At 36.8% G+C, this 288,358-nt stretch overlaps 3 protein-coding genes across 17 annotated transcripts; 1 reads left to right on the forward strand and 2 right to left on the reverse strand.

Annotated features, from left to right (window-relative positions):
- Positions 1–32,814: 32,814 nt before the first annotated feature.
- On the forward strand, positions 32,815–87,675 carry IMPG1 (interphotoreceptor matrix proteoglycan 1). The gene is made up of 17 exons (XM_014870240.2): positions 32,815–32,881; positions 45,450–45,683; positions 48,502–48,668; positions 48,873–48,901; positions 51,238–51,305; positions 52,331–52,416; positions 53,448–53,594; positions 54,867–54,925; positions 56,634–56,654; positions 58,040–58,293; positions 59,772–59,848; positions 60,665–61,166; positions 76,751–77,316; positions 78,085–78,304; positions 81,183–81,393; positions 83,735–83,818; positions 85,912–87,675. The coding sequence occupies exons 1-16, from the start codon at positions 32,815–32,817 to the stop codon at positions 83,772–83,774; spliced, it is 2,748 nt and encodes a 915-aa protein (XP_014725726.2). The 3' UTR covers positions 83,775–83,818; positions 85,912–87,675.
- A 720-nt stretch (positions 87,676–88,395) lies between these two features.
- MYO6 (myosin VI) lies at positions 88,396–191,513 on the reverse strand. Of its 4 annotated transcripts, XM_088162137.1 has the most exons (35): positions 191,447–191,513; positions 162,299–162,437; positions 156,191–156,260; positions 151,545–151,618; positions 149,419–149,548; positions 148,287–148,392; positions 146,361–146,416; positions 144,062–144,159; positions 142,164–142,328; positions 137,671–137,751; positions 134,885–135,065; positions 132,639–132,783; positions 126,413–126,570; positions 125,763–125,854; positions 125,256–125,328; positions 124,195–124,322; positions 123,059–123,154; positions 120,823–120,996; positions 117,092–117,130; positions 115,339–115,432; positions 113,867–113,997; positions 113,673–113,750; positions 112,599–112,728; positions 111,148–111,238; positions 109,794–109,944; positions 108,264–108,472; positions 107,783–107,861; positions 105,936–106,096; positions 102,776–102,805; positions 102,234–102,272; positions 99,012–99,115; positions 97,626–97,757; positions 95,499–95,525; positions 93,126–93,344; positions 88,396–91,739 (listed from the first exon to the last, which is right to left on the reverse strand). In XM_088162137.1, exons 2-35 carry the CDS (start codon positions 162,413–162,415, stop codon positions 91,540–91,542), a joined length of 3,858 nt encoding a protein of 1,285 aa, XP_088018263.1. In that variant the 5' UTR covers positions 162,416–162,437; positions 191,447–191,513; the 3' UTR covers positions 88,396–91,539. The 4 variants fall into 4 exon arrangements, with proteins under 4 accessions (XP_088018263.1, XP_014725687.1, XP_088018264.1 ...); XM_014870201.2 differs by lacking the exon at positions 95,499–95,525; XM_088162138.1 differs by lacking the exons at positions 102,234–102,272; positions 102,776–102,805.
- Positions 191,514–204,002: 12,489 nt separating this feature from the next.
- SENP6 (SUMO specific peptidase 6) lies at positions 204,003–277,002 on the reverse strand. Of its 12 annotated transcripts, none has more exons than XM_088162141.1 (25): positions 276,939–277,002; positions 258,340–258,433; positions 257,587–257,619; positions 252,057–252,120; positions 251,472–251,614; positions 245,782–245,877; positions 240,593–240,613; positions 235,500–235,570; positions 233,634–233,773; positions 230,874–231,279; positions 229,514–229,746; positions 226,912–227,082; positions 225,968–226,010; positions 224,105–224,284; positions 222,023–222,249; positions 221,325–221,431; positions 221,124–221,240; positions 220,149–220,271; positions 219,823–219,915; positions 216,299–216,729; positions 213,180–213,283; positions 211,047–211,135; positions 208,777–208,845; positions 208,350–208,500; positions 204,003–206,004 (listed from the first exon to the last, which is right to left on the reverse strand). In XM_088162141.1, exons 1-25 carry the CDS (start codon positions 276,985–276,987, stop codon positions 205,804–205,806), a joined length of 3,456 nt encoding a protein of 1,151 aa, XP_088018267.1. In that variant the 5' UTR covers positions 276,988–277,002; the 3' UTR covers positions 204,003–205,803. The 12 variants fall into 12 exon arrangements, with proteins under 12 accessions (XP_088018267.1, XP_014725690.2, XP_088018265.1 ...); XM_014870204.2 differs by lacking the exon at positions 276,939–277,002 and adding an exon at positions 276,277–276,396; XM_088162139.1 differs by lacking the exon at positions 276,939–277,002 and adding an exon at positions 276,075–276,174.
- Positions 277,003–288,358: the final 11,356 nt, after the last annotated feature.

A 288,358-nucleotide genomic window follows, 5' to 3' on the forward strand; every position in this document is an offset into this window, starting at 1 on the left:
TCAAGATTGAGTGCAACCCAATCTCCTTATTTCTTCCCTTTCCACACTCAAGAGCTGTTACCTTAAGGAAAGATAGAAAGTTACATAAGGAAGAAGAAAGGAATCTGAGATATTCATACCTGTGTTTCTTGCAAGCCTTTGATCTACTTGTACAAATATGAATGTGCTATTTTGGCTATCTGTATTGTCAGGGCCTGCTATGGAAGAGAGAGGGTTTGGAGAACAGGGAGGAATACTTCCTAGAGGATTAATTCTCACATCACAATATCTAGAAAGATAGCAATGTATGGAATAGATGCAGAGAGAGAAACAAAGAATTGGAGCAAATTATACTCCTCACTGAATGAAGTAGTCAAAAGACACCATATTAATCACAAGCAGGTTCCCATCCTCTTGAAGTAAACTCAATAAATACATGTCTCAAATTGCAGCTAGACTGCAAAATTACAATTTAATGATACATAGAAAAATTTATGTTAAAAGAGCATTATTAAAGCTGCCATTCAGCTGCTGGAATTCAGACTTAGGAAATGACAGAACTGTCTGTAGAGACATCATCATTCACCTCTCATTCTCTTCAGAAACATATAAACTACCCCAACATTTTGTTGCATAATCATACTCTGAGTGCAGACTGATCAAATCTCACAAGAGTAACAGGTGCACAAGGGGCTCACATCCCATTGTCTCCCACGGCAGCCCTAGACCTCTCAGCACAACCTGGGATCTTGCTCTTGTCCTGTGACTTCCCATCAGGCTCCCAGAATGCATGGATCTGAGTCGATCTGTGTGCTGCCCACAGATGGAGCACTGGGATAGAAGTTGTACTGGCAGGTGATGTGCCACCTGGTGATTCACCACTGCTGCCCACTTCACCTCATAGTGCCCAGATTTATTGGATTGAGAATACTGAGATGGAAAAAACCATGAGGCACACATCATTCAACCTGTCTGATTTGATGTTTGTTTGGATGGACAGGGCTCAGTTAAGGGACTTGGATCTTTTCTGCACACTCTTTAACTCCACACGTTCTTACGTATATGCAGTATATGATTATGAGTACTCTCTCACAATTCTTTCTACAGAGGTTCTCCATAGAATTTTTGAAGACTTCATGGGCTACCTTCCCAAAAAACATCTGTGAAAAAGGTCAATGGCATTATCTGTGTATAGCTGAATCTGAGGCAGATGTTAAAATCATAGTTTTTCTCACACAATTCCCAGGTCTAGGATTCTGCCTCACTCAAGAGATGCCTAACCTATTCTAAATAGGTTACTGATGATCAGCCCAGATTATTCTTTAACTCTTCAATTCTGATTCCTTCTCTCATAATTCTGTTTTTGAACAGGTGACTTCCAGTTTCCCATTTATTCCCCCTACTCCAATCCACAGGGTATCTGTTGTGCCTCACCAAACTGTCACAACAAAATCCAATGTTTTGTTTTATTTCTTTTATTTCTAATTCATTACCAAATGCTTTCACCAGTTCCTTCTCCAGTTTCTAACTCTCACCCAGCCTATATCTAATCACACTTTAAATTTATTCCATTTCCCCCTTCTGGTTTTATTCTACTCCCCACAGCAGGAGAAGATTACTTGCTCTTCTTCAAGAGACCAGACTCACCAGAAATCAATTAAGGGAAAGCTGCTGAAGCTTCTGTAGCCCTGACCTCAAGCATACTCAAGTAATTTGTATCAGCAACAGTTATTCAACATGGTTATTTCTGAGCTATGAGAGCCACATCCAATCATTCTATAAGGATGGACAAGTCTAGCTTGAGTATCATTTTGGGATCTGTCTGAGGAAAACCAGTTTGAAGAAAAATGGCATTTGAATTTCTTTGGCCATTTTAACTATGGAAATTTAAAAATTCTCTACCAAGTACTCACCAGTTTCAGTTTTCAAAGAGATTGAAAAAGGTTGTCTGTGACAAAACAAACAAACAAACAAAACCCAAACTAACAAATAAAAAACCCCACAACTTTTCAAACATCTTTGAAGACTAGGGAATTTTAAAGATATAATCTCAGAACATTATAGCATGGGCAAAACAAAATATCTTTCCCCTGATGGTACTACTGTTTTTGAGAAGCAAAGGAGAGAAAATGATGAAAGGAAATGACTGAAAAAAATTACTGGATCACTTTGGCTGAAATTTTCCAAAAGAAATTTCAAACATGCAAAATAAAAATTTTAAAAGCCTCATTCCCATTAAGGAATTCTATTCAGAAAAGTTTCCAATTGCCACTTGTTATAAGGAAATGCTGCAAAAGGATTTATATAACTCTGTTTATGTACCTTTTAACTCCTATGCTTCTGTGGAAAATAAATTATTTATTAGGAAAAAATGGTTACATTTTGCATAATTTTGATTATAGAATAAGAAACTCCAGGTCTTTCTAGGTTCCACAAATAATGACCAGGAATGCATGCCGTCATTCTTGATTTGGGACCGGAGGATGGATTCATGCTTTCCTAACTTATCTTTCAAACCTATTTTCTCAGATTAACATAACCCTTTTTACAAGTCCTACACCTACACACTCTTAGAACTACAATTATGGGTATTCACATCATCAGTATCCTAAAAATTCCCTTTTACATCAGCAACATATAAAGAGAAGCAGTAACTGCTTATGTTAACTGCAGCTAAATTTATCAAACTGAGTATTTTGTCTCTAGCCATTTTGGTTACAACAAGTCACACAAAGATAGCACAGAAATTATAACATCTGAAGGGCTGTTGAGGCTACATTTCTATTAGCACGAGGTAGAGGTGCCAATAGAAGCACTTTTATAGGTAAAACAATTAGTTCTGAGAACCTGCTCTTGGTAGCAATTCACAAATGTACATTTTTTGGGTGTTTCACTATAGACTGGCCCTACTCTGGTCCCGTGGACAGCCAGTGAACTGTTGGGCCAGAGCAGGTGAGCTCCTGGAGCCCACCTTCTGACTTTTATCAGAAGGAATTTAATTCATCTCTGATCTCTCAACCTGAGACACTCACCTCAAAAAAGCACTCCTGGCCCAAACCAAGACCCTAATGTTGGCACATCTTGTCAATGAGGTTTATGAAGCTATAGTACAAACCAAGACTGACCCTTTTGAAGTTAGTGTTGCAAAGGGAAGTCAGCAAGATCCAAATCAGGACCCTGGAACAACATTGCTAAGTTTTAAAGCTGAATTACAAATGCTTGCATAAAGGTTTTTATTTGCCTGTAAGGGAAAGGGAGGCAAGCAGATAGCATGAGGTCTCAGCAGGTGAGTTAGAGATAATGCTCATCAATAATTTAAATAATTGCCAGGAACTGTTACATTAGCTGGATAAGCTAGGTAGCCTGTAAATTCATTACTATCTTTGTTGAACAGATAGACCACGGGAAGAGAAAACTTGCTTTAATTTTTGTTGGGGTCATGCAGGGCTAGATAGACAACCTGTGTGGATTGTGTGACATGAGGAATTTGCAGACTCTTACAGGATAGGCAGAAGTTACCAATTTCTAGATTCCCAGAAGTCCCTTTTGTAGCTGAATTCTAAAAATTTAAGAGGGAACTGTGATGTAAACATATGTATTGTTATAGTTATAATGCCTTCAGGACAAGTAATTTTATCCAAATGAGGCATATAAATTAATTCTTCTGATGAGCAAGGGAGAGTCTTTGCTTATTTATCCAGTGTGGGTGAATCTGTGTGTGCATGAAATGGTTTGGGGAGTTGTTTGTTTGATTTAATGAGTATAATTTCTGTATTGAATTTTCTAGCATACATTAAATTTCAAGCAGATCATTATTTCTATGCAGAACCTAGTTTAAGTATACCATTATAGACCTTAACAAAGAAAGGCACACTACATGGTTTCAGAGAGTTCTTCTTTCTGCATTTCCATAGAATGAAATAAAATAATTAAAAATCCCATATCAAAACCTGCAATTTTATAAAACAATATGCAGAAAATACGAAAAAAAAAATATGGAGAAAATTCAAGCTCTTTCTCCATGAGGTTTTCTACCTTCCAGATTCAGTGAGCTAAGGTCAGTTTAGCACAAAGACATCAATGACTCACCCAGATCTCAGGCTCTATCTTATTTCTTTGGCACATTTCTGTCTCTGCCACAAAGGTTTGAAATATTTTGAAGGTGGGCCCATGTGAACCTCATGAAGATAAACAAGGCCAAGTGCAAGGTCCTGCACCTGGGCCCAGGCCATCTCAAGCAGAAGAAGAGGTTGGATGGAGAGGGGATTGAGAGCAGCCCTGAGAAGAAGGACTTGGGGCTGTTGATGAATGAGACACTCAATATGACCTGGCAACAAGAATTTGCAGCCCAAAAGCCAGCCATGCCCTGGGCTACATCACAAGAAGTGTGACCAGCAGGGTGAGAGAAGTGATCCTCTTACTGCACTCTCATGAAACCCCCACCTGGAGTCCTGCATCCAGCTGTGGAGCCCCCAGATGGCAAATCTGTTTCTCTAGTAAACATTGCCTAGCTTTTAAAATAATTTTTGAGTATGAGTTCCAAAGCTGCACTTTAAACCAGAAGTTTAAATTAAAGGTTTCAGAAATGTAGGCAAAATGTTACTTGCCTATAGGAAACAGGCAAAATGTAGTTTTGTGAAGGCTGATCATCTAAGCTGTCAAAGTAGAAAGGAAAATCTGTCTCTACTAAGGAGAATATGTTCATGAAAATCAGCCAAAGCCCAAGTGAGGCAGAATGGTACAAACTTTCCTGTTTAAAAGCTCTTCAACAAAGGGGTCTCAGAAGCACTTGGTATGCTTCTAGGCCAGCATGACTCTAGTCTGAAGGATCCTGTGAGCAAACGGAGGTGTGTAATATTGGGGGCAGTTACAAATACATTCCATGTACATTCCTAATGGATTGTGGCTGGTTACCCCTCATGAAACCAGTCATAAGGCACACTCCTGTGTGTGTGAACACAGACTTGAATTTACTCTTAACTCTGTCATCATAGTTACCATAACCATTCTTTCTCATCTCATTTTAGAAAAAATTATTTTCTTTTGTCTTTGGAACAACCTTTCAGTCAAAAAGCAACAGAAAATAATGGGATTCTTTTCTTTGTAAGATACCATTTCTTATTTCACACTTAAACCTCAATAACGTTGGAGAACTCACCCTTTCTAGGGGAAGGGAACTTGTCAGGGTCTTATATCTACTGTGTGGTGTATGAACTAGACAAAGTTTTATACAACATGGCACAGAATAAACTTGTATTACACAAGCGTGGTTTAAGTAACCCTAAGATAGTCAAAAAGTGAAGAAGACCTCATCCAGCATAGGAAAGAGAAGATAAATGGATTGTCCAAATGGAGACTTATTCAAATGGAAAGTTATTCAATAAGCACAACAGTGCTTAATGCCTATTAGTCTGCTAGATCTCAGTGGAGATCCCGTGGAGGATCCCACAGCTCAATTTTTCATTTCCTTTTGCTGTAACCTCTGTATTCCCCACTTCATTCCAAAACCTATCTTCTCCTAAACCTGTTGACTCACCCATAGCCAACCTTTGGTCCCTCTCCCCTCCCTCTACGTGTTTAGGCTCAGCCATGTGCTCTTAATATGGTGATTGCACAACTGCTTGTGATTTCTGCTTTGTTTGCAGGAGAGGTCAGCCACACTCTACAAGCCCTCAGCAGGACCCTGAAACACTGAATCCACTATTTCCAGGTGGCAGAGAGTGCTGCTGGAGTGCTTCAAGATGTGTCAGCAATGAGAGGCAATGGTCTGCACAGCATGGTATGAAGGGGAAGAAAACCTCTCCCTTTTAGAAGACTTCTCTAGCCCAGGTCACTCCAGCACAGCTGGCAAAGCAATGGGCACCAAGATAAGGCATGGGATTGGGATTGAAGCAGGACAAAAGGCAAGAACATAGCCCCCTCAGCTGTTTTTGCTGCCAGAGACAGATGGGAATACCCATCCAGCTTGCCTGGGTGCTGCTCTGGAGAGTGGAGCAGGCACATCAGGGATGACCCCATCCCTGGACGAGAGGGCTACAGCCCTGGCACCCTGCACACAGAGCTGCCCTCTCAGCTTTGTGATGGGCAGCCACAGGAAGGATGTCTGCCTGTCAGGGCTGTGTGCCTCCTCTTACAAGGAAAGGGCCTCACAGACACACAAACATTTAGAAATGTATGGCAAAAGCAGTTCTGAGGCCTGCCAGTTTCTGACACTACTCAGCCTTGCCTTTTTGTATCTCCAGAGAGAAAGTCTTGTCAGAAAGATTTGTTATAATAGGAGTTGTTTTGTTAGGAAGAACATGGAAGCCCCATTTGAAGTGCTCTTCTTTCTTTTATCTTTGTCTCAAGTACACTGACATGAAATTAATCTCATCTGAGAGTTTAGAGGGCTTAATTCTCTATTCTTTTGTGACTGTTAAAAGAAAGAAGCAGGAGGCAAATTTAACTACAATGTGAAGTTCAATTATTTCAATTACCACCTCCTGCCTAAGTGAAGTCTGTTCCTTCAAAGACATCTGCAATTTTACACTCATTTGCTCTTAAAATAGCATTAATTATAACAGTTTAACTGGAAATTCTAAAAGAATACAAGAACAAATTAAATAATTACATACATACATTAAAAAGTTGCATACATGTTTAATCTATAAATTAGTTATTTATCTTACATAATAAATAATACAGCTAAGAACAAGCCTCAGCAAGTATCTCATGAGTGTAACATGAAATTTTGGTCCCTTTTCAAACTCATATTAATATGGGATCCTATCTGTAGGCCATTTTACAAAGCAGAATAAACAGATCTTAAGTAGTTGACACTTAACGAAAAGCACAATAAAGTGGTATAAATTACAGGGAAACTATCATATCATCACTTTGGTGCTTTTTCTGGAATGGGGATGATAGGTGTTGGCAGAAATGTTTCTCTGTGTGGGAACTTGCTAGAATGTGGATCAATGAAAAGACAGAAAAAGAGCAAACAAAAAAGACAGAAGAACCACAGGCAAAGATAAGACAATGAAAGATTGTTGCACAGTAGGAAAGGCAGTGAAGTGACTACGAAGCTGACAGTGGTGCTCTAGGCAACATCCCATTCGTCCACTGCAAAAAGTCTGCAAGAAAAAAGATGCATGGATAAAGACCCACCACAGAAGAAAGGCGGGATTTTATCACGTTTTCTGTAGTATTTGTCAGTCTGTATACAAGGAATTTATCTCAGTTTTGTCAAATGATACTGAATTGACACCTTACATGGAGAAAACTTCAGTGTTGCAGGTATGAAGTGCATTTAGTGCTCTGGTTACAGACCGCCCTGTGTATGGTTGTTACTGAATTTAGTCAGAACAGATGAACTGACATAAACGGGTACATTTCTGAGAGTTCCATTTTAAATCACAATCATATTTTGTGTCTAATCCTGGGAATTCTTCTCTGCTCCCAGAAAAGGCAGGTGTTATAATATTGCAGTGAATAACCAATTAAGTAATTTAAATTCTGCTTAGATTGCCAGGTTCCATTCTACCTAACCTATGGCAATCACCCTCTACACACCCAGATAGAAATGGAATGAAAGATGTATAGCCCCACGCATGAACAATCTGAATATGAAAAATTTTATTACCAGACTTCATCCAGAAAAGCCACAGTGGGCATTGACAACAAAACAGTGCAAGAAATCTTTACATCTCTGCACAGGTTGATACCACTTCTTTGCTGGGATCAAAGACACCCACACTTATTTTCAGAGTACTTCTGTGCAACATACTTAGTGACTCCCAGCCCATGTTCAGACCTAAGGACACACTGATTCTGCATTATTACCTTGCAAGGCTGAGTCAGAAAGATAGAAAATAATCTGCTTTGTTTTCCAAAACCATATTAATTGTCTTATTTAGAGCTAAGGGTGGAGTTTGCCCTGATTCTGCAGTGGTGAATATTAATGGGACTAGACCAATTGAAATTCTCTGGCCACCACTGACGAACCTGCTGTGTTAACATTTTACTAAGCACAGTGGCATCATTCAGCAAATAATATTGCCTCAGATCCTAGCTGACTGCTCATCTCTAAATCAAAAGTGCATTATTTTATTCATCATCTGTAGAAAAAACATCACAAGAGTTTTTTCCGGAGTCACAGTGTCTATGTTTAGTTACAACTCAGTAATTCTCTGTGGGACACGTGTAAACAGAGAATGGACTTTAAAGAGTAAGGCCTGAGTACTGTCAGAGACACCATGGGCAAAGAAATTGTACACATGTAATAACCTGACTTAAAACAACAAACATCTCTTCCCTCTTGTTTCAAGAAATTAACTCGTAAAGGAGGAAGAAAATCTTAACCTTAGGGACTCACAAAAAGCATATTTTCTGATTAGGAACTTGCTGAAAGAGGAGATTTAGTGTACCAGGGCCAGGGGCAGGAGATTACCCTTTCTTATTGAGAAGTGATTAATGTATGATATAAAAAGTGGGTGGAAGCACTGCTGAAATTTTTGTTCCTCAGACATGTTCTATCTGAATAACGAAATTACCAGATAATAAAAACTGCTGGCTACTTGTTCCTTTCCATCTCAAACTATTCCAAAAGTAAATCTGATAAACAATAGCTCCCAATATCTGTCCTCTGTTCCTTCAGTTCCTTCTCTATCTGTCTCTGTATTTTACTTCATCATTCCTTGGTGTTTTTCCTTAGCCATACATGTCACAGTTGCCAAAATTCTCCAAGGGTGGCATGTAAAAAATGCCTAGACAAACAGCTAGAGTATATTTAAACCTCAAACACTGCTATATTAAAAGACATAATTCTTCTGTTCACTGGATATTATATCCCTCTGCTTAATCAGACATTGGCAGAAAAGGAGAATGATTCCCAGAAAAAAAAAAATGTTATATGCAAAAATATGTCTTTTTTATACACATATAAGGTAAAATTTTGGTGGGAAAAAAATCTCAAATGCTTATCCCAAATCACCTTCATTCATTCTTGATAGTCATAAAAATAGTTCCTGGACGGCCTCAGTGATAGAATATAGTTTAAATAGGTTTAATGCTTAAACATAACTTGCACGAGTGGAAAAAAGAGTTTTAGAAATTGGTGATAGCTTTATTTTCTGTTTTACTTTAAAGCTACAACCAGGATACCTCATGATATCCTCAAGTGTGGCCAAGGGGCTGGATAAACTGCACAGTCTGGATGCAGAACTCATGACCAGCTCTGGAGTGCCAGTGACATGAATCACAAATTCTGGAGATAAACCAACTAATCACTACAGTAGGCTCATATATAGAGCATATTATGGTCGTTCATAATACAAATAGAAAATACTGATATCACTCAGCACAACCCAAATATTTTAATAAATTAAAAAATCATTAAAGAATTGAACACTGCTGAAGATGGACCAGCCGTAATTCTGCATATTGGAGCCATGGTTCAAAGTCCTCATACAAATGCTAGGCCTTCCTCAACAAAAGGGAGCACAGAGTCTCATTTCCTGTTGTCTGGAGCAGTCCAACCATTAGGCAGGTCTATACAGGATGGGCACCACATCTGTGCTGTTACAGAGTATTGACATAGAGTATGGTTATCATATTCAACCAGGATTCTCACTCACGTCTAGGCTTTTAAAGAACATAAGACATGAAGTTCAGAGACAAAGAACTCAAACGCTGTAATTTATGTGCAATTTTTGTATACTTTTTATGCAGTGTTTGGATTCATCTAGCTCAATTTTCAGCTTTTTGAGATTGACCTAAAAAACATTTTTTCCTAATTGCTCAAGTAGGGAACCTAGCCACCTGCTGATGCTGCTGGGCTCAAAACTTAGCTCTTAGGCACTGCAATATTTAGGAGTAACTTCAGCAAGGCAGAACAAATTTTAGGCATAGCCTTTTTTTTTCTAGGTACTTTATCAACAAAATATTGTACTAATTCCAGAGGTGATCACTAGCTAAGGAACAATCAGATACTAGAAAAATGAGGCTGAAAAACATTTTAAATAAATATGTACATTTTTAATGAAAGCTACAGGCACACATATGTTTAATTCCCCTGGCGTCTTTACTCATAGCTCTGCATCATTCAAATGAGATTTTATGAAAGTATCCAGGTTTCTGCAAATATCTGTGATGATACTTTTCCTGATGACCTTTCTGTCAAGAGAGATGTTAACATTTTTAAAAGAAGCAGTTGTCCCTCAAAACAGCATTTCTTTTTATATCATTATAAAGCAGGTAGATTTTTCCCCCACTCATTTTTCATCTTAGTAAAAGAAAGTATTTAATGTCCTCAATATCTAGGTTGAAGCCTAGGAAACAGAGAATTTTTTATATAATTGTCACTGAATTATTTTTGCAATTTAAATAGCAGATGCCTGATGAATGGTTTATCATGGCGTGTTACAGGAAAGAGCATTACTTCAATCAAGAAGTTTTCAGCTGCTTTACTAAAATTTTTTAGTAGACAGCAAAGGCTTAAGAAATTAAAGATAAACATAAATAATAGACATACAGGTATATGATGTACAGGTATTATACTTTAAATGAAAATAATACCCATAAACTACTATCTTTTGATGTGGCTTCATGCCTCCTAACCTAGTCCAGAGCAGAAGAATGGGACCTAAGAAGGAAAAGTCATGCATTCAGGAATGTCATCCGAATGCATTACAGAAAAGAAGACTCCCTATATGTCTGTCTATTGCTGGGTAAAACAATTAACATGGCAAGCTAAGTAACAATAAATTTCTTACGATTGCTTTTTCTGTATAATTAGCTGTTTCTGTATTTCTCTCTGTAGGAAAAACCTGCAAACTGTAATGTTTTTCATTGACCCTTTTTTTATATCCATCCAGTTTTATCATTTCTTCCAGCTTCTTTTTGTCTTTGCTATCACAGGTGTTCAGCATCTCCTCCAAGGCAAAGGAAAACTAGATTAAATTCTAATTAAAGGACAATACTGAACTATTGTTGGTGGACAAATGAGGAAAAGGAGAAGAAACCAAAAATATCATTAAAATATTCTGCAGTACTTTCTCTTTCCATATGAAATTTCTCAGCTAAATGCAATTGTAAAAACACTTCTGCAGAGTGTAAGAAGACAATGTTAATATTTTACACTATTTCTAGATCTTATGTCCTCACACGAATATTTAAGCTCAGCTTTCTGTTTACTGCAGTGAAGTCTTTGAAAGAAGCAGCTGTATGGAGCAATCCTGCCAGGCAGAAAAGCCACACAGATTCCTGGCTAGGTAAAAACCACGTTTGAACACAGAATTAAGTGGAAGGCTCGTTAGCCAAACATGCTCTATCTGCCCATGAGACAGTGACTACACTTAAGAAAAGACTAGAAGGTGACTAAAGATTGATCCTGACCCTAGAGGATTCTCCAGCCCCCTGAAAAGAGCATGTTGAGGGGCTGTCTCAGTAAGAAGTTGGTAGATGATCAGATTTTTCAGTTACTCTATAAAGCCATCTGTTATTAAAACCTGTAGAGTATTTGGTCTGCACAGCATCCCAGTGCAATAGATACCAAAGTTTAATTAATTTTGAACAGCAGCTCTTCTTTGTTTCTCTTGAGCATGGTGTCTGATGGTTTCACTGAATATCTCTTCCCACTTACATGAAAGGTATTGTTTTTCCAGGCTGTGAGATCACCATGTTTTAGTGTTTTCTCATAGCAACAACCCTGTACCTCTGACTATTTCTTTATTCCTCATTGTTCCTTTTCTCTTACACCTGGGGTGAGCAGAGCTTCACTCAGCCCCTGCAGATGGAGTATACCTGTTACAACAAACCCAAAAGAGCAAAATTGATGTTTCATCCATTTTTATGAGCAACAATTTTCCTAATTCTAGCCCTCACCACAGCTGGTCTTAAGTATGAATTTCACACATAAAGTGCTTAAATAACATATTTTAAGGCAGAGAAATACCTCCATAATGAAATAATAGACACTGAAATTCACTTCTCTCCCTACCCCCAAGTTGTAGAAACATACTTATGATTTTCAAGGTTCTTGTTTTAACTAGTAATTTAAGGATAAGGCTTTTGTGTTTCCTTATTTTTCAGTCAGCATCTTTTTCTAACTAATCCTGTCCCTAGCCAATCCAAGGGATTCTTTCCTAGTAAAAGAGTGTAATATTACAAACATAAGAATCTGTCATTCAAGCAACAGCAAAAGGACAGGGCAAAAGGACAGGTTGTATTAAGTTGTATCTAGGAGGAAAGATTCCTCATTCAAATACACATTTCTTCAATAAGCCCAAGTGGAACACAATAAAAAGTGAATTTCTTTTCCTGACAGTTTTTCTTGAAGTGAGAGTACCTTAATGTATAAATTCACCAAAAGAAAGAAAGGGGGGCTGTTAATCCTCAATAGCATGTTAACACTTGACTTTCAATACAAATGTGTAAATTAACTGTTAATAAATAACTTTACAGATTAACAAATTGAACAAAACTTCCAAAGCAAGCCAGTGATCTAAATGAAATGGAAGATGTCTGTTTTTTTTGAGATGAGAGGGGTATGTGCTTCTTTGTTGTCTGGACAGTTAAACATATTCAACAGAATGCTTTCAAACAACTCTGTATTAAATGCCATGCTGAACTTCTATTACTTTCAGGCAGGTCCATTTAAATTCAGAATGCATTTGTATCTAGAAGATAATAGCAACACTGCTTCTGCTGTAAACCCTGACATGGAGCAGTTTACACATGAAAGGCAGGAAGTCCTCCAGGTTGATCCTTATTATCTAGAGTTCACAATTTGTAAGTAATTCTGAGTGCAAGGACTTGAAAATAAAAACATGACACAATGCCAGCATAAGAAACCACTGAGGACCTCATCCCCTCTTAACATTTTAAAATATCTTTGGGTAAAATAACTATTGGAGAGAAATAAAACTATGCTTTTACCAACTTGAGAGCATAACAGTGGGATTTTGTAAATTCTCAGGTTGTTACTAAGTGATCGATAAATTTACTACTTTTATTCAATGAGCTTGATGATTATGCAAATACCTGAAATGTGGCTTCTGTCATTTTAACACATAGAATGTCAATAGGAATGTCTTCTAACATGCCCATGATTGATGCAGTCAAATATATTTTATAGTTGTGTCATTAAATAATAATTTGAAAATTATTCCTTCACATCTAACACAGATTTATTACTAAATAATAAAACATGAGTCCTAATGAAAAATAGGAATTCTATGTAATTGTCTCAGAACTGAAAGAATTGTAAGACACAGCCTATCTCGTTTCTTTCTTTCTTTCTTTCTTTAGCCACATCCCAGAACTTATTCCTCAGCAAATAGTTTCTCTCATGGCTTTGAAAAGATGGCCACAGCAAGGCTTAATCAAAAGGCATAAAATAACAAATTTGACATTACTGAGAGAAATGGAGGCTAGTCCTAACTAGAAGATTAAAGTCAACAGGGCTAAGCAAGTATAAAATAAAAACTTAGGCTTATTCTATGAAGAGGAAGCCATAAAAATAATCATTGTATAAAAAATGCAACCACCACTACTAAACAAGACAGTTACACTGAATTTAGAAAATTTGCAGATTTCTTTTACAGTTTTATCTTCCTTAGGCAGTGGTTAGGTCCAGGCTGTAGCAAAGCACTTTTCCCCTATCACCTTGTGATACTGGCTTTAGAAAAGGCCTTTCACTAGACAGTGACTTGGCTTCTTCTTTTGCTAGCAAAGAGAAAGGGGAAAATAATTACTAAAGTTAAGAATGTTCTCCAAAACTTCTAGGGATTGGTGTTGTTACTGACCTAGGCTGGATGCTGATCAAGTGTTTCAGCACCGTGGGATGAAAAGTGGGAAGTGCAGGAGCTGTTCCCCACTAGGCTGATTTAATCACTCCCCTGGACTGAGAAATGTGAGCTCTGTCTGCCACTGAACGCATCAGAATTTCTGCTTGGAGTGCTTGTGTGACCATATACAGCATCCTGTGTTTTGTTATGGGCTCCCAGGGCACAAGGAAAACATTAACACACTGGAGAAAGTTCAGTGAAAGCCACCAGGGTGGTCAAGGGCCAGAACACAAGATGCAATGAAAAATGACTGAGAGAAATGGACTTGTACAGCCCTAGGAAAACAAGGCACAGAGAAGGTTTTTCAATGTTGGTCCTATATATGACCTGCAATATAAAGGCTTTCCAATATCAGTCAAAGGAATCTTTTTATAAAATATCTTAATTTTCCTTCTTTCATAAGAAAATCTTTGACTTTGCACTACGAATGCCATCACTTTAAAATGCCAGCTGACAGGCCTACAAAAGGTAGTTATTTAAAGAAAGTTTTAAAAGGTGTGAGTCAGCATTCAGAAACACATCTCATATGTCTGAAAAAACATTGGACAGTAGATTTTAGTTCTACAGCCTATCATTCATTTTCCTAGTTTACATATTAAGTGTTAAGGTGTGTCTCTCTATGTTTAGAGATAATTTGTATGTCATCCAAAACTGCAAGCCTGCAATCAGCTTCAAAGACGGCACAAAATAAATAGGCATCAGGTTAAATTATTTCTTTTTCTGAGGCACTTGCATACTGCTAAAATGTTATCACATTTATGCATCACAGTCTCTATTCCATTTATGTCATGAACTTAAGTTCAGAAAAAGGACAATAATTTCCAAATCATCACTTCAACCAATCTGTAATCACAAGGTGATTACATTAACAAAAACGACACTTTCCATATACAACTGCATAAAGTAATTTTACTCATAGAACCTTTGCTGTAAAATTATCAAACAGATTTTTTAAAAAGCAGATCTGAAGCCACAAAACATGGAGTAGTCCTTCATCCAACTCTCAGTTTTTCCAGAAATTGCAAATGCTTCCACTTACCTTGAATGTCTAAGAAATGTATAATGCAAGAAAATAAACAGCCTGAAGCCAAGAACTTTTCAAGAGCTTGAAACAACCTCAAAAAATTGTTGAAATCACACTTACCCATTCTAGAATAGAAGCATTTGCCTAAAGAATTTTCCTTCAATGGCATGAAAATAGTAGCTAATGTATTTATGTAACCTGTGTACATGTTATTGAGGATCTCTGATTACAAGGAAAATATGCAGAGTTTTTATAGATCTAACAGATGAGAGGTTTACCATAACATACTCAGATAAATCACTTCCAAGTCATATTATTGCTTAAATATTCCAACAGTTCAGACTAAATCATTCTTTAACAGGAACCAAGCAATCCAGCTGGACCAATGTCTAAGCACTTCTTCAAAGCCTTAGTGCTTCTAGAGCTACTCCCCTGCTACAGTGGACTGTAAAACCAGTAATTTATTATAGGCATAGACATGATTCAGATTAAATGTAGCTCCAAAGTATTACATCTCTGTGAGAAACTCAAGTGAAGCCAGAATGCAGCAAAGTCTTAATTCCCCTCTGGATGTGGCCTGTGAAATGCTAGAAATGCAATCACATTTAATTAAATCAATGCTAATCCCCAGAAAAACAGATGGAAATAAGGCATTTATTTCCCAGATATTTTCAAGAAAGATAATTAGCCCATGAACCAACCTACAAGATAACTAGAGGAAAGGAGATGGCTCTGTTGGTGCTCCCTTAAGGAAGGGCAGTAAGCCAGGCCTTGGCTAAGACCTCCAACTTCTCCAGGGCAGCCAGACTCAAGGAGAGTCATTTTAAAGTAGCAACAACGACATCAATGAAATCTACTGAACGTATTTTACTCCAGCAAAGCTTCACACAGTTCTCAGAATGCTTCTGCCACACCATGGTTGAGGTCTCGGACCTGAAAGGACCCAGAATTATGTCTGGTCCCCACCTGGTGATTCAGGAGCTCACAGGTCTAGCAGAGGCACTGTGTCAGATCTGTCAATCTGAATCCTTTGCTTAACTGTGAAAATAGCCTTGGCTATTTGTTTTAGAAAAGAACAAACCACAAAAAAAAGCACAAAAAACCTCAAACAAACAAACAAAAAGAGTGGAAGCCCATAAACATAATTTAGGAGGTTCAGAAAATTCTGTGGACAATTAGTACTACTACTACTACTTTCTCTGTTTTTTCTACCTTTCCCCTTAAAATTTGCCACTGGCTACAGTGATGAGACATAAACAAATCAGGAAAAATATTTAGCCTGAGCCATCGTCAATGCCCACTGTAATAAAAATGCTCTTCACCTATTATATCAGCCTCCAACTAGGGGTTTTAAGATAGAGGCATCTCTAAATTCAGCCTCAAAAAATCATCGTTACATTAGATTATTTTGCCCAAACCAGGCAAACTTATTGCTAAAATTATACAAGAAATGTTGTATAGGAAAGTTGATAAAATCAGGCAAAATATTCCAATGAAATGTATCCCATTAAGTTACATTAAAATTTTACATAAGTTCAGGATCATTTGTTTTCTGTTAGGGGTATTCTCTAATCTTGCCTTAGTTTTCACTGAGGTATCAACAGAGATGGGCATGTCCTTGAGTCTTTGTGGCTCTGTTTTCAGACCCCAGTGAGATAGGAGAAGTTCCACTTATTTTTTCTAATACAATTATAATGCATACATCAGCCATGGATTAGGTTTACCATCTTACTAATTCCTTTAGAGGTTCCCCTAAATGTCGTTTCTAGAATCATACACAAACAGAACAGGTGAGAGTAATAATGCTTTACAGTGGCCAATATATCTACATGTATTTTTATATAAATACTTTGGGACAAATTCTGTTATAATGTATGATGGTATGACTCCTTTGATGCCAAAGAGACTGAACACATTTACCACTGTGTAGAACTAAACATTTTAAAATTTTGATCAGGAAAGGAGCACATCATTGCTGCCATCAATTCAACCTTACATTGCAGAAAATAAATATTATTTAATTTTTGAATCATTTCCTTTTTGTCTTTTTTTTTAATTAATTCTTGTCTTTTAAAAATCAACAATATAGACACACCAATAGTTACCAGCTAGGGTATAAATACACTTTCACACTATTTCTGCTGCCTGTATCTACAGATCTGTGTTTGCAGGGTTCTAATAATTTTAGAGGGTTGATTAAAAAAATAAAAAAACCCCACAAATTGGATCAGTGCAGGTAAATTCAAACAATCTCTTTGATTCCAAAAGTAAGATTCTTATTTTAGTCTTATGTAAACAAACTAAAAACAATTATCTTTTCTACAAATAAGTTATCATTTATGCTTCGGGAACTGATGGAAAGATGATAAAGATGATTTCTGAAAATCCACTTTATAAGAGAAAGATACAGAGAGACTGTTCAAAGGTAGAAATTTGCTTTCATTCCTCAGGAGTGACACTTTCAAATAGATTTTATTAAGAGAAAAAAAATGTATGGTGAAACATCAATGACTAAAAAGTAAGAGAGTCCTGTACAATAAGAGAAGATGTCCCCAGAGCCCATTGGCATTTCCAACACAGAAGAAATCTGTCATGGATTCCTTTTTTATTATCATTTTTATGAAAAGTAGGAATTTTATAAATCCTAGAAAAATATTTAAGGTAAGCAAGTAATGATAGTCTTAATAACATCAGAGTACCATGAAATTTTCAATAACAATTCACATTCACTGTAGAGTCATCTCATGATGAAAACATAACTGACCAGCTAAAAGTTCCTTTGCTGCTATTTTTATTCAGATCATTGACTAAGATATGAAGCTGTCCTGTCTGATATCTAGGAAAAAAAAAATAATTAAAAGGTTTAAAAAAATTTAAAAATTAAAAAACAACTACTTCTCCCTGGCAAGAAAAAAAATCTATCCCATTATGATTCAATCCAGCACCAGCATGCGCCTTTTGAAGATAAAGGTGTGGTCAGCAACTGTGCACAAGAACAGCCTTGTGGTTCTTCTCTTCCTACCATAAAAGCACAGTTTTAACACATTTGTCTTCCTAGTACTGCCTTGAGAGAGGAAAGTTTTATGGAAATGAGCTAGACTGATCAACAAAGCTCCAGATCATCAAAGGCTTTTAAGCCTCTGACTCCCCCTCACTGCAGCCTTGGCGATCTGACCCAAGGACTCTGCTGAAGGTCATACAGTTGTCTGTAGATGAACACAGAATTCAATCCAGCTTTCGAAATTCCCAGAATACCAGTCTAATTACACTTCTCCAAACCCTTATGCCTTAAGTAGACTGCTGAGATGATTTTCCTGTATAAGCAGCACTCTGACTTTTTACACATAGATGCATCCTGTCACTTTAAAACTACACACCGTTCAGTGGCAAATATACAGGAGATGGGAGCTGGTTGGTTTCAGTCAGTTTCAATTAGATTTAATGTTGCATTGGTCTGGATTGTTTCAATTAAAGCCTCATTCAGCACTCCTATTCAGATTATAATTTTCTTTGTATTTTATAAGGCGATATTTGCAAGCACGTGAGGCAATTTTCTGAATTGCCTGCACCCACCCCAGCCTCTCCTGTGTACATCTCTTATGTCTTGTGTGCTCAGGTGCCCTAAGTGTGTTTAGGTGCAGTCTCTGGTTCGGTCATTAGATGTCCCTGCACACTTGGTAGGATTCTGCACGAGGTGCAGTCCCTGGTAAACAACACAAAGCTGAACTAGGTCAGTCCTGGGAAGTCTGCTTGTTGTGTTTATGCTTGATACTATCCTGTTAACAGGTCTCCTATTTAAGAAGGCCTGTTGTTTACCATTTTGAAGATGTAATCCAGGTGTTTACATATCCAGAAATATCAGCTAGCTAATCCCAGTTAAATAGCATCATTCCTTCTATTCAGTAGGACAAGGTGCTGTTGACTGTCCTTTGTCAGCTCCTGCAGTTTGTGAAGTTTTGACTAGTAGCTTTACCAATGACAGCTAAAGGTGCACTTGTTCATGTGCCATAAGCATGTTGGTACTTTCCCTCTCCAGCTGAGTCTGTGCCTTTGTACAGCTCTGACATTTGCACTCTACTCATTTTCCTTATGCAATATGCAGTCTCCAGAATAATGAAGTAACTTCTGTGGCGAAGAAAACCCTTTGGTTTTCTCATAAGTAGATTCTGTGGGGATAAAAGCCTGTTGATTTCCTCATAAACTGTGGTTTCTCATTAGATGGGGTTTCTGGACTCAGCAATTTGAAAACCAATCCCCTCTCAAATTTAACTACAAATTAGTTAAGCCTTACAAAAATAAGAAATAAATCTTAAAATATAAACTCCAGCATAAAAAACTACCCACTAGTTCCCTTGAACTATAAATAACTTCAACAGGAGCACCAACTGAACAGTTACAGTAGAACAGGCCTGTTTCATTACATCAAAAGAACTGATATTATCTGTTCTATCAACAGAAGGAAGGCATTTTTAAAATGCACTCAACAAACAGGAATTTTCAGAATTGACTATCAGTACCAAAGTATCCATTCTGTATTTGTGGATGTGAAATAAGTCTCACAAAAACAGGGGAGAAAAGGTGCTCTTCTTTTCTATCAGGTGGCAAACTGAACGAATGCTGTACAATATTGTTATATTCCCAAGTCCTTCAGTAGCTGTCATTTAATTTCATAAAGTCATTTTTTATTATGAAGTGAAAATATATTCAGAAGCATCAGAATGCTCTGATATTAAATGTTTTTCTCTGTAAAGAAATCTCTGTAAATTAACAAAAGCAAGAACTGTAGAAACTATTCTAATTGCTTTCCTATAACACGGAAAGAAATGATGGCACTCTGATGGGAAGTTAATCTCCGCAATTTAACAAACATGGGCATTCTTATTTTTTCACTTATATTGTTTTATGTATTGTGAATGAGTAGGACTGTGTCCTCACCCTCAACAAGCACCTCAGCAAAAAGATTTTTAGCGAACCTTTTACTTGCTGCTCTTTTCACTATTTTTATATTCGGTATAATATGACATAAGTAAACTATATATTACAACAATATATTACAAAAGAAACCTCTGGTTCATGATACATTTTTATTCTAAATTTGCAACCTTTGTAAAGGTCAGATGCATTTGGATTCTTGTGTAAAAACTTTTAAAGTGTCTCTGAAACTACATCCTACTTTTGCAATCCAGTCACAATCCAGAAAAAATACAAATCACAAATCCAAAACAAATCACTAATTTGTCTTAGCATACTATTTATACTATGTCTTTGCCACTTATTTAATATTCTAAGGTTTCTACCTGTGTAAATCATAGCTGACAATCTAAAAAATCTAATACATGTATTATGTTGAAGTAGAAAACTACAAACCTCAGGAAGAAATGTACCCAGGGCTTCAGACAAACACATGCATTTAAGCTACACTCTTTTCAAAAGTTGATTCAGTAGATTTTATGAAACTGATGATGTACTTTAAGTCAATTATATATAATTTTTTAGAAATCAAGCCAAAACCATGATGGAATCAAGTCCTTTGTACACAAGTACACTTGGCAGACTTAGTTACAGGACCCTTCAGATTATAGCTCTCCATCTGTTGTGTGTTAATGAGAATTAGAATAAAGCTAATTTAAGAGCTGAAAGGCAATGCACTTTCACTAAAAAAGCACAAATCCAGTCTACTAAGATGGTTACAAGAAGGCTCAGTAATGCAAATATAAGATACTTATCTGCTCTTGCTGGATCTGTGGAATCTTCTGTAAAGAGAATCTTTCTTCCCTTGCAGCAGAAGCTCTGTCTTCAGTTTCTGCAAGTTTTCAGAACTGTCTGCACTCATATCTGAGTTCTATAGAAGAAAATTATTAAGTCCCATGTGGGACTTTTCAATTAGTTTTACAAAATACTTAAACTGACAACTATTCTACAGCACGCTGTTCTTTGTGGAAAGTAATATAATTTAATGAATGCAATAAAATTAAGCATGTAACATAATTCATAGCAATTTAAATTTATGTGCCATTAACTGCTATCCTGCAGAAAAGCAAAATATAATTTGAAAACATTTCTCCTCCATTGTGAATAAAGACCCAATTTTGAAGTAATGATGATACATTACAGAAACATTTCTGTACTTTTTGGTAGGCTCTAGAATATTGAATAAGGAGCTTTATGCTTCTCAATCATCCTCATGGATGCCAAGCCAATACTTTGTCTTACATAAAAGTGTTATTTGTCAGGTAAATCACTTATACCTAGGTCTAGGTATATGCAATCAGCATTCTTCCTCACAGTGAATTCCATTTTTATCCAATCTGCTCCCATGAGTCATGCAGCACACGTGGCTCCAATACAGCTTCTACAAATCCAGTAGTGAAATGTTTTTATTCACCAGCTTTGCTTATTTATTTGTTTTGCTGTGAAATTTGCTGGGTAAGCACTGTTTCCAAGGTACACCAGGAAATCAATGTCAAAAGTCTTGCTGGGAAACTTCTAATGCATTTGAAATTTTTTACCATGGTACTTAATTTTTCTTACCTTCATTATCAGTAATCTTGGCACATATGTGATAAGACTTTGTTACTGCATTAGAAAATTGAATACTGGTAAGAGGCTATTATATATGATAAAAATTTGATCAGACTGTCATATTGTAGCAGATTTCATAGCTGACATAGGAACACTGTGGCCTTATTCATGGATTTGTAAAGTATATGTAAGATCAGAACTCAGTCCATCTCTGCATTCCTCTTTCCTGGTTTTGCAAATTCTAGGATATTTTAGGTAAAAATTATATATATAGCATTATATTTCATTGCTTTCTATCATTTCTATTTTTCTCATTGTTGCTATTAAGAGTTTGCTGCTACTGGACCTCCTATCTGTTCTGCCACAACTTCTTCCTTATGATCCATTTTGTCTCCTCACAATATCTGTATTCCAACTTCTTTTTATTATGTAGGTTTGTTAGGGTTTTTACACTTGCCTTTATATTTTATATTATGCATCTGGATAAAAACCTGGTTATCATGAGGGATTTTTGCTAATAAGAGAGTGATATTTTTTCTAATAATTTCCATAAAGCCAATAACTCATTATTTTAATCTTTGTAAATTAATTTCTCTTTTCTGACCTTCATGAGACCCAACTTGTTTGGAAATTTTATCAACAAATAAGTTATACTTTATAGTACAGAGTTTAAAAAAATATGCAATTTTTTTCAAAAGTGGCCACTGATGTCTTCATATACTAACAGTGTCAGGTTTTCTGTGAAAGTGAGCATCTTATCCTTAAATCCTTTCTTCGGCATAAAAAAGTCCCACATTTTTGTTTGCAGAGTAGCTGTGGCAAATGTCTGCATCCAAACCCAGACAGCACAAAACCTGAAACTACGGTCCTGGAAATACCAGCATGGGAAAATGCCCCTCTTGCCAATCAGAAAGTCTGAATATCAACAATTTGTACTGCACCCTGCCCTATATATCTGACCTGAAACCCTGACCTGGAATTGGGATCATGCAGAGACATCCCACAAGCATATTTAAGAAAGCCCTTAGTGCACACCAAAAAAAGTTGCTTAATAAGTACTGTTCTCTTTTAAAATCATCGGTCTACTTTGCATTACTACTAGGATACAACAATATCAGTTCAGGAATTTTGGCTTAGTGAAGTATTCTCTTGGATTGTTCATGAGGTGTTGGATTTCCCAAAATAGTTAATTCTTTCCAGACAAGAACAGAGAGCCAGCTTCAACACAAAGATATACAGGTATGTTTTTCATGTATGAAAAGGAGAAAATGGGGAAAATACATGGAAAGAAAAAAGGGAATAATATGAATTTGACAGTCAAGGTAGGACAGAATATTGTTTTCATTTTGCTCTTTTAAGTTTAGACAATATGCTTATCACTTTCCTAGGATAAAGACAACAGAATTCCTACAAAGCAAGACCATTTGACTGATGAATGCCTCAAAGCTATTTGAGCAAATGGGCCTCATGTAGAGCCCACAAATAATTTTCAGGGAAATCTCAGGTCCCATGAAAGCAGGAACTTCTTCACATGTCATGACCACACTTACTCATGTGGAGACTCTAGGGCAAGACAAGGCAGCTTCTAAAATCCTGCATGGGCTCCTGGTGAGAGATGCTAACCTGGGATTTCATGTGTTCTGTGCATTAAATAAGGATGACCATGCTTGTTTTAAATTAGATAATTAAGTCACTGCTAAAAAGTTAATGTGCAGTTCCTGGCTGCTTAATTTTTTTTTCTTGCCTCTTTTTTCTGAGCAATTCTGAGTGTGTGCTGCTACAGCTTCAACACTAGCTGCACATAAACACAGATGGACTTTTGGAAATGCTACATAAGTTACAGAAGTTCTCAAAAATGCACATTCAAACAGAAAACAGAGGCATCTGTGGTAAATGAAGGAAACACAGGGCAGTGACATGCTCCAAAGACACTGTTCTTTTTCTTTCATCCCAAGTTATTCAAGCTGTTTGAGGGGCTAAGTTGGAGCTAACGCCAAGTCCCCACATGTGAAGATAGGATAAAGAGACCTGCTTGTTTTAAAGTGCTGGTCTAGAAAATTCTCCTGGAGCATTTCCATGGACTCTAGCATCCAGGAAAGCAGTGAGCAGTTTCACAGAAAATTACCTTTTTGCAGAAGCAGAATCCCAAACAGATCTCAGACAAAAGTAAAACAGCTGCCACTAACACCTTCGAGACATGGCACCTTCGAGATGACCTTCAAATACAGTGTGATAGTAGCATTTATTTGTTACCAGCGTGTTTATGAAAGTGAGGCTTGTACAATACACACACAGCATCCCTATTCCACAGCAGCTTCTTATCTAAATAGACAGGCAGATAAAAGCTAGAGAGAGGATTAAGCACACAAGCAGAGCAAGAGGAGTAAGAGCTGGCAAAATTCATGTCAGCTCACCTACTTTTGTTTACTTGTCCTTTGGGCAGAGTTTAATTAGTAAGGGATTACTTGACAAAAAGACAGAGTACAGGGGATAGATATTAAAGATGGCCAGAGGGAGGGAGGAAAGACACACAGAGAGAGTCTGGAGTGAGGCTGAGCTCAGAGTCTGTGAGAAATGAATCTCAGGGGCTTGCAGACAGTGGCTGCATGGCACAGGGCAGGGCTGTTCCTAACTGGAACTGCAAAAAGCAGTCAGATGCCCATGTGTGAACTGTATGGGGACAGAGACACTATCCTGTCTCTCCTCAAACAAGTGCATAGCACAGAGGCAGCCCTGAATTGGTAATAAGAAGCAGTCAGCCACTGTGTCTCACACAGATGTGAGGCTATACAGAAAATTTGCAGGTTTTAACTTCTGTTCAAGAATCAGCCTTGAGCTGGTTCCTCCAAAACCATTTGTCTGGCTGATCATCAGTGTGATGCAAAAAGCTGCTGGATCCCAGAGGGGCCTATTCTCTACTATCTCAGACCAGAATGATGAGGAGCCCCAGTTCACTGCTCAGTTATCTCAGGGGTAAGGTGAGAGGAGCCCACATACATCCTCTTCCAGCAGCATTGAGCAGAGCATCAAGTTCAGCTGACAACAGAGCCTGGTTTCTGAAGGCTGCATCCTCCAGGGACTGCCCTCATTGCATTGAGGCATGAAGAAGCTGGGGCCACTGTGGGAACCTGAAGGTTGCAATGATGAATGAGAAATTGAAATTAAAAAGATGTCTGAAAAGGAGCTAAAGAAACCTTCATGTTAACACAATCTGCTGGGAGGTAGAAAGAAGGTACACTTCAATTGCTTATTTTTTCCTAATGAAAGATAAGCTATTTGGCCTTCTAAATTGTAATTGTCTGGTAAGTTTTGAAGGCAGGAGCTACTTGTATATAGCTGTAGCCATCAGTGCAATGCAGGGGGAAAGATGGAGGAACTGCCAGAGGATGGTGGTATTGTACAAGACAAAAGAAGTAGTTTCTCACTTTTTATCTTGCAGTTATCTACCAGGGGTAGGTAATAAACACAACAATCCTTCACTCCACTCAGCTTTCAAAATAATGTACCATAGTGGGCTGGAAAGCAACTTCAGGCTGAGACACAGAGAAGATGAGGAAACTTCAGAAAGAAGCAGAATTAAATAAGGAGATGGAATGAAATAGGAAGGTCAGAAAGCAGAGAAAGCAGATGGCAACATAAGGAAAATAGACCAGACGAGAGGCCAGATGGTGACCAGGGGAAAGAATAAAAAAAATGGTACTTGGACAAATAATTGGTTGGAAAATGTGATTTTTGAAAATTAATACAAAATATCAATCAAAGACTGAGAATTTAGGGTTTATTCTGGACTGAAAGGGAAAGAAAATGGCATTTGTCTACAACAGATTTTCTTCTCAGCTTCTCCCTTCCTGCCAACCATATGCCCCATCAGTGCATCTCAGGATGCAGGTTTTATACTGGAAGTAACAACCACAACTGATCCTATATTGCAAAAATATTTTTGAACTCCCATCCTATTACTTTGATCAATTCTTGCATTCATTCTTGTGTAAATGTTATCTTTAATTGAGGATTTGTATGCACAATGTTGTTTGAAATTTTGAAGCCTATTCTAGGATCATAAAGAGAATGATGATTAAAAAATAAAAACTTGAACAGGTTATTAACACCATTTCTAACAATACACAAACTTTTGCCTCATCACAGGAATCTGTTCCAGACATGAACAAATTCTATAATTTTTTTGTTCCTATTCAGACTAAGCTTTTCCTTCTTTGAAGTGTAATTCAGCTTCCTAGACTCCTAATTGTACATGGAATAATTCTTCCTGCTCTGTGTGTATTATACTCTGAAATCTTTGTGTGTAAATATATTTGCCACATCACAGAACCCCTTTGAAAATACTGTTTGGAGCTGAATGTGTCTCACAGAGGCCCTGCAGTAATCTGAAGTGCTGCTCACTATGAGAGTGTCATGGAATGGCTGAGTGAGCAAGGGGCCCATGCTGATCTCATTGCCCAGCCCCCAGGAAGAGCAGGGTCAGCTAGAACTGGCTGCTCAGTTGGGTTTTGCATATTTCCAAGAATGTAGGCCTTACAACCTCTCTGGAGACCCGTGACCCAGTGTTCAATAATTCTTATATTAACAAAGTCTGTTCAAATAGAATTTTTTATATTTCAGTTGCTACCCATTGCCTCCTATCCTTTCACTTGGCAGCACTGAGGAGCCTGGTCCTGCCTCTTTACTCCCTCTCATCAGGCATTTTTAAATGTTGTTAAGATTCCCCCCTGAGTCATCTCTTCTGAAAGCTAAACAATCCCAGCTGTATTCAGCATGCAAAGTAATACATATATAACACATTTGGCCTTGTAGAATAGTACACTGAAACTGCAAACACTTCCAGACATACAAATCTGCAAGGAGGAAAAAAAATCCTGGAAGTGAGAAGTAACTGACATCTTCATAGAAAAACAAGGTCACAACCTTATTAAATTATACATGACAACTTCTCAAGCTGCTTAATGAAAGTGAAAAGGCAATTTTTAAGTATGAGAACAATTTTACAGTAACTACTTTTGAAAACAATAAAAATACACCCATCCTCACATACAATAGCCAAAAAATATTCAAAATTTTTCTTGGAAGGGACACCTACTAAGAACTCATCTAATTGATATTGCCCTTAAAACTTTTAAATACCAAATATCAAATTGAGAAAGGGCAACTGAACAATGAAACGAAGAGCTATAGCATGTTTTTTAAGAAATAAAATGTTTCTATACCTTTATTTTACATCAGCTACATTTCCAAAAAAGCAGCTACAAGATGCACATAAAGCCCTGTTGGCTCAGAGCCCTTCAGAAATAATGGAAAAAATAATAATAATTTAACAGTGCGAGATAAGGTAACATGGGATACAAGGAACAAAGCATGATAGAAGTAATGGCAGTGTCACACTGGTAATGTTATAATAGATAAACCATAAGGGAGTTTGTTGGTGGCAACAACAACATCAAAACTAATTTTGTGAGATTCCATGGAGGGAACCAGCAGCAAGAGTACTGGGAAAAACAGCTTCTGCACATACACAGAATCCATTATGTAAACAGTGATAAGCATGATACTGTTGGACACACAGAGATAGGATTCCATCAAAAACACAAACCAATCTTGTCAGATGAGAGGCCAATACTTGTACAGTTGACAGACAACCTGCCTCCCCAAGCAACTTTGTCAGAAGAGGTTTTTCACAGCATTTCTCTGAGTTCAAACAGAGTAGATTACTGAAAGCGATTGAGGCAGAAACACCAACAATATGCATATTAGTAGTGCTTAAATTATTTTAAAATTCTCCAAGCCTTGCCTGGCCTAATTAAAGGCAATCTCCACACAATTTCCTATTTTCCTATATTTAAATATTGGAAATAAAATTTTGGAATTAAATATTGGAATTAAATTTTTATATTTACTTCTACTGGACTGTGAATTATGACAGCCACTCACTTTTTTAATGACAGCTATCACCATACATAATAGATCAGGAACTTTCAGGTCAGGTCTTTAAGAGTTCTGTCCACTGTCACCTGCCCCTTTCAGAAAACAATAGCAACACCCATCCCCTCCTGAAAAAGAAGAGTAAGAAACTCTTAGGTAAGAAATATATGCTGTTTCCACAATAAAGATAAATTTCCATACATTTGCATATATTTCTATACCTCTGGGTAGGTTTTCAATTTCTCTCCCTCTAACCACAGCTTCAGTGGCACATAACCCCAGAACACATATTAGGGTTTTTTGCAAAATATTTCCAGAAACTCCTGCCTATCAAATCAGTCTTGTGCACAGGAAATACAGTCATTTCACACTTCACTCTCACATGGTAAATGTAGAAAGTAAAACCCTGATGAACAAATGCAGACACTGTGGATAACAAGGAATAGCTACGAACTGAAAGAAAAAAAGTCAACATAGCTAGGCTAAGCAAGAAAGAGTAACTATTGTCTTACACTCAAAGAGGGAAAAATTAAGCTAGTGTTAAGATACAAGCACATGTAGTACTTTAGACATCTCCCTTCTTGCTTTCTCTTTCACTGCTAAACATCTCCTATTACCATTATCAGTACAAGAAACTGCTTCTTCTGTTTAGAGAAAATACATGGCAAAAGATCCCATCTCTACAGGCTTTTTTTCACATAAAGAGATGTATTTGATAGCTTCATTTTTTTTTTAAGCTGATAACTACAATGTTCAAGTTGCTACCCTGCTGAGGACAGTTTTATGAACAGTAAATCTATCAATTACTCTATCAGCTAAATCTAGAAAGATCCTTTCCCAGCATCAAGAGAAAAGCAACATGCCAAGCATAGGAAGAAACATGTTTCAGCTCCTTATGACTCCCCAGGATAGAAGCTTAAGGCAGCCCCACGAGGAACAGAAGGTTGTGTATTGGTATGCAAGTGAATGATAATCTCTTTGAGCGGATGTACTGGAGTCTTTATCTCCATTGACTGGAAGCAGTGATCAGCTTGCTGTTTTGCTGCTTACTAGGAAAAAGAAAATAATTTTAGTTCTGTTTAAATGTTAGGAAATACCAAAGAAAAGTCGTATCACTATCAACATGAGCATTGTTTGTTTATCAGTGGTCATCCTAAAGCAGGCTGAGGGATTTTCCTGAAATTATGCTGAATTGCTCAGTTACTACCATGCTTTTTCCATACCCTTATCTCCCTTGTCACACTGAACAGCATCTAAGTATATTAATCCTTTTAAGAGTGTACAGTCTACAAAAGTTTCAGAAGAAAGCAGAGGTAAGGGGGTCAAGCAGTCCTGAGAAATATATTGACTGGTAACTCGTTGTGTATGCACACAATACTTTTCCTGTTCTAATTGTTAAGGGGTTCTAGGACTTCACAATTATGATAGTAATAGCATAACAGCAAAGATTCTTGAAGGTCCCAGAGAAAGGATATTTTTTGATTGCAGAAGTAGCCCAGGGTTATGCTCATGAAAGGCAGTGAATAAATGCATTCATGCATCACCTGCTTCAATTTTGTGTTCGGACTAGAATTCCACCATGGTCCCTGCAACTGCAGAACAGCAGAACATCAGGCTCCTTGTTTTGGAGGAGAGAGGTGTCACAGAAAATAAACAAGTTTGCTCTCAGTCTGAGCAGTAAGCTTGACTTTAATGGAAAGTTACTCTGAGTTAGGGACTACAGCTCAGTGCCTAAATGTAGTCATGGATGAGATCAAAGACTCAGTTAATCTACTGTTTTATCTGTGTTTATGGCAAATAAATGGATAAAGAAATAACGTAAAGAACAGGAAAACAAAAGTGACCCAGTTCCCAGCTTGCTTTCAGTGCATTTGACTGATTTTGTGGAATCTAATTTTGTTGCAACTGGAAGAGCTTGTGTATCCTATTCCCAGAAGATTTTACGGTTCAAAAATGTCTCAAATTCCTTCTGATTCTTAAAGGAAGAAAATTTTTATATTATCATAATTAAACTGGAAATTATTTTGTCTCAGCAAGCTGCCAAAATCAAAAAATATAAAAGCCCAGGAAAAAGGTAGGCAATAGATGCCTGAAAATGAAATTAGGTATATTCTTTTTTCCATCTTACAAGGAAAAGAGTCATTTAATCATTCTCTCAACCTTTATGTCACTTGTCTTTCAGGCCAAAGATTTCAAGGCTTGGTAATATTTCCTTATAGGGAAATCCTTTCATTCTTCTGATAACTTTCACCACCATCTCATTCAAATTTCTAGTCTAACTAGGCAGTATTGCTATTGCAGGATAAGAGTATGACGCATCATTTATTTTTTTTTAAATTTGCCTTTCAGCTTTATCCCTGCAGATCAGAAGGCTGAGAGATAAGGCTTGATTTGGCCAAATTCAACAGCAGAGAAGGGACCAGAAGAATCCAGGTTTCCTCACTTTTAATCAGAAGCCTGAAGCTGTGCCCCGTGTGTGTTGGTTACTAAGCATCTCTGCCTCTTATGGAAATAATGAATACCAGAGAAAGGCTTGAAGTTATTTAAAACTTACTTCAAAATTCTCTATCTCCCTTTCCCCAGGGTGAGAAACATCTCTCAGGTAAATGCAGTGTGGAAATTTTAAGGAAAACAGTTGGCTAGACCAGTAGAGAAATTACTCAGGGTACAGAAATTACCTGAAGTGGAACACAGATGGTATAGACTCTGGCTGATAGTATAAAATATGACTTCCTTTTATCAATAACATGAGTTAGCTGGCACCCTGATTTACATGCCTAGGTAGGGTACCTAAAATTCAGCACTGTGCAAAACAACTTCTAGGCCATCTTTATGTGGCAACATCCTGAGCCCCAGACTTACCAATAATTTAAAACACAGGTCTTCTGAATGGAGTCCTTGAAAGCCTAAACTGTCTTTTTTTTTTTTTTTTTGCAAAAAAGTAAACAGTTTTAGCTGTATTTAAGCAGCATATCAGTGATTATTCTAGGTATGTGCAGAAATGCACTCAGATGACCAGTAACAACTTGAATTTAACCCATTTGTAAGCACTTATCCTGGGTGAATGGATATTTTGACATCCAGTTTTGCCCTTCCCAGGTCTTGGTAGTATATTTGTAATGCACTATTGAGTTTCAGTAGAATTTTTTAAATCACCTTTTTAACAATATATAATTATTGTTGACAGCAAACCAACTAGAAGAAACACTTCTAGATTAATTAAAAGTGACCTATAATTAAACTCTGTAGTACTTAGAGATGGAGTGGTCCCTAGATAATATTGCTTAGTTTTAATGAGTATTTATCATCCTTGTTTGCTTCCCCTGTGGCAGTTATCAAGGCTAGTTACAAAATTTCTTAATTAAATGGAACTGCATAGAAGGGACTGCCTTAGCAGAAAACAGCTTGAAATATTCATGATTTAAGCATAATCTCAAAGTATGCAAACTCCTGCCCTACAAATTTTTAATCATAGTTTACCTGTAGAGCTCAATCTTTTCCTTAAGTCATATCTTGACACTAAAAACAGTGCCATATTTTAGGACTGTTCTTGTTCCTTTATCTCTGAAAGATAAGAATGTGTTATTAAATGTCTGCCTTCTCCAACATGTGAATGGCTCAAAAATACCCTTTTATATTAAAGCTTTGATATAGGATTTCTGTTTCCTGGCCCAGGCTTCACCAACCAGTTTCTAGAGTAATTAAGTAAATCTCTTTATTGCACATTTTCAAAATGTAGTCTGACAAATTAGATTCCTAATAGAATTAAAGGATCACATTCCTACCAAATTCCATATGAAGTTTGGTACCCAGAGTGCTCTGAGGAAATCATCTACCTTTCACTAATTCCACATTCTCAGATGACACCAGAAATGGCAGACTCCACCACCCTGAGAAAAATTCCCTTTGCTTGCAATTGTTGTAGATTGAAAACTGAAGTAGCAAAAAACAAGGTAACAAGGTAGGGGGGGAGCTTCATCTTTCAAATATAACACACATATAAATTTTTGCTAAAGCTTACCTGGTTGATACAGGTAATATTTCTATAATTATACTTTATATAACATCATTATTATATATAAAACATGTAAAGACAAATATTGGTACTACTAAAGAATGATCCTTATACAGTAATAAATTTTGCTTCAGTAGAAACCCTAATCATCTCCACTTTGCATTGTGCTGCTGGCAAGGTATTTTTAATTTGTTTTGTTGAACCAATAAAACAATGTGCATGAAAGTTTATATACTAAAAAAAGGCAAACCTTATCTGGTCCCAGCCAAGTCTGCATGGTAGCTGGTCTGAGTTGTTAAAATCAGGCAATCTTGGAAAGAGAGGAAGGTTACCATTGTTTAAATCCTAAGTAAAAATAGAATGCTAATTGGGTTCAAATGAAGGTTGTTCTTTAAGTAACTTGTGCTTACAGACTCTTGCTGCCAGTCTAGATACTTTTTATGTTAAAGCACTTGGTCAAAATTTTTTAATGGGGGGAGACCACTAGAAATGCCTACCCAGTAGCACTTTCAGGTGTAATGCAACAGTAAAAGCAGGTATTGGAAAATAATAGGGTAAGTATGGAACACTTAAACTTGCCAACATGTAACTGGAATAGTTATCTGTGAAACTGGAGCAGAGCTGTTGGAACAGTGAATTCAGTCACTGCCAATTCTTGGCCTAGTTAGAGCTGTGTGCCTGAAACAGCATTTCCCAGCACTTTCTCTTTTCCTCCCACTGTGCAGCACTTTCCCTGCCCCAGTCACAGTTTGGCATCAGGTTCTGCCAGCCCTGAGCACTGCTGCAATTTACTGCTGAGTCATCACTTCACCACTGTCACAGAGCATCATCATCACTGCTCCAACAGGAATATTGCAACAGCAGCCTTGTGGCACAAGAAGGGAGAGAGGACTGCGAGGCACAGGCAGCGGAAGAGCTGAGCGTTGGGTGTTTTCTCAGGAAAAATCTATCTTAAGGGAGTTCCCTGGGGCTGGTGACCATCCCTATGGTCACTGCTTTGGACACAGCACAGCTGTCTCCCCGTGCTCACATGCCATACCTCCAGCATGCCCAAAGGATCAATGCTCAAAGGCAATGGGAGCTAGGAGACTTCCGTTGTTTATCATGGCACTGGTGAAGTCTTCTGGGGTTGACAGATGCCGCTCCAGAAGGTTAATAAGATGAAGAAAGCTCTTCCAGCTGGACCGTAAGAGGGATTATGTCTGAGCAGCAGATAAACAGATTATTCCAGAAACAGACACTGCTTTTTTTTAAAACTTCGTCACTCTTGTCTTACCACTCCAGCTCCCCGGGCTAGAAGTGTGGGCATTGGAGGGGCTCGCCCAGCTCTTGCACTCTGGCACCTGTTGCACTCTGCTTAGTTGCAATTCAATGCAGTCCAAGGCTGGAGACACCTGAAAAATAAAGACATTTGGGGATCTTAGTTCTCTAAGAAAACAGAATTCTTCTGCTTGACCAAAATATTCTTGTTTCCTGCATGACTGGTCTTGAAAACTGAATGATCAACAGACAGTATGCATTTGAAAACTGGATTAATATTATTGATCATTTGCCTTGCTCTCCAAGTTCAGGGAAGCAGAGGTAAGTTCATATATTAAAGATTTAGATGAATTTTACTTTGCACACGTTGAGAAACAAAATATTTGCAAGATCAAGGGCTTTCATATTGCAGAATTTTTAGTTTAGAATGCGGTGTTTTGACAACTCAACTCGAGACACTACAGAACTGATACTGCTGTAAGGCTGAAAAAGGAAATATTGGCATTATTTCTTATATGTGTTTTGCAGGTTTTACAATATTTGTAAGAGATTCCATTTAGCTTCATTCTACCTGAACATGTTCTGTTATGAAAAAATATTATCTGCAAGATAAATATATAGAAGGTGAAAAAAGGCTGAAAGATCATCTAAGTGTTGACACGGTTAAAGATGGTCTTTCATCACTGAAATGAAGAGAAAGTAGCAAAATATATATGCATTCAATAGTGAAGACAGTTATTCTGATTATTAAAAACAACTTCAAAAACTTCTAGATAGACAAATTGTGGAAGAATACACCGTACTAGTAAATATACAAAAAATGACAATACCAGTAAGGATTAATGTAATAATAACTATAAAATAATTTGCAAGAAAACAGAAATACAGGGAACTTCTCTGTACTTACTATATCAGCTAACTATTGGTCTATTTAAAAACATTTAAAAGTTCACAACATTTATAAAGCTACTTCAACAATAAAAAAGAAAAGATGGTGATGTGATTTTCTCTAGTTAGTCTCATATTCAAAAGATTTAGAGCTTTGGGGAATGTATTTAATTTTGGAAGAGGTTTTTCATTAACTTTTCCATCTATGCTTTGATATTTGCATAATTGAATTAAAAGCTAACATTACAACTGCTGTGTGTGCTCAAGTCAATGACCTTCTAATTTTATGTCAGGCCTGTTAATTAAATGCAAAGAATGTAAAATTATAAAAGATAAGTCTCCTCAATGTTATCTAAATATTTGTCAGGAAGACAGTATGAAATATAGCCTGCTGTCAATAACAGTTGGAAAGTTTTATTTACATGTTTGGATTTTTTTAAGAAACTCCTGCTTTTCTTAAAGAAACACAGAAATACAGACCACAGTTCTTGTATTTCAGTTAAACTATGTAAATCTTCTCTAGTGGACAATTAAAATACTGAAAAAATCCTTGAGAAAATATATAGTTAGCACTAGAATTATGTTTTGTGGCTCTTTAATTTTACATTTTGATTCTATGCAAATAGTTTCATTTGATCACTAATGATATTTCGGAAAAGTGGAAAAAAATGAGATAATGATGATATTTCATGTCTGACAAGAAAACAAGATTAATCAAGATGCATTTTTTTTGCATTTAAGTTGCATCTTCTGTGATGGAAAGAGAGAATTAATTCCAGGCGGTTCACATATGCTTGATGGCATTGGTGCAGCCCCTATTTATAATTACACCTTAGAAAGCAATAGGGGTAAAGGTTGCACCACATCGTTTTACCGATTGCAAACTGTGACTGTATGTTACAATACACCTTCCATAAAAGACCAGGAAAATGATGGAGGGGGGGGCTATCTTGACAGAGAGGAATACTAAATAACTACAAATATTCCTTGCCACCAGTTCTATAAAGGGCATATGGTATGCATAAATGTATAATAATAACTTTTTTGACACTTAGTCATGCCATATATAATATTTTTAAACTATTTGATTTCAAATATATGCACACAGATCTCAAAACACTTAATGCTTGTGTTAAGAAACTTCTTTTTCAGAGCAGAGATGCTTCCAGAGCTGTTATTTCATGACTTAGCATTAGGGTCAGATGCTTACAGAAAATATTTTTTTAAAGTATGTAGGGTCTCCCAGTAGTCTGAATATTTGCATGAATCACTCATTAGGGCTCCTAACATAGGTGTTTTGAGACCTTTACAATCATTCAAATTTGCAGTACATGTAAACTGTGACAGACTAGGAAATAAGAGACTAAGATATAAAACAGCCTTATCTTAAACAAAAAAAAAATAGAGTTAATTTCTAAATATTTAAGGGGTTAGTCAGTTGATTTTTTTCCTCAGGAAAAACTAAAATTCAATTTGTTTATTTTCTCACATTTATACTTAACAAAAAGGGGGTTAACAAATATGGAGCTTGCTTAATAATGTTTTTTGGTCCATCCTTCCTCCCTATCCCTATTTGAGGGCCCATCAAGTCCTTCTCCCAGCCATTTGGAGGCTCTACAGGAGCCCCTCCAATTCGACAGTAAACAAACAGGAAACTTTAGAGAGCAAAATAAGAATTACAGTGCTTAACTCTGGCCATAATTTTGCTGCTGTCCTGACAAAAATTGTCTCTAGCAATGGAAAGGGAAAGTGAGAAGAATAAACAACAAAAACATCTATGCACAAAATCTGAATAGGAAACTACAAAACAGCCAGACTACCAAAATGCAAAGGAGCTTTGAGCCCTCGAAACTATGCCTTGATGCTGGGTACATCCTGGCTCTTGATACTGAGAATGCAGGAGGCCAGAGCACATTCAGGGCTGTTTTGTGGCATTTTTTATTCAGCAAGCAAATATCTGCTATTTACTCAGCCATTCCTTAGGACACAAAGGCTTTGTGTGTGCTCTGTGAAATCATTTTAATTCATTCTGACTCAGCTCTTCCTGTTAGGCTGTTCTAATTCAGCAATAAATGTTTCAGATCTTCATTACTATAATTGATCTCAAAAAATTAAAAAATATATATTTAAGCAAATTTGTGACAAAAGAAAAGGAAAATCAAGGAATATACAACTTCAAACAAAGAAAGAAAACAAGATATGTCTGGTCTTTGCACTAAGATTATCTTCTACTCTCATCCATAAAATAAGAATTATGTTAAAGTTGACTTTCCTGGTTGGACTTATAAACTTATGAAAAGTAAGAATTTTCCTTTTTCTCTCATTTCTCAAACAAATGTACCACTGCACTATATATGGGATTTGATCTTTTCTGTTTTCTGGCTAGGAGCCAAACTTTAATATAAATACTAGACCATTGTCACTGAATTCTGAAGATTAATTCCAGGAATAGTCTCACCTGTGCCATAGGGATTAGTGAACTGCATGTGAATGAACAGCAAGATATGTGGGATTTTTCTCAGAAAACTGTGGACAAGATGATCAATATTAATAATTAAAGGTTTTCTCCTTCTACACGACATTAATTTACAGGCTACAATAAAATAACTGGGAGTCTTAACCTACTAGAAATCCAGATTGTTCGGGTTCATTTCTCAGCCAATTTTGGAGTATTTGTGGTGCAGTGCACTAAGTGACATGGCCAACACCCATCACAAAACAAACATGGTGTTTTCTTTCCAGAAGACAGTTTTTCATCCCAAATTTCCCAAAGGAAAATTCTGTATGCATTCTACTGCATTTTGATGCTTTGAAATATTTAAAACATATTTTCCTTCTTTTTTTGCCTCTGTCCAACATAGTCCCTTTGGGATTAAAATCAGTCTTCTGATCATTCTCTGTCACAGAATTCTTCCATGTTAATCAGGAATTAGGTGCACTGTCTTGTACATTCCATGAGGTTTGTACTTTGTAAGCCCAACTGTTTCATTTTCTTCCCCTTCAGAATGTGTGATATTGAATAACACACTTCTTAAAAAGAAAGAAGTATCTATCTGCTTTCATATACATGTCTGCTGGCATTTATTCACTCTCAGCTGCTATTTACTGGGCAGAGACTTCAGAACAGTAACCTATCTGCAAAACATAAGATTAACAATAATCTGGGAGTACCCTGACACCTGCCACAGCGTAGGTGTGTTTGTATACCCTTACATAATTGCAGCATGCCTTACCATTGTATGCAAGCACACCACCAGTCTTGGTGTGTCTCACCAAACACCTGCTCTGACAGAGCAGCACTATCATCCCCATTTCATGAAAGCATGAGGACCTGAGGTGTGGCACACAGACTGAAGCCCTGGCTCGTAAGAAGCATTGCAGTCATAAAGCAGGACAGGAGCAGAGGTTGCTGGGCTGATTCCCAGAGCATCTGCCTGGTTACACAGACCTCTGCAAATCAGCAGGAGCCAGGCTCACAGCTACATCATTAATTGTACTTCGTTGGCCACCATGCTTGCCTTTTCATTGGTGAGGTTTTACCGGCTTCTAACGTTCTGCTTCAGTGCAGACCCAAAATTGCCTTCTTCCTGGCCACTCAAATGTTTCAATACCTCCCTCAGACTTTACCCAACTTTATATTGACAATCATGGTACCCCTGCTATCTGAAATACCAGTTTTTGTGGCTGTGTTGCAGGTGTATCTTTCATGCATATGACTCAGCATTGATCATAGAAACCTCAACAGCTTCAGGCAGGAAACAGCAATGCGCTCATCCTTAATTTTGGGATTTCATGGTGATGGAACAAAATGAAAATATTTCTATTCAAGTTCTTTTCCCTTTCCTCTTCTGCCTCAAAACTAGATGAATAAGTACTCATGCTTAGATCAAGAATTGGATTAGATGTCCTCCAAAGCAAACTTGTTCTATGCAGCTTGATACATAACTAAGTTAAGGAAGGTTAAGTGCAAGTCACACTCTGTCAAAATGAGGTGGAGTCAATTAGCCAGAGACTGTGGATTGTACTGCAGAAGAAGGGACCTCAAACTGTGAGGAAAATCAACCAGTTCCAATTACACAAGCTGAAGTAAAGAGATGACACTGGCACCTTTTCATGCACCAGACATCCTAATTGTTATTATATGTGAATCCAGTTACCTCAATGAACCAATTCTGCACTATGACTTTTTGATTCATACCATCAAAACTGTGGAATTGTTGATGTATATGGCAAAGCATCACTGGAACTTGAACTTATGCTGTCTCTTGACTTTCTCAGAGAAGGTTGTACCTCTTGAGAATGACTAATCAGAAAATTAAGAGCAGAGGTGCTCAATGGAGAGTTTTATCACTGGAGATTGGATGCATCCCTTCAAGAACTACTCAAACATTTAAGGCATTTTCTTGCATCCTTTGATATCATATCCACATCAGTTAATAGAACAGTTTTTCAGGTCAAATGCTTCTAAGATGGCCAAAGAAATATAAATAGATACATGTTTCATACATGAGCATTAAAACCAGTCACTCTTCCATGCTGTTTCTATAAGCAGACTGTTGCAAGATTCACAAACTGGCAATGAAAACATAGATGGCCTTTGAAACTTTTATGAATTCCAGCAGCAGAAGCAAGCACAGTTGATGAGTTAAAATTTTCACCTTTCTGTCTGAAAGAGAATGTAAAAATTTCTAACTTTAATGAGAGATATTACATCTATGAAAGCATGAGTTTCTTACGATGGTTCTTTCAGGTTACAAGAAAATGTATCAAAATCATATGTTGACTCAAAGATTTCAGCATGTTCAGGATTTTTGGTGTGTACAGACAGCATTTTTTTGTGAATGTGGCTTCATCATTAATATATGACAACTATATTCACAAAAGCAGGAAAATCTTGCCAGTTGCATGCCATGCTTTCTATTCTCATCTATAATAGGTAGATAATTCTCTACAATTATTTTCCCATTAATTGCATAATTAGTATAATTCAAAGAAGTTACTAAATTATCTGCTCTAGAGAGAGAGACAAAACTGTTTGTCTGTTATAAAGGCCCATGCATAAATTTCATTAAAATTGTTCCAAATTCTTTGTTTCTTCCTGAAGTTGGTTGTCAATTGTATTTCTTCACTTGGCATAGAAAACCACACAGATATGTATGAGCAGAAGAGAAGGGGAGCAGCTGAGGGAAATCTAATATCTATTTTAGCTTCCCAGCGTTACTTACTTGCAGAAATTAAATTCTTCACACTTACTGAAATCCAAGAGCACACTGACAGCCGTGATCCTCAGTACCAAAATGTAAATTCAAGTTAATTTGAAGGGTTCTGAGAAAGAACCATTATTACATAATGCCATCTCCTAGCTTTGAACATAAAACAATCAAAACCAAAAAATTTTGAGTCTTTATTAAAATTTGCGCATTTACTAATGTCATTGTTTATATCATATATTTCAGAATAATTTATCACATTCATCTTCAGATTTATTTCCATACATGTTCTGAGGTGTAGGTTGTTTTATTATAACCAAGCATTTAGTATTTTTAACATAAGAATTACAATAGGAATGCATCACAAAGTTTCATGGGAGACTTACCTTATTAGAGCACTATGTTAACAGTAACCAGATTCTTCACCTTTCACAGACATTTATAGAAGCATTATTACGAAGCTTAATCCTGACAAGAGACAGGATTTATGAAAACCCACCATTTTCCTGGATTCTTGAGAAGGAAAGCCCTTGGTATAGATCGAATTTTTAAAATTAACATAGCCTTTAAAATGTTAAAATTTATTGAACTTACCTTTTAAGCAGATGCCTGGAACTTCTCTCCTGTGTCATAGAGAGCTTGAGTGCAGCTTCTGAATATGTGAATATGATGTTTCGTCATGCTGAATCCAAGCAAGAGATACAGGGATAAGGCTTATTTTGTCTTTATACAAAGTCTGCACTGCACAAGCAGAGCCTGGCACTTCCCTGACATGTAAAGGTGATGCTGACTCTTGCATAATACGAGATTTTAGCAGGCACAGGAAAGGCTCTATAGTGGTGAGTGTGTAGCCATCATCAGTGTGGTTCATGTACAGGAAGTTCATAAGTGAATTTTAGCCAGATGGACACAGGATCTTCTGATCTGAAGGCCTGGACCTGTCCCCCACAGATAAAGAATTGCCACAATTACAGACCCAGGCCTCATTTCACAGGCAATGTTAAAGTTTAGTCACATTGAAGAATGGAATTTACAAAGCCAACGTACCAAACAGGAATTACCAAACTCATTGTTGTCCATATTCATTCTGAGAAATTAAAATTACTTACTTTTAGTATATATGTCTCAGCCTCTTTTCTTTTTTGGAAATTGAGGCATTCTTGGCTACAATTCCTTTTCTATTGAAGTTAAGCATCAATGTCAGCAGCTTATCTTTCAGCAAAACTTCCCCACAGAAGTGGATACTGCCGTCTGACTCAGCAGTTCACTGGCCAAGTGCTCTAAACCTGAAGAAATGAGATCCAAAGTGAGTTTCCCCCTGGGCCTCAGCTACCCCAGTTACAGACCAGATAAGACCCACCAGCATGCAAAAATCAGCATGGCTCAGTCCCTTTCAAAGTTATTCCCCTGTGTGCATTAAGAACAGTCCAATAATGTATTGGACATGAAGATAAGTTCAAGCAAGCCATATAACCTTGGGTTTAAGGGCATTGAGCTCTCAGACAAGACCTGAGCAGATTAAATATTAGCATTAATTTTTCTGGTATGGAATTCCAAACCCTGAACTTTTCAAAACTGTGAGCCTTTATGGTTGTGAAAACACACTTGGAAATGCAAAGCAAACACAGTTGAAGTAGCAGTATCTGAAAAGCACTGGTAAAGCAACCCTGAATATCAACAAGAGTAAAACCTCCACTTTCACATCTGCACGGGAAGATAGAGATTGCTGCACACAGGCAGCATTTGGTGATAAAGCCATGCCATATTTTAATATGTCCCTGGTCATCTAAGCCCCTTCACATCCAGTCAGACTCTTCCCATGCAACAGACCTGAGGAAACATGCTGTGGAAAAAAAGATTTTAAAAGGAATATAAGGAGAGGACATGTCATGGGCACCCTGTCTGTCACTGGCAAGCTCCATCAGAATGTGGGATCCTCACTGTGGCCACGACAGGAGGAGAGTGCCTCTGGGTGAAGAGCCCAGGTATTACCTCTGTACTTTCTATGCTCCATCTGGTGTTTACATTGACCAGCCCACTAAGAAATCCCAAGATCAACTTCTCAGGACTAGTCACCTGTGCTTTTGTTATTGTCTCAAATGCCAACAAAATGTTGGCCCTGCTATAAAATTAACTGCAAACATGTTTACAGATCTTTGCTGAACTAACCTGCCTGATAAGCTTTCCTCATAGTATTTTGACATTTCCTTTACATAAGCCTTGTCTTTTATTTATTATTTTATTATGTAGGCAATATGTCTCATTTATCAATCAAGCATTCCTCTCTATCCTAACAAGATCCACTGATTTTTCAGACTAATCTGCTTTTTCACACATTTCAAACCTTTTGATGATTTTAGTGATGAATTATTCAGAATTCAGCCATTTTGTCACCTTGAATATTGCTGTCCGATCTTTAGCCACCATATTTTTAATTCTTCTCTTAGTATTCAATAGCACCTAAATTTTCTTAGGCCAAATAAAGATAAATATTTAGTGGCAAAATAATGCTGGACATAAATGTTCCAACCCAGAGATGGTCTACATTGCTGAAAAATGCAATTTTTAACTTCAACTACCAACTCCAAAATTTGAGGCCTTCTGAAACTAGTACTATTAACAGAGAGAAATTAATAAAGCTATCTAGAGAAGCACCCACTCCATTTTTACAAAAAGGTATGAATAAGACCCTCTTGCTCCTATATTTATAAAAGCAAATTTAAAAAACAACTAAAGGTGACCACTTATTTGAATAACTTGAAATGCTTTTTCTCTAGAATCCATTTCAATAATGATGTACTTTTGTTTTTTCTGACATGCAGATTATTAAGAACATATAGGAACTTTTGAAATCTGTTCCTCCTGCCTTGTTTTTTTAGTTAGGGTATAAATTTGATAATGCAGGTCTCAAGAGACACAGAGGAGAGACCTGGCCTAATTTCAAGAATTTCAGATTTTTAATGTGTGAAATGAATGCCATTTATCTGCCTGAAACCAAAACCTGAAGAGCAGTATTATGCACTTGAGGGACTGGTATTGATATCAAAGCACTTTGATGAGATCCCATATGAATTAGATTGCTGCATCATATTTTGAAAATTGTTATAAGTTGTTTTGAAAAAACTTTGTTCTATTTGCTCTAAGTTCAGGACTAGATATCAGGAACTCCAGAATTTAATAACAGCTGACAGTGATTCTATAGATAATCTTGGCAGAACTACCTCAATATTTTTCTGCAATATGTCACCTGGAAAATTTGGACATGGTGTAGATTCTTTCATGTGAGAATAAAAGAGTTAGGCCTTTGTTTAAGGCATCCTGGAGATTAGCTGAAGTAGAGTAAAGCATTATCAGACTTCTACAGCTATCTGTCCTTCTGCCCTAGAACTATCAAAGAAAACGAAAAAAACTTAAACATACCTTTTAAAAGTAAAACTGAGACAGTCACCTCTGTGAAACAACAGGGTTAAAATAATAAAATGTCAAATTGGGCAGGATATATTTGCAGTAAACACTGAATAATATAATTCCATGTGCTTGTATCAGGAAAAAAAAGAATCAAAAAAAATTACAGATGTTATTTATTTTAAGAAAAGTCAACCAACCTAGTGATATTTGGATTATTTACATGATCAAATGATGTAACTGTAAAATTTGCTTCACTCCAGTTTATTCAATTACTGTGTTGCATAGCAAAAAAAATTGGGATCAACTAATATCTATGGATTCAATTTCTTTATAGTGTGTGTCTTGTAAAATCTTTTTTTCAACTCAGAACATTGAAATCAAGGCATCTAAAACAGTATAGATGGAGGCACATTTTAGTAAAGTATATGGCTGAAACATCTGTGAGGCTTATGTAAAAATTTCTCAGTTTAGAATTTCCACAGACACAGGGGAAAACACAGATCTGAAGAATTATGAGGAAATGTTTATGCCAGAAGGCAAGTTTTCTTCCATTCACAATCAGCAAATATTATGAAATTCATTCTGGACAATCTGGCTGATGCTTTCTCTAATTCAAATTTTGCTTTAGTAAAAAAGTTATTTCAAAGAATTATGCTAATAAAAGTTATTCTAATAAGATAAATTTACTAACCACAATATATAAATTAAATTAAACCTATTGCTATAGATATATTTTAGAAACAGACCCCCTCAACCCCCCCCCCCCCCAAAAAAAAAAAAGGAACATTAAAGGGAAAGAATGAAAAGAAAAAATTTTTTTAATTTACACCCACCATAAATAGGGTGGCAGAACAGTGCAAACTGAAAGCAGAAAATACCTGGTAACTTTTCAGAATGAAAAGCCCAAATAGGGACCCTAACAGAGAGACTTTGAAATCATTACAATAATCATTTGAGAAGCATCTCCTTTGTCAGTTTTACGAATAGTATAATTCTTAATTCAAGTTAAAGACTTAGTGGTAAATCCTGGAGAGGAAGCAAATCCTTCAAGAAAGGCCTCTGCTCCATACAAAAGCTATCAAAGAGCTTAGTGACAAAATCCTCTGCCCCAGTTGGTCGGGCTGCCTGGGCAGCTGGTCTATCACAGCTAATGCACCTTGTGAAAGGTAATAGACTTACCACTGGCTACTTTCCATGAGGGTTTTTGATTCTCCCTTCTAGAGGATTTCAGGAATCTGCTTTGAGATTTCAATGGCATTGGATCTTTTTCTCTCATCCCATATAACATTCAAATAACTCTGTGTCTGTGTCTGGCCACTGGTGGATTCTGTTGAACCCAACAAGGCGTTTTCACAGGAGAAATTCCTTTTTGGCAGTTTATGGTTCATGACCTGACATTAATGTGGAAAAATTACTTCCACTTCATTTCATGTCAAACATTATATGACTGCACCATCATTTTAAATTGCCTTGCAACAATTAGGCAGTTACAGGTCTACAGGTCACTGTCTCTGGCATGCATCATAAAGTAACAACAATCACCTATTGCCTTTGTTTTATAATTTCGTTTCTCTCAGACAATATTCATCCCAATCAAGCAGTCAATTTTTTTCCATATCAGAGTAGCACCTATCTCAAATTATAGATGTTACTACTATGATTTCTACACAGTAAACAATAGAAGCTCATTTGGAAATTAATAAGAAATGAGACATATAGATAGACATACATATATCTGTCTACTGACACACATGGTAGATCATTCCCCATTCTTCATTTCAGATACTTTTCTTTTTATAAAAGTATTTTTTCAATTATTTTTCTCTTATCATTTTTCTGCCCACTTTTCTTTAAAACATTTAATTAACACGATTTCTTTAAACATTTAATTAACACAATTCAAAAGTGTCAACCTTCCATATTTTCTCTTGATTTGCCTAAGAACAGGATAATTATTGTTTGTTATATGCAGCATGACATTTCTTCTTTCTCCAGTAAACTGATAACTTTTACTCTTATTTTTCTGCATAGTGCTACTCCTACTGAACTTATTCCTTTTTAATCCTATTATTTCCCCTTATTCTTCCATTAGAAGCTTTAAAACCATTTTTAAAATTTTTTCACTTGATTCATCAGACTGGAGGAACACACATACATTAAAGTTTTCTAGTTCTTTCAAATTGTCTTCTCTTCCGCTTATATTTTTCTTTATTTTTCATCTGCAATTACTGTATCAAATTACAACCAAAAAGGGTATTTCCAAAGTTGCTTTAACATCTTTATTAACATGTATACAAAATTTTGGAAGATAACATAAAAGATACTCTTTGCTCCTGTCACGTGATCCTGCAAAAGGCTGTATTTCCGCTCACTTAAATCTGTAGTTTATACACTATTTTTAACATTAACTTTTTACATTAAATTTAGTTGCTAAGTCATGTAATACTGCAACACAAATACTTAAGAAGTGGAACAAGATGAGTCCTGAATTTTTCTGATAGGGGTTTCTATTCTTGAGGTTATCTTGACAGCCTAGAAACTTTTCCATTTTTCATAACTGAATATCTTCATATGTAAAATTTAATCCTAAGTCTTCAATTCCTAGTCACTGATTTCACTTTTTTTTCTACTGTAGCTGTTCCACTTTGCCAAGAACATTTAAAGATTTATTGAAATCTAATGCCAGAGCATTCACAACACCTATCATCCAGTTGCAAAGAAACAATCATAGTCTGTTCTGGTTAAAACTTCAGTTTATGTGAGGGAAGGATAGAGGAGTGCACTGTGGAGTAAAAGGGAGGCTGGAAACAGGTCTTTCTTCTCCCAAAGACAACAAAACTCCTGTTCAACTTTTGAAAGTTTCAGGGCCTAGTTCTTAGGATATCCTCGAGGTTATGAACCTGATTTGAAGGGACATGTTCCTTGAAGCCCAAAGGAAAGATAAGATTTTAAAGACCTAAGGTACAACTATTTCTCATTTTACTTATCTGCTAGTGTAGACATTACTTATCACTGTACTGTAAATTTCCCTACAGGACAATATGCTCACAAATGAGACGCTGTAGGACAAAGTTGTGGATCTCATCCAAAGCCACTTTTGAAAACAGCACTTACAGCTTCTGAAACTTTCATCCTGTGTGTCCTGGGGTCATGTGTTGAAATACAAGGAAATTATTTACCAAGTCACTTGAGCCTCAGTTCCCCAGTGTGGTCAGAGGCCGCTTCTCCTCAGCACAATAATTCAATCAATGCATTGACTCCACTATAATGTAACAAAAAGGATTCTCAAGTTCATGTCCACTGTCAAGACAGGCAATTGCATTGGATACCCACTGCCTAGGCAAAGTATATTTATGTACTTTCTTGTTTTTTATTTTTTACAGAAATTCCTAATAAAATAAACCGTGCTGAAGCCAAACACCTTGCAGTCACCTCAGGGTCAGACAAAACAGAGAGAACAACAAAGCGGTCCAGGATATCAACCATAAGGCGGATATTTGACATGGCAAAACACCGAACAAAGAGGTCATCCTTTTTCTCAACTGGTGTGAAAGTTTGCCCACAAGAATCAGTGAAGCAGATTTTAGCCAGTCACCAAGCTTACTATAGACTAAGAGGTAAGATGATTGCTGTAGTATGTACTTCCTCCTTCAAAGTCTTTCGTTTACTGAGGAACCAATTTTCCAGAATCTTGTTCTTCACCTTTAGGCAGTGTATGTGCTATTGACTTTATGATTTATTTTTACATAGATAATCAATGTTACATGTGCATCAGCAGGGTTCAAATAGACAGTTACCAGAAGAAAATAAAACAATGCACTCAAAGGACTAATGAGCTCAGAGTAATTGCACAGTGCTCCAGCATGCTGAAAATGAAGAACAAACTGAGCTTGCATTAGTGTCAAAAGAAGTACTACCTTTCTCAAAAGAGCAGGTACTGTAATTGCTACTCAAAATCAATAGCACAAGTTTAAGACAAGTACTGGAATTATTAAATGGTCATTGCACAAGTGTGTTTGTGTATCTGTAGTTATATTAAGTCTGTGGCAGTGTTGGTATACAATAAACACTGAGATAGATGATTACTAGCAAGTCATGAAAGAAGCTTAGGGAAGAAGAAGATATATTTGAGACATTTTAAAAATAAGACTTTCTCAATTAGGTCAGTCCCTTCCCAGCTCTTTTTTTTATTTCCTTTGCCTACAGGAAGCCTATCGAGTAACAGTTCCAATTTTTGGTCCAATTTTTTCTCTTCCTTCATCTATCCCTCCCAGTCTTTCATACTGTAGATGTTCAATTTTGTATTAGAAAAATGTGTATATTGCAGCTGGAAGGTCCAAAGCTAATTCTAAAACCAAGTCAACATTTCTGGGATACAAGCATCCAAGGCAACATCTACTTCATAAGTCACCTTTCCTTATCTATTTTTCCTCTTTATCAGACACCATCCATTCACATTTATCTGTGTAACCTGGCTGCTCCTCAGCTCTTTCAGGCAACCAACTACTTCCCTCTGAAATGAGACCTGGATGCAGTTCTGTGAAAATTTTACTCCAGCAGCCACTTACTACAGGCAGCATGGGAGAACTACACCAATGTCTGTAGCTATTCCTATAGATACAAAAATATTTGCTATCCATTGTAGCATCCAATGGACATCAGACAGAAATCTGAAATGTGTCACAGAGGCTGATCCAAAAAAACATTTCTTAAGTAGAAATTAATCTTAAAAGTCCCTGAAACTCCCTGGTTACATCTCTGATTGGGCTGAAGACAAGATATCCTGAAACACAGAGGTATCATTACACTGAACTCAAAAAACTGTAACTCTGACCCTTTCATTTTAAAAACTGAATATGACAGTACTACCAGTTTTTTGGAAAGCAGCACATCAGCTGGGATATTGGACTCTATAAGTCTTGTAGTGCAAGAAGGTTTAAACCTATACTCCTTTCCCCCAGCAGTGTCCTACACTCACAAAATTTTCTAAGCAGGTGTCATCCAGTTCCTCAACTGAAACTGGAGTACTACCCAAAAAGCAGGAAAAAAACCCCACACTCTGCAGCTGAATAATTTGTACACTCCTTCATAAAAAGGTGTTTCTGCTGTCTTGAACACTTGCATATTTTCCATTACAACATCTTTCATCAAAATGTAAAAAAAAATTTCCTTCAAGATCAGAATTTCTGGTAAAGATTCCTGCCCTCCCAGCTGAGCATGTTGATTTATCTGACAAAACTGATAAATGAAGAAAAAAAAAAAAGTACACTTGAAAATGTGGGGATACAAGCATCATCCTCGAATCTGTAGCCACAGTATAGTCCTTCGTGCAAAGGCAATCTGGTAGCCATGCTGGAGCCTGAGAGCCTGTACCCATCTGTGGGGCAATCTTGCCTTCATTTTGTTTTGGATATGTACTTCCAGGTGCTTTTCTGTGTGTAAAGCCTCGGAGATGGCCTCCCCCCTTCCAAGTCCCATGACACACTTGTAACTCGAAAATTACTATGGATCCTATCAGTGCACTAGAGAATTTTTCTGCTAAGAAGATTAAGACAACTTTATTCTTTTTACATATCTATGTATTCCACGTTTCCAGGGATGAGCACACAACACAAAACAGCTCAGATGTAGGAGCTCAGACAGGTGCTGTGGGATACCTGAGCCTACTGTGACCTTACACCAACTCTGAAGCAACACATCATAGCTTAGGTCACCGTGAGGACAGTCCCTTATGTGGGGCAAACTGGGAGAACACACTACAATGCCTCCTCAACTGGTCATGTGTCACATTTATCTGGTAACTGGATTACTTATCATCGGATGGTATATCTTTATTCAGCAGTAACTGCTCAGAAAAACAAATACCAGAGAGTTGCAAGAAAAAAGAGATAGAAAGTAGCTTTAATTTCTAGCTCATAATAAATAAATAAATCTCTTCAAAAGATAGCCTGTTCCTTTTTAATAACCTGACCACATCTGCTCCACATGCAGCTGCTCTACTGGGAGGGCAGGTCGTTCCTGAGGTATTATTGAGGGGCCCTAACACAGCTAGGTGAGTACATCCCTACAGCAAGTTTAGAGTATACTTACTGCTCTAATTTCAGACACCAATATTTTAGATAATGCAGATAATGAACTCACTCTAAGCCAAAGTAGGTATCAAGTACTGAAAATAAATGTCCCATCTCACAGTAATGAGCTTTGCAAAGTGCTAAAGGCAACAGCTTTTAAATTACTAGCAAGTTTTGGTTAAAATGGTTTTTCTAAGAAGTTTGAAAATCCCCTTCTCTAAAAGAATTTTTAAACAACATTTTGAAGAAGTGTGTTCCTCCATCTTGAGTGATGAATGTGTAAATGCCAAATCACTGTTAAAAGGCTTTCAAGTTTACTATTTGGTACAAAGCACCTATCCCCAGCCCCTTTCTTCTTACTCAGTCTGCCAGGAAGCTGTGTGGGAAGCCTTTCGTATTTTTCTGGATCGGATTCCTGATACTTCTGAATATCAGAACTGGGTTACTGCCTGTCAGAGGGAAACATTTTGCATATTCGACATTGGCAAAAACTTCAGCAATTCCCAAGAACACCTGGAAATAATTCAACGGGTAAGGATTACTGACATTGGTTTAGAAACTGGGAGAGACTTCCAAGTTCCTACCAGATTCTTATTGTAGGGCAAAGTATTGCTCAGGGAAAGGAGGGGGTATGTTTTAGAAGGAAAACATAAAAGTATAGTAAACAAGAGTTAACAGGCTCAATGGTTGGATACATCCATTAGTAAAATGCTGTTTTTCTTAATCTTTTTGCAGCGAGTAAAACATAGAACCTTCCAGGAAAGGTAAGTAGCACAAGTAGAATCTTGCCACTTGATGTTACTGCCTTCTTTGAAAAGATATGTGTAGATGTGTGTGTGGATGTGAGCAGGTATTCAGATAGCACTGTGCTGTATTTGGTGCGTGCTGTGAGAGATGTGTATACTGGATATATCATAGGACACAGTAATTGAGTCACAAATAATCGGTATGGCCAAATGTCTGAGTCACCTGTTCATTTCAAGACACCACTGAATGTTTTCTCAGGCTAATGTGAGCATGAAACGCAGACATGGCTTTGAATTAGGCTAGTGTTGATTGGGAGTGTGACAAAAGTTGCTATAATTCTCAAAAGGAAAGTCAGCTTAATAAAAGTTTAGTTGATAAACTACATTAAACAATAACATGAAAACTATATGCCTACACTTTAGATTTCGCCTGTATTTTTTTACATCATGACAGTGTTAATTAATGTGATACTTTATTCTGTGACTTCTTTGAAAGAAAAATATGCTCCTGGCAATGCTCAGAAGTTGGAGAATGGAAGGATTAAAGCTACTCCACTGAACTCTGGTTCTCTGTACATAAATACTGTAGTGCAGCCAGACAAATCCTTATCCACAACTTCTGACTGATGTATTGTTTTGGTTTTTTTTCCTTTAAGTTTTCTCTGATTTTCAAGATATTTTCAGATAATCTTTTCCATTCATAGGTTGCACTGTCTCACGATCATAGAGGTCTTATGTATCTTAATTCATTCTGACATGGGAGATCTGACGTGTTTTTAATAGTGTAGCCTGATTAACTCCCCTGGAAGTCCAAAGGGAGACCTTTTCATTCATCCTAATGCAAGCAGCAGCAGCAAGGCATTAACTGAAGTTACTGATCTCAGAGTTCTTAGGTTCTTTGTAAAGAGTACTGTTTTCCCTAGACACAATAGAGAAGGTAAAGAAAATTCCATGAAATTGCTTGTATTTTAGCTAGAAATACAGACAGCAATGATTATGTGTGGCTTAGGAAATATTTTGCATCTTCTGTAGATGTCAAATAGAGAAATTAGTCTCCAAGTATTGATATAGCACATAACTAGTTAACATTGTGAAAACATCACAAATAATACTTTAGTTCTCACCACATAAGATATCCAGAGGATGTGGTAAATCAGTTGTCATTCATTCATGTTCTTTATTTATGTTATTAAACATCTAAGTTGTTCCTATATAGAAATGCAGCTCAGATACCTTTACTGACTATGCTACAAGCTTTATGCTGTCTCAGTTAACACCAAACTACACATTCGCAGTGCCCTTAGTTCTTTCATTCATACCAGTTTTCATAAATACTCAATCTGTATGCACTGTAGAACATTTGAGGAATTACACTTTACTCCCCAATTTCAGGAGAGAAAAATCTCAAAATATCCCTTAGAAGATTCTTATCTAAGAATCCAAATTTTTCCAAAAGCTACAAATTAATAACAATATGGTTTTAAGGCTATAGAATAATTCTGTTCCAAGTAAAAGAATTTTAAAACACCTGTTTATTTTAAAATGTACTTAGAGTTAACAGTAATAGACAACAGTAGCTATTAAAAAAGTGTTCATCGTCACATGGTTGTAAAATTCAAAACAGAGCATAATTATCAACAAAACCAAACCCTGTGATACATCATACCCACCATATTCTTACTTGAGTTTTTAGCTGCCCTCCTTGGGGACCATGATAGGTATTAACCCACGAATATTACATCCAGAAGTAAACACTAACATTTTGACATCTCAAAATAATCTGGATTCAGGAATCTGATTTGATACTATCATTATTTGGAAGCATCCTTATGGTATTATAATGCAGGCTGAAAATTGAAAAATAAGCCCACCCCCTATTTTCTCACCCCACACCATATGAAACACACCTGAAACCTGAAATGTCCATTGGCTCTTAAATTAGAAGAATACCAAAGCTCTCACTGAACTCCTTTGATAGGATGAGAAATAGCCAAGAAGACAAAGGCTGATTTAGGTGATGTACAAGAAGTCTTGTTTCCATTTTAGACAGTGGTTAACCCTTCATTGGCTTCCAAGAGTTAAAAAAAAAACAGACTCAGTGCACTGATTTAATCTCTGTGATCCCATCCCTCTAGTGGGCACCTCATGAGCAGATTCCTGACAGGATTGGTAGTCCTTATGCTGTTCCACTGCCTGTTTAATCAGGTTACAAAATAGTCTATTAGAGGTAACTTCCCTCATTTAAACTACACTTAATATGGGGATCATTTCCATATGGTTTTGATTTTTTACACTTTTGTCATTGCCGGTACAGTATGCAGATAATTAAATCACTCATTTTATTTGATTGATAGGAAAGATGAAATAGCAACAGACAAAACAGGAGGCAAAAAGGTGGACGACATTCCCTCCATTTCTACAGGTAAAATCAAATCTGCTTGTTCTGTGTCTGCTTGTTAAATAAAATTGCTAAGGCAAATGATTCTTTGGTCTTAGAAGGCTATAATTTAATGAATGTTGTTGAAGCATGACAAGTTCAGTGGAGTGGAAATGTTTTAGCAAAATAATCTTTGAGAAGAAATTTTTCTATCTCTTTACAACATATATGCTACTCAAATATTGTATTCAAAGTTTGTCTTCAAATATGTGTGTTCACCTAGTTTCAAACTTAGATAATATCAGGTTAATTTTTCTTCAGTTATAAAATACCATTTAGAATGTCAACTGCTGCATTTTGTTAACCAAAATAAGCAAGCAAGGCAAATAAAGACTGGCAAGCAAGAAAGTCAGAGTGATGCCAAGACAATAAATTGATCAGATTATTACAATTAGGGCTACCAACCCTGTTGTGTACTACAATTCTTTAAAATAATGTTAGCAGTTCACACAGCGATAAAAATCTGTAAATATGATCATTTTGGTTCAAGGAGAAACCGTCCTGAACATATATTCTTATGAAATATAAAAGAATTTCATTGGTAAGGACTTCCAGCATGGTAATTTTGCCTCTAGGTGGAAAACTCTGTCAATGTCTCTTGTTGCTTTAAATTGAGCCCTAAAGAAAAGTGGCTGTCCTAGGGATCCCAACTGGCAAAATTAAGCTTAGACACTTGGTGATATATGATGTGGTATGACAGGAAATGACCAAATACTATTAACTCACACAATTACACTGACACACAGTCAGTGCCGTTTTTGCCTTCAGTCACACACACGCCACACCACTGATGTCTGACCTGGAAGAAAGGTTGTCTATTGTATAAAACACAGCAGCTTTACCCACACCCTGAGTCATGGCCACCTGCCACTGGCACAGGCTTCTACTCAAGCACACTCACCTGAGGGAAAGCTGCTCCAGTGAGCTGGCACCTGGCCAGCACACAAAGGGGAAGACTTTTGATGTGCAAACCATTCTGTCCTGACTTTTCTTTCTTTCCCCCCCTGCAGGCTCTCCTGGCACACCCCTCTCTCCATATGCACCTAATGGCACGTTGCTCAATGAAATTTTCAACGACACAAAGGCTCCTGTGAAGGTGAGAGCAGCCTGTGTTCCCACCCACTTTTTCACTCACCTTTTCCTTCCGAGCTCAGCTAACAGGAAAGAGGGAGAAACCTTATAAACAGTGCTTAGAAACAATGAGTGCTCCCCTCTGTTTCAGCTAGCAGGACTGAAGGGGTTTATTAGCATCTGTTATATACTGGAGTAGGGCATGATGCTTTTTGAGTATATATAGTAGAAAGTACAAAAGCCTGGCAACCAGCTTTTAGGCAGTTTTCATTCTTTTAAGGATTTGCCTATTTTGCACCATTTTGTAGCATTGCTCTTCATTAAATAACACCAAAAAGCATACCTGCTGGGCTTTCCATGGCACAGGAGATAGGACTGGACCTTCCATGCCTTTTTCTGCCCAGCCAGCTGTCAGAAGGGTCTCCACTGCTGTGTCCTCAGAGCAGCCATGCAGCAGGGCACTGGGGACTGCCTCTCTGCACACTAACAGCACCTGCTGTAAGAGATACCTCTGAGAGGGCAGGGGTGCTGGGAGGGGATTTTGTTTTCCCTGTCTGGCTGCTGTGGTCTCAGCACAGATGTGTGGAGGGAAAAGCTGCAAATACTGTTGGGAAACAGCAAACAAAATAAGACAACTTATAATAGCAGTAAAGTCAACTACATAAGAAAGGTGTGTCATGGGTAAGGATAATTCCATTTTATTACCAGAAAAAAAACAAATACAAGCCTCTGAACATGAAACAGCTATGTGACTTTATGATGATGGAACTAAGGCTTGGTAACAGCCTCTGTGCAAGAAAGGCTTGATTCTCCTCATCTTCATTTATGTATATCAAAGTCAACTCTCAAGTAATCGAAACTTGTTTGCAAAGACAGAAGAATTAAACCAACAGATATACTTAGGAACTTTCACCTTCTGTGGAATATGATTCAGAAAGTTATTTTGGGGATGGGCTTAAATGGGAACATTTCTACCTATTAAATACGGAATTGTGGAGGGGAGAAAATCACTTAGTTTTATTTCTTTCCTTTTGGTCATTGCCTTTTCTTTTCCAGGAGCTGGGGACAAATGCAGTCCCTGAACTGCCTGTTGAGCAAATGGTGGAATTCAGTGTCACTCTCACTGACCAGGAGTACACAGCTGAACTTAGTGACCCCAACTCCCCAGAGTACCAACAACTAGCTGCCAAATTTCAGCTACAGGTAGGGACAATTAGTGAATGCTAAAATATTGACTTTGTACCCTGGCTGAGGTTCATACTATGAAGTTACCTTCACCACGAAATAGGCTTAGAATCTACTGCCCTCACTTTAAACAGGTCATTCCTGTTTTCTCAAGACCTTCACATGAAGGAAATGTGTGTAGTATCAGCTCGTTTAAGCCATCTATTCAGCCACCAAGCTAACAAGCCAACATCTTTGACATCAGTAGAAGCCTCAGATAACTGATGAACAGAATAACTTTAGGAATATTGTTCAGACTTAATCAGGAATTCATGGGCAGCACTTTGTCATAATTTAATTTCTACAATAAACCTAATGAGAAATTTAATATAAATGTTAAAAGTAATTAGCAACTGTTGTCTGAGCTATTCTTCAAAGGACATACACTCATTGTGCATTACCATGGTTTATGTAAGAATTGGAACATCTGTGGTATTTTCTTGCAATTAATAATATTAACTGAATGTTCAGCTATCAGTTTAACTGATAGCAGCTAATGATTTGAGGTTCCCAAAAGGTTTTCTTAGTAAAATTAACTAAAGTCTCTCATCAGTTTCATGAACACTCCTTAGTGGAAGCTATTTCATTTTCCTGGTTCAGTTCCAGATATGTGTAGAAAAATGGTGAAGGATGCATTGGCAGAGCTGGCAAAAAATGCTTTTTCTGAAGATTTTCAGTATTACCTTCAGACAGAAGTGCCTGCAGACATCGTTTACTACACATATAATGCCTCTTCTATTCAAAACTATGTAATGGACTATTCTTAACATTAGAATTAAAAATGTATTGTTATTCTGTTTGTATAAGACAGTTAACACTGTTTAATTTCTAAATGATTTGTCAAATAATCTAAACCCGTCTGCAGTTGCTTAATATTGCTAAAGAATTAACAATTAACAGGTGACTTGAATTACAAAATGATTAATGAACCAAAACTACTGAAAATGAGAAAATCATTTGATTCATGTCGTTTCACTTGTTGTGTTATTAAATAATCACTTGTTTGCATAATTACATCACTAAGAAAAGCAATATTTTGTGCTTCTTTTTGACTATTAACAGGTAATACTACAAGTATATGGAAAGCAAACAGTGTGTTTAAGCTGAGCAATTATGATACCCAAAAGAGTGTAGTTGAGACTGTTTCCTAAAGCTCTTTCTGACATATGAAAGATATTGTCTAGATAGCCAACTTGTGATTGCCTTTTAGTCATAGATCTTATGCTGAATTTTTTTTATGGTTGTCTACAGATGAAAAAAATATTTGAGAAACTTCCAGGATTCAAAGAAATCCGCGTGTTAGGATTCAGGTAAGTAAGAAAATGGGGCTCTTTTTTGTTGGCTCCTAGGGTTCTCCTCTTCCTTCTTGACCTCAAAAAGGAAGAGACCTGTAAAACAGTGGGGTGTGTATTGCTGTAAACAGAAATTTTATGGGAATGTCATAGAGACAATATGATGAAGTGAAAACACATCTCAGGTGAGACTATGAGCTTTTGAATTACTTAGTAAAAGTAGCTTTGATTCACTGGAGCTTGAAGGATACAATAAATTCTTTGAATTGTTTGTTAACAACCCTGTATTAAAGACCTTTCTAAAAGGCAAGATAAGGAGAGTTAGTAGCATGATAATTTAGGTGAAAACTCTTTTGTCCTTCATAAGCCACAGCAAAGGTGCCTTGGCAAGAGAGGGTTGCAGGAGGATACATGTTCACACATGTAAAACTTTTTCAGTAGCTGTTTCTCAGGCCTTTCAAACAATTAAAATGTTTCACTTTCTCAATAAATTTTTGTTCCATCTTGCCATTTCTTTTAGTTTTAGTTTCCTCATGTGTTTACCACTAACACAACCTCTTGTGTATTTTTTCAATAGAGAATCTATAGGGGAGGGGGAAGACATTGCATAAAGAATCAAATGAAAAACAAATAACTAATAGTAAGAAACTGCAAAAAGGAAAAAAGAGCAGGGGGAAAAGACAAATTTATGTGGTTTTATGGCACAGCATCAGGAACATTCAGTACTTCTAAGAATATTTAATACATATTGAAGAACATGCATATTGCAATGCAATTTTAGACAAGAACATCCCTTTTCCTGGCATTTCTCTCTGCAAAAATTGCTGGGGGAAAGGAGAGAGAAGAGCAAAATAGTTTGAAAATTAGTTCCTTATATTTTTATATTGAAATTAATAAAACAAAAAGCTGTCTACTGCAGTACAAGCAGAGAAAATCTGTAGTAGCATAGTTACAACTTGCAATACCTAACCTCTTTTAGTTGTGACTCCAGGAGGTCTGGGAACCATTTCAGTTTCATATCTTGGATTTAGCTGGTATGAAAGAACATTAACCAGTGTGGAAGAACAGAATTGATTCCCATTATCCAGTAATTCAGTCAGTTTTGAGAGTTACAGATCAGCAAAGATGGGTGTTACTGTCCATTCTCCCTTGGCCATAGTATGAGATATTTTAGCAGCATTTCCCACAAGGCAATGAAGAATGACAACATCATAGGCATTCTGGAGAACTCACCAGGGAAAAGAACTTCTACTTATATGTAGAAGGTCAACATAGGCATGTGTTCCAGAGGTAATTAATGGTTCGAGTTAGCCCTGTGACTACAGCCTGAGTAGGCAGCATGTGTGGTAACCGTGGCCATGGACAGTACTGCCACAAGTGGCCATTGCCACCACAGAGACGAGCAATGACAGGGCTCAAACTGCACCATTTGATGACAGAAACAGGAAAGTTGATATTTCAAACTGCCATGGTAAAGTGAAATTCCTCTTTGCCCACCCAAAGCACGGTGATTCCCATTGTTTGGAAGGGAAAAAGTGAACTGATGGAGAGTAGACTGTCATTTTGACACAGAGATAAAAATTATAAATGACACATAGAAGATAAGCTAATTGGTCAAAAGATGGTTGTGATGTGTGTGACTGAACAATTAACCAGTATACATGAATCTTTTTTTTCTTTCTTTTGCAATCCTTTCTCACGCTCTTTATTCTGCAATGAAATGAAGACAGAAGAAGGAGAAAGATGGGTAATCTTTCTGTAATTCATAATTAATAGTTTTATAGACTAATTATAATAATGATTATTAATAATTTTGTGATGTACATAGATAAATCAGTGAATGTCTTTATCTTGCTGTGACAAAGAGAATTGGTTGTGTTCTGCCTAAGTACAAAATCTGTGATATAAGTGTTAATCTGAAGGTTTCATGTAATCAAATTTTGGCAGGATGTCTCTGAAGTAAAGAAACTGTTTGACCTAAGAAAATTCACATTTATGTGACTAAAGATTTATATCAGCCATATACTGAAAGTGAAAAAGAAGTAGGGAAACTTTATATTCAGATTTTCATTTTTGATCTGCTGTTTCCTAGCTGTATTCCCATGTACACAATATTTCCAGTAAGTATGTAGAATTTGATTTGTTATCTCTATTATCAAGCTAGATAGAATAGCAAAGAGAGCAGTTACCAGCGTGATAAAATGCAGGGAAATTTTCACTGGTATTACAAACAGCTACAGAGTCTGTTGTTGTTGCTGTTTAAAAGTGCTACTGGGGAATAATCTGTCTAGCAGTTTCCCAGAATTTCTCTTTTGCTCATGCTTTAAAAGGAAGAATTGTCTAGTGTGTTTCCTGAATTCTTGTAATGTCATATAAATGCAAATACATAGCACATAGTAGATAAAGTTAAATTCTTCTGTCTATAGTTGACATTGTAAAACAAGCAACACAGTGGAATAGAAATGTTTACAGTGTACTCATTATTTTTCATTTAATTAGGTGAATTTAACATTTATGAAAATTGATGGATTAAAAATGGTGAATATTTGAGACTTCTGTTAAACATGAATGTCTAGGGAGAAGCCATACACACCCATTTGGACTTGGAAAAGCTAACTCCCATTGTGAAAAAGTGATTTGCTTGCCACATTAGCCTGCTGTTCTTTGAAAAAGAGCAAAACATCCTCTCAGTTGTGATTTTTGCTTATCTGCAGTTTTATGAACTATCTAATCCCTTTTCATAGGTTCCTGAATAATTAATGTGTGATTATGGCTTCTAATCATCCCAGCGTGCATTTATAGCTGTTTGAATCAGTACTCAAGGACTTCAGACTACATTACCAGTTCTACAGATTTCTGAGTAGTCAGATTAAATCAGATTATCTTAGAAGATGTTTGCAGTTTTCTTCAATGAGGGAATTTTTATTATAATTTATGCATAGAAAAAAGGGGTTAGGTGAAGAAAAAGTAGTTTGAAGGTGACAGTCTCATTAAAAAGAAGCAAATTCGCATTACTCTTACAGAAGATAATATGTTATGGTTGCACAATTGTTTGTTTGTGTGTAAAATAATTTCTCAGCCAGTGACTGATTCTGCTGCTCTGGGCATTTTCACCTTCTCTCCTCCTTGCAGATCGAGCAGCACCGTGGCACGATACGTGGTGAACTTTGAGAGAGATGGCTCAGGAGCCATAGGCACAGCAGATGACATCTCAACTATTGGGTCTAATAAGGTTGAAAGTGAAAAAATGCCAATTTCTCCTGTTGAAGAGAGGGAAATATCAGCAACTAAACTGACAGTAACAGACCTCCAGCAGCTGGTTGCCTCTGCACTCCATGAAGACCAGTCCCTGCCAGTGGACCTTGGAACACTTCAGTTTACTGATGGTCAGTAAAGCAGGTGGCAGGTGCCAGGCACAAGCCTGAATCTTGCCTTCCCAAACTGATGCAATTTCAACAAAAAATTGCAAAAGTCCTTTGCTTCTCTAACAGATTATTTTCATCTGACATAATCTGTTCTCCTTGGTGTTATATAGCATCCAAAGGATGTAGTGAAATAAGTTAAATTTTACAGTAAAATGTGCATTTATAATTATATAGCCTAATTTGCAACCATAATAGATTTTTTTCTTGGATTTTTTTGGTGGTTTTTTTTGGTTTTTTTGTTTTGTTTTGTTTAGGAAATCTGGATATTTTGCACACTAAGATTATTAAGAGGAGAAAAATAAAATAAATACTATGAATATTCACTGTGTCATTTTAACTTCCCAGTATGGACAGTCTCCTTTCTTTAACAAGAAAAAAGTGAGATCTGCCTCTGACATAAAATTAGCTTTCTGAAAGCTCTGCCTTGGTTGTAAGCAAGCCATCTAACCTTTCAGTAACATCAGAGATATCAACACCTTAAACAGCATTGAATCCCAAGATAAAACCAGTAAAGATGTGTTTCACTCACACTCTGAAACACAGAGGGAGTGTAGAAGACAAACTGGGTGAAAGAAGCTGAAGGTCTGCACCTTGTTCAGTAATCCAGCTAATAAATATCCCTTTCTAGTTCCACAATGATTTTTGCTAAGCTAGAAAACGACTTTTGGAGAGAAGTGTTAAAAAGAGGGAAAAATAATTTAAAATATTTTTTCATATGCATATTTACTGAAACAACCTCAAAACCCATACCAAATTTTAGCTACAGTGTTTTGTTTCCAAACAGCAGCATTTTCTTGCAAAAAAAAAAATTTATTCAGTTGAACTAATACTTTCTGTAAGAATAAAGTGCCATATTTTAATGTAGATTAAAAGTCCCAAGGAAAAAATGTATGTAGAACACTTCAATAATAAATATTTTAATCAACTTTCTCCCAGTAATTAATTCTAATAACCAATTTTGGAAAAACAGTTTGCATGCAAGTACTTTAAAGATCTCCTCTGAGAGGTGAAAGGAACAACTTGAGAACTAAAGCCAAAATACTGACATTAACAATGGTGTGGACTCAGGGTAAAACTGGAATGACTTTAGGCTTAATGAACACAATATAATGAGTCATCATAGCCCATGTGGATTTAACATTCCTCCATGGCTCAGCTCTCTGTAGACCTATCCCATTTATGCTAAATAAAGCAGATGAAGAATAGTGTGTATAAAATTTGGGTTTCTTCATAATTGTCTTTTTGAATGGGAATTTATGCTTTTTTGCATCAGTTTAACATGGATTTTTTAAAAGTAATTTTTTGATGGAGAATATTTTGGTACTTTTTTTTATGGAGTTTATGTATTTTGATATGTTTTCAATGTGCTGGTGCTGAAGTATTCTGTGCTATCTCTCTCTCTCTCTCTGTGTCTCAAATGTTTTTGAATTTCTTTGCAGAAACTATTATACCACCTAGTGATTTAGACAATGATATCCAAGGCGTGGTCACTATTCCTCTGGCAGGCCCTGATTTGGTAAGTTAATAATGCTTTTTGTGTTTATTTGTTTCTCCATGGGAAAAGAAATTAAATAGTGTTAAGAGGTACATAAACACACAAAAAGTTTCTTATGCTAGAATAACATATGTGCCTTTTGTACATCTGTAAGGGTGAATGTTGTATCACTTTACTGCAACAGAGATATTGTTTAGAGCATTTACAGGTGAAAATTACTGCTTGATTACCCTTTCCAGATTTAATTACAAAGTAAACATTGTCTCATCACTTCATAGTACATCTTAATGACAGAAAGAGAGCAGCTTACAGGGCTAGTTAAGATCATCTTTCTTTGACCACTTTTAAAATTACAGGCACTATGATTAAGATCACATGCACACGCCAAACATTATATACACATCCTCTGATTTCACAGCAGCCTTCCAGTATCTAAAGGGGGCCTACAGGGAAACTGGAAAGGGACACTTCCTCAGGAACAAGTGATAGGACAAGAATAAAGGGTTCAAAGTGAAGATGGGAAATTTAAGTTAGTTATACAGTAGATATTCTTTACTGTGTGGGTGGTGAGACAGTGGCACAGGGAGCCTGGGGATGTCAAGGGTGACCCAGCCCTGACAATGTTCCAGGATAGGTTGGATGTGGCATTGAGCAACCTGGTCTAGTGGAAGATGTCACCACGGCAGGAGGGGGCTGGGACTAGATGAGCTCTAAGGTCCCTTCTGACCCAAGCCATGTTGACTTTGATATTTGCTAGCTCGTGGCTAAAGATTATTGCCTTCTTAGAAATGAAACTCAAACATAATAATGAAAGCTGCTCTTTTAAAACTTTTCTAGGAGGAGCTCCCACTAGGTTATCCCAGTCCAGCAACAGTGGATCAAAGAGGAGATGTATTTGTTGGTGAATTTACAACTGAAAGCCCTGATCTAAGTGAAGAGATCAGCATCCCTGAAGAATTTAATAATTTTATTACATCTGAACCTGATTTTCCCACCAAACCCTCCAGAGAACCATTTCAGGACAGATATCCATACACCCAAGTTATTGCTACCGACCACCCAAGTTTCACCGTGCCTTTCAGTGCTCTGGGCAGCACCAGCAGTCCTCCAAAACCAGGGGATTCCTATTTGCCTCCCCCAGCAGATGATTCTGCTGGCAAAGACTTACTGACTGATGGCTATGAGTCCCCAGTGGAGCTGGCTACTGCAGGGAGCTTCACCACACCCGGTCTCCTGCCTGCTGGAGAGGGGGAGAGTGCAGCTGAGGAGAAGCAAGAGCTGACTGATACAGCAGAGCCTCCTTCCAAGGAAGCTGAGCAGGACAGCCTGTCTGGACAAGGTAAGACACAAGAGATTTTTGTGTAAGAGAGAGGAGGAGAAGTGCAGCTGTTGTGACACATACAGTCATGTGTCAGAGCACTAGGCATTCCTTTCCATTGTGACAGAAAATTCTCCTTCACAACCAAAGGTGAAAAATGTACATTTCTGATGGCCTCTTCAGCAAAATCTTGGTTGTCAAACCCAACAACAAAAGCCTAAGGATAAGGAGCACTTAGTACAGAATATTATGGTAAAATTTCAAAAAGGCAGAGCAAAAAGACATGTCAGGAAGAAAAAGATAAAAAAGGAAGTTCTAGTTTAACATTAAAAAAAATTTGTATCTTGAAACATGGAAGGTAAATTACTTTGGGCTCTACAGACAGTTGTGGGTGATAGCAGCAATACTAACATGACATAATTTCTTCCAAGCAAAGAGTACCATGGCTCAGAAAAGCTTGCATTTCTACAGGTCTGACTAATGTGAAATTCTTTTTCAATTTCTGTTTTTTTGTATTTGTTTATTCTATTTTATCCATGCAGTAGGCATGGAGCCACCCATCTATATGAGGAAAAATACATAATAAAAGAAAAAAGTATATATATATGTGGAGACAAATCTGGATAATGCAGCCTTTCAGATGAAAAATACATGATAGACACATTTCCCACAGCTGACCCTGCAGACTAAAGAAGGTTCAGACAAAGATAGTAGGATCAGCTTTAGGGCACAGGCAAATTAGGCTTTCCCCCAGAACAGCAAAACATCTCTAAGGTTACTGCTTCCATCACCAGCATCTGCAAAGGCCACTGTGTGAGGTAACTGAATTGTGTGGGGCAGCAGCCTCCCCTGGCAAAGCAGCAAGAGCCATGATTTGGAGGAGTTGCCCTCCATCTCCCAGGTCTTGCCTGCTGCCTTTCCAAACCTGCCCCCTGGCCTGGCCTTACCATCCCAGTGTTAGGTCAGTAAACTTAAATTTTCTTTACACTTCAAAGCCTGTGTAAGATGCAAGCTTCCTGTGTAAGATGCAAGAGGTCACTACAGGCACAAGGGAGGAATTAGTCCTTGGATGAATATTCATATTTGCTTTGTCTCAGATTTTTGACTGACTCTCTCTACAGAAAAGCAGAGGGCAGGTAAGCATATTGTGGGAGTCAGCAGGATTCTTTGATGTCCCCACATAGTCTCTAAGCAATACTAAAAAAATCTGCAGAGGAAAACAAACAAAAGGCAAATTCAGGGCAAAATTCCAACAATATGCATTAGCTCGCACAACGACACTTGGTGTTTCTGGATCTGTAAGAATGTCATGCTCAAAGTTTGTAAGTTTGCTCCCTGCTGCAGGAAAGTTCCCTGTTCCCACAGGAGGCTCTACTCTGTCCCAGCTCAACCAGCTCCCTCCCTGCCCAGGCCTTGGCCTTTCATGACCCTCCTATACTTGAGAAGTCTCTTGAAGTGAGAACAGTGAACCCTCCTCCCCCTTCCAAGATGTTCTTCCTTATCCAGCATGTCCAAAAACAGCAAGAAGGGACCTTCATCCCTGCTGCCTGGCCACATCCTGTAAGGCAAACAGAGGATGTTTGCAGAGCTGACTGGAAACACTCCCTGCATGGTGATAACATCCTCCACAATGGACCTGCCTGGCAGAAGTGTGGGAGTGGGGAATGCATCCATGCATCGGGCAGCCCATAGAATTGTTTGGTTGGATCCAGCAAATCACTACATCAGCATTGTAGAGAGTAAAGGATGTAAAAGGTGCCACTTGGGAACATACAACCATCAGCTCCCACTGGGAAGAGCATGGCATATTTCATGGTCATGGTGTTGCATGGTAGTTACTGAATATAAACTTCCCGTTCTATAAACTTGCCTTTACATACAGAGCTCGGAAATGAGAGAAAAGCAAATATTTTATGATTAGCAGAATGACTTAAAGTTTAGAAAAATCACTTCTTACAAGAATCAGTTGTCAAATGTTCCTGAAAATAATGTTTATGATGAAAAGTTCTACATGCACCTATTTTCAAATGCATGCTGAGAAGTCTTGTAGTGCTACTGATAAAAGCACTGCATACCTTCAAATAACATTCATTATAATTCTGGAAAAGTGTTACATTTGCAGGAAAAGAAAGTCATGCATTTTTCATTCTCTTCAATCATTGTGTTAGGGACTTGATGCCATAAAAACTGCATAAAGTCACATATCTATTACCCAATTTCTTAAATATCTCTTGCCTATGAGCTCCAAATGACTGAAGGGAAGAAGCAGAGTGCCTTTAACTCACCTGTACTGACCCCTTAAGAAATTATTTGCTGCATATTTAGGTTAGAACCTGTCGAGCTGCAAAACAGAATAAAATCTAGAGCTGTAAAAAAAAAAGCCTCTCCCAAAATAAGGCATCATATCTTGTTTCTCCTTGTTGAACGAAAGTTATGTCTAAAACAAGCACCAGAGTATAAGAATTCCATCATTATTTTTGCAGCTGAGTAGCTGGAGAAAAAAATAATTGTTCCCTGTCTAAAAAGTAGAAATGCTGTGTTAGCAATGACTCAAAGCTATAGCTATTATATTTTCTTAAAAGCTTATAGTATACAAAGCATACTGCATGCTTAACAATCAGGAGAGCTGTTGAAAACCTATTTATTGACTTTTTTAAATGTATGCTCTTTACTCTTTAAAACTTTTTCCCTTTGTAAAGCTTTTTTCAATTCTGGCAGTCCTGTGTGTACAGTATTTCCTGTAGTCATTTATTTCCTGATATATTGTGTATTTCATGGGAACTGATGGAACTCAATCTGGAAATTCAGGTTGTATTAAAGTCAGCAGTGTTGGTACTATTAATTTTAATATGGTAAACAGAATCTACCTGCTACAGAATATTTCACACTTTGTTCCTGGCTGCACTTCATAGTTGCTTTTCTTAGTAATATTAAAAATAGAAAAAAAATCTTTAAACTGCTATTGGTATGAAATGGCAGGAACTACTCAGACAGTGCTGTGTAAGGTTGGACAGAGGATTAGGGCCTAAACAGTTGTCTGAAAATCTACTGTATTAGTTTTCAGCCATTTCATGACCCTACTCTCCAGAAGATAGAGCACATTTTCTCCATCACAGGTTTAGAAATTTAAAATCACTCTTATTTACCATGAAAGGAAAAACTAGCTACCAAAGATAATGTAGTCGGAGGTTCTTTTAGGTATTAGCTCTGTTTCAGAGATGGACTTTATTGCTTTGGCTGTCACATGTGTCTGCTGTACATAACTATAGACTCCTGAATATTGAATGTCTACATCCTACACCAACTACTTTAATTGTCTCTGCCTGAGGTCACCAAGCAACTAATAAAATAAATTTCTTTCACATCTCCCAAATAGATAATCAGCCTCAGCTTCACACACATAAATATAGGCAAAGTTCTGCATACAACACCTAGAGAAAGGCGAGCAAGAACAGGTGAGGGATGAAGAGTCCATGAGAGGTGTCCTTTTCAGCCATGCAAGAATGGGATTTGTCAGGCGTGGGCAGCCAGTGGGAGGGATGTGCCAGGAGCAGGTGTGGGGCCCCTTTCAGGCAGGGCTGTCACAGTGCAGCTCTGCACAGTGGGCTGCCCATGGGCAGCCAGGAGCAGGACAGGGAGCATTAGTGAGGATTAGAGTGCCCTGATGGCCACAGGGTGGTGGCAGCTACTCCACCCCTTACACTAGTCCAAAACCAGCAGGAAGATGCCAAGCTGTCCTTAAAGTAAGCCTAGTGTTCGGAGATTTCACTATAGAAGAGTGTCAGTGATACGAATTTCCAGAACTCTTATTGAAAAGTTCTGAAATGCCTGCATTAGGTGTCATTATTTCAACATCTGACACCTCAGAAAGGTTTTTCTTTGCTGTAGAACCTTTAAAATCTTGTCTATTTCTATTTTCCATATACAACCAGTGCAAAAAAAAAATTTTTCCCCCTATTGTCTGAGATGGTATCTGATCACTTTTCTCTAGCATTTTTTTTTCTTCATATTTTTGTCCTTCTGGAGTTAAAAGTCATTAACATTTTTTTCTGTATGGTTAAATTCCTTCTCTTTGCAGTCCTCCTGTGACTGTCTAAAAGAGCATGACAATTCAAAAGGGAAGCGATTTATGTAATGTATTAGACAGATTTTATGTCAAAAATCAAGGAAAATTTCAGCAGTAAAACAAACAATAATATTTGGCTTCCTAAACAGTAAGAAGAAATTTAATTTGAATTTGTTTTAATTGCAGCTACTGACAAATTGTACAGTCCAGGTAAATGTTTATCCCAAAATCCTAGTCATCAAGTCATCATGGAGAAGGCATTATTTCTGAAGAAGTTATTGAAAAACAAAACAAAGTCAGCAGTAAAATCTTTCAGCTACTCAGATGCACTGCATCTCAGTTTGACCCTCAGGCTCTCAAGAAAGACTCTGAGAGACAAAGACTCTGCAGGGTTTATTGCTGGGGTTTTTTTCTGTGATAATGAGTACATGATGGTGACATCTTGGTATGTGTAACTGATAAAAGCCTCGTTAATTATTGCCATAATTAATCTCATGTCCACACAAACCTGCTGTGAGTTGTCCCCGTTAATATTATCCTGCTATCCAACAATTAATTAGGTGGTACACTCTTCACTCAGTCTTATTTCCAGGTAATCTCTAGGAAAAAACCTCAATTTTTTACATATTTGTGGATTCTTTCCATCTCTGGTTCATCCTCAGCTGCCTAAGCAGTGTCTTTGCTTAGCACAATTTTCTATTTGGCATAACCAGCATTGTCACAGAAAAGAAAACCCCGTTGTTTCTTGCAAGAACCTCTCCGGATGTTCCCAGGATTGGAATTCGCCCATTCTTTGTGCCAGGAATGCTCACCATTTTTTCCCCACCGATGGATACAGAGGGTAAGAGCTCTTCTGTTCCCTTGAATATTTTTATGTTTTCCTTGTGTTTTCTTGGATCATAAACTGACAGGATTTTCTTGACGTTTTTCCCCATCAGCTTCTCTCTCTGCCCTGCTGCTTGTCTCTGGCTGCTTCAGATGTGCAGAGTGGTTTTTGTGAAGGTTGCCTGACATTTGGAGAAGTGAACAGGTAGGTCTAGCAATGTCATTTTCTCAATCACTTTATACAATATTCAGTAGTCTGGAAGTTGTCTATAAATTGAAGATGAGGGTGAATAGAGGAGTTTCTGCAGGCCCACATTAGGATATGTCGGATTGAAGGAAAAATTTTGATGAGTTAGAGCTGCCTACTCAGAGTATTCCTGAAGAATCCTAAACATATTAGAATAAGTTATTAGCATCTGGTCAGAATTTAATGATAGCATTCTGCCCAGCTGTCTCTGTGCTGGGAACAGCAAGAACAATTGGAATAGAACAAAATCTGCATCATGTCTTCAAAACATATTTTAAAATGCTGAAATGAAATTACTAATCCAAGTGAAAAAGTTTGAGAGAAAGTGAGCACTATCTATTTTTCCAATTTAACACATGACTTGTTTAAATTATTAAGCTATCCAACCATTTCTGTTTTACTTTAAGGTTAAGCTTTTCTTCCTTCAAATATTATTTCTTATTTATTACCCCCGAAATACACAATACAAATGAACCAAAACAAGTGATAATTTTCTTTAAACTCAATTGGCAATTCCAATGACTCGTTGAAATGACTGTGAAGGACTGAAAACAATTTATATTGCTGCTAAGAAAATTTGTTTATCCAGATGCAAATCTTCCAAGCCACTTGTATAATGAAAAAATGTAACACCTCAATGTGCACCTATGAAAATAGCATGAAGAGAGACCTCAGTGCTCCTCCATTTGTTCAGTCACACTTTGTACAAACCACCCATAATTCTTCCTCTTTGTTAGAGTGCATGAAGGAGCTCTCCCTCCAGGAGGGATATATATGTGTTGCTGCATGTGGCCTAACTCCACTTTGTTCCAGGAAATTAATTTTCTTTAGAACTCAAGGGCTAAAAACTTATCTGAGGCAGTTTACAGATTTTAGACATGATTGCAATAATTCTAATTGTCTAATAAGGAGGGGAATATAAAAGACAGAAATAAGTTCAGAATGTGAAGAGCCAGTATCACAAATAATTTCAATACATTAATGTTATGAATAATATTAATTTAAAACCCCTGGCCTTTGCAGTAAAATAATCAGAATGATATTTTAAAACAAATAATACAGACTTCTGTGCTGGGAGTGTAAGGTTAACATTTGCCACTTCATAAATGAATGAAACTAATGAAGTTTACGTGTCATATAGTCCAGTTGGGACAAATATTAGGCAAGGTGGTATTGCTGAGACTAACATGCCCTAAATAATTCATTTCCCTCACTTATTAAAAATCCTTGGTCTTGCTAGAAATGCTGGGTTTGAAAAAAATTGTGTTATGATCAAATGGTAGTAAAACTTTGACTTTCTATATTATTATCTCCCTCTCTTTGGAGAATTCAATATCCTTCCAGCATAGGACAGTCCACTTGACCTCAGACTATAACATTTTTTTAGTCTGTTCCTTGTTAGAGAAAACACTTGCCACCTGCATTGGACTGTTATAGACAAGTTATAATTTGGATGCTCTGAATCATCTCTGCTCCATCACCTGCTCCATATCTCAATGGAATTTTGTATCTCTGTCTATGGAGGGGGCTTGGCCTTCCAACTTTGATCTTCTCAGCCATCTTGAGATGCCTTACATAGGTAACACTGATGTTATTATCAATTTAAGCTGCTTGTTAGTCAGTTTGAAAAATGCTATAGTGCTTAAAACTAACAAACAGAAATACATAAAAATCTTAAACAGAGACATATTTGCAAAAATGCTTATAGTAAATTTAATGTGATTCGTGTTTATAAATATTTATTTACAACTTATTTATTTGCTCCTGTCAGGGATGTAATATAATTTTTGGTTCTAATTGCAATGTCCAAGTAATTTCTGACTTTTGGTTGAGATAACAAGAAATTTTTTTGCATAAGTCCTTAACATTTCTTTCTCAATTAAACTTTCTATAAAGTTCTTCAGAGGAAAAAACTAGGTTCAATTTCAAGCAATGATATCCAGGTGTAAATTAGAAGGAGACAGAAGTTTCACTTTCATTCTGTAGAATGGTAAGATCATTACATGCATCAGTAAAAACATGATTAAACCAAGCCTAGATGTAAAATATTTCATTTCTTCTTCATTTTACTGTATTTACATGTTTGAGCTTCTCTTTCATTCTTACCCAGTTGGTAGCATTTTAAAATTAAATTATTGTAGCATACAATATTTGTAGAACGGTGGTGCCAATAACAGAGTTTTACAGTCAAAATTTTATACAGGGTCAAACATTCCTTTAATAATCATCTTTATTGCCATGCAGTTTGGAATAATGGGCTTTCAAGCAGAGTTGGAGCAGGGAATTGTTGGCACAGAAAAACCTGCTGCGATTGACTGAGAAAACAAAAAGTATTATTCATGAATGACATCTTCATAGCTGAGGATTTCAGTTCCTAAGGTCCATCTTTCAATAAAAATTGCCAGAGTTTTAATTTATCTTTCTAGAGATTGAAAGGAACGAAGTTGGAAAAATATTTTAACACATTTCAGTCCTTTCTCCTAAATGCATATGTAGCCTAGAGCAGTGGCTGAAGCCCTGGTTAAACTTGTCTTAGATAATTAAGATAAGCCCAAAGTTCCATTCTCATCCATATTCTATATCATCTATATCTACACCTAGACATCCCTGTATCTCCTTCACCATTTCAGAATCAGACACTAACTGACACTTCAAAGTGAAACAATAAAAATCAAAATTATGTTGAATAAACCTTTAAGATCTTCACAATATGCCTACATGATACTGCAAAGCTTGAATAAAAAAAAAATTAAAATAGTGTGGCTTGATGAGAATGCATGCCTAAAGCATCAAGGCAGATGATTTCAGTGGTGAAAATGTGGCAGGTTAGAAGATAGTAGAATAGAGTAGAGTCAGCATCAGCTGTAGTTTAAAAAAATGATATTTTTTCCCTGCTGGTTAAAAGGAGGTTTTGCCCTCCTATTAACAATTCCTTTAAAAACTATGGCAAGAAGGATAGTGTTAGTAATATTTAGTAGTTCACAGGTAGTGAAGGGAGTATTTTATGGACAGCTCACTAGCTGGTTTTTTCCAATTTTTAGTTCCCCAACGTATCTGTAAGTTCTATGAGCAGTTAGACTAACAATGCTTCATCTTTGTATTGTCAGTGCTACTCAACAACAATGAAAAAAGTAAAATGAAACTCATGTACCTTAATCCAAACATTTTATGTGAGAACAATCCCAAATATTCATTTAACTGTTGTTTTTTTGAAAAACTAGCTTATTGCATAAGACTTCTGCACCCCAGTGTCACATGAGGGTCTCTTGAGGCTAATGGCTGTGTGGACAATTTTACTGCAAGTGTTCATGGGTTTAACATTCAGCATTCTGCCTGCCCCTGACAGCAGTGCTCTGCCTGTTCTGGGCTGCTCAGGTCCATAATCCAAGTATGTTTAACAAGCCAAGCCTGCACTAAAGCATCTGGCCCAGAGTCTTTTTCAATATCAGTAAGTTTGAAATGTATTCCTGCAATGAAACACAAAGCTAGAAGGATCTTCCCACTTAAATATCTCCTTCAATCTCTCTCTCACAGTCACATTTTCCTTTTCAAAACTTTGAGAAAAATCAGACTACCTATGTACCTACATCCAAGGCACAATTTAGAACACCAAAATACTCCTCATTCTAACACTTTCATTCCATGAATTGTTTTCTCATACAAGTGGGTACATAGTACAAGGGGGAAAAAAGTATATTTAGTGTTTCTTCCCAAGTCTTAAAGTGCTCATTTGATGATGAAATTTTAAGAGAATCACTGGTTTTAACTTTCTAATTTCATGTTTTTCTTTTCTGTTTTAGGTCCTTGGTCAACACATTACTTGAATTTGTATCATGTAACTTCTGTTCTGTTTTTTGTTTCTACTGTTTTGCAAACTAATAAACTTTGATACCACAAAACTGTTTGATGGATGCCATCATCTATGGAAGTTTGCTCTGATTTTTTCCTGTTGTACAGTTGACAAAAATAGAGAAAATGGGCAGAAATTTAGAGAGTACTTTAATTTCTGAAGGATAAGCATTGTAACTTGTCAGGCTTTGTTTCCAAACATTCCAAAGTAAAACAAATCAAAGAGTATTCCAGGTTCTCCATTTGAGGTGCTCTAAAACTGTTCTGGTGTCATGCAGCAGTGTTTGCAACATTTAGATGGATGCTTCTTTATGTTTCCAGGTGTTTGTAAAGCCCAAGCTGTTTCCACATAGATCTCATTATTTTAAATTCATGAAAGAAAATTTTTCAAATTTAAGTGAGAACATTCAACAATGGGAATAACAGATGTTAAATCTTCCTGAAGCTATTGTTTTAAGCAAGAGGTTTCTTATTTGGTTTTGATTTTATTCCTTTGTAAAAGTGCATTTTCCTTTGCAAATTCACTGCTGCTTGGATTTGCTTCCAGTATTAGCATGGTACCTTTCTTGTTTAATATATATTTTAAGATTATATTACTGTGGTAGCAAATAGTGCAGAACTTCAATACAAAATATCTTACAATATACAATATCTTACAATATATAACAGCCATGGTATCCCTGGAATTTTTAACATGTTTTCATATAAATGTACTTACAAATCCCCTTACTTCACAAAAGCATTTTAATCTTGGTTGCATCATTTTTTAGCAAGGCCTTTACTCAGAAAACCAACTTTTAGAGTGCTTGAGCACTAGTATGTAATTTTATCTGGCAATCTCAGTAGCAGATAAGGTAAAGGTTCTGTAAATGATGAAAGTGACTTGTCACATTATGGAAATAACCAACCACTCACCTACTGTCCAGACAAGGTACCTCACCTCTCTGTGTAATATTCTTATTTTCTACTCAGAATTTTGGATATGCTTTAAACGCCAGCTATTCCTGTATTGTTTAAATTATATTTGTGTTTCTGAAATGCTTCTAAATCTTCTAAAACTGCTTAAAGATGAGAATGCCAGAGACAGTCATTAAAATTCAACATCAGTTTCTCAGCATATGAATTTGACACAGGTCTGTAAAGTAAAGATTACTCAGTTAATAGTTGTCTGTTGCATGTCCACCTGTTGTACTTAATAATTAACTTAAAGTCAAAATTTAAAAAAATATTAATGGCAAGCTGAATTACTATTTTCAGCCATGCTATGTCCAATGCATGTGAAAATGACAATCAAAGAGAGAACAAATTTTTAATCTCACAAGAAACTAATATTTCAGAGGGCTCTTAAAGGTGCAGTGACCAAATATGAAATTGTCAAAGGCAGATGTGACTCCCTTCTGCAACAGAAGGGAGTCACAGAAGTCTGGAGGAGCTTCCATTGCCCAAGAACAGATGAATCAATCAAAATTCTGACCCTCAGGCATTACATAAAGAGAATTCTTTATCTGTACTGAAAATTTCGTGTGAGTTGAGTAAGACCAGCTAACTTTGCACCAGTGAAATGCTTATGGACAGTCAGGCTGTAGTGAACTGCATCATTCTGCTGCTGTGAGGGAAAAGCAACAGAGCAATAAAAGTGGTCAGGACTTGGCTTTGCTCTTAATGGTTTGCTCTTAATCCTTATGCATCTTGGAGGAACAAGTGAAGAGTTCTTTGCTTTTTATTTCTTCAGTCATTGCAGAAGTAAATAATACTACTGACCTCCCAAAAACAAATCATGGTAAAGATCCCAATGAGATGAGGGCAATGTCATAACTCAGTTTGGGAGCACACATCCCAAATCAAACACACAATCCATTCCCCTTCACAAATTATTTAGCTAAGCAGGAAAGTCAGTAAAAAAGGGTTTTCTGGTACTGAACAGAGGGTTGGCCTTGATACCCATGTGGAGATAGCTAAAGAAGCATCATTCATTCATAATGAACATAGACAGGATTAGTAAATTTTGGCTGCTTAGTGCCCTGAATTCTGTAGTGGTTTAGATTTTCAGGTCTTGATTTCATAATTTTTATCTTACTCTTTTTCAGTGTCAGGTAGAAGTGAATAGTCCTGAGAATAATGAGAGAAGATTACCATTACTAAGCAGTATTTTATTGAGATAGAAATATTCTTCTTGTGACATCATGTGAGAATGGCATTTATTTGCATCTTTGATGCTGAGAAGACTGATAATGAAGCACAGCTGCAAGGCATGGAAATTTTCAAAATAAGATTGAGGCTTCTATAAGTTACACAGAGCACCACAGTAGTGGAGTGAGTGGCAGAGCTAGAGATGCATTCTCAGGCTGTCCTATGAAAAGTCTGAATGCTAAGGAAAAAGGTTAATAAAGAGCTTTTAGGAGATGGAGGAGAGATAGTGTGCATTCCCAGTGAACTCAGGTTCCCTGGAGTCAGTGGAGAAAGAGTTCTGTGGATTTATTGGACATTGAGGCTTGCTTCTGAAGGGTCCATACAGACAGACAGAATGACAGTCAGACCATTGGCTCTTCTGGCTTGGCTTTACAGTTAGAAAGATGAATGTAATCAGCAATTATGTGTTGGGAGGCACTTGTTGTGACACATTAAGTTAATGATCCTCTTCTCTTAATTCTCTTAATCCTCATATTACTTGTGCCCTAGTTAAAAATTAAAGGCCTGGAATATAAATTCAGCACTTTGTCTGTACACAGCAGTCCTGTGTCCAGGGATTTAGTGACATTTCAGGAACCAACCAAATATGTAAATTTGAATGCAGCTACTTTCTGTATCCATCTGCTACTGGTATCAGCAGAGCTGCACACAAGGTGATTCTTACTCTGTATTATGAACCCGTCTCTTAACTGCACACTTTTCCCTCCTTTGGTTATTTTTTTCAGACAGTGAGTATGCAAATATATACACAGACATTGTAACACTAACTTTCCTATACAGAACATGTACAGAATACCCACCAGTGGACTTGGAAAATATGTCAGTGCTTATTATAATGTTCATGAATGAAAGAAATGCCAGGACCTCTTAATGTACAACATTCTGGGCCTGCTCATTAATGCAAACCCACTAGGAAAATGTCTCATGGCAATGTGACCTTTCCCAAACAATTACTCCTTATTCATGGTCAATTAGAAGAGTTTTCCTCTCTAAAAAAATGTGAGGACTAACTGATCAGATATGTAAAATAAAGTTGTTGGAATGGCAGCTGATTTTTTCCTGATAGGTCAAATCTATGTATTTCATTCCCTCAGCAGGGAATAAATGCCTACATAGAAAGCTCCTTTTACAAAGATTTACTATAGCATGGGCACAGGAAACTGCCTCTTAATTTAGTGTTTTCACTTCTTTGCCAATGGGTGTTTAATTTTTGATATAACACTCATGGTACAGTACTGTCCTGCCTTGGCTATGCAGTACAAAAAAACATCTGAGGCGTTCAGTGAACAACTTTGTGGGAGGATAAGAGGTGGCTGAAATTTGAGTTGCAGTTTTTATTGCAGACATCAGCTTTTAATTCCACTGTATTGTTTAACCTTCAGTGTGGTTACTCTGGGAGTATATTTGATTTCAGTGTCGTATTTTGTGCCCTCTGTGCATTCCCTACACCTGAATGATAGTGCTGTACAATTTATGCTGAAATTAAGTATGCTGAGATTGAGTGTCTAAATCTTCTGAGTTTGTACTTATAGAGGTTTCATAAAATAATTGTCTTCTGATGTGAAAATCTCATCTGCAAAGCAAATTGGTGAAGTTTTACAAATAATTCCTTTATGATGAACAATGTAAGTGTATTTTGTGTTCTGTTGCAAAATTTTATACATATTTTTATGTGTATGTGGATTCACAGATTCATAGAATAAGTTTGATTGGAGGGGACCTTTAGAGGCCATCTAGTTCCCTTTAACCCTTTACAATAAACAGGAACATCTTCCACTGGATTAGGTTTTTTGGAGTCCCATTCAACCTGACCTTCAATGTTTCCAGGGATGCAGTATCCACCACTTCTCTGGGTTCAGTTCCAGTGTTTCGCCAATCTCATCACAAAAAAAAAGTGTCTTCTTTACATCTAGTCTGAAAATCAATACATATTGATGTTGTATATAAACCCAACATTTTAAATGCAAAGGGTTGGGGTTTTGTTCTACATTTCACTGACTAGCAGGTCAAGGGAGGTATTTCATTTCTGAGCTCCACTCTTGTCACAACCCAGCTGGAGTGCTCTGTTCAGCTCTGGGCCCCCCAACACCAAAAAAGATATGGACCTGCTGGACAGAGTCCATGGAGGGCCATGGAGATGGTCAGGGGGTGGGAGTCCCTCCCCTATGGAGACAGGCTGACAGAGTTGGGTTTGTTGAGGCAGGAGAAGAGAAGGCTCTGGGGAGAGCCTCAATTCCAATGCCTAAAGGGGGCCTACAAGAAAGTTAGACAGGGATCTTTTACAGAGTCATGTAGTGACAGGACAAGGGAGAATGACTTTAAACTGAAGGAGTGTAGATTTAGGTTAGGTTTTAGGAAGAAATTCTTTAGTGGGAGGGTGGTGAGGCGCTGGAACAGCTTGCCCAGGGAAGCTGTGAATGCCCCATCCCTGGAAGTTTTCAGGACCAGGTTGGATGGAGCCTTGAGCAAGCTGGGGTAGTGGAAGGTGTCCATCCCCATGGCAGAGGGAAGTTGGACTAGATAATGTTTAGGGTTCCTTCCAACCCAAGCCATTCTGTGATTCTGTGAAATGTCTAGATCTTCTACGTTTCATCCATAGTTCCTAACTTCTTAGGACTGAATTTTATTGAAGTCTCATGTAGACAGAGGAAAATATTGGTAAAACCATCTGCAAATCATTGTACTGTTGATTTCAACGTATCACTTGTGTATGCAAGTCTTGCAGCAGTAACATGACACCTGTTAGACAAAGAACAGCTCAGTTACCCCTGGGTTTGGGACTGGTGCTGTGCCACAGCACCTTGCAGCCCTTGATGTGAGCCCGTTTACTTTTACTAACAGGAATCAACACAAGCACTTGCTGTCTGTCTCTTTCAGCCAGAGACACAGTGATTTCTAAGGACTGGCAGCTTATGGAAACAGGTGATACATGCTCAGAGATCATCTTGGTATGCCCTCAAGGCCTTTTAAGTTACTTTGCTTGTAATAAGAGGATGCCAGAAGACTTTTATAGCCTATGTATAGACCATATGTATTTATATACACAGTTATATGCCAGGCATGCAATATGTATATATATATGGTTATATATATCTGCTTCAAATTTCAAAACCACTTCAGTACATCTTTCTCCTGTAGTGATCTTTCTAAAATATAACCTGCCTAACAAGTGTCACCACAATTGTATGCCCGAGCATGTGCTCTCGTGCTGAGAGAGATGTCTGTGGAGCTGCAGGCTCATCCCATCAGTAGATCATCCTGCATTAATGCCTCCAGCTCTAATGCTAGCAAAGCTGTTCCGAGTTCTCCTAACTGATAAGTGACTCTCACTCCTTATCAGCATAACAAGTAATAGCAAGAGCTTTGTAAACAGAGAACATCACTAGGCTTTGCTTTTTTAATCTGTCCATATCCTTAATCACACAAGAAACATGAGGACACGGCAAGAGAAGAGCATCTGAAGCTTTTAATGAAACGAGATGGCAGGACAATTGCCACCTCATTCAGTCAAGGATATTCCCAATGCAAAACTTTGCTCTTCTTTCATATTTTCTTTGGCCACTGGGAGGAAATTAGCATGTACGTAAAGGAAGAGTTCATCAATGGGAGAAAATCTTCTTTCCTTACTGCCGATAAGTGATTATGCCTGAAGGGGGCTGCTAAAAGTTCCACGTGAAGAATGGAATATCAGTGGAAAAGGACAAAGTCACCAGTTTGGGCAGGTGGCTGTTGGTGGGGACCATCATTTATTGTGAAGTCATTGTGGCCAGGTAGCTGCAGGCTGAATTCAGATTCGCACTCCTGACACTTTAGATTTGGATTTCAGCTACAGTTATCACATATCCTAGATCCATGCCAAGCCCCAATGGGAATATCATAAAAGTTCTGCTTCAGGTGCAGTAGATGGCTTCTTAAGGCTTGAATATTTTTTTCATTGCTGTTGTTGTCTGGGTAAATTGACGCAGTTTGCATCTGGAGGGGCTGTATTGTTTTTTGTAATTGTATTTTATGATTACTGGCAAATAATAGCTTTAACTTTTCACAGAGGGAAGCAGAATGGCTCTGGCATACAAGTGTTCCAAGCAGAGAGCTCAAAGCTCCAATCTCCCCTTTCAGACAATATAAACTGACAGTGTGATTATGTACCTTCAGAACAAGAATGTACTTCAGAGGCTCAGAAAATACTTGCCAAGCATAACTATTAAACATAGAACCTGTAGAAATCCCATCACTCAAATGTATATGAGGTATTTTATTCCAATAGTCCTTCTTGGTGATGGCGTTAACATTTTCATATTTAGATACTGTTAAACTTTATGTTAATAATGTTTCAGTGGAAATACTGTATACATGTTTTTTTCCATGCTCGATGCTTTTTATGATTGGTTTTCAACAGAGCTAATTTGGTTTTATTCTGTTTTCTTGCAGCAGTTAAGATCATGGAAGAACTGGAATCATCAGGCGATGACATTTTTGTTACAGCCAGCATTTATGACAGGTTGCCTTTCTTTACTGGTCCAAGCGACGTCTCCACCGTGCAGCCTGGAGCTGTCATTACAGATGTGCTGCCATCAATAGCACCGCTGCCTGCAGCCACCAGCCCCTCCTACAGCCCCTCCGAGATCATTGAGCAGTCCCTTGAGTCACCAGATTCCTCAGCAGCAGCCCCTGAGGGCGCTGCCGTGGATGGCACCGGGATGGGAGTGCAGGACATCGCTGCCGAGCTGGACCACATGGGCACCATGAGCACGGCGGCGCTGGACGAAGGGGAGCAGGGCAGTGCTTACATCCCAGTGCTGACCACTGAGCCTGCAGAAACCACCCCAGCACCTGTGCTCAAGTATGTCACTACCAGCTCCATGACAACTGCAGCCAAAGGCAAAGAGCTCGTGGTCTTCTTCAGCCTGAGGGTCACCAACATGCATTTCTCCGATGACCTCTTCAACAGGAGCTCGACAGAATACAAAGCACTGGAACAGCAGTTCATGCAATTGGTGGGTGAAAATCAACTTGAATAACTCATGTGGAAGTTGGGTGCAGTTTAAAGGAATACACTGAAGTGCACAGTATTTTAACAATACTAAATCCAACTACAGTTCAGTCTGATAAGCAGTAGTTTAAAGGATCCATAAGCCTAGGATGCTCTTAGAGTACGAAGACAGAGTTTATGAAGTCAGCGATGAAAGATTTTACTTGATCAAGAGAACCCAGATATATGCCTAGAATTTATTTGGCTTTTTCTTAGATCCACGTCAACAGTATTGCGGTGCTGATTATATCTGAGGCATGTGTCTGCTTGCTGCATTTTAAAATAGGCTTTTAAAAATATATCATAGCATAGACTGTGATTAGATATGGATTTTCTCTGTTGGTACAATAGGGCACAGGTCAGCTCAGTAACATTTCTATTATACTATGCCCTAACCTGCCTAGATTGAATGTTTGAAAATAATTAAAGTTGGCTTTTGAGTGAGGTAATTTTTTTCTCTTCCAGATGAATAAACTCTCCAGCTGCTATGCATTTCATTACAGGGGAAATTGCTGCCCATCCATCTCAATACATTATTGAGAAAAGAGCAGAAATCCAGAAGAAGATACTGCTAAACAGAAAAGTTAATTTGTTGGTGAAGCTTAACAATTCTATTAAACAGGGAAATAAATCTGTGATGTGTGCACTTGATAACGAAAATTACTATAAGAGAAATTAATAGCAGGTAGACACTGATAGTAAGTTAAAATAAAGGCAAATCTCTGTTTTGCAGCTACTTCCATACCTTCAGTCCAACCTTACAGGTTTTAAGCACTTGGAAATTCTCAACTTCAGGAACGGAAGTGTGATTGTGAACAGCAAAATGAAGTTTGCCAAGACAGTGCCATACAATATCACAGAAGCAGTTCACTGTGTTTTGGAAGATTTCTGTGATGCTGCAGCCCAGCACCTCAATCTGGAGATTGACAGCTATTCCTTGGATATTGAACCAGGTAAGATTGCATTACTAATGTATGTGCAAAAGCAAAACTAAGCAGACAATCTTTTTTCAGACTGTTGCAGCCTTAGAAGTATGACTATCTTGGAAATAACCACATTAGCAATAGCCTCCCAGAGACAGGGGGTAATAAGACAAAAAAAGATGTTGCAAATTCTCTGCAGATGTATTTTCATACTGTAATGAAAACCTGGGTGGAGCTGTTGGGCTGTTCACGTTCATCAGCTGCTTTTCAGAGACAAATAGAGTGATCTCTAGAGTAAGTGCTGGGTGAAGACAGGTGTAAGAAATGCTCGTGCAGTTTTCAGGTGTGACATGCAAGCCTTGCACTGGAGCAAGGGAACATAATTTCTGATGATTATTGCAATGTTGTAAGCAAACCATGGTTTAGAGCATCATTAAATCTTTTTTTTAAAAGGGATACAGCATTCAAAACAAAAGGAGATAATATTTAGGAATAATTGGATTCTACAGATACTCACTAACTGGAGCATGACTTCGTGTAGTACTCCATAGATTTGCAATTACAGAATCCCTCTAGATTTATATCTTTCAAATAAGTTTGTAGTCTTTGTTAAACAGTAGAAATTCAGTAACTACATATCTGGAGAGTATTCTTAAGCCAAAAGCTTAGAGTTTTCAAAAACCACACTGTTTTATAAAATTGAAGCCCGAATCTATTTTCAGGCTCTGGTAATTATTTCAGGCATGAATTTAATTTAATTGTCATGGAGAAGAACAATAGCAAAGGTATGCAGATGCCTTTAGGAGTTTTGGTTAAGCTGTCTTTTTATGTACAGATCTATGACAATTCTGGAACAAAAATCCATTTACAATTCCAATTACAATCCATTTACAATGCATTTTCTAACCAGTTTTCATTTTACATATGTCTTTGTGGTCACTAAAAGCATAGGTAGCTTGTAGTAAAGAAAGTTAACAGAATCACAGTATTCTACCCTTCAAATACTGCCGTGATAAACTGATGCTTGATGAATAAAGTATTACATTAGTTCATTATATAAAGAGTGAAGTTTGGGCTGCCATATGTTCCCTGCTTTAGTAACAAATTTTCATTAAATAAAAATTAAAATAAGCAAGATCCTAAAATGAAAATTCAGAAAAACTTAAAAATCTTTCGTCTTCATCTAATATGCTTTACTAATGTGGTATTTCAACATTTAGTCAAGAAAACAGACTTTATTACAGAGAGTTTGTGGAGAGAGCTGGTTTTGCCAGGCTCACAAGCAGTAGTATAGAGTCAAAATAGAAGAAATTGTGTTTCCAAAGCCAGTATATTCCAGTACAGATGTTTCAAAGCCTGATGCGTTTTCATTTCAGAAGACAAACAAAAAAGTCAGCCCCAACTTGTGTAGCAAGTTAAAATAATATAAGCTCTTTATTGTGAAACTGAGAGCCATCTAGTGGTAACGATGTTCTACCAAAGTGACACATGGATGGGAACTGACAGTCCAAAATCTGTATCAAGAGTCAGCAGCTGCAAAGGGCTGACTGCACTGATCATAAATAATACCATAAAGAAGGACTTTTTAAAATACCTGCACGAAATATTTCATTAATCTAAATGAAGTGAAAACAGAAAATATAACAAAGTATGCATGTATGTGTTAAGGAAGATGAAATCTTATCACAAAAACTCAGCCCAGCCAAATGTTCTAGCCAAGCTCGACTTGGAGTTTACATGTGCACACACTCACAGCCCAGGAGCAAAGGACACTCCAAACCAACAAGCACATTGCTTATAGCAACGGGGAATTGTACACGCTAAAACCCACTAGTCAAAAATTCAAACCAGGAAAAAAACATAAAATTATCGAGGGATTATAAGTGAACAGCTCTGATAGATTAATTTCTACTACTGAAGCATATCCCAGTGTGCGTCTGATCTTTCCAGTACTCCTATAAAAAATGCAGTCCTCATTTTTTATTTGAATTAGTGTTACTATCTGGTATATAGAGCATAAATGGCTGCAGAAGAAAACTCTCTGCCCAGTTAGAAGCTGCAACATCCAGTACAAATCTTCCTTTTAAACTACATAATTATAAAGGGCTACATGAACTTGTGTAACAGCTGTCTCTGATTTGGGCCTTCCCATGAACATCAGCAGGGTCCTTTTCCCCTAATCTCACAGAGGCATCCCTCACTAATATTTAAAAAACAAAACAAAAAAAACCCCTATGTTTTTTGCTTTCCAAGCAAGCCTTTCTAATGTTAACATACCACAAAGCAATAAAACTTAAACAAAAAAACAAACAAACAAACAAACAAACAAACAAAAAAAAACAACAACAAAAAAACCAAAACCAAACAAAAACGTAAAACCCCAAAAAACCCCAAACAAGCAAAAAAATAACCACACACACCAGAAAAATCCAACACTACAAAGCCTGTAAGCATATATTTTCTTTGGAATATGACAGTATTTCTACATTGCAGGTCTTAGTATTGTGCAATATTCAATAATCTATTTCCATTCCTCTGTCATGTCCTAAATTACGTGTTTAAGACCATTACACTTGAAATTATTTCTCACAAGTAAGACTGTAGCACAGGATCCATGAATATGATGGTAGCACTCACAGCAAAAATGATTAAAACATCCGAATGTGAAAAATCTTTGTCAGTGAGATGAAAACAAACTGCTCAGCAGTGATGGTTACATCAGTGCAGATGTCAACATGGACTTGCTGTGTTCTGTACAGGAAGAAGACTGTGTGTCCTTTCAGGCTGCTCCTATTAGCATGTCCAAGGGGCAGGCCAGCAAACATGAGCTCCTTTCTCTGGCTGCCACAAGCCCGGCCAGGGCCCTTTGGGGTAATGCTCCAGTTAATGATTTCTCCGTGCTTTACAGCTGATCAGGCAGACCCCTGCAAATTCATGGCATGTGACAAGTTCTCGGAGTGCGTAATGAACGAGTGGACAAAAGAGGCAGACTGCCTGTGCAAGCCCGGCTATGCCAGCCAGGATGGATTGCCCTGCCGGAGCCTGTGCGAGCTGGAGCCCCATCTCTGCATCAACGGTGGGAAATGTGAGCTGGTTCCAGGAAGAGGAGCTGTCTGCAGGTAAATGGATTGATGGATTCTGTTAACAGCCCCATAAACTACACTAATAAGCCAAAAGCTCGGCAATCAGATGCTGTAAGTCACACTGCAAACACCCTTCTGAAGTATAAATAGTTTCACCATGGATAAACCCATTTCTGCATGTTAGCATACACAGAACATTATGATCTAGTTATTTTTAAAGATGCTTCAGAAATTTATTAGAAATTCAGCACCATTGGCAGAGATGACACACGCAAAGGCATGCATTCCTTTCAGATTTCCAAACACATTTTGGAAAAATGAAATAACACATTCACAGCTTTGCTACTGATTGCATGGTAGCATTTTAAGAAATTACATTTTTCTAAGTTGTTTAAAAAGAAAATCTTTATTAATATAGACTGTGATCCCAGACCACCCAATAAAGCACATGAAGGCTGAAGCTGCTTTCAGGGCTTTCTGGGAAAGACTTGAAGATTAGCAGCTCTTCCTTACTGCAAATACATTCCTTAAGGGTTTTTAAATGGAATGATCTTAAGTCAATACTGAGAACTACCCAGTACTTGAACCTATTAACTCTGTTTTACAAACTATCAAGTTACTTCTCATTGTATGCTAGATAATTCAGAGCATTATGTGAAACTCTATACTAGACTGGGACACAGTAGCTGACCAGCCATGTACACAAGCAAGAATCAAGTTACAATTCTTGCATTTGTTTATTCTCTCTTAGCAGTTTGACTAGACTAATGATACATCTTTTACATTACTTAGGATTAACATCAAAAAATAAGACCACTTTTTTAATATATTATTCAGAAGAAATTATTCAAATTTCAATATAAGGAGAAATTATTCACTGTAAAAACCCAACTACCAAAATTAATTCTCTTCAATGGACAAAACAGAAATTACATTGAATTCACTACAGTTACTGCCAAATTTCTGACTTTCAGAGTCACAGTAGAGCAGCTGCAGCATTTATTACTAGAAATCTGCCTGTGACCTAGAAAGGTCCTCTTCAAAATTTTGCTAAGGTAGCAAGGGGTCTGACAGCTTGTGCAAACTTGTAGTCAGAGAGAAAATTCTGGCCTACTATTTGCACTTGTGTTCCATGTAAATTCACTTTGCTCTTGTGTTAGAAGAGGAGTAGAGTCCCGCTATTTGTAGTAGAACTCTTATTTCAGGCCTTGCTCCCCTGAGTGAAATCACCAGTAAATAGAATATAGGCTTCAAAGGTGTGTTCAGACATTACCTTAAAACACACATGAACTTCTAAGGTTCTAAATCACAAATGTTACCTGTGGGGTTAGAAATTTGTCAGAGATAGTTAAAATGCATTATCTCCTAAAAATTTGTAGGTCAGCAAGGAATATATCAGTGTTCTTTTATTTAAAACTCACTCTCACTAATATAAAAATATTATCTTTCCCTATCATCAATCACATTATTTTCATGCAAACACATAATTATTTGTAGTGGAAATAATGAGATCATATTACATTGCAGATTATCCATTCATTTTGTTTAAGATACTAAGTCATTTTAGTCTTGAAGTTTTGTACATTTTTTTCTCTTCCTTTCCTTATTTTAGATGCCCTGTACGTAGACACCAGCTCTACCAAGGACAGCGCTGTGCAAAATTTGGTCCAGAACCCACACAACCCTTCACTTTTAAACCTCTCATTCTTGGCTTAGGAAGCCTTGGTTTTCTTTTCATCATTTTAATTATTAAGATAAGAAGAAAATGCAAAAGAAACTCTAATTTGCAGTAAGCTGCTCACAATCTTTTCCTTCACATTTCAAAATATTCCTTTTGTTTCTTTTGCAATTTAAAATCTTACTTAAACAAAAATGTTCTGCATTGTAGAAGTCCTACTCTCAGCAGCTGCAATCCAGAAAATGCTGTAAGGATTAATCCTGCTTTTGAACATGATGAATCCCTATCTAGCTTTTGCCACACGGCTTGCAGTGTAAGTGCTTGTCTCAGTTCCTCAGAGATCCTTGATCACGAAGCATTACATGAACTTGAAAACACAATTCAGCCTGGAGGTAAACTGCATGGAAATCCCCTTCTCATCCCTCAACAAACAGCCCCATCTGAAATAACAGGTCCACCTTCATGTACTAACTCCACAACTAAATCAAACTTGAAGCTACTCTCTTGTTTGGCAATTTCAGAACTGAAAATACTAACGCATTCATTGCTTTTTAGATTTACTGCAGTGTAGGTTTCATAACAGGACTGTAGAGGTGCTTTTCTTACAGCTCTCTTGCATGGCTCTGGCAGTCTATCCGATCTGAGTGCTTCTAGTCATTTAGAGAAATAATTAATGGTTTGGTTTTTTCACTCTTGTAGGTCCCCAGATGAGTTTACAAAACCAAGACTGACAAGTTAGTCTCTGGGATTCTTCATTTCCAGCACCAGCCAGACAAAACCAAGGTTTGTGTGACTATTTTCAAGAACCTTTAAAATCTGTTGTGTCCCATTATCAATGTTACCTGGGAGCCTCTTTGTAGTAATTCCATACAAAGTAAAGCTCCGATTTTTTGGATGCTTGGTATGACAACTCCATTTTCTTAAATTTTTTATGTAACAATGTTCTATTTTGTATAACCATGTGCTAATGTGGCAGTCACTAGAACATGTGAAGGAAGAAGAAATACCTGAAATGATAAATTAACACAAAATGCAATCCAAATGAGAGGTTTAAATAGCAGTACTAGATCACCTAAGATCTCAGTCTGGTTAAGCTACATAGAGTTTGACATGTAGGAATTCTAATTTGAGCAGAATACTGCTGGTATCTCAAGTATTAGTTCAAGTTTTGCAACTTGAAACCCCTTGTATCTTTGTGGGGGGAAAGAAAAGGACAGAAAGGAGAAAAGCTGAGTCAAAATTTCCTCTAAAACTGGCAGATTGTTTGTGATACATCTGAATATGTCCTCTTGATAGGTACAAGAAAAAGTTTTTACTTTGCCATTTTAATTTTTCTGAATTACAGCCCAGTTAGGAACAAAAAGGTTTTACTATAGCTGTCAGCACCCAATGTTATTGTGGGGAATATCAGCACAGGAGTGCCCTTGGCACTAGCTGGACATTATGGAAAACTGGACACCAACTACATGAATCTTGGGCTCCTTACATGTTTATTCCTATGTAAATAAAGGAAAAAGCAAAGATACCATATAGAAAGATTTATTGTCACTGGTCATCATACTCAGGTGTGGTCTCTTCAAGTACTGTGGACAGTTACAGACTGAGCCGAAAATAGGAGGACTGGAATGCAAAGATAGAGAAGGACAAAACAGGTGGGAGTAGCAGTGTGGAAAAGCTCAAGAATGAACTTGCTCCACTGCTTGTAAAAGCATGAGCACAGATGTTTGCAATTAGTATTTTATACACACCTTAAAAGAAATGTGCCTGTGGGCAACTGTAGACCAATAAACGTTTGTAATAGCCAAACTACTTTAAACTACATAGAAAAGTATGAAATATTTTATTAAAGTAATAAAATGGCACATCTGTGAAAGAAAACCAGGTCTGTGTCATCTAGACCATATCTGAATTGTCAAAAGTACATTGAAAAAGCTCAAGTAGTGAAAAATCCCGCAACCACAAAATTGAAATGCGCTTAAAAAAATTAGGTGGCTATTTTTCACTGTTACTTAAATTCACAGTGAATGTTGGCATCACCCTTAGATTCAACATGTTTTTAATGATTTGAAAAAAGTTAATGGCAGAAGAAAATTAAAATAGAACAGCTTTCATTAGCTGAAAATAAGAGGAGCACTTTAATTTCACAATCTAGAAAACTCATTCAGGGCAAAAATTTTTATAATATGCCACTTGAACTGAATTTTCAGATGGATGTGGCTCTCTATGGTTCACAGGCCAAATTGAGAATTCAGTATTTAAATTCTGGTTTGCAATATGTAATGACAGCAGTGACAGCTTTTTAGGATGCATTATCTAGTATAGCTCTGTATTTATAAAGGCATATATGAAAATAGGCAAAAAAGTTCCAGTAGAAGCTAAAATAACCTTCAAACCCTTCTCAAATATGAAAAAAGAGTCTCCAGTTTAGTTATAGAATCACTGCGTGGAAAATTACTACAAAACTTAGTTATCAGAGCAGGTTTTGATTGGATGGAGTTTTACCTAATTAGTCATTCAAAAACTAACAATATTTAACATATTCAGGGATGCTACATCCACAACTTCTTGGGGCAATCTCTTCCAATGCCTCACCACCCTCTCAGTTAAGAATTTCTTCCTCACATCTAATCTAAATCTCTTTCAGTTTAAAGCCATTCCCTCTAGCCGTATCACTCCCTGCCCTTGCAAAAAGTCTCTCTCCCTCCTTTTTTGGCCCCCTTTAGGTACTGAAAGGCTACCAAAGGTCCCCCTGAAGCCTTCTCTTCCCAAAGCTCGATTCTTACAATGAACTACAATTATCTTTGTGGCCTTGCCTATTTGCCATTAGAGAAATAGTACATTTTCAAATTCAATAATACTTTTCAAATGTCTTACAGGTCTTATAGGTATTCAAGAAAGAAGGTCTGCATTATTCAAGATTGGACTTCAGGATGAGTATGAAAAAAAGAAATCAAGGACTCTTAAAGATACAATATTTTGGCTCTAAAATCAGTGCACATTATTAAAAAATAGTTCTACTGAAGGAAAGCAAATGGCGAAGTTGAGCAGCTTTTGAGCATGTCTAAAATGCCTGGTAGGAAGTCCCCACTATTAAGATGCATGTATTAAGCTTCTGGTGCTTACACATCTTAAGTGTTTTATTTAAGAGCTGAGAGCTAGAAACAGATTTTGCTGAGATGTGACATTTTTCAATATCATATGTTGCAATTGTTCTGGTAAAAATGTCAATGGAACTTCAGTGCATTTCTACACCCCTTTATTAACCTTCCTTACATACACTGATGCAAATGGTGAATGGAAATAAGAGCTGTCATTGACCAAAGGTCACATTAAAAACATTTGGTAACTTCTTCATTCCCTCCCTGAACACTCTCATTGCAAATCACACGGAAGTTGGATTTAATTTTTCAAGGGTTTCTATGAACATCAGATTCCTATTTTTCTGTTAATAAATGCATCATTTTTATATATGTACATATTTACTTAACTGTTTAATTTCTGGTGACAGTGAAACTATCGGGTTCAAAGACTTCAAACTTTTTGCTGAGGTACAATATGTAGAGTTTCATCTTTTCAGAACATGAGATCTATATTCACAAGCACCCTTCTCGTAGTGAGTAGATTAGAATTGCACATGAGCACCTACACTTTAAACTCGGTATCCACACAAATAATTCTGAGGGGTTACTGTTAGATTTTGTAGGAGAAATCCAAGCAGACAACAGGTGGCCATTAAGTATTTTGTAGGCTTATTAATTTATGCACTATGAATCCACAATCCTGATTCAAGTACAAGCATTATTTTACCTTGAGTATCTTTTTCTTGAGTATATATCTCTATTTATATTCTGCACCAGTGTTGTATTCAGGCACTTATTTGCTGCTTGGTGCACATCAGAAGTCGTGCTTACAGCTCAAAATGAGCTACTACAAAGTTCATGACTATCCTGGATGACAACCCCTCATCCAGGTGTGAAACTTTCATGCATCCAGGACAGCAGCTGGTTTTAGTGACAATTCTTACTTCGTACCGTGCAGTTACCACAGCAAAGACTGAGCTTAGTTTACCTTCCCAACTCTGCTCAAAAGAACTGTTTACAAATTCCAAACAACTGCATGGATTTGCCTGCAAAACCACCGGAACTGGTGAATGTGTGCGAATGAAGGCAATGCACCAAGAATACAAGGTTGAGTTTCTACAGCTGAAATAGTGTTTTTACTTACTTTATTTAAGTAGGAAAGACAAATAAAGAAGAAATCTAAGATGTGGTTTTACACAGTAACATTTCAGAATAAAATTATTTTAAAAGTACTTTTTGCAGGGCACTGGAAGTCATACTTGCCTACAAATGCTAGCTTTTCACTATTGCTCATGTAAGCTAAGAATGCATTAAGAATGCTGATAGCATTCCATTTTTTTCCATTACAAATGTATTTTTGTATGTGTTTAGTGTATTTCAACTTCTTCTAGTTATCATTAGCAAGATTAAAAAATAAGTAATTTTAAAATGTGTATTTTAATAATGATTATTCATGATTGTATTTATCACTCTCAACTATTAATTACCAAATATATTTGCTGGACGTAAACCTTTTGTATTTCAATAAGACATAATAAAATCATTTACTTGAAAATTTCACAAGGAATTGGAAGTGGTACATAATCTTACAACAGAACTCATCACGTTACTTTAAAACTGATGTAAAGTTGCAGTTGGAGATAAAAGCCATAAGGAAACTGAAACAAAATTACATTTCCTAGATAAAGTATGAGTTACTTGAATCTTTTTAAATTAAAAAAATTCTACTCTGATTTGGCCCTTAGGATGAGAAAGTTCCCTAAGACTCTAAGAGGGCACACAAACAAACAAAACCCCACAAAAGCAATACCACATCTCTCAACCCAAACATAAAGCTTCCCCCACAGCACACACATTCAAAGCAGCAGAGTTGGTGTCACCAGTCACTGACTGACACAATCTAAAATTAATAGGATGCAGAGTACACAGCATAGCAAATGACAGACATATTGGAATTAATAACAATAAATGTTTTTTTAAAAGTAATAAAAGTTAAAAAGTTACTTGTTTCAGTAACTACTGAGAAATGAAGTATGAGATTTAAGATAAGAAAATCAGAATTTTCTAATATCAGAATATTATTTTGGAGGAACACTTACCTTAGAAAGTAAAGACAAAATCTTTGTTAGAATAAAGCTTTAAAGAGTAGATTTAAGGACCAAAAATATTTCATGAAGAAGCAGCAGACAGATAAAAATATTCCTTTGCTGGTACTTTCTCATAACTTAATTAACCCTTATGCTTCAACTCTTCAAAGACAAAACAGTAAGCAGATACAAGTAAGATTTCAACATGGAATGTGTTTATTTTTAATTTTTGATTTTCAGTACAGTATTAGGAGGTCATTTAAATACTTAAAGATTTTTGAGAAAACCCAGAGGATTCAACAAGGTAAAGAAAAACACAAACTTATCAGGGGATAAAAGACAAGTACTGAATGACCTTAGGATCTTCAGAGTAGCATTCTCAAGAAAATGCCTATTCCTGGGTCACTTACTCAGGAATGCAGCTTAGTGTGGTGATTCTCTTCCTCTCCTTTGTTTTGTGGAGCATTTTAGGCAGATTTCAACTATAAAGAACAGCTTCACTGACAGGTAGGAAGAATTTATTTTTTTTTAATGAAACACACAGAGAACCAAGCCACTGCGCTTTAAAAGCCTGATTATAATTTTCTCTATAATTGTAGACCAGAAGGGCATCAGCTTATCCTAAAGATCAACCCTTTCCCCTCCTTTTATATTTCCTCTTCAAATCAACCAACTATAATTACCTGACACAGTACAAGGGACCATGGAAATAACTGGTAAGCAGTTTAATATTGTCAGACGTAAAAAAAAATAAACTAATCTGAAACAAACTGAAAATTAATTTGTTTCACAAAAAGTTAAGTAAAACTAAGAGCAGAAGCTGCTTTTCGTGCAGTGAAAAAGAAGCTGGAAAAAAAAGCAGCCTGCTACTGTGCAAACTAGAATACCCTGATTTCTGGAATCCATCTGCTTCCCTCAGGCATACTTCTGGAGCAATGCTGAGAGGTGGAAACATCTCATTTGAGATGTCCAGCCACCAGACCTTCTTCCAATATTTCCAAGTCCATTTTATTTTCATGATAGCTCATATTTATTAGTCATTTAGTCATTACACTCCATTCTGAAGAATAAATTTTCTTTCCAATGCCAGTCAAGGAAATCCTGACATAACTAAAGGAACAGAGTGGAAAAATTCAGTTAATTTCATTTAAAGTTCTCTACAGGTATGTTTACACACATATATACTAAAATATTTAAGTACATATATGTGTGCATACCTACACGCACAAGTAAGCATTTGAGGTTCTTTGCTTACTGTATTCAGTCTCCTAAGATCCATGGATTTGTAAAGACATAAACACTGAGATGGAATGTGTCAAGCCAAGCAGCTAAACCCCGACAGAAACAAACAGGTCAGGTCAGTGATTTTTCTTCCTTGGATCACCTGAGCGAGCACAGCTTCTTGCAGTGCTAAGTGTCCAGGAACTGGAAATTGTCACCTTTTGGTTCCAATGCAGTAACATATTAAAAAAGTAATCTAAATTTCATAAGCTGCACCTTTAAACTCATGCAAAACTGTACAGGTTTGCATACGACTTTCCAACCAACAGTCTGATGCACTTCTCCTTTCATCTTCCAGCCAAAAAGGACTGTTTCAGTGAAGAATTTGGGTAAAATGAAAACAATTTCCTCATTTGCAATCACATGACCAGGAAGTAGAGTGGGTCTGCAGTAGAAGCTGAGATTCCTTGATGCAGTGGGTATGTAGAGAGTTAAATATCACTTGAGTATCTCCACATTATTCCCGTAAGGAGTGCATTTATAACAGCAATCAGACTGTGGCACGCAACCACAATCTAAGGTCAGCAAGGAGCTTTCTCTGTACTACAGAACCACCCCTCTTGAAAATTAAGTATATTTATGTATTTAAAAACTAATGTTTTCAGTATTTTATACTATAAGTAAATTGTCAATTAAAAAGGGTATTTTTAAGTCAGGCTATGTAATTGGACATCAAGCTACTTATATTTTGAATTTCTATCAGAGAGATAACAAATGATCATGTTTAATTTCTTGAAATAATGGCCAGCAAGGTAAAGCAATCTTCAAATAAGTGAAAGAGATGTGTCTTAAAACCGTATGAAATGAATGATTCCCACCCACAAAAACTCCCCAAACAAACTGCTTAATAAGGGAACTATTACAAGCTATGACACTTGACAGAGATTAATATACAGCTCAGCATCCAAATCATTACGATATTCCAGTACACTAAAAACTGTAGCTACTGCATCAGCACATAGTATTACAAGGCATTATGTTATTGGACCAATTTTTTACACAGTCTAACAAAAGGTACAGACTTTGTGTATCTTATTACAGTTAAAGAGGATTTCTGAGGCTCAGGCCTCAATAATCAGTTAAGTTATACTGCCAGCAAAAAGCTGAACATACTTCCCTTAATACTATCCCTAATCTTATATATCTTCAGATACAAGGCTTGGACAATTTTGTGTAATATATTGAAATTACACTACCTGGCTAAACAAACTGTCCAAGTATTGCTAACAGAAATGTGGTCAGAAAAAAAAAAGTATAAAGCAGATTTGTACTAAAAAGAGAGAGAGAAAAAAAAAAAATCTACAAGAGAAGTGGTATAAGCCCTAAAGAGCAGTACATTCTTTGAGGACCTCCAATATTACACTATTTTAACGTATATGAATGCTTTTTTTGGAATGTACAGAAAACCGTTTCTCTTAAACCAAGACAGAGAATGCATTAAACAGGAGTTTCTAGGTCTCAAGTTTAGGAGGATTTCTCATCAGGTTCTGGAAAAACAAAAATCATTAAATACAGACAGTAACCAGTTTGCTAATCAGGACATAAAATGTCTCAGATTATATAAAAGTATACTCCAACTTCTCCGTAACAGAAGTCAAAGCTAAGGCCTCACAATTCCAGTTATTAGAAATAGCATATTCTCCTTACTAGGCCACCACTTGAAGCCAACTACTCAGTGTTTTAAAGAAGGAATCTTATAAAAAGGTGGTTGCAGTGCAGCTCTTTGCAATATGTATCCAAGTACAGACAGATTTCTTAAAAGTGTTAAGTTATACCAGAAACTGTTAAAGAAAATGCAACATATAAACAAAATGCAGCAAACTACACTGACTGAAGTTTCTTCAGGGTCCTCATACCTAGTTAAAGTTCACTACACAAATTAAACATCATGAAGTACAAATTAACAAACCACATGATTAATAAAATCTGTTCACTTTATATTAAACATCTCTACTCTGATTATAGAACGTTTAGGCCCTCTGCAGCACAGAGGAACTCTTCCCTTTGTATCAGGGGCAAGGTTCTCGTCTCAGACGCTCCCGTGCCCAATGCCCAGTTATTTCAACAGGTTCTGCAGCATCGCCGTGGCGTAGGTAGGGCGAGCTTGTCTGCTTGCAATTGCGTTTTGGAGATACTGGATGCCTCCACAGCGCTCCCAAATTTCTTCAAACTGTCTCGGTAAAATTTCAGCACCTCGCTTTCGGGTTAAGCCAGTCTCTTCAAGATTAAGCTCACACATATCCATATCATCCTTACCTGAAATGGTAAAGGGAAAAAGAAAACATTTTTTACATCATTCAAAGGTCCCATCAATAAAGATTAGATCCTTGTTAATTACATTTCCTCTCTGTAGATCTGGCTTGCTAGTAGATTTCAGAGCTTATGAGAAGTCCTTAGATACAGGCATTTTTCAGTTTCCTGTTTTTTGTTACACAGAGAACACTGAAGCATTATGAGAATAAACTAGTATCAGATGCTGCAATTGACAAAGTTGTGCTTAAATAGCAAGCAAAAAGGAATGAAGTAAAGAATCTGAAGGATCATCATTTTGATATATTCCTCTGAAACCCATTATAGGATGGCAACTGCATTCGGATTACATATTCTTTCAGTTCCAGGCCCCTTCACAGTGAACTGATTTACTTTAGGTTAAATGTAGCAAAGTAACTAAGAATATCAGACTTTGGATCAAGTAGCTAATCTGTCAGCCTACCATCCAAAACAAACAGTGTTTACCAAATGGGACCAACATAGGCAATCGAAGGAAATGATATGCATAGCTCACAAACTAAATTGCAATCTTATTTTTTATTAGGTATTCACGACAGCAGTGCTACTTTTAGCTATGGGCTTTGGCACTGAACAGCAACAGCTGGTATAAGGAATTATACTTTAAATAATTTGCAGAAAACAAAATTTTGTTGCTAGTAAAGCATAATTCTGAAGTGAAACAAATTGGCTATGGCTTTTCCTCAGTTTCTAAGTTATATAAAAAAACTCAAAACACAGAACTGTAAGCAGCATTTCTCCAGTATTTTCTCCCCTGCTCACTACCCTCCAGAAAAGGAGGATACATTTCACTACCAGATAAATCTCCACCTATCCATTGCAACATTTATTTTAAATTTTTAACATTAAAAAGCTAATCTTCCATACTAGCATAAAGTAGCATAAGTAGGGTAAAAGCATCAGCTTGCTATTAGCCTCATGCTATGGAAAGACAATGTAACATACACAAATTGCACTGCTCGTAATTCTTTATAGCTAACTAAAAAGCAGTATAATAAGAATAGACCTTTCCCAGATAAACTGTGATTTTTATCTTCACACTGTCTCCAGTTCAATGAATAATCTGAGGCCTTGTAATAGTAAAACATTTGGATTCTCACTCTGTCCCTGGCTTCCCAAATGGAAGTATGTGTCCAAGTAAAACATAGGACCAGTTACATGTCCAAATGATACTCTGAAACATTTGGCCACCATCAACAGCAGTCCCGAATCCTCAAATTCTGCCCAGATAAGAATTGCTGATGAAAAAAAATAATAAAAAGAACTTGGGAAACTTAGAAACACACTCTTTTTCTAAAGTTCATTATCAACCCTGAACCTCTTGGAAGCTGCAATTTTGCTTTCAATACCGACCCGCTACAAGCAGAATGGGTGCCTTGTCGGGGTGCAGCTCCATTTGCCGAGCAATCCAGGGCCCATCGAAGTGAGCATACCACCAGCCCTTCTTCTTGTTCTGGGGGTCTTTGTACTGGTCCGCGGGGCGGATGAAGGGAATGCGGAAATAGCGCTGCTGCCTGTTTATTTCAATCTCTTGTTGTCTGCCTGGTAGCTGGGCTGCTGGGTTTTGTTGTGCTATCATACAAAAAAAAAACCAACCCAAAAATAAGTGAATAAAGCAATTAGAAAACAATAAGGCCATACTACTTGCTTTATTAGTCAGCACATTAAAAACAAATAAACAAAACAACAAAACAAACAAGAAAAAAATAAACGTCCCCCCAAAACCCAAGAGATTCTCTCTGAATTCAAGGTCATCTGAAGTCTCAGCAAACTTTAAAAGTACTCCCATCTCATATAATGTACATTTTGTTAATTGCAACAGCAAAAACCTGGTCAGAAAAGGCTCATGTTAACTGCTGTATTTACATGTTGCCCAATGGCATGTTCAAACAAAACAAAGTAAATAAAATAACATATTAACAAAGTAAACAAAATTACATCGTTTGCTTTAAATCAATATTTAAGGTAAAATTTCCCATACAAAATTTCTTACCAACCAGAAACATATATCAGAAATTGCTTTAGTTCAGTCCATTTCTTTGTAAAAAAAGATTACAGTGCACAGAAGCATTTTCAGTTACAAACATATAAAGCATCACTTGATGTTTGACAGTCAACACAAAAGGATGTATAACGTTGTTAGAAAGTACTAATTTGTTAATAGAAATGTTGACAATAAATATTTCTTACTACAAAGCTGCCACCAAACAATTTTCTGCCTAGATTTCTGTATGTCAAAATCTGGTATTAGAACTAATTTCTGGCTGCTTTTTTCTTTCAAGGAATTCTTTATTTCAGACCATTAAGATCAGCTGACTGAACTTCTAAAAGAGAAAGTAACATGAAACTTTTTCGAGTTTCATATATATTTTTGGTAAATTTTACACATGCATTTTTGGACTTTCTGAGTTCTCCTTATTTCAAACTCTGGAGAGAGACTTGCTTTCAAATAAAAGTACATACTCTCTATGTTCATTCATCAAATGATCAACCTTCTTAATCTTACATATACACTATCATAATTAGTTTTAAATACTGAATGCTCTTAAAAGCGAGATCCTTTCCTTTAATAACTGCCCCTGTAAAAGTTTCTTACTGATCTCATTTTAGTGGTTTACAGCACCATTACAGTTACCCTGTTTAAGAACCTTTACCATTCCTAAAGAAGAAAATCAGTATTAACTGTTTGTATTTTTCAGCATAAAAGGAATGACTAAATGTGAATTCCATACTTTTCCATGTCTATTGAGTAACAAAGCTAATTTCTGAGCTAATACTTAATAACATGAAAAATGACAATTACTTTTAATAACATATTTTTACAGTCATGAACAGGAATACAGATTAGCAATTGCACCTTGAAATTTCTTCTGCTTAGATTCAAGCAAAAATAATTTTTGTAAACCTGAAGAGCAGAACCTTAAAAAAATCCCATGTATTATACGTATCAAATTTCCTTTTTTCTTATGTGTGCATAAAAAGTAAACACAGAAGAAAAAGATCCCAGATTTTAACAGGTGAATGCATCAACTCTGATAAAATACGTACCTTACAGGGAGATGGAGTTTATAAAAACACTAATTCAATTTTCTACAAATTGTCTGAACATTTATCCCAGCAGATCAATGCTTTAGTATTGACAAATACTTTTTGAACTGCAATGGTAATTGCTAAGGCTCATTTCTACTCCCAAGAGTATCTAAATCCAAGGGCAAATCTAGAGGACAGAAATGCTAAGCAGCCAATGGAGCCTCTACTTGGTGCTATACAACTGTGGCTCTTTATTCAGAAGAAACCATCACCTGAATGTTAGTTTGTTTGCTAGGAAAATAGCTGTTATATTAAGCTGAGTCCAGTGTTTTGCTACAACAAAAAGCCATGTGCAGACAATAAAAAAAATGCTAGGACAAGAATGTTAATTCTGGGGGGTGTGGATAAAAATAGGAGATTATACATAATTTACATAATAATTTACATAAGAAGATTATTTCATTCTCCTTCTCATGACTCCCCAAATGGGTAGGAATTCATGAAGACAAGTACATTTGTAAATTACTGGAGTAATGTATAATTACCATCAGATGAATAACTGTCATATTATGAAATATTTTATTTACAATTAACTTCTATGTACATGTGTAGCAAAACACTGGATCAATGTTAGTATAGAGCTCTCAATTGTTCCTATTCTTCAAAGTTAGCTTGAACAACTGTCTCCCCACTTACTTGAGTTGCTCATAAATGGTGCAAAATCTGTGAACAAATATTACATGTTGAACAAAACATGAAAGCGCTGATCTTTTATAAGTTATGGTTTCATTACCTCAACATTTTTCACCAATGCTGATAACAGACAAATTCTAGTTACAACATAAACACAGATTTTAAGTATTTCTACTCATTTTCTACTTCTATTTTCATCAAGATTTAACTACAAAATTAATCACTTTAATAATCTGCAATTCATGTTACAAAGCCTCAGTGGTATACATGCTAAACACAGATTTCTCTGACAAATCTGCTAGTTAATTAATGTAGTACTTTTCTTTTTTGACATTTCTGCTAGGAAAAAACTTCCAGAGCTCTGTAATACCAACAACAATATACACACCAGTGCTTAGCTTCTTTACTGAACCTATGAATTTAATTAAAGGATACTGTAAAATTACATTAAATCAATGAAGAGATGGAAAGAAAAAACTACATCATTTGAAGCACACATCCACTGACACCAGAAAGACTTTTACCTTGAATACCTAAGAAATCAGAATTCCTTTTACTACCTACTCAGACCACTACAATATATACATATGTGAAATGCCCATGTGGTATAATTATTTGCAATATGAAGAATTATAAACATTAAGAGTCTCTAAAGGTCACTACCAATTTCTTCTGAACTGTGAAGTTCTCTTCTTCAGAAATATGATGCCATATTTCAATGAAGGTAAAAAAATACAATGAAAAACATTGAGAAGAATGCAGCAAATGTCTGAATAAAAGTGATAAGAACATGAATAATCTTTTTGTGCAAAAATCCAAAGATCATCAGCTCTTTGATACTTTCCATCAGCAATACGTATTGTATATGAATATTTTACCCACTTAGCTCCAGAGAAAACATGTGAGCTCAAATTCAAAGCAATTTACTGCTTTCCAGAGGTGCTTCAAATGCCTTTTCCTGCCATTTCAGTTATAAGCTTTCTTAAGCACCAAAAACCAGTTTTCAGACACAAGGACCCATTCCTTGATAATATCTTCTCCAGGGCTCCAGATTTTGCCTGCCATATATCCATACTAAAGTTCCCTGAAAATCTCAATCTCAGGTAATGCTCAAGCAATGCATAACTCAAGTAAATGGATCAAGGGGAAGAACGTGCCTTTGTACATGGACTGAGATTACCTAGGGCACCTGCATTCCCTGGGATGTTTATTCTTCATGTCCCAGGACAATGCCTTAATCTCAGACTCATGTGACTTTGGGGAGAGCACTTTCTCCCCATCTTTCCTTTCCTTTGCCTGTCCCATGAACAAATATCAAACATAATGAAAGGAATTATCTGAATAAATTATTCTATGCATTTACAGTGATTCTATAAATTTCTTAGATTCCTTTTATAACAGATGATCACCAGGCTATTGAGGTGGGATGTTGGGAAAAGAGTAACAGTTCACTTTGTAAATACTACTCCAGAAACCAGGTACAGAATTTTCAGGTCTGGCTGTCTTAAACTCCCACACTTTTTTACTGAATGTAAAAGAAAGTCACCTACTCTGATTAGTGTGCTGCGTTCTCAACAAACACCTGCCTGTGAAATCAGTAGAATGAGGGTCTAAACAGAAAACTGGGTCTACACAAAATTTGTCACCCCATGAGCCAAAATTGCAATATCAACACTCACAGATTTTTTTTAAAAGAGGATTAACATGATGTATGTAAGCAGTGATGTAAACAACAGAATTATTAGCACCTTTTAAAAGTATCTACATCTATGTCTACATAGCTATGTATTATGAAATATTAAGTTAGCACAGCAATGAACATTTAACAAAAATGCCAGCACCTGCATCCGTAGATCAAGAACTCTTTCTATAGATGTCAGCTGGATGTTGAGAAAAGGTTTCAAGAGAGAACTATTCAGCACAAGTAGCTGGGTCTACTGGAAGTGTTTTAATTTCTGTGAATAATTTGCTACGTTCAATCTTTTCAAAATATTTACCTTAAATCAACACAAAACACTCCTAAAAACTCCAAGGTTCTTCAACCTAGCAAATTCAAAATCTATTCCAGAAATGTTTTCTTTAGAATATTATCACCAAAATTATTATATATAGAAAATTATCTTTCCTCACCATAGTCTGTGACTGATTTGGGAGCACGTTGCTCTGTTTCTGCATTGCGTTTCTTATTCTTGGACTTCCAAGCGTGATACACCTTTAGCCTTCGGTGGAACTCTTCTCTGCAAGCTGCCAAGAGTTCAATATCTATCCCAAAAAAAGGAGAAGGGGAAGGCATGAGTGAGTAAAGACAGGAAAATTATTTATTAAAAATGCTTTTCTATATTGATAAGTTATATGATTTGAGATCAAGTTGTTACACTAATAGGATAAAATGTAACACAAAAAACCTCATTCTCTGCAGCTCACAGACTGTGTTTTATGGCCCAGAAAGTCCCTCAGAGTTTGATGAATCCTTTTCTGCTTTAGAGTAAAGGCAGTCCCCCCCCCGAAGTAGCTGTCGTACTGGGACACTTGGAGCACTAAAATGCTACAAATATTTCTGTTGACAATATCACAATACAAGCAACAGAGAAACAAATAATAAAAAGATTAAATTACACTGCTGAATATTATTTCTGCAACTGAAAAAAAAAGAAAAACAGTAATTTGACTGCTTAGATTTGCATTCTTTTTCATTTATCTATTTTAATTTTTCTGAATTTCATTATACTAAGAGACTGAATGATGACAAGGCTTTTTCATTAGTCATCTCAGAGTATCCAAATTGGCTTCACGAGGAGTGAACTCCACATATTACAGCACCATCTATGCAGCTGAAAACATTGCTCCAGTCTTGCATATGCAAATACAGTAAAAGAGAACGAGTTACATTCCACTTTCTACATTCAAGAAGACATTCTGAGTGATTTTGAATCACAAATTAACCAACTGCTTTCAACAAGAAGCCAGAAGAAACAGTAGTATCTAAAAAAGGAATAATTCTTATTGTTTCTGTCTTCACAGCATTGAGGTCAAAGTGATTAATGCCTCACTGTAGGCTTCCAAAAAGAAGTTACACATTTTGAGAATTAAAGAATAATATGAATATCTAAGACAGAACATATTTTTACATTCTACTTTACGTGATCTTTATGATCTAGTGACAGCAAAAAAATTCTTAGAACATGCAAATTCTAGGTACAGTATAGTAACTACTATTCCTGCTGTGGAAGTACATCAAACTGAGTGAACTTAATTAAGAAGCTATAACATGTATTTTATGACCCAAGCCGTTTAATATCATAAATATATAATCCCTGAAAGACATAACAACGGAAATTGTGTTTGCTTAATATGGAAATAGCTTCATGTATTGTTCTTTTGGGGGTAAGAAATATTTTTTTAAATTAATTTTTCATTCAAACTTCTATAAACTTTTTAATCTTTGTTATAGGAAGAAAGTAACACTTTTCATATAACTACAACTTGAACTCTTTCTTAGAAAAAAAAACCACTTACCACAGGATGTGTTGATTGTATCACGAAGCTCTGCATATTTCCACTTACTGAGATCATGCTTCTTAGTACCAGCAGCAGCTTTTGTGGCTTGCACTGCAGGACCCCTACAATTATTTTAAAAATATATATGTAATTTTTCAAGTATTAGACAGAAATTGTTTTAAGAAGAGGAAGAGATCCTATGACCAACGATGTATCCATTGTTATTACCATGTAGAATTCTAAGACAAAATACCATATTTTCAAGATTTTCAAATTATTAAAAGAAAATTAGGATATATTTTATGCACAAAATCATATCATAATCTGATTGACCTCCTAGAGATTAAAAGGAATTGTCATTAATACTGTTCATGTATGAAAAGACACATATTCTGTGTATCTCATCCCACACTGATGTACATTTTACTTAGTGACAACTAAGATGCAGAAAACAAAGACTGACTGTAGACATTTTTAGTTCCATTCAAAAAACAGACAAGGAAAAATATTTCTGAAGTAGAACAAAGAGAAGGAAGAAAACACACCTCCTCTGCTATTTAAAATTGGTCTAGGACAAAATCCTTGTTCCAAAGCTTGAAAAAATATTCTGTCTTTGAAAAAACCTAACTTTAAGAGAAGAAACCAAATTAATTCTATATTGGCTATCTAGTAACAGCAATACTTATTCTGGGGTTGGGGGTGATGACATTGATAATAAAAAAAATACCAAGGTAAAAAAGACTACTCAGACAAAAGGCTGACCAGTAAAAAAAGACTCATTGAAACCCAATGTCTTTCAAAGGCAAAAGGTCTTCACTGTGTAGGTAATATACAAGTAAGTCAACAGCAAATGCAAGTAAGAAATTATTAGTAAAATCTCAATCATCTCTAAGTAAATGTACAAGGTTTCCATGTACAAAATGAACATGGATATAAAGATATAAAGATAAGCCTGAATTTAATTTTTCCCCTAAGAAATATGGTATGGGTAAGTGGTAGAACCCTCCTGAGGAATGGCAAACTTTCCGTGGATTATTTGCTTATAAAATAAGTTCAAAACACTGCAACATTCAGTGACGATCAGTACACCTTTTAAACACTCAGGAATTCAAGAACAGACACATGATTTACCAACACGATTTACCAGCGTCTGCTTATGACTAAGAACTTCTTGATGCACTAAGAAAAAAAACCAGGCCTTTTCCTTGGAAAGCCTCTGTTTGTGCAGTAATATCTTTGAGGGACAGGCACATTATTAATAGGTATAATCCAGTGAATATTATTTTAACAATTATTTTTCCATAAAGGTCTCATGTGATATTGTGAAGTTTTATGTTATTTTCCTTTTTTAATTAGTAGGTTATAAATAACTATTATAACCTGAAATTTTTCTTTATGCTGATACAGCAGTTTTGAAAGCAGAGATAACAAATGCAATTTAAATTTCATTGCATAAACCTAACATTCTTCTTAATAACAACTGAACCATCTCTCCAGTATAATTAAAACTACAGAATCTTACTGTTGCAGTAGCAGCTTAATGCCTACACATACTATTAATCCGAGTCCACACACAGCTTCCAGTTAAGTGTGAGAAGTTCAAAAATTAACTCCAACTTAGAACTCCTCATGAGTGTAAAACAAATAACTGGACAAACTCCTTCAAAACACATAATATTTTGTTATTATTGGCATACCTGTAGGACATTAAGGATTCCTGATAAATAATTTCTACTGCCTGGTGTCTAACCTTCTTGAACCTAATTTCACAAATCCTAAGGATTTTCTTTATTTAGCAACATTACCCACCACTCTAAGAGTTTGCTGCCTAATTTAGCACAGCAGAATCAGGCTGTACCCTCTCTGGTTAAACTAGTAATCTTTAAGAATGCCAATCCAATTGAATGGCTTAGTCTTTCTATTAGGGTACTACTCTGCACTCTGAAGATCATGCTGAAGATCTTGCTTGTTTTCTACATGACTTTAATCATAACAGTACAGCACTAAGAGGAACATCACACTTGACATTCAATCTTCACTGCTCCATATGAGAGTTATGTATCATAAACAGTATTTCCAGACTAAAAATACAAAAGATCACTCTCACATCAAACGTTTCCAGTGTATGAAAAGTAAGACAAATTTAGTTAAACAAGCATGTACTGAGAGGTAATGCATTTTGAATTCAACCAAAACACAGCCTCTGATTTTGCCCCGAAGTTTTGTCTTTTTTTTGTACATTAAAAATTGGCCACTGTCATTGGAACTATGTTAATATATGCAATACAACATGGCCATTTAAATTCATATGCTATCTTAATTACACACAATGTGTTTTATTCCTATTCTTAAAATAACACTGCAGGAAAAAGATGTAGTTACCAGCTGCATTCCTATCATCCATGCTACCACTAGAAAACCCATGAAACATGTGAGATTGATCATCTTCAGACTATATTTACACAGCTTAGTAACTTGTTAAACAACATATTCACTTTCAAAAACTCTAAACAATTTTTCTTCTTCTGTAAGCTTCACAAAAATCAATGTCAAAGGTTATTTCTGCCCTCATGTTGCAGAAAACACTTTCTCATTACTTGTTGATATGGAAGACAATCACAACATTTCTTTGAACAGAGAATTAGTATTTTACCAACTAGCATATTCAGACCAAAACCTGTATTTATCTTTCCTTCTGCATTGTGCATAAAATCTTGCATTTCCATTCAAGAAATCTCAGAAGGGGACTTTGTTTGGATATCTTAAAAGGGTTTTTATATGGTCTTGCCATGGCAATTTTCAAAACTGCTTTTATTTTAAGGGAAGTCTAATTAGAATATTTTCTTATTAATGCACCAACAGTTATATTACTATTAAATTACTTCATTAACTTTGTGCTGCATCTGTAGAAATGTGCCTTTAAAAGATGTACAGCCTTGTGTTCTGTTATCACAAAGCGAGAGGAGAAGAATGCTGGAGAAACATGAACAAAATTACACGATACATGAAATATTCATATTCATTTTCAATACAATCAATTAAAATAGCAAATAAATAATTGCTGAAAAAAAGATGGTGGTAAAAGGAAACTTATGTGAAATAAATAACTTACTTATCTGCTTATCACTTTAAAAAAAAACAGATTCCATTACTCTGAATTCCATAATAATTCAACCCATTTCATGTGTGATTTGTTTTTATAAAATGATTGATTCACTGGTGTTATACCTTCTCACCTACCTAGATAATATTTCTGACATTTCTGTGGCCATTTGTTCCCTACAAGAAAATTGGTAAATGAGCATAAACCAAATATATTGATATAAAAACAGCCTTTATAACTATGAAAGTGTATTGACAATCAAACTGAAGTCAAATGAAGTGCACAGGAAATGTCTATTTATGTTAAATTATTTCCATTCAGACACACACACACAAACATATAGATATATTTATATATACACACACACAGAGTCCTGATTCTGTAAAGAGCAATAAATCACACAGGGCAGTGAAAAATAGATGGTATGTGAAAAACTTTACAGCAATTATACAATAATTTTTGAATATATGTTATTTGGTGTATTTGATTATTAAAGAGTTTATGAGACACAAGCAAAGTAGTGAATATAAGGTATTACAAACTGATTTAGACATTACAGATGCATACTAATAAAGATTACTATGAGGTATTAGTATATAAGAGGACAATATCAATTTCTTTTGATTAATTAGTGCAGCTTTTATCTATTAGAGCATTCAAATGGAAAAAAATGCCATACGCAGTCATTTGTGGCTTTGTTCCATTGGCTCTGCAAATAGAAGACATTTATGTTAGACAGACTACTGCCTAGTTAATATTCTAATAATCTGAAGTGAGAAAAGGTGGGTCACCACATTTCCTGCTCTCTCACATCTTCTTTATTTTATCTTATGAATTTTTTTTATTATTATTTTTTAACTGATTATACAAACCTTCCCCCCCAACTTTCTCATTCAATCATAACTTAAATGATAATCTGGGGGAAAAAAAAGTACAAGTGAAAGCTTCCCCTAGCCTTTCTGCTCTGTCCAATCTTTCAAAATCAGACTTTGAGACATGCTACTGATTTATTTCACGCTTGGATAAGCGTATCACGAGAAATAACAGCAATTCTGCCATAGCTGCTCTGGGAACAGGACGGGTGCTTCTTCATGCAAGCTGTGAACAGACCTCAAGTCTAAGTGCTATACTGGAAACCCACAGGTGCACACATGTAGCACTAAACATGCTACGTTAGGACTTCACTTTGGATTGTTCTGATGCAACAATCAGAACAGATACACTCACAACACTCTCTAAGACTAGCTTCTTTTGGTGTTACATGCCATGCTGTCTGTTTAAATAAGCCACATAAATGAAAAATACTGCCCAGCTGAAAGCAGATACGTAGTATTTAAATTATATTTTTTTACTTAAGTGCTAATTTACTATCTGGGTGCAGTAAATCATGTATTACACATCCTTTCAAACTGTGGACGAGTAGTAAAACTGGATAAAGCTAGAAGAGGTCCAGCAGATCCAGCACAGGTTAAAATGCTGAATCTGCTGCCAGAACAAACAACTTTTCTTCTTTGACAGAATCCAACAAATATATTTTTCAAGGAAACTGCTAATACTTATGCACATTGAAATATCTATAAAAGCTATGAAAGTGAATATAGCAAAGTATTGCGAAGAAAATAAATAAACTAGAGGCACTTATATTCAAATATGGCAACACAAAAGTGTGGCAGCTTTCTTAAAACTGAGCACATAAAATCACCTTTTTCTTCCTCTTTTCACTCTGCAGTAACCACCAGACAATGTAAAACATTCTTTTATTCATGTCAATTCGTAAGCATGAAACCATTTTTTACAAAACTGTGAAAACACTGCAAAACCAGTACACTCATGAATTCAGTATGTCATACATGCTTTATACTACAGCAAAATTTAACAGAGAAGGTATAAATATGTATAGAAAAGTCAGTGATTTTAGTGTATCACATGGTAATATGTCAGTCTCAAATGCAGCAGATGGTAGACTATAACTTCTTTAGACTCCAGCAACATTTTGATTGGTATAATGTAAAAGAAGTCCTATGAATTTATGATTTAATTATTAAATTACATATTTTGTTCTAACCAATAGTTTTCACTGAATTTCTACACTTGCTACCTTTAAGGCAACTCCTGAAATTATATGAAAATCTATCCTCTGATTTCAGTAGAAGATACTGGGACCTGAGTAATGTTTTAGTTTGATTTTAAACAAAGTAAAATAAAATCACATATTAAATTTAAAGCATTCTATTCAGGTTTTGCCTATGCTATAAACTATTTGAAGTAAACTTTAGAAACAAGGGAAAACAATTTATCAATGAGATAAAAAATCTCATGTAAGCAGAAAAATCTATCACTTCTTTTCTAGATCCAGGTATTACCTTGTTCAAAGAAAGGTTTACATCTCTATGCTAACATGTTCAGACCATTCAGCACTTCCCAATCACTCACAATGGTCTTCAGTCTCCTACCAGCTACACAGCAGAACTGTGCTAGCTACATGGCAGATAGAAAGTCGCAGTCAAAGAGTTGTGATGACAATTAGTTCATCATCCATTCTGGGATTATACAAGAAAGACAAATGCCAAAATTCACCTATGAGTAGTAGGAAACGCAGTGGAGATTAGAGCTTCACTGACAGAAAAATTACTGAATTCTCTGAGCTCTTGTCTTTTGCCTCCCTCTCTCCTTCTTAAGAGAACTCTGCCAGGTTGCAACACTGAAGTGACTTTACCTTCAAAGTGTTGCACCAAAATCCAGACAGGGAAAATGGTGAGGCACTGGAACAAGCCCAGGGAAGCTGCAGGTGCCCCATTCCTGAAGGTGCTCAATACCAGCTCGGATGGGGCCCTGAGCTATCTAGTTTAGTGGAAGGTGTCCCTGACCATGGCAGGGGGTTGGAACGAGATGATCTTCAAGGTCATCCCCTTCCATCCAAAACCATTCTGATCCTGTGAATGGAGCACGTCAGTCTCATCAGAGACAATATGACAGCTACTGTAGAACTGACGGAAAAACCACAACTACTTCAGTGGAAGTGTCTAAAAGTCAGTATTGAACATGACAAAACCATTACCCACCTCTCTCAAGCAGGCATACAGTTATTTAAAAAAAGCATACATCTAGATGAAAATTGGGTAGTAAATGGAACACATCTGGGAGTTTGAAATTCCTTGGCAACACAGGAGATTTTCTTGCACTCATTTAAACAACAACTGAGTAGAGTCATACCAATGAAGTCACCAATCATGTGATCATGTTCATAGGTCCCTTTATGCAACTTGACCAATAATCACTATTTTTACTGGAACTTCCACGTTGCTTCTAAGGCATCACCTTTTACACATGAAGAGCTCTTGCTTTGCAGACAGGCAGTGTGGTTCTGTGCATCAAAAGTTAAGCTCTTCTTATTGCACATCAAAAATCCACACAAAACAAGACTAACAATATTTCAACCCATCTATGTTAGATATTTTCATTCCACTTGAAAAAACTTACCATTCAGGGCCCAGAAGTTACTTTTATTTCTGCATTCCAAGAGGGTTTCTTGTTTATAAAAAAAACCCCACACAAATTCACTATACAAATGGAACCATCAAGTCCTAGCAAAGATGTATCTTATTACTTACCACTGAATTCTATTCCCTACTTTAAATGAGTCATAAAAATAAGAATTTTAAGTTTGCCATCCTTGTTAGAAAAGTTAATATGAAAAACATTCTAATACACTGATATAGAAGCTCCATTTACTAAACACAAAGTTTCATAAACCCAGCAAGAGCATAGCCTTCTCAAAGGGATCAGGATAGGGAGAAAAAACATGACAGGGAAGAAAATGTAACTACTAAACTCCATACCTGCGCAGACCCAAATCAAGCTGAGCTTCATCACTGATGAGTTCTGCCTCGCTCTGGGCAATTCTCATTGCAAGCTCATGGTCACGACGCTCCTGTTCAAGCACTGCCTGGTGCTGGGTTTCCTCCTCTCGTTCTCTAGCTAGTTGAGCCTCAATTTCAGCCTGTTTTAGAATAAGACACCCAATCAAAATCAAAATGCTATATAAGCAGTATTAGAAAAATATAATAAGAAGCATATTGGGTTCTGAAAATACATACAGTTTAAAGAATTGAAAAATTAACAACATGAGTTTGACCCAAGAAAAATGAAACAGCTACAAACTGAATCTTGGTTGTCATATAGTTTATCAAATATTGTCCACCACTTATATTACCTTTTTTAATAAAATGCCAAGTAATTATTATTTATTTTAATATGTGAAATATTTTGTTCATTATTTTAAAAATTAGTCTTCAAAAGTTTTTAGAATCATTAAAACTTAAATGAAACAGACTATAGCTATCCTCCATAGCACTAACAACACTTTCTTGCTATTCTGCTCTTGGAATTACAGGACATTATAGGCACTAATTTGGACATAGATCTGTAGTTCATTTTGAAAAGGGATTAAGATAGACACTGGAATTCTCTGTGGAACTTGTCTGACTTTGAATTTCAGCAAATGGTAAAACGTCCAATTTAGTGCAATTCAAATATACTGCCTCTGCAGAGCCAAACAATAATGGCAGTTTACCATCACTACTCTACAAAAAGCCTTGCTTACACAATAAGTAAAACAGGACCATCCAATTCATACCTTCAAAAGGCACATACACCAAGTTTCAGCAGTGCCCAAAAATTAACAAATGAAACAAAGCTGCTTCCCACTAATCATTGTGAAGTTGCATCACTAAAACTGTAGAGTTACATCAGTGACTTTACCCTATGAATCTCATTTTAGATTACCTGATAAAACCAACCACCAGAAGGAAAGATAATGAGAAATTATCTGTATGTGGGAGAATGAAACACCCTACAGGATTATGTATCTGCTTGGATCCAAACACAGCATTTTAAAGTAAAAGTGTAAATTACATTCTGCATTGCAGATATCCACAGCTCAGAAACCAAGAAACATTGATCAAGACAATCATTATAGGTGTTCTTTTTCCCATAAGACTGCTACCCCAGGTCACCCAAGCAATCTCCAAGAAAAAAGTAAAAGAGGGATATAGGGGCCAAACCAATCTCAGAATGAGAGCTTATTATGAATACAGTAAGAATTGCCGTAAATCAAATGGAAGGGTGGAAGAGTGTGGTCTGAGCTGCATTCATTTAGTGTACATGAATGTAGCCAGAGGAGTTAACAAGGACAGTCCTGCATCCTCTCATTATTACCAATATTCTGAAAGTGTTTGCAGTTAAGCAAGTAAATGACATAGTACAAGTCAATATGTGACTCTAGTAAAAGAATGCCAAACTTGCCTGACATGGACCACCCACAAAACCTTCAAAGGCTTAACTAGGACTCTCCAATGTTGTGTACTTTTAAAATAACTTTTTAATCCTTTAAAAACAGATGCACCTACACTCAGAATATCTGAAGTTGGATGGGAACTAGAAATAGGTGATCTGTCTTGGGATGCCCTAAACATAACACATGCCTTATATTTACTAATAAAGCAACACTGGTGAATGACTCTGAGACATGCATTTACAGAAAGAAGCCATTAAACTCAGTGGAGAATGTAAGCTACAAAAAGGATTTATAAATAAGTAAATGAATACAAGAAACAAAACACACAGCCCCAAAACCACCACAATAACAAAAAAATCCCCCAATGCCACACACAGCTAAAGCATTAACCTGAATATGCTTTTCTTCCTCTTCCCTCTTTTTTCTCTCTTCCTCTTCTTGTTTTCTCTTTGCTTCAATCTCAGATTTCCTATTACATAAGAGGAGAAGGAAATGAAAACGTGTCATTGTGATAGTGAACAAGAACATTTTGTCAAGTGAACAAGAAATAGTAAGAAATACCAAGTCTCTTTCATAAAACTGAATGGTAATCCAGAAGTCAGTACAGTCCTGATGACAGCATACTAGATGTAAGTCATGAAATTTTTCAAGTTCATCTGTACTTCCAGCTGCATTATATAATTTCTTCCATATGCTCTTCTGACACTTGCCTTATAAATCACTGGGAAACATTTCAACACTGCACAGAACACCCGGAATACAATCCAAGTGACTCTCTAAGTGAAAGTATATCAAGATCAACTTCATTAAAAAGCCTTTCCTGTTTTCTTCTGATTCTCTAACCAGCAACTTATTCAAATTCAAGACTCACAGACGTCTTTCCTCTTCTTCCTTCCTTCGTTTTTGGTCTTCCTCCTCACGTCTCTTTCTTTCTTTTTCCATTTCCTCCTGGATCCGTCGTAGCCTCTCTGCTTCATCCTCTTGCTGCTTCTTCTTTTGCAGTGCACTCAGAAGCTGCTCTGAGCTTTTTACTAAAGCATCATATTCTTTCTGTATCTGCTCTCTAGTCATTATAGTGGTCTGCAAAAATATTAAGGCGGTTATCCCTTTTTATTTGTACTTCACTTTTGAAAGCATATACTAAAAAATATTAAGTGAAACGAGATCACTGAGCACTATACTTAAACCATATATACACACCTCAAGGTTGGGAAGCTTAAATCCATTCTTCCCTTTCTTTCTAAAATCCTGAGGAACCTTTCCTCTCCCCTCTCCTATAAAACCACACAAACTAATCTACATTTCATCACTGAAATTAAACATGACTTCTTTTCAAAACACACCTTCATATTATAGACCTTGCAGTTTTAAGGAACAGAAATTAATTCTTAACATGCTGGATGGAAATTAAGGACTGCCCATGTGCATTTTCCATTGTGTTCTTATCTTCTTTAGTGGTTATTTACAGCTCTGCTTTAATGTCATAGCATAAAATAGCTTTTCCTTAATATTTCTGCTAGCACCCAGAAAAAATATTGCACTGTGTTATGACTAACTTTTTTTAAAAAGTTAATGACAGGTTGAAAATGCTTTAAAAACAGCCTTTACTACACACATTTTCAAACCTTATTGACAGGTACCATTTAATTTCATTTTACAATTCATATCTTACTAACAAAACTAATATGGGGGTTTGCTGACCTTTTCTAATAGTGTATCATGATCATAATCAAATTATATCCCTTTTATTAGAAAAGAGAACTCTAAGTTGACAGGTTAACTCTACCATTTTTTCAACAGTGCTCTTCAATAGAGAAGTCTTAATATGAAACACTAAGAAAGCCATAATATTGCATGAAATATTCAAGAAACCAAATTTTTTCCAATACTAATAAATGCCAGTGCGCTTTCATTTTGTCTTTGCACTTCTGAGCTAAGAAAGAGAGGACTGCAGACTGAAGCACAACCAGCAAGCTGAATTCTCTTTACTACTAAGTCTGAAAAACCTCATAACTGGAAAATAAATGTCTTTATTCTGTGATAAATGCCTTGTTTCAGTCCTTATTAAGTTAAAGTATTGGTAATATACATTATTCCAATAATGAAAGCAACCAACAAATTATTGACAAAACTCATAATAGCAACATGCATTTTTCTTTAAAACCTTCTGTGCCAGTTTTGACACACAGATATCAAAGTCTAGATATATGAACCTATTTTCAAGATTCACTTCAGTTACATTTACAAATAATTTTAAACAGGATGATTGAAATGATTGAAAATTAAGACCAGTACATTAAAGTATATTTTCTACTAGAAAAATACATTGCCTTCTCTTTTAGATGAAGCTTTTTAAAAATTCCAGTACCAAGATACTATTTCTCTCATTATTACCACATACCTTAATTTTGGTCATTAAAGCATCAATAGAATCCTCCAGCTCCTTGACCTGCTTGCTTGTCTCTGCCTTCCCCTCCTTCAGAGCACTTACTACTTCATTAAATTTATCAAGTCTCTTCTTCAGTGTACGTACTTTTATCAGCCCATCAATGCTGTGAAGGAAAGACAGCTTATTTTTATCTTGAGATGATTTTGGAAGGTGATATTTCTAAAACTCCACTAGTCACTCATGTAATAAAGGTAGATGGGGAGACAAGGTATGCCTTCTGACAACTCATCCTCTTTTTTGAAATTCAAGCATTATCACATCAAGTAACTAAGGAATGTAACCTTTTCCAAGCAGTAATCAAAATTACTTAGCACACAGTGACTCAAAATGGAAAAATGCATTTTGATTTTGAGAATTAATTTGGGTTGGTGTGTTTGTTCTATTTTTCACAATAATAAATCACTAGTATCCCCTAGAAGATTTGAACTGGAAGGGATAAAGGTCGAATAGTGCCACTTATTCAAAGACCAATAACAGAATGAACCAGAAAAAACTTAACTACACAGCAGGGAACACAGTTATTACACCCCAAAGGAGTGAGAAAACAAGGCTGGGGAAAAGTTCAGGAAATCTCAAGAGTTTTTTTGAGAACCATTACTGAAGGCCCCACACAAAACTTACAACTCTGCAGACAATCTTCCTAAACAGAAATCACTGTATTGGGATACGCAAATCAACACACAGAAGTAGAAACTAAATCAAATCATTAAAGATGAGCACCAAATAGCTCAAAAAGACAAAAAAAAGTCAGAAATGCCAAGATTCAAAATGAAACATAGCTCTCAAAGGATGTAAAAGAATTTATGAGAAGCCTGCAACTAGAACAGAATTGCAGCTCTGTCAGAGAACATAAAGGTGTCAGCAGAGCTTAATGATTGAAGCAATTTTTCCATCAGTATTCCCTGCAACCAGCTAATGGAATTAATTTCAAGAGGAGACAAGACAGTTATTATTTCTAAGATAAAAATGAAAGGGAGCCTATAAAGAAAGGCGTGAATGGGTACAAGACAAAAATTAATGAGCTTAAATTAAATTAGACAGACTTAATAAAATTATTTCTAAAAACAAGGCTGTCACTGAAGGATTTTATGAACAAAGAGCTAAAGAAACATCTTTTAGGTAAGGTTCAGATTGAATCTATTAATCCTTGGGAAACAACACAGAACCTCTCAGTCTCTTTTAATTGTACTTAGCATCATTCTATGATTTCAGATAGATTTAGTTAAGTAATGTAAACCTCTTCCTAACAGTCAGAAGAAAATATTATCTAAAACATATTTTCTTCAACCAAGGAATATCTTCTTACCGTGGTTTGTGCTTTCTCTTGCAAAGCCACATACGAATAGTCTTTTGTATTTTAATGCAGGCACTGGCTCGATATTTTATCTTATTTTTCACTGTAAATACACAGGAAATAGAATCTTAATGGCTTATACAGTTTAACTCAACTTCTATCTTCCTCATACGTTTGATGTCTCAAAACTGTATGCAGACTATATGTGCTTGAGAGCTTGTTCTATGTTGGAACCACAATATTTAAGAAACAGAATAGCAGAATCTTGGGACAGGCACAGAGACTCTCACCCAAAACCAACAGGAACAATGAAACGGGAACACTCACACACCCCTCTAGACAGACAGATATCAGTAACCTCTGAAAGTCATAGGCTCTAGCAAGCAGGAAACACTCAGCTTGGAGTCTTAGTCCTGTGCTGAAGAGTAATCAAGTAGCCAATATCTGCTACAGATAATAAAGTGGCTGCAACTTCACTGAGCATTTCCCTATAACACTGGAATGAAAAAAAAAAAAAAAAACCAGAACAAAACCTCTAGCTTTTGTTCTAGTACAGTGTTCATCTAAAGACTTAAGTAAATGATTGAGACCAGGAGGCAAGTTAAACAGAGTATCAAGGCATTAGCACATGCATGTATGCTGAGTATTTTAGAAGTACAACAATAAATGAGTTTTCACAGATTTTCTAGAGAAAACAAAGATGCCTGTGGATCCAGACTGCTTTTAGCACATGGTTTGTGAACACAGTGATGTTTAACCAATGGACTTAGATTGTCACAAATATGAACTCTACTTCTTGTTTATCTTTGTTTCAACTTTGTACTGGGAATAAAATTAGCTTCCGATTTCCCATAAAATACTACAAAGAAATAATAATCAATATTATTTCCCTGTGTTTCTACTTTTTGCACATGGTGACATATTTCCTGTCTTTCTGAAAAAAATAGACTAAATGGCATAAATGTCTAGGTCAAGCCCAAGATTTTAGTGTTACAATCTCTGATGCTTGAAATCTGTATCATAATTCAGAAATTCTATTTGCTCCACTGTAAACAGCAACAAATAATAATCAGTGACAGATGTGGAAGCCATGACTGTACTGGCCCAAATGCACAGCCATCTGTGCACTGGCATGAGGCCTTTATGCCTTTCTTCCCCATTTTAATGCACAGTTTTACTCTCCATGTTATTAGAGATTGCTGACATTCTGCATCAGGCCTTTCCCCATCTCCCAGACACCTTTACTGAAGCACACCACAAATGCCAATCTCTATTTCACACCACCTTATTCCTACTCTGCACAGTGAACTTCAAGAAAAATCTCACCAAACTTTAAATCAATTACTCAGACTTCAGTATGTATCATCTTCTAGACCTGTCCTAGGCCACATTTCAAGGTGATAATAATTGCTTTGCTGTATTTCTAACAAACATTTTGATTTAATAAAACATAAAACACATACATTTAATCACCGAGAGAGAACACCATTGAACTTTTTTCCAACGACTGCAGATAAGCCAGCGATTCACTCGTTTAACCAGCTCTGCTAAGTGATCCGGATCAGACTTCATTATCTGATCAAACTCTGCAAACTAAATGATAATTAAAACAAGTTTTACATATTAGGAGGACAGAGAATGTTAGATATTATTATTTAAGATCATGCTGACTTAAAATGTTAAAATATTTTTAACGTAAACTTATATTAGCTTTCATTTAAAGTCAGCAGATAAATTTTATTACACTTTATTTTTTAATGATAAAAGAAATTACAATGCAGATTTTTATGTGTGTTTATAGATGTCCAAGACTTGGAATTTTGAATAATATAATCATTATTAATAATATAATAATATAATCATTTGAATAATATAATCATCAAAAATATTTATTGCCAAAATTTTTTAAAGCAATTGTTTTTCTACATCCTGGAAATGAACTCTGGCCTTCCACAACTTCAAGACACATGTAATTATATATCTGTGGAAAAAATAAAAGCTGAAAGCACGTCTCAATTTTTAACCTTTGTATAAGGTTCCCATCGAAGGCAATGTTTTCTGAAAATCCTGCACTTCTGCTTTTCAGTAATTATGTGACAGGAAGAACATTCTTCTGGGATTACAATAATTTTCCTTTCTCATGACAATAGCTCTCGACTTCACCTCCTTTCTCTGAATAGAAGCAGCAATGCTCAGAATCACAGAAAGAGATTTCAGCTATAAAGAGGTTTTACTAGAAAATATTTCTTCTTGGCCCTGACTTCCTCTTTTTTTAATAGCCAACACAATTCTTGGAATAGAAACATTGCATTACAAAAAACTGTAGCATCAAAGACAAGACTATAAAACCAATTGTATCAGTACTAATTTTGTGGTTTATTCAAAGAAAATGAACAAAATTATTTACAAAATTCCTGGGCAACCTTATTTAGGTTGGCTATACTTTTATCAATGTGTTAAACAATGTCACCTTCAAAGGTCCTTTCAAACTGAAATTATTCTAAGATTCATAATCACGAACTCCAAAAAAAAATTACCTTGCCAGGTCTAAAAAACACCTTGGTTAGCCCAAATTTGTAATCATTTTCATTCAGTCCCAGGGCTTTAAATAGGGCCTGAAACACAGAAAACAGAAAGGATTATATTCTACCTCCTTCAAATAAACACAAAAACCAACATCACAATACAATTTCTTTCCTGGATGATACAGAAGAATTATTTTCTTTCTTACTTTGCAAAAGAGTCTAGGGTCCAGTCGAGCCAATTTTTCAGGCAAGTATTTCTTGTACATATTGTATAGTTCATGAAATGAAGCTCGTGACGGGAAACCACCTTGCATCAAATCTAGAACTGACACCATCCCTAAATTCACAGAGACACATGCACAAAAACTGGGATCAGCAGCATGCACATTAAGCAGTGAATTTTATGATAACCAGTAGGTTTATGACATAAGACTCAAAGACATTGTTCAGAGACTAAACCACAAAGTTAAGCTGGGATTTGATCAAGCCTGTAGCATTTTTTGATTATGTGATCCTTCACAAAAAAATAATACTGAACACATGAGAAAAGCCCATAAAGTTTTCTCCCGATATGAGAGGTAACACTCAATCATCCATAGGATTTTTTTCTAATATTTCCAATAATTTTTATTTTATTTTTCATCAGATTTGACATCTTCATTTCTATAGGGAAAAAAAAAAATCTCAAATCCACACCCCTAACCACCAAATAATGGCCAACCACGATTTTATTTTAATCAAGTGAATGGTATTTGTGAGATGTGGTGCAGATGAAACTTCAAATACATAGGCAGTACTAGAACATTTAGTGTATTTGAAATACAAAGTCTCAGCTGCTATGATGTAACTTTAATGGTCTGAATTATGTTATTTCATTTTGGCTGCAACTAGGACATCAGTAAAGTCCAGACACAGTAAGGAAGACTCAAATTACTTCAGCAGCACAGGCCATACCAGTTTTTACCCCTTACTTTATATAACTCTATCAACAGAGGCTCCAGGTAAGTTTTCAAGTTAGACCTTAACGTGTGGTTGCTGTCATAAAACTTAGTATTTTGCATACTTGCATTCAACAGAAATTTAATTTGCTTATACGGTCTTTGTTTTTCAAAAAGTTCAGTGAGGCACGAGCAAATGAAGCTGTAAATTTGGAAAGCATCTAGCATTTCAAGAAAAACAAAGATGCAGCATTCCATCCATGTTGGATGTTCAGCTCCAAATCAAGTTAATAGTGATATAAAGAATTTTTTTAGAAAGTAAATTAGTATAATTAAACTCAATCTAAGTATCTATAAAATCAAAGAACACTGGTATGCTTCAATTATTATCTCAGCTAACACTGACTGCCTCTAAATACACACAGGAGTTTCTAACACTTCAACTGCCACAGAAATTTAAAATTATATTGTTCCAGATGGAACTGGTGTCCTATTAATACCATGGGCAACTCTTCTTTGCAAGAAGAGTCCTAACAGCAGTTCAGATTAATTATTTCTAGGGCTCTATTGACAAAAATGAGTGCTAAGTTACTAAAAATCTAAATAGCATAAATAACCTACCTTCTAGAAAACAGTTCAAGCAAGGAAATACTGCTTTCATCCCACATATTTCAAATTCAGGGTAATATATAATCCCCAAAGTAAAAATCAGAGGGAAAAATACCAGAGGCATACATTACCTGAACACTGAAGCTGAGAGAGGATCTGTCCTCCTTCAAAATGGTGACTTGTCATCTTGAGATTAGGTTTGATACAGCGAATAAAGCTCGACCCCTGTGACCAAAGCGAGAAGTTACCAAAATCCACATATTTTTACAACTCCTAAAATAGCAGTTAATGATTTAAGACTTACTGGGGGGGGGGGGGGGGGGGTTGGACGATACAAAATAATAGTATTCTAAAAGAGAAATGCTGACATTATCACAGAATCATAGAATGTTAAGGGGTTGGAATGGGCCCTAACGATAATCAAGTCCCAGCATCATTCTTTTTCTCTCATGTATCAGTTTTACACTGTAACCTTGGTCTTGATGTAATTGATCTCAGTGCTCAAGCTACTAATTGGATCTTCAAATCTGTTGAATTTTCATTCAACTTTTCTCCTCAACATGTATAAAATCTATGAATTATGACTCTAGAGCCTACTACCCTCATCTTCTACAGTCACAACACTAAAATGCCCCAGAGTTCACATCAGCAAACATGCTACCAGACTCCTGACATCAGAGTCATGCCAGATGAACCTGTCCTTCCTTAACTTCTACTTTTTACAACTTCCTTTGGCTCAGTTTCAGTCTCCCTTCCCTGATGTTGTTCCAGTCTGCTCCTCTGTTATTGACTACGTGTGCTACAGTTTTGACCACCACTCTCTCTGATCATTTCACATTAGTCAAGCCTAACATTTTGCCAAGCACCACCCAATTATTCAAAATTTTCTATAAAAGGTGACTGCTAATGACAACTTTGAATATACTGAAACAAAATTGGAACCAAGAAAATGTAGTATTAATCCTGGTTTGTAGCATATTCTCTTTTTTCCATCTCTCAGCTAAGAATGAGACAGCACCTGACAAGGGAGCTCTACATTAACAGTTTCTCCTCAATCATGGGTGAGCTAAACTCAAGAGTACAGCAAGCCTGGCCACACACTTTTCCCCCAGACTGTATTTTAGTTCCAGAATGTTCTGGGTGAAACAGATCATCCTTCAGACCAGTCTCATGACTATAGTAAATCTTATATGCTGGCTATACTCCAGCACCTCACTCCTTTGTCTCCCTTGCTTTTCCACTTTTTTCTTTTTTTTCACAGAGCATAACCTAATATCTATAATTGGTTAGAACACGTGATCAAGAAAAACAACATCGTGTTCCTACAACTCCAAGTTCTAAAAGAAAATGGCATGTTGTACTACAGGGAGAATTTCACCAACTAATTGCATCAGCCAAATTAACAAATATTTATTAGGGGACTCAGGTTCTTTAACCACCTGTGCATTTACAGCCTGTCAAAAAAGCAAAATGAAAGATTATATTTTAATGACTTTATAGAATCTGAAAGCAGTAATTAATAATAAATTACTTCTTAAATAACTTACTTCTAAGAAGCATTTCTAAATTTTCTGCACATTAGTCATTAATGATAACCAATGCACAGATAGAAGTAAAAGTGACAAAAAAGAAGATTGCAGCACAGCCAGATTTCATATTGCTTATTCAAATTGTTTAACTTTCATTCTACAACTTTTTTGAATGTGGTGCATTTTCCTTTTATAAGTAAATTGATAGCCAACACATGTACAGCAAGATGTTCCTGAAGTGCCATGTAGCTGCAAACTGTTAAGTAATTACTAATTACATTTATTGTAAGCCATAATATTGAGATAATGTATTTTGCCTTACATCAGAAAACTGTGAATGTGTATATATACTTACAGTACTATGAAGCTTCTCAAGAAGCAAATTTAACTGAGTCTGTAAAAGAAAACAGGTATTTCAACAGCCTTACCACACCAAGTACAGAAATATATACACCAAACAGAGGTACAGCATTATTGCATGCATGTTCCTTGTTAGTGGGACAGAACTGATAAACCAAGCATTCACAAATTTTAATAGACAAAATCATGCAAGTGTGCATGAATGGCCCCGAGGAAATTGCTTGTATTTAATTGTACAACAACACTGCATGGATTATCACTTATTTCAACATTGTTATCAAAAAACATGCATGTCCATTTAGGGAAATTAAAATTAATGACTATGTAATAAAATCACTTAAAAATTGAGACCAATCTGCAATAATTTTTAAAAAACACACTAAAAATTAGTGAAATCCCAAATTTAATCCATAACAAACATTATTTGTATGTTAAATGATTAACATAGAAAGTATATTCCCAGGCTTTTCTTCTGGGATTTTTTGAAGTTATGTCAACATGTACCTGAAATAATCATTTTTTATTTCCAAACTTCCAAAGTTTTAAATTTTCTATTGATGAAAAAAACCCTACAATTTTAAAATTATATTTACTGAGGTTGCATTTAAATATACTGATGAGAAAAGACTGCAATATTACTATTACTTGGAGTCAAGTCTTCAGGATAACCAGAGACTTAGGGCTATCAGAGAAAACAATTTAGAGTTCCTATTGAAAGTAATTGGTAGGGACTTAAAATATTCCAAAACCACATCAGAAAAACAGCAATATTTTTACTTTAGAGGTGTGTCTGTTTTGCTACATGAATTACCACTTGGGCCAGCCTTTCTAGTTTTTTAGCAAACTTTAAGTATATAGACTGCAGCAATACAAATTTCAGTATGTCCTAATGCATTCATTTGCAGCACTGGAAGCAAATTCAAAGAATGTGACTCTTGACTAATTTTTTTTTTTTAGCCAGATCTTTCAATTACCTTGAATCCAAGAAACAAGATTTGTATGGGTAGTGTGCATCACCTACAGCTGCCAGTTGTCCCTCTGGTACATAAAATTGATTTGGGATTTTTTTAGCTTAACATGTATGTGGTTAGAAAAAGTGCCACAAGAAGCATGACAAACACTAATAACCTCCTGCTCAGTTCTCAGTTACACATACTTTTTATATCTCAACTTGATCATAATAATTATGGTTTTTTAAATTGGAAACACTTAAATTTGTGTGCGACAGACTAATTTCCATCAATAAAATACATTTCCGCTTGAGGAAAAATAACCCTTCCTTATACTCTGTGATTTGACAAGAAATAAGCCAGAGACAGTCTCAGGTGAATTTCTCCAACAAAATGTGCATGACAAAATCACATTGCTAAAACTACTGTTCTTTGAATTGTCACAATTTAATGTATCACTAGCAAAAGGTAAGATCAGCTCAAATAATCTTGAAGAGATCTGATGGTAAATTAATCATTATTTTCTCAACTGATTTATAATTCATTTTAGTTAGTTATAAGGAAGGGATATGTGAAGGATTTCATAATGAGAAGTCCCTGAAACATCATCTAGCAATTGATATAATTAGAAGTAGTTCTAATTTCAGTAGTTCAGAAGACTGACTTACAAATTAATGCACTAAGAATTCTTATTCTTAGGGAGATGAATTATCTAGTCAGATAAAAGACTTTATTTTGATGTCATATGAAGTAAAATTTTCAAGGCTATTAGTGTTCATCAGCATCACATGCTGTGTCTGGGAAGGTAACACTAAATGAATTATTGGAAGTAACACATACATTCAAAACGCCATGAAACTTGAAAACATTGAAAGAATTATAGATTGATGGGCCAGATCCAAAGAGGACATGAGTTGTGTTCTAGCTCGAGAGGTGAATATCCAGGTTCAAAAGGAAATCCAAAAAGTTCCCCATTTGATTTCTGCTTCACTTTAAAAATGCCTCCCTTTTAATTCACCTCTCCTTGGGCAGTGGTATAATGCACAAGTCCACATCACCCGAACATGGGGTGCTAAATCCAAGAGAAATTGAAAATCCAGATGGAAGGAAGAGGAAACTACCTCAAAAGATCCCCAAGTTGATTTTATTTTTAAAATACAGTTCTAAAAAATCCTAGCTTCATTTACAGGAGACTCATGGCTGCATGGTTTGCTCAGGACATGGCTTTTCTGTTTGCAACGTTTCAGACTACTGATGATCATGTATTTTATATTAAACCAACTGTTACACTTCAATTCAACAACCACTATAGAATAGGAAGGAGTTAAAAAGAATCAGCAGAGCAAAACTCAGGAGAGCAGTCTGCCCAATTCCCAGTTAAATACCAAAACCACTACCGTACAAGTCAGGCTCTGTCTCTCACTCTTCATGGCCCCATGAAAATTTTATTCCTGGCTACCTAACCAAACAACTCCAGAAGGGTGTAATGAGAACACCCTTTGTCAGACTGACCAATAACTTGGTGCTCACTACAGGAAATAAAACAGCCATAGAACACTGAATATAGTATAGACCTGAAGCAGAATAGTATTGCTATAAAAAGCAAGTGCGCTGCTACCATATCCTCCCAGCTCTTCAGCCCCTGCATATTTATAGAACAGTTCCAAATGCTAGCCACAAGATATGATTATGCAAGAAGGAATTTATCTTGTAGTCCTGATCCAGTACTTACCCTTGATATGGAGCAGAAATGCAGAAATACTCTTCTGCTACTGGCAATGTCTCACTCTATATGCAGATTTTTTGGATTATCTAAGATACTTGTGTTCCACAGGGACAGTGTAAGGAGTCTAGTTAGGAATATGAGGTGGGTTTTTGGTGGCCCTAGGTAAGGTAGCATACCAAAACTATTTCAGCAATTGACTTGAAGGCATACAAATCGTTCATTGGATCTGGCCCGTGTTGAATGTGTTGAAAAGAGCTCTTGCTGAAATTGCTGCAGCTCTACCAACTGTAAATCCATGAGACTGAAAAATTTACCTGCAGCCCACGATGTGCCTGCTTTTCATCTCTTAATTCCCCTATTGTTCTCTTTCTAGCCATCCTGAGCTGGAATAGTCCAGCTAAAATAAAACTGCTGAATGAGAAAAGGATGCAGAAAACATTTGGAGAAGACAGGGTTTGAAGGTCAGCTTTATAAGATCAGAAGAAAGGAGAAAATGAGGAGAAGCATCAGATTCAGGTATTGAGAAAGGAAACATTCAGTACAATGAACATCTTCCTAAGCCATGTGTAAGCCATGACTAAGTATATATTTCAGAAAAGGAAAAACAGAGGTTAGGTTAGGTATTGAATTTTGAGAGTTTGCCCAACTGTAGGAAATCAACACATCTTCTAGAAGGCATAATTACAATAGGATGGAAGAACACATTTTGTCACATCTAGAACCTTTCAAAGTCTACTGAATCCATATTTAAATCTCAACACCTTTTGAATAAAGACTTCCATGTGACTTTGAAAGATTCTGACCTAAAAATCACTGTATAATCTTTGTAAGGACTATTATGGAAGATACTTTTGACAGAAATGCATAGCACGAAGCTTAAATATACCAGTTTCTTATAACTCAACAGAAGAAAACCATCTACTTAACCAAATTTTCTTCTGAATCTCAAGTTACTGCTAGTTCTCCCGAGTTTAGGTTCTACTTAATTCAAGTAACATAAAACCGGCATACATTACAAGAAGATAGGACTCTTTACTATATGATTTTTACCTTGAATTTGTTACCCACACTGATGAAACTGAGTTTCCCAGCTTTTTGTTTGGGATCCTTGTTATTGTTAGTGTTGGCTTCAAACAACTGTCGAACAAACTTATCCTTGGATTCACATATAAGAGATTGAAGGGACATGTGCAAAGCATCATTGTTTTTTTCCACAAATTGCATCTGAAAAGACAACCCAAGAGATAAGAGCACATTTGGTTTACTGTCCAAGTTACTTCACTCTAACTAGAAAACTAAAGGAAACATAGTTACATACTTGATTCAAAAATCAGCAAGAATACGTGGGGTAAATATTCATATATTATTTCAAACAACTTTTCAGCTTAATACACAAAACCCTAATGCCAGAGAAAAAAGACAGTCTTAAATTTAAAGGATGTTGTTGGAATTATGAAACCCAAAGGTTTGATGCCTTTAAAGAGATCAGTTGGTTTTTTGTCAATGACTATCCTCCTTCCATTTCCAGCACTCAGCACATCATCATCACCTGGGAGTTCTAAGAAGCTTAATTCTTCACTGCTTGCAGTACGTATCATTTAAGATCTATTCTGAAATGGGACTTAACATGCACACTTAACTTGGTACATCTACACAATTTGGAAAAAGAAAGGAAAACAGGTTATTTTAGTAGTACTATGACTATTTATGAACACTTGATTTAATAAAACATATTGTCCTTTCCTACAAACTTTACATCTCTGGTTTATTTGAATTGAATCACTAACTTTGAGAATTACAATACATTACATTGAAACTCAGAGATCAATACATTAGTATCCAAATTTCCATTAACAAAATCCTCAATAGTTTTTGGTGCAACTTAATAGAGACTCTGATATTAATGAACAGAAGAGGCAAAGACTACTTTGAAGAAAATTTTCCAGATATCCCATAAAAGCGTGATAAGAATCAAAGGACAAACACAGGTCTCCAAAGTTTCCTTGGGCCATGAAGACACAAGGAATATGAATGCAGCTAAATAAGTGTCCTCACCACAAATCAGACTGAGAACTGCTGAAAGTGTAGTGACAAAAAAACAACAACAACAAAAAAACCTAACAAAACAAAACAAAACACCAACAAAAAACCCCAAATAACAGAAGTACTACGTACTACAAAGCAGCTATTGTGCAAAAGTTTTAAGGTCCAAGCTAAGAAAGTCCCTCTGAGGGAGAGGATAAAGTCAAGCATATTAACAGTTCCTGGACCTCAAATCTGATTAGCTCTGACAGCAGAGTTTATGTGATCAAATCTGTCTCCTCTGCTCCTGAAGACACTCTAAAGCATTATTAGTGTATCATGATGAGGTACATGGTTAAAAATAGAGCACCTGGAACAAAGAAAAATTGGCTCCAATTTTATTGGAATTCCAAATCTCATTTATTATTTTGATATCTACTCTAAGCAACCTCAGAAAAATCATGTAGGTAACACAGAGGCTTCAACTTTCTTATTTTTAAAATGACTCACAGAATGCATCTATTGTAAAACACAATCATTATTCTAGGGAATATTTTGAAGTAAATAAAGACACATCCTTCAAGCACATTTTTTCAATTGTCAAAAGAACCTCTTTGCAAGCAGTGTCCTTCATATATGCTGGAGTAAAAGAGAACAACAAAACATTATAGATCTTCATTTTATCTTAAACTTTTGTTTTCGAAAATTGATGGTCTAGATAACAGCTTCAGGTCTTACAATGTTTTTGTGCAATAAGTAATAGTCAAAAAAGCACAAGAATCTGGAATGTATTTTGAGAGTATTAATTTCAGGTATTTTGTAGTTTTACACAAATGAGTCCATTGCCAGTAGAAAGCCAGCATGACGGGGACTTGTGTACAAGGATAATCATGCTTCCAAAAAGGTACTCTTCACTAACAATACTTTTATATCACACAGTTTATTCTTCTCCCCAGGATGTAAACACCATTTGATGCAAGATTTGCAGTAGATTGTGAATCAATAGATTTAATATGGACACCATTACCTATAGATTTGAAACAAACTTTTACACAAAACATATGTCATTAAAATGGGCTGTAACCTGAAAAGTTAAAACTGTCGATTTTGTCAAATACTCAAAAAATTAGCTGCAAAGGTAAAACATACCAATGCTTAAACTTCTCTTCTGATCACAGAATTGTGTCATTTAAGCTATATGCACTGAAAAAATATAAATGTTCTATAAAACACAATAAACCTAGTGTTCCATAGGTAAAATTACCGTCTCGTAGCATACTGCTCCTGCAAAGTGTCGGATAATAAAGCCTTCATCATCTCTGATATTTCTGTGAACAGCCAATTTAGACTTTCTAGGAATCTGGAATTAAGAAGATGAATTACAAAGAAGTATTGCAATGGAGACTAAGAAAAAGTTTATTCTTAGAATACTACCATGATCTGGCAGGAGCACTAGGTGTTAAAAATCACATTTCCTTTAAGTACAATTGTGCTGATCATTACCATTCCTGTCCAAACCATGATATTCTAAAAACCTAATTTCAAACTCTTCCACACTCTTAAATACATTGCATTCAAAATACAAGTCATCAATATTCCTAATGCCAGCCAGTTGATTTTGGCTTTGCTTTAATCAACACTCTCTATATCATTCATTTGACAGCTGATGAATAGCCTTCTTATATGAATAGGATTAAACAGAAGTTTAAGATACGGCTTTAGATGGTATACCTTAACATGTAAGCACACAGCTGATCATTCACATACCACCAGAATGTTTCATTGCACAGCAATTCAGGTAAACAGGATTAAGCAGAAACTTAACACAAGGTAAACATATGACAATTTTGGTAAATGGATGACAAAAGATGGCTTCCTTTGCTTGCATTTTTTCAGCGTATTTTTTTTATTTCAACACAACTGATGGATATAAATTGCAACAAATTGCCCTAATCTTCCACACACTGCTGTATGTTAAAAAATAAATGACAAAAATATTTTCCTATTATGATTCCTATTTTCATCTCTGAAGTGCTAGCTAGACACTAGACAAATGTTCTCCAAATCAAGCAATTTTTGAAAACAACAAAATAACTCATCTGATATGAAACAATCTAAATTAAAATGTGTTTTTACTTCCTTTTCATAATTTACATGGTAACAAACTTCAAATGTAAGTGAAGAATATGGCTTTAGTTTCAGCAGGATATTAGAATTGCTTGAAGCCTTCAGTGAACTTTTCATCAAATCTAACACTTGTCCTTAACAAAGAGGTACAGACTGTGCAGACTGGGCGGTATGAGACTTCTTACAGAAGATTTTCATTAAATTGAAGTATTACTATCAACTGTTCCAAGAACTGTTTCATTAAAACAAGACAGACAACAAAAATAAACCTACCGAGAGCCTGAAATGGTCCTTGTGTTTTTGATGCACAACTGAAGTAAAATGCTGGTCACTTGGTTGGGGAAGACGATTTTCTTCATCCAAAATATCCAGTACACCTACTAATTTTGCTTCAATCAAATCTATTAATAAAAAATATATTTACGGAAATATATTAAATATATTTTATGAATATATGAAAAATATATAATTATATAAATATACTATATTAAAACATATTCATGAAAATATCAACTCGTATCACCACTGAACATTACACATCTAAAAGGTGCTGATCTGATTTGCTACAAAAGTGCCTATGGAAAGCCATTAAATAAAATACAAGAAGTCATGGCAAATCAATCAATTTGATATGTCTTAATTGGTATGTATAGTATATCCATCAAATCCAGAAGCTCTGACTCTCGTGGAACATGGGAGAAAAAGACAAGGAACCGATTGTTTGATTTGAACTCTTGATCTCAAGCTGAAATTAGTCATCCAAAAGGTGCCTAAGTCTTCTTACAGTAAGATCGTAGGTCTTTATGCGACAATTGCTTCAATTGATGGGGGAGATTTTTAAGCTTTTCAGCCACATTTCACCACAAGTCATAACTAAAAGGTTACTATTTCCATTTGATAACATGATCCAGTGAGAAGCAGAAATTTGTTTCAGGAAAGGCAGACTAGACTTGAGCATACAGTGGTGGTTTCACAACTTTTAACAACAGCATTGCCTTGACCTCTCACATACATATACCAAAGCCCTTGCTTGAAAGCTGACACAAAAATCCATGCTCCTGAAACGATTAGACACAAAATCACAGTTTTGCAAGTTGTTTCCATTCTCTATGAAACTGTTCTTGTAAGAAGAATTTTGACTAGGAACTTTTTCCTGCGGCAAGGATGAAATGCTTGTACTGCAGCAATGCCTATGAACTCTTAAGATTGTTAATTGAATGAGGCTATATATAAAACCATATAATTACTAATGCCATGCATATTTTGCCTCTTCTGCCTGAAGCTTTTTTCCCCATGACAGCAACAAGAAGCTTGACAATTCAAGAAGTACATACCTATACAGTCCTGATTATCTACATAACGAACTTCATTAACCCCCAAGCCTTCTTTCTGGTAAAGTTCTTGTTCCTAAAGTTATTTTTTTTAAAAAGTAATTGAAAAGACAAAACACCACTGTTAATTTTTTTTTTTTACTGATCAAGAAAAAAAATATTTTTATAATAAACATGAAGTAATTTTTAAAAATATAGCATGAATCAACACACACTTGAGAATTTCCTTACACAGCTTAATACTTCCAACTTTAACACCTTAATGATAAGCCTGTTCAATTAAATATTTCCATTAGGTATTAGCGATTATCCAATCTCTGGATACCTCACTTGCGGTTTGCAAAAATCCACATTCTTTTCTGACACAACTAGACGTCACATAATACGGAAACTATGTCAACAGATTTTTTTAAGTGAAACATAATGTGTAATCTTATGAAAAGCAGTGCTACTTTAAGTATCTCTTATTAAAAAATAAAATCCTCAAATATAACAGTAAATACATCATACCTCTTTCAGAATTCTTTCGTTAAAAAATTGTTGCAGTTTTTCATTACAGTAGTTTATGCAGAATTGTTCAAAACTGTTGTGTTCAAAGTACTCTGAAAGACAGAAGTTAAGCTTTTATGATAAAGCACTGTTCCAAGAGTTTAGTAGTAAGAGTTTATTAAGTAGTAAATAAGAAAAGCTTCACAGTGCTAATATTTAAAGATGTGTGCAGATCCATAGCCATTTATTTCAGCAAAATGAAATCTTTTTTAGAGATTTCCAAGTTGTACACAAGGCATCTAAAAATACTACAGCAGATGATATTTCAAAGACAAATGACAGACATTTGGCAGCAAATCAAAGCAAGATGCTACCAAACAGTGAAGTTGTACCAATACATCCTCATGCTTTTATGACACAACAGGATTGCACAGAATATCAAAGCTCTAAAGACCTGAAAACCAAAGGCTGTTCCCCTGGACAACCTTGGCAGGACTCAAGCACATGACAAAACAAGCCCTGTTTTAAATTTCAGTGAGCCAAAGATGGCAAAAGCTTTACAAGAACCATCAAGACCAAAAAGAAAACCCTCCCACTCTTCATTACAGAATTTGTCATTGAATCTTTGGTGGGAAAAAGAAACAACTAGAAATTATTTTAAGCATACTTACCAAAACCAGCTATATCTAGAACTCCAATGAAGAAAGAAGAAGTTTCAAATGGAAAACACTGGTTTACCCTTTTCACTACATGATCAAACAGATGACTATACACAGTTTTAGCCAAGGCATCACGAGCATTGTTTGCTTGTTCCACTTTCAAGGGTACCCTAAAAAAAAACAAGATACAAATCTTATTTTTCAGAATTCCTTACTGTGAAATGCTGAGATTAGACTCTAAACTTAAAAACAGCCTTTCCAATACCATAAATTAGGGCCTGAAAAACCCCCCTGATCTCTAGGCCAAAGCAAGAAACAATCTTGCCAAGTTAGACCATCTTAACTGTAAGAAAGAACAATGTTTTGCTACTATCAGTAGAAATGAGATTTAGATGCTTTCATAATTGTTTATTAGTTAATTATAAATTCTATTGAAAATTTCCAGAGAAGAATATTTAAAATTTATACATCATCATCTATATGACTTGTTTTGTTAGAATGGAGCCCATAGTTGAGTTTTTGCCCTGATATCTTTTCTGCTCCTTACCCCATCACAACAGTGAGGAGGCTGAGGGTGAACAAAAAGCTGAGAGGGGACACAGCTGGGACAGCTTACCCCAGCTGACCCCAACTGACCAAAGGGACATTCCCTATCATATGGCAGCATGGTCAGCAATAAAAACTGATGGAAGAAGAAGGAAAGGGGAATGATGCTATGAGTTTGAAATTCTGTCTTCCCAAGTAACCATTACACTTGATGAAGCCCTGCTATCCTGGGGAGCTGAACACTGACCTCCCAACAGGAAGTGGAGAATGAATTATTGGTTTTGCTTTGCTTGCACGTTCAGCTTTTGCTTTACCTGTTAAACTGTCTTTATCTCAACCCATCTGTTTTCTCCTTTTTACCCTTCCCCATCCCACTGGCACGGAGTAAGGGAGTGGCTATGACGGGCTGAGTTGCCAGCTGGAGTTAAACTACAACTACAGCTTACCCATATTGCATATTTTCCTTCACTTCCCAGAATTCATAAGCACTAAACTAATAATTAATACTTTTTTATTTCTTCAAGGATAATACTTCTGATGCAGAATCGTGAGAGTGATGGACATCACTTTCTACTGTGACTGGTAAGGCATGGAATCAGATTCTCCATTCCCAAAGGACATTTGCAGCTACGTTACATTTGGTAGTAATTAGCTTTAACACACAATCTTGTCTTCCACTCTATCTTAAGGTAATGAGCACTGACAGAAATCTCAGCTTATAAATAGAAGGAAGGTACCTTTGCATTCTGCTCTGATACGTTTAAGAGATCAGAATACTAATTCCTGTCAGCTGCAGACCTATTACATAATATAATACATTAAAATAATTCATGCTTTTCACTTACTTTTTTAAACAACATGACAAACAGTTGTACTGCTAGAGCAGGTATTTACAAAATGGTCCTAGGTTAAAGTAGCAAATTCTGCCACTATTAAGTACAATTCTAAAAGACTGCACCTTGTTGTTAAATTTCATAATATGCAGCAAACACACATGGAAAGAAAATGCAACCCTGCAATGTATTTTGCACAACTAAAAGTTCAGAACCACAAAAAAAATGCTGAAAATGCCCTGAGACAGTAGATACACAAGAACCCCATCACAGAATCCATGTTCAAAACAAGTAGCTTTCTTCTCATGAACTTGCTTTCCCACAGCTCTTCCTTTCTTTGGTCTGCACAAAGAAAAATGAATCTCTTTCTTTCTCTTGTTTCTTGCCTGAACAGGAAAAGATAAATTCTCCTTCCTCCATTTCACCTTCTTCCCCTCTCCTCCATTTATCAGCTACTTGAATGGAACAGAGAAAAAAATTGCCAAATTCAAGAAATTGCCACTTTGGTAAAGCTGCAAGAAAAGCCCTTTTTGGTCTTCATGCCAATTTCTTCAGCAAGGTTTCCAGTGATCTAGAGTTTGAGGCCTAGGGGAAAACATGGATGGGGTAGATTTAGGCTGTGGACAACTCCATGCAGTTCCCAAATGTATTGCAGAACAAATTAACTTTAATTAAAAACATGTATAATTGGCCCGTGATTGACAACAACTTAGGGAGAGACCAGGTGAAGCAATATCCATCAACTACTGTCATCCAATATGGTTACTGGTTCACAACTAAAGTAGCCTGGATGAAATAGCCCTACCTAGCTAAATACTCCACATAATTAAAAAATATAAGCAGCACATTTATAATTCGAGAAAAGCTGAAGTTCAAAATAATGTAGAAAAGTATTTTTTGAAAACGTTTTTCCAATGAACACTTCATTAGCATCACTAAAAAAAAAATTATTTTGGTAAAAAATGTACTGCAAAAGAAGCTGGAGGACCTGGATTGACACAAGTTAATTAATTTCATCCTCTAAAATAACTTAGTTTGTGATGATGGAGTCCCCTGTGAAAGTCTTCTTGGAAAAGAAGAAAGTGAGCAAGAGAGAAGCACAGTAGCACATTTACAGTCTAAAAGAAATACCAGATTTTGAATCCTAACATGTTATTTCTCTCTGTAAACACACTTCACATGGATGGCAAAAACATCATCCAGCAAAGTAATTATTATGGGGTTTTGGGAGACAAGGACAGATAGACATAGTGCAGCTGCCAAGTCCCCCAGGCAGCTCACTGTACGTGAGTATTTAATAAAATTCAGAGAGGTTGCATTTAGCATCACCCTCCTACTGTTCCTTGTTGGCTCCACTGTGCCCAGCAGAACAAAGCCTTTGTTATACTCTGAGCACAGTGATTTCAGCCGAGCTATTTATTCACTGTGACCTATTAGGACTCACATGATCTACTTGCACACAAAAGGTCCCTAAGAAGGAGAGAGAAATTACCAGCTCTTTGGGTTGCTGGAACAAAAAAAAAAAAAAAAACAACAAAAACACACAATGTACTTGTCAGAACTCTAATACTGACAGCAGTCAAATAGTTTCTAAACCACACTACCGTAGAAAAAATGGTGTCTATTTAACAAATATTTAAAATAGTCCAATCTACATTTCTTGTACGTGCAGTAAGCCATGTAAGAAGATTATATTGGTGTATTTATTAGGGTATGTTTGCTTTTAGATGCACAAGTTTAGGAAATGCTAGTGAAAGAGGCTTAATACATTAATCATTGAGATGTTGTAAGGAGTCTGTTGAACTCATTTTTGACACCCCCAAAATAAAACACGGGAAAAATAAGATCTGCTGGCATAAAAATATAGCTCCTTGTGTTTCCAGACTTTTGAAACTGCACAATGCTAATAACACTCCAGGCTTATCAAGGATAAATATGCTGATCAAAAAATCTTTAGTTTTAATCCAAAGTAAACTGAAAGCTGTGACAAAAATTAAGAAACCTTCCTTGACAGTGCCATCTGAGAAGCGATGACATGGTGTGCCTCATAATGGTGGTGGCTTGATCTGTCCCACTAAACATTCTCAAAGGGAAAATATACAGACAAGCCTTATGTATGTTTTACATGTACAACAGCCAAAACTAATCTGTTCTCAAAAGCTGAATCAGCAGTTCACTGAGACCATCTAGTGGGGTGCCATCTGAATCTGACATGGATACATTGTTCAAAGCCCTTCCACTTCCATTTAACACTTTCACTTAAATGCAATGTGAAATTAAGGGTATTCTCAAAAAATGGGCTCTAAAAATACTCAAGTAGAAAAGCAGAAAATCTTGCTAACAAGATTAGCATACAAAATCATTTTCAAAAAATTCGTAATGAAAAAATGCACAAGATATATTTCAGTAAAGGAAATTGGGTGTAGTAAGCTGAAGAGAATTAAAAAATATACACGCAATTTGGAGAATAGCCAGGTAAACAGTAAGTCAACTGAGGAAGATCAGCAATCATTGTGCATTCCAACGTGAATTAGGTAAAAAATGTTATTGCCTTTCAAAACCTGCAGTGTTCATTTTGCCATGCATTACTATGAGTGCCATCTGTACTGTATAATGTGTAATTTCTACTCAAATGTTATCCACAATACTGATAAAGCTTCTCCTGGATGAATATATCAAAGCTTTTGCTGTCAATTTAGACATGGTCTAGGAAAAGAGCAAATAGTAAAAACTTGGTCAATATTTTCCACTGGAGACACTTTTTCCTGCAAGACCGTCATCATCCTACACATTAAGCCAGCAGTGAAGGGAAGAAATTACTTGTAACACTCCATGTCATCTGATAAGGCAGCAAGATGACAATGACCCAAAGTCCCCAATCTCTAGTAACTGGTGGGGGAGAGAGAGGAGGAATTTACATTGGGCAGGAGAAAAGAATTTATTCTTCATAAATGGACTATTGAATGCACGTTTAAGAGATCTAGATCTTGAGCTTTTTACTGAATGAAGAGTAACAACACATCACCCTAGCCCACTCCCCCCAACATTACTTACCGTCACTGCATTACAACTTTTTCCATAATAATAATTTCCGTAATAAATTTCCAAAGACAAAATATGCAAGGAACTTAAACTCCATTAACCCAGATAATTATGAGTTTCATATACTAAACTTTTGGTGTGATGTGAATAAAGTATTTCCAATTCACTAAAACAATCTGATTGTTTCCATATGTCAATAATAAGCACACCCGTATTCTTCCAAGGAGTTAATGTTCATTAGCCTCCTAATTAAAAGATTGATACATTTAGCGGAACACTGAGAATTACTTTTAATGTGCTCAAAACTGCTTAGTCCAAGCTCAGTTTTTGATGTGATGTTTCCTTGGACTCCTGAAAATACTCAACATAGAAAACTAAATGTTAAAGCACACAGATCAGTTGCAGACACCTTAGCTAGCATCCCTGACAGCTTGCATGTTAGGATCAATCTTAGCAAGAAAAAATTTGTGGTGGAAGAGAGGATGTTTTTCATAAATAAAAAGCAACTGTACTTAAAACTCAGTTTTGAAAGAGTCATAAATTTCACAGTTTTGAAATTATATCACCGGTACCAAACTGATTGATTGATTCTTTGCCTTTATTCCTTCCCCATATACATACAGAAATTACTATCTTGCTTTTGTACCGAGAAGTTACCTTGATCATAGTTTCAGAAAAAAAAAAATTTAAAAACCCAAAGTAATGCACTTTCTATCTGTGTTTTTGTGAAACATCATCAACAGTGACAATTAAATAGCAAAAGCAGCAAAAAGCAGCATATTCCTGGATTACCATTTGCAGGGGTGTTATTAAAGTTGACATTTGATTTCAGAAGAATTAGATATGGCAAACACAAGGACACTGATCGCTCAGACCTTAAGAAGGGTGGATATACTGCCCTCTAATTAAAGCATTCCAGCCCCAATTATTACAGGGCAGCACTCACGGGAGCACCGTGCAGCCCTTGTGACAAAGATTCGAGTGTCTTCTGACTTCAGGTACCGCATCAGCATTCCTTGATAGAGGGTATCCGATAAACCTTTCAGCATATCACATTTGCTGTGCAGGCTGTGGATTTAACTGGCTGACTGCTATACTTTCTTTGGCCACACAGCGTACTCACTGACACACGAGAGATTTTACACAACACGGGAGTTGCTTATTCAACGTGCCTAGAAGTGTAAGCCTGCTAGCCTTCAGCACTCTGATTTCTGTACGGCCTGTGCAGGGCGTACCTGTGCTTGGCAAACCTTTGAAAGAAGCGCTTGGGCCGAGGGCACCTCAGTTCACCACGATACCTTGGGTTTTAGCTTTTGTATTTTTCAGAATCTCTGCTGCTTAGTGTGTAACTCTGAAACTTCATATCAGCTGTTACTAAGTTCTTATCACAGGGTAATTAGACAAAACAATCCCTTCCTAGCTAGAGAATCAAGGACGACTGTTACCCAAAAAAGCATAAACAATGGAGAGGGAAAGGGGGCAAGCCAGGGGGCTGAGACTTCATAGCCTGGGGCTGTGGTTGGATAATTGACCCCAAGATGTAGATGAACCAAAACTCATGAAAATGTAAAGACTCGTGACCGGGATCCATCTTGAATGTGATTTGGGTGCAGCCCCGGCCGGGCTCTTGCACTGCGCAAAGCGTATCCTTTCAATAAATACCTATGTTACTCCTTTTGCTCGGGCTAGTCTCTGTTCCAGGGAAGAGCCCCGAACAGCAGCTGGTTAAGCGGGCGCTGGGGCCGCTTGTGCCGGTGTGTGAGAAAGGGCCGGTGCGGAGCCGCCTCCCCCCCCTCCGCCGCCGCGGCCGCACTCACTTGATGACGGTGCCCTTGGCGCCCCCTGCCGTGGTGAGCATGACGCGCGAGGTGAGGCTCCCGCGCAGGTCGTCCTGGTCCAGGCCCAGCAGCGCGGCGCAGCGCTCCAGCGCCGCCTGGCTCCGCGCGCGCGGCGTGCAGCCCCCTGCGGACACACGATTCGCCGTCAGGCTATTCCCCTCCGCCTCTGGAAACCACCTGCTAGCAGCTGGGTTCTCAAAACCTAGAGACACCCCGCCTCGAAACAAACACAAAAATAACACCCCGCCCAAAAACTACGCATGAAATTCTGGATTTCAAGAGCGCTTGAAGCACAAGGCTGCTTGTACGGAAGAACTACCCCAAAATACAAAAGCGCTAACTCCTACAAACTAACGCTAGTGACTTAAAACTTTTGAGCTTAGACGTTCCTGTCATCCTCCAGGCTGTCTTGGTGTGCAGCAGAAGTGCCTGCTAGGGCAGAGTCCCGGCACTTGGATTTTTGAGATAAGGCTCTGTACGTGTCCCAGGTAAACAGCGCAGACGTGCCCTCTCTGCTGCTCTGCACCTGCCTCGGCGCCACGGCTCGGCCAGCAGAGATCTCCAAGGGGAACACCACCCACTTAGTAAAATCTAGCACTTATTTACACGTATTTTCTGTTGCTCGCAGTAGAGCAGCAATAATTTTAGCAGGTCTCTGATAAGAGACTGCCTGGAGCAGCTCAAAAGCACACCCTGTACGAAGACACACAAGATGAAGGATGAACAAAACATGTATTTGGAATTTAGAAGTTCAATACATACATTTACATTTTAGAAGTTCATTGCCATTTTAGAAGTTCAATAATTTATTCCAGAAAAAAATGGGTCTGAATTTCAATATTTAGAGGACATAAGTTCTCTAGTGAGGTTCCTTTCTCTACACCCTGACTTTCCTTATCATCTGTGGTTCCCACTCTTCTTGTTCCTTTTCTCCTCAAACTCACATTTGCACGTCTTTCACTCTTCCACCTTGTCAATGCCTAAGTCACAAAAGCTCACAAAAGGCCCAAACAGTGAAGCTCTCTGGGAAGCTTTCTGTTTTGAGCTACACAAAGCCACTACCCGTCTCTACACCTGCATCACCCAGATTCATTCTCAATTAATTATGTTAATTTCAGTCATCTTCATGAAGGTGACAACAGCATGAACTGACACTGGGGAGGTTCTGATTTGATCTACAGAGTAAGAGGAAAAAAAAACCAAAAAAAACAGAACAACCCACCTCTGTGCCAACCCTAAGGTCACCAGTCTGAATTCAGCACTGGCCCTGATTTGACACATGGGACTAGAGCCCACTCATGATCTCTTCTAAACAGAATGTTTTGTACAGTACTGTGCTGATTCTGTACTTTGGGTCAGGAGCTAGTGAACCTGCAAGGTTAGCACTCATTTAATTCATCATTCAGAACACCTTTTAAAACGTTCTTTGCCAAACTACACCAATAGTTAAATCTACTTGAAGCAGGACCAGGAGGAACCAATTTCACTCTATCTTGCAAGTCGAGATAGACCTAAATACTTATGTTTTCTACTACAGGTGTATTTGTAGTACATCCAGACCCAGAGGAATCAGTCCTTAAGGAATATATGGATAGCAGTTCCCAATTTAGAGAGGCTGATTTCAGTAAAAAGGTAATAAGGACAATTCCCAAATTATTAATTCTCCTTCATCAACCTTCATGCACATTCTTCAATTAAGTCCCAACTACACTTGTACTGCTGCATCTTGTGAGCAACATCTTAAAATTAGGAAGTTATATTTACGTAAGTTTTTGCTGTAAAATTTTTTTCTTCACCTCTCAATATATTAACACGATGTTATTTTTGAAAGCCAAAGGACATAATGCATTTCCCTACAGATGGAGTTGCTAATTTCTAATTTAAGGACATTTTCATGACATTAGAGAGAAGTTGGACTTTAAAGCTATTGTTAAAATACAAGTATTGTTTTAAGACACAAAATGGCTCTTTTCTTTATATCAAACTCTTCACTGAACAAGTTCTTGAACAATTTCAGGGCAAGTCTATTTGCTTTCAGAGCACATAAAGAAGTACAACTTTAAAACAAACAGGTAAACTTGACTTCAAAATGGGATGAATGAAGATTGAAGTACCTATAAACACAAAGAAGCTTTCAAAAGCAGTAATTCACATGCAAAGAAAACATCTCTAATCAAGAGGCATTTCCAGTATTTTTACAAAAAACAATTAATATTTCATCTAACCTGAAGTACTCCCAGCTTCCTCAAAATCGATATTTCCAAGGTGAAGGACACCAGCCACTACTCTAAAAAGGTCAAGTTTTTCTTCATCATCTAGTCCAATCTTTTTCATTGCTGTGCACATTCTGTTGAAATCTCCATGATCATCTAACAGTGGATCCTTCAAGGAACCTTCTTTAAGATACTATAAAACAAGAAAAACCAAGAATTCTGTGTAAATGCTTTAAAGTAAAGTAAATGTAAGCAAATATTTCCAGTCAAGAATAAGTCATAACAAAAAGCATACAAAAGCATGCCAAACTAAGTAGAGATTCGAGTTCTTCATACAATATAGCCTTTGCAAGAACCTTAATTTATTTTAAATTGTTGATGCTTGGAAGCATGATCTTGAATTTCAAAGCAAACTTCAAACTATGTTCAGAAAGCTAGAGAGAATGTGACTGCTAAGGACAAGGGAATATAAGACAATGAGCAGGGGGAAGGAAAACTTTGGCTAAGGGAGCTACTATTGGAGCATTTAATACAAAGGAGTCCTTCTAGCCTCAAGAAGCTGAAAGAAGATGGAGGTCTTTGCAATAGGATGACAGAAGGAGAGGAGCACAGGACTAATCAGCACCAAGAGTTATCCCTATTCTAAACAGACTTATTTAGAGAAATACACTAGTTAACTTTAGGTGGTAATTAAGAAACAGAAAAGTTGTTTGCAGAGGTCTGTGGGTTAGGAGAATGCTAGCTGTGTTCTGAAATACTAATTTAACATTTTGCTGATTTTTCTAATTTAAACACATCAAAAGCGATTTTAGTTATAAACCAGTTTAAATAGTACAAAGTAACACATCTGCATGCAATCAAGAAACTACATGAACATGCACAGACTGAGCTACGTTTTTACACTTATTTTTTAAATGTTTTCAATTCAAAAGAATAATTAACTAAATATAAGCCTTGTTAATGTCAAATAAGCTAACATGATTTTTATCAAAACATAACACCACATGCATCTGAAAAATTCACTTCACACAACATGTAGGCACATCAATAACATTAAACTACATGTTAATTATGTAAAATGATCACCTCATCTTCCTGATAAGGAAAACACAAAAATAATTGAAGTATTAATTAACTATTCCAGCTACTTTTATTCAAATAAACAATCTTAATATTTTTTATAAAAATACAGAGCAAATACTAAATTTCCAACTTAAAAAACCTGAACAAGGCAATATATTTCCTGTTAAAATGGCTATATTAGGTTTAAATATCACTTAACTTTGGGCCTTCAAGCAGATATGGCAGTTATGTCTAAGTACTATGGTATCATATGTTCTGCTACTTCATGTCATATATATTTTCAGAACTATTCTCTGAGTATGTTTTAATTTAGGCAAACACTTATTTCAAATCAAGTCTTCTCTTATTTCAAGTCCATCAGAGGACAAGTTTTATGATGACACCCACCTGTAAATCACATCAATAACAGGAGATTGCACAGATTCATCTTCCAGTAGCAAAAATAAGTGAATGTTGATACTCTTTGCCTACTCATTACAATTCTTCATGAAAGGCAATTTGGGTAAACTGAGGCAAAATTCCCCAGTGCTAGCCTATATGCTTGACAAGAATGAAGTATCAACCAGCTTTCTGCCTCACAGTGATGTCAAGTAAGTATTTTTCTATCTGACCCTCCACCATCCCTGATTTTAGAAAATAGCCTCCATTTAACAACAGAAGACAGGACTACATGCTCAGTGTTACAATAATACAACCACTAAAAATCCAGGAGTAGACTTGACAATGTTGACATGGGCAAAGGAACTATCTATACAGTCTCTCATAGTTGAGCACGAGCTTCAAGACCAAATTATGAAAGAGATGGCATGGACACTTGGTGGAAAGAGGCTCTTGAATAAAGTTTTTTTTTGTATTTTTGTCAGACATACATGCAGCTTACCCTGCCACTGAATCACAAATATGGATTTGATTAAATTTGAAATTTCTTCCAGCCACACAAATGTGAATTTCATACTTTAAGTATGAATATATTAAAATTTTATTAGAGATCAGAGTAGAAGTTTAATTAAGTATTTTAACAACTTCCAATTCATATATACTAAAAATTCAGAACAAATTCTTTAGTATACTCATGTGAACAGCTCAAAGGTTTAAGTGCTACAAATTCTGGTAATTCCAGTTTTAAAAACATAAACAGAGATGGAGCAAGAAGATATAAATGCTTTGACTTTCATCCAGGAAATACCATGCTCTGGCATAACTAGCAGTTAATAGCAAGGAGAAAACAAAAACTTTTTAAAGGGCACTGAGGAGAAGAATATAGTGGTGGCTAGAGGTGAAGTTGCACTACTGATTTATAGAACAGTTTGGAGCATCATTTCAAAACTTCAGGTAGTAAAAATAGCTCCAGAAAAAACATTGCTTCTGACCTATTCTTACCAGTAGTTAAGATTTTTAAAAAGAAAGTTACAAAAGCATTAGATTTTTGTTTTGCACAGAAGACAAGCTGCATCATTAAGTGTTACATTATTACAAGAATGAAGAGGAAACCATTTTATATACACTATTCCATTTGGGAATATATGATGCATGTTAGAACGTATTTCTAGGGCTAAACTCCAAAGCAGAGTTCTGAATACAGCAGCTTTGAGAGTACCCTCTTAGACCTATAAAGATGTGTAAAATGAATTTCATTCCATACTGTAAAATTGTAATCACTTTCAACTCTATCTCCATTACTTAGCAATATAAACTAACTGAAGATACAAACATACCTCAGGACTCTTGCGATTTTGCAAAATCTGCTTGTCTGTTTCTTTGTTAGCGAAGAATCTGGTACAGCCTCGATTTAAATACTGTAACAATAAAAAAGTGGAAATGTGTACTTAAAGAGAGAAGTAAGGAAAACATGTACTTTTATTTAAGGCTTCCCCTACATGGCTTGATTTATCCATTTGATACAAACAACGTAATAAGTGCTCATAATTAATTCCTTGGAAATGTATTTTTTTGCATCTACAAAATTAACAAACTGCAACAGTACAAAACTTCTATTGAAACTTTCTTGATTTTGACAACTAAAATACTTTTTGACACAATGGGATATTCATTAAGTCACACAGTATTTTCTTACTTTTTGATTCTATTAAATCTATTCAAGGAGCCCAGGATCATATAAAAGACAACCAAAATTAGGAACCAAAAAATTACTTTTATGGCCTATATGTAATAGGAAACTACTAATTTTTCCTCACCAAATATTTCTATAGGTAGTAGGAAACACAGTGTATTAAAAAGCCTGAAGAATATTTAAAGCTTATAACATGGTCTAAGCAGAAGTCTTATTTAGAACCCAGCTTCTTATATCCACCTTGTGTTGTACAGTAATCTCAGATTTACTGTTTTTTAAATCAGACTGAATTTAGATTTAAATAATTACTGTTGCTTTCAGCAAAATGGGATTGCCAGCTTTTTCTTTCTGATTTGTTCATCTGAATGTAAGAACTCTGTCCAAAAGCTTGGACAGAGCCCTTTGTCTGAAGGAAGTGAACTGATTCTTTACTCTTTGACAGAACAAAGATGTTTTCTAATAGGTGAACACAGACAATTCTACTCTCTGATTAAAATTTACATGCAAAATTCTAAAACCCAAAAATATTCTTCAAAGCACTTCTAACAGCAGAAGAAAACTTGGTGACAAATTTAATATTAAAACAAAGTGATAACTGTTCAAAGTTAGCTTGGTGTTTAACAAAGTACTGAAGTTTTCTTTATCAGCCAATAAGAATGCAAAGCACAGCATATTTTAAATACAATATATCCCTGTATTATAGCCTTAGTAACACAATCCCCGAAACTGGTGATGGGAAGTGAAAAAGGCCATCCTTTTCAAAAAGAGAGTGTGGAAACTTATCTGACAGACTGAGAATGGGAACCAGCATGGTATTAAATAATAACTTACATAAAAGACATTTAATCACAAGATAATGGCTTTCATTTGAAAGCTAAAACCTTGAGTAAATTTATGTATTAAATTGAGCAAAAAATATATTTTTAAAAGAACACAAATGCACAGTTTCAGGTTATTACACAGAACATCTAAATACCATTGTACTTGGGTTTTGGTTTTTATGGTTTGTTTGAATTTTTTGCTTGTCTGTTTTGTTTGGTTTTTTAGTGAATTACAACACACCATTGTAACTTCAGCGACCAAATATAAGGCAATCCGACTTCTCTTCCTGAAATTTAGATGTGAAAGAATTTCAGCTTGGCATCTTCATCTACTGTTTTCTAGGTACAGAATTACTCCAGGTACAGATTTATTGTGCTGCTTTACTTTCACAGCCATGTGATTCAAGCCAAGGCACAAAGACCTATAAGGTTCAGCGTGGGGTTTCCTCATGACCTTGAATTTCTGAAAATTTCTGCAGGGCAACCTAAAACACGAGCAGCCAGGACTACACGCTTTCATGTGGGTTGTGCTGAAGAATGGTTGTGTAAGAAACCTGCAGAACTGCAGTGCTATTTACATAATCCTTGGCCAAGTAAATTCTCACTTCCCCAGGGAACCTGCAGGGGAAGGATGAACTAATATAGAGGTAATGGCTGTTAGAGCTGCTGCAATCCAAAGGACAGGTCAGGCACGGGCAGCCAGTGCAATGTCTTGGTTTACATGCCCAGAGCAATGTGTCCCTATGCCATCATGATGGCCAAATGGATGGGGAGGAGACTCCAGGGATCACTTAAATCAAAGGGAAGCAAACCCAAGGAGTAAAGAGAATTAACTTATCCTTTATCTTTTAATTATGTTTTGCTTCTTTGGGGAAAAAAAAAGCCTTAAATTTGAGATGGTCCTATTTCCAACTAAGTGTACTTTAAAGAAACCAGGCTTGAGTCTTATAACTCAAACTAGCCTTAATTTGGACTTTGACTGGATAAGCCTAAGGCTCAAGACAAGGGACACAATAGAGCCAATGCAAAACTGTGACTTAAGGGATGAACTTTCCTAAATAACCAGTTTTAGAGTTTCAGGTATTTTATTAATATCTTTCTTGTAAAATAAGTAGTACTGATAGGAAAAATACTGATCAATCATCAAACTTTGCCTTGTGTAATATCACAATCTATTATCAGAAGCTTGAAAGATGGCATTTCTATGAATTCTGAACCAGACATGCAGTCAACAAAATGTGGTAAACAAAAAGTGACACAAGCATGCTTATTCAGAACCATTTTATGATGAAAAGCGAAGTAGCAAATGAGAATAAAGAACACAAAAATAATATTGACAAAATAAATACAAATTTAGGAGGAAAATTGATCTTTTACAGTTTGAAAATTTAGTGCAATATGGGTAATAAACTTTAAGAATATTTATATTCATTTACAAGCTTACAAAGATGAAAATTATCCTAAGGTTTTGTTTTATTTTTAATAAAAGAACCTACTTTAAGGGAGAGAAAAAACTGCGTTAAATTATTTTAATTTAACATGCAGAGCGGACCTTTCACATGCAAGGAATTCAGAATTCAAATAATACTAACTTAGGGTAAAGCAATAAAATCCTTAATGGAAATTAAAGTGCCTGCTACAGTCTTAGTAGAAGTCAAAAAAAAAAAGTCACAGTGTGATAAGGCTGGTGTGACTATAAACTCTTTATACATGAAATATGCAAGAAAATGTCCTCAGTAAAAGAACTCAGGCTGCTAAGTACTGTCTTGCACCAGCCTGATTTTTAAGACAGTTTTAAGTCTGACATCTACCACCTAGGGTGCTCTCATGAGCAGAATTCTTGATTTTAAAAAATAGGTAGGCACTATGTTCTAGAAATAAAAATCTATTAACTTCAAGAAATAAACTTTAATGGAAAACTGGCTGCACAATAAAAAATGTACATGAAAAATCTCTTCAACGTTTTAGCTGTAAAACATACAAGAGAATACTGCAAAGAGTAATTGCAGAGTAAAGAAGAAAGTTTTGAAAATAGCTCCACATTTTACAAATAAAAATAGTATTGGGTGTTCTTGAGTATCGTGTTTGCTGGGTGTTTCTAAAGAAGAACTTTCCTTCTAGGGAATGGAAGCAGTTCTTTCCTAATAACCATAAGAACAAGTTTCCATCACATAGGTGAATATGAATAGACAAAATATAAAAAGATAAAAACTAAATATTTAAAGAAATAATGTAAGGTCTGTCAAGATCCCAGGAATGCCTTGAGAAAGTAAGGAAACTTGTGTAGAATACTGCCATGGCTTTTAGACAGCAAGGTCACCTTGATACTGCAGTATAAATGTACAATGCACACAACATGGAAGTGCAGCCCTGTGCCCTTTCCTGGCTCATCCATAAGGAGAGACTGACTTGGCCAAGCCAAGAGGCAGCAGCCGCCTGCCTGGTGACAAGTGTACCCCCACCTTCCCCACATTTAGGTCTCACATCTGAAATCCCCACTTTGTACAAAACTGGTAGGACTTTTGGATATTTAAAGCTTCTAACCCTCTGCTGAATTTTTATGGAACTCGGTACAAAAGGGAAAGCAATAGATAAACACAGTCAAAGTTTTATTGAGAAACCCAAGTAGGAAGATCAACCAACAAACAAAACAATCAACACAACAACTTAATTCTTTGTTTGCAGTGCTTCTCATCTCCTTTAAGATCAAGGAAGTCTAAAGAGATGACAGTCATTTAGCTTACGTCCTTTTAATTCTTCACTGTTGTATTAAAAAAGCCATTCAAAATCCAAGAGGTTTGGTCTGCATATTTCAGGAATACACAAAATTCCACTCCCATGATGTGCCAAGCCAAATATAAGGCAAGAAATGGTGAGAGATGGAAACAAATGACAGAACACAGGAAGAGAACTGACTGGTATTTACCAGGAGATTTGATCTGCACTGAAGAAATTCACACTTTACATCTCTAAAAGAGCCCATAACATTGCTAACAGGTAGGTATGCAACAGTACATTTTCTGGAAAGCACAGATTCCTCAATTTTAAGGGAAAAATATATGAAAGTATTAAGAAAAAAAGTATAAATTTTAAAATTTGAAAAAAAAAAATTAAAGTATAGTAATTCTTCCAGTAAAGAAAAATGTCGGGTAGCTTTTTTCCAAGATCAAATAGATTTAACAAAAAGAAAAACTGGGTTTTTTTTAATAGGAATGAGTCTGTCAAAGATAATAAATAGAGATTTCAATATGATCCATATGAAAAATCCATACATGACAATATGACAAGCTTTACAAATGCTGGCTCTGATACTCACCCTGAAGTTGTCAGGAGAGCTTAGATACAGCTTTTCCCTAATATCTTCTGGAGCACCAGCACAAAGCCTGTAAAAGATATGATAATTCCTCTCTTCTTTGCCTTGCACACAGATCCTAGATTTCTCCAGAAGGTAGTGTGACACAAATCCACCAACCACCGAGTTCTAGGAAGAAGAAATATTTTTCTGATTATCTGGATATTTGTTGTATTATTTGAGATTGATGTTTTCAATTTACTTTTGGCTGATCATGCCTTGCTCAATAGAAACTGCTCCAAAGAAGATTAAAAGCTATCTATACCTAATTATACCTATATTAAGCTTAGGAAAAAAAAAACAAAAACAACATTGCCTTTACCATTAATTCTCTCCCCAGTTCATATATTGTGTATATATACATTTTTCTTAAAAGAAGGGTCTTCTTCACCCCAAAAAGCAGAAATCTGTAGCAGAACCTCAGGAGTTACAGCAAAGAGCATTGCTACAGCTGTCCTAACACTTTTTGGATGACAGTGCTATTAGAACCTTCTTTAGTCGCATTTCACTGAGACTCTTGTAAAATAAAAGGGTTAAAATTATAGAGTAAGTATTTGGACAATATCTTAGGCAAATTAATTATGACACAACATTTTATTTCCAACACTTGCACTTCTTTACTGGGAAAGAATTCTGATACAGATTTTTGAGAGCTATTTGTTAACTGGCTTACGATAGAATTCCCTGTGCCTAGAGAAATCTTAATAGCAAGGAAATTCCTGAACTTAATGGCCATTACAGAAACTAAGAAGGATTAACTGACTGACAAATTTGATTGCAGTTATGCAGTTGTTTGCTTATTCAGGAGGTCTCAGTCTGTACTCATATCACTTTGGAAAACCAGATGTAAAAAGATGCCCACAAAGTGAGATGTGATGTCTTGTAAAAAAGGGGCTCAAGTAAACAGGCTGATCTTGCAGTGGAAAGCTGAAAAAAGCTTTGAAGCAGCTTCTGAACATACTCGGGGGGCTATTTGCTTCAGCTGAAGTAATCAAACTGAAACACTATGTACGTGTTGGCAGGTAGTTGGATAGATCATGAATCCATCATTTTAAGTAAAAATTTTGATCCTTTCCATAACTTTATTAAGACAAATCAGACCAACAGACAAAGTCCCTCTACTCAGAAAGGAATTTAGTTATTTACTATCTAAACTATTAACAAAAGCTCTAAGGTTAAATTACAAACCAAATGATGAAAACTTAGGAAAAGACCGCAAGCTCAAGACCAGAATGAGCTTTAAGTCTGCATGAAAAGAAACAAATTCTTGCAATTGGTCTGTCCTCAGTCAGAATGATGAGGAAGCATGTATGTAATCTCCAGAGAACATCAACAGGAGTCTTCAACTTGGACATACTGACCAACCATACAGTCATCCTTAATTGTGGAATGTATGTATACATATGCCATCCAAACAAGACTATATCCGAACAAATAAAATTTTCCTTAAGGTACACCATTGAATCGTATTTCTGTCAAAAAAACCAATTCATTGACTTCTGTCACATACAGATTACTGTGTGAGGTCCCAAAAATTAATACAAATACATTAAAAAAACAGTAATTTGTTTGAAGTTGAAATACATTTATGTCTAATACACAACTCACACTTTTAACAACTCATTCTTTTAATCTTTTGAGGGTAGAAGCAATTTTCCTACTGACTTGCCACAGCCTTCCAGTAATGAGACAGTACAGTGTGGCTCTGGTTTTTCTTTCAAGGTGACACAATACAAATTAAATCTGTAAAGTAGGACAGTGGCTATTTCCTGCAAGACTAGCTCAGTCTTCTGCCAGTCTAGCGTTTCCATTATATGGCCAAAAAAAATCATCACTGGTCATCTGTAACAAAATTCCAATACCTTTTCATTGAAGTGAATTTCAACAAATTTCCCAAAACGACTGCTGTTGTTGTTGCGAACAGTCTTTGCATTTCCAAAAGCTTCTAATAGGGGATTTGCTGTTTAAAAAAATTAATTTTTGTAGTGTTAAAATTCAATCAACAAACTATAGAAAAGAAAGAGAGGATAAATACATTATAATTAATCGGGAACTTACTTGGAATAAGGTTTGAAAATTAAAGGAAAAATACTACCATACTACCTGCTAGGAATAATATATTTTGCAAACTATACTGGATATTTTGTGGTAGAACATAAAATAAAGTACTTAAGTATCTCAAACCACTGCAACATACTTGAATCAATACTGCAAGAAATTCAGAGACAAATACAAAAAATTATTCAGGGATATTCTTCTATAGGAAGCAGGTAAATAACTGATACATAAACTACATGAGACAACACAGAATTTAACACTTCCCAATTATTTATTATTCATGAAATCTAAACTACCAACTTATTCCACAGACAAAAATGCCACTTAAATGTCAAGCATGCAATGTATTAGATTGATTCGGAAATTAATAAATATAATATTTGAAAAGTGTGTTGATTTCTAAAACCAATTAACACTGCCCTTTCAAATTAGGTCAATTAAGTGACTGACTGACTCGATTTTTTACTGGCTGCTGCTTTTCAGCATGTTAAAGCCCATACAGAAAGAATGGCAGCAAGCAATCTAATTCTCATATACATATATATGCACACTCACATAAACATCATGCACAGTTTAAGCAGTTTGAAACTGCTTATTAGTTATGAAAGAGAAGGCCTCTGAAAGACTGCATTTTACTAGCTTTGAAGATCAAACAAAAATAGTTTACTGAATCATGTTAACAATAAATCACTAAAAATATCTGCAAGGTATTTTAAGGCTTCTAGCTAAAAATAAACACTGGAAACTAAGTGAGCAGAAACTGATTTAAAACTCCACTGACAACCATTTAAAAATCTGCTCCTACAAAAACTAAAGAATGAAGGAATGACATGAGTGCTTGGATAAAATATGGGTGATAATGCATCATGTCATAGGACATGAGAATTAACCATTTTGTTTTGTCTGTACTTCCATTTTTTTAACAATTAAAGTTGATAAAAATGCAAATCTGACTTCTTACAAGATCTTTGATAACTATTCAAGCACTTTATGTAATATTAAGTTTTAAATAAAGGATTATGAATAAAACCAAATTGCACAAGGTCTTTCAACTAGGCTGAAGGTTCTCCTCTAGTAATATATATGCCACGAGCATATTCATTAAAATCATGCCTAAGAACCTTCAAAATTCATGCATCAGATGGTGTTCTAAATTAAAAAGCCCAAACTCTTTGAGGAATACCTACAAGTACCAATTAATTTGCATCAGGCATTATACAACTCTTGCCCACTTTCTAAGTTCCTTTAGCACTCAGTGGATTTCGCTAAAGAACTGATTTAAGCAGACCTACAGCAACAAGAGATTAAAGCCTGAAGTACTTCAAATTTGAAAACAGGAAAATTTAAAGCAAAAGTAATTTTTTTTTTAAGAAAAAGAGACAGAGTCAAGAAATTTCAAAATAAATTTACTCCATGCTATAGAGGACTAAAACTGATGTATGAGGAATTATTAGATTGGCTGACGGTTTGTTTTTCAGATATTTCTATTTTCTCAAAAAGCTATTTACTGTTCAATTACCAAGTACATGCAACATTAAAGAGGCTCAGTGAGAAGGATCAACACAGTCTCTCTTTACCATGTTTGAGAGTCTAATGTAAAGACAGATACCAAGTGCTGTTCTGAATTATGTGATTTCTGACAAAAAAATCATATAACAGAAAAATTATCTAGAATCATAATTTAAAAGAACTGCCCTACTTTATTTGACTTTGAGAACTTGATATTGAGGAGAAGGAATTGTATTTTCCTGGTACTAACAGATAGTAATGGAAAAAACATTCTTGCCCCTTGCAGATTTTATGCAGTTTAAAATTCCATTTGGGTTACCACCTCAAGTACATTATGTATAGAAATTCAATTCAAACACACACCTAAACATTTTCTAGGTAAACGACTGTATGATACTATAATAAATAAAATTAAAGTAAATCACAAATTTAAAAAAATCAAAACCTTGAATCAAGATCAACGACCTGTAAATTATGCAACTATGCTCTAGAAAGTGTGATAGTGTTTCTATGCTAGCTTTTATTCACTTGTTGTTGAGTCACATTTCTGAAAAAAAATGTTGGATCCTTTAGTTAAATGAAAAACTTCAATACCTTCTACAATTCTATCATCAATATCTTGGCCACTGCCATAGGATTCTGTCAAATACCTGTAAAGCAAGATAAAAATATCAGTATCACTCCTCTCATGTCAGGTTTCCTTAATTAATCAGGGTTTAATATGGCTGTGCACAAACACTAACTAATTACTATAGGGAAAGCATTCTGATTTTAAGTTTCAAATACCTATGCACTTTGACATAAACTTTACTTTAAACTTCTAACTTTTCTTTTTTGTTAAAACAAAAATATTCTTGCACACTTCAATTTTTTTTCAATACTCCCAGGCCTGCTAGAAATTTCTTTTCAGCATGCATATGAAAATTACAGTTTAATGGAAATATAATCAAGCTATTACTGAATTACCTGTATTTATTAATAATTTTATTAAACACATAAGGTTTCTATTTCCTGAATTTAAGACTGTTGCCATCCATACAGTTTCTGTATTCATAACTATCGATGTAAATAAAAATCTGCATGGAGATGGTGAGGATAACAAATTACAGGTGTATAATATTAAGGCAAGATTCAATTTAGCAATTGAAGAAAGAGTTAGAAAATAAAACCACAATGTACTTGCTCCAAAGTTCCAGTCCTTTTTAAACTTTTTTTTCCCTGCTCACAGGGCATGCTTTCTGGAAATTCACAGGTGAATCTGGGACAAGTTAAAAACAGTTCTCGAAAATGGGGCCTTCCAAAAACCTTCAGAAGCACTAAAAGAACTGCATTAGTACCTTTTATTTTCTAATCACACAAGGGTAAAATCTTCCAGCTTTTAAAACTCAGTTATATTTTGTACATGGACTCTATGGTGGAGGGTGGCAGGGAGAAGCAACAGCAATGAAATTTGCCTGTTGTGTAATGAACTCTTCCTTAGCTGAGAAGTGGAAGAATAATCTCTGTTAAGAGCATCTTTTGTGAGATGTTCTTCCAGTGACTCCTGTCTTTTTTTATTACTCTTATCAGCGATGGAGTCAGGATGTCCCCTGTAAAAAATCATTACCAGCACCTTGCAGTAATTCTTAGAGCTATCTATGAAAGGTTTCACAGGGGCAGCACAGAGCAGTATGAAGGACAGACAGGCATTTGTAACAATTCTTCATGGGATGTGGAAAATAACACCTCTACTGTAGAGAAATACTAGAAAATACATGATGTTAGGGAAAAGGAAGTTAAATATTTATAGAGGGAAACAAGTCCAAGGCGGGGCAAGGGAGCATATTTATATTGCTTGCACTGTGCTTCCCTGCATAATCAGGCCACCTTTGACATAGGTGTATTTAAAGGAGCAGTTCTTTCCAATTACAGTGTTCCAGAGTGATAAAAAGCCATTAAAAGATAATGCAGATATGGAAGCAAGGCTGATATGTATCAGCAATATGGCTTCCATGCAGTTTAATATGCTTGATTTAGTATTGGTTGTACACGAACATCAATAAATAAATAAAAAAATCCCACTATTCAGTCTTATTCAGTAACCTAGGATAAAGTACATTAAAGTTTAGAAGATACTCAAGCAAACTAAAAAAAAGACCTAAGGGAGAACAAAGAAATACATATTTATGGCAAAACCAAGTATCTTGCAAGATACAGTTAAAATGCCTAGTTGCGTTTTTTTATCAACCACAATACCAGATGTGCAATACCAAAATGACTGCATCATAAACCATAATAACTACATGATGTCACTACAACTGAGTTAAAGTTTCTGTGAGTATGTAGCTGTTTCTGCATGTTATCATGTCAGCATTTAAGTTTAACTCAATTTCTTGTAATAAAGTGCACATAGAAGCTAATACATATCTTACTGAATTGTATCTCAAACCCACTGATTACCTTAGTTTGCTCTGCCTCTATGTCAACCAAATGCATAAACACAAGAGATTCACATACTAACTTTGGTGCAAACATACAAACCTCAAAACAAATTTAGTGTTTTCTGTCTTGCCAGCTCCTGATTCTCCAGAGACTATGATGGATTGACTCATCTTAAGCACTTTCATGTCACGAAATGCTTTATCAGCTTAAAAAGAAGAATATGGTTAACATGACAAAAATTAATACTCAGCAGAATTGCAAGGATAAAGCTAAGCTACAATGCAAAAATTAAAATGTAACATTTTCAGGAACAGAAACTCTATCTTTACAATTGAATGTATTACAGTTTATTAAATTCTGTTTCCTTTTAATTTATATTACAGTTGTAATTCTTCCAACACTGACATGTAAAAACTCATAGTCTTGAAAACAAAGGCCTATTCAACTTATCCAGAATAAAAAAAAAAAAAAAAAAAAACAAAATCAACCATCTAGAACTACATATTTTTAATTAAATGTACTTACAAAATAGTAATCAATGTTAATGTCATATATTTTCAAAAGGGAAACTTTCAGTTGTACTTTGCAACAAGTAACATCTAAGGAAACTTGGGAAAAAACCTCTCCTGTTATGCAACTGGTACTAAAACCCAGCTAATTATATTTTTTATTTCAAAATAAAATACAAAACATTGAGAAGGCTTTTAACCTGACAAACTCTGATTATAGTTTCCAATTATTTTTTATTTTCAAAAGTGATTGAAATCAGATTTAAGCCATAAATAACATTTCAATTTCCTTTCTGTTTGTAACACAAACATATAAAAGGAAACAGTGTATGTGCTCTAACAATATAATATAAGGCAAATAAAATTACTACACTGAAAGACAGTGCCAATCATTATTACACCTTTTTCACTTATAAAGCTTGAATTTCTTTATTTCTTTTTTAGATTTGGGGGTTTTTGTATTGCTGCAAATTATACTTAAACTGCTTAGATTTAAAACACTGGAAGTGCAGAATAATCCTAACAGAATTGTTGAAGTTGCTCATTTCCAAGTTCTTCAAACTGCATCTCAAAGATGAGAAGATCTGCAACTTTAGCCATTAGCGGTTTTATTTTATAGTAGTTCAAAATAAATTAATTACTGCTACAGGTGGCAATTTACAGATAACTCTGAAGTATTCAATGGTCGTTTCTTAACGGACAAATACAGGCTCAATACATACCAATTGCAAAAACATGTGGTGGCAATGTTCCCAGCGATCTACCCTGGTACTTTTTAATAGTCTCTGAAGAATAAAACTTAGGTATATCAAAGTATGGATTCACTGCAATAAGAATGTTGGCTACATAGGTCTGTAAAGAAAACAGTGAACAGCAAATTACTAGGCAATATCCAAGCAAGTGGTTAACAGCAATTGTCTATTACTATTGCAGATGATAGCCTCCATATAACAATTGCATTTATGATTCTCTCCAGCTAATGCACATAAGACAGGATATATTTTTAGAGCTTCTTTCATTATCTTCTCAGCATTTCTGTGAAATTATCCTGGGAAAATTTCCTAACCACCAAGCTGTGGAGTATGTCCTGAATCTGACCTTTCTCCCAATCTCCTTTTAAATTATTTCCTATTGTCTGCATTACTGGATCAAGGACGGGACGCCAAAACCTCCTGCTCAAAAGCTCATGGATAGCATAACACACTGTCCTCCAGAGAGAAGGATAGCTTTTCAGTATCTAATGGAAGCAACTCAGCAGGAAGGACTGACAGGATCCTGCCTGGGAATGCATTCATGCCAGGCAATAAAAGCATTCAGTCAAGAGAAAATTAGCTATAGCTGCTTCCACGGAGAGAAATACAGAATGCAAATATTCTCTCACAGAGGAGGAATTTGAGAAGAATCTCAGACAAAGGCTGCTTTTTACCTTTCCATAGGACAAGGAAGACTGAAGAGAGGGGTTTTTTTTAATGTTTCTGAAAGAAACTCTCATAGCTTGGTTATAACTGCTAGGTTACACACAGGGAAGAAGAGGGGTCAGAATCAAATTAAAAATCAGATTTGCAGGAAAAGACCTGCAAATGAAGAAAATGAGGTAAACTTTCAGCTTGAATAACTTATTTGCTTTGTTGTTACTGAGAATGTCCCACGAAAACTGAAATTTGGACACTATTGTGTGATACATTAATAGAATGCTGGATTAAACAATATGTGACATTTCTCAGATAGTTCTATTTTCAGCACTTATTTCACTGAAGGAAAACTTTTCTTCAAGAGTTGGCAAGTACTAATATTAATTTTCCTTTTAATAACATGATAAATATTGTTAACCAGGATTTTTAAAAAGGCACAAAACTATTTAGAAGGGAAATGTAGCTAAATTATAAACTGAAAAAAAAAAGTTTCTTTTTCCTTCAGAAAATACACATTCTGGACAATACATTAGTAGTATTTATTTACACTGAAGAAAGTCTTTATGAACAGAAATACTATCCTACTCCATGAACAGTTCATATTCAGAATTTTACTTCCTTGGGAGGTTTTATTGTTTGGTTGGATCTCTTCAAGGATTATTTTTCCAGAGCAGCATTCAAATGGCCATTTTTATCTATTTATTTTAAAGCTGGTGCTTGATCTTGAGCCATAAAAAATTTAAAGCTATGTAAATTAACTGCAACAGAAGAAAACTATTATACTTTCTTTTTACATTTATATAAAAGGGTTTATCTAATTTAATTTTATAATATATGCTAAAAAGAAAAGTTGATTATTTTAACACAGACACTTAAAAATATGTAGAACTGTTTTGTATTATCCCTAGCCAGCTTTCTATTAGTGAAAAAAAATAAGAAAGAAAGAAAACTCTTATCTTCTGTTTCACAGCTGTCAGTGGCTGGGCAGATGGCAAGGACAAAATGTAATTTAGTCAGAATTCATTAAGTACAATTAGGCAATTTGATAGCAATATAAAAGATTAAGATGGACATCTGAGCTAGGAGGTGTCAAAGACGGCACCTGTTTGCTTCGTTCAAAAATAATGAAGAAAGAAAACCATCTTTGTTAGCAGTGAAATAAGTTACCTGTAGGAACATTTGTGATACAAAGCTGTGCTATGGTTCCACACAAACAGTCAAGTAGAGAAAAACCTATTGCTCTGCTGGTTAAAAATCAAATGGGATTCTGATCTGAAAGTATAATGTAAGGGAAAAAAAGACAAAAAAAAAAGGCCTATAACCCCGAACTTTCCATGTTAGCCATTCTATTCTAGGAAAAAAAACCAGAAGTGGAAACAGTGAATTTTTGAAAGGACATCTCTATTAGACTGGCTGTCATGACACACAATACTTACGTAAATTCTGTCTTTACTGTACCGAACTTTGATATTGTGAAGGAGAGTGGCTTCATTTAAATACATCAGGGAACCTACAAGCAAAAAACAATCACATACCATTGAGAGCTCAGGACTGTCTTTAGGTGCAGACAAAAAACTTAATCTTGCATTAAGGAGAATTTTCCTCCCCTCTCTTTATTAACAGTTTAATCCTATCATTTCTTTACGCTGTCTTGAGGCAGGAATACTGACTCAATACACATTTTAAAAACCAGAGACCTGCTCTTAACTGTACAATTGGACTTACAGAAAGCTGCTGAACAAAGAGCTGGACTGCAGGAGCCTCAAATACAGGCTCTGCTCAATGTAAGCTCCTTTAACCAGCCTGTAAGTCACACACATTGCATCTGCCTTCACACCAGCTTCTAAGCACAGAACCTGGTGCCTACCAAAATCACTACCAATGACTGTTTCCTTCCTTCCAGCTCCCCTCTCCAATCTCAGCCACAGTGTCCCCAGGGTAATGCCACCTAACTGACATTTGGAGTAACAGCTGGTGATTTTTGAGTTGATGAATAAAAACATCTAATCTGGATCTGGATAGAGCAACAGCAGCATCACAACACGAGGCACTAACCCAGCATTCCCGGCTTCAATTCTGAATTTTGTGAGCATTAGGCCTCCTCAGAGAAACTGTTGGGGGGGAAAAAAATGCTGACACACCAAAACCTAGCTAAATTTTTATCTTTTGTTCTTTAATGTAAAACACCTGACCTGAGATTAGCTCAGTTGGTTAGAGCATGGGTCAACTAAGACCAATGTTGTGGGTGTCATCCCTGTATGGGCTATTATTAATTTAAGAGCTGGACTCAATGATCATTGTGGGTCCTTTCCCACAGATCAGAACATTCTGTGATTCTGAAACTGCTGAAATGTTACAGGGTGGTGGCACCCACAGAAAGCTTCAGACTGTACGAGTTCATATTCTGGCAAAGCTGGTCCTTGTTCTCAGCTATAAAGCACTGGAAAGTGTCAGCAGCCTTAACTACAGAGGTAATTTCCAGTACCCTCTGTTAAAATACTGTTAAAAATATTATCCCTAAACCAAATGAGGGCAGTACTCATTACATAGCTTCCATTTTCAAATATGCTCAATCCTTTTTATCTTACTGCTTAAAATCAAATGTATGACACTATTTAGTGTAGTGACAACCGAGAGACTTCCAGTAATACAGTATAAAAACTTGTATGCATCCAGCTGCTGTGGGTGGAGGAAGCACTGTACCATTAACATCTTTTCTTTTTAAGGAAAGACTGGACATGGCACTTAGTGCCACAGTCTAGTTGACACGGTGGTGTTAGGTCAGAGGTTGGACTCAGTGATCTCAGAGGTCTTTTCCAACCTAATTGGTTCTGTAATTCTGTAATAGTAACTACTACCTTGCGTCTCACACAAGGGTCACGTACACACCTCTCATCTATAATGACCAACAAAGTTGTTTTAATGTTGAACTGACACCTTTTCTCAAGGGCTGCAGCAGCAAAAAAGTATTCTAACCTATTTACACAAATGTACAAAAAAGGGCTGCTAGTTTGTATGACCTAAAGTCAACCTGCCCAGCCACCTTTCCCCACAAGGATACCTGCAGCTGAGTAAGTAGCTTTAACATCTCTTTCAACACTCTTCCTGCTGATCCAAAATATACTGGCAAAGGAAAATGGGAGCTTCTCAAAAACATCTGTGTTTTTGTTTCCCATCTTTTACCCTTCCTCCTGTGGCAGACTGAGGAGTGGCTGTGGCTCCATCCCCTACTTACCTGCACTAGACTGGCCTGAAGCAAAGTCGAGTTCACTAGCCAATTGACTCCCTTTGGCTTGCATAGCTCTGCTGAGTAACAGCCCTTCCCTCCATTACATGACTAAATACAGCTTTGTTTCAAATATCTGGAATAATTCACAGTTTTCAAAGGACCTCGTAGCTTCCAGTATTTTCAGAAGAAACCACCTTCCTCCACAAAATCCCTTCCACTCATATTCCTGTGTAGGCAGAGGCACACAAGGCACACTTTAGCTTTACCCTAGGTAAACTCTCCCTTTGGCCTTGAAATCGTGGCTGTGCACAATTCCTTCATGAAAGGCCAGCAGGTTGGCCGCCATCACCACAATTCCTCCTCTGCCACCACAGCAGACACACATTCTCCCACAACCCCACAGTCACTGGTAGCTGCAGCAGCCAAGCACAGACACCTGGCACTGTACTCGTCCTCCCCTCCCCAGGCATTCTCGGTTCACATGGCTGAGAAAATGGCACTGGGACCACAAATTGCAGGTCTGCCTTCACCTCTTTTATTGGGGTCATCCCAAGAGAAAGAGACATTAAAAGGAAATGGGCCAGAAACAGAGACTCCTGCTTGCTCTAATGGAAGTTGAAGTCTCCTTCTGCCCCTGTATATGCCTGTGAGAGGACAGCATGGTAAAACTTTAGCAAACTTGAAGTCATTTGGATCCTCAGTATTGAAATGAGAAACTATTACATATAATTGTCTATCAACATCCTTGACCATATCTTTGTAGGAACCTCTCAAGAGTTTGCAGTATTTTAAAGGAAGCAGTTAATCATCAACTTTTTATTAGGCTGTTTATCTAAAGCAAAGGATCCCAGATTTCATTGTGTTCCCAGTGCTCTCGCTGCAATTAAAGCAGCAGCTATACCTGCAGACTCAGTGTGCAATGGGAGCTTGCTCCCCAAGGGAATGCCACCACCTCAAGACATGCAAACTAAGGCTTATGTCAGCAAATTCAAAATGTATCTTCTTTAGAATAAATCCTTTAGAAGAAGCATCCATATCCAAAGGCAAAGGAAGTCACTGGCAAGAGAATTCTGAATATTCATATAGCTCATGTCTGAATATAACCAGTGTATATACATGCATTTAGTTCCATATATTTACTTACACGCACACAAAGTTGACATAAGTCAAGTGAGGCACTAAAAACTAGGAACTGTCAATGCCAAATTTACTCAGTGGCTCTCTTGCACATATCACAGAGCAGGGTTTCTGTTGAAAATTATTTTATGAAGTAATTGCCAGGCTCTGCATGTGTAGAACTAGGGGCTTTTTAACAGTCTTAGCCAATACCCTGTCCTTATATCCACCTTTCAGGATATTTTAGAACAGTATTATAAGCACTCAGTTTTTTTCTTAAAAATCAATGATACCCAACACAAATACTTTCTAGCAGAGAAGGAAATTGAATTTGGGATTCACACATCCTGCAAATGAACCACAACTTGTAAGCAGCAAGTTAGAACATGTTAGGAAAGTTAAAATAATGTTTGATACAGAAAGGATTATTGAACGAAGTATTTTTAAGTTTTATCTTCTCAGGAAACCAAAGAAGATATCTTCTCTGACTAACTTAGCTGAATAGTATTCAGTTGGAATCTTAAATTATTTCCATAATCTCATTCCAGATTTCAATTTCCTGACTAGGACACAGAGGTGTCAGGACATCTCAGTAAAATCATTGGGACAGATTCACAGATTAAGTGCATTTCCCTAACAATCACCAGGTACAGAGAACACTGGTAACAGTTTTGAAAAGTTTGAAATCACATCCTTTTTGCAATAATATAAACAGCTGCAAGCAAGGCTACCAGCCTGGTTCTAAGGACACCATCTAAGTCAGATCCCATCTTTCTGTTTCTTATGGAGAAGCTGCAACAGCTGCATTTCCTGTCATTGGATATACATACTAAACACTATTCCAGAACAGGAACTGAGGTTACCTAGACCAGACCCCTAGCCTCTATTTTAAACGAAGAACAATAGAAGATATTTTTGCCCACTATTTACAAAGTCTTCAATATTTTCACCAAGCAGTAAACACTAAAGGAAAGGTTTAAAAGACTTGCCTTCATCAGTATTCAAGACAGGAGAGGCTCTGTGATTTGCTCATAGAATGCAGCAAAAGCAAAATATTTAACAGTTGTCTAAAAGCTGATCACAGCACTCACTCAGCTTTCTCAGTATTCTCTCCTCTCTCCCCAGATTTGACAACTGTTTCCATCCATCTAACTATAAAATATTTAACAAAAGCCCTGCAGATCAACAGTGATGTTTATTACACAAGCTCACTTCAAAACTCCTTCCCCACCAGCACTCCTGTATCCAAATCAAGTCTATCCATTTTCAGTGCTCCTGATAGGTCCAGATTCCCATCCCTAGTTTTGTGAAGGTAATCTTAAAATTTATTTTCCATTACCTCTACTTCCACAGGAATAGTAAAATAGAAATTCCTTAAATGCAGGAAAATGCTATATAAATACAGGTGCTGATAATGACCCTGAGTCTTTTGCCACACTATAAAAAGTACAGGTACACTCATAATGCTGAATCGAGTATTTATGAAGTCAAGCAACAGTTCTATATGGGAATTATGTAACTATCCATTCTTCTAAAGTGTTCAAATGAAAACTAAAACCCACAATAAATTATATTTAAAATGGGCTTCCTTTAAGAGGTTTAAAGGACTAGCAAAGGTCATACATAAATTCGAACAAAGATGACAAGGAAGAAACAGGAAGCTTGTAAGGAAACAATATTCATTTCATTGTAGGTTTTTTTTCAAATGTATCATTTATTTTTTAATTCATAACTTACAATTATCTTCCACATCCTTTTTGCTATCCTCCTCTGCAGGAAACACTTGATTGATAGCAGCCTGGAAAGTCTGTTAGATAAGAAGCATTGTCAGAATTCCATAAAATAGAAACATAGTTCAAAGACATCTCATGCAATCATACAAGTGCATGCACTGTAATTGTACTTGATTTCAAATGAAGTCATCAGGTTTATACTGCAGAATTGGAAATTTTACTGAGTTACTAGATGTGGACAAAAAGCTGCAGTATTTATACAACTACACTACATTATAAAAATGAATTCACTGTAATATATGTTTTAGTGCAATAATATTTGATTCTCAGGTCAAAAATTGCATGTCATACTGTGCAATACAAAAAATAAGACTGAAAAGAGTACTGCAGAGATAACAGCATTATAAATGACACACAATTTCCTCTGTTTTGCAAAGAAGAAGGAATAAAATGCAAATAATTCGTTCAGTCAAAGGACTGTGCTGTCATTATGATATGCTGTTTTAAAATATTCCTACTTAAAATATTAATGTTCAACACATAACATCCTCTGTATCACCAAAGGCTGTAGCTTGGGTTGTTGTTTATTGGGGTTTTTTTCTTCAATATATCAATACCAAAGTAAAACAAGACCTTCCTTCAACCCTTGTATTCCAGTTATACAAAACGATCATTTATCAAGTGTTCACATCCAACTGGAAAAATTCATAACAAAAGCAACTTTGTTTCTTTTTTCATCTCCAGAAGTCATAATTTATATTGCTGAAAAAAGGAAGGAAAAACACCCAAGCACACATGCATTACAGCATCTGCACAAAAATACCTATTGTACAAAGAAGATTTTTAATTATATTTTTTTGTTTACTGTAGTAACAGCTCGTTTGAGCTAGTGATGAATGAACAAAACCCCTGTTGTACCAATTAAACATGACAGCCACCATGCCACTGCAGGCACAGGCTCCTTTTCCCCATGGAAATGGAGACAAAAAGTCTAGTCTAATATTTGAAAAGGCAACCAACTGGATCTAAAGAATGAACTTAATAAACAAACATGTTTGCTTGTTTAACACTGTACTCAGCAAGGTAGTCCCATGATAAAGATTTCACAGGGAAATTTAGGAGAAAGACAGTAACTTGTTTCATATTTGCTTAAGCACAACAGCATGAGAGGTCCTGAGGCTTACACCATCATTAACAGCCACAAATTCCAACTCTCTTTGAAGTGGGAAGGGTTAAAAATGTCTCAGAGCAGAACTAATTGCTGCCAGATGGAAAATATTAAATCTACAATATCCCTTCCCTACCAAGTTATCATAAAGTATGCAATTTGTAGCCATAATAAAATATATTTTGTCATCCCCTTATCAGGATCTAATGCAGAAAAATACGTACAAGATGTTTTCCTAAGGGAAACAAAGCTGCTCAATGACATTGGAACATCTGAACATCCATCACACCAACTTCCTCCAAAATATCCTTTATCAAAGTTTGTGAGGGCCATGGAAGCCTTCAACGTCTTTACCAACCTCAGAAAGAGGCCTGCTGCTATTCAGAGTTTTAGCAGGGCAGAGATTCACCACACCCTTTCCTCCCTCTCACAGTATTACATTAACTACAAATTATCATCATAATTTTCTCTACAAGTTTGTCAACAGTAAAGGTAAATCTTGTTTGGTAAAGATGTATTTGAATACAACAGTTCCGAACTGATCAGTTCCCTGTGCATGAAACAGTGGGAAAGTTTAAAAATAATATGACCAGCTTCACAAAAATGTAACTTCACTTCTTGTTCTTGTCTGCTGATGTGTAAACCCACTAACCACTAACAAAGGCAGGATAGAAGGAACATGATTCCCAACTATTCTGTGAGATTCTTCATAAACTTCTGATACTTTAACATGAGCTAAAGTCAGTCATGCTAGAACTATACCAGAAGAGGAAAAAGGGCTTTTTCAATGTCCTCACCACTCAACCTTCTGATTCAAGATAAATTTAAAGGGGGGAGGGGGGGAAGAATTCAAAGAATTCATGCTGTATCATCTCCTATCTGAAAGCTCATGTTTTTCTGTTGGATTTCTTTAGATAAGAACATAGGTATAGTTTCAATTGTGTCAACAACAAAAATAAATTCACTGCTGTATGTCACAATTGGAACACTGCTTTATGTAAAATAAGGTACTTCTTGCATACCTTACATACGAGTATGATAGCTAGATGTGCAGAGCTCCAAGTACCAAAATCCAGTATTTTAGACAGAAAATGAGCAAGGTATCCTAGATTTATCAATAAGACAATATCCAAAGAAATTCTTTACTATATTGTCCCATTTTTAATTTTTTTAAACAATTATTTTAAGAAAAAAACCCTTCAGATACTTGAGGGAAGGCTTTTGCATTAGTCATAGTTTAGGACAAGCTTATTCTAAGAAAGTGGAGAGTGTATTAATATTATGAGACAATAAAGTGGTCTTTGGAAGCCAAACAATGTTTAGGGCATTCTGAAGGGGTTTTTTTGTCATCTTTGTAATGAAGCAACCCTTGAAATCCAATGGCAATCTTAACTATTCTCCCAGAAACTAGATGAGTGAAAAAAGATATCTTTCCATTCAAGCAGGATCTTCTTTCTACCATGTAATCCAATATGTGTAACCATGCCTTCCTTTATACCTTCCAGATACAGACAGGAGACATCCCTACTGTCAGCTGTATTTCACAAACCAACCTACAGCAGTACAAACTGTGTGTAAGACAGACAAGAGCATGTCTCACTTGAGCAAGCACGTTGCGCTCACTGTTTAAAAAAAAAAAAAAAACCCTAACAAAATAAACCACCTTAGCTTGAAGCACTGAACTTTGAACATTCTGATCTTACCTTCAAAGTACACTTATTCATTTATACTTTGCTGGGAAAAATACCTTTCTGGTTATTCACAGCATACCAGAGCAGGTGGCCCATAAAACCTTCCATAACCCTTCAGAAGTGGCACAGAGCCATAAGGTGTCTCTCAGTCGATGGCAGGAGGGGTGTCAGCAAGTGCCTGCAGTACCTCACACCTTCCCAGTGACTGCCAGAAACTCATGACTGCTGATGCTCTAAGAAGTGCCTGCTCCCTACTCCTCAGTGCCCCATGGTGCCCAGAATGGCATTTCAGGGTGCAAGTGTATCTCTTCCTAATCACTTTATTTACATTTTCAACCTCCAGGAAAAGAGTAAACTCCCTATTTGGCAATTTCATTGTCATCTGCCTTCCCCTTATTTTAGCCTCAAAGAACAAAAATATATGTGCAACAGGATCCAAGATTACGAATCCCAGTACATTCAGAAAAGAGCACTATAAGGAGAAATGAAGGTGCAATCAGTACTAGTTGAGTTTGACAGCTAGTTCCTTCTCTGCCTGCCTCCTCCTTGTACCACCAGCATGTGACTGCTGACGGGCCATGGGCCAGGACTGCCAGCTCTGGTACCACCCATCCAGTTTGGAGCCCATTCTCAGGGCAGGACTCCAGCTCTAGATGGAACCATGCTTGTTAGCAAAGCACTCTCCAGTTTCTCTGGCTTTTTTTCCAGTCCTGGCATTTATAAGCCTTGCAAGCCAATGATCTACTTTTTGGGAAGAGGTTCCCATCACGTAACACATGCATCCTCTGTTCCAGTAAAACGCTCCTGTGGCTTGCAGTATGTTCTTTGTGCAGGGCAGGCTGGCTGACTCAGATCCCCACCTCTCTTAGACACACAGCCTCTGCACACAACAGTAAACAGTTGGGGATAGGCTGTGGTACCCAAAACTGCCACTGCTGGGGCTTAAGTGAATTGGTGTGTTGGACCTTCACAGAGTCTGGGCTGGGTAACTTGGTTTCATAATGTGAAGCAACCTGCCACCACAATGGCCTCAGCTCCTCTGCCCCCCTTGCACTGCTTGCTGCCATCCTGAAAACTTTCCACTTCTTCAAGTCAGATCTGTTCTCTGACCTGGTTTGGGGTGTCACGCAGGCAGAGCTGGGACAGTGCCACTCTGCAGTGCCAGAGCTGGCTACGGGTGGGGATGGGAGGGAGGGAGGGAGGGATTTAAGACATGGTGAAACTGCTGCCTTGCAGCACATTCTGCAGTTATTGACAAGAGTGTCATAAAAGGCAATAATCAAACACATGCATACACATTTCCTTTTCAGACTGTGACCTCTGGTAAGCTACCAGTGCCTACAGAGAATACATATGACATGGTAATGACCCAGATTAAAAAATAATAATAAGTTACACTGCCCGGATATGTTTACAAGATCAGGTTACTCCTCTCCTCCCTGTAATTATCATGGGCAACTCTGGAGCTGCTATCACACATTCTTTCTGAAGAGCACTTCTGAACTACCATTTTAAGAAAACAAAGTGATAATGAGTATTAATGCTGACTACTTCAAATGAATGGTCTAAGTGCACAAGGACAGAGTAATCTTAAAAAGTCAAAAAACAATGAGAAATGTTTCTCTAAAACAAAATCAATGACACCTTGAAAAGACTGAGAAGGTAACCAAGAAAACCTTTTACTCCATCTTTATTAATATAAGGTTAATTAATTAAGTTTGATAGTTAAAAATATAGAACCATAATCTTTACAACATTTAGACTAAGAAGTGTTTGTTCCCTTAGATGAATGAACATTAGGCTCTTAATTGATCTACTTAGTTCAAAACAGCCAACAGCAGAATAACAAACTCCCTAGACAAAAGAGATTTTTTTGTTGTTGTTGTTGAGAAAACCATGAAACAAACTATTCGTATTTTAGGATCATTTCTTTGTTGTTTTGTTGGGTTTTTTTAATTATATATGGTCCCTGAAAGGAGCACATGTTAGAAATAAATAATGACTCAGAAATATCCTTATCCTTACTAATGTTTCTGTTTCAGTATAAAGGCTTTTGCTCTTTATGACCTCAGAACCATTGGGAAATATGAACAGAAATAGCAGTAGGAGTGAAATTTATTAAAGTCATTTTAATATTAGCCATAGATTTGGAATATTTAATATCCTTGTTTGAATAATCTTGCTCCTCCTCAAACTAACAAATTAATACTACTACTACTAAACCTACAGACTTTATCTCTCTCACTCAAAACTCGGATGTTACATTTGCTTTGTATTTCTAAGGAAGGCAAAATCAACTTCCTCTCCAAGATGCACAAAAAAGAAAGCCTATAAACATTCCCCCAAAAGGAAGGACTGCTGCATAACCTTTTGACCTGTGACAAGGCATTCTCTCCTACTGCTGACATAAAAAAAAAGTTACAAAACACATTGTTGTAATTTTTACATCCTTGAATATAAAGAAAAAACAAAACTATTAGAAAGGGCACAAAAATATATTCAAAAAGACTGAAATCACAACTTTTAAGGCAGTACTAATCTTATTCTAGCTAGTACAACCCAGGAATCTGACCATTTGAATTAGGGTAATTGATAGCTGCAAGGTGCTTCCTGTAAAAACTGACATTTAGTTACAGCATACTGAGTCTGAAAGACGTCATGATAAATCAAGCCATTGGAGCACACTAATTAAGATGAATTGGTAGTCTTAATTTTAAAAGTTACATTTATTTTGACTTTAATTTGATGTAGCAATTCCATAGGACCTTTGTTTGACATCATATTACTTCTCAAGGTACTTGAGTTAAGAGGATTCATCTCTCAGTCTTCATCAGTCTAATGGTCTAATCTTATCCAGGGCCCAGCACATCCCTGTAGGACCCTTCCTATGCATGTAAGGAAAAAGAGAGAAGCTAATCTCAACAGCAGGCTCTTAATCAGTGTCTAATTGAGAAAAAGAAAGCATACAGTACTGAATCAAATGGCTACAGAGATTCAAACCTCCTCTCTTTCATGACTACATAGTAATGCACATGCAGATAACTGATGAAGTAAGCACTTCTAGTCAGTGTGAGGGGCCCATTGCAATACAAGCTAAAGCTGAACAAAGATCCTTAGCCAAACTTAGAACAGAAAACTGATTTTCCACTCCTTCAGGCTGTGTGCAGTTGAAGGTACTGTTAAAGACCTGGCCTACAGGTAAGTCGGTTTCTTGTATGTTTTCTCTCTTTTCCTTTGTTTGTGAGACACTTACCTTGCCTTTCTGGTTCAAAGGCTCAATAGTTAAGTTGTCAGGGCCAATGTCCACAATCATCCCCATCTGAAACCCATCAGTTGGGTGTGGAGCCCAAACGGGCTTCCCGTCTTCCATTGTGGGATCTAGCCAGTATTTCCTGTAAGAAAAAATAAAACTAAAATTAATCAAAACACTTTGTATACAAGTTGAATAAACCATCAGGATCTACTACACAGACTTTTAGTTTATTATGCTTATTTCTGTTATTCAGTATGAAAGGAGACAGCTGCTGCAGACTGGAACCAGCCTTTCTCCAACTTGCAATGCAGGGAAGATTGAAGACCAGAACAATTTTTCATGGGATCCACACACTGTTCTCTAAGCTCTTTATCCATCTTCCCTAACTTATGAAACAAGAAGGGAGTCTATCTCATGATCAAATTAGAAGTGCAAGACAGATTCAAAGCCAAGACTATACTAGGAGTGTGCATATATACATGTATGGATACACATGTAAAGACACACACATATGTACATGCATGCAGTGGGGCATATGACTAATGGATACTCGTATCTTCTTCATCTGGTGTACAAATATCTGTATTTTTGCAACAGCGCATGTTAAGGCATGTGAGCAGAAATCCAATCTCTTGCCATTTGAGACAAATGAATGTGTTCACTCTTTTCGTGTGGCTGAGCATATGGCTTTCAAATAACCAACAAATACATTTAGTCTCCATTTATCATCCTGTATTTTAAAGGCTGACCCTGCTGATACTGTAACATTACAGATCTTCCTGTTAAGGAACTTTATTTTCTATTAAAAAAATCACATGAAAATTGTTTTGAAATAATTTTGATCTGCAAGTGAAAAAGATGCAAAGGCCAAGATATTCAAATCTTATGCTCTTCAAGTTATACAGCTAAATAAACTCCCAATTAAAAGGGACTATTTGATTGCACGCAATACCGCAATACTCATTGAGCTAACCAGGAAAGTTGCCAAGGTTGGCACACTCTGAATGGCTAATGGTGCCATTTTAAATATGTTGAATTGGTCCCTTTTTTCATGTTTTTTTTCTTTTGTTGGTTTGGTTTTGGTTTCTTTTAAACCTACTTTATAGTCCTTACCCTAATAAGAAGAGTCCACTCAGCTTAAAAGGCTCACTTTTCCTAGCTGTTCGTTACTCTCCTCCAAAATTCATTCACATACTGAACTGACACGTTTTAGTGATTCCAAAATTTGTAAAAAGTAATCTCATACCACCAAGGTGCAACTTGCCTCTCTCAGCATGTAAGAAATAAGCCTGCCAAACAGCAAAGAACAAACTGGCAACAAACTCCAGAAATCTAGGGAAAGCTTGGCAAAGCGTCCCACATTTTTCTTTTCCCATATCTGAAGGAAAAAGAAGATCCAAAATTTCTCACAAACAATGAAGGCTACAGATCCCTTTGTCATAAGCAGCAGCAAGGAAAAAGAGTGACTGGCCCACCAGAATGCTATACAACTATGAGCAGAAAAGCAAAGAATTCTTGCCCCTCAGAGGATTTGTCAGCACACGCTGTATATGACCTGCTTTTTACTGCCTCCAAGGACAGGTTAGAAAAGTTTGGAGGGAAGGAAAAGGCTGGCTGTGATCTCTTTGAGAATGCTGCTGGTCTTAGTTAACAGCAAGTTGTCTTATTCCTTGGCAACTTTAATGTGAAATTACAGGAAAACTTGTGATTTACTTTTCTCCCATGAACAGAACATAGTAACTTCTTTTAACTACGCACAGAAAGTTATGTTCTAAAACCTCCACTATCACATTTACTTCTATTTACTTCCAGCCTTTCACCACAGCCCGTGAACTCTACAAAACAGCATCTTCATCATGTGTTGCCATCACTATACAATAAATCCTGTAAACAACATCTGTATTCACTCACAACTGGTTGTTGGCCATTTTTTCTTTATTTTATGATGCTGAAAAAGGAATTTTTTTCCAGCTAGACCTGACCTCTAGATCCCACAGCCATCATGGGCATAGCTGCTAAACAGCTGAGTTTATTTCTGGATATAACCAAGCCTTCATTTTTTCACAAACCTATCATTTGCTTTTAAAATGCTAGTTCAAAATAGTAGTTAAAGGATATGTCACACAACCACTAAAAACAAGGCTGCCTTTTACACTCCAAGGAGCATGGTCAGGGCTCCGGACATAACCATGTTGCATGAGAAACAAACCCTAAAATTACTGCCAAAATTTCAGCAAAAGTTAGAATCCAATACCCCCAGTTCACATCCAGATGCTTCTGCTTTGTTCACTGACAGGGCTTTTGCACTTTTACATATTCTTAAGGCAATTTCATACTTTATTAATAAATTATGACAGGCGAATGTCATAAGCTGAAAAAAATCCTCTTGAAGGACAGAGCAGTGATTGAATTCGGCCACCAGCAGGAAATGCAAGTTTAAGAAAAGTACCTGAGGCTTTACAAGCATCTGAGACGCCAGAGGATGAAAGCAATCTAAATACAAGTGAGTCACTTATTAATGGGACACTTAATTTTAATAAATACAGTCTTCTGGCTGAGGAGTGACATAAAACCTGGTATGGTTGTAACATTTTGGGTTTAGCACCACTCCATCTCTGTCAGCACACTGAAATTGGATATCAAGACCTACCAGGTATTACCTGCCCTATTATTTACATCCCCATCTGATGTATTGTGCCATTGCCTTGAGAGACATGCATGAAGCCTATTCCTGAACAAGCTCTTGAACAGCCAGTTTACAGAACAGCATTTCACAGTGAACAGAAACTATCAGTGGGAACAAACTTTTTTCCCCAATATGCATCCATCTAAATCCAGTCTACATGCAGTGCACCACACTGCATCATTTTGGTCTCCACAATTAAGACATCTCCAAAATGAAGAAGAGAATTTGCAAAGGTTATGCTTAGAAGTGGGAAGCCAGCTGTTCTTTTTCTACATTGAAAGGCCTCAGGAACCTAGTACTGGAGTTTTTCTCTCTGCTGAGCATGAGAGGGATAGTAATAAAATAAGCCTTTGCCTGAAGCTGGTAAACTTAATAGCTATTCCTTCAAATGTCAGATTTTATTTCTTCATAATTGGTACGCAATAATAGACCTTGCCTTAATTATCAGTAAGAGTATTTAACACATTCAGCCCTGGCTAAACACTAGAACTAGTGTTCAAACAACTAGCAAGACAAATCACTGCCCAGATTCCAAGAAAAACACCCATCAACATTTCTGTAACTTTTTTTGTGCACTATCATTCCCCCTTTTGGAGAATGTTTAATGACAATCTTTTTCTCAAAAAAAAAATTCTACATTACACGTTGAGTATAGAAAACAACTACGAATTTCTCAGTTGAAAGTTGATACACTATCCTCCCACTTGTGTTTACCTAAGTAGTATTGATTTTAAAAGAATGTACAACTACATTTGGGTGTTATGGACTATTCAAAAGGAAATCAAATGCTACCATCTGGTAAAAGAATTCTACAAAGGCAAAATATACTAATGCAATTTTAAACCTGTTGCCAGAACCCAAAGGCAGGCATTTGCATGATCTGATCCTACTTACTATCCTATGAACAGTCTGCTATACCAAGGCACTGTACTGATTGCTCAATTAACTAATTAAAGCAAATGAAAAATTAGACTTCATTAAACAATCAAGAGGAACTCACTAAAATGGCTAAGTCCAAGGAAAATAAACTAACTAGCATAGGTATAGCAGTAAATTATCATTGTAAAACACATAGGTTTTTTAATATTAAAACCACCTTGCACTTTTGTGTTTAAGAGCTGCTCAAAATTCTGCTGATTACAGCAAGCACAGGAGAATGCTCTGGGAAAGGTCCTATAAACATACACGAAAGACCAGACAGAGGAAAACATCAATATATAGTGGTACCTTAGTGTCAGACAAATTACTTTTGCAACCCTAGTTTACTGCTCAACTGAAATTTCTCCAAGTCAAAGCTCAGGCAGCATGCAGCACTCTACTGCAGGTGACACAGTATTTCAAATTAATTCCAGATATAATAGAAATTTATTTTTATTTGAGCTAATTACAATGCAGTTACAGCTGCATTGTTTAACTGAGTGTTCAACTGATACCACTTTTATTATTTACTTTTCCAATTCATTATAAAACTCTGCTCTAACACATTCTAGTTTATTTATGTCACACTGCAGCTTTTTCATACGTAAAATAACATCAGCAAAACAACTTTGTGAAGCACGGTCTTCTGCCAAACTGGAAAAGAAGAAATAGACTGGAATATAGCACAACACAGAAGTACCTTCAAATCCAACTTGCTTTGAAAATCTTAACCCCAAATTGTTAATTGGCATTACCTTTTGTAGATGTATGCATGAAAAACAAGGAGTAATCATTCCACATCAGAGAATTACTAGATAAAATTTTCTTTTAAAGCTACCTGTCCCTGCTTGGGACAACTTGAGCACAACAGCTGATGAAATTATTCTCATGGCATACTCATTTTCTTGTGTATTTGCATGTATCAGCATGTTTTCAATACTGGGCAGCCAGAAATTGATTTCTGTAGTATTTCCAGATGAACCACTCTTTTGTATTTGTACTCACCTGTATTTAACATTCACACAGGAAATGCCCTCTCTGCCTTTGTGTTTACTATTCAATAAGAAAAGACAACAGTCCCTTCATGCTTTAAGCAGAGGAGAAGAGAAATCTTACTTCCTCTACATTAAACATGGCAATTCCCAATCAGTAAAGCACAACTGCAATACTCCATATCATTTCTGAAAATACCTTTGCCTAGAACATCCATGCTCCTGGAAGAACAAATTTTAAGGAGCAGAAGAAGAGGTGTGGTAGGGACAGGATTAGCCAAAGACGTGTACAGCTTCCTCTAAACCATCTCACCTTCTTCCTGTGTGTTAACTGCTGCTTGAGCCATTTCACTCCAGCTGCCCTCCTGGCTCTGTTCCCTGCTCTGCCTCTTCCCCTCCTGACCACCTTGAGAAGTACTGATGCAGGGCAGGACATGGTCTAAGTAAGAACATGTACTTTGAAAAAAAAAAATACATACTACTTTATCTGCAAATAATTAAATGGCTATTGCATCAAAATAAGCTGTTAAAAAGCAGGAATTCAATTAATGGTAGGAAATTTCCCCCACAGCAACTGAATGTTTCATGTATGTCACCATCCTGAAAATGAAGTGATACAGGCATTGCTCAGGAACCCTCAGTTTTGAAATACATATGTTTTATGCTTTTTCAAATGCACCATATTGAATCAGTCAGCACTTTTGTACATCTATGCACCTTTCATATAATTAAAAATGTAGCTCATTAAAAAAGCATCTATTGTAGAAAACTTATCCAAAATAATTTGTACATCCACTGAACAGATTACTGTAAGGCCAAGTGTCTTCCACGTGTTGTTTACTAAGTGCAAAATTTTCAGTATTGCTCAAGAAATAAAAATAAATCTCACATGGACAAGGAAATCTGCCATTGGAGGTGAAGCTTCAAGAAATCCAGAGGGAAGAAAGTTTAGGCAATTTCAACAAACATAGCAACTCTGCAGATACAGCAGAGAAAATGAGTCCACAAGAGAAGCCATACACAGTAAAAGATCACTTGTGGCACACCAGCAGAGGAGAAACAGCAAACATTCCCATGAATTGCACCAAGTGAGAAGATGCCAAGCAGAGGGGAAGATGGAAGATCGAATGAGACTTAGCAGAGGAAGACAGCAACATATATGTCATGGTAATTAGCAAATATTTGTCCAATTCAACCACTGCTATACAAGACCCAAATGAATTTTGTACAGCTTGTAAGTTTGTAAAAATTCTAAGCACAGAGGCTGTGGTCTTTTGACTATCACACTGAGAAATTAAAACTCAATTCTTATTAGAATCAGTAAGGTCTGATGGTTTCCTCTGGGATTCCTGCTCTTCTGACAGATTTTTAAGCTACTGTTCTCTCAAGAACATTATTCTTATTTTAGTTCCTACTAATAGGGACAAATAGCCTTTATCTCAATTCTTGTTCTTAAAATAACGTGAGTAGAGTTTCCTGACAAAGCAAAAATTAAGTATGCCAAGGGGATCTGCATAAGCATTTTCAACCAACACCGATGACTACTCCAGTAATAGCAACAAGCAGAAAAAGTAGAAAAACACAATGTCAAATTTGAGAAGCAAAGTTAAAATGAAAGAAAAAGCTCCTCATCATTGTCTGGACACTACTTCAGAAGCATTACAAAAGATAAATGAGGACTAGAAAAAACAGAAGAAAACTAACAAGGCCATAAAAACACTTTGGAAAGAGGTTGTTCAACTTAACTCTTTCAGGCTTTGCAAGTCAGCCCTAGTGAAACCAGTAGGCAACAAGAGGAGAAGAAAAGACATACCAAGGCAGAAGTCACCAAACAGACAAAGACATGGAAGCAAAATCAAAAATATCTTAAGCCATCTCATAATATATAAAGAACACGTAGGATGCACTCCTGCAGATCTAGCTGCAGTAGTTCAAGCAGACAAGGTGAACTCTGGAGTTAACAAACCCTGTGGCAGTAGTCATGCTGTGTGACCACTGGCAGCAGTGCTCAAGCATAGTGGCTTAAATCATATTCCATAAGCAGCCTCAACAAGGTCAAGTTACTTCAAACCCTTCAGCTAGCACTTTAACGGTGTATTTCTTTATATCCTCATGTGCCACTTTTTCCAAGTGTAAACATGAGAAAGAGCAAATACTTCTTGAAGGTTGAGGATGACTCTCTAAGCTAATGAACTTCAAATTCTCCTCCAGTTATGTCATTTTTCAGCCTTCCCCACCCATTCATCTTCTACATCTCATACTCTATTACTGTCAAATTAGAGTGCCCTGTTTCCCCACCCAGCATGTGCTGCTGCCAAGCTATTGCTCATCTTCAGGTGACCTAATACAAGAACTGATATGTTTATTCTCTTTAAGCCTATCAGTCTTTTAGCTCCATATACAAGGTAAAACAAAGGCAACCAATTGGCCTAAGCCTACCAAATACAAGGGACCTCACCTCCAGCACAAAAAGTAGAAAATCGATTTATGCAAATTAAAAAAAAAACCACTAAGAAAGTCCTTAATTTAATTCCCAAATTCTTAAAAGGAAATGGATCACTTATAAATATTGGTTATTTATCATATAAATGCCAATACCTGGTCAGTGGCTTCCATAATCTGAACTGCAGAAGCTGCCCATTTTCAAGAGCAATCAGGACACCAGAATTATAATCCTCTATAGACCACCATCAATGTTGGCTGAAGCACATCTTGGTGCAGCCAGCAGGGCCTTGTACTAGTTAAAGCAAGAGTATATTGCATTTTATACCAGCTTTTGTCCAGCTGATTCAAAATGAGGCTGAGGTAGACTGAATCCCAGTAATTTATTCTAACTCATATGAACACAGATAAAACCAAAAAAATTCCTATCCTCCATACAAAAAAATCAGAGGAATATTCCTAATCACCAATTTAAGGGGGGGGGAAATCCAAGCCAAACAGAAAAAAATAAACCACAAAACAAACTCCACTTTTGAGTGCTTTTGAATTTTTGTTAATTCACCAGCAATTCAGGAACTCTGCACAACTTAAGTATTTTTTCAGAAAAATACTTGAAGTAGAAAGCCTACACTACCTAGTGACAATACCATCTATTTTGTACTTTTAGATGAGTGATGCTAGGCCCTTGATGTTCAAGCATGAGATTCCAGTTCCAGCATAGAAAGTCAAGAGCTGAATCATAAGCTGGAGTCTATCACTAACTTTGTTCTCCATGGCTGCCTCTGTGAATGCTTCAGAAATACCCCAGGGGCTCCTGAGGGTGACCAACACACCCTCTGACCCCTTCTCTAAACCTATGTATTGTCAAGTTTTGAACTTCAGATATATAACCCTCTCACTGCAGAATAATCAAATGAAACTAAGTCAATACAGAAATAAGCAACCAACCAACCTGCACTGAGTTTTATCAGTTTGATAAAGACAAACGCATAAATAACTGAACAGAGATGCATTTGCATGGTAATTTGTTTTTAAAATCCAACAATAAAAAAACATTGCCAAACACTTCCTGGTACATACAGTGAAAATGGAACTGATATTTTAGGGAAATAAGAATACATACTCAGACAGGAGACAAGTAAAGTAAATAGTCAAATAAACTAAGCACTGCAGATGGCAGCATCAAAGGCTGCTGGAAGGTGTGCAGGAAACCTCAGATGCTTGACCTCAGACCAATACAAAGAGCCTGGGCTGGGAAAAAAAAAAAAATCTATTTGTACTTTCTAACTTACTACCAGTATAACAAATAGCAAGTAAATCATATGTTTTCAAATGGTACTAACTTTGATTTGGCCACTTTATTAGAGGAGAAAATACTAGAAAATAATGGCAAACAGCATCTGCAAATTAACAGGTATAATCCAGGAAACGTTTATTGCCATCCCTCTCTGTACAGAATCCATAAGTCTTTCAGAGACAGAATTAGTTCTTAAAAACACTTACATTACCTGTTTCAAACTCCTTTTTCCTCTCTCCATATCAACTTGTACTTACTACAAAAAGTATGATGTAGTTTATAGGCAATGAGCTGAAACACAGAAAATCTGTGACAGAACAGTGAACTCAGGAGAAACTCTCCCTTCAGAAACACACAACTAAAAAAGGAAGATTTCTGTCAAAATCTACTCAAATATTGTATACAAATAAGTAACTAAGTAAGTAAGTAAATAAATAAATAAATAAATGCTATTGCCAAGATCATAGATCTCATTGATAACAGTAATTCTGAGGGAGATCACTAACAGTTTTCTCTAAACATAAAAGACCATGAGAATCATTTAGGACAATTTTAACAGCAAAGACAAGAAAGCTACTCCAAGAAGTGACAGAACATGTTTTGTCAGTGTGCTAGTTTCACCCGGAAAGAAGAAACACTATAAGAAAACTATAACAGTCAGCAAATCAATTTGTTTCCTTGGGAAGATGAGCATAGTGGGCCCATTAGAATGAGAAAAAAAAAAAAACAGTAATTACAACAAAAGATAAAGATCATTTAAACTATCTCAATCTCAGGAAAATTATCTGGAATATATGATTTAGGAATAAAATATACTTAAAAACCATAAAAATTACTGAAGGGCTAGAACATCTCTCCTATGAGAAACGGCTGAGAGAGTTGGGTGTGTTCAGAATGAAGAAGACTCCAGGAAGACCTTATTGTGGCCTTTCCATAAATGAAAGAAGCCTATAAGATGAAGAGAGACTTTCCATCAAGGCCCCTAGTAACAGGACAAGGGACAACAGTTTTAAACTGAAAAAGGATATATTTAGACTGGATGTAAGAAAGAAATTCCTTACAGTGAGGTTTGCCTCACTGCGAATGTCCCATCCCTGGAAACCTTAAAGGTTAGGTTGGATGGAGCTTTAAACAACCTAGTGAGGACAGAGGGGTAAGACTTGATCTCTGTAAAGGTCCTTTCCAACTCAAACCATTCTGTGACTCTAAAATAACCTTTAATTCTTGTACTGTTCATGAATATTTTGAATTTTCACAGAAGGCCAAGTACTGTAAAGGCTTGGCATGTGACCAGCAACAAACCAGACAAAATCTGCTATTAGCACTGACAGGATCTTGGCAGCAGGGAAGAACAGCAGGCCATAACAACTTCCACATTAGCCACATCCTGACCACAGCTTAACTCTCTCATTTTTTTGGTAAGACACTGCTCTCTGCAAGGTTTGAGAGAGTTCTAGGCTTCCCTAAATCTTGGTATAGGGTCATGCAGATTATAGACTCTGGACTAATCTTTGCACAGATTTTGCCACAGCCAAACAGGCTGCTTTTCTTACTACTGATTCAGTGTCTCAGGGAGCCACAGAAATTGACTGATGCAGCTCCCATAGCTCCAATACTTTTAAGAACCATGAGTTATAAGAAATGCAGCTCAAGAACATCACACTCACTTCTTGTTCAGAAAACAGTTAGAAGATTGAGATCAAAGTCCAACTTCATTTTACCAACTGATTTTAGTACCTCAGATAGATTACGTGAACGTTGCTGCCCATCCCTATATAAAATGTTATTAGTTTTACAAGCATGCTGCAAGAAAGTGCATCCCTGCTCACGATTCTATTAAAGTCAACGAGTAAAAATTGCCAACCAGCAACATCACAAAAATAGTTATAAATTTTCTGCCCAAGTGTTACAAGAGACCAGGCTTAGCCAAATGTATATTTTAGAAGAAATCTGGGATAGCTTTAAGGTTTTCAATAGCAGGTGTTGTCATGCAGGCAACAGAGCAAACACACTCTCTCTTCAGAGGCAAGAGAAGAGAACCACCCCTGAGGCTGGGAACTGCATGGCAACCACAGGCACACAGTCTCAATATATCTGATATGAAAGTAAACAAAAAATAACTTATGCAGAATCACGGCTCCCAGGACCAGCCCTTAAGCATAATTACAAATTCTATACAGAAGCTCATGCAGAGGACAAACCACCACAGTCACATGCTAAGATCAACCTATTTATTTTGGCAAAGAAGCAAGAAGTAGAGTTAAGGAAAGCTTTTAGTCAGGTTGTAAATTGAGACACAAAATACACCTCAGGTGTTTTTAAATTCAAAACTTCCTGAACAATTACAGCTGAAAAAAGTTTCTGGGAGAATGAGCATTGTTATGCTGCCACTACTATTTCCCATCTGGGGTCAGTAGCTCAAAGCATTTATCCGTGGCACTTAAGTCTTCATTTCAGACCATGCAAAATATTTTATACAAAAAATGCATCCCCAGAGGCTAGGAAACTCATCTAAGAAATAACACCAGGTCACAAAGTCCTGCCCATGCAGTCTTCATTTAATTCAGCTGCAGTGATTTCAATCTACATGTCCAAGAACTGTCCATCCAGTGATAATCTGATGCTTAGACATTTTTAAGGGAGTAGTGCATCTAAGATCAGACGACAGAGTGAAGCTCTGCTAAATAAAAAGATACTGCAATTATCATCGGCACTTCTTTCTTTTTCAATTACATTAATTTTAGTTTCAATTTCATTTTCCTCTCTTTAATAAATATTCAAGAATTTAACATTGTGATGGGATTAGGAGCATATAACAATAATTTTCACCTCAGGGACAAAATGGTAAATGAAAACACCTATATTATTTTCAACTCTAAGTAACACACTTCTTTCGTTTTGTTACTTTTTAGTCCTTCCTACAATATTTTGAATTAAACTGAACACACTGGAGGGCAAACAAAATATTATGCTTTCAAAATCAAAGAAATCTTATAAAAGAGTTGAATGGTCAGTTTAGATATTTCTGGTTTGGATATTTTTTTCTTTTTTACTAATCACACAGATTTTAACAGTAAGCATTATGTCAATAAAAGGAGAATTTCAGAAACAGAGGGCATATTTATTTACACATTTTTTTCCCAGTCATTATTTTTCCTGACATAAATCTGCACGATAAGTTTTAAACTCAAAGGATACACCTCTGTTAGCAAATAACATGGTACAACAGGAGTGACTGCATAACACTGAAAACAGCATCACTGAGGGACCAGTGCCCATACTATGCACATCTTGAGGGTTTTACTAGTTCTAATTTGTACCACGTATCTCTAGTCTGGTCCCTCCAGCTGAATATGAATTCATAGCTGCAGACTGTCAGGTGTTTTTCTAAGAAGCATCTTTCAGGCTGGTTTCATCCAAATAGGATCCAATGCAGACAACCAGGAGGTTCAATACAATAGTAAACTCCTAAGATGAACTAAAACAATAATGGAGACACACTTCTACTCATTCTTTATCCAGCTGCTGATGGCTACTGGCATGAAAAAAGACTCTTGTTCGAATATAGTGATAAACCAGGTTACAGTACATTTCCCCCTTTTTTATCTGCACTTCAACTTCATAGCCATTTTTATCTTGGCTTTACTCTTTAATACCAAGCATGAGTGATCATATAATACATAGCTACCAATCATACATCATCATTAATCAGGAAAAAGAGCCTTAAAACAATCCAAAGATAGTTGCTTTAAGTAACATAAACTAATTTTTTTTCTTTCTCTCCTCCTCAAGGACAGATTATTTCTTCTACAACACAGAAATTCAGCCTTAGACTGCCCAAGTTCAGTACTTTAAATTTATGCTTCTTAGAATTCAAATACCAGCTAAACATAAGTTTCATCCTTCAGAGCTTATATAATTGTAGTGATCTCACCCTCTAAACACACAGTATGATTAAAATTACCTTTAGTTCCACCTCAGTTGTCAAGATGCTTTGGCAGAGCCCATCCTGTGTGTCCCCAGCAGGCAGCTCTCCCCAGCCCACCCAGGGACACTGCACTCCCAGTGCCTGTCAAGCAGCCCTCACCCCAGCTGTGGAAGGACACACACAGAGACTGTTGTCTAATCGAACAGGTCTCAAAGCCAAACATCACCTGCATGCTCAGCTGGTAACTCACCACTGGCTCCCCATCAGATGATGCTGTGGACTGGAAATGTGGAAGCAACAGCAACAGGAATGCGAGTAAGTCCTGTTCCTGCACGTTTCAACATAACCCCGTTCAACAGTCCAAACAAAGGCTTGTACTTATTCAGCCTACAAATAACTTTAATCACCATGTTTTGTCTAAAACTGGGGTATCAATTCCTCTCTCTGGTAATTAATGTTACTGCTGCTTTTCAGACAGGAGTGATATGAATTAGAGCTTTAAGTCAAAAGCACAGCTAGCAGTTGCAATTGTGCAGACCTAACCACGTATCAAAATTTCTGTTCCTGTTCTAATATCACATTATAAAAAGTAAACTTTCATTTTATATATGGACAATATATAAAAAACAAATCCAAATTGTTTCAAAAACACACTAAAAAATACTATTAAAAATACCCTCGAGGGGAGTGCAAAAGGCTCACTTACAGAAGCTTAAAGCTCCTAAATACAAGATTGGTGCAATGTTAACTCTTCCCCACAAAACCACAGATACCACCACCAAAAACCCCAAATAAAGCTTTCTCATCCCTCTGCCAGGACAAAAAGGTACCCATGACAAAAGTAATATTTCCCATTTCTTGGTACCCTTCTCTCTAACACAGGCAGTACAAGTCCCAGCAACAGAAAAATATTTTTGCCAACATGTATGATCTGTACTTCTAAGGAATTCTTTACTAAGAGGGTGGGGAGGTGCTGAAAGAGGTTGCCCAGAGAACTTGTGGATGCCCCATCCTGAAAGCATGGCTTTGAGCAACCTGGTCTAGTGAAACGTGTTCCTGCTCACAGTAGGGGGGTTGGAACTAGATGTGCTTTAAGGTTCCTTCCAACCAAAACCATTCATTCTATGATTCTGTGTTAAAAAAAAACCAAAGTAAGTCTGTATGAACTTTAAATTACAGGTAGACTAAAGGAGCATACAATCCTTTTGTAGACATAAAAGTTTCCCTTTATTAAGAGCAAAATATTTAATACAACAATACAAGCATATCCAAAACATTAAGCACATTTTCACAATGATTCAGGTTGAAAACTCAGACCTTCCCAAACCCAATTATTTTTGCATAGCTTGGAAAATTTTGTTCAGCAGGTGTTCTCATCTTCCCAACTGATATTACCTGAAACATATTTGGGAAAAAAAATTTAAAAAATTATGTCTAAAATACATACAAGCATGGCCTGAATTATTTGGATACAACCTTACTTCAGATGTTCAATGCCAATCTAGGAAATCATGACTTTGATCATCAGAAAATAAATACAAATTTTTTAACATTTCAAAAAGAAGAATGTACATATTTACCAAACAACTGTATTTTTTTTCTAGTATTTGTGCAACATAAAGGGAAAAAAAGGAAAATGTAACAGAACCTCCATTACAAACCTTCTGGAACTTACTACCAAAGTTTCCTTGAGCTATCTCATCTCAAGGATTGTTCACATGAATTGTGTTTCTCAGCTGTAAAAGTAGGGCACATTTTGTGGATCACAGAGATTTGGCCCATATAAAAATTAGGATTTAAAAAACACTCCTCTCGAACAGTTAAAAATAACTGCTGGTTTGGCAGCCCCCAAAAAGGTGATTAAGAAAAAGTAATATTTCAAAGACCCCACACATTAAATTTATGACAAAAATTCAGCAGAATGGTGCTCAGCAGAAATTTCAGGGGATCCAGAAATCAAAAAGACTAAATGATTTTTTAATAAGCAAAACTGACATCACAGGTTCAAACCATGTCTCAGCTACATGCCTAGATATACCACAGGCAGACAAGGCACTCAATCAAAACCATCAGGAAAGGTAATCAAATGAATTTGCCTATGTGAGTGAGAAGGACCAGAAAGCATGAAACAGACATTTCTACTCAGTACTTTCATCTAACTGACATGCTTGAAGAAATTTCTGATTTTCTCAACACTATTTCCAAGAAACAGGCCAATTTAATGCAATCTGCTATACATTATTAGGATTCACCCAGGTGACACAAGAGGAAAACCCAAACTTAATTAGATCATTTCAGATCAGTTGCTATGAAATCCATGGGTTTTGTTATTTGGCACATTTAAACCTATTATCCAGTTAATCAATTAGAGAAGAGGATAACGTGAAATAGTTCTTAAGCATGCTTCAAAGATACTTAAATCTTCTTATATTTTTTCTTTTAATTGTAACACCTTCTGTGATCAAAAGCAGCATGTTTAAAGCCTTCCATCAATTCTAGAACAATCTAAACCAATAGTTTCAAAATCCTTCCTACTGAAAATACATTATTACTAACTTCTAACCTCAAAGACACATCCCTTTGTTCTTCCAAGGTTAAGGCATGGCATCTCCTTGCACAACTTTCCTCTAAATGCTCAGTACCAGCCACACAGAAATTCCATCTAGTTTTAAACAACTCTTTGCCAAATAAAAAACGTTAAGGGTCATGTAATGACAGGTAAGTACATGTAATATTTACATGGAAAACAAATAACAGAATACATCAATCTTGCAGAAAAAGCTGTAATACACAGCCAGTGGGAACAGACCACACAGACTAGAAACAGGAACTATTTTAAACACAATTTTGAAAAGGTTTTGAAGAATTACTTTTAGCCACTAACAGATTTTAAATTAAGACTAGTTTATTTTTTCTGTCTAGTTCAATATTTCTCTATAAGATTTACAAGATGTCACACCTAGTCTGCAAAGCAAGTTCTTTGGGTTTTTTTTGCTATACACACGGACACAGCCAAAGGTAAGCACTAGTGCCTTCTGACAGAAATACGTGAGAACCAGACAGATTCCTGGCTGGTTTCAGCGTTTGCAGCTATTCCATGGACTCAGAAATGTTAATGATGTCAATCAAAAAGCCTAGAAAACAGTTCAAGAAGTCACATGTAAAGTCCTTATGTTAAAAACATTCAACTGACACATTCCTGATTACAAGCAAGACCCTCACCCTGCTGATTACAAAATAGCAAACCACAAAACAATTCCTGATTTATTTTTTTTTCATGGAAAACTAATACATAACTAGTTTTTAATAGATGAGGAATACAATGCAGAAGAGACTGTACTGCTATTGAAGGAAAGACTTCATGTGAAGTCATTGTGAGGTCATGTGAAACTTATCATCAGTGGACCCACAACAAGACAACCTATGACTCCCTGTCTCAAGGCTTTACAGAGCACCCTCTTCAGCTTCCTGGACCTGTGGTCTACAGTGCAGCAAGCCAAGTTCACTCAAGCATTCTCTTCAGAACTTCCTATATTCCTATATATTCTATTCCTATATTCCTATATATTCTTTACTTCAGATATACATATATATATATTTCTATATATTTTCTTTCACCCAAAATTTGAGCTCCATGGGAGTTTAAGCTACAATGATCCAGAATTCAACATGAAAGTTAGATATGACTAATTCAAATTCCTCCTTGTGAACAGAAATGTTTCAAATTTGCTTTCATGGGGGATATTTCTTCACACTGACCTGAATGTCATCTTGGATGGGCAGGGGAAAGCTAGCAGTAAAACTCCTCATAGATTTCCTGTATTTCCTTTCTAGAGTAAGAAGTCCTCCTTGAGGATGAGTTTTTAGGTTTGAATTATTCATGGGAACTAAAAAACAAAAAGCTTTTAAGTACAGTTGTTTCACATCATCATATGATTAGAGATCTTCTAAGGTCATCTTAGAAAAAATTCAAAACACAGTGTAAAAGAAACAATTGTGAAGAATGTGAGTATGATGAAGACCCTGGAGAACTATTACAAGTCAGGCTTGGTCCTCAGGAACCCCAGTTCCTTTGGTTTTGAGACAGCAACCATCACATGGGGCTCAGCCACCTCCCAGTGACCTATATGAAGTCTTGAGGCAAGAACTCAAAAACAACTGAATTCAAAAAGAGTAAAATGTAGTACAGAGCAGCCCAACTGATACAACTTTCATCACACTGAACTAAAAAAAAAAAAGCCAAAACAAAACACAACCAACAGACCTATTTTGCAAAATGCATCAACATATGAATCAGTACCTGCCACACCACTTACTGGAGCCTCCACCTCTCTTTACAAAGAGTCCTGTTCCACCCTCCACAACAGCATACCTGTCTTCAATTACAGGGAACTATGTGCTTCCTTTTATTGACTGAAGGACACAAAGTCTGAAGAATTATCTTATTATTTCTATTAATAAATTAAAACCATGGCATTGCCCTTTGGTATCAATGCTCTCTTCAGAGGAAATTCACAACTTCTAGAGTTTCTGTTTTACCTAGATGATTAATGAAAAGAACTTGCTGGCTGTTATGGCTTACTCTAACTTAAAAAAAAATGCATGCCTCTTGAATAAGTCCAATAACTTGGGAACAATAAAGGAAACAAGATTAATCAAATACCTTCTCAAATGCTTCTACATCCAGTTTCTATGCTGCCTTCAGAGACAAAGGTGAGACATGCTGGCTAATTTCCCAGTGTTATGACCTGTGAAGAATACAAATCTAAATTTCCTAAAATAAAAATATCACTGCATGGCTGTTAAGAAATAATAAACTTTTTTTTAGAAGTGACAAGTTAGCAAAAGTTGCTGACATTCAAGTACAAGAGAGAAACACAATTATATTTCAAAGGTTATCAAAAAAGCATTTGCTTTTTCAGCTTCCACTCTATAAAACTCATTCAGGTTTTACTGGATGCTGTAGTTTACCTAATTTCTCCATGCATCCAGCAGCCTGGGCTGTGTGATGATCCTCCCTTGATACAGAAGCTTTGGACAGCATTCTAGAAACGTGTCCAGCATAACAGTAATAACAGCATAGGAAACCCTAATACACCAGGTGTGGCTTTGTGAGCCACCCAGGAAGTGCTCTAATAACTACTGCAGTCTTCCTGTAAGCTTTTACCAGTAAGGGTTTCTTGAACTAGATTTGTACTGAAAAGCATCAGGTAGGTATAGGACAGAAGACTTATTTTTTGCCTGACCTGCTCTTCTATTGTAGCAGTGGAATAAAAGATAGGCTTTGATTGTAGTGAATGATTTTCATCTTCTTTGATATTTGGCTTCTTCCTTTCTCTAGGTATCCCTTAATTTATCTTTTCTCCCAGCCTCAAAATGCCTTATTAAAAAAAAAGAGAAAAGTTTCTATCTAGAAAGAAACTCTCATTTAGAGTTAAAACTGCCATCTAAAACACTCCTTGCAATGCTTTGGACTGCTTTTAGTTTTGGGGAACACAAGAGGCCCAGAGCTACCCATTCTGCCAGTGGAGCTGTGCTAATCCTGCCCTGTGCTAAGCCTCTGAGCAAGGCTCTGCCTGGAAGGTCAATCACATCTGCTCAGCCTCCCCTGTCCAGCATGTGCCCAGCTCAGCAGCCACTGCTCCAGATCATGCTTTCCCATGTGGCTGCTTCTGCCTACACCACCCTGCCCAACACCAGCACTCATTATTTTGGCTGTCTGGTAGTTAGTCCCCTTGTCGAGCCCTTCTACTCTAAACTGCCTCCTCCTTACACATTAAGCTGCACTTAAAATTATCCTCAAAAGTAGATCTTCATCTCAAAGCAACAGTCTTCTCCCCACTTCCGTTTTTTCAAAACAGGAAGACTGACTGCTACTTTGGTCCAGGAATGTAGTAAATCCACATGCATTTAAGGAGGTAAAAGGCATAGGGCTTTCTTTGTGAGGGTGCTCTTGGCAGGGTGACAAGGGGCTTTGCTGGCCCAGAACAAGCTCAGCATGTTATCATCTGGTGCAAGAACCACTATGAAAAGTCAAAGGGGTCTCCAGCAGAGCAGCAACTCGCAATAGCCTGCAACAACACAAAGTATTCCTTCCTGCTGATTCGCATAGAGAGCCAGCACGTTCTACTGCAGGGCTTCCCAGGCAGTGCTGGGCACACATGAGCAAAGCTTGCCATGACAGCAATGTTCCCTGCAGCAAATGTGTCCTCCACATCACTCTCCAAACCTCAGCCTGATGAGCAGGGTTAACTGTAGGCTGACAGCTTTCAAGTAATTATAGCCATTCCCAATCCAGTGCTAACTGGTATGAAACTGATCATTCTCCAAAAGGAAAGGCAGAAAACAAAGAAGAAAACACAGATTTTGATTAAACTCTCTTCCCAATCTTCAATTTCTGCTTCTACTACATATTCCGCCCTGCATGTCTCCACTACCCTTTTGACTAGACAACAAGCCTGGCTGATAAGTAAAGCAGTAAGGCTGATAAGTAAATCTCTTTCATCCTCAGAAAACCACACTGATGCAGCCAGTTTTACTTGCTCTATTGTACAAACTCCATTTGCAATCTGTCTTGGTATAGGCAGTCGACAAAAAGCATGTGAAGCTGCATGCTCATCTGACGCCATGCAAATCCTTCCCATTGCCAGCAAGTTGAAACACAAAAGGCAGGATATCCTGCAAGTAGTGTAACATAAATGAAAAAAAAAAAAAAAAAAAAAAAAAGCTTGTGTCCTGGAAATAACTTACACAGGGATTCTTTAGGGACAGAAGCTGATCCTGAAAAAATAAGTCTGTTCCAGAGGGAGACACGTTGTGAAGCCATCAACAAATATCAGCACATGAAGCACCACCAAAGATGCAGATTGCACCAGACTGATCCAGGCAGATGAATGATGGGCAAGACACCATGCAACCCAGGAAGCCAATCCAGGTGACATGCTAACAACATCCACTGGAGCATTCCTTATGTTCTACACTCTACTGAACTCCAAATGAATGCTATCACATGCATCTGGGTCAAAATTTGACTGCCATTACATTCAACAGTGCAAAGAGGTGATATCAGCTATCACTGAACCGAGGTCTGCATCCCATTACTTGCTATAGCCTCCAGCACCCAAGCTCCACACCATGCCATTCCTGTCCCAGCTAGGTGGAAGCCCTTGGAAGACAGCCTGGTACCTGAAAAAGAGGAAATGCTCCTCAGCTAAGGGAAGACTTTTAAAAAGCCTTCATTCTCCTCCTACATTTTCTTCTTGCTAGTGTTGAAGCAGATGCAAAGACCTTGACAGGAGTATAATAATAGAAAAGGCACAATAGTTTTCCTTTACTTCCCTAGGTATTAGTACAAGCTTATAGCTCATGTTAGAAATACAGCATAGTCCAAACACTTGCAGGAGATGCTTGAGGGAAGTGGTTTGTCAGAAAAATGGAAAAGAAAACCATCCTTGTTTTTCAATGGTAGTAACTTGTGCTAAAACACAAGCTTCAAAAATAAACAGCACCCTCACCAAGCAGAAAACATTGTTCAGATGCTTGCTAATATTACTAGGCTAATTTCTCACAACATAAAATTGTTTTTTTCTGAAAATATGGCTATTACTTCACATTCAACTCAGTTCTCCTCTGTCTTTACACGTGTGACAGTTACACAGCTTTTCCTTACACAAAGGCTAGAAACAAAATGAAATTAAACAGTTGGGAAGAAAGTCCTCACACAGACTAGAGATTACTGGTTAGAGTTTTGTAGGTTTGCTTGCTTATGAAATGTTCCTCACAAAATAGGGCCATGAATTTAAAATTACGCAGCTGATCAGACTGAACAAAACAAAGCTACAGCAGCCTCACACAGAGCTGCATCTTGCCAATTAAAATTTCTCCCTTAAGTATGTATAGTGGAGGAAGTAATAGCTCCTTTTGAGAAGGCTCCTGTCTTACCTGGATCCCCTAAAAATTACTTGGACATTTCCAACAGGTTGACCAATGGAAATGAGAGGCTGCTAGAGAGAACATGCTGAGTCCTAGAAAAACATAAGCCAATTAGCTTTCATTAATTACCACTAACCACACCTTAGCACACCTTCAGATGTCAGTCCAAAATCTTTACCTGTCTTGGGGTGAAATACTTAGCCCAAATTGCAAGGCCTCGTGGTCTTACACCCACAGCAGGCACACCCAGGGTCAGTGCCTGGACATGTACAGGGATCAGGCAGCATCTTATGTTTGATGAGGAAAACATGGCCTCAAAGTCCTGCCCAGGCATGGTAGGAAAGGCAGCCCCCGATGCTAACCTGCTTTACACAAAAGCCGTCAAAACAGCCTTTTTATTCTACTACAATCTTCAAGTGTTTCCTCTTGCTGGGGTCCCTTTGGTCCTCTCAGCTCGTCAGATTTTCCCACCTTGGCACCACCCTTCAGCTTTCACGTGTTTCTTAAGAAGGAGCTCACCTCAAAATACTCTTCCCGGCAGTTTCCCGTTCCCCTGCTTCCACCTCCTCCCTTGGGCTAAAGCAGCAGAGTCACTCAGTAAACACGCCAGTGACATGAAGTGCCTTTTGTCTGCCCTCTTCTCTCCCAAAGGGATTTGTAAAGAGACCAGGATTAATACTGAAAACAACTCATCTCAAACAGCTGGTTTGGTTTTTTTTAAACCATATAAATTTCCACTTCCATCCATGTACTCAAGCAGTCAGTACTTATTGCTCACTCAAAATCCAAAGCTTTTATTAAATAAAAACAAAAAAATGAAAAATCAGGAAATATTATATATGCGCTTTTTTAAGGCATAAACCCCCCCCCCCCTTTCTAAAGATATCAGTAACTGATCCCAGACTGTAACAGAACCTGCAAAGGACAATTAAAAAAAAAAAAATCTATGAATCAACTTGTAACCCCTGCTGGGCTGACTACTACATGATCAGACAGAACTCTGTGGCAACAGAAACAAAGAAGCTAAACTGCAACACTAGCTAAACTAAACTATTTTTAGTTCCAAGTTAAAAGAAATCTGATGTAATATTTCACAAAAATACACACATGTATGCAAAACTGGAAAAAGCTGCAAGGATGTAAACTGAAAGAGAATAATCTGTAAGAAATAATGTGTTGACCATATACTATGTTTGTCGTTGCTGCTTTGGTATTGAATATATATCATTTAGCACATAACACAGAAATACCCACAGCATCAGATGCCATATGATCAAAAGACTGCATGTTCACTGACAATAGGAAAGATTCCTACAGCCACAAGAAAAGCAGCTACTTAGACCACCAAACTGCAAAAAAACATGTTCTGTGGGTGTTGACCTTTTCAGCAAGACATGACTTGTACAGCATGATAAAAGGCTAAGAAACTTCATGGCTAAGATTCCTCTCTGGGGGTTAATAAGAAATAATCTTTTTCCTTTGAAAGTATGTAGAACTTTACAGCAAAACATAAAACAAGATCTAAATTTGTTTCAGATTACCATCAGAATATGACACAAAAGGTATTTCAAAAAATATCCTTCCCCTTAAGCCTAAAATTTGTTCTTGCATAAATGATCTAAAAAATACTAAGGTGCAAGACTTCTTCAAAAGCCTATAGTGCATGTCTGAGCATCCAAAGAGAAAAAATTTTAACAGAGGACACTCATGCAGTGAACCAAACACTATCCCAAGGTCCAAATAATCCAAGATTAAGTGTCTGGCAATGAGTAACTTCAGGTGTTCGAGAAGATGCAAGAGTACTTTAATGGGATGACAACCAAAGACAAGAGCATCCCACTATCTGCAAAACCACATGTATACAGAGGAAACAGGAGTGCTTTGTTCCCAACAGCTCCAATTCAACACACCTAGGACAGCCCACCTCTCTTCTGTTTCCCAAGAACTTTGAAATTTGAAGCAATGTTGTTAACCACAGCCAAAAGAAGATCAGCTACTAAAATCTGTAAAAATCATTAGAAACTCTATTTTGGAAAAAAAATCAGAAGAGGAGGACTGACAGCCCCAGCAGTACACTCATTGAAAAGCAAGCCAACAAGTATGAGAGAAGGAGAAACAAGCATCATTCCTGGCATGTCCACATAAGTAACACTCCTTGCTGTACAGCAGAGAGATGATAGAATCCACTGCAGAATGCCATTTGTGTACACAAGCACATCGGCAAACACTGAAAAAATAACTCAATAGGAGCCTAGGAAATGAGACAGTGATTTATATCACTACCAGTTTGCCTACTTTTGTAAAGGATTCCAAATCACAAAAAGCAAAAAAAAACCAAACAAAAAAAAACCCAGAAAAACCCAAACCCCAAAACCACAAAATAAACTCATTCTCACCCTCGAAACCACCACATGTACTAAACCCAAGTGTTTTTATCTTTACACAGTAATAAAAGTCCTTATTATCCCAGGGCCCTCTGAAGTCCATGATCTTTTACACCCCTCTCTCATCCTACTCTATGACTCTGTCCTTGCGTGTGACTCTGCCTGAATGTCCCTGCCCACAGCAGGGGGTTGGAACTAGATCCTCTTTAGGGTCATTTCTGTGATTCTATGATTCTATTAAATTCCCTACATATACTCTTTATGCCTATATTTCTCTCTGCAAAGGGTTCTGGAAGCATTTGTCTAACTCTTGGTAGAGGCAATGAAGGTTATGCAGAAAAAAAGGTCACAAAAAATAGGTTGTGGCTTCCTGAGAGAGGGTGAGCTGAGTGGCAATGACTTACCACCCCTGGGCTGTCTCCCCAGTCTCTGCTGTGCTGCCTCTGCAGCACAGATATGGAAAAGAGAAAGGTGATGGGATTTGTTGCTGCTTTCTGCAGAGCCAGCAGTTTACACTGGGGTGTGAAGGAGCCCTATGACCATCCACACTGCTGGGAAGGGCAAAGAAGATGCTGCCATTAAGATTTTCTCCTTTCAGGGTCCAGCAGTCAGTTACCTAAGCCCAACTGCTCACAAAACTGCAACCTGACAGAATAGTTAAAATTGAAGTCATCAAAAATGTTTGTCAGATTCTTCATACCTGAATGTTCTGCTCCATGTCCTGGAAACTTTGTAGTACATAAGCAAGGTCAGCATCAAAAAAAGCTTACTGCACACTGCTAAACCTTGAATTGGATGAGTAGCTACAGAGCATCCTCCCACCAAACCTCTCCAGTGCCTCCCCTAAAACAAGCAGAGTGCCACAATAAGCAGGTTTGGAGTGCCTGCACACAGCACTCACCCCAACAAGACAAAAGGAGACACAGCAAAACTGTCTATCTTTGACATGGAGGACTTGATGAAAGAGTTTTATTGCTATCACTTCCCCCACTACAGAGCAGCTGGGATGGACTGCACTTGAAAAAATCAGGAAAGAGCAAAGCACAGATGTGAACTTGGAAGGGGGTGTCATCAACCCACCACAGGCATAACCTCCTGCACAGGTCACGCCTAAGGACTGGAGAAGGACATGCTGTCTTCCCACAGACAGCTTCTTCCTAACAATGGCTTCTACACCATCACCTTATAGCTGGGCTCCTCTGGATCTGGAACACTGAGAATGCACCTGACATGATCAAAACCTTTGTTGCCTGCGTGGCAACAAAGACAATAGAGCAGATTCTCATCTGGGACGGAGCTCTGGACCATACAAATCTGACCTTGCTCGAAATGCAAAAAGCAACAATATTTCCACTGCTTCAGCTCAGGCCTGAAGGATCCATAGAAACATTCAGATATAATTCAGAAAGTTGTTGCTATTTTTGTAAAATACAGTCAGAGATCTTGCTAATACTGAAGAAATTTTTGTGAACAACTGGCTTTGTTAAATTCTCTACTTCTCTTTTTTTCTCCATGAGTTTCAAAGCAGTCCGCTAAGTATTGTTAATTACAAGGAAAACAAATTCGCTCGTGAAACAATTATCCAGTATGTAAATAATATTCTTAATTTAATTGTCTGTTTAACTACCTTTGCAAAATAAATTCAGCAAACTCTCTTAAGAGATGTTGCTTAAAAAAGAAAAAAAGTTTTCTTTTATGATAAATAAGGCCTTCTGCTGAGCATTTATAAATCCAAGGTTCATTCAGACTTTCAGCTCAAGACTGAGAATGTCTCTTTAATTTCTCTAGAGTAGATCAAGCTCTAAAAGATGCACATACAGATGTGGCCACCCCAGTTCTGGCAGTGCCCACAGCACCTCCATTCGGCACAGCCAGGACCAGATCCCAGTTTGGAGACTGGCCACATTCTGCACAGCAGCAGTGCTGCAAGCTGTGCATACAAAAAGTGAAGTTTAATTCCAGAAACCTCATCCATCTCTCGTTCCCTGAAACAAGCAGAAACTGCCCTTCATCCACACACTTGCAGAGGAAGAAGCATTCACCATATGAGGAAGGTGCCTTGGTTTGACAGAAGTGCTTCAGGAGTGACACAACGCCTGGGTATGACTTGCAGCTCACCCACAGCAGCCAGACACCAACCCAGACTTAATCAACCTCTCATGCATGCCCTGCTACTGACAGTAGCTGCAATTTAGCTCGCAGAGCTCACACATGCCTACAGGAGCAGCAGCCAGCACTCTATCTGCAGCTTAAATGTCATCTGGCTGCAGCTCCCTTTTCAGCAGGAGGAAGTCAGCATGTGTAGGTGCAGCAAGGAGTCCCAAACCACCTTTTCAAGGCCAGGCTATGCTGCTCACGGATGGCAACAGGCTTTGCCTTGGAGTTGCAGCACCATGGCACAGCAGCAGGACAGAACAGACCCAGCCCTCCCTCCTCAGCCTCATCACCCTCTGCTCTGTTTCTGCACACAGCTCAACAACAACAAAACCCCCCCAAGAACTCGCTTTGGCTAAATCAGTTTTTTAAAATAGGTATTCTAAGATGGTCACTTATCAAAAGACAGCTTTAGCTTGCTTTCCCCAATAAAATACCTATATTAAATTTATATTGTCATTACTTACAGAAATCATTCTACCAGAGACTAAAGTGCTCACAGATTTATCTGCCCTTTTCTTGACATCAGAGCCTTAGTAAAAACCAGGAAGGCTGCTGATGCTTCTCATTCAGCTTTGCGAAACTTCTGGGTTTTGTTGAGTTTTCTTGGAGGACAGGAAGATTCATCCACAGGCATCAGTTCAAAAACTACATTCTTCTGTGTTCTTTATAGTGATATAGTATCTATCAATACTTCAGAAATACAAGTCACTGTCACTAGTATTTACTACAAGCTTAAGACAGTCAGTCATTCCAAGAAGTAACAAAGAAGAAACTTAAATAGATGGCAAGGTATGGTAAAATGTTGCCATTTTAAAATACCTGGATACTTTAAAAACTGTATACAAAAAGATGAACATTATATTTAGCTTTTTTTTTTTTTATAATTAGGACTTTTGAAAGTCCTTTTTAAAAGTTTCAGGCCCAAAGATGCTGTAACACTAGCACACAAGTTATGAAGCTACACAGTGTATATTCTAGAGTAGATGATGAATACCTCAGGTTTTATCCCTCTGATTTTCCTGGTTTAAATCACAGTATGGTTGTACACCTACATTTCCTACAGTATTACAAGCTATACTCCTAAACCACAAGATTTTGCTGTCAAATGCAGTAGTTTGCCTCAACACTAATTATTTTTAAACCAAATGCCTTAAGCTGTAACATGAGATGACCAGCAACTGAAAGATTATAGGACTTTATCAGAGAAACTGTTCATCTTTTGAGGACTGAAATTACTTTTTTCCCCATAAACTGAAGCCCAAATAAAGACAGCACCTGAAGAAATCATCAAACTCAAGCCCCTACACGAGAACAAATAGAACCGTTTTGAGGAATGTTTTTAATATATCCTTAACACAAATCCTATTTGACTTTCAAAAACCTTTGCAGAAATGAGATTGCACAACCTTAGTTTCTTTCAGTTTTCCCTAAGGCATAACAGATTTTAAGAACTTCATCAAGTCTTTGGTGAAAACTAGTTTTATCTTTTTTGATACAGCCACTGACAGAAGAACACAGACCACTTCTCACTAATTTTAATACTCTAGCATCTTCCTGTCTCCTCATCTCATCTTTTTCTGCAGGAAATGAGCTTGTCTCGGTTTGTGGAACACACTTTCCAAACACACATTCTCTGCAGATCTGTTTTCCAAAACCTTCCTAAACCCTGGTGACCATTTCTGGTAGATGAAGACATTTGAATTTATCTTTTTAACAGGCTGTGGCCAAAACTGAACACATTATTCTGTTAACTTAAGCCTCACTAGTACAAAAAGCTAAATGCTGAACTTCAACAGTACTGAATCCCGGTGCTTCTTGTGATCCCACATAACCCCGAGATCTGCTTCCAATGCACTGCTGCCAAGTCGACTTTACCCATCTGCATTATGGGATCTTCTTCCTGAAAACAGTACCTTGTACTCAAATACTGCCTTCAAACTTATCAGAAACCTCTTATCCTCCGAAGCACAACATAAAAAAACACAGTCTGAAAGCCCTACTCAGTCTCCTTCAGAATTTGTGCTAATTCTGTTGATCAAAGACATCAATGTCAACAAGTACAAAGGTACCAGAACTGCCCCCAGCACCACTTAAACCGATGTTTGATGGTGACTCATAATAATTTCCTGAGAATTATCACCTAGCGTTGTTATCTCTAGACCTCGTCCCTTTGTTTCAGCTGTTCTCAAAAACGTAGCTCAGTCGAACAGTTTTCCTAAGAGCAGCCTTACTGGGTCAGACAGTAGGTCTGTTGTCTGCACTATGTCAATGCTTGAAATTAATATAAAAATTTGATAAATAATTGACAGTACTTTCCCAGTCTGTTGTCCCAGCTCTGTGTTCAGCTTGGCAACTCCCTCAGCTACTTGAGGTACTCCGTACAAGTGAGCCTTACTGGGTTTTCTTCCATTAATTTGTCCAGCTGCTTTCCAAGTCCCTGTAAACTTTCAATATCCACATGCTTCAGAAAGGATTTCTAAAGCTTAACTAACCACACATTGGGTCAAAACCAAAAACACACCCCTTTTGTTCATTTTGAACCTGCCATCTTAATCGCATGCTTTCACATTTTGTACTGATAAAAAGCTAGTCCCTACTCAACTTTGCCACATTACTCATAAGACTGTCAAATTTTATTAAACCTGAAATCTTTCCTCAGACCAGTATTATCAAATAACCCACAAGAATACAAAGGTTAGATTGGGTCACAAAGCCTTCTCCACCGTGGCAGACCAGGCACAAGGAAGCATTATTTCACCTTCTTTATGAGAACATTATTGTTAATGGGTCAAAATACTGACCCATTATCAAAACAAAGGCACATGGCAACGCCGGAGGCTGAAGGACACAGTACTTAGTGCAGATTACAGAGGAATGCCCCCTCTGACTAGAAATAATGGGGGTGGGGAAATTAGTTCAACTTTGAATTTCTGCAAACTAATACTGACATGGTTTTAACTCAAAAAGCCATTCAGTCTCGCAGGAAAGTTTACTGCCTTTATGTTTGCATTTCTGGCTTTATAGTTTTACAGTCAAAGGCATAACTGTGCCTTCGCTAAATGAGACACATGAAAAACACATCCACTAAAAAAGCTGTCAAGCTAAACCTTAATTTCTCCGTTATTAAAAGCAACATCACAAAAGTTTGGAGCTTGTGCTCTGATAATCCTGATACGTACTCTGCCGCCTCAACAACACTGAGATCTTTCTTTTGCAATTATTTTAAAAAACATACATTTAAGAGTTAACTTGTGTGTTAGCAGTTTTATTATATTTAAACAAATACTGCAAGACATTTGCTTATACTTTTAAATTTTCAAAACTAAGATTTCAAAAATTAAAATATTTCTAGTTTTGTTTTGTTTTTTCACTAAAATTAAAGTTAAAAAGCGCAGATGACATTTAACTCACGAGTTCATCTCCACCCTGTTAATTTGTCACACTTGCAACAGAAGGAAGACTCAGTGCTGTGGCCAACCTTTGTACTCGGATGGCTGTGAACCCGGTCCATAGGCCGCCCGCAGCCCGGCGATGCCAACTGAACTGTAAGGAATTAGGTCGCCTCAAAGGTCTGTTCCCTCCAGGAATATCACAGGGCACAAGTCACGACATACTCCTTCTCTGCACCTTTGTAAAAACAGGGCTGACACACAGCAGTATTCGCTGAAACAACAGATAACAACCATCCTTCTACACAACCAGCCACCCATTAGTTCAGCTGCCTCCATCCTACAGGCCTCTGGGGGCATTTACTAGTTCAGAACCTCAGAGCAAAGTATTAGACAAGCACCAACAATATTTGCTGCACTGCAAGTCGTATTCTAAACCACTAAGGGGAGGAACCCTTTTAAATTTTCCTATTCGGTAATGAATGCAAGTTACAGGAATGGGGTATTGGGTTTTAGTTGTACATCACAGCGATACACGCTGGTCTCCAAACCGCAGCCTGCAAAAGTACTTCAAGCAGAAATACTCCAGAAGACGTTTTTCCACGGAACTGCCACTCACGCTGCGTCCGGCCAGAAAAGGCTGTAAAAATTTTATTTCTCTTACACGGATAATCCTACAGCACAGAAATGTTTCTGAAGCAAGGAGAGGAGCTCAGCTGCAACTCCGCAGGGATGGGATTTCACAGAGGACGATACTAAAAAAAACCAAACAAGCCCACAAAGGAAAGAATTCCCATGACAGTCAATTTGAGGAAGTAAAGCACAGTCCCGAGGGATTCTGACCGCACATCCCCGGGAAGCCCCGGCTGCGGCAGGGCTGTCCCGCGGAGCGCTGGCCGGAGCGCTCACCAGCCGAGGGCCCGGCCCTCGCCTCGCCCGCCCGATCGCACCTGCCCGGGCGGGAGGGGCAGCGCCGGAGCCGGGCCCGAGGGGGCGGCGGGGGCCGAGAGGCCGCGTCCTTACCTGCTGGTGGAGGTGGTGCTGCGCTCGGCGCCCCGCTCACTGCCAGCCCTGCCGCCGCTGCTGCGCTGCTCTGCGCCGCCCCCGCCGCCCGGCTCGGCCCGGCCCGGCCCTGCACGTCACCGCCACAGGGCCGGCCGGGGGCGGGGGCAGCGCCGGCGGGGCGGGGGCGGCTGGGGAGGCCGGCCCGGCCTTCGCTCCGCGCCCGGGGTGCCTGACTGGGAGCTCCGGGCCCGCAGCCTGGCAGAGGTGGTGCTGAGGGGCTGGCCCAGGGTTGTTTTGTGCGAGTCGGGTCTCTTTATTTCTTACCGACGCGGTTACATAAAGGGTCATTCTGGGAGCTGTCTTTACTGAGCATCGCCCCATAAAGAAAGGTGCCGAGCAGGCGGCGGCTCTTCTGCTGCACAAACCTTGGAAGTCGGAGGGTGTTTAAGCCCGGTTCCTCTCCCGGGCTACCCCTGGCCCTGTGCTGTCCCCGCCGTGTCCTCTGGGCCCTGCCTTGGTGGATGTGACACGGGTGGCAGCAGCGATGGTCGTGCCCGCTGCTGAAAGGCAGAACGGCATCGCCTGCCCAGCCCTGTGCCCGCCGTGCCTCCTGCAAGGCGGCCCGGGGCCAGCCCGGGCTCTGCGGGATTTTCCTGGCATGTCCTGCACCCGGCCATGCATGGCTGTGGCTGGCGCGCTGCTGTGACCCGGGCAGAGCGGCCCGGCTGGGCGGCATTGCATGGTGCTCAGAGCCAGGGTGTCACAGCGCCCGTGCTGCTCACAGCCACCCACCCCTCCCCTGCCGCAGCTTTGCGTCCCCTCCCTGTCCCTTGGCTTTACCACGATTCATTCCTGGCGTCGCCAGTTGGTTTGTCAGCTTTCCCATAGCACTGTACTTCTCCCCACACAATACTTCGTGAGCAGCACAGTGACCCCGACTGTACGTGCAAAGCCTCCTTGTTCTCCCCCGATGGTTCATTCATACGTATTTTGCTGACAAAGGGAAACAAACCAGTTCATACTTCAAAAATCTGTGTTTTCCTTGATTTTGCAGCCCTAGCTACCTTTCTTTAAGCAGGGTGTGTTTCACTGCATCCTTTTCGAGTGTTTGGACAACACCAGGGACATGGTGGGTACAGCCACTAGCTAATAAATAATTTACATAAATTTCTTCAAGCCATAACTGCCCATGTATGTATGATAGTCATCACAATGCCTTGGCCTCTTTTAGAGGACAAGAGAAATCCCAGAGGCTTCTCTAGAGGGAACCTAGAGAAACTCAGGGGGTCTGTCAAGGATCAGAGTGGATGTACACATGGAAGGAAAACAGCAGTATATTATAGGTGCATGAGTAATCCTGCATCCTGGGCAGAGCATGGGTGGAGTTCAATCCTGTGTCCTGATTAACATTCCTACAACTCCTGAAATGTGCTGTGAATTTGTTTTGGCTTTTAAAATATTCCACATGCCTGCAAAGTGGCAAGGTGAATTTGATGGTTGCATCTTCACTTGACATAATTTAAAATGTTTAACAATTTGGAGAAAACATTGTATAACTTATAGTGCATGGAAGCTTGTCTTTGGCATTACCTTTCAGGCCAGTACTTTGGCCAGCCTTACTTTTATTTGTAAAAGTGAGATAAGGATAATTGCTATCTGGGAAAAAAAAAAACGTGAATGGGCAAGTAAATGAAAATGTAAATTTGGTGACTGGCTAAAACCACCTCTGTTAGCAAAACAGGATATAATGTCAGGAAACGATCAACAAAATACTTTCAGTGTAAACAATCCAAGCAGTGCTGAGCACTATCTCACCCTCTGATGTGCCTCTCCCTCATTGGAAGAACCATGTCTCTACTTTCTCCCCTCTTTTCTCCATGAGAAATTTAAAAATAACCCAAGACACAGCAACATCTGTTCTGTGAATCTTCAGGGAAAATACAGGAAGACTCACAAGTGAAATCAGAGTGCAAGAACTACAACCTAAGCAAAGAGAGAGGGAAAGAGGAAAGAGAAAACAAGGGAAAACATCTTTTACTGTACCCATTGCCTGTATGTAAGGAGCATTTCCAGTTTCATTCCTAAGAAAACTGGATGAACCTCTGTAATTTCGGTCTAACTAAGATTTTCAGAACACCAGGAACAGTGCAGATGAGTTGGAGCTGCCAAGCAGTCTTTGTTTAATAGCTGTATAAGGAAAAGATGTAGTTTGAGGCTAGGAGGGAGGGCAGAGTGCCTTTAGCATCACCTTGTTCCTCCCACACCTCAGTGCACCAGGAGGGGCAAACAGCAGTGGAGAAGCTTCCATTCGCAAGTGTGACACACAGAGGTGGCGTGTCAGCACTGCTGGAGCTCGGGGCAGGCTCACACTGTGCACACCACAGCAAGAGGGTCTCCTGTGAGGAACCAGAGCACCGCCTTAAATATGCAAACTCCCCTGTCTGGATGGCCTACCAGGAATTCCACAAGCATTCCAAAGGCAGTAAGATCAACAATACAAGGCAGCACGGCATTTTGACATTTGACATGCACATGCACCTCTTGTAGTCCTGCCAAAGAGAACTGACAATATTCTAGATGTCCAAGGTGTCTTCAATCAGATATTAAAATTGAACATTTTAATATGAATCCAGGTTGTTATGGATAGTAAACAGCTTTTGTCATTAAAGTAGCCATATGTTTTTTTAAAATATGTATTATTGTAGGAACCACTATATTTTGCCAGAGCTGTTGAATGGCAGTTTAGAAAAGCAGGTAAAGGACCCTAGATAATTTCTCAGATAACCCGGAGAGGATATTAGGTTTTTGTTCACAGAATCACAGAATTATTTGGGTTGGAAGGGACCTTAAGATCATCTAGTTCCAGATCCATTGCCATGGGCAGAGACACCTGCTTAACCAGGTTGCTCAAAGTCCCATCCAGCCTGGCCTTGGTGAATGGTTGCTTGAAAGGATGGGCAGGTAAAGGACTCCAGGTGATTTTTCAGAAAACCCTGAGAGGATATTATGTAAGTTTTCATTCAAAGAATATCATACAATGTCTTACTTAAATTTCAGTGAAAGTGAATTCTTGTATATAACTCAGTGGATCAAACTTCAGACTATTCAATGTAAATAGGAAAAGGTAAAGGCTCCCACACTTGCATTAAAAACTTCACTCCTGCGATGGTTGTTTTAAAGTATTTAGTATCATCACTGCTCAGTTTCTCTCTCATTTTATGACAAAAAATTAAATGCAAAAATCTGGTTTTACATTGATTTGAAGCCTTTACTGTATGCATTTCTCCAGGTGGAATGCTTGTGTTTAAATCGTTGATATTAGCTGGCTTTCCCTCTGGATTACGCATAGCTACAACTGTTCTACACATCGCATGTAATGGGTGAAGTTCTGCCTGTAAAAATGTCCATGGGCACTTAAGTCACAGGTAATGACTTAATGTGAGGCCAGAAGTTAATTTGCTTTACCCTGTTTCGTTGGCATACTCTAAGTATACATGAGTGTGATGTAATGACACTGTATCTGTGTAACATGGTCACAGTAAAATACTTCACAGCTTGCCAGGAGCAACTCTTGGCATTTCCTAACAGCTGAGTATTCTGATTTAGCACTTAGATACTCCCCAAAAATTATTTTTCAGTTTTACAATCAGTTTCTGATAAAGTCACTGGTTGTAGAACAGTTTTGGAATTACCTATGCAGAGTTTGCAAATGTGGCTATTGAATTTGCCAGCACAATTTATCTATTATTTGTCTGGATAAATAATAGCTTGCTCATATGTTTGCAAAAGAACCTTTCTAACTTGGTTCAAGGTTGAGCAGCTTATGTTCAGAGAAAGAACAAGAAAATTTGCTGGGATTTTAGCAGTAGTAGATGCCGTTCCTTCCAGGATCAATTTTTGGTTTCTTTCCAAGCAGGCTTACTCTAGATAAGCACCATTCATTTCCTTATCGTATAAATTATTTACTGGAAATAAATGTGTAAGTCCTATTTTATCTGCTCCCTTTTACTTAACGTTATGTGCACATACATAATTCTCCAATTTTGACAGTAGTGAAACGATCTTTTTCCTCTTTCCTGCAGAGTTTACATAAACATCTATTTTGACTACACCTGAATTTTTTTTAATATTCTAACTTCCACGTGCCTTCTGTATTTCAACAGCTTCATACAAGTTACAAAAAAATTTAGACATTATGTTTTAAGGTAAGAGTTCTTATTTAAAGTCTTCCTGTTTCATTTCAATTCATGAGTAGTTTTTTCTTTGAAAACATATTAGTTTAGGAAGATCTATGGTTTTGTATTTTTCACCCCAAGCAATGTGTGACTGGTTTCTGAAGCCGTTTTTTGACTGAGAGTGATTCTCTTGGACTGGCACCATTTTTCAATTTCCTCTCCTTAAAGGATAATACAATTAAGCAAATAGATTATTTTGAATTGTGGGTAGCTCCAGAGAATGAGGCTTGAATAAATAATAGCATGAAAGGAAGTAAGGGGAATCCCTGACTTGCGAACTTGCAACTCTTCTGAAGCCCACTGCTTTTTGTTTTACTTTTGTGAATGAATTCATTCTATAAACACAAATGGTGAGGAGAGGAAAATGAGATTACAGTACCCCAGGGTAGCTGGAAGATATTCCTGGAGCCATCCCAGTATTTGAAGACAGATGGATTCCATTCCTAGTAGAACACGCCCCTTGTCTCTGGGGAAAGAATTTTCTTTTGTTTCTGCTGAAGCTTCTCTTTGGCAAAGACGTGATGGGCCCACTCTCATGCATATTTAAAAGGAGAATGGGCCCCACCGGTTTAGATACATCATCTGGAGGACAGGAAGGAGCTCTAGTGTAGGAAAGAGAACCCAGGAAAAGCCACACAGATAACACACAACAGCAATTACCACAGAGTTGTTTTTTTTTTTAATTTTAGCTCCCTGGCCCCACTCCCCCTCGATGCACTCTGTGATCACCTACGTGGAATTCCTTTTCAGTGATGAACAGCAGTTGCCAATAAAATAAACACAGGCTCATCAGAAAATCAAAAGTAGCCTGCAGTAAATAGGTAACCTGTAGATGTCAGGAATAGGGCTGTCCTTCCTTCATGGAGCAAGGGCTATGCACCTGCAATTAAACGAACTTTAGTATGGATTCAGTACTGAGATCATGGTACTGAGAGCTTCTCACACTTCTTAGCAAAGGGAATTCTGTGGGGTTATTAACTAATTTGTAAATCTTTCTGTAAAAGCCATTGTTCATCTAGTGTGTTCATGAGCAATTATCTCCTGTTAAACATACCTTGAGGACTCTTTCTCCATCCCATTTCAGACTGCTAACTTTAGGCATTTTTAGCTTTAGTTTTTGAGCTAGTCTTGGGAAAGAGAAGTTTAAGAGGAATAAGTAATCCCCTTGAAATTCTAACACACCTTTGGGCAGGGACCAGAGGAGGTCTGGCAATAGCCTAATTTACAAAATATGAGGGTCCAACTGTAACCCTCCTATGCTTCATGTTGATTTAAGAAGCAAGAAAAGAAAAAATATACATGAGAAAAACGCTGAAAAGGAAGATTGCTAATGCTGCTAAGGCAGGAATGCAAAGCACTTGCAGGCACCTCCCTCCTGTCTAGCCTTCACTTATCACTGTGGGGTTATTATACAGAACAGAGAGAGTTTAATTTACATTGCTTGTTGAATAAATCCACTCTCAAAGATGTGAACACTGTTGTTACTATCCATCTGGGCAAACCACTTAACAAGCTTGCTGGAGGACCACTGATTACTGTAAGAAGGAATAATACTCTTTTGCAAGAAAAATAGGCTGCCAAAGCAGCACATTGTTTCAGCTCTCTCTATTCCTTTGCAGCGCAGTTACACACGCACTTGAATGCTACCAGAAGCACAGACAGACTCAAGTTGCTTCTCCATACCCTTCCCATATGTGGGATAACTAGATTATCTTAAATCTCACCCTGAGTGCTTTCCTGCTGGTGAGCAGCCCTTGAGCTGGGTTTTACACCCACACCTAAATTCCACCACCAGCTCTTCAACCCCTTGTGGTAAGATTTTAAGTGAAAGATAAGGCAAACTTCACTGAGAAGTTAAACACTCACTGTGGCATGACGTTCTCTCCTGGCATGCTTATTTGGCCCAGAGAGTGCCAAATTGTCCAGTTCTGACTCAGTTACCAAATGTGCTAATAATCTGAATCACCTATCTGTTCACAAACAGTCCTAGGAATTGCAGTACTACTCAAATTATTCCAGAAAAATAGCAGGTATCAAAAACTGCTGCATTTTACCTTCAGTTGCTTATAATACCTTCACAAACCTTTGTTTGCCCAGTTCAAAGTTTTCCAAAATAAGTATTTGCTGCAAATTGAATGCTAGCTAAAATACTTCTGCTCACATTGTTAAAGAATGGTAACATGGATTATACTTTCTAATAAAGTTGCCCGGAGACTTGTAGCATAATTTTAAATTTGGCCAGCAAGTTGTGTTTTATGCCAGAGCTGTGCCTTTTGCCAACAGTCTTGAAATGCAACCAAATTTAGTGAAGCTGTGAACTTCTGATGAGCATCAGATGTGGGCTGACCTTGACGCCTGTAGCTTCATTCTCAGAACAGCATACCTGGAACTGCAGCACTCCCCGCCGCAGCACTGCCCAGTATTTCCTCTGCAGCATCAGCCAGGTTTGTCACATCAAGTACAGGAACTCAGAGCAAACTCAGAATCACAGAGTGGGCCGAGGTCAGAAGGGACCTCTGGAGGTTATCTGGTGCAACGCCCTGCTCAAGCAGGGACCTTTAGAGCCAGCTGCCCAGGACCATGTCCAGACAGCTTTTGAGTATCTCCAAGGATGGAGATTCCACAGCCTCTGGGGCAACCCATACCAGTGCTTGGTCCCCTTCATGGTAAAAAAGTGTTTTCTGATGCTGAGAGAAAACCTCTTCTGTTTTGGTTTGTGTCCACTACCTCTGGTCAATTTGTTACCAGCCTCCATCTAGACACTGTACCATGGATCTCCACCTCCAGGTTCAGATATTCAGCCCCTAATACATCTCACTGTCTGCTCATCCAGCTCGTATTTCCTCAGCTTCTCTGCTGATGAAGTTGGCCACACAGGATCATGAAGGGAAAACGACAGCAGGTTTTTTTTCTGGAGTGCAGAATGAAGAACTGAGCTTAGAGACTTGATAAAAGATTAACAGATGTAAGAGTGAAGAGAGACTGGGAGAAGAACCAGTATACAAGGGATCTCATCAGGGGTTTGGAAAGAGGGAAAACAGCAACAGACAAGTGATGCTTGGGTAAAATCTGTAAAAACCACTACCAAGTTCTCCCCTCACATGTTTTCATCTAGGCAAGAAAGAAATGACAACACACTACGACTGCTTATGGAGTAACAGAAACGAGAATTCTGGCATTAGTTCTAGGAGTGACCATCATAAACTGACAATGGAAGTCAGAAAAATCAAAGTGTGCACAATGCAAAACACACAATAAGCAAGACAAACATAAGCACTAAGAAGGCAGGAAGCATTAAAAAAATGTAAATTGTATAAGGAGTCTTAATTCAGTCCTCTTGAATGTACAAACTTCTATATGAACACACTTTCTTCAGATACCACTTCTTCCAACAGATGCTCAGTCAGTGTTTAGGAAACTTAAAATTTCACAGTAAAGACAACTACGAGCTATATGATTCGTACTGTTCATAAGAATGTAACGAAAAAAAAAGCATAATTTTAAAAATCATCTAATGTTTTTCAAACACAAGCACATGATCAAATGCCACAGGAAAATTATCCACTTGGCAAGTTACAAATAGTTTCCAGCTGTCACTAGCTACATTCTTATTTTCAGGTGCCCAATTTGAGTTGTTTAGGGTCAGATTTGCCAGAGTTTCCAAACCCAGAGGAATCAAACAACAACTCTATGCAAGTACAGTTGAAAGCACTTTGCTGTGTAAAGAACAGAGCAAGAAATTAGAAGAGAGAATTAAACACTCACTTCAACGTCAGGTTCAAATAAATCTCAGGTCAATAGAATTTCAGTCTAGGCAAATAGTGCTCCTAACCACAACACTGGTTTCTCTCAAGTAGCTAAGTAAGCTACTTTTACAGCAAGCATCTTTCTAAGATTACTTTTCAATGCTCACAAGAGAGTAGCTGAGGCATGAATTTCAGCAGAGTAGCTTAGCTTAGTTAAACTAAAATGCTTTTAACATCTTTCCCTGAACTCCAGCACTGAACTTGTAATATGGAGATAATGATACAGAGCAACTCTGACTGGACAAAGTAGGAGTGAAGCTAAGTTCACCCCACCTAACATCTAACTGGCCTGCAAAATATTTGAAGAAACTATTCGAATTCAACAATGTCCCTATGAAATAGGGAACCTCCACAAACTTGCTTTACACAGACAGCAAAGACACAGGGATGCAAATGAGAAAGCAAGTTAGCAATCAGGCTAACTATACTGCATTCAAGTTCATTAACCATGGATGCAAGATAGAGAACAACAGAGAGCAGAATGAAAAACTCACAAAAAGACTGTACAGTAAGGTGTAGAGCCAAAATTTAGCTAATAAATTCATCTGCAGAACACTGTCCTTGCAAAACAAAGATCTGGCTTCCACACAAGGAAAAAAAATTAAAGGTATATGACTTTTTGTTTAAATATTGCATCATAAGCTGTCCATACAAACAAATTCAACACATTGTTACAGACATTTGTTTAAAAATGTCTTCTTGATTCTGGAACCTAAACATTCATGTGCAGTGCTAATTTTGTTTGAAGTCTAAAAATTTCAGTGAGTTTATAGGATGGGAGGAAGCTATGCAACTTCTCACGGCCTTTTAATGCTCTTTTGGAACATGAAGATACTATGACAATACTGTTTACAAAGCAGTTTAAGTTTCAGGACTGAGGAACATTTAAGTAAAAAACATACTCTATTTGGTTGCATTCCAACCAAGTGCCATTTTCTGTGAGAAACATGACATCTTGTAATAATGTTCTTTTGGGGTTAGCCTGTCTCACTTTTTTGTAGGACAGAATTGACACACTATCTGGTGTATTACTGATGTATAGTATGAAATAAATTTCCTGGCATGAAGATGCAAATATGAAGTTCTCCAGAACTAAAATAATTACTGTTTTCAGTCTGCTACATAAACAGTGCATTCATCAAGGCCAGGTTGGATGGGTTTCTGAGCTGGTCTAATGGGAGGCATCCTTGTCCACAGCAGCCAGGTTGGAACTAGATGATCTTTGAGGTTCCTTCCAACCCAAACCATGATCCTAAATCTTTAGATTCTGGAAACTTGAAATTCCTGAGAGTTCCTATAATTAATGTCATAGGTTTGGTCCAATGTATAATAATGTCTCTGTCCAGGCTACCACCACATTTCTTACATAGAGTAATAAGGCTAGTTTTTCAAAATTTAAGTCAGGAAGGAGAAGCCTGATGCAAACAGGCACTGCCACACAGCTTGTTTTAAACAGTTACATCTGGAGGACAATGGGGTAGAAGTTTGCTAACAGTTTGCAAACTACTGCTGTGAGACAGCATCAGTATCTTTACTTATAGGACATTTAGTTGACATCAGTCTATGTGCAAAAGTAAGCTAAGTTCCTAAACTTAGAAATATGTTTAAACAGATACAGTTTTGTGTAAATACTTGATACATTTCCCTAGGGAACACCACTGAGGAAATCTAACATGTTTTCATCTCTGGTCTTTAGGCCAGAGTGTACACAGACTCTGCAGGCAGGAAGCTCAGGCTGGCCAGAGCATGATGGTTTTCCTCTAAGTGGATCCTCACAGCTTATGGGGAATAAATACCCAGCTGAATCAAACTAGTCTGGTTCCCATTACCCTTATACAGTAAGGGTACAGCCTACAGTAGAAGAGAACCTGGTCCTGAAAATGGAACTTTTAAAGTATTATCTAAAACCATGAAACTAAAACTGTGCAAATGGACAAATGTACAATGTAGATTTGACTAGTCTATTAAAATAAACCATCTATTTATACAGTACATTCAGCCCTATTGCAGCAGACTTAAAATAATCTTTTATTTAAAAAATTGCAAGTTTTCTTTCCTGCCACTGCTGAATTATTTACCTGATGATTGTTTAGGTAAAGTCGTACCCTAAAGAACTCTAGAGAGTTACATAATGACTAATAAGCACTAACAACTAAGAAAAGAGAAGACAAAAAAATTTTAAAAAAGGCATGTAAGTCAAGTCTGTCTAATTTACTAGAAATTGGATACTTTTAAATCCAGATAATCTTCTGTTCATATATATTCATGTATGAAGGTAGCTTATCTATGTTTTTAAGCCTCACGCATTGCAAATAGCACTGCTTGCTCTACCCCAGGTACCTCAACTGTGAGTCTCAGAGGAAAATAAAAATATAAGGGAAAAACCAAGCAAACAGGAAAATATAGACAAGAAACAGGCTGGCTGTTTGAATCTAGGTCGTGGCTAGCAATTACTCTCCAAACTGAATAAGGAATCCCTAAGGAATGGTGTACATTACCCAGTTTCCATTTGTAACCACAAGGTTGCACACCTGCAAATGCAAATTTGTTACAAACAAGCAAAATCAAGCCTGTCAGAAAACTACAACAGACCACAACTGAGAGAATAATCACCTTCCACATTATATCCTCCCTTAACCAGACTGGAGCCTAGAAAACAGACATCTTTCATCACATCTTTGAGCAGGCATTATTGAGTCAAGCAGAAAGGATTTACTTCAAAAATAAGGTGGTGAAAGGTAGGTAAAATGGCTGTTGCCTCCTCTTACTGTTTCAAAGCTGTGGTTTATAACATCAGCTCCCCTTTGATTTCCAGAAGTAGATGGGGAAAGTAAAAAAACTGCAAGAAGTACCTTTGTGAACCCAACTTACTGCACAGAGGTTCTTTAGGGGTACTGAGTACGCAGCACTGAAGAAAGACTGTTGTAAAAGTGTTGTACCAAAACAGAAATAACATCTTTTATCAGACTCTAGTACTTCTCAATTCCCAAGAGTCAGGACTGCAAAGACCAAGCATCTTTATACCTACTTCTGTTCATACGCTAAAACACAAGTGTCATGTTATCAATGTAAAGCTTTAACCAGTGACCAAAAATACATTCTATTTAAAAATCAGAGGGGAAAAGAATGAATTATTAAATTAAGGAAACCACTGCTGTTTGTTTGTAAGAGAGGTCGAGTATTTTAGTTTCCAGAGGCACTATTAATATAAATTAAAAATCATACATGATCTGCTTTACTCATTTGCTGTGCAAGACATGAAAAAAATGAAAATCAATAGCACAGTTTCCTCATCTTGCTGTAAAACTTGCTTGATTTTTCACTCTTTTTTTACTGAATATTTTAGAAGTCAGATTCTTTCAAGACAAGAACAGTGCAACCTCAAAATCAATTATATTCCAAGTCTCTGGTCTTCGAAGAGTGTGCTCAGTTTCTCAGCAGGAAAAATAGAAGTGTCACAAGGGACTACTTAAATGTCTCTTCTGCTTTTGCAGCTATCCTGCAAATGTGCACCACAAGTACATGAATTTTTTATGCTAAGTAATCTAAAACCTTAATAAGAATTCTTAACTGTTATTCTACCCAACCTGAAAAACAATACAAACAGATACATTTAATTAGGTGGCCATCTGATCCCTTACACTGCAGAATGCAGTCAGGCCACTCTTAAAGCACTTGTAATCCTGAATCATCTAAAGAAATATACAACCTATACTTTCCATAGAGTGTACACGTTGTCATGTAATTATTAAATACACTTATCTAGTCCCCACCCTACTAGCTTCCACTGAATAAATCTGATGCAGAAAAGGCACTGGTAAAACTTGTTAAGATTGCAAAACATTGCAGCATTGCCCACCATCATGTTAATAAAAACCACTTACCAAGCACATGCAGTACTGAGCTTGTTAAACCAAGTCAGGAAGGTCTTAAATAACTCATTCTTAATTCTGTAGGTTTTTTTTCTATTAACGTCACATTTTATTAAAAAAATAAGTTTCCTATATTTAACATGTATATTAACTTGCTGTATGTGACTGAAGATCTTGAGACCTTTAACAATGAATGACTGTAAATCCCACACTTTCTTCACAGCTTTGAAAAACAGTAAAAGGGAGGGAGGATGAAGGGGAGGACAGGAAAGAGAAAAGAAAAGGAGGAAGCACCCGGCCATTCCCAGTGAAAGAACCAAATAGTTCTACAGCATCAAAATATGAACCTGCATCACAAATATTAGAAAAAGGAAAACTACTGCATCGATGAAATGTGGGTACATTCCATATAATTAAAACATACCATTGGGAAAGCCTAGACTAGGAAGGAATACATTCTATCTGCAATTGTCTCTCCTCTACTTCAAAGAAATTATTTTCCCTCCCGCTCTTGTATAAACTACTATTCCAATATGTCAGTTGCACTAAAGCCAGATACACAAAACTCTGCATTTCCACAATCTGGAACTACTTTATCCCTCTTTTTCCCCACCAATGGAAAGAATACTGGATAAAAATTTGAAGGAGGAAACAACTCAGATGTGTGCACATTACGTATTTAATTTGTAGTCCAGGAAATTGCCCCCACATTCTTTCAACAAGAAAACTGCAGGAGTCATCTCTAACAGAACACATATATCTGGTGCTTACATAATCTCCATGGGGCCCAGGGTTTATGCAAGAGAAACCAGGGAATGAACAACTCCCCTAAATCCCACAGGTTATCTGTACAAAAGATTAGCAGCCCACAGTTGTATTGCTCTATGTGCAACCACTCTGCCTTGGTGAGAGAAGCCCCCTGCAAACAGAGGGTGTCACAGAGAGTTCTCTGTGCAGGAATGCCCTGGAAGTAATGTCATTAGCAGCTGTATTTTCAGGGTTTAGTGAGAATGAAAACTCATGGAGGCCATGAAGCACTGGGTTAGATTTGATGTTGTGTACAAAAATAAAATCTCAAGGGGCCCAGAGTTCAGCCAATGAACTCTCTGCTGCTTCTCTTTGGGAGAAGGGAGTGGTATGACACTCCCAGTAGAAAAATCGGGAGAGAAAATATTATCTGCAAGGAGAGATAGAAGATCCCTCTCTACTCCCACAAATTCCTTCCTGGGAAGTGACACTTTCTGGTTCCCTTCAAAGATATCTGTATTAGTAGAAAAATGAAGATATATATATCCTTGCACAAATCTTTTCTTACTTTACTCACTTCAATGCCAAAGCCTTTTTAGAACAGGGATAAAAGGCTACATTTGCAGTTTAAGCAACAATGACATTTTAGATTGTTGTAAAATCAAAATACACTGGAAATATCCAAGCAAGTCCCTACATTAATCTGATGCTACGTAAAGCCAAGAACAAACAAGCAAGCAATGAACACTGGTATTTTGGTTTTTTGCATGGATATTAGAAAAAATAGTAATCATACACTTTTTTTCTTTTTAAATGTTCATTACTTAGATAAAGCACATATGAATGTAACATTCAGAATTGTAACATAGAAAATGTAATGTGGGCAATCTGCTATTCCAAGTACACTTACCAAAATACAATTTTATAATGAAGAAAGTCTCAAAATACACCTGTACAACAATTGGGATCCACAAAATATGATTTAATAGAGCCACTCAAGATCACTTCATTGAAACCACTTTTATAATACTGTTTGAAGAGTTACCTCTGGTCAAAGAGCACTCTTCCCCTTTCCCTAGCCTGTCCCACTAAAGCAAGGGTGGAATTGTAATTGCAATGCAGATCTTCTAAACCCCCAGATCTGAAGCGGTCCTATGAACTATGACACTGCCTACACTTAAGATACTGGGAGGATGGGAATCACCCTCTCGGAGGCCATGGTACATTGAGACACTTACCCATATTATTGTTTGTAGCGCAAGCAGAATAATCTTGTAAAGGGCAACTAAATAGGGTCAAAATATGAATTAATTATCTCACTACCAAATCATTCCCTATGTGTTACTTAAGCATGTAACATTAAAACTTAACTGAAAAAGAAAAAGGTAACCATTTCATCCTATATTTTCTTTATTTCCTTTATGTTTAGAAGTTGCTATTTAAGTTCTATTAACAGAAATACATAACAAAAGCTCCCTATCAAGTGGAAAAAAAGTAATTACAAATGCTGAAAAAGTTGGCCTCATTAACATATGTACAGACTCACTTAATACACATCTCTGTGGGAATTAAACCATTTTATGACACACATTTATACAGGCATTAAACATTCCCAAGTAACTTTGAGCAGAAAACACGCCAAATCTTTAGTCTGGGCAGACAAAAATGTAGGTTTCAGTTTTGATTGTGGAGCTAACATGCAACAGATACAACATTCAGTCTGAGCTGTTGTTGGTAAGTTGTTCTGTCTTTTCCTGCAAAATTGAATTTGGGTCTTTCTGTCCCTTCTTGTCCTTGTTCTGCTGTTCCTGGAGCGTCAGGATTATTTTTCGTATTTCTTCTCTTTTGGTTTTCATTCTTGGGCGTGGAAACCAGTCTGTTAAGTTCATTGGTAGCTCAAAACTCAAAATGGGATTCTGAAAAAAAAGGTCATTTGGATATTACAGTAAAGAGTTTTAACCTAAATGGCTGAAGAAAACTATAGTGAGGAAAAGTACATCATTCCTCACTTCATTCCATGAGCATGAAACAAAATTTCTAGCATTTCTGTGTTTTGCACATGTATAATTATGGCAAAATCAATTAAGCTTCAGTATGTTACCGACTAAAATCCATTCAGATCAGAGTCCTGATTATAGGAATGCCTGAAAAATCTACTGTGTTTGCTACAGCTTTTAGACTAAGCATTTGTCTGCATAAATGTAAAACTCTTCTAACTTAAAAAAAAAAAGAGTGAGAGAGAAAAGTACTGTAAAGATAGAAGACTTTTTTTTAAGAATCACTAGCATCAAAATTTAAAGCTGATCAGGAATCCAAAACATTCCTCTTATAAAATAACCTTTAGGATTATGACCAATTAGGCAAGACAGATTTAGATTTCACCCTAGAAAACAAAGCCCCTGCCTACCACCAATGCTTTTTCTACTTACATTCTGCTTTCTCGCTGGTATCATTGATCCAAATAATTACAACAATTATTATTACGAAGCATTATCTACTCCTCTTCAGTGATACTGTACAACAATTCCACCCTAACCAAATGACAATTTGGGGAACAGTGCTGTCTCTCAAAAAAATTCCTCCCTTTCTGTACTCCAGCTTACATCACCAGGGTTCTTTAGGAGAGAACTACATTCATCACTGAGGTAAGATCAGCAAGGCTGCTTGTGGAAAAAAACAAACTAGTGACATTCTGCACAGGAATATGTCGGTGCTTAATGCTGCACTAGCACCATTTTTGTGTCTGTTCGGTTTTGGGGAGGACAAGCAGTGCCAGGGCGAGCGGCCAGCCGCGCTGGGCTCGCCCCGCAGCTCCTGGGGGGCCGCGCTGCCCTCCCGCAGCGGCCCCTGGCGGCCCCCAAGGGCACCGCCGGCTCGGAGCGCTGAGTCCCGGCTGGGACAGCCCGCCCGGGGACCCTCGCTGCTCACACACCCTGACAAGCCACTCGCCGTTTCAAAAGACACACATCGTCATTTCAGCACTTAAATTAAATCCACAAAGAACAAAAAGACGTGCCTGAAGAGTTCACAAACATCAGATTAAGCACCTGCTCCCACATAACTCTCCATCAAGTTTGTAGAGCTGGTGCAAAATGAGACTGTGGGCAATTTTCCACATACAAAGCAACTGAAGTTGCTCGCTGAGTAACTTCAAGATAGTCTAGTACTGTGCAGCCAGCTCAGGTTTTCCCTCCCCACTGGAGGTACTTCTAAGAATATCCTGTGATTTGCTCTCTGACACGTGTATGTGTTGTGCCTATTCTCTGGCAGACAAGCTGCTGAACACTGCTGGACTAGGCAGGACAAGAGACTCAGCCTGACATAATCCAGCAATCAATTCACAAAAAGGAATGGGCTAAGATTAACAAAACTTGGTTGCTCCTTGTACCCCCAGTGAACAAAACAGGAGGCACTTGGTTATGGTTCTAAGCTCTCAGGAACTCATCGGTAAAGGCTTTAGCCTTCCATTTGCATGAATGCATTCTGCTAAAGTCTTTACTGCTCTTGTGTAATGTGTGAATGGAGGAGGGCTGAGGAATGGATAAACTGCCAGCTTTTCCAGGAAAGCATTAGCTACAGGAGGGTTCAGAACAATGCTCTAAAGCACCAGGGATTCTAAAGAGTTACTATCCCAAGCAGGCAGCATCTCACTTGACCATTATTTCTCCTCCCGATCTAGACCAGAAGGTGCTAATGCCTCCACTTGTGAAAGGAGCTGCAACTTGAAGACCAAGCCAGCTTGCAAGTAAGTAAGCATTCAAACAATTCCTTCAATAGAAACAAGATTTAGCCATAATGATTTCACTTACATGTTTTCTTACAAGTTAAAAATACCCCCAAAAGAAACATAAAACCCCTACCTGTGTCATATTTCTGAATTTATTCAGTTACAGTTCTCAGGGGAAAATGATCAAGCTTTTTGTAGTGCATTTGTAGTGTAGATTTTGGACTCAAGTTCTTACTGGATGATTTTAAAGGGCACATAGCAGAAGAACAGAAACGAAGACTCTAAATGTATTTTCTTTACATTCTGTCAGAAAATTTCATGACTTACGTTTCTTTTATGTACGTACAATTAAAAAGGATGATTAGCTTATTTTCAAAAAAGTTACTGTGTGTTTATGTGCAAATTAGTTTATAATGCATTATCTCATTAATAGGTATTGAGCTACACTAGAAATTCTTCATAATTGTTAATCATTTTCACAGCTTATATTTGATTGCTGCAGGAAATAAAAAACGGCTTCAAGAACATACATACCTCAAAAAAGCTCTCCACATACTGGAGGATGTACACTCCACAATCGCTGAAGTTGTTCTGCTGTGGCACTTTTGGGTTGGAACCTTTCATGACATCTTTGGAAAAGCTTCTTTTGCTGCCTTTCCTGACTTCCCACTCCACCTCTAAGTATCTACAATAAAAGACCACGCAAATTAAAATATTTTTTATTCCTTGAAGAATTTAAAAAACCAAAAACCCCAAACCAAACTTAAAAAAAGAAAAAAAACAAAAAAAACCAAAAAACCAAACCAAAACAAAAAAGCAAAAAAAAACCAAAAAACAAAACAAAACAAAAAAAACCCAAACAAACAAAAAAAACCACAAAAAACAAACAAACAAAACCAAAACAAACCCAAACCAAAGCAAATCAAACTAAAAAAACCCAAGCACCAGGTAGGAAACTTACTCCCTTAGTGTTTTCACAACATTTGACCGGGAAGGGCCTCTCAGCGAGTCCATAAGCAAAATGCAGGGCCTAACAGAGAACACAAGTTTTAAGTACACAGTATTTTACAGCAGCTTGAAAACAACAACGTTATGCAGAAAATAGTTTGTGGGGTTGCCTTAACAACACTAGATCAATACTCCAAAGTTCTGCCAGCACTGCTAATTGGGATAGCTAAATGACAAGTTATCTTTATATTTAACCATACACTAAGTGCACTTAGGAATGTTCTTAGAAAATCAAGTACTATCAAACAATTTGCTACAGCTGCTTAAAACACCTTCAGGTTCTAATGCTCTTTTAGACGCACAAGGTATCTGGGACACTGGGAAGAGAAAGTAAAGCACAGAGCCAGCAAACATCTGCTAGAGTAGCAGCTTGAGGATAGATGGGACACCCCACAGCACACTAGGAGACATTTGGAAAGCATGTTCAAGAAGTGACCCCAGCCTGAATCTGAAATCTAGCTAGTAGTTACACACAAAACACTCATCATCGCTATCTAGAAAACGTTAAAAAACAATGTATCTATAACCAAGTATTTTCTAGAGAACCAAGCCTGCTCAAGTCCTCTCCTGCACACTACAGATGTTGGTATCCTATCACTCAAACTAAAGCACATTAACCTTTCAGGAGCCACAAGCACAGCAACCTTATCAGCCACCTTATATGCAAGTTGGATTTATACGTTTATACAAGGCTAACTCACACCAAAGTTAGAATTTCAGCATTATATGTAGTATGTCTTTAGAGGGATAAATAAATGCAATTACTTTTTCACAAATCTCTGCTTTTTTCTTATCTAACATACATATTTTCATATCTATCACATATACATTCAAAGTATCATTAAAAGAAACTTCAAACTAGTAAATTCAGACAAAATATCTGCATGCATTTATGCATACGTGTGTTTGCATTAATAAACTAATTTACATGTACATAATTTTTTAGGCATAAGCATATAATCACTTGAATAATGTTTGCTTGTACTTGTTTTAATTCCTGATGAAAGTATTTATATAGATACTGCTCTTTAAAGAAGCATTAAGTGCTATTTAAAATGCTCTTCTAAAAACTGTAGTACTTTGCAGGAGGAAGTGACAACCTTTTCAATATAATTTTCTATTTTATAAAGAAGTAATTTTAAAATATGCTAAGAGTAAAGTATTTAAGTGTCCTTAATGACTTTTGATACTTAAGCATCAAAGATTTTAGGAAATTTCATGCTGGATTAAAATACTGTCTGCTGGAAAGTATTATGTACAGATAATCTGTCATTAAAATGGGACAAATTTAGCCAAGCTATAATCAGAAGCTCATAAATATTCTTAAAACACACAACACAGATGGACTTTTCCTTGAAAACATATTGTCATATATTCCGTAACATCTAGAAATCTGTAATTCTATTCTGCCTCCTAAGAATGTACTGTGAGTGTACTGGGAAAGTCTTCACCTTTCTAGTAAACCTCATATTCACAAGAAAAGAAATACAAAAATAGTAAATTATGAAAAAAATGCAAAGGAAACTGTCAAGAGAGCAATACTAGTAATGGTATTTCTGGATTTCGAATCATGCATTTGTCACACCACAATGCAAAGAACTTCAGTCAATATTTACTAAGGAATTATTCCTGGGTATCAAATATTAAGAAAGTTTTCAAATCCAGAACAGATAAGAAGTTTTTTTAAAGTGTGGGACACTTTTATTAGAGAAAAAAGAACAGAGAGACAAAAAGGAACAGCTACAACACATTTAGATAAGAAAAGGGGGCAGTTCAAAATTTTTTCCCATTTTCCTTTACTAATTTGAGTAGTGATAAAAGGTTTTCTTTAATATTAATTATTTAATTAAAAACGTTAATCTGCTTTTTAATACAGGATAGATTTGAACATGCTTCTGCACCTTGTTTTTGTAGGAATCCAAGGGCAAAATTCCAAAGAACAGCCTTATTGCAAGAAACAATATTCTTCATTTGCCTAATTGCAGCACGTATGCTTAGCAGGAACCAAAAAAGCTAATATTTCACTAGTAGTTTCATTCAATAAATTTTCTGCTCACTGAAGATTTTAATACAAAGCATAAAGTTCTCTTTTAAACCCTTAAAGCCTAATAGAATGCTGATTGAAGTATTTGGAGATTAATGTATGACTATTTCTCATAATTACTGTCTTTTACATTTCATAAACTCCTATGAAATATCCATCTTAACTGTTTTAATACTTACTGTTTGCAGATAGTTGGCTTCAGGTACCACTGTCCCATTTCTGAATTACAGTTATCATCTACAAGGCCACCATCATCACTACTGTCTTCCTACAGAAGCAATGTGGTTACAGTGTTTAAAAGCTAATACTGATTTTTCAAACAGATGCAAAGGAAATTATTGTTACACTTATCATTTTCATTCAAGACCAGTAAGTTTAATTAAGAAATGATAGCTTTAATCTGAAATGATTCACTGTTTTTTAAGCTGACCAACTTTTAGTCACATGGTTTCTGAAATTCATGCTAGAATGACATGGATTGAATACTGCTATTTATTTAAGGACTGTGAAACTAGAAAAATGCAACTGACATTTTCAAAACACTGCTGGCTTAGAAGAAGTGAATCTTCATTATTTGGTTATAATCCAAATTATCAAATTATCACTCTTCCTTGCCAGTGAATACTAGAAACTTGCTTGGCAGTTTCATGTATGTTTTCTTCTAGGTGAAATGAGACAAGATCTGCAACAAGCTCAGAAATAAAACTCTATTTGTGCTCCAAAATGCAACAACTTGGTTCTTAGGGCAAGGAAAATTAAATCACCAGGATACCCAAGATTATGGACTGCAAAAACAGTCACATCACAACCCTGGAAATATCCTCTAGCCTTTTGATTTCAGTATTGATTGCTATGAACAATACGGAAGTTTTATGAACAAAAGCACTAAGTTGCTGTATCTAAAAGGATACCAGTGATGCATAACTTCTTACTCTTCCATTGAGTTCATTGCTTTAAGGGGAAAGAAATGCTTTCCAAAAATGGGAATCCCTGTACTAACATGATTTATTAACATTTTTGTGTGCACTGTGTACATTCTCTAACACACAGGATCCTGGTACTGAAATCCTCAAGCTATGCCACGAACATGTTATCTTATTAGAAACTACTGCCTAGCTCTTTGTACACTTGCTTTTTTGCAGCTTCAGCTCCTTTTTAGGCAGATGGAAAGGTTGGTCCACTCAGCTTGCTATGGTAATTTCTACACTTGCTTTGTGCATTCTAGAAAATATCAGTGACAGCTTCAGCCTGAATTAAGTTCTAAGCTACAGGCAACTAAGGAGCTTGGAATTTGTTCCTTTTCTCAAGGAATGCAGCTGGCCATGTGCTCGCTTCCCTGCCTTCAGGCCATGTATTTCAGACTGGAAATACTGTACTACTACTTCGCCATCTTCTGGAAACTCTAACTGCTACAAAACAGACAGCAGTTCCATTAGGTAAAACTCAGAATGTTTGCACAGATGGCATGACAGGAGAAGTGGGCTAAGTCCAGCTGAAAACACATTTAGGTTTCAAAATCAACCGGAGCTTTTATATGTGTGTACACATATACATAGTTACTTGGAAGTCATTATAGACTGAAAAATAATAGTTTGTTCTGGACTCAGATATCCAGAAAAGGTCATACACCTGGAACATGAGCAGGAAGGACAGTTAGGAAGAGCAAATTTGTAACTTCTGGCCTGCTTGCATTGAGCTTACACTTGTAGAAGCAACAGAGCTATGGAATAATGCCCTTGTACACAGCACTGAGTCAGGCACAGACGTTCTAATATTCAGTCTTTCCACAGCTTTAAAATCTACATGTTTTCCAATACGAACAACAACAGTACTTGATTATAAGTCCATGCTGTGTAAATCTGATTAGAAGAAGAACCAATGAAATAAAACAATAGAGTACACATACTTATAAATGTGTCTGGTTTTATCCAGGAAATGCAGCTGAAAGAAGAGTAACTTGTTCTTGGGTTTAGTAGATGAACATGGAGTGGGGGAGACAAAAAGATAGTGTATTGACATTCAGTGTTCCTACTAAAATCACTGTGTAATAATGTCATTACACAAAAGACTCGCAAAATTAAATACAGGATCAGTACAGCAGTTTTCTATTAAACAGTTAAATGAATAAATGTATAATCCTGTCAGCTAACCTGCAGATTTTTGTAGGCAACCAGTGCTTTCGACTTGACGCTTGTAAAGACAAGTAGCTTTAGACAATGCATATTCACAATCTGTACACTGCTTTTAAGCTGTGCATTCAAAATACAACACAACAGTTCACATTTCCTAAATAAAACTGCTAAATTCTTTACCTGGTTATCTTGGTCTTCAGAAAAATCTATAAGCTCATCTTCATTTAGTCTACTGCCATCAGCTGAGTCTTCACTATAGTTTAGTCTGATTTTGTGCAATCCATCTGTATCAATCAAAGACAGTAGAATATTTAAACATCAAATACTATGTCATCACTGAAGATCAAACTTATTTTAAATACCTCTGATTTCCTCAGAATTGCTCACAATAACCATGAAACAGCTAACATAATAATTTACTGATGCTTAAGAACAAAAGTGAAAAGGAAAAGCTTCTTCTAGGTAGCACAACACAAACTATTTCTTACTGTGTGAAATGCCTAAAAAATTTGAAACACCTAGACTAAAACCCACTATGAAATTTCCCCATAGTTTCATGGAGCCTTTATGACAATCTAAATAGGTACTGCTACCAAGAGTGGCACTCTGATACGCTCTTTAAAACGACCATCTATTCCTATCCCTAGCTGGCTCCTTTCATAACACCAAATACACCCAATACACACAGTGGATCACACTGAAAAAGGTAGCCACTAGTGTATAATTTTTTAACTGGAATAATTTCCTCCATCACTTCACTGTGCAGTTTATGAAGACTGGTGTTGGTAAAAGGGAAAAGGCAGCTTGGGAACACACTGGTAGGGAGGGTAGAACGAAGGATCAACTCTCCTGGGAACAGTAGCTTAGAAATACTTCACAGTTTGTTACATAAAAAGATTATCTGTAAATTCACTCCCAACAACCTCTATATATTTAGTCACATATTTAGTGGGAAACAGCATCAAAATAAAAAAACCCTATGAATGTTCTAGCTGTACCTGTACAGGAAGCAAATACAGACAGCTACAGGCTCACTAGTCTTACTACTACCATACAAGACTTCAGAAGAGATTCTGATGGAAAAAATAGTGAACTGTGGAAATAAATGAAAAATAAGTAATACATGCCAGCAAAACTCAAAATCTTCCTAGAAAGAGGCTATGTAATATGTCTAAACAATGACAAAAATAAAAGTATTAGTTATGGTGCACTGGAGGACATATTACCTATTAAAGGAAACTAGGATTTCTGTAAGAACATGAAATAGGGCAGTGAAGTAGCTAGTGGAAAAAACAAAAAAGGGAGCATCTGCATTTGAGAGTACTTCAAAAGAGGTATTAAGGCAATACTTTGGAAAGAGGTCACCACTGGAGCTCCACAGGGACAAACTTGGGAATTAGTCTTACTCAGTACCTTTGAAAAGACCTTAGCATAAGAAGTAGGTCATAAACTAATGTGACTTATCGCTGACAGATTTCTAAAAAATAAAAACTGATATTGAGACAAATCACATCTTGTTCAAAAACTGAACAATAAAAAAATTATTAGGTAAGCAATAAAAATAGATATATTTTGGATTACTTCAATTTATATAGGTATGCACTTCTGCAGATTCACAAGTTCAACACCAGGATTTAGTTTGAGATTAAGCCATCTCAGTTTAGGCTCCCATGTATAGTTAGCACCTAGGGTCTCCATGTTAGGAAACCACAATCAGAGCACTATACTTAAGTGGACAGCTACTCTATTATCTGCTTTAGGATGAGAAGAGGACGTCTCTTGGCTTCACTGACTACTGTCAGAGGCATGTGCGGTCTTTTGAGATATCCCTGGATATCCAGGACTTACAGATGGATTTGGCACAGTCAAGATCCACATCCTTCTGGAGCAACAGATGAAGGCTGCTCAGATAACCCAAGGCAGAATGCCTATCTTCCATCTGGTTGAAATGGAAGTTTAAGTACAATGCATCTAAATTTAGCTGCCTTATCATATCCTTAGGGTCAATCTCACCCTTAAATCAGGACTGTGCCCCCTGAGAACATCTGCTTTAATGAAAGGGTGCAACATCTTCAATAGCTGAGCAAGAGAGTCTAAACATTCAAGTTAGAAAGAGAACGACCATCAGATGCCAATACAATACAGCCAGAAAAAACCCACAAGAAATGTAATCCTAGCAAGAATCTGTCATGAAGCACATTCCAACTAATTACAGACAAGCAACCATGTAGCAGCATCCAAGACATGAGACCACATCATACAGCAGCAATATCATAAACACTAACTATCACTTAAAATGAAAAATTGACTCAAACAAGAACACATCTACATGCACTCCCAGCATTCCTCCAAGACCTTCTAGGAACAGTGACAACGTTATCACAAACGAATACATTTAGAATATAAATTAGTACTGTTTATACCCATAAAGATATTGAAGTTGTAATGGCCTGCAGTATACAGATCAAACCATATGATTGCTAATATTTTCAGAACTCATACTCTTAGGTATACAGTTCCTTACTGTGTAAACTAAGTCAATAGGAATACTACTGGTGACTAAAGTAAAAGCTTTTGCATAATCAGATGTTTCCTCGTCTATGCCTTAAGGAGATCCAAATGTTGCAGTGAACAGAGAAAACAACCTTTTTCTAATTCCTCCACCTGCCTTTAAAAGTATGCCAGCTCCTCTGCTCCCTTGAGTACAAACACTGTTGCAGATTGGTGAGCGCAGTCTCCACAGCAGCAGTCAATCGAAAAAGCCTCTCTAAATGTAACACAGTGGTCATGAAGGAATTTTTTTTTTTTTTAACAATTATTTTCTTCTTACTCTTTCTCCATACCTTCTTATCAGGACATTAAAGAAATGAACAGTGTTGAAGCAAAACATCAAACGATAAAAGACACTGATATTAAGGCTGCTCACATAATCTTAGGTCAGTTTTCCCCTGCACATATAAAAATCCAAGGTCAACTACTATTCTTTCCTTAACAACTACAATCTTGAGGGATGCAAAGTGGTATCTACAAAATTATTTTGTTTGAAAAAAAGTCATAGAACTGAAAAATTAACCTGATTTAGGAAAATAGTGTTTTATCTCCAGCCCTTTGCCATGAGTTATGTCAACAGCCACAAAAACTTTTTAAATGCAATGGCTATGAATTACTTATATTGCAAGCACTTTAAGTTAAGCCACATACTAAACTTTTGAAGTATGAAGTTTACACTGCAGAAGTAGTAACAGATCTGAAATCTCCAAATATTTCATTAAAATGTGCATATTTTTACAATTACATACCCATAGATTGGCTAGCAGCTGTGAATTCACCCTGTATACCATTTTCATCCAGAGTTCTATGGTCTAGTTTATGGCATGCTGATTCCACAGTGTTAGGTTCTTCCACATCACTGTCTATTTGATTCAGTTTTTTGAAAGCACTTTTTCCCCTACAAGGACTTCTACAACATGAAGATTCGCTGTCCTCTGTTTCAGTGTTTGGGTCGATTAAAGCTGTACTGTACTTTTTGGTAAAAGTCTTCTTTGCTGTGGACTTAGAAGGCGAGTTTTGTGCATCTAATTCATTTGGCAAAGGAGATGGTGTGCTGCTCTCTCCATCTGAAGAGGAAGATTTCATCGGCATTGCAGCATTTTCATGATAATGGGGATTTGGTTCATATTTGGGTTTTTCTAAACCAGGAAAACAGATAACAGCCAAAAACCAGTGAGCGCTGCAAAGGAAAATAAATACATTAAAAACCTGCAACACATTAATGCCCCCATAATTTTTCAAAGATAAACAATACTAGCTGTTCACTTTTCTGACCAGGTTTTACTCAAGCCTTCACAGGCTCCTGTAAAAGTATGATTTCTCCATGCAAATAATCATCAACAAATTAATTCATATGATGCAGTTAGTTGAAAACAGGTGCTGTCTTGAATATTTCTTTCAATTTGCTCACACTTTATACATGTTTTTCTTTCTCTGAATTGAAGCTTATTTCTTTTTTAACATTTTCTTTACTGAGGCACGAATTAGAGACGATAGAGTTCTTGTTTTATGGCTGTTTGAAGTTTTCTAGTAGTTCAGCACTAGCAATGCAAGTAGCCAGATCTAATGGTATGGCTGAACTGCCCATAGTCTTCCACCTATGAGATCTTCCAACTGTATTGAACACTTCACATTTTTAAAGAAATCTTGTCAACAGTGAGTCGAAGGAGAAAAAAGAGTGCTTGTAATGCCATCACAATGGCTCTGCTGTCTTCCTCACTTCTCACAGAACTCACATTTTAACTTCTCCAAATCAAGAACAGTTACATCCCCCAACACAAAGTGTTTTGCAAGTTTCCTCCTATTTCCTTGCTTCTTTAGGCTTCACTGACTTGCCACTCTATCAGAACTAGAACAGCAGCAAATTCAGGGACTGAGGTATTACAAGTGGATTTTTATTGCCCATTTAAAAAATTTTCTGAGAGATCTTTGATTGTATACAGCAAATAACAAAACAGAATCTAGTTATGTATTATGTAGGTGAACTTACATTTCAGTGTGTTTTAGGAGACAAAAGAAAAAACAGTAGCTAAAAATGCATGTCTAACTGCTACACTAAAAAATTTAATTAGATGATTATGAAGTCTAAACTACATCAAAACTTAATGGCAATTAAAGTAAGTGGCCATTGAAAGCAGTATGTGTGGTATGGTTTGTTTTGAATGATTCACCACACCTAACAAATGAACATATTAAGTACTGCCAATCCTGGAATGTGTGTATATTAACAGAGACCTTATGTACCAATTATGTCAGCAGACTAGCATATTAACCTGGATGTAAAAAGAGAACAGCTTGTAATTTCTAAGAGAACAACCTGTTTTCACTGGAGACTTGAACAAGAAGGACTGTACAGCCAAAGGACACGGATGTAGTCATGGTTAAATTGAGACACACTGCTCTGATGTTGGTTCTGCCCTAGAGTCAACCTGCTCCAGAGCTACTGCAGTTTGACAGCTGGTTAGACAATGAGACTACATTCCCTAAACTAGTGCTTATGAGATAGGGTGGAAAAACTTGTTGGAACTAGACACCAAAACCCAGCAACTCCCATCCACCACTTTCTCATCTCCTTGGCTTTGTTATTTTTCTGCTCTGCAATATTCTTACTGTACGTACCAGGAAACACTGTTGTAAATGAATGTCCTACTATCACCACTTGACAAACTTCAGGTTATGGTGAAGGGACAGCTCCAAAAAGTGTGACAGGATTATATCCAGGGGACAGATGCACACTAGGAATATACTTTTCATGCACTAATCACAACTGGATGAGTCCATGACATCAAGATACCTCTAACCCGAAATCACCAACTCACATATGGTATGAATGCTATGCCTTCAGTATGAACAGTTATGTTCTACTTGCTGAGACAGACATAGCTTTAGTTCTTCAGTAAATGAACAAGACAGTGAAAACTACTGTGTTTTAAGTTACTAGCAACGTAAGTAATTATTATAAAACCACTGAACTATTTGTTTTCCTTTTCAGGTGACTCCTAATTCAGACTCATTTCTCCTCTGCATAACCCATGTGCATATGTGAATGAGATATGTGAGGATGGTGGGAAGTGAACTATATAACACGTGTAAAGGCAGCTTAATATTTAAATGATAGACAGTTCAAAGTTTTGGTACTTGAAGTTTCATGGAACAAGGATGGCAAGGATGAAGTCTGTAGTGGACAGGGACCTGCAGTGCACCTTACACCTGAGTAATTAAAATCTCTTACATCTGAATATCCTGTCAGAGGTCATGGCATGTCAAAAACCAAAGGTAGTGCTGATGAACACATTTGTTGGGAAAATATAACTTTTTATAAAGGACAGATCTATGTATGGCCAGTTATCTCATAACAGCCTCTACACCGCTAGCCTCAGAATTCAGCTGGAGAGCAGGCAGGAAAACGAGAAGATTTGGAAATTTGCCTCCCACTGTACAATGGCACTGTACCTAGATAAATCACCTTTTATTTAAAGAAAAGTTCTTTTTTCTAATATCTTGATATTATCTCTTGATAATAATTGCAGAAATATCAGCTAGGCATGCCTATGAGACATCAGTTAGAAAATTCCTGTCTATCTGTCCGTATTTTGTTTTTATTCCATACACTTAAAACCAGTACTTTAACTTTTGTAAATATTTTGGTTTAAGAACTGTTTACATTATTTCTGTGAAATATAGAAGTGTGTTTGTGACAACTTGCTCTGATCTTAAGGAAAGCAAGCATCATCAAAGTCCTTAACAACCATTAGAACACTAATGGTCTGCTTCCTTACCCCTAACAAATATCAGAACAAAGGGATACAAAGAAAAAGAATAAAGTTCTCAAGACTATACTAATTTTCAATTATTTTTCCTTCAATATTCATTTATTTTTAGTAAAGATGATCCCATCTACACCAGAGATCTCATTAGAAAGGACTAAAAAATATAAATCCAAAAGTTATTAATGCTAAAAGCTTAGAAGAAAGAATGCGAGTGATTGAGGTAAAACCTAGAAAACATACTCAGAAAAGTTAAGTTTTGTTGTCTTTATATTATCTGATAATTCTTATACTACAACATTTAAACATAACTTACATCATAACTACATACATACATTACTTACATAACCACAACATCTTACATAACTATTTAATTTTTATCACCTGGAAAAAGATGTTTATTCTCTAAATTTTTAACTTAAATTCTATTTGTAATGCAACTTTCAAGTTCAGAATTATGAAGCTTAAACGTTTACCAAATGTGACAAAAAGGTATGTTCACTTACGCTTCATTAAGGGGAACAAAAATGAAATCTTTCTCAAAAATATCAACATGTCGTGTCCACGTTTTTACTCGCCCATGTCGCTTTTGTTGTATTCTGCAAGAAGAAACCAACATACAGTTTGTACGGTGGCTTATTTTATTTGAGGGAACATTTTCCAGATATTTTCACCTTAACTGCTTGTTAAGATTTTCAAGGGATATTCTAGGAAACATCCAGACCTGTAGCATACATAGAGTTCTGTTGGTATTTCTCTCTGTAAAGCATCTGTATTTAAGGCTCTTCCCTGCACTTAGCTCTATGTTAAACTGACTTATCAACAGACTTACGAAAGGTTTGAAGTTTCATGAATATTTCTTCTTTCTCTTTGATTAAGGCGTTTATAGAAGAATGAACTGAACACATGTATTCTATCAGCATCTTCTTTTTTCAGCTTTTCAAGTACCAAATACCTAATTAGTTAAAAAAAAGAAAGAAAAGTAATGGAGGTTTTAACTCAAAGTACTCAGCACCAGAGTAAAAAGGACTACTAACAGGTGCTCCCCACCAAATTGCAGCACCTTCTCACGGAACAGCTATTTGGAGCTGACTATCCACAGGAACCAATTAATGCAAAATTTATGTAAATATTTCAAGGCATTAATATTTCAAGGTATTATTGCTTTGCTCCATCAACAAGCTATTTGTTGCTCTTGTATTTATTTTTGTTTCATGGCAGGAAAACAAATTTTCAAGGAATATGTAACATAAAAACATAAGAGACCTGTATTTTGTATTTGAGCCACCAGATCTCCAAATAGTCTCAAGAGTCACACACTCATTTGATTTTTACTTCTAAAACACATTAACAGACTGAAAAATATTCATATACACCTTATGTGTACCATAAAACCAGCGGCATGTAACAATTTAATACACTTTAACATCTGCAGCATCAGTGACAGCACAAAATTAACTTACGTATTACATTAATCAAAACAAATTAAATTCCAGCAAACACAGACACTCTGGAAAGAACAACTGAACTTTAAAAAAAAGCTTTTTTTTTTTTTTTTTTTTTTTTTTTGAGTTAAATTTTGAGATGCTAAAAAGCTCAAAGAACCTTTATCCAGGTAGGAACAATGTCACTGTCAAGCAGGACAGGAGAAGAATCAAACTTTCTTGCAAGATCACAAAACAACCTTTAAAATTACAGCTATACATAGCTGGAGAGTGTTATCAACTGACCTATGAATTTTTAATGTCAGAACTTTTCAAGTTTCAAAGTAAAAGACTACTAAAAACTAATATGAAATAAAACTTACTTTAAATAAAAATCAATAATAACATCATTTAAAAATTCTCCTTCATTTAGACAATGGAGGTCTTCGTTGGTCACAGAAATACCACCTTTAGCTGGAGAAGGTGGATAAACTATCAACCTGAAAAGAAAAATACATTCAATAAGAAGTATGAAATACCAAAAACCCCTCATAATTATTACAGGGCAAAGATAAATATCTTACTTTTCTATAGGACCAATAAATACTGTATGTGGTTCACCAATTTCTTCATCATCATCAAAAAATGGTAACTGTTTATTTCGCTGCTGTATTTTGGACTCAGAAGCAACCTTAAGAGAATAGAGTCAATATTAATTTGCATACTATGCACAATTTTACTGAAATGGTAATAAAACTTCACGAAGTCCAGCAGTGTAATATCTTGTTTTTTTCTGAAGACTTCAAACCTATGGATTTTTACCTTTCCTACCTCATATCTATTACACTTAGGTCTTTGCTCATTTCTTGCAGAATCAGAAAGCTTTCTAATTCTTTAAAAACTAGTTTGTTTACTAAAACTGTTGATTAAATGTAATTACAATAGTGCAACTTAATTTCTTGTTTAAAATACCATAATTTTACCAGCTGGAAAAAATTATATTGTCTCATTATAGTAAAGATTTCTCATCCCTTAATAATTTTTAAATAACTTTACTTGTGGACCATTGCATAACTTTATGACCAAAATAAACACCCTAAAAAGTACTGTGAATGCACAGACTACATCCCACAGTTTCATAATCCACCATGGACCAGTCTGGGAACTTTAATATAAGAACCAGCAAAAGCTGATGGGATTTTTTTTGGCTAACACACTATCCTTAGTGTATCTGTAACCCACATAATATAATCACTTAGTTCTAAAACAAAAACGTAATTACATTTTTTATTTTGCTTTCTCTGTGAGATGGGCTTCCTTTGGAATTGTCCTCCAAGCACTTAGTAAATGCAACAAGCCTAGCATTGGCTTCTTCAAAGGAAATTTTCACAAAGAAGTCAGAAATATTATTTCTAATACCAATGTCCATAATTATTTTTTCAAATATTGAATTTGCATGAGGATCAAGGCCAGTTTCAAAAATCAAAATTATGTACTGCTCTTCCTGATCTGCAAAAAAAGCAAAGAAAAAATTATTCATTTAGGAATAAAATAAAATAAAGCATCTCACAATTATAAACAGATTTCACGGAATTTTAAGCCAACACACGTACACACTGCTGATAATATATGTAAGCAGTAATATAGATGTGAGCAGACAGACAGAAGGACTAAATGCCAAACCCTTCTTATTTGCATTTGCAAAGAGTACATTCAACTTCCACCTTAATCAAGAAATTTTAAATATTACATCTGATAAATTTTTAAATGACACTAATGCAATGACAAAACAGATTTTGAAGTAACATCTTTGTTTACTGACTCTGTAACCAATACTTTTTCTTACTGGAGTTCCCAGCCTACTGTTTCACTACAGTTTCAAAAACTGTATATTCAGCATAATTTCCTCTCTGATCCTAGAAGGCTATGCTATAAAGCATTACTATTTTTGAAGAAGTTGGAGATAATTACTCAGATCAATCAGCTGTTATATAAACACCATCCAATTATATGATCTGAAAAATCAAAAAGCAGAAAATTGCACTGGAAGGAATTATTTTACACAGAAAAAGGAATAGAATTCAGGCTGCAGATCCCAGTCTCACGTTGCTGGCCAACATAGAGCTGTCAGGACCTGTTTCTCTGCAAGAGCCATTTCAGACACAAGCATAACCATTTCCCTTTGGTCATTCTTAACCCAGCCTCCTAATTTGTGTGAAAAGTAATTCTTCAGTAGCTTAATTCCCAATCCACTGCACAGAAAATTTAGATGCCTAACTGGCTTTTGGGTGTTTCTGTTTTGGGATCTAGGCATTTACCCACAATTGCTTACACAGCTCTGGATAGAGGCTTAAATTAATTTCCTTGTTTACAATGCAGAGAGTAACTGTGTTATCACAAAGTGCTCCTGCATCTCAAATGCAATAAAGCAGCTGGATGTAAAACTCTTCATGCCACAGCATCAGGGAGAAGAGCTGGGTGGAGACACTGCTGAGAGCCATGCCAAGGGAGGGACTTCTCACACAGACAACTTAGGAAGCTTCTTCCTTTTTTGTGAACACCTGTCTAATTCCTGCTCCCAGAATTGTGTCCATGTCCCTTGCATACACTCCAATTACTTCTGTAATTATAAGACTCCTTACAGCTCATACGTCTCATAGGACATGGATGAGACTATTACACAGTATTATGGGAGCACTCAATCCTGAGATTGTTGAAAGCATTCTTCCTCCGTTTGAATGCATTCATGTATGTACAATACTGTGTGTAAGTATAAATAACCACAAAATTCAACCTGAAGAAAAGCCTATTGAAGAGAAAGAGGACTCAATGTTACTTAACAGGTGTGCATACTAAGATGCTAGGACCTTGAAAATTATGTAGAAATAAAATTTAATTTTAATATGCATGAAGATAATCCACATATTCTTCAAGCAGATATTTGTCTATCTCACAACATCATGACAAGTATGATGGAGGAAAAAAATCCAAGGCAATTTATGCAAGAGTTTCTACTAAAGTAAAGCCTGTCAGCAGAGCAGCACGGAAGCCAGAAGTATTACAAAAGCTCCCACATAAATGTAAAGGCTCGCATGCAAAAGCTAACCAAACCAACTTGCTTTCATTCAGTACAAATATTAGTGGAAAAAGTTATACTAAACTGACTAAGTGTTGTAACTACCAGGTTTCTGGAAAAAGAATGCCCAGCTGTTCTGAAGTGTAGTCTCTCTCAGTCTAGGAAGGTAAGTGAAAAAACACTACACCTACCCCAGCCAGTGATGACCCTTCTCATCTTAATGCACTCATTCATGACCCAAAACATGAAAACACAATTTGAAGAGAAGACTAAAATTGTTTTACTTACTCTCTCCTTTACATTCGTACCAGACATTATCTTTACTCATTTTCAGTTGATCTCTCAGAGTGCTACAGGTTGAAGGTACAGTTTGTAGGAAAACTACTGGCAATTTTCGGACACTACACCATTCACATTTAGTAAGCTCTGAAGTTTTCAGGTTAATCTCTCTGATATCACTTTCTGATTCTATGAGAAAATAATGACATATTAAAATATAATAAAAATCTCTAAGTTTCCTTTACAATTTCCCCCTTGATTTTAACAAGTAATCACTATGTGCTCACTAAATTTCTTAAAAGTTTTTAAAGCTTTAAAATTAACACACATGCGAGAAGTGATGGCTTTTCATACCTTAAAAGACAGGCTAAATTCCTGTGTCATCTGTCAAGAAAGGCAGCAGAAGTAAACTGTCTTCTGCCCAACAACTTTACTTTTTATTCCACAGGAAAAAAAAACCCACAATTTCCAGTGATTTAAATTTTCAACTATTGCTATGACACATTTCACAGTAAGTTTGTAAAGTTTTCTTTGCACATTTATCTTTGGCCAAGTTTCTATATGAAAAATAACTTTAAAAAGAAAGGTATAAACATATGCAGAGATAGTCTGATTGCCTAAGGAAACAAAGGACTACTCCTAGTTTATTCCCCAAAATAAAAGTCAGTAACATGGTAAATTTTTAACACTGCATCTGCCAATGCCGATGTTGAGTACTTTTTAAAATCTAATATAGAAGTGGATATACATGCTAAACGAAAAAACAAAACAAAACAAACCCTTTATATAAAGAAAAAAGAAATAGTAAAGTGCTAAGTTCTCCAAGAGACACAGCATTTAGAGTCACCATTTTTATGCTACTGATGAATCAGGTGCCCTGGAAATAATTTCACCACACAGCCATTTTAACTAAAATTTGATAGATATTTTCTACAAATTATACTAAGCTTTTCAGTGTTTTATTTTTAAAAATACATTTAAAGCAGAAAAAATAACTGTTTCTATGCATCTGTATTTTAGATGCAATATAAACTCAATTAATGGACTGAGCAAAGGCTATACTTATATTTGCAGGTTGTGAGACACCTTTCCGCATGTAAAATTACAAAATACAATAGTTCTCTTCTACAAATAACTACAGCAAAATTCAAAAGGACAGGATCTTAAGAATGCAATTTAAGATTAACGAAAGGTAACAAAGCTTTTCAAGCCCAGGAAAAAAAACCTACTAAAGAAAAAAAAGGAAACGGAGAAGGAGTTGTAAGTCACCCTTTCCAAATTATGTCACTATTTCTTTCAGTGACATGAAATATACTTCAGTCTAGACACAAAATTATCAACAGAGATCTAGACAGGAAAGGTCTAAGACACTAGTGTGGTTTTTACTGTCTACTTAACATAACTGAAACAAAAGAACTAATAAAGTTTTAAAAAACTAACATTTTACAGGAGGGTCACTCTTGCTTTTTATTTTTGTTAATCACTTTTGTTAAAGGGCAGAAAACCTTTGCCAATCATCACCACATTATCAACAGATCTTCAAATGAATGATTAGATCAAGCAGAATCAGATCAGAGGAGGGAGAACTAATAACTCAGTTGTACGCATGTCACAAACTGAACTTTCTCTAAGTAGAAGGTACAGAACATGCAAAAATATTGTGGGTTTTATTCACCAGGGAGTTTAGGTCAAATTTGTACTCTCCATTTTCTTTTCTCTTATCTGACTACAGACACCCAGTATAATTTATTACATAAATGACAAAATGAGAATGAACATTTAATTATGATTCACTTGTTAAAACCTTTGACAGAGTTACTACTTTCAAAATAAATACATCGAGTACGAATACAAAATGAAAAACGTACTCACCTTCTTGACTCTCTAAGCGTATTTTGATATAATCCAGGCAAAACTGAAAGACAACACAGTTGTAAGATTTCACATCTTCTGCAAATTTTAATAGACTGAAAGCCTTTAAACTCTTAGCAAACACATTTCAATGGAGTGCATTTAAGTAATAAACATTTTTAAATTAATATTTTAAATGGAAGTTTTAAGAAAAAACAGAATGTACATTTTAGCACAACTCTAGGCAACCACATTCTGTGCTACTTTAGTCTCTTTCAGTCATACTGACTGTTTAAACTTTAGATCTCTCTGAAGTACTCAGTTTTCAAAAACATCTGCAATACTCTGAAAAATACATTAATTGTATTTCTTCAGAAGAAAACACAGAAATTCTACTTCTTCAGAAGAAAATGTCATCTCTCAGTATTTAGGCAAATCAAACAATTGTGTTTTGTAGAGAAGTGGAAAGAACAAGTAACTTCTCTGCTGTTTCTGTGGTTACTCCAGCAAGAAGTATGCATTCTATGTGGCTGATTGCATACAACATTCAAGGTCTCCTTAAAAACTCCACGTAACTTACAAGGCTACCAAAAACAAAATTCTGTAGAAGTAAAATTATTCACCTCTAGGACAATGCTTCTTCCTCATACCTATCAATATCAACTTTCTTGTAGCTGTTGTTTTCAGTTTCTAAACAAATGAATGCTAGCCCGTAACCTCCCCCCAGCATGCAAACAAGTTTTTTGAGAGTGCTGCAGCACAGTATTTCTAGTTAAGAAGCAAAGCCAGACTGCATGTTAGAACGTTAGAGTGTAGCAGTAATTAGAGGCTCTCTGGAAATCACAGCCTCTGAAATTAGAGACAAACTTACTGTTCCCCAGAAAAAGACAAAATTATGTTGCTCAAATACAGAAATACAATAACCATCAAAACCTGAAGAGCTGTGAAAGAGCAAGGTTACTTACAATAACAGGCTCCACCACCATCCTGCGCAGCATTCCTATCCGTATACTTCTGCAGTTCAGAATGACGCTTTCACAGGAATTTTGATAATTTAGAGGTGCAGGCTCGGTTACCATCTCTTGAGAAATAACTTTGCGACGTTTTATTGGAGTGTTAGACACAATGTTCCCAAACTGAAATGTAATTTTCAAGGTTTCAGAATGTCTCACTAAGGTTTATTGCAAAACCAAGCTTGTTAAAACTAATGACTAAATTTTTAGCTACTTTTCTGTTGGTCAACAGGATTATTTACTAGAGCATCAGCCTCAAACAAATAGAGAAGGTCAGTAATTCCTAAAAGACTTATAGTAACACCTGAGGATGTTAATATTCCTATATTCAAAAGAAAATAAAAGGTAAACTGACACTTGTAGACACTTAATTGACATTTCCAAATCACAAATAGCACATCTAAATTGCCAAAACCGATTTGTTTTTATCTTTTGGAAACAATTTGCTGTCTAGCAAAACGAAGTTATTTTTAATACATTTTATTTAGTTAAAAAAGCACTAATGCTGTAAAACCACCACAATCCTGGTGGTTTTGATTTTTTTCTTTCAGTTTTTGTTAATCCAAGCCTTTGGTGACTAATTCTTGAAGTACATCGCATTACCACATTAGCAGAGTACAGTCTTCAAGAAACATAAATAAATAAGCCAAACCAAACTTCCTTAAGGCATCTCTACAGAACTCCTAAGATGTTTTTAGGATAGATTCCAAGGTCAGAAGACTAAACATTGAAAGAAGGCCATGTGGTGCTTGGCCCCAGCTCAAGAACAGTTTCTAGATGCTGACTGAAGCTGTAATCCCAATGAAGCATCCTGTTAACCAACAGAACAATCTTACAAAAAAACTATTAAAATGAAATAAAGCCTGTTGATAGCCAGCACATAAATATATTTATTTGTTGCATTGCTTATATTGCTCTATTCTGTTGAAGGATTTTCTGTACACTAGTCTTTTCTTTGGTATTTATATTGTTTCATAAAGCTGTCCATGAATAAACATTCTTTTCAGTGACAAAATGCAATTAAACTCCCACAGAAAAACATTCTAAGGGATTCAGTCAGTGTTTCTATTAAGACTAAATCTCAAAAATTATTTCAGTCTCAAATCACTAGTCTATTCTTTTGGACGCTTCCTTCATTTTACACACTGGAGAAGGTACAGATTCTAAATCCTTGTAATTAAAATGTTTTCCTAGGCCGCTTGTAAAAGAGCTTTTCCTTTTTGTCTGCTGGACTGGCTAAATATTATTAAAAGCTCCAAACAAATCACAAGTAAACAAATAAAACAGACAAGTCTGAAGTGATGCTACATTCAAGTAGCCTCTTCAGTAAAGAATTAATGAATATTTTGAGAGAAAGTTGAATAAACTTTTTCTATGATATGTAACAGAACGGCTGTGATGTCACCAAATCTTTGTAGGTTCATTAAATCAATGCAAAATTTGTGTTATATTTCACAAAAAAAAATTTATTTCCTCTGTTTTCAAAAATAAACTCAGACTCTAAAATAATCTTTCATATAGTATTACAACTGGTTTGTAAAGACTAGTGAACATATGGATATTAAAAAAAACATTTGGGAGAATTTCAGAAGTCAGACACCAGTGCCTTCACAATGCAATGCTTTCAATTAATTCAGCACATACTGCCAGAATAACTTTTTGAGCCTCGCAGCTTTATTTGTAGGCTGGAGGTTCACAGCTTCATATTGATACTGGTGACTAATCATACAACATATTATAAACATCCATAATTTCATCAACTACAGCACTAAAATGCTGGCTTCTGAATCTCAACATAGCAAGAAGGTGTTGTCATCACTACTTTAGTGTTCTAACTCATAAAGAACTAGAAATCTGATCGGATTATCTTGTTGAATCAAACTCACAATAGTGAAACTGGACAAGGGAATCAAAAATTGTTTTAATCAGCACTACTATTCGACTACCAATTGCCACATGGAATTTATTCCTCTTAATGGCTCATTGAGATGGCTTTTAACAGAGTGGGAGAAGTGGCCCCTTTGGTCACACTTAAGGTGTGCTTGTGGAGTACTTTTTTGTCTTTGCTTATCCAATTCTTACCACAGTACCCAATTAAAAAACACGAGCTCCACCACAAAAGTCCTAAAGTAAGTGCTATTAACTGGGACAGTTGTCAAAGCATTTTAATTTTACAGGGCCATTACTGATCCCAGTGTCTCTTTTCTTGTTTAACTTTGTAAAGTTTCAACAGGCAACAGCTGGTACTGACATTCTGCTACAAACTAAGACCTTGAGCTTCACAGAGAATCCCTGTCCTGTCTCAAAGAGTAAACACTCAACACAGAAGCATTTATGTTAACAGCATAATTCAGATCATTATGAATGCTTGCAAAAATGTAATTAACACATTTTCTTATGTTTCCACTATTAAGTATGCAGAGAGACTACTTGATGAGCTGCTGAATAAGAAAAACAATCAAATACAGTTAACATCTCACAATGCAAAACAAGCCTTTATATATTCCATTTATTATTTGATTCTGTTTTCTTTAAACAAAGCATTAAATAGTACCTGATCTTTCATTCTTGCTTTTCTTGGAAGTGTGACTGCAATTTCTGTATCTGTTGTTACACTACCTATTCTCTGTTCTATTCCACAACTGTTTTCCTTTAATGCTGCTTCCACCTTTCCTGTAGAAGGAGCTGGGGAGGAGCGGGCTGAATCTGCAGGACGAGGTGAAATGCTTTCCATGCTCCTAGTGCTGCCACTATTCTCGTCCTCATCATCATCACTAGACAAAACAACTAAACAGAAAATATTACATTCTCAACCACTACATTTTTCTGTAACAGAAGTTTATTTTTTTTCACTCTTGGCTTTTCTTGCAAGTGTGATGGCAATTTCTGTGTCTGTTATTATACTACCTATTCTCTGTTCTATTCCACAACTGTTTTCCTTTAATGCTGCTTCCACCTTTCCTGTAGAAAGAGCTGGGGAGGAGCGGGCTGAATCTGCAAGACGAAGTGAAATGCTTTCCATGCTTCTAGTGCTGCCACTATTCTCCTCCTCCTCCTCCTCCTCATCACTAGACAAAACAACTAAACAGAAAATATTGCATTCTCAACCACTATATTTTTCTGTAACTGAAATTTTTTTTTCAAGTAATACCTTGAAAGTAATTTATGTAATTTTCCTGCGGAGCCAAAGAAAGTCCACATGTATCATTATATTATGCTTTTACTAATGTTTATTTGGAATCTCTGCCTTGTTTTTGATTTCTTATAACTAACTACTACAAAAAATGAGATCATTATTCCACCTCTAGGTAGAAGTGAACTTTTCTTGCTTCAGTCAAGAATTGACAGGAAGTAATACAACCTAAATACTGACAAGAGAAATTATGACTGAAATCATTCAAACCAGTAGGACAACAAGGTCTAATAAACTAAGCACAGAACCAGAAACATAATTTCCTTTACTCCATCCTTCCTGCTTATTGAGTTTATACAGAGAAACACAAAAATCAACATTTTACAAATTACGAAATTTAAATAGATTAATAGCTCAGAAGCAAAGATGAGAGAAAACACAAAATAAAAATCAAATACTGTCTTTTCTCCTGGGAGAATGCATGATGGAATTCTGCTAAGAATATTGGTTTTTTCTAATACCTCAAACATAAATATTTTTAAAACAAACAAACAAAAGAAAAAAAGTCATAAAATAATTGTTTCCCCAATGTTCACCTTTCTTGAAGAGTACCTCTGCATATGAAAAGGAAATTATTTAAAGTTCCGTCCCTCTTCCCCAAGAACCCATACACAAAAAAATTTCATGCAACATCAGTAATGTAAACCTGCACAAACAGTTCCTTCACTATACAGTATTCTGGGTTTCCAACTAATGGCTGTATTCATAAAAAGGTACTTACTTGGATCATTTAGTTCAGATGGTCTTGTACTCCTCTGTCTTAAGCTTCCTGTAATTTTAGGATTTTTTGTCCCAGTTATAAGACCAACTTTTCCATTCTGTCGTAACATAGAATGTCCTACAACCTCATTACTCAGTAGAATATCTGCTGGACCTTTTCCAACAGCAGAACTATAAAACTTCTTTGTGCTGAACCCTGTACCTGAAGATTTTTGCCCTGCTGAATTCTGATGTATTGAAGAACGTGATAAAGGTCCCACAGATTCACTTAACGTCACAGTTTGTTGTCTGGAGACTCTTTGCACATCCTTTAGAGAAGCACTTTCACAATGTCGGCATTTGGTTTGATTTTCATTTGCCCTCCCACAGTTTGGGCATTCAGTAGAATAATCAATCTGTTCCAAAAGCTAAAGGAGAAACAAACACACAATCAGCAATTGTAAGTACAAAGACAATTTCCTTGCACCTAATTTCTGTTCAGAATGAATCATACAATCATTTAGGTTGGCCTTTAATATCATCAAGTCCAACCATAAATACAGAACTGTCAACTCATCACTAAACCATATCCCCAGGTGCCACCTCTACATGTGTTTTAAATTTCTCAGGGGATGGTGACTCAGTCACATCCCTGGGCATCCTCTTCCAATGCTTGAAAACCCTTTTGGTGAAAAATTTTTCATAATATTCAGTGGAGATTGACAACACTACATTAGCAATTACAGTAAGCAGAGAAAGCTAACATTAAAATAAAGTTTATTTTAAAAATTTCATTTAAGAAAATGAAAAATGTTCTAAAAGGAGCAAATATAATTTGTGGCAATTTTTTAAAAGCGATTAATGTTGGACAAATCAGATTTTCCTTCTCGTATTTTCTTCCGTAAATGAAACACTGTTCAGATACATATATCCATCAGCAAGATGGTCCAGTTACACCAATTCTGTAAAAACAGTTCCATGGGACAAAAATAAAGTAACCTAAGGACCTATAGAGCAATGCTGGAGAGGATTTGAAGAAATCTTATAAGTCAAATTTATTTGTCCTTCCAAGATTCCTTCTAACAGCCTAGCAAGGCATGCAGGAAAATTCACTCCTCAAGGGAGAAAAGGTACAGTACATCTATATTCTAGAGTCACCTACCACTCACAGAGAAGAAAGTAGGACTTGAGGAATAAGAATTCCCCAAACTTCCAAGAAGCACGCATGAGGTTACAAGGGAAAATGTATCCTATCACTGCAAAGATAGTTGTCTTTTGTTTTTCTCACATTTATTAGGTCCCAATTAATTTTGTATTACAAGTGTAAAACTTGGACTTCTAAATCTGAGGGATTCAGTACTAACATATAAACTACAGAACGAGTACCAAAGTGAATACAGAACATCTCTATAGATGAAAATTTAGTGCATGTTATTATCTCCTGGAGCACTGAACTCAAATGGCACAACCACTGTACGGTGGACTACTGAAGGCAACAAATACCTACATCCCACCAAAAACTTTCAGAATCAACTTTTGAAAGACAGCTTTCACAATCTGCACCTCTCCCCACTCCCAGCCATGAATACACCTCCAAAAGAGCACTTCCACAGGTGTGGTAAGTCACTTCAACCCCAAAGTTAAAGACGAAAATCATACAATGAGAACATTTTATTTTCACAAAATTTGTGCAATTTAACAAGCTACATATACCATGGAGAAACAGAAGCAAAACCCTCCAAGTGTATAAAATATATCAGACCCTTAAAATCAGGGCTGTAGGATGACATAGCAAGTGACATGAAAACCAGTGTTGTGCCTCAGGGCTGTTACAGGATGTAGTTCTTAGAAAGATACTGCTTATCACACTGAAGAATTTCAGTCAGATATTAAAAATATTCAAGAGAAGGCACCCAGAGTACCTGGAAGATCTTAAGGATAGAGTAATTGCACCCCTCTACTTCAAACACATGCCAAAAATTTTAAACCAGTTTTTATTAACATCATATTAATTAGCTAAATAAGCAATGGAAATGCCAAAGATCAATACCAGGTGTTTCAAACAAAAGCTAAGCATACATAAAAATCAGAGATTTACAATTTTTTTTTTTTTTTAAACAAAAATTTTCGTACAGGAAGTTTTGCTTTGATAGTCAAACAGTGGTACCTGTATGTGGGTATTATGAAACTTCCATAGTACCCTAGGAAGCTGGCAAAAAATACAGAGAGCCTTACAACAATTTCCAAAGTATCTTACATCTGATACTCAAACAAGTTCCTGACAAAAACATCCTGGCTGGCTGCATGTAGACCAGAAAATGCCATTTGGATACGCAAGGAACTACTCTCACTGAAAAAACAAGCAACTTAATAAAAAGTACTTGCACCTTTGCAGTACTGTTATCTTTACTGTTTTGAGTACAGAAAATCATGACACTAAAATACTCTGTCAAAGAGCAAAATATTGTTCCTCTATTTCATCAAATTACAATTATCAATCTCTGGTTTATCAGTAAGCTATTCAATTAAATCACAGCTTCTTTTTCTTTTTAGTGCAGCTTCTGTCTATTCAAATCAGAAAAGAAATATTTCACAGCTAGTAGCAACATTAGCACTTAAATATCTCTATCACTGTAACTTTTTTTAAATTATGTAAGTCTTCCTCCCAACTCTACGGATTTTCAAAACACCTACCTGTTCTACTCCAGAATGACTATTTTTAAAACATGCAACAACTTTTAAAGTTCAACAAGAGTTTATACATTTTTAAAATACAACCCACCTTTGACTGAGTTAAGCATTTTTTTGTAGCAGAAGACAGACTCAAGTCAGATTGGTATGAATTGCAATGACTTTTCTGTCGCACCTTTCTCTTAATGTCAGATTCCGATTCAGACTCGTCTGTATTCTCCATTACACTGTCTAGGAGGGAAAAGATGCAAAAACATTAACAAGGAATGTCCACTCATATACTGTTATAATTACTTCTTTACATACACTAACTTGAACTAAACATAAACAGATTTTTAAACCTCAAAAAACCTACAGTGTTTAAAGTATCTCATGATCTGTTGCATGAATAAAAAAAAATCCCCACAGTAACTTCAAAAATGTAGTTTTAGTAATACTATTGCAAGGTCTCTCACTGACAACTTTTAACTCTCACCTAAGATATGGAAGAAGAGATGGAGCCTCACCTGGTTACATGTTTTCTTTCAGGTAGCTCTAGAGAGCACTAAGGTCTCCTCTGAGTCTCCTTTTCTCCAGGCTAAATGCCCCCAGCTCCCTCAGCTGCTCATTATAAAACTTGTGCTCCAAACTCTTCACCAACCCCACTGCCCTTCTATGAACACACTCATGTGCTTTCCAAATGGAGGGGCCCAACACAGGACACAGCACTTGAGGCACGGCCTTCACCAGTGCTGAATACAGGGGGACAATCCCTGCCCTGGTCCTGCTGGCCACACACTAGTGATGATATAGGCCAGGATGCCAGTGGCCTTCTTGGCCACCTGGGAACACTGCTAAGTGTCAACCACCAGATTTACTCATTCAGCACAAGACACAGTAGTAGTCAATTATACTGTCATATCCTGGTTTATACTGGGACATTTATTTAAGTGCTGTCAGAGTATAGGAACACAGAAACTCATGATTTAAATCTCGCTGTGCATTTTAAGAAATTGAATGTGTTGTACAAGAGTGCCTTAATTGTTTTAATGTAAAAGAGCTATTTATATTCCCTTAATTGCAGTCTCCATATTGGAACTTTTTTAAAGACTGCATTTTTTTTAATAGATATGAAGACTTTTTCAATATACATACTGATGGTCTCACAAACATCCCACTCTGAGAAGACACCACAAAACTAAAGAATGGATCATTTTCAAAAAAGAATTAACAATACATGGGTTTTTTTCCTAATTTAACTAACTTTAGAGTAGTACTGCTGAAGATCTACTTAACATTAACCTAAAATGGCACAGCAGAACAACTTGCCAGGGCAGGTGACTATGCAGCTGAACAGCAGGTTTACAGACTGTATCTATACTAACAAAGCTTCACAAAACACAGGGTATTTTCTTTTCCGATTTCACAATTTCCACACCTGAAACCAAACTATATTTTTTCTACTACACCTCCATCAGCGTTCCCTAACAACAATGTAAGAGCATGTTCCAGCTGAGGAGCAGAGTTGATGCTGGTTCTTAATTATTAACTTCCTCAGTGTATGAATACACTTCATAGCAAGCGCTGGCTACTACATTGCATTTTTCTTCTACACTGCTACTGAAATTCCTCATCAGTAATTCACAAACAATCTGAGGGTTTGGTCTCAGACTAGTTAACTCCAGAGGTCTGTTCCATCTCCAATTTTATGATCCTAAGTTTCCCCTATTTCTGTTGCTTTTAAAATAACTGAAGCCTACTTTAAAATTATTACATGACTCAACTAGTTGCAGAAATCTGTCAAGAAGGGCAAAACCGTCCCTTCATGCGCAAACTTGTACAAAACTAGAATAACATGATCTAAGGCTGTAAGTAGATATACTAAAGGTTATGTAAGATTTGGCAACACACCCACTCAAATCAGGTATTAAAAAAATTATTCTGCTTAGAAGAAATGAGAACTCTAAATGTAACTTACCTACTCCTTGAGATCGTGGTAACCTAATATGGTCTGCCTCCACTTTCTGAAGCTGAGGTGGGTATTCTTTCCTGGAAAATGAATTAGACGTATGGTTGTTCTTTTAACAGACACCATTATAATATAGTCACAATTATACATGAATAAAACAAACCTGAAATGCATCTGAAAGTTACAAATAAGCTTCTCCTATTACATGCTATTTGTACATATAAAAACGTATTACCAGAACAATAGAAACATCCATAGTAAATGTCATGGAAGTGTTTCTGATCTATATTTCCACTATAATTATCAATAGTTCTGGAGTCTGTCACTTTTAGACCCAAGTTTCCAAATATTGAAGCCTGCATCTTCTCCTCCTCCTCATTCATGAAATCCAAGACAGATACTTTTAAAAGCCAAGAACAGAAACAACTATTATTTTAATATTAAAGCAGATTCCACAATTTCCACTACTTAAAAAACAGGAAAAGATGGAAAACAGAGGAAAGAGATCCGATGTCAAGAACTGTTGTGGCCAGAACCCAGAAAGAATAACACAGCAGATATGGTTCCTATATACTTGTTTTTAAAATACTGTAATATAGACAAATTACTGGATAATAAGTCTTTTGTTAGTATTACTTGATTCTCCTGAAAGATGTTTTCAGTTTACACATGTGTGTCATATCATACTAATAGCAAATTAAGATTCCTGAAGCTCAGTGCATGTGGGCTACTGTTTGTAGCACTTTTCTTTCTCAGTGCTTACTCAGACCTGCAGCTACAGATTACTATTCTTGTCAAAACAGAGGATGGCACACATCTGAAACACAGGAAGCCTTACCAACAAACTCACCAGAAACTGGCTTTATTGGAAAGCTAAGCACTCGGCTGCAAATGGGTCACACATGTCCCAAACTGCTACCTCTGATTACAAGGACATTAATCAGCATCAAGAGGGCTAAGCAAACAGCTGCAGGCAGTAACATCTCCACTAACAGCTAAATTTTGAGGACCCATCTGACAAAAATTCGGCTATGGCTGAATTAGACTTTAGCTTTAGGGATAAGATTTTATTTCTTTCAGCACAGCATCTCCTAATGCATCAAATTATAAAACCTTTGAATTTTCTGCATTTCTAGGTAACATTATTAACTAATATCGCTGGAACAAGATTAATCTACAATGCTCTTTGGGACACTTCTTACCTAAAACCAAACACATTTGACTGTATTGATGGGCTGCAGCTTTAAAGAAAATTCTGGCAGAAAGAAGGATTGAGAAACAAGCACAGCTACTCAGAATGTAGAGACGTCACAGCACTTTATCATGACTGCTGGCAAACATATCACAGATGACAGATTAGGTAATTTATCTGTTACTGATTGTGTCAAATGTGTTTCTGAAACAATCCTGCTCCCTCCGAAAAATTTTTAATACCTGCACACACAAAAACTGAACCAAAATTGGAAACTCGGTTTGAATATTCATTCATAAATTAAACACATTAATTTTTTAGATAGATTTCCTTAAAAATTCAAATCACGTGGAATTAGTCTAAGGCAGAATTAGTGGAAACAAAATGCAGAGCTCAAACTCATCATCATGAGAAGCTGTAGTATCAAAACCAATGTTCATGACATTCCAAAGGGTAAAAAAATCTTGTAACATCATTCTAGATTTGAAAAATATAAACACTGCAGTAAGGGTGTGCAAGCTCTTGTGTCATAATTACCTTTCACTAGTATTTCACAACAGTGTCTTGTTTTGAACATAATTACTTCTAGAAAAATTATTTTCAATAAGATGCCTAAAATATATAACACTTAAATGATATTTACGAGAAACAGTATTGAAACTATTTGTCATTTAACTGAAAGCAAACAAAGTAAATGATATGGCAGATTTAGAGTACTAAAATTTCTTTTAAAATCTAGTTGACAATTTAAGTCTCTCGACATGTCTAACTCAAAATTTTTCTTCTAAGAATCATACATTTGTATTACATTTTTAATATGCAAAATAGATTAATCTTATTAAGATGAGAAAGTTATCATTTATCATATAAGGCTAAATAATCCTTTTACAATAAATCAGAAGACACTAGCATTATCTACCCTGTCTGAATTTCATGTTAGCAGCATAGACTCACATATTTATAATTATTAAACAGCCAAACACTCACAAGAATACAGAAGCGGTAGCAAAAAAAAAAGTGTATCTTTCTTCTCCCACAATGTAGAACTAAGACACTCACAATGAACCAGTAACACCCAAACCCAAGTCACAAAAGCTAGCTCCAAGACAACTGAGGCTTTCCCAACACACTTTAGTGTGGTTAAGAATGCAAGGTCAAGCTTGCATTAAATTAGAAAGAAACGTGAAGACAAACAACTTAAAGGCTATTTAATTTTAAATTTAAGCAAAAAAAAAAAGAAAAAACAAAAACAAAAAACAAACAAACAAACAAAACCCTAAAAAATTATGCTTTCTTGGAGACAGTGAGAGCCCTTCCACAAGAAGGCAGCAACTGTGGGCATCTTCTACTACTTTCCTTTCCTGAAAAACCCACAGAGTAAGGGAGAGCACACCACCATGAAATTTTTACAGACTAGAAAACAAAGTTGCCCTTCTGACAGTGTTTGTTGCTGCCTGAACAGCTGCAGATCCGTTAATACCTTCTCCAGTAAAATACTTAGTACACTGAGCCATTTAATTTTGTGTGAGTGCAGAAAGAGAAGGGAAACTGGCTGTTTTTTAAATCAAACATTTTATCAACCTTTAAAAGGACTATCCAGAAAAAAAAAAAATCTTAGAACAGATTTAAGAACGTACAGCACTTCTAAAAAAATGCCTTCTTGCTGTTAAACCCTGGCCTAAGTCTTCCATTTCAACGGGAATAATTGAAGGATCAAACAGTTGAGCTGATCAAGATGCAAGATTACCATTATACTGAACGAAACAGTTAATAAAACAATGCTGAGAGGTGAAACAATTTTAGGCATCTTGTTTAGCTCCTACATTATATGCACTTTTAGTACCTTTAAGTACAAGGGAAGTAGACAAGCATTTGACAAAAAGCAATCTCAGGAACTAGTAAAAGCAACAAACAGCAAAACACTGATTACAAGAACAAGAAAAATCAAGCTTTTTCTGCAACACATAGGACTGAAATACTGAGGCAGTCTGGACTGTGCAGCATCATGAACTTTTGACATATTTTATTTTAACTGCTAAATGCTACAATCTTCTTAAGTAAGCGTGTTTTGCCCAGACAGAATGGTGACATTGATTTTGTATTTTCAGCAAACATTCATTATTACTGCTGTAGTCTCTTGCTGATGGAATTGGACGTCAGTATTTTCACATTGGCCTCGTAGACAGACCTTTATGAAACTCGATAGATTAAAAGTGACATTTTCACTTAAAAATCCTGCTCTAAGAAAACAAAAACCAGAAATGTGGTGAGGGGAATGAGGGGAAGGGGCAGGCCCATAATTTCTGTCTATATCAGAAAGCAAATGAACATGAAGAAAATCTGGATCTGGGGATTTGGGAGGTAGTGCTACCTACAATTTGGTATAAGCCACATCAAAAAGGCTGCACTAACTCCTAATTTTGTTGAGGTGCAGGCTTACACAAGAGCTGTGTTTAATGCACAGCCTGGCTCTTTGAGAGGCTGCCTTATTCAGCCTTTCCTCTGCTTCTGTATGCATTATTTGGAGATGTATCACTGCAGGCAGGCTGTTGGTTGCTACATCATTACACAAAAAGACAGTAAAGTACAATAAGATTGAAGCACAAAGCTGCTGAGGTGAGATTTACCTTCAGCATGTGTTAGAGGAAGAGCAGAGTACAAAAAGTGAAGGCTGAAAAGAGAAGCAGCAGCACAGGGAATACGGTTTTCAGAACACAGGTCAGCAATCCCATTTGGCCCAGAAAGTCAGGAGCTGCTGCTGCACTTATCATGACAGTAATGATTAAAGCTAAATTTAGCAGCTCCTGCCTACATAATCTTCCCCTGCTAGGACAACAGCAAAAAGCAGGCAAAGAAAAAGGAACATATCCAGTACTACTGGATGAAGAATCGGCAGGTATCCCCATCAGAAAATTAAAATCACACCAGCATGGAACTCAAACCTTTTCTTCTGTGCCATCCAGTGACACTAACTGGCCGATGAGTATCTATTTGATACTCCTTTTAAGAAGTAACTAAAGGCAGTAAAACAGAAAGGCTTGATTTTCTGAATTTGAAATAAATCTAGAAAATCCTGAATTCACAAAGAACTTGTGCTATTTGTATCATTATTAGTTAAACATATATATAATTTTTAAACAATTCAACCTGGTATCAAGCTCATACTGCCAACAGCCACCTACACAGACAGGATATTTACAAAAACTCAATGAGTTCATTACCGTCAAGAAAATATTTCCACTAACATATACATTTAAGCTATATATGAAGAAAAATAAATGTATGATATTTCAGACTGCTAACAAAATATTAACAGCAGTAAACCAGATGCAAAACAAGTGAGAAATTAGCCTGAAATGAACAATAAAAACCCAGTGTGTCAGGTTTTGCTATACATTTTCTATTAACTGCTTTAACATATACACTTCATGAACAAAATATACACAGTAATGCAATGAAAACCTTTCATGCAATTCAAACCACGCTGAGATGATAGAGTGAAAGCTGTTAAACAGCCTACTAAGAGGTTCAGAATAATTTTACTAAGATACTTCAGAACTATTCTATTACACAAAGTTCACAGCTCTACAAAAAGAATTAGCACTTAATTCTTAAAATCCAGAAAATGTTTATGCAATTTTGCATTGGATATATAAATAAATTTCCGGTGGAAAATTACCCAAAATTCACAGTAACAAAGCATTACTTAGAGATGGATGTAAAGGTCCTTTTTCAATAAAAGCAAGTAAGTGAACCATAAAAACAAAACTAAAAACAATCAACCCCTATCACATATGAGCAGATATGGTTGACTGGATTGAATATTCTTTAGCTAGCATTAATACAGCACTCAATCTGTTAATTTTCTTAATGCTTATTGCCATGCTCATTTGATCAACAGTAAGCTTACCTTTCCTTTCGGTCCAGATTGCTTAAAATATGAAAAAAGAAAAAAACACATAAGATGTAAAGCCCCACATGTGTTGCACATCACTAAATGCAAAAGTTATTAAATATAAATTGTAACTGTTTCATTGTCTTTCACTAACCAGTCTAATTTTCAAACATGAATTATAATTTTTCACCACATTTTTGTCAAAGTAATTAAAAATGCACAAACACTACTTCACAGATAGCAACAGTCAGTAGTCTAAATACACTGACTTGACTCTTTTTCAATGAGTAAAATGTGATTAACTCTGAACTTAACCTGGGCATCTCAATTCACTTGCAATGTAGAAGCCAGTAAACAGAGTTCTAATACATGAATTATTATCAATCCTCATTTCCAATCACAGAACCATTAAGGTTGGAAAAGACTTCTAAGACAGAGGTCAACCACTAAAACAATCCCTGATAGCCATGCAAAAGAGAAAAAGAACTTGTTTCCAACTATTAAAAATATATGTGTTTAAACTGAGAAACAAATTTCAGCAGCAGTCCTTAAATATGTAAGAAACGACAAGGAAAGGCTAGAGAAGGCTAAATGGAAACCTCCTTCTGAGGTTTAGGCCACAACCAAAAATATCCAAAAAGAACCTAGGAACTAGGGCCACTGCTTTTACAAGCACCTCCATTAACATTAGTTAACATAGAAATGAATGTAGCTGATGCTCACACAATTCTGATCCTTTGTATACCAAGACCAATACAAAAATAAATCTAACGAAGCTTAGCACACAGACAACTTGAAAATTGTATCTACACGTCTTCTGTCTTTTCAAAATTTGCAGTATGGAATGCTGTAAGCTTTTAATCTATGTGATTGTTCCTCCCAAACATCAAAAGCCTAAAAAACTTCCAACATACATGCATTACATTAAATGTATTCTAAAACAGAACAAATTCAAATTGTTTCCTGTTTTACTTCAGCCAAACTAAATAGAGTAATGATATTACACAGTAATAAAAACTCATCCTCCTTTCCTTTTCACAAACAGTACACTCACAAGAATAGAAGAAACTAATTATCTTGTTACTCAGAAAACAGCAGGAGTGGAAGCAAAGCAGGTAAGAATGTAGTCCTGATAATCCTACAGACTGCAGTATGAAAAAAGTACTTTCCATCTCCATATTGCTCTGGGAAGAGAGTAAAAGGACTGCAAAACTGAATGTGACCGTGGCAACTTAAAACTGGGGTGGGAGGTAATGAGCCAGTGCTGTGTGAAGGTGGAGAAGAATTGCTCCTAGCTAGGCTTTACTGACAATAAACGCTGCTTTTGTGCAGGTCACATCCCAGTTTATCAATGCAGTCAGATCCAAACCATGTCTGGATAGAGACATATCCTGTATCTTTGCATCCTTGGCACAGTTCATATGTAACTTGTATGTAGGTAGCTTGTTTACAGGTGCTTCAAAGCGTCACCCTGTTAAGGAACACATACCTAATGCTAAGGAAACTTAAAGGCAGGAAAAAAAAATTCCAGAATGCACAATACCATGCACTGTCATTACATTAGATGCCTTATGTGTTTGTTTTAAAATTCCTCACCAATAGAAAGCATTTAAAGAAATTCTTGCTTTTGTACCTCAGGAAGATTAAGAGACGAGAATTCTAGATTGATCACTGTCTCTTACCAACTGCTTCATGCAGCTCATGCATAAGATTTGTTAAACATGCAGTACATACATGCTACTTCAATGCCAAGTCTGGAAGAACAGTCAGTCAATAGCATAAGACAGAACCATGCACCCATTAAATGAAGCAAAACAGTGTGAACCAACTACAACACTAGGGCAAGCTGTATCTGAAAACCTGTTCATCAGACATGAACAAATTTTAATTTAATCCCCAGATTCCGCTGGAAAAAAAATGAATACTTATAATATTATTTTGAAATACCAAATTTTGTAGTGCTAGAAACCTTCACTTTGCATATAAGAGCAACAGATACTAGATAGGCTTTCAATTAACATGCATGTGCAAAAAAAATTGCAGGAGATAAGAAATGCAGTACAAATCATACACAAATTCAGCTTGATAGAGATTATAACTGAGTTCATCATCAGCTTGTTCCATGTGACACCATCCCCACCAAAGAACCGAGTGTAATTAACAGAATCTGTAATGTCAGTGCCAGAGACCAAAACTGCCCAACTCATTTAATAATGTTTTTATTTTTGGTTATCCTTTCAAGAACCTACCGTTGATTTAAGTACAATATATTAGCTTAGATAAAATTATTTTCCCCATGTTGTTACTGATCACCACACCACAAAAAAATCCAAAAATTCAAAAAATTAACAGAACATAACTTCGTGTCACCTGCAAATTAGCACAGGAAAACAAGACCCAAAAATTTAGAGCTCAATTTCCATGCTATCAGCTTTTCTGTCTTGATATATACATAGAACTTTATTCTTGGTTTGCCACTCACATTTTCTGCAAATAGTCCTTTCTGAGGAATCACCACCAGCACTTACTTTTAAACTCAACTATTGCCTAATGTCAGTAAAGATGAGCCAAAAAAGGATATAAAAAAAATCCTACACAAGTAAAATATATTACCTACTTTATATGGTCTGGAATTTCACATTATGGTCAGTTTTAAATAGTCTTATTTTAGTTGGCATTTTTCTGACTATTGCCTTCTCACTCAGAAACCTGTGCTTTCAATATCAAGTAGCCCTGAAATCTCTCTCCTTTTATTTATTAAGAAAAAAAAAAGTCTGTCAGGAATCCACATTTTATTAATTTTCAATCCACTAACTCAGAAACAGATTTAGAAGCTTTTAAAAAGCATCACTTGAGTCAGAAGCTACTGAATTAAACATTTGCAAAGTTCCTATGTAAAGCTCACCCTCAGTCAATTAGACCATGCTGGCTCTGATATCCTCCAGTAACAAACACACTGTTTGGAATTGTTATGTCTATTTCCTGCCTTTGAAACGCCAAAAATATTCCTAGCATAAGAGGTAATTGTCTGTTGCTAAGGTAAATGAACTACAATAACAATCCTAAAAGAAAACATATTTAGAACACTCAAGATTATTACTATCCCATTACTTCACACAATATTCAGCTGCCTATGTTATGCATTAGGTTTTTTTCTGCGTGTCACACCTTTTTTTCTTCACATTAAACTGTAGGCTTATAAAAAAGTAAATCCCAGAGGCAAGAAAGGCAAGCAGGCAAATCTAACCTCCCCTGAAGATTACAAATCTGTGGAGCAGGTTGCAGAAACCTATGGCACTGAACTTGGTAAGATGAATCCATTTTGACTGGCTGGCTGAAGAACCATTTCACAGCAAAGCTCAATCTAGTACACAAGTACTATCAAGTCAACATTCAGAGCAGTCTTGCATGATTTTGTTTATTTCAAATCATTTTCATTAGCAGCATATATCAAAGTTTTATCCTTCAGAATTACAAAAAACCCCACAAATAAACAACTCCTCCAAAAAGACCCTCACAAATGAACAAAAGTAAGCATAAATACATACAAACAAACAAAACCCACCAGTGTGTGAATGCTTAGAGATGCCCCACATTTTCCTCAATGCAACACTGAACAAAAATATTCTAAATAGGACTTAATGCAAGAAAAAGCACAACTGATTCAGCCTAAACTACAGTGATAACATATACCTCATCTTTCAGCTTAACTCATGGTAAAACCTGCCAATCCTTTTTAGTCCTCAGCCTCTCACTGATGACAATAAATGTAAAGAATTGAAAGAGAGATACCTACTACTGCATCTGCTATTACTAAGGGGAAGGAAATGTCCATCCTATATACCATATATATACACTTATATACTATTTGCAGACTATATACTGATGGAAACAGAAAGAAGCAACAGCCTAAGTCCTCAAGGACAGGATAAGACAGCAACTCTCCTGTGAGGAAAGGCTGCAAGAGTTGGGGTTGTTCAGCCTGGAGAATTGAAGGCTCAGGGGAGACCTTATTGTGGCCTTCAGTACTCCAAGGTGGCCTAAAAGATAGATGGGGACAAACAGTTTAGCAGGGCCTGTTGCAATAGGACAAGGGATAATGGTTTAAAAGTAAAAGAGGGTGGATTCAGTCTAGACAGAAGAAAGAAGTGTTATACAATGAGGTAGTGAAACACTGAAACAGGCTGCTGGGAGAAGTGGTAGCTGCCCCAACCCTGCAAAGGGGTCAGGTGGGATGGGGATCTGAGCAACCTCATCTAGTTGAAGATAATCCTGCTTATGGAGGAGGTTGAACTAGTTGGCCTTTGAAGTCCCTTCCAGCCCAAACTGTTCTATGAGTCTATTATTTTGTGACTGCAAAATTCCTATTTCAGTCTGTTTATTCAATGCCAGATTACTCTAATACATGTTTGGATCACATCATTTATTCACAATAGTATATGGGCTTTCTTTTTCTGAAATCAGCAAATCCAACTGAGGGAAGTAGGATGAAAAAAAAAGATAATGCCTGAACGATCCCACCACCCTAAAAAATCTATACTAAAAAACAGAGAAGAAAAAAGGTGGCAGAAGTAAACTACAAAATGCAGATAGGATAAAGCTCTCATGAGGGATGGTGGAAATCCAGAGAATTCATAAACAAGAAGAGCTCTGAATGGATAAACTTTTAAAGAAAACTCCTTAAAACAGTTGCTATCTCACATGTTTGTGAAACACTGGGTGTAAAAAACACCTAGAACCAGCCCTGCAACTTACAGAAGTTTGACAAGGTTTTTAGTTTCAAACCAATGAAGTTCAATTCAGCATAGTTCAGTAAGATTCCCTAGTTTCCAGTCATCCTTTCTAAAAATCATTTACATAGATGCAAAACCTTGCTTCTGTTAGATGTTCCAATTGCTATGTTTTACACCATATTTACAGACCATATACAATCTTCAGATCTATAATTTAATTTTTACATGGGTCTTACACAAGTTGGAGTTGCTGTGACTAAATTACTAAATTCTAGTATTATATTCTAGTAATTACTAAATGGTTTTATGAACTTTAGTAATTAAGGTCAAAGCTCATAACCAAGAAAGCACCCATGTGTTTACTTACGTTTTCTTAAAACACTTCATAGCATAAGGAAAAACACTACATAGAACACCAGAGAGGATTTTTACAATTGAAACATCTGGAAAAACAAATGTAATTAGTCTTACCTTTGGGCTGCTGTTTTTACTACGGTTGTTTGTGCGTGGTGAAAGCGCCTGCCATGTACCACAGTAACAGGACCAGATATATTCTGAGCATTTTCACTGCAAACATACAGAGAAATGTTTAAGAAAATACTCTGGTGAGTTTGTACAGTCTTAGGTAAAACATGTGGTGTCCTAGTTTTACAAGACCAGCCACACAAGACCAAGTATTAAAGTATTTCTGAACCAATAATACACGTTGTTAGGATCCTTCTACAGGCATAAAAACATTCAGCCTCATAATAAAATAGGCATATAGGAATATACACAATTTTTTTCCTGGAAGAAAAGGTAAAGATTTTTTTACTCAACCCTGTACTGCAAAAAGAAACTGCCTTTTTTAATTACTTGTAACCATTTATAACTAATTTTATACTTTCATCTCTCATTTTATTAAGGCATAATATTAACTTCTTTAATATGATTTGTATGTGCATAATGTGAACAGATTGAATTCAGGAATATCCCTCATAAAAAAAAAGTAAACAAAGCAAATTTGCGGATGCAAGATGAGTTATAATTAAAAAAAATCAACACATTTCAAAAAGAAAAAACGAAAGATTCCCAGGTACTCGTATCTCAACAAGACTCTTATTCACCAGTGTATCTTAGCATTTCTTGGGTTTCTTCCTTTGCAACCTTTAGACTTTTATCTCATTATTATGTAAAATCAGCAATTATGGAGAGAAGATTTCTTATTGTTACCCTCTCTAGTAAAAGCTGACATTAAGATATAGTAGATCAGTAATATAGTGCTCCCTCAGAGATCATTAAACCCTAAGAATTATGTTGCATGCTGCTGTGACAGATCACACAATACTATGCTTGCAATGTTCAAAAATCACAGAAGTTTTAAGAGACAGTATGTTGATGACGCAAACTGTTTCAAATTACGGAAATACAGTGCTTAAATTGTGCTTTTCAAATTGCTCGGAATACAATGTTTAAATTGTGCTTTTTTAATTGCTTGGAAATTTTAATTCCACTAGAGAAAATGAAGTGAAAAAGCATTCCGAATAATAATATTTCTCAGAAATATTATCTTGCCATTTGTCCTGTTAGTTACAATAAAAAAAAACCCCGAAGTACCACAATTCAAAAAAAGCTGACAAGCAAGTCCTAATCCTTTCTTTACATTCCCTCAAAAGAAGAAAATTAGTAAATTGTTAGTTTGCTTTTTAATTTTCAGTGCAGCGTTACAAACCCTTTGAGTAGCCCTAGATAAGTCAAGATTAGAAGCTTTCAGAGCATTTCTGACTGCCCCTAACATAACCATGAACATAACAGAACAAGATTTAACAAACCGAAAGGGTTAAATTCTCTTTTCTAGAATATTCAATTTTAAAATATCATAAACCATCTGAGTTAACAGTCCAACATCCTAAAAACTAACAGCATCCATGCAAACACCCACCTCCTGAAAGTAAACACACTCATCTCACTTCTAAGTCGAGGCTATGCAACTCCAGCTGATCAGTCATCATCCAGATCAATCTACAGTCAATCTTCTGTCCAATTTGCCACCTCAGCAATAAAAAGTTGACCGCTACTTGCCCTAAATACTTTAGAATGTCTCAAATCCTCTTTGGCTTCCCACTTCATGTCTTTGAAAAAGGTATTAGGAAAAAAACAGAAACAGCTTGCAGGAATGCCTTCTCAAATGCTTAAGGCCTAAGGACTTCAAATGAGCAAGCAAGCCTATGTACCTCCTGTTTAACCATTGTGTGTGTTGGATCTGACCTTTGCCAAACTATCATGAATGATTGTGAAACTCTCTCTTGTGCCCCCACAGCAGAAGGAAACGGTTAAGCAGCACTTTTGCTTTTTGCCTCACACTCACGTAGTGAAAACTCCAGTAGGTGCTGGAACAGAGTATCGCAGACTACTCAGGGATCAGATTTGAGTCAAAGCAGACTGTTCTGGATGGCACACTTAAATGGTTCATATGGTGCCAGACATGTTTCCAACTAGGACAGCTGTGAAACACAATCTGCTCTATAATCTTGTTCTCTAAATGGAACACACCCAACACAGACAGAAACACCAGAAAATACAATCAAAGTCCTACAGAGGTGCAAAACAGGCACATCAGAACTGAAATCTGAGTTTGCAAGTTTCAGAGCAATTTCTTGAAAATTAGTATAACACACTAAATGCAGGGTGATGTAATGGTCAGAAAGTTCCTTGAAAGAACAAATGTTCTAAAAAGAATTTACAGTATTTTAACAATGAATGTTTCATTAATGTTAGCTCAGAAACCACAGAATGATTTGAAGCCTAGGCTCTGATGAAAACAAGGTTTTACTATCACGTGCTATCAGCTGATCCTACTAAATTCTTAACACCACATGTTCAAGAGACAAAACAAAAGGAATCTTGCACTGAGCAAACGGATGGAGCTAGAAGGAAGAACAACATTTCAAAAACACACAACTACAAACTACATTAATCCTGCTGTTCATCAAATAACGATTTTTACAAAACATTATCAAAGAAAACCTAAAAGGGCCTTAATACAAGTTACTGAAAGCTAGCAAAGATAAAGCTATTTAAAGACCTCGTGATTAAAAAAATACAACCAAAACTAATTAGGTTAAGAGTTTGATACTGGATTTGCTTAACCAGGTAACAGATCATGGCCTTTTGCTTCATTTAAATTTCTCTGACAAGTACAGCAAATACTTCTTCTCACTGTCCTTGCATATCCCTTCCTCCTATCTCTTACTCTCTGTATTTTAGGGACTATTCTGCCAGAATAATGCTCATTTGAGTCAAGCCCCATTTATCTGAAATTTTTAGTCCCTATTCTACAGATAAGATGGAAAAAAAGACTACAACATTGTCGTAAAAATCACCATGAACAGATGAAGAGTATCAAGTATCTGATATTCTTGTATTTAATCTAGCAGCTTAACTGTATTATTAACTTTCAGAATCTTCTCCAGCTGAAGAGTCCAAATATTGAAATTATTAAGCACCTTCCATTCTGCATAGCAAAGTTAACAAACCAGCAATCATCAGTAAAGCGACTAGACCCCAAACCTTTACGGATACACATTATAAAAGGTACAACAATATCCCAGTGAAGTCATTAAATCGAGATATTCACTGGAGCATAACCACAAAATGCAGTGACCAGTATGTTAGAAGCAGTCACAGTGGCCTATATACGTCCACTAGTCACAACAGTCCTTCATTAATGACAGTTTATTATCAGTATGTAGCTCAGTACAAGACAAGAGGTGGGTGCCCATTTACATGCAAAAGATTTTACTCTTTTAGTTTAATTTTAAAAATCCTAGTAGGTCTTCGGTTTATACTGTATTATTTGTCAACAGAAGGCAGTTCCAATACAGGTAACAGAATGTCTAAACTACATGCTTAAACCATCTAAAAAGACCTCATTAACTATTTACCTTAAAACAAAACCTGCATACACTTCTGGAACTTAATAAAAACATATCTGTACAATATGTATAAACATACATGTACAGTCAGGTATGACTGCTTTAACAAAAAGAAACATAGTAAAGCTGGATTTCACTACAAATTCCATCAACAAAGGAAAATTCTAGCTACTAGAGAATTAGAGGAATCTTATTTTAAAGGTGTACTCGAAACAAAGAACAAGTATAATGTAAATACCAGGTTTCTTCAATAATGAAACAGAGCAAAGGAGCCCTGACAGACTTGTAATTGTTACTTTTAACTTTATGTCTATGTCCAAGAACAGAACCCTAAAGAATGGAAATGACCAAGATGATTCTGTAAGAACCGGTAAATTTGAAGATGTGCAAGGCAGAAATGTGGATATTATCTTACAAATCTGTTGTGCATACAAAAAAAATATGAAGACAAAACATTATTTGCATAGATAATCAAGGACAATGAAGTACCATGCTAATTTGTGTAAATATAAAAATAGCCTCTGACAAAAAACCTGTCACTAATAAATACATTTTATTTAAAAAAAACTTTTTGAATTTTCACGTAACACTCCAGTAGTTTATCTTAAGACATCAGGCTCAAAGACCAGAATAGCAGGAAAGAATATGTATCACACAGAATTTAAGGATTTATTTTTATCAAGTGACTATGGTAAAATGGTCCCACTAACAGTGCTTACAGCACACAAGAGCCATGTCTTGACTGCAGAGAGGGACCAGAGCTTGGGGCTACGTTGTGGACACGGCTACATTATTATTCTGCACCTCTCAAATCATGGCTGGGTGTTGTGGTGTCAGGGAGAAGAATAAGGACCATATCCCCAGAAGTGTGCCATTTTTGTCTCCCTCTCTCCATCTGGGCTGAGCTGCTGAGAGCAGCCGTGCACACCTCATCCTCTGCTGCTGCCATTCACCACACCTTCCCACTCCTCCAAGATGTGACTGCAGGATGTGGTTCTGCAAAGTGGCAAACACAGCTCTGGGACGTGGCTCTGAACAAGCAGCAGAGCCGTGTGGAACTGAGCCCAGCAGAGTGGTCCAAAGCAGCAGCAGAACTGAGCCTGAGCTGAGCCTGAACCCAAGCCTGGTGCAGTGAAGGAGCGGTGCAGCACAACATAGATGATCTCACTTCCAGGCTTTTGTCTCTCATTGTTTTCCATCGTCTCGGCTGGGGGATGGGGAGAGCCACCTGTGAGGAGTGCCCACCACCTTGTCTTTCTCCCACTGGCCACACGGAACTAAGTCATAGTGGCAAACACCCTTTGTGCATAAAGCACTCTCCTTTATTTTTGTATGCTTTTGTTACTAATATTGCTGCTGTCAGTGCGCATTTCTTACTCCACTGCTGTTTGCTTTCAGTCTCTGCCTTTGTCCCTCTCTTACGAGGAGGCAAGAAAGGAAGTGGCTGATTTGGAGTTTAATTTCCAGCTGGTGATAAACCACCAAAAATGAAGACAAGGACATCCCTTATGCAGCTACATATATATTAGATATTTGATGACTGGCCCATCTTTAGCTGGATATCTTATGAACTTTTCCTTCCTGCAAAGATTACCGAACTGAGTGCACTTTAGCAATATGAAACACTCCCTGAGAAAGTTAGGTAAATATAACACTTTTTATTATATACTAAATAAAGAAATCAATTTCTTACAAGCTAGGGACAGTAGTAACAAGCAAGTACAACACTGAATGCTTAAAAACTGTTCCTGTCAGCTTTAAACGCAAGTGACAGTCTCAAGCTATCCTATACAAGTATGGCTATTTGCTGAATCCTTTAAAAAAAAGTCCATGAATCCAAAATCAATCTTGCAGTAACAAAGCCACAGTTTACCCTGAGTTAACCTTGGCAATTTATGGTCACAGAAAAAAGCGAATCTGGATGGGGATGTAGAATATATTTTCCTACCTGCTATCACTGTATAGAGGGAACAATAACCCATGTAGGCAACATGAGTAAGGTACTAACAAATATGCCAGTGAATGCTCTAAATCCATTATAAGAGTCTTCTGGTACTTTCCTCTTACAAAATGTTTGACACCAGATTAGTAAAGACCCTGATAATCTAGGTTTCCCTCTTTACACAGAAGCACACTACAGTACAGCTCCTTAAAATGCACAGTATGCAATGTATATGGACTAGAAGTTCAGTTTATCGTGCATTGATTTGTATCAATGACCATGGAAACACAAATTAAATGTATTACCTCAGTTTCTTGCTATTTCCCATCATGTTGAGGCCGATTGCATTCCCTTTAAAAAGTTTGAAACCTCCAGCTTTGCCTCGTCTTGCATACGCTTTTATGGCATCGCTGCTGCTGCCGAGAGTTCCAGGTCGACAACGAATTGACTATCACAACACAATTCACATATGTTAAAATAATTGTATAATTGTTTAGAAGTTAGAAGAAGAAAAGGAATGCAAAATATTAATATAAATATTACTTTGGCTTCATTCTCAAACTGCTTTTATACCAAATTTCATGGAAAATATACACCCATACTTTCTTGCTAAACCAAGTACAATATATATTTTATGCTTAGTACAGTATTTATGATAATTGTCTAACCTTAGAATTAGTTATTCTTGTTCATATTTTTCAGAATACTACAGAGATCAAGAGGGGAACAAAAACTTGAACGGTAGGCAGATAAACAGCTTGAGCATATATTTCTATAACACAACAGAAACTTTCATTTCTTTATACTGCACACATGGCTATGCAGTACTGTTCAAGAAGCTAAAAAGCTTTAAAGATACATTTTCACTATAAGAGAAACCAATTATTTACCTTTTTTTCTTCACTGGGACAAAAAGGTCCATCACTGTCATCTAAACTGAGAAGATTTGCCTCGCTAGACAGGTGTGGGAGAGAAAAGCACATACATTGTAATCCAACAGAGCACTCACAAAACATTTTGAATGCAAAAGGCTTTTTCCCCCCCTTTCCTCTACATTTTAATGAATCATATACACACTGTATAAATATTCATAAAACAAAAGGAACATGAAATGAGCAAGAGAATGATCAGATGCATAATATGAACCTGAACTCAGAGTGTACATCTAATTATTTTGCAGAAAGCAAAACTAAAAGAATTAATTCAAAATAGTCATTGTTACTGAGCCTTCAATATGGTTACAACAATATTACTGACACTTTAAAAGATTCTATACTCTCCACATAAATTGAGTCCAAAACTTCATTAACCTATAAAACATGATCTTTGTTTATGCCTATCAGTGTTCAAACATGTAGTTTAAAACTGCAAACTTCATAGTGCTTTTGGAGAAGAACTTAATGTAACTACATTTTACCCCACAGCAATTATTACTAAAGTATGTCTTTATAAAAAAGAACATAGTCAGTTTAGTTCTACTGCTTCTTAAAATGTGCTTCTTTAGCACTTTCAGTATCTGTAATCTCCAACTGTTAGAATGGGGAAGAATACAAAAAGAATGAAAGCCACTCCATGATACTCTAAAACACTATTTTCAGTAATAGGCAGTTATCCTCAAGTAATCTTAAGTATTTAAATTGAAACCCCAATAACACATTTCATACTGACAGCAGCTAGATTAGTCTAACATATTATTGCTTCCAGGAGAAGCAATCTGCAGACAATCCCTTCTCATCAATCCTATGTTGGCTACAACAAGACAATACAACTTTTAGCCAACTTGTAACCACATGGTTTGAAAAGTTTTAATCAAGATCATTCAGGCAGAAATTCCTTAAAATAGAAGTAGTTATGCCAGGTATTAAAAGGGAAGAGCTACACGAGAGAAACAAACATTTCTTTGCCGTGTCAATTTGACATGCTGGCTTGCAATAAATACAGTGACTTTAGCTCGTCATATATAAATGAACTAATCCCTCAAGTTCCTAACAACTTTTTCCATGCACAGTATTTCCCTTCATGTTACAATTTATTCTTCCATCTTACGCAATACAAATATCCCTAGAGCAAATAAAATAAAAATGTTGGGTGAGATCTACAGATTTTGAAACTTCAGGAGATAAGACTGTGCACACAGCTGATTTTGAAATGGGAAGAATTATGTAAATGTGAACACATAGCCAGTGGCACTGTTGTATTTTCCTTTCATTTACAGAGCACCACAATTCTAGGTGCTCAATGGTAAAACAAACAGTGTAGTAGATCCATCACTAATTTCAAACAGGCAAAAGAATACAGTTGTACTTCTGTACAGACTACATATGGATATTAAAATTTTTACATCCTGCAACTTTTTTTTTTTTAATTCTCTTTCAGAACAAATCATCCTTTCAAGGAAGGCTCATGGAAGCTTCTCAAACATTCATCAGCAGACAGAGTTTAACAATTCCAGAAATTTTCCACATCGTAAAAAATAAACAAAACCCTGCAGCACAGACATGAGCAGCAATCTACAGTACTTGCCTATGGTGCTGCCCTAGTCAGATCATTTCACCTCCAGAAATGTTCTTTAGCTTCAGTTCATACAAAAATGATGACCATTTTCAAAACACCTTTGTACCGCGGCAATACTTTTAGGATTTCAACATGCTTCAATACTGCAACCATTTCAACAAAGGGCAATTGAGGGGGGAGGTAAGAGAAGGTTAACACATTGCAAATGACCAAAACACTGAGCCAAGGCTTAAATCAAAATGAACAAGAGTAACTCTTATCACACAACATGAATAGAGTAATATTAGCAAATTAATAGTTTTAAATGAACCAATACTTCTAGAGATCTTGAGGAATGCAAAGCATATGCATCAGAACCAGAAAGGTTGTTTTTTCAGAGAGCAGAATACATAGCAACCGAGCAATGTCTATTTGCTCATGTATCACATGCTTCCTGCTGCCTGCTTCAATGATGCAATTTATACAGGCAGGAAAAAACCAAAACCAACCCAAAATAAACACTGTACCACTCCCCCAACATACCAGTCAGTAACATTTTTAACATCCCATTTAAACTCAGCTGTCTTGCTGGGAGGATGTCTTCACATTCTCTTTTAACTGGGGAACCATGGGTTTCCTGGTTATTTTCACATTGGAACATAAATTTCTAACTTTTCAATACATTCCTTAAAATTTTATAACAAATTAATGGTAAGTCTTAACTAATATTAAGGTGAACAAATTAGAAGTAATTTACCTAAACAAGAGTTAAGGGGAGCTCATAATTACACATTCAAATTTAGGCACTAAACAAGGAAACAAAAATTTCTGTTTATTTGCCTCTAATCACTTGCCATTTGTTTGATGTTTTAAAACATTATGAACTATGTAATAGTTAGTTAGACAGCTGAGATTAACAGGCTATGTTTCACTACTACCTACCTACAAGCAACCCAAACTTTAAACCTCTGCTGACCATTGAGGTTACACTCTAATAAGCTGCAAGCGCTTTTCTATCAACTACCAACGGATCCAGTCACATTTCAAACATAATTGGAATTTCTTTCTGAAAACTATTATATATAAACCCAGCAGATTGACGTATTTGCCCTCACAGCACACTGTGTACATTCTTTGTTTTTAATTACATAGTGGTAGGTAGCACACTAAAGAAGTCGCACTATCAGAGGCCCAAGAGTAGTAGTATTATTAACTCATTTACAGTGCCATTCCATTAAAAATAGCCTTAATTTTAAAAGTTTTCATCAATTTAAAGGCTACAGTGTCCTACTAAGAGGCTCACAAAAGAAGTAGAAAACATCTCTATAACTATGGCAGGGGTTTTTGAAAAAGTAATACAAATTTTATGAGCAGTGGAAAAAATGTAAATATATAACACAGTACAATGCCTTTCTAATTGTCAGTACATGGAAAAAGGGGGTTTATTCCCCTAAATGGAGGGGCAAAAAATAAAGCTTTTTGAAAGAAAATGGTAGTTAAGTAAAGACACTGTAGTGCAAATAAATTTGACCCATTATTTGTATTCCTTGTTTTTGATACTGTTATCTCAGTGGAAGGCAGAAGTCTAGACTATTTAGAAAACAGTATGACAGCCAAAAGAAATCTGGGCCCATCCACTTACAAAACCACTGTGGAGCATATTGATACACTTCAAAAACATTTACACAGATATTACAAAGGAAGTAAATATAAATTATCCAAGACACTTCAAGACAATCATCTGTAACACCAGAAAGAAGCTTATAACATCTTAATTTCAGGAATCACTTGAATATATTATTATAGCCTTGTCTGCTTAGATCTGCCATCCTTTCATATCTTCCACTACACAAGATAATTTCCACTATTTATTCTGCAGTGGACTACACAGCTTTCAGTGTGCTCAGCTGACCAACTTATGTTTTTTTCTATTGTTCTATGTAAAGGTAGATCTCTTATGGATCTCCAATTACAAAGCAAGGAAAGTCTGACACCACTTGCTACCATCCTGAGTAGACCAAATTTTTTAGAACATCAAAATGTTACTTCTACTCTTTCAAGTGGACTGAGTATTACCTGTAGACGTTTCCTTTTGGATAAGATACTTGTTAATTTCCATTCTTAATTTCTATACCTCTTGTTCCATGCAGAGTATCAACTCTAGCATCAATTTAAATTTATACAGTGTTGGGTGATCACTATTTTTCCAAACTTTCTTTAGTTTACAAATATTCTTTAGTCTTTTTGTGTTCATTACTTGGTATCTTAACCATTACGACTCACCTCACCTACTTCCCAAGTTTAATGACATCCTTCTTTTAAAATATTCTACCTATTCTAAAAATTGCTGTGGTAGGAGGTCATTAAGACATACTTTGTGTTCATCTCACTGAAGAAAACATCATCCAAGCAGGCATCCAGTGCTGACCAACATCATTAGCACAGGTCTTATGGGGTAATACAAGAATACAGCCACTCTTTTAAATGCTGAGATGTTATTCTTAGGCTAGTTCAAAACAAGCCTATAGCGTGTCTACCATTAAGAGGGCAAAAAGCTGTGATAAAATCGGGCACTGTTAATACCAGCGTGTCCACAACCAACATGAGATGCATGCAGCTGCTTGCTTCAGACTCACAGCTCTCTCCACAAAGAAAGGATGTAAGAGCCAAACATCGTAGTCCGTATCAGCACACCATAGCAAATACCTACTTACTGCACAATACACTCAAATTACTGGGAGGGACACAAAGCTTTATGCTGGAACAATTGTATGAATTAAAGCTGCTAATCTTTGAAATGTTCTACTAAGGGTAAAGGAAATTTAGAAAAATAAAGAAGGAACCTTCACTGTTATTTGTTTTCTAACAATTCCCTTCTGTCAATGTTTTGCTATATGAAATAAAAATGCATCAGAAAAGCAAAAAACAAAAATCATTTCAAAATGCTAAAAGCTTGCTATGTCTTTAAGATAAACAAACCCAGGTGTTACCAAAAGTAAATACATGGGCAGCTTAAAACCTGTGGCTGTTTGGAGGGAATAAGAAATTGCCTCAAATGGTATCAGAGAATGGGTAAGTAAAGAAGAGAAGATCTCTGGTTTAAATCAATTTTCAACTACTCTTCTATCTATACTTCAGAATAAGATTCTGCATAATTCACAGATATAAAAGCAAATCAAAAATGATCTAAGTAGGCAATAAAAATTCAATTCCAGCTATGGGAAAACTGCTTGTTGTAGAGAATATTTTAAAGGAATGAAAAATCACCCAGACGTACAATCTTAAAATCAGATACAATTACATAAAGATTATGTTTCATAATCATTTTTCTAACTTTTTTTTTTTTTTGCATCATTACTCTATACATTTTTCATTCTGTGTTCTTAGTCAACATCAGCTGGAGACTGATGGAAAACAGCAGTAAATTACTAATAGAAAAAAAGCTGCTATGTTTTCAAATGTGACTTATTTCTGAAGGCAACTAAAATGGAAATAGTACCTGTACGGTATGTACTGCCCTTATACTTAAAACACATTTATGTGCACTACGAACGGATGTAAAGTTGCTAAGGAACAACACGACCTTAATTTTTTAAAATTAAAATGCCCTTAGTTTGTGAACCCTTTAAAAAGTGCTTTTAACTTCCCATACAGCTCTGTTTTGACAAGAGCTCTTAATGCTTACCTCAACACGTTAATGAACTCCTGCACTCATTTTTTAATTAGTAAAACTTCATATTTTTCTCATGTTTTTTTAAGATTACAGCATAGCCTGCTGTTGCAGCCTATGTGGTTATGTCTACTTTCCTACCTGCCTTCCAGCGCAAAGTATTTGGCAGAATAATAGATGATACAAATCCATATAGTAATTATTTTTGTACTTAATCACAGGATTCAGTGACTTCTTATTAGAGAATCACAGCATACCTTTTTGATTTGCAAGTTCTACTCTTCGCATATCTACAAATAACAAATAAACTGACATGAATTCTTTGTGCATAACACTTGTTCTTTTAGAAATTCATTAGTCATTTTGGAAATAAATACATTAATATCGAGAAAACATATTAGTAACAATAAAATGTCACAAGGACAAAGTATGCGTTCAAACTATACACACAGGACTTAAGTTTTAGCCAAAATCCAAACACAACAAGGAGTAAATTATAAGGAAAAAAAAACAGCCTTAACTCTATTCAGGGAAATAAACACAAAAGAAGAAAAATCTAGAATCTTTAGGCTCTGTTTAACTTGATGAAGGCCTAAAGGTACTGAAGTACTTTAACTATAACTATCCACTACTGAGTAGCATCATTATTAAAGGAAGGAAAAGCTGTATAGGATTGGATACCCTACCTATCAACTTCCTTATTCTGCATGCTCACATTCTGCTTGTCTGTATTCCTTAGATTTACATAGAAGCTCCAAAGACAACTGCAGCCCCTGTGAAATGTACTGCGCCCTGTGCTGTAAGCCCCATCTTCACAATAAAGCTTACATTACAATGAACTGCTATTTGGCAATACTATTTAAAATAATCACTTATTTGAAATATTTTTTTTTAATCACTGGAAGTTTAAGATATTATATATTGTTTCTTATTCATAAACTACAAAAAATCAGTATTTAATTATAAATACACATTTATACTTTCAATAGCCTAGATAAAAGCATCCTTACTCTTTCTCTGCATCTCCTTCACTTTCTTCTGCATGATCAAAGCTCCAATTACTTTTAAAACCTCCATCTCTCTTGGACTGTGATCTATCCAAAGCTGAAATGAGAACAAGTTAAGATAAGTCTTGATTTCAAGCTGAGTTATTAATCAACATAAACTAGAGGAGTAAACCAGATGCATGTATTTTTCCCCAGTATTTATTGTATTGATGACAATGTTCAGCTATCATTTGATCAGTAAGTCCATCAATGCACTGGTGATTATTATTTCCCTAAATAAATAAAAGTATCTGTCAGCATCTTATTACCAATAAGTTAGCAAGCTATTAAAAATGATAACCTGAGGTTGTGTAACAACTGTTTTCAACTGTTTTACTGATACCTATAAAGTTAAGGGTAGTTTCTCTGATATGAACTATATGCCACAAACAGAAAGCCCTAAAATGTATCATTTACATGACTAATAACCAAACATATATTGAATTTTTCCATATAAAAGCAACAGTTCTGAACTGTCCCAAGTACAATTTCAACATAATATGCTGGATGTTTAATTCAACATCTGACCTGAATTAACATACAACGCAAACTGAAATTTTATCAACCGTTAGCATCAACTAAGTATAAACTTTCTGTCATACTATATAAAATTTCAGATCTATCTACTACAACATCCACCCTGATGGAGATTTTCATGTAATATCATGGCATGGGGTATTCTTAAGTGAAGGTGTTCCAAAGCATGGAGACAGTACTCATTAAAGCAAGGCACTGTTCCCCCTGGGCCCTAAATACTGCAATTAAGAACTGCCTCACACAAATTCTGTATGACAATTCTGCTTTGATTTTGGTTTAAGTGTGTTTTTGCTTACTACACTGTTGGAAATGCATTTAAAAATAATTAATGAAACTGCTATACTGTGATAGAAAAGAGTAAGAAAATCACAACCAACAACGTGTGTCTAGGATAAAGTATAAACAATGCCCACAGAAATATTTATTGCATATTCAACCTCTCCTTCCAACTACTCACATCTACTGCAGACTTCCTGAGCCATCGGTGTTTAACAGCTCTTCCTACCTTTCTATTCTCCCTGCTTGCTTCTTAATCAAGCCTGCTTTATAGAATCGACAGCATCTTTCAGCAGAAAGTACCTCAGCTTAATTACAGGAGTATCTCCTTTTGTTGATTCTGATTCAATCTGGCACCTTTTGCTCTTAGTACTCTAAGACAGTAATAAGTAACCCTTCCCTATTCCCTCATGGTTGCATAGATTCCTGTGTTCTTTCATGATCTTCCCTTGCCAGACAGAACAAGCAGAAAACTGAGTCTGCTTAATTCTTCCTCCCATGAAAGCTGTTTCATGCCTTTAAATCCCTCTTGATGCTATCATCTCTTTGAACCTCTTCCAGTCTACTGTACCCCTTCTGAGATGAGGACACACACACTACGAGGAATACTCAAGATGCACACACCCCATGAAATTCTACAAAAGCAGAATGTTGTTTCTGTTCTTTGCTCCTTTCCTAGTAAATCTTTACACTGGATTTGCTATTTTCACTGCTAAGGAGAACTTAATTGATCTTTAGGTACTAGATAATTCCATCTTTCACTCATCATGGGTTAAGAAGCACTTCAGACCCAATCGTTACCTACAAAAATGCTCTTTTTTTACTTTTCATTCACTTAGATTACTTGACATTTAGCTACATAGAATTTCATGTATGATTTCAACCCGTGTAACTCAAAACCTGAGCATTTGAAACTTTCTTTAAATAGCTAGCCATTATACTAACCCAAGTATAGTTCAAATATCTACAAACTTGGTCACCCAGCTAGCATACCCTTTTTCTTATAACTGTGCACCAATGTTATAGATCCTTGTGCAATTAAATTAGCTACTCCTATTAACAAAACAAACTTTTTTTGCCCTCTCTTTCTAACTCTTCCCCATTGTTTCTTATAATATTTTCCATTTTATTCAGAGGTAATTTAGCCTCTCCCAAATCCTCTGATAAATGACTTTACAGAGGGAACAACGAAATCAATTCTGGTCTTCATTATAATTTCCATGAATTCAGGTTTCATGGTCACAAAGCTCACTGATGTAAATTTCCTCAAACACCTCCGCTGCCTTTTTAAATTGCTGCTGATATGCTAGCTACCTTCCTTACCTGTAGCAGAAATATGATGCTAACCACAAGCAACACACTTGCAGTCATTAGCTCCTTTATCCCCCAGCTCCTCTTACAACACTTGGATGAATGCCATTTGATCATGCTGCCTTGTTCACAGTTTGCTCAATGTATTGCAATTTCTTCCACTGATGCTTCATTTTGAGTCGTACATGCTGTCATATTCCTTATTAAGAAACATTCCGGCATGAAGAGCTCTCTAAGTGTTGCCAAAGTGAGTGCAAGCAATTCCATTATTCAGCTATGACCTTATATACTCCAAAGCCACCTTTTACAACTGGGTTGTCTGGGTTGATCCTCCAGCCACTCCTTAAACTTTCCTGCTGAGTTTGAAGAAATACTTAACAATAATTTTTGTGCCTGTTGGGAGTTACTAATCAATTTTTGCCCCATCTCATTATAATTACTGGTTAAATCCACCAGTTTTTTTATTATTCTCTATTTTCATTACTGAGATAAAAGATCTGATTCAAGAACTATGATGTTTTATTTCAGATATTGTATCTTACTCTTGATGTTTAGCCAGGCCAGCACTTGGAAAGCCTTTTGAAATTTACTTAAACAAGTAGCATGCATGCTGTAAGCCTCCTATACCTTTAAATAACTCCCAAGCGGGCTAGAAGTATTTTACACTCCAGCTGCTTCTTTTCTTGTTCAAAAAGTTTCTTAGTATTTTCTGTCATCCTTTTTTAATTAAGCATTTCTGTATTGGACAGTCCATCCACTGCTACTGATCAGTGTAGCCATCCATGGAAAATGTCTTATCCCAGTTCTGCTCATTCAACTCTGGATCAATTTTCACTCTCTACAGCACTCTTGGTCCTAACAAAAATGTAAATCTAGAAGTATACCATCATGTTAGCTGGAGTGTTCACCTGAGTTACTTGATCTGAACTGCCACTTAGTATCTGATTCCATACAGGATTTTTTATTTTTTTAAGGGGATAACAAGTAATCTGTTACACGTGCTAAGCTGCTGATTCTTTTGTACTAAGATTTAAATTTGGAACCCCTATGATGCAATTTTCACTATGTACACTATTCAAGGTCTCTTTAATCAGCAAGGCACATCCACACCCAGAGGTGAAAATATTCAAAAAAACAGAGCTAACCCTAAGGTGCTGTGTCAAGAGAAAGTAGTCACTGTACCTCCGTCCAAGACAGACAGCATGCTGGAGCAGATTTCACTCTCATTTTAACTCCCACTATTAATTCTCTTTGGTGCTCTTACACCAAGAGAGCTATCAGTTCTAAGCCCAATCAAGTACCTGGAATTTAACTAGACAAGTTACACAGGTGTAGCTGACACATTTCACTGCTTTTTTAAACAACTATTGTTTTTTAAACAACAGCTACATGTAATCTCTAACTAGCCAATTAAAAAAATTCCTGAAAAAATAGTGTGTTTTATTAGGATATTTATGTCATTTTTAACCACACCCTGAAGCCAGACTTTTACAAATCCCCATACAGTCTTTTTGTGTAAAATACAATTATCACATTTTGGATTAGAAAGCAAAATATGCCTGTAGGAGAATGTAACAAAGCAGATCAACACCTCTAAATTACTGTGTGTGGACACTGTTCTGTAAATTCCTTCAGCAGTAGTTACTGTCATTCAACAGTGCCACTAAGCAATTCCTAAATGGAAGGAAAAAAAGTTCATAGTGAATATCCGTGAAATAAGAGCAAAATTTTGCAGTTGCAAAAAAAAAGAAAAGAATCCTTTAAAATTCTGCCTAAAACACTAAATGAGAAGGGGCATACACAGTATTTAGTAAAGCGTCCAGCAAAAGACAATCTTGGAAGACTTGGTTTTTTGCATTTCTTGTACCTCATGCTCTAAGGCAAATCATTCCATACTAATTTATACTACAACTCACTAGAAAAACGTCCCTATTGCTTTACTGCTTTGTATGTGATGCTGTATTGGGTTTGTGTGGCACGATTTTGGTAGCAGTGGGGAGATGCAGGGGATTGGAGGGCCTCACCTCTGTGCCTGTGAATATCTTAGTGCAGATCCTTCTAGAAGATAGGCTAAGGCACATACAAGCAAGAAGGTGACCCAAGGCAGTCAGCATAGCTTAACTAAGGGCAAATTATGCCTGACCAATCTGGTGGCCTTCTATGATGGAATAGCAGCAATGGTTGATATGGGAAGACTGGCAGATGCCATCTACCTCCACTTCTGTAAGGCCTTTAATATGGTTCCACATGGCGTCCATATCCCCACATTGGAAATACATGGATGGACTATTTAGTGGGTAAGGAACTGGCTGGATGGATGTAGCCAGTGAACTACAGCCAATGTATGTATGTCCAAGTGGTAGGTGATGATGAGCCATGTCCTCAGGTCTCTCCTGACTCTTGGGACTGGTGCTCTCACATGTCTTCATCAATGACATAGTGAGATCGAGTGCATCCTCAGCAAAGCTGGTAGATGACACCTAGCTGAGTGGTGCAGCTGCCACAGCGGAAGGACATGATGCCATCCAGGGGGATCTGGACAAAATTGAGAAGTTCCCTTGAAATTTAACAAGCCCAAGAGCAAGGTGCTGCACCTGAGTTGGGGCAATCCCAGACAGGAGTACAGACCGGGAGAAGAAGTCACTCAGATAAGCACTCTGGAGAATACTTGTTGTGGATGAAAAGCTGGATATGGGCCAACAGTGCTCACTGGTAGCCCAGAAGGCCAATTGTATCCTGGGCGTGAGCAGCCAGTAAGCTGAGGGAGATGACTCTGCTCTCACGAGACCCCAGCTGGAGTGCTGCGTCCTGCTCTTAGGTCCTCAACACAAGAAAGACATGGATCTGTTGGAGTGGGTCCAGAGGAGGACCACAAAGATGATCAGAAGGTGAGAGGATCTCTCCTACAAAGACAGGCTAAGAGAGCTGCAATTGTTCAGCATGGAGAAGGCTTTAAAAAGACCTTACTGTAGTCCTGTAGTACCTGAAGAGTCTTATAAAAAGGAGAGAGATTTTTATATGGACAAGGGGCAATGGTTTTAAAACTGAAAGAGGGCAGGTTTGGCACTGGCACAGGTTGCCCAGAGAGGCCGTGGATGCCCTAGCCCTGAAAGAGTTCAAGGCCATGCTGGATGGGGCCCTGAGCAACCTGATCTAGTGAATGGTATCCCTGTCTGCAGAAAGGGTGCTGGAACTAGATGCTCTTTAAGATCACTTTCACACCTAACCGTTTTATGATTCTCTAAGATCAACTCACCAAAGAAGCCAGATGCATTTACTGTCCACACACACAAAGATCGACTTTTCTAGGAAAGTACCTTTTCATATGTATCACCAGTTTACTAGAATAACTCCCTACCACCTCCTGGAGTACAATAGCAGAGACTTCAAGGTTTCTATTGCAAACATAGAAACTTTTCTAAGTCTTTCATCTGCTGAGATCTCATCTATTTCTGTGTGTACAAGAACCGTCCTAAACACACAATCTAGATCAAACAAAGGTTTGTTTCAGGACCCAGATGCTTTTTTTCAGGAAGTCTTGAAGTTTACATTCTTTTTCCCCAGCTGCTGGTAAAGAAACACTGCAAGCCTCTCTTACAAATGCTTACACCATCACAACTGCAACCAACTTCTCACATACTGCAGTGCTCACACAGAAAATGTAAATTAATTTAAATGTACTCAGAATCATTGCCTTCATCCAGACTCATATTTAAATAAATGAAAAAGAATGCTTCTAAGCTTTCTAATCTGTTGCTCATTTAGAGTCATCAGATATATTGTTAGGAGGATACAAGTACTCATAAAACTCTGACACAGAAATATTTTTTGGTTTACTTTCCCCATTGCTTCATTATTCTTCCAGACAGGCTTCTATGCAAAACAGCATTTTATCTCCCGACTTTGATACCATCAGCTCTTACTATATAAACTGTGTAACCACAGTGAGGTTGTATTTTCACATTCTGAAGCAGCACTACACGAACAGTTTTACAGCCCCCTCATCCTTCCTAAGATTCTTGCAGATTCTTGCTCCTGTCCTGCACCCTGCGTATGTCAGCACTGACAGCAAACCTGGGGAAGGAAACTAATTCTGAAAAGAACCCCTCGAGGAGCAGGGGAGGGGGAAAGTTATTTTTCAACCCTGTCAGCTCCCTCCACCTGTTCAACCACACTAACACAGTGCAGCTGTGACAGCACAGCAGAGGTAAGGTCCATCCAGGAACTGAAACTATTATAAGTACTATGGATACCAAGGAAATTTCCATGGAATTTAAGCCTAATCTACATTTATAGGTATAGATTTAAAGATCTAGTGCTTAAAATATGCTTTAACTTTCCACTCCCTAAATTAGCTGCAGAGGTATAAAACCCAGTCAAAAGCACCTCCAGTAACAGGTAGTAATCATAACCTGATAATAGCTGAGATATTATATGAAGCAGAGTTCAATAGTGAAGTTCTATGATACCAGTGTAATGGATATCAAGCACAGACATTCCTTTGCACGTGAAAGGAATTCAATTTCTCAGCTGGCTAACAAAAACACCCACACTCTCCCAAGAGCTTGATGTCCACAGAAAACCAATAAATACAGAGCATTCATTCCCGGACAAAAGTGTTCATGATCATGAAAAGCAAAAGCATTTATGGAAGTTCTGTACTTCAAAGATGGAATCATCTGCATATTCTGGCAAATGACTGGGTTTTTTTAGGGCTTGCATGTACACTGGGCTGCTTACATTGCAGCCTATTGCACTGATGACAGAACTGAAGAACAGAGAACTGCATAAGTTTGATCATTAGCTGAACTGTTTAACATTTCTTAAGTATTAACAAGGAGTAACAGAGGATGATAAAAGGACAGAGCTTTGAAGGATGTTAAACATCTTCTTTGTGATGCCTTTGAAAGTTTTTCTGGTAAGACAGCAGTGATAACCACACAATGGACAACTAATGCTTCTTCATCTTCATTTTCTGCTCAATGACACAGAAACCTAGTGACAAAAGACATGGGGGGAAAAAAATTAAGAACTTGATCTCTTTTTTTGTCATCCCAGATTTCATTAAGTCCTGTATTCTGACCTCACAGTTCCTCAACTCTACCAGCAGAATCTGTGGGAATACAGTATCACCCATTATCAAGGAAGATGTGATTAAGGAACACTTAAGCCAGTTGTACCCAAAGACTGGAAAAACATCACTGCCCTTCAAGAAGGGCAACAAGGATGATCTGGTGAGCTACAGGCTAGTCTGCAAAAGACGGAAGTCATTTTTGCCATGTGTGTGCTCAAGAGTGGACCACAGACTTAAGAGGCAATAGAAACTGGACAAATCCCTAAGCAACCTGCTCTAACTGGGTTTGGCTTGAACAGGATGTTCCAATCCATCTGAATCCAACCAGCTGTCAAGTAAAACCAGTGACTATTCATAGGTACAAAGATCCCCTAAAGCTACCTCACCCCCATCACAAAAACTTCCAAAAAAGAGTACCTCAGTCACTTTTCTTCTTTTCCCTCTCTCAGTAATTATGACTCCCACTCAAACTTTCCACACAAGTAAAATAATTTGAATAACATCAAAAGCAGAAACCAATAATAAACAGGGAAAAAAAGGAGAAACAAAAAAGTAATTTTTTTATCTCTAGCATTATGAGTTATTTACTTACCTAAGACATCTATTGCTAGACTGGAGATATACCAAAAATTCAGAAATTAGGAAGAAAGTTTTGTTGTTTTTATAGGAAAGTTAAGTCTAACAGAGGTATCTTCCTATTTTACAGGTAAAAATAGAGGATAAAAGGTGAGGTTACCCTAAGAACAATTTCTGAACTGCCAATTCACTCTCAAAATGTGAAAAAATATATAAAGCTAACAAGCCATTTCAAGGAAGATGACAGTTTAACACGAATTCCAGAATACCATTTCTGTGGCAAATCAGTACATGACATTAATCACATATGATCTCAAACTCTGAACACTGGAATAGTTTTAGAAGATGAGCAAAACACAGCAGGAAACTGTATAGTATATCGTGCATGTGATTTGCACACTTCATTATGCACCATGGGATCCATCTTCATATAAAATCTAAGTTTGTGCAACTGAGAATACAGCAACACTAAACAAACAGTGATCTATTTTTATAAAGTGCTGAAAGGCACTTACAGACAGTAAGATTAATAACCTAACCAAACTACCTGGAAATTAGGCAACTGACACTTCGAGGTTTCCACATTTGCTGCAGTAATTGGAACATCAGGTTGAAATAAAGCGCTGTATCTCCATACCAAAGAGGAAGAAGAAAAAAAGAATCTGTACTATTTAATACTTCTGGTTTTATTCTGTAAAGTTTCATAGATGATGTCAGATAGATACTATCCCCTTTATAAAAACATACAGAAATTAAAAGTCCAGAAAGGTTCCACAATCTCTGCAAGACATTAATTTGCATATGCAGGACAGAAGAATCAGACTCATAGAATGGTTTCAGTTGGGAGGAACCTTAAAGACCATCTATTTCCAGCCCTGCTGCCATGAGCAGGGGGGAGACATTCAACTAGACCAGGTTGTTCAGAGCCCCATCCAGCTTAGCCCTAAGCACTTCCACAAGAAATGCTTCTTCCAGAAGAAGAAACTCTAGACGTAATTAAAGCAGAAAAAAAAGAGCAAGACACCTCTTTGATGCTGTCAATTGTTCAAAATTCACATGAAATGGACAGCAAAGAAACGTATAAAGAAAATGCTCAACAACCTCAATTAAAAAAAACTCAAATATTTGGTCACATGAAAAAAAAACACATTTCAGAAAAAACTTCAGTAGGAAAGGATGATGAAAGAGTTAGTTAAACTACGTGGCAAGAAAAATATTTGCATTTGCCCTTCTGTAAAGACTAAATACCTGGAGTTTTCTCCAATTCTTAGAGACACTGGCAAGCTTTCATACCCATACAAGGCAGCAGTCAGCTGAGCTGGATTTCTGATATGGCTGAAAAGGAATAGACTAGCTCCACCAACACTTCTCCCCACGCCGAGGATTAGCTTCCTGTCAACTGAGTTCCTTCAACCTGCCATGAAGGCAGTGAAGTGGCAGCGTTAACCTGAGCACATCTGGAGCACACTGTCTCTGGGAGGGACAGCACTCTGTCCCTCTGAGCAGCACCCAGCAGTGGGCCTGGCTGTGCTGCCAACTGCAGGCACAATTCCTTGTGTATGGCCCCATACACAGGGTCTCCCTAGGACTCTGCAAATCCACATACACTTAATATCTATGTACATTACGTCTCTTAAATAAAAGAGAAATGCAACACAAGTATAGGCAACAGCCTTCTGCTCAGACTAGATACACTATATACTTTAACTCCCTCTGCAATTAGCAATCAGCAACACAGCAAGATGTGAAAAATGCAACTAGAGTAATGCATTAAGAACACTGAAATATTTATAATGTAAGTACCAAAATTCTCCAGACCTAACAGCAATGAGTTTAAGGAACACTGACAACTGCTGACTATGTCACAGTATACTAACATCCACCAAGTAGGCTTTTATTTTTAAAAAAGCTAAAAAATCACTTTAACATCCCATGACAAACAAATGTTTTCCAGTAATTACTCATAAAAGCAACAAAAATGAAAAAATCCTATCAATCAACTAGTTTTTAATAAAATGCCAGCTTGCTAATTGAACCTAGTTATAAAACTACTTTTCAAGAAACAGCATTCAAAAGACAGCTAAAGCAAAACATCGAACTTGTTAAGTGACCATGCTGTAACCGGTTTCAGCTGCTTCCATCCAAACACAAAGCTGCTGCTTATCTTGACCCAGAAGTTCTTTCTATCACAGGGCACAGAGTCTTTCTTCCACCTAACGAGCTGTGCCTTTCCCATCTAACATAGGCTTTGCTACAAGACAAAGAACTTTTTAGTTTATCAATGACAGATAGCTTTTTGTTGTATTTATCAAGTAAAGATTTAGCTGTAACATATTTGCCTTATGGCAGAACTATTAGATTTCCACTGGAGTTTTACTGTCCCAGGCCCAGGTATATGCCATCACAATAACCAGGGCCAGAGTAGTCCTGAAGTTCACTTTTGAAATCCCAATTGTAAAGGATCCTTAAATTGTCTCCTAAGCAGTAAGCTTTAGTATAAAGAAAATTACAGCAAACTCTATTAAATATTTTTAGAAGCAAGCCTTAGAAATTACAAAGGCAATTGTAAATATGAAACCTAACATCTACTGCATAGTTCAAATTCTCATCTAATGGGCTCTTGAATAATCTTTCTGTTAGACTGTCGTATTAAATTCTGTCATCAGCAGGATATTCATATTTTGCTAAATGAGCCATAAAAATTGGACATGTCAAGCAAATACAACATTATATCCTATGGCATTAATAAAAATACATCAGTAGAATAAATTTTAGTACAAATGAAACAATTGTGTGACATTGAATAAAAACATACTCATAAAATAAATATTTTGCAGCTGTTTCTTACAGACATTTCTAAGATTACATATTATTAATCATGTCATATAGTACTATGTTTTACCACACCAGCAGAATATTATTGGTATTTTTCATTTCTAAAACATTGTTGTGGCAAGTCTACAATAAAAATAAACAAACAAATAAAATCTCAGGGAGATATGAGCAGGGAGACTGCTCCAGCTCATATGGCCTGAAAACAAACAAAAAGCCAGGAGAGCTTAACACAGAGTTTTGAATCATCATTGCTCTTTATCTACAATCACTCAGAGAAATATACTCAAAGTCTTTCACTCCAAATTCTTCTTTCATAGGAATTACTGGGACACATATGCAGAAACGTTTCCTTGCCTCATGCAGATCTTACAGCCTCTGTCTGTTAACAAAAACTTTCTGAAGGCCTGCTGACCAACCTGGGAAGAAATAATCACAGCCTGTTAATTTACTCCCTCCAGTCTCTAGCTTTCACCATAACCTTGTTCTTCACAGAAGACAACCTGCTATTTAAAATAATCGTGTTTCCTTCAGCAAAATAAAGCTGCTCTTACACTGAAGTACCTATTGCAAAGTTGAAGCTGCACATTACACCTTAGCCCGATTTAACAGATCACCAGGCAGAGATGCAACAGGAAATGTCCTATTCTCACATGTAGAGAGGCTGTATGCTCTCCCCCATCCGAGCCATTGCCCTGCATCTACCAGTTACCCTTCAGTGAGCAAATTCAACAGAAGTCTGGCAAAGTGCCAACCTGGCAAGACAGAACAGAGCCAGTTCAATCTCTTTGGCAAGAAAGTGGTTAAGTCTCCCGGGTGGTGGAGAGTACATGCAGCTCTGCTTCCAAAATGGAGTCGCACCCAGTAATGTGACAATCAGACACCAATTTTGACTTAATTACAGCTTAAGGTCAGCTTAACCTGAAAATATTAGGCATGCTAGGGCTGCTGAACATAGAAACAGGAAGTCAGAAACACGTTTTAAAAATCAAATGTGTAAGATAAAGCTGCCAACAAATTTAATTCTATGTCATAAGAACAGTAATATTTCATTAATGCATTAATTTTCTTCATAGAAAGTAAGTACAGAGCATTAGACAGATTTTAACCTATGTAAAAATACTGCTACCTTAAAAAAACGTCCAAAGTGAAACCAAGTAAGTGCCAAAACATGGGCCAAAAGAAAGGAACTTAACAAATGTGCTCCCCTCACCCCCAATGCAAATACCTGTTAGAACAGCCAAGTTAAGGAGAATTACATTTGTCCTTTTTTCCCAAACCCAGATTTCTACCTGGTATCTCCACAGAATCCTCCACCACAACAGCTCCATTTTAATTTGGTTTCTTAGCCTCCTGCAGCATCTTGAGCTATCCTGCACACTCTTCCATTCCTGTCTTTTCAACACACACAGAGGAAGGCGTGTGCTGTGCTGTGCCCCAAGTCCTCTCGCTGCCCTGACCACTCAGGTCAGGAACTAACACCAGTGGGCAGCAAACTGAACCATGCTCAGGCAACGCTGAAACCTTTGCTTCAGGGACACTAATTTTGACTCCTCTGCTTAATGGAGCGAGCAAGCTTCATGAAATTTCTGTATTTTTACCTGTAAGATCTTTATACCTCTGTAAATAAAAGGGTTTAAGTTTTGAAAAAATGAAAGTTATGTTTGTTACTTGCAACAAAGCACTAGTCAAGGACACTAAGGGTGGTAAGGCACTTGCAAAGGCTGTCCAAGCAGGCTCCAGACACACCAATTCTGGAAGTGTTCAAGGCCAGATTAGATGGGGCCTTGAGCAATCTGGTCTAGTGGAAGGGGTTCCTGCCTATGGCAGGGGGGGTGGAAATAGATGATTACTGGGAAGGAAGGAAGCAAAATTATGAGGTGACTCAAAAATCTTTCATATTCTTACAAGGAAATATTTTAAAGTGGCAAGTTTGGTGGTTAAGTCTCACATTATAGGATCTGCTACAACACAAAATACCTTGATGCCTCTCAATTACAAGACAAATCTAAAACTATAGACTAGGTTATGTCTCAGTCTTTTGCCTCCACCAAAATCCATGTACAGTCTTCCAGAAACAACAGTAATAAAAGCCAAAGCTGCTGTTGAAACCATTAAAATAAATAATCCATTTGATTTTATCCTTGTACATAAAACAAGAAGGAAAAGACTGAAATATCTAAACAGGCTCATATCTGTGCAAGCGTGACATCAGCTAACTGTTGGTTCAATGTTTGCCATCCAACTACATATTAATGTTACTACTTTTGTTATTACTATGACTTTTTTATTTATACTTACATAAAGAAGAGTGTAAGGATCTCTTTTATGAACATTCTCATTTAACTATTTTTTGCCACTAAAACACACTAAAAATTCAGTACTTTTTCTGAGGAAAGAGTAGCACTTAACTACCAAATCCAAGAGCCAGAAAATAGTGGATGAGGCATCCCAAACAAGACAGTTACTCTTACACCAGAAGCTTCTATGTCCAACTTTGCAAAAACTTAATAGAGCAGCAGTTACTTAGGAAAAATATCAAATAATAAATGCCTCCACAAAGAAAACCAGAAAATTGAGCACAGATGCTTTACATTTCAGAAAACTCAGGACAAGCCTGGGGTCCCAGAATCCTGTCTCAAAATTAAGAAGGTGATGCGTAGTAGAGGACTGGAGCACAGGCTCTTACCTTAGAATGTGCTCCCAAGCATATTGCAACATATGTTACAGAGCAGTAATAGCTGAATTAGATTTATTTTTAGTATCTTTCTACATACTTTAAGAAGCACCCTGTCTTTCTTAATACTTCATGCCACCTATCACCCAAGTTAGTCTGGCATGTATAAAAATGTTTTCAATTTGACTTTGTTGAGAAATAGTTCTCAACAAGTGAGTTCCATTCATAGAAAATAACCTGTAAGTCAAGTCAGAAGGTTTCTTATTCTTAAAACCACTGGACAGGACAGCTGAACATTCTTCAAGTCCAAGAAGATACATATGTGGTGCTGGAAAAAAAATTCTGAATGGGTCAAAGGACTGGGATATATAAACAAGCCATGGAAGTCACAAATTTCACTTTCTCATTAAAAAAAAACAAACAAAGAACCCACAACTCTCAAGAATAACAGAAGAAACAAAACCTTTCTGGACATTGATGGGACAGATGCAAACCAGAGAAGAATTCTACAGGATAAAGCAGGAGTTTAGAGAGATATAGAAGATCAACGATACCTGAAACTCTTCCACACATTTTCAAGCTAGTCACAATCTCCATTAGATCCCAAACAAAGCACCAGAGACTGATTAGAGATGATTACAACAATTAAGAATTAAATTTCACTGTTAAGAGAAAAATAAAGAGAAGAGTCTTGCAGGTAGAGGTCTGGCAGGTAGAAATGTTCTACCTGAATACAAACTCCACTCTACCCTCCTAATTTGCATTATTCCAGTCAGAGATTTCTCAGTATGATTAAAAACGGAAACAAAAAAAAGAGAGGAGAGACTGACCAACACTTCAAAAGGTAGGTCTGTAACTCTACACTATTACACAAAAGCTGCATGTTTCTGTACCACCCCAGAATCTCATCTACTTTTAAGAAAATACATAAGTCTACAACTCTTGCTTTGGTGAAGACAATTCTTTACATGTGAACTGAAAGAACAAAGCTGACTTCTGGAGTCCTCTGGCAGACAACGGTGAAGTTTATACTACTGCTGCTAACAGGTAGACCACAGTTTTCTTTGCTGTTATTAAGAAACCTGTAGCCAAGAAATAGGAATGAAAATTGAGAAAATTCCTGCCAAGACTGCACTGAAATATCTCAGCAGCTATGAAGCTAGAGATTGGCAACATCCCTTAGAAAGGAGATCCTCAAAAAGAAAATTCAGTATTGGTTCTCGGCATCACTACTGTAATCACCAGGAGACTAAAACAAGAAAATAGGAAAGAATAATACATTTCTCCCTTCTTCTGGAAAATATTTTCAAGCTCACCTATTATCAACTGCATAAACATAGATAAATTTTGAATTTCATGTTGGAAAAGAGAAATTACAATTTCCTTGCAGTTCAGTAATAGTGAAGGAGGAAGAAAACAAGAGTTCCCACAATCTTTCTCATTTCAAGGTGATGATCAACAGTAGTCTCCATTCCTACACATTTAACATGCCTCCTACCTTAAATCCAAATGAATTTGCCTACCATTCGTGATATTTTAAATGTGACTATCAATTAAAAAACACAGGAACTGCTGCAGACACGAATTTCTAATCACTAAACTTCTCCTCCTCCACATCAGGAAAGAATTCCCATGTAAAAGAAATACTTTGTTAGTGCGAATTTCTGCATATTCATCCCATAACTTTGAAACATAATTGTAAAAATGCAAATTCAGAAGAGTTTTACTGATTTCACTTGCATCTAGATCAAATAACAAAAATAGAGTACTTTTCCACTCTTGTAACAATCTTGACACTTCAGGTGAAGTAATCGTGCAGGCCTTGTATATCCACATATATGTGATCAACTATTATCACTGCTTCAGAATGATAACAAATGCAACTTTTTAAAAAAGAGTTCATTATAGTCCTAGGGATCTTTTTCACATTTCCATTACACAGTCTATATAATACAGCATAAAAAGTTATGCACACCAGATACACAGAACTGGACAAAAAACGTGTACTGGTATGAATCACCATGTTCAAGAATGATATTACCGGAAAGGCAACAAATCAATCATTCAAGGAATACCCTTCCATTTTGTTTTTACTGGAGATTAAAATAATAAAAATATTAAGGGGAAGTACTTTTACAGTAGAATGATAGACATATTTCTTCACAGTAACATCTGTTACACTAAATGGAAGAAAAGCAGTATCATATTGGACATGTGGAATCAAAACCAAAATTCTGAACTGTCATAATGTTAGTTATTTCACTTAGCTGTATATTTATCTTAAGTCTAACTGATAGTCAACATAAGCAGGGTAACACCAAAAATGTCTGTGTACATGTACATATACACACACAAATATGACGGTATATATTTAACAAGTACAGTGTCCCTTAGACTGAGTTTAACTGGTGATAGAGCTAACATCCATTTGGCCCAGACTTCTTCTATTGTGCACACTTAAGGCAGGGATGGACAGAGGAGTCCTGCCCCTTCTGAAAACATTAAGTAAACAATTTTTGGTTGCTGTTTACACAGCCTTCAAAGGACTCCATGAAATATACACAATCATGTATGTTATAGATATAGCTCCAGGCTCATGTATAAATAACCATCATCCAGCAATAGAAGTTGACATATTTCCTACTCTGCACACTTTCATCCCCTTTTGTGCCCCCATTACACCTGTTTCACAAATCTGGCACTCTCCTGCTTGTCTAGCCTTTGGCTAACGGTGCTTCTAGTATCATTAGGTTGATCTAATATGCTACCTTTCCAGACTGCAGTTTGCCAAGAAACTCACGTACATATACGTATTTATAGATATTCTATGCCTGTACTTTCTCTATAAATATCTCTAATAAGTACCTATCAAATAACATCTGAAAACCTTCTCCCTTTGCTTCAAATCAGTACAGATTTCACCAGATCTTACTAAATCTGCCCAAGACTGTCCCACTTGGACTTGGGCCACCCCCATAAATTTTTTGTCACCACCATCTACACTAGATTTTCTTCACATGTGGCTGCACTCTTAGGGTTTCTATCACATCATCAGTCCTAAAATGAATGTGTCCCCAAACAATGGGGAAACACAAAACCAGCTGACAACTCAGTTCACCCATCGTGGAACACTGAAGCTTCAAATGGAGATGCTATCCAGTTTTGTGTTGCTCCTGCTGTTGGAAAGAGAATTTGTAAGCAAAAAAAGTGTGGATATTGGATTGCATATGAAATCAATCTTCTCTAAGCCACCTGTCCAGCCAGCAAGTACTCAAAGTGCACATAGAAGACAGTGACTAGTCATCACCTTGACACTTTTAGCTGTCTGCTCTGCACAAACCCCACTATAGTCTGCAGAGGCTTCAGAGAAAAAATGGAGTAATTGCATTTCATCACCAAATCCTTTAAAAGTGTAAGGGAGGTAACATGGCAACTGTTATTAACCAGAGTTTCTGAACATTACAATTCCAGATTAATTATTCAAAACAACAAGCAGTATTTTGTTCGCACAGTACATCTATTCCAGAATATCTTGTAATAAAAAGCCAATATCCTACATCCTGCAGCAAGAGAAAATCTGCAAGAGGTTATTTTCTGTGCAATACAAGCACTGCAAATCTCCAACGCTAAACTTATTCCTGACTTGAAAAACTCTGCGTATGAGGAGTATTTAATTTCATTAATTTTTCTTTGTCATCATCATGGTAATTTGGCAGAATTTACCAGACTACTGGTCTATGCCATCAGGACATGTGCTTACAGCAATTTTGCAAGACTACAGTAGTAAATTTTTCGATGTATCAATGAAACTGCAAAGACCTAACAGTTAAAAATATTCCGATTTCAGGAGGATTTTTGCATTATAATTGAAAGCTTCATAGCGACAAAAAAAAAACCCAAAACACAAAACACTCAAGACACCAAAATAGAACAATTAAAAAAAAAAAAAAATCAGGGGCTTACAAACGCAAAAGGTTTCTTTCAAATGCAGGTACTAAGATTCATCATACCCTTCGTATCATAATTATAAGCATTACCCCTCTCCCAACTCAGTCCCAAACCTTTACAAGAGCCTTTTAAGAGCGGGCGAAGACTCATTTTTATGGTGGGGCCAAAGAATACGGGCTAGGCCGGGGCCTGGGAGCGGACTGAGGGCAGCGCAGCGCAGCGCCGGCCTCCCCTCTCACCCAGCGCTAACCCTGCCCGGCGCCCCCAGCCCCACCGCCCGCCGCGCCACGACTCAGTCCTGCCGCCGCACCGAGCCCGGGCTGCTCTCGGCGCTGCCCCGACAAAGGAAAGCAACATCGCACTCCCAACGCCTCGGAACAGTAAAAGAAAGAAAGAAGGAAAAAAGAAAAATGAACCAAATCGCCTTCCCTGCGCCCTCCCTCAAAAGCAGGTCTCTTTTCACCAGACCTAACCACGGCAGCCACCCTTCCCCCACACGAAGCCACCTCTCATTGTCGTCGCACCCAAAGGGGACCCATAACCCCCACCCCATATGAACTCACACGCCCGCCTCCCCCATTCCCCAGTTTGTGCCGTGCCCCTTTACTGCTCGCCAGAAGGGAAACGCAGCTGGCGGGCCACATTTCTCTCCTCGCAGCCCTGCACGCACCTTCCAGAAACAAGCTGTCTCTGCAACCGCCGCCGCCGCCGCCACCGGCCATCTTCCCGCTGCCGCGCAGCGCTCCCTCACTCCATCGCCCAGCGCGGCGGCGGGGCCCGGCCCTTCCCCCGGCCTGCCCGCCCCCACTGCGGAAGGCTGGGTGGCTGACCCGCAACGGCAGCACTACCGCCGAGGCCCGGCCCTCTCCCGCTGCCGGGCCGCGCTGCCTTCCGGCCCCCACGCAGGAGGAAGCGGCGACAGATCGCCCGCTCCTCCCTCAGCGCGCCCGCCGCCGGCACCCCCGAGCGGCTGCAGCCGGGCCCGTTGGCGCCGGTCGGGGCAGGCGGGCCGGGCCGGGACTGCGCCGCACGCGGCCCCGGGAGCGCGGAAGGGCGAGGGCAGGAGCGCGCCGCGCCGCCGCCCCTCTGCTCCGGGAACGGCGCTGGCCTGCCCGACCTGCGGCTCGCCCGCCGCGGGGGCCGCCGGCGCTCCCGGCCCCGGGACGATAAAATGGCCGCAGCAGCGCTGCGCCCCGCAGTGCCTCGGGCTCTCCCGCTCCCTCCTCCATCAGCCTGGAGGCAGCGGCTGTCGGGAGACGAGGAGGTGGCTCGGGTAAAATGAATGAAGTTAGAGGAGTGCTGGAGTCCATGGCGGAGCGCTGGGCCTCTCACCTCGCTCAAGCCCGGGGAAAAGGTCTTCGCAAGATTCAAAGATTCCCATTAATCTTAAAACCTTCTGTGGCATGATCATGATCGTATTCAAATCCAAAGGTTGAGTTTTGCAAAATGTACAGCGTTGCCACGCCAACTAAAGTGAAATTGCAAGTCATGGCCTCAGGTACATTTGACTTCTGGCATGTATGATTTCACGTTTTAAAAAGCTTTCCCGTGAAGCTGAAATACGTCCATTCTTTAAAACTTAAAATTCTTCAAAAACCAGAAGATAGTTTATGACAATCCATAGCTAGGGAAAACCAGATACTCCTTTCTTTGACAGGTTCTTTAATCCGAGATTCTACTGACTCCCCCTTGCCTCCACTTTACTGCAGATTTAGGGAATTCTAATGTCTGAGGTACCTAGTTTCTAATCTCTGAAAAGTGAGCTTCCAAAAATAAGAGTCTGTAGACTGAAGTCCTAAATTAAAGCCCCTAGTGCATATGAGGATTAAAGGCTACGAAGAGGAAAATTGTTGTTTTCGTTTAAGTCTTCTAAATTTGTTACTTTTGTTCCTGAATGCGCCTAGCATGTTTAAAATATTTTTGAGAGGCTCATGTTTTATGTTACTGAGAGGCAAAAAGTGGTCTGGAAGACCACAGGAGATGTCAGACTACTCCCCAAGTGCTACATCCCACCACCAGGACTAGCAAGTACTTAGAAAGAATCCCAAGAGCTGTAACACTACTGGCAAATCTACAAATCTGAGTCTTCAAAATATTCTTAGAAAAAAAAGGCTTCCTAAAAGAGAGATCACAAAATATCCTTTCATTAGTAATGAGATTAACAGGAAACAATTAGGAGAAATTGGTCCCAGCTAATTATAGGGAAACCAGAAAATCATATGTTCAATAGAAACCTAATAGTTAAATTTAGAATCGAATTTTCAAAAATACCCTACTGTATTTCAGAGGGGCATTGTCCAGTTAGAGGGTTTACTGCTGAGGTTACAGCATTAATTCACAAAAACAAATTCTTATTGACAGTTGAGACTAGACTGATCCAGGTCTACACAATTTTTTGAAAACTAAGGATTATGAGTTATGATTATGACTTACTTGAATAAATGTTGGATGCACAGTAGTGGACTTAACTGATCAAGGTATCAAATATAGTTTCAGAGTTTTAGTGAACTGAGGTATGGTATAGATTAGAATACCCTTTTAAAGTAGAAAGGATAAGGGAATAAGGTATCAGTCAATCAGTCAATAAATGGTTGGTTTTGGACTTTTTGATTGATAATTTAACATGTATTTTTTAATAGAAAAGAGCTGCCCAAAGTTGCATCTCATCGCACTGTTCTTTTTTCCTTTATTTTGAAGCTCTTTACGGATGTAAGAGGGAGAATGTAGTCAAACCTCTTATTAATTAAACTTTTATTAGTAGTCTATTCTCAGCCTTAAGTTTGTTTTTTCACTTGAGAAGTATTTGTGAGGGAATGCAATACTGAGAGCACTCAAGTCTTACAAAATCTTTTCAGATCCTCTTAATTTTTCTTGGAACTAGAGGATTTTTTTCATGTATAGGAAGTAACAGAATGAACAATGAGAAAGAGAAAATTAGTATTCTCCTTCCTGCAGAGGGAAATCTTACAGAATTTAGTGAGTTTTCTTTCTCTCCAAAGGAAAAATTCAGTTGTGTTCACAGAACAGGAGCTCAGGGATGACATGAATCAGGTCATTGCATCCTGGGCTTTAACATCTCCTAGAAGTTGACCAGTCCTGCAATGGGTGGTTGACAATCACAGGGCAGTGTAAGATCCAGAATTTACAAACACTCTCTTGGCACAGCTCTGTGTAGGGTGGAAAGCTGATTACTGCATTAGGCAGTGATGGAGAATTTTTGTCTCACCTTAGAAATCTATCTTTTCCTTTTCTTCCCACAATGAAAAGTTATTATTAGTGAATGTGGCTTAGGTGATTCAGTACTGAAAATTACTTTGCAGAAACTAAAATATATTTTTTTCCTTTGTATTTCTGATTCTTTCCAGTTACTTCTTGTTTCCTCTATGTTTTTGTAAGGTTAGCCAAGAAAATGGGGGTAGCTATTCCCTAGAAACACTAGTACTTACTTAAGGAATAAAATGGAATTTGGATTGTAGTTTTGCAGCTTCTGTTGTGGTATTGTACATTACTTAGTTTTCTGTACTGGTATATATATTGCATATAGACATTTAAGGGAATTTATAGGCACCTTGAATATTTTTTTGTTATTTACAACCCATGAACCTGCTCTGTAGACTATACATAACTTTTATTTAACCGTTCCCATCTTTCAGGAAGTAAGTGTACTGGGGTGAAGATAATTTTCACTGTTTTCCATTGTTGTTCTTAGAACTGTTGCTTGAACATATTAATGAAATGCAGTCTGTGTTCTCAGTTTTAAAAAAGTAACTAACTGTTTTGTTGCTGTCCTCATGACCTGCTGCCTAGTTTTTTTCCTTTGCATTTTCCAAGCAAAATCAGATTTCTTTCTTGCACTGCAATATCTTGTTCTTGTTATTAAAGCTATTGCTTTAATTTTAGGGGTTTTCTCATATTATTCCAAGGTAGCTGGCATACTGTAGGTAGCTCTTGAGGAATGTTCCCAAAGGGAAGACTGCTATTTGTCTATGTGCTAGGACTTACAGTGATACATTAGGATATTAAAAAGGTTTTTTGTTTAACGGTGGTATCAAAGATAGATTGTCAAGTAGGTAGTGAATAACTAAGAACTGCTTAAGATCATTGGGCCTTCCTTGAAGGAAACCTGTTTTTTTGAATCTGATCAACTTACCTCAAAAGTCAACATTGTGCTGTTGGAAAGTAACCATAATCAACAAATACCTTTTAGGTTTTCTGCTACTGTTATAAATATTTAGAAATTTAAAATAGTCATTATTCATTTAAGCATCTTTTGCATTTGGTTATTACTGCATTAGAACTATTTAAAGAGAAGCAGTTTTGCATTAGATCTGCAAGTTCTCCTACTGGACAGTGTGACAAAGCAACTGTGTTGGGCTAAAAAACATAACGACTAATTAAACATCAAAGTGAGTTTTATAGGTATAAAAGAGTGATTGAGAGATATGTCAACATTGTCATCTGCAACATAGCATTAGATATTACTTTTGGAAATAAAAATTTCTTTTTGCAGGACTGGGCTACATTTGGGAGGTCATTTTTATAGAGAAAAAAAATTAAAGAATTTGTTGCACAGTCCATCATTTATGTCTCTCAAATAGAAAAATATGATGAAAATGATGAAATTATGAATATGAATGATGAAAAATAAAACATTTTGAAAGATAATTATTTCAAATACATGCATGAAATGATGCCATAGAAGAAATACCCAGTTATAAATAAAATATAAAATATTCTATTGGAAAAATAGGGGATAATCTTATGTATTTTAATTATTTCCTAGTGATGTACATAGGGTAAATGTACATTAAATCTTTGAGGCAAAGATTGACCTTTAACTACAAAAAGACTAAAAGGTTGATAGTTTTCTAAGTGTTAAAAGGGCAGCATATAAAAGGCTCAAGAAAAATACATTAGTTTTAAGATACATAGACTCTACTTTCCAGTCTATATTCAAAATGTCTAACTTACTTTATCGTATTTTCTCTAAGTTTCCTGTAGCAACAATGTTGTTAATCTGAAATAAATTTTTATTTCTTTCTAGTATTTTTATGGTGATGGTCTAAAGGAAATATGGTTTTGCTTGCAGACTGATGAAATACATTTATTGATTGTGTTTCAACTTTAAGATTAGGCAACAGCATAAATTTTTTCTTTGTCTTTCAGTATAACTCTTTTATTATTTTACTGATAGGAGCAGAAGTTCTCACTGATTTAAAGGAGGAAAAATAGAAAATGCTTCATTTGTCATCATAAATAGTATGGCATAACCACAATAGTCTTTCATCTACTAACAAAAAAACCCTAAAAATATATCTACTGCACAAAATGCTAAAATCAAAGACTACATAATGAGGAAAATAAAATAGAAATTTTTACTACAATAGAAGTTAAGCATAAATAATAAAAGCACAGCAAGGCTCAGACTTACTTAAGGCATGTCAGGCATCCAGAACCATCCAGCATACTAAACATACTATGCATTTATGCACAGGGTCACATCCTGTCTCTCTAATCTCTTGCTTTTCAAATCAAGGGGAAATATGTCTTAAGTCAACTTCCAAAGTATGTTTAAACACATTTAATAGATACTGAAACTTCTTTTGTATGAAGTTATACAGAAGTCATTCTCACAATTGCACGTGGAGAGAAATACAGGTTTTTAAACGCCAGCTAGCAGAACTTGCAGATGGCCTTCCTTTAAAATGGTCTCACCATTAGGAAGAGAAACTGTTTTGTAGCAGATATCCTTGGAGACTCTTTGCCAATAACCATTAGCTTTAAGAAATTTGTTACTAAAGATGGCTTATTTAAACAAAAAAATATAATAAATAGAAAATATCTAATTGAGACTGTTTCAGCAGGCCCACACCTCTTAGAGGAGGATCACTGTCGCCCTGCCTGTTTCATTCAATGAGTCTAGAGCTTTAAGAGTACTTGTGCTTCAAAGCAATTAAGGCAATCTTTTAGAAGGTGTTACATATTTCAAATGGAAAACTTTTGTATGTATTGGAATGGTGTTTCTAAAAATAAACTAAACCAAGGGCTCATAAAATGGCAAATCTTAACCAGTATATGTACAAGCAAAAATACATCTCAAAGCAAAGAAAAAGGTCAATTTTCTGTACCTATGAACATGACCCATGAGGTTGTAGCAGTCATAATGAAAGCAGAGGTAAAAAAAATCACAGCATCCTCCCTGGTCTAAATTTGCATGACTTACTCTCCTACTGCTCATGCTGGCAAAGACGCCAAGTTTGTTCCTTGCAAATTCCTCTTCTAATCAGAAGAACTTCTGAAATCTCTTTCCTAATGTACATAGGAGACCAGAGATCTGGGCTGTGGAGATGGATGTCCTCCTGTCAGGGCACTGTACTGGTTAAGTACTGTACTGGCTGTGTCATCTGGGAATTGGAGCCAGGTAAAGCATACATAGCAATAACCATACTGCAAATAATAGAATCCACATAATACAGGATTTGAAAGAGGTAAAGGGATGATTTCATTCGTCCCTCTGTCTAAGGTTTTGACTTAAAAGGTCACTAGTATATGTCCTTAGAAGTCTCAGTTTAAGACTGATCTACAGATTCCACAGATAGTATGCTAGAATGGGAAGAGTGGAAGGTGTCTATATTAATCTAAACAATATTTTCTAGAAATAGGTTTCTTCTTCTTCAGTCAGAATTCACTGTGCACTTTTTAGTAACCTCCCTACACTGTGAGATTGTAGATACTGTTGTGTATCTCAGCTTTTTCTACAGGTCCTTCAGTCTTCTTTCATCTATTATTTTCAATATCCCAGGAGTCTCTTTAACTTATCTGTATTTAAAGGTGGGGCATTCAAAACAGAATGCAGTACTAATGTAGCTTTCTCCAAAACTGAATAGAGCAGAATGTCTGTCTTCTACTTCTGACATACTACAATTCCTTCAATATATCCTAAAATATTTTTCAACGAAACTACAGATCATGGCAAATCTGTAATCAAGTATAAATCCTCCATCGTTTTCTATAATGTTGTTCCTAGCAGCTGTATCTCAATTTGTATTACTTAATTTCATTTCTCCATCTAAAGGGTCTGATTTTGTACATTTCTTTCCTGCATGTCATCTTGCTTCTTTAAGCAATTTCTTTTAATTCTAATCCTGTCCTTAACCCCTTGTTAGGTGTTTGCAGTACTTGTGGTCTGGCAGTGAAAATCATAGAATTACAGCTAGGAAAAACCTGTGTAGGATAAGCCTGTGTAGCATCAGGTGCCTCTCTCAGACTGTTAGGGAAGCACACTGAAAATGCATTTTTCCAGCCTATTTCCTGGTTCAGTTTTAAGAAATCATACATAATGTTTTAACATCTTACTGAAGTCAGTATCACCCGCTTTCTCTCCCTATTGATCCTGCATGCCAGCTATTCCAGTGAAGATGGGCAGAGCTGTAGCATGACATCAGAGCTTTTCACTGATTCTCAGGAGACTGGAATACAAGTCTCAGAGATTTGTAAGAAGACATTCACATCTGTGTAGAAGTTCAGTGCTTTGATCTTCTCAGTGTTTTTCCTCAGGATGAGAATGGCCTTCTGAGACATTATTTCCTTCTGTTAGAAGGATGTGAGTGTCCACTGCTATTTTTGAAGATGTCATTTACATTTTTTAATGAAGTTATATCCTAACAGCAGTCCACATGAAATACTGTTATACATGCGTTGTCAAATGCCAGAAGGTGTGCTTGAAAGGCTCAGACACGATGAAGTTTTCTCCAGAATTGTAACTCAATTAACCCCTGTATAAATCATATGAAATATGATACGAGAAATATTCGTGGTGTAGAGTGTGGCCCTGATGCAGTCTGTAGAGAGCCTTGATTGATGTAAGCAATATGAGCCCTGAGATGGAGGAGGTTAAAGAAATTAAGAGTTACCTTTGTGTGCCTAAAGTTATACTGTATCTTATCAAAGTTACTGTATCTTATCAGTTATACTAACATCTTATTGGGAGGAGATGTTCTAACTCACAATGACTTGTGAGATCTGTGGTATTTGTTAACAAGCTGTACCAATTTGTAAAGTGGCCTATCATAAGCATTTGTTTTAACTTTAAAAATTCTCCAAGTCTTTATGCTCTTTGATAAATTGTGATGTCAGTCATTAAGTGTCTGTCTTTGATTCATTCCAGGCATGTATAATCCTTATCATTAGCTGCCTGTATAAAAACAAGATTAATCTGGTTGCCATTGGTGTGTTACTTCTAATGGGAACCATTAGGGCATGTTCTTCTTCAAGGAGATGTAGCTGCTAAAAGTCGGAGGCCAAGAAGCTGGGACATAGCTGGGGTCAGGGAATGGCTGCTACTACTGTGAGTCCTGTCACAGATTGTTGGAGCCCCCTATAATAAAGTCATTCACATTAAAATATCAGTAGTACTGCTGTTGGTTTCATCAAAAGCTACAGGGAGCTTAACTACTACAAACATGACTGTTATGTGAATGCCTGCAGACTTTTACAGGAGTGGTTTATGCTGTGTTTGGTGTTACTGTCCATTTTATGCTAAAAATGCTTGAGAGTCACTTGAGTGGTTATTTGTCTTTTCTAGGAGCCTTAGGTCCACATCAGCTTGCAAGCATATTGTGAACATATGTAAGCATATTACTCAGATTGTTTAGTGCTCAGAAAAAAGATAATGTTCCTTTTAATATTATGAAGACATTAATCTCTAGTTCTTTTTGAGAAAATCCTGTAACTTGTGATTAAATGTGTTTACTTTAACACATGGAACTCCATAAATTTACATGTAAATAATCTAGATCACAAGCACTATTTTCTTTATTTTCAAATAAAATAAAGATAGAAAAACTAAATAGTCTCCATCAGTTTGAATATATACGTACTGTGACCTAGGGTCTGTGGTAGCTAAAACCATGTGAAACTTTTACCAGGCTGTTTAAATTATGGTTACCAGATGAGGACATTAGAGTGGAACTGACCTATTATTAATATCTGTCCTGTTTGCTGCCTCATAGTATAGAAATTAAATGTATTGGTTTTCAGCATAGGAAAGTTTTAAAGTGCTGTATCAGTTTTCATCATAAAAATTCCAGACTCTGTACCACCCATAAAGATGAATAAAGACTGTAATCATTCTAGGGAAAATTCAGCAAGTTAAATACAATCTTCTTAAGAATAGATAATATAATTTAAAGAAAAGAAATGAAATCTTATTCATGACCCATAACTAGTTTTACAAGAGGAAAATCGTCATTGAAATCATCATGACACTTGAAATGTCCTGTGAAGAAATTCCGTGTTGTAGAATGTTTCTAGTTTGTAGAATGCATGAAATTTTGCTATTTTCATACAGCAGGAGATTTTAAGATGCCTTAGGGCAATATATATGCTATCTATTCTCATTTGTAGGACTGATCGAAAATATTTTCGTAATTTTGGGGTATGTTGAGTTATAGTACTATCCTAATTAGTTTATTTTACAGTAACCTGTCAGCTACCATTTTCCCCTCCTCAACAGAGTCAACCTTGTTTTCAGAATCTCTTTATCCATTTTCTGTGACTCCTGCACTAAATGCAATCCTTCAACTTCTGTTATTGCTCATTCTGCCCTTTCCTCAGTCTCCCCAAAATCCTTTCCTCTGACTCTTTCCTTTCATTCAGTTTCTGTTTTCAGCTTCTTTCCACCTAATCTCTCCATACCAAAATCCTTCACATGCTTCCAACAGAGACTTCTCCAATCATTTTTGTCCCCCAACTGCCACCTCATTATTGCCTTTTGTTGTGGTTCCCTCCCAATACTGCTTCTGCTATATTAGTTTGTTAGGATCCATGATCCATATTCAGTAATGGAGTATGGTGTTATCTATCTGTCTGTAGATGAGTAAAAAGAAAATCTTGCCCTTATTTCTTAAGAATATTTTCCTCAATGCCATGACTCAGTTTGGTAATAAAACACATTCTTCTCTTATATATTAGCTAACACATGTAATTCTGTTTTTAAAAATGTTGCGTATGTACATGTAAGACTGAAACAGCATGCAAAACAAATTTCATACTCAGTGCAAAGAAGCTCAACCAAAACATAATTAATGCAACACAATGTTTGAGATTTTAAGCCAACAAAAGCCAGACCATTTAGAGCTAAGGTTCCCATAGCAACCTTATTCTGTCTCCTCCTGTGTCTGTGTGATAGAGTCTTTTTTTTTACATGACCACATATTGCTAGAGAAAGGGCTGTATTATTCCATAAATAGAACATTAGTTTAATAGGTGAGTTAACTGCACAAGGTTTTGTCAAATTCTATGTCTTCAAAGGAAGTTATATCATTGTGGCTTGTAGAGCTACTGTACATGTCTAAATACTAGAAAAAAAATTTATGTGAGCTGCAACATGTTACAACATCATTAACATAAATCCTGCCTGCAAGTGAATTTTTGGCATGCTTTTAGTTTCCCAGTTATCTATTTGCCTGTGTATAATGGCTAAATAATTATGGGAAGAAATTTGTTGGTATTTCTTGAAAAATAATACAAGGAGACTCATCAATTATAAGTAACTACATTTCAGGGTAGGCAGCTACATTGAAGTATGTGGGAATTCAAAAGGGGCAGACTTCAGGGCCTGAAATAATTGCATTTAACTGTAAGCACTTAAAAAATGGGGCCAAAGGTATGTGTACACCTCACAATTTCTCTACAATTTAGGGAGGTGGAAGAGTGTCTCCAAACAATGATTCAGTCCTTCTAAGATGTGATGTGCCCTCTGCCTGCCTTACTCTACTGACTATACAGTAGGCCCAGAGAAACAGTCAAGATTCCTTCCTTGCCTAATTTGTTGCTTCAAGTAGGATAAATCAAAGCTGTGTGTGTTGTCCAAAATAAAAAGGAGTGTGATTTTCAGATAATTCTGAGTTTCTAATGCGTCTTATGGGTTAGATCCAGAATCCTCCCCAGACTGCACTGATACCAATGTCTAATCATTGATTGCACATTCACTTGACAATACAGACATGTTCTGGATTCGATAGGACAACACAGACCACCTCTTTTGAGCAGATACAAAACAGTACTTTCATTATTCAGGGTTTACACTGACTGCTGAAAGACAAATTTTACCTTATTTGACCTAGTATTGAAGTGATGCAGACAATAATACCTGATTTATATATAAAGACTGTTGGAAGAACTTAACTTCGTTTATGTGTGTCTTTGAACCAGCAGAGACAGTTAAGATTGATTCCACTCTTTACATTCAACTGTGACATTTTTGGTACTGGTCTGTCTCAGAGAATATAGAAATATATTTTTACAGGCATTGGATAAGGTTCCTCAGCACTCAGCTCATGACTTTTGATTTCTACTCTGGATGCTGGGTCAGGCACTGCCACTCAAAGGTAGTCAAACCCTAAGTTTTTGTTGGATCTAAATGAAGATGAAAAGTTGAGATCTCTGGTAATTTTTCTGCACCCTTGAAACGTATGTTGGAATTGGAAGTGTTCTATGTGGCACTGATATAAAACTGTGGCAAACCAGATGGCAATCTGCTAATTTGGAGAGGATTTTAAAACAAGGACAATACAAAGGAGAAAAACACTACCAACACAAAAGAGAGAAATGTCATCCATTTCCTCATTTGGGCTACAAAATACATCTTTCCATATTCAGCTTCTTATAAAAACAAGACCTACGGAGAAGACCTGGTTAATGTTTTGAAGGTTGTTAGAAGCAAAGTGGGTGGATACTGCTGGCATTTAACCACTGTTAGCTCTGAAGAAATCTGACACTCAGCAATTAGATGACTGGCAAATCTCTGAAGTATCTGCTTTCCTGTAATAATAGATAGGCAATAGTGAGACAATGTGTCCAAATAAAGGTGGGTAGCAGTCTGAAATATTAAATATTTCAGACTATTCAACTATATTGAATATAGTTCCCCACAGATTTAGTAATGAGGAACTATTCAAATAATATCCTCTTTCTCACAGGAATGTTCCAAAGCAGTAATCCCACTGTGCTCTGCTGGATTAAACTTTGTTGGAACTAGTGCATTTAATTGCAAAATCTTCATTGAAGATAGTAGTGAAAGTTAAAATTTTTTTTCACCCAGACCAAAAAGCAAATGAATGAGATCCTAGGGATCTGTATGCCCAGAATGAGAAGCTTTCATCTACACACAGTTTGGTAAGAGAGGGTGAGGAAATAGCTCAGATGAAAACACAATAAATAGAAACATAATGGGGAAAAAACTTGAAAGTTTGAAGTGCACAAGTGTGTGTCTGCTGGTAGAAGTCAAGACTTATATGTCGAAGAGCAGGATGAAATGGTATCTGATGCTAAGAGCAGGGTAAGTTATTTAAATCCTCATATACACTGGGAAGTACAGTCTTGCAAATTCTCTTAGGTAAATGCAAAAGCAACAGGCATATTTGACCTCCTAACCAGTTTGTCCTCCTGGCTGAAACAGTTCAAAACATTTCATTTAGTGATAACCTGCATGACAAAGTCCACAGCCAACAACATATTTATTATTTCCTCTTGTGAGACAATAGTGACTGCAGCTCCTCACTGGGAAGGAGAGCACCCCCCATCTGCCTCTACTGGCATGTGAGGAACGCCGTGCTTGTGAGCTGGCTGTATCCTGGGACAAGAACCTCAGTAGCCCTGAGGGTCCACGGCAAAAATGTTGTTTTCTTAGGTTGGTTATATTTTAGGCTTTTAGGTTGGTTATATTTTTTAATTTCTTCACACACAGTCAC

The sequence above is a fragment of the Sturnus vulgaris genome, chromosome 3 (genome assembly GCF_052056855.1).
Source record: "Sturnus vulgaris isolate bStuVul1 chromosome 3, bStuVul1.hap1, whole genome shotgun sequence".
Taxonomy (NCBI): domain Eukaryota; kingdom Metazoa; phylum Chordata; class Aves; order Passeriformes; family Sturnidae; genus Sturnus; species Sturnus vulgaris.

Coding starts and splice junctions, on each gene's coding strand:
- IMPG1 (XM_014870240.2), top strand. CDS start 32,815: ATGCATTTGAAAACTGGATTAATATTATTGATCATTTGCCTTGCTCTC. Junction 58,294..59,771: donor AACACTTCAGTTTACTGATG/GTCAGTAAAGCA, acceptor ATTTCTTTGCAG/AAACTATTATACCACCTAGT. Junction 59,849..60,664: donor CTCTGGCAGGCCCTGATTTG/GTAAGTTAATAA, acceptor AAACTTTTCTAG/GAGGAGCTCCCACTAGGTTA.
- MYO6 (XM_088162137.1), bottom strand. CDS start 162,415: ATGGAAGACGGGAAGCCCGTTTGGGCTCCACACCCAACTGATGGGTTT. Junction 144,160..146,360: donor TGATGATAGAATTGTAGAAG/GTATTGAAGTTT, acceptor TTTTTTAAACAG/CAAATCCCCTATTAGAAGCT. Junction 106,097..107,782: donor AGGAAGAAAAGCATATTCAG/GTTAATGCTTTA, acceptor ATTCTAAAACAG/GCTGAAATTGAGGCTCAACT.
- SENP6 (XM_088162139.1), bottom strand. CDS start 276,159: ATGGGGTGGGGGTTATGGGTCCCCTTTGGGTGCGACGACAATGAGAGG. Junction 227,083..229,513: donor AAGCAAGAATGAAAGATCAG/GTACTATTTAAT, acceptor ATTACATTTCAG/TTTGGGAACATTGTGTCTAA. Junction 216,730..219,822: donor TTTGTTCCCCTTAATGAAGC/GTAAGTGAACAT, acceptor TTTCCTTTGCAG/CGCTCACTGGTTTTTGGCTG.